This window comes from Dermacentor variabilis, unplaced genomic scaffold (genome assembly GCF_050947875.1).
Source record: "Dermacentor variabilis isolate Ectoservices unplaced genomic scaffold, ASM5094787v1 scaffold_12, whole genome shotgun sequence".
Taxonomy (NCBI): Eukaryota; Metazoa; Arthropoda; class Arachnida; order Ixodida; family Ixodidae; genus Dermacentor; species Dermacentor variabilis.
The window spans coordinates 13,705,010-13,993,367 of NW_027460280.1; the positions used below are offsets into that span (position 1 = coordinate 13,705,010).

General features: G+C 46.5%; 1 protein-coding gene, 1 long non-coding RNA gene and 2 pseudogenes across 7 annotated transcripts; 1 reads left to right on the plus strand and 3 right to left on the minus strand.

The window, feature by feature from the left end:
- Nucleotides 1-12,951: 12,951 nt before the first annotated feature.
- hfp (Poly(U)-binding-splicing factor hfp) lies at nt 12,952-221,303 on the minus strand. Of its 6 annotated transcripts, none has more exons than XM_075676633.1 (13): nt 221,115-221,303; nt 174,439-174,520; nt 160,911-161,140; nt 153,071-153,111; nt 139,988-140,329; nt 110,115-110,183; nt 87,243-87,345; nt 86,953-87,081; nt 80,370-80,417; nt 66,014-66,179; nt 47,302-47,729; nt 25,389-25,578; nt 12,952-13,132 (listed from the first exon to the last, which is right to left on the minus strand). In XM_075676633.1, exons 1-13 carry the CDS (start codon nt 221,175-221,177, stop codon nt 13,023-13,025), a joined length of 2,001 nt encoding a protein of 666 aa, XP_075532748.1. In that variant the 5' UTR covers nt 221,178-221,303; the 3' UTR covers nt 12,952-13,022. The 6 variants fall into 6 exon arrangements, with proteins under 6 accessions (XP_075532748.1, XP_075532747.1, XP_075532750.1 ...); XM_075676632.1 differs by having other exon boundaries at nt 153,071-153,117; XM_075676635.1 differs by lacking the exon at nt 221,115-221,303 and adding an exon at nt 166,473-166,549 and having other exon boundaries at nt 153,071-153,117.
- LOC142565981 (uncharacterized) lies at nt 39,054-41,090 on the plus strand (annotated as a pseudogene).
- A 5,564-nt stretch (nt 221,304-226,867) lies between the features above and the next one.
- LOC142566247 (uncharacterized) lies at nt 226,868-242,120 on the minus strand. The gene is made up of 3 exons (XR_012824997.1): nt 241,978-242,120; nt 240,909-241,044; nt 226,868-231,934 (listed from the first exon to the last, which is right to left on the minus strand). It is a non-coding gene; the product is annotated as an uncharacterized LOC142566247 (long non-coding RNA).
- A 17,082-nt stretch (nt 242,121-259,202) lies between these two features.
- Nucleotides 259,203-260,269, minus strand: LOC142566226 (uncharacterized; annotated as a pseudogene).
- Nucleotides 260,270-288,358: the final 28,089 nt, after the last annotated feature.

Genomic DNA, 288,358 nt, shown 5'->3' on the forward strand with positions numbered 1-288,358 from the left:
AGCCGACAATAGTGCGTAGGCCTCAGCCGTAAAGATACTAGTTTCCGGATGCAGTACATCGGATTCCGAGAAGGATGGTCCGACGGCTGCATAGGACACCCCCTCGCGCGATTTCGATGCGTCTGTGTAGAACTCGGTGCAGGCATACTTGTACTGGAGTTTCCGCAAATGCATTTGGATTTCGATATCTGGAGCATGCTTTGTGACTTGCACAAAAGATATATCGCATTGTATGAGCTACCACTCCCAAGGAGGTAGCAGCTTGGCTGGATGCATTAGGCGGAGCTCGAGGAGTGGGACATGCATTTGATCACTAAGCTCCCTCACACGTAGCGAGAAAGGTTGTCTTACGGGGGGACGATTATGAAAGAGTGTAGCATATGTCATATCGTTAATGGTATTAAAACACGGATGTTGAGGATTAGAGTGGACTTTCAGAAAATATGTTTGGCTGATGTATGTTCTCTGCAGATGAAGTGACCACTCATTTGATTCTGCATACAAACTTTCAATGGGACTTGTTCTGAAAGCTCCAGTGGCCAGTCAGATTCCTAGATGGTGGACCGGATCTAGCATCTTTAGCGCGCTCGGGGCTGCAGAATGGTAGATCACGGCACCGTAGTCCAACCGTGATCGAATGAGGCTCTTGTAAAGATTCATTAAATATTTCCTGTCGCTGCCCCATGTTGTGTGGGATAACACTTTAAGTAAGTTCGTTGTTTTTAAGCATTGGACCTTGAGGTACTTTATGTGTGCAATAAAAGTTAGTTTAGAATCAAGTATGATGCCTAAGAACTTGTGTTCTTTGTTCACAGGAATTCGCTGACCATACATTTCGATACTGGGTTCTGCAATGAGCCCTCTCTTTCTTGTGAAAAGCATACAAGAACTTTTGTTGGGGTTCACTTTAAATCCGTTTTCGTCTGCCCACTTAGAAACCTTGTTCAAGCCCTGCTGTACCTATCTCTCACATACTGCGAGGTTGCAGGATTTGAAGCCTATTTGTATATCGTCTACGTATACGGAATAAAAAATGGCCGGTGGGAGTGAAGCACGTAGCGTGTTCATCTTAACGATAAAGAGAGTGCAGCTGAGCACGCCTCCCTGGGGTACACCAGTTTCCTGCGTAAAAGGACGTGACAGTGCATTACCGACTTTTACTCGGAAGGTACGATTTGACAAATAGCTTTCAATTGTGTTCAGCATATTTCCACGGATGCCAATTTCCGACAGGTCTCGCAAGATCCCGTAACGCCATGCCGTGTCATATGCCTTCTCCATATCGAGGAATATCAAAAGGAAAAACTGTTTGTGTATAAATGCATCACGAATGTTTCCTTCAATACGTACAAGATGATCAGTTGTGGAGCGCCCCTCTCTGTAGCCACACTGATAGGGATCAAGCATTTTGTTCTGTTCAAGGAAATGAATGAGTCGCCGATTAATCATTTTTTTCAAATACCTTACAAAGGCAACTTGTGAGGGCTATCGGGCGGTAACTTGCCACCAAGGAAGGGTCTTTACCCTGCTCAAGAACAGGGACCACGATCGCTTCTTTCCATGTGGATGGCAGGTATCCCGCAGCCCAAATAGTGTTGAAAAGTGTGAGAAGTGTAAGTTGTGTTTCAGTGTGTAGGTTTCTGATCATGTCATACATGACTCGGTCAGGTCCCGGTGCAGTGCTTTTGCATGTGTTCAATGCAGCTCTCAACTCGGCAATACTGAAAGGCTGGTTATACGGTGCATTCTGTCTGGATTTTCGTAAGATTGGCTTACGTTCTTCTATTTCTTTAAGTTTAAAAAAGGATTCGGAATAGTTGATTGAGCTCGACACGCGCTCAAAGTGCTCCCCAAGTGAGTCTGCCTGAGCTTGTAGGGTATCGCCTTCTTGTGTTTACCAAAGGGAGTGAATATGTTTGCCGCCCTCTTATTCTATTAACCCTGTTCCAGACTTTGGCCTCATCTGTATACGAGTTGATACCTGATAAAAAGTTCTGCCAACTCTCTCTTCTGGCCTGTCGGCGGGTTCGCCTGCCTTGGGATTTTGCTTTTTAAAAATTGATAAGGTTCTCCTCAGTGGGAGAGGCGCGTAGCAACCCCCACGCTTTGCTCTGTTTCTTTCAAGCGATCCTACATTCGTCGTTCCACCACGGGACACGCCGTTTGAACGCCAAGCCATTTACTTCTGATATGCATTTACATGCGACATCTATTATGAAGGCTGTAAAGAACTCGACTGCAGCATCAATTCCTAACGAAGACAGGTCAGCCCATGAGATACTAGTAAGAGATCTAAATTTCTCCCAATCAGCTGTCTCAATCTTCCACCTAGGAGCGTGTGGTGGATATTCGTTTTCTTTAGGTGATCTTAGCAGTATAGGGAAGTGATCGCTGCCGTAAGGGTTGTCGGTAACTTCCCATTCAAGTTCAGGCAGTACAGACGGGGAGACTATGCTAAGATCTATGGAGGAATAGGTTCTGTTTGCAAGAGAGTAATATGTGTGTTCCTTCTTATTCAACAGACACGCACCAGAAGAAAAAAGGAACTGTTCGACAAGACGTCCTCGCGCATCTATACGAGGGTCGCCCCACAGGTAGTTATGTGCATTGAAATCGCCAAGAACAACATAGGGTTCTGGCAATTCATCTATAAAGGACTGAAATTCATGTTTCCTTAGTTTATAATGTGGGGGTACATAAAGTGAGGAAATAGTGATAAGTTTGTTTAGCAGAACAACTCGAACCGCCACTGCCTCAAGGGCCGTTCGTAGCTGTAAACGTTGACAGGCTATGCTTTTTTGAATTACAATTGCAACACCGCCCGATGATGCGACAGCATCATCGCGATCTTTGCAAATAGTAACATACTGTCGAAGAAAGTTTGCGTGTTGTGGTTTTAAGTGTGTTTCCTGTAGACGCAGCACTTTTGGATTGTGTTTTTGGATAAGCTCTTGTACGTCATCAAGGTTCCTAAGAAGACCTCTGACATTCCATTGAATTATTTGTGTAGCCATATTGGAAGTAAATAAGTGCTGTGTGTAAGGAAACGGAGGTGATGCCTTAGGTTACAGAGCTCTTTCGAGGCCCTGTAACGGGGGTTCTGCCCTTTCTGGAGCGTTCGAGGGAGCCTCGCCGCTCCTTAGGCGTTTGGTGCGCCTTGAGGACAGGTGTAGTGTCCATTGCCTCTTGTGAGGCGCCGGACACGTGCTCTTGCGAGCGAGAATTTACCAGCGAGGGTCCTGCCTTGGAGGGCAAGACCCCTGCGCCCACCAGCCCGGAGGTCGATGGTGCTCCCTGAGGGATTTGGCTGCGCCGGCTGTTGCCAGCGCTGGAAGGGGCCGGGGAGGTTGGGGCGGCCTCAGCTGCGCCCACCTTCGGGGACGGTGGCCCCGTCTGCTGGGTTGACGGAGCAGCGCTAGCTGCAACCGCCGCGGGGGCAGATGGCGTAACTGCCGATTCACGGCTTGTGGGTCGGACAGCCGCCGGAGGCCGTTGTGGCGCAGCCCCCTGACGCGCCACTTCGGCAAAGCTGGCCTTAGGAAGGTATGCAACCCGCCGGCGTGCCTCTTTGAATGATATGTTTTCTTTTACTTTGATTGTCACAATCTCCTTTTCTCTTTTCCATGACGGGCAGGACCGCGAGTATGCGGCATGCTCGCCATCACAGTTGACACAATGTGGAGTGTTCTGGCATGTTTCGGAGGAATGTTCTTTGTCACTGCACTTGGCACATGTCAGCCGCCCTCGACAGTTCTGTGAACTGCGGCCGAACCTTTGGCACTTAAAGCATCTAAGAGGATTGGGCACGTATGGCCTAACACGAAGTTTGGTATAACCGGCCTCGATGGACTCGAAGAGGACACTAGAACCGAAACTGAGTATCAGGTGTTTCGTCTTGATCTCTTTACCATCTCGCCTCATCTTAATTCTTTTAACATCGATAACATTCTGGTCACTGAAGCCCTCCAAGAGTTCAGCCTCAGTGAGCTCGAGCAAGTCATCGACGGAGACAACACCGCGGCTTGTGTTCATCGTGCGGTGCGGGGTTATAATTATTTGGGTTTCCCCAAATGGCACTAGTTTTGGCAATTTCTCATATTGTTTCTTATCGCGGAGCTCCAAGAGGAGATCACCGTTTGCCATCCTCGACGCCTTATAACCTGGGCCAAAGACTTCAGTCAATGACTTGGAAACAAGGAAGGGTGACATTGTTCTTACTGGTTTATCCGGTTTTGCAGATTGAATGACATGGAAACGCGGGAAGGATTCTTTTTGCCGGCCAAAAAACTGAAAAACTTCATCGGTGCGCCCTCTTTTCTGAGGGCGATCAAGCAGTTGAGGGAAGGAATTATCCATAGAGGAGTGTGTAGTTTTCGGCAATAACGCCAGCCACCCACCGTGGAGCCCTACAAGGGGACGCTACAAGAACTCTAAAAACAGGTCCTGCAAACGCCAGCTGTACGTAAATACTATAACCGAATATGAGATAACCTAGGTAGGCTATTCACACAAGGTTAACCCTTGCTGCCTGGAAAAATTGGAAGTAAGCGGAAGCTAGGAGAAGACAGGAAAGATGAATAGTCAGAGAAAGACGAAGCTTGGAGGGAGAGAGAAACAGGAAAAGGCAACTACCGATTTCCCCCGGGTGGATCAGTCCGGGGGTGCCGTCTACGTGAAGCCAGGCCAAAGAGGTGTGTTGCCGCCGCCGGGGGGCCGTAAAGATCCAAACACCCGGCATTGGCTCACCCCCATGATCCCCTTTTCCCCGGACACGGCTAAGCCGCGCACGGCTACACGCGGAAGGGTCCAACCCTCGTGTGCTCGGGTACGTGGTGTCGCAACACACCAAACGCCTGCTTACGCAGAGGCCCCTGCGGGGGCCATCTGGTTAGCTCAGATGGTAGAGCGGCTGCCCCGGAAAGGCGTGTGGTCCTGTGTTAGTCTCGGACCAGGACAAATTTTTCTTCAACTGCGGGCCTTTCTTTCGAGGAACTTGTATGGGTTTCCTTTGTAGCAATTGCTACGATTCGGTGGATGTCTCATTTTACTTTAATTAAATTACCGTTGACAACGATGCGGGCGGTCGAAAAGTTTCGTTTTCCCTCGACTCTGCGCCGCCCACGCTTTCGCGTTTCAGTCGCGTAGTGCTGCGCTGGTTTTGCTGGCTCGCGAAACTCGCACAAACTGGAGGTAGCAGAGAATTCAATTTCCATGTGATGTCGCGGCATGCCCGAACGGTCTACGCCACTGGACCAAAAAACAGCTGCAGCGGCGAATCCGCCGCTGTTTCTTGGCCCGGTGCCGCCGTCTGTCGGGCGCCGTTTTACTCACCGACGGGCATAGAGTTTCCTACAAAAATTACTAGAGGGAACTCTGGCGCTAGTGTCTACGGGAGCTGCAATGGGAACGGTTGTCCCAGCATGGGAATTATGGGAAGTACATTGATTTGCCTAAACTTCGTCCTTTTGGCTTCAAACGGCATTGTGACTTTGTAAACTCGTCATTTTCAACAGTGTATTGCGTAATAAATAATTAAATTACCATCATTAAAATTGCCCGACGGCAGGATTCGAACACAGGCAAGGGACTCTAGTACAGTAGCCTGATATTGAAACCATTAAGCCACGGACGCACGTATCCACAAGCGAATGAAACGGCCTTATGAATTTATCGCGGGCATGCCAGTGCCTTGAGACGCTTGGCGCGTTTCGATTTGGCCACCTGGACAAGCTCAATCGTTGCAATTAATAGCAATTGCACGCGTTCCCGGCGTCTTCTGCACTTCGAAGAATATAGATTGCGCTGAAATATACGACAATAAGATTTATATAGCGTAATATACAAAGCCACAAAAACGTCTGAATCCACAAGCACGAAGATCAGACAAATCCATGTACTTCCCATCATTCCCATGGTAGGGCAACGACTGCAGCGCCAGAGTTCCCTCTAGTAATTTTTGTAGGGGAAACTCTATGCCGACGGGAGCAAAGGGCGGTGATGACGTATGCTACAGCACCACTCCCCCGGTTGGGTGGCGCGAAATTTGAATTTCGAAAAAGGTATTCCAACCCTTCAGATACAATTTTCTTGTTAACTAAGTCTTTTCTTGGCACGAAACAAGCGTTGCGAAGTTTCTGGAATGTTATTCAAGCAGTTCACGTCGACTTAGCATTTGCCTTTAGTGCCCCTTTAAAACGCGATACCAACCTCAGCGTTTTCCGAACCACAGACCAACGTTTCTCCACAGACCAAAGATATCGCTGTATGTTATGAAGTAGCTCTCCAATTTTCGAGCTAAAAACATTTATGCATAAAAGCCAAGCCCGAGACGTAGGCTGGGCCAGGCGACATAACTGGCGCGAGAAAGGTTTGGAGCGCTTCGTCGGGAGCACGAACATACCGAGAGAACGCCTGTGGCGAAGCGCGGCCAGGATGACCGCTCTCTAAGCGCTTTCAGTGAGGGCAAGACTTGCAAAGAACAGCATAGCAGCACTTGAAGAGTGATAACGATACTCCTTCTCACTCTCTTTTATCTCCGCAACCAGCAAGCGTCTGCGAGGGCTGTAAAATTAGAATCGCAGGAAAAAATTTCAGAGTACCGCATTCGTTTTCCCCGCGCCGCCGACGCGTTCATTGGCCCAACCGTACCACGTGACTTTGGGGCGCCATATACCTTCCAAGCGCCGGGCGGGCCGGCTGAGTTGGAGCATTCTATGGTTGGAGCGCAGGCAGCGAAGGTTCCCTACGTTTTTTTTTGTGTGTGTGTGTGTGTTCTGATTGTCGCGCTCACATTTGACTGCAGGGAAATCATGCCTGGCTGCTGCGCCTTCGGATGCAGCAACCGAACTGAGTCTGGAAAGGCTTTTTTCTAGATTCCGACCGGGAAAATGACCGAGAGCGTCGTTTTGCGTGGTCACACAGAATCGGCCGGGAGAACTTCAAGCCTACAAAAAACACCCGCGTGTGCGAGGTATAAGTACACCTTGCTTGTGCTTTTCAGCACTGTTTTAGAAGATATTTAAGCGAAGTGCACGCGGTGTTAGCGATGCTACGAAAATAGAAGTTCATTGCAGGGATCGTTCGCGTCTTGCACGCTTGACGGGGGTACACGTGTATACGCGTTCGTTGCTCAACCCACGCGGTTATTCCGTGCTCGTGGCACGCGAAGGCACACTTGTCGCGCGAGAATTCCGCGTCCTCATGTGCACCAGGTACTCGGATGATTTCTCCGCGCACGTGAGCGCGCTCTCGGCTCGAGTCACTCGACCCATATGGCACTTGTTTTTCGCAGATCGTGACGATCGCAGTCAATAAAAACATGGCCAATACGAGGCCCATGATACTTCCTTTCTTTCCCCTTATCCTTTGCTCATTTATACATACGCATTTCGAGCTTGAAACCAATGGCCAGGTGATATTCACAACACATGCTTCAAATTTTGAGTTTGTAAGCCGAGCACATGCAATGAACTGAAGTCAGCATACATATGTTTTATGTTGAAATGCTACGGTGCATACCCAAATAATGTTGTGCTTGATGCATAACAAGAAATACAAAACAACAAAACACCCAGTAGCTTTAGTTTCACTCTGTCACTATGCATATTACATAAACCGCTCTAAAAGCACAAGAATTTTATACATCGCCTATGTAACTTAGAAAAAAAGTGCTGCGTCACCAGCGGGCGTTCCTGCTTTTTTTTTTACACAGGCAGCAAATCTTGGCAGTCTAAGAAAACAGTCATAAATAAGTTGAGAAGAGTAGCCGCTCATGGAACGCACCAGACAGCCGCGTTCATAAATCGCAATATAGCAAACTCTCGCTCATTATCAGTGTACAGAAGTACATATACGTTGCTGTAATTACGCAAATGGCTCATATTGGCCTTCACAAGATTTAGCGCGCAAAATGGTCATCGAAGTTGGTTTTTACGCCTGCTGTTCACAGATCGTCTTGCGATCACGGCCAAACACCGGTGCGCACACGGCAGTCGCAGTGTGTCGTGCGTATACGGCGGACGAAGTCGCCCGGCAGAATCGAGAACGCGCGGTATCCGTTCACAAACTAAATTACATGTATCCGATTTAGCTTGTGAAATTATACAATGAACGTACGCGCCTGTGGAACTGTCAGGTGTTAGTTTCGTCCTGCTTGGAAACATTCAATAGAAGCCGACGGCGGTCCACGATGTTCATACCCAAAAGCACAAGCTTGCCTCATTCCGGCTCGAAGTGACGAAATGTTTCCTTCGTAGCTAGCCCCACGGAAGGGGGAAAAAAACGCGTGCATAAGCTCTCGATAGCAGCGCTAAGCTACTGCCCACAATCGTAGCACAGTTCCAGCAGTAAACACGATCGGCGTGCAGAACAACCACCGGCTGCATTACTTCGCACAAAATAACATTTTCTTTTCGCTCTCAGCAACCATTATCTCCGGGCACAAAGTATTTGTACTTCAGTATACACTCAACCCGATGTGTCACCGAATATCAAGCTCTTCCAACACGGCGGCCTTCCAGCGACCCAGTCGACTTGGAAGGTATATGGCGGTGGCTGCTCAGTGTTGCCAGTCAAATCCCGACCTTTGCGGTACTCTGAAATTTTTTCCAGTGACTCTATGTAAAGTCCCTCAATCATGCCCTGAATTGTCCAAAAGTAACGCCATTGTTAGATCTTTCCGCCACCCCGCTCTCCCCAACGTTTCCGTTTCGACGTCTCTTGATGCCCCAGCCTTGAACTTTCGCTAGCAATTGTATAAAACAGACTACAGTATTGTGTTCTTTCTATGTGTATTTTGTTCTTTTTTTACTTTCCAATAGTGTTTGACGATTGCTACTTTTCCAACACATTGACTTCTGTATATGATGAAATATAGGGATGTGCTGTACATTTATTTTGCTGCTGTAATCTCGTAACAGTATGTATTTGCTTAAACTATGGCTCGTGCAGGAACAAATACAAGAAATTAGACGAGCGATGAAGGAACAGGGTGAAGGCATGGAAGTGAGGAGGGTTCGAAAATGTGTCCTTGTGTTGTGCCTTGTTGAAGGCAAATACACATTGGTCCGCATAAAAGCATCGGTGCTTTCGCGGACTAAAGGTTACTACTTGTGGTGCATACAAGAAATGTAATTTTTTGATGCCCCAGCCTCCTCCTGTCCCCATTGGCCAATCCGTGTCACGTGGAAGCAGACGCCGCGCTTTTGTATATTTTTTATTTCCAGCGCGCTCCAACCGCCACTGTTGGCCCTGCGCGACGATAGTACGCGCAAACGGGCTGATCGAGTGTGTTAGGGACGAGAACTTAATTGTGATGCCGTGCTGCTGCGCCTTCGGTAGCCGCAACCGACACAGCGACGGCAGAAGGCTTCTTTCTTTACCATCCGGCGAGCGCAACGCACAAAGAAAAGCGTGGATACATAGGATCGGACGGGCTGACTTCGAGGAAGTGACAAAAAACGCACGGCTTTGTGAAGTGCCACGGTTCCTCACAACCTCTTCTTTTGAGGCTAGTTCACGCCTGCCGCTTCGAAAAAGTGTGTGTGTTCATGTTGTGCGTGCTTTTAGCGCGTTTAAGTTCTTTTTTTCTCGAATGTGCTGTTTCATGTAGTTTAGTCTTGCGGCGAAAGTACGCATCTGCAGCTGGCCTGTGACATAAAAGCGGCTTTATTCATGCTATGTTTTGAGCTCCACCAGAAGTTAGCACATTCTCGACGCTTTTGCAAGGCTCACTATGACTTACGGATGCACTCGTTTAGCTCCGAATGTACGGCCGCATATATTGATTTGGTTTGTGGAGATAAACGTTTTTAACGTCCCGAAGTGACTAAAGCTATGAGTGAGGTCGTAGTGGATGGCTCCGGATAACATTATTTAGGTCGCCTGGGGATGATTAACGTGCAATTTGGCCATGGTTGTACATGGGCCGGTAAATTCCTCGTTGGCGTCTCGTAATTCTCGAGCGGGCGCGGTAGCGCTGCGCCAGAAGTTGGCGCCTCTGCATGACTGTATTCCTTTATTAGATATTATTTACTAGCGGTAACAACGTGTCACTATTTTGTATTATTGACGGCGCCTTCAGGGCACCAAAGCGGCAACGGTAATGTCACGTGCTCTCCAGAGGCCTCCGTTAGCCATTACATGTGCCCTCCTGGAGCAGTACTTGTAAAAAATAAAATGAAAAAAATCTATCGTCGCGTTTACCAAAGCACCCCGCACCGAAGAATGCGCCCCGCGACTGCTGCAACATACCGCGCCCGTGCGAGGAGAATTACGGAACACCAACGAGGAATCTCTCCACGGACCTCTTGCATTTCGCCGCTATCCCGGATGCGGCCGGACGCGTCCTCAATATTGGAGGCACGAGCAGCGGCTACTCGCACGTTTTGTGTGCAGGATTATAATGGCCGAGAAAGGCCGCAAAGGACCGCAGGCCCGCTGATAAGGATGAACATTTTTACTGCTTAACGTTAACATTTTTATGCATCCGATTAATAGGTATCGCATGCGTCATATGCACTGTATGTGAACCTACGAAAGCACGTACACATACTTTCACGCTGTCGAAACCAGAAATAATTATGCGCGTTCGAGCCCATCGCGTACATGCGTCGTGTTTCAGGAACACGAACTCTCAACGTGCGCGTGCTTTAAGACTTAAATAATGGTCCTTTTCTCTACTTTTTCTGCAATTCCCACACGACATTCTTAAGGGCAGTTACCGACTGGCGAAGAAAGACCTCGATTGAAAAAACTGCTCCGCAGGGCTCGAACGAACTTTTCTGCGGACTTCCTCCGGTAGCGTGTTAGCCATCGTTAGGGTGGCTAGAAGGGGAGGTGTGAATATCGGCGGCCACCCCCTTCTAGCCACCCTACCATCGTCTGTTACGGCAGAGCCAGCATGAGCGGCGCCACTGTCGAGGCAGTGCCGAGCGGAGGAGGAGGGAAGTGGTTGGCGCTACTTTTGGAGATTGAGGGGTTTTAGAGCGCCGTTGATGGAAGCGCCGCGATAGCGGAGCGTGCCTGTTTTGGGCACAGTCGCAGCGGCTTCGGAATCTTTGACCAAGACTGCAAGTTAGGGTTTTCGAATAAGGGCAGCAAAAACAAAAAAAAAAAAAAGCGTCAGCGCTATGGCGCATGTGCGAAACGCAAATAGGGTTTTGTATTTGCGTCGGTATTTCACCGAAATACCGCAGCGACCCAAACTCTTACGAAAAAGCTTTGCATCAACGAATATCGTAGTGGCGGCTCTCGCCGTGTACCACAAATACCATTCTAAACTATGCACCACGTGCAATTCTGATCGGAGCGGCTCTTTTACAAAGCCACGCTATCACCCATAAACATAAAAAAAGCTTACCTTTAACTCCAGAATATGGTATCATCCTTCGGAAAACTCCGCGACGCCACGCGAGTTTGATCAACAGCGAAATAAAGCGCCAGCAAGACGGTATAGTGGCACTACATTGCGCGTCCGTCATAGAGCAACATTCGACGATTACGAGACTCCTAAATACGAAATATGAGTGCAGCTCTTTACGCGTTTTCATTTCGCGATATATTGCCTGGCGCGCACAACCTGTCGCGTGCGGCGCGACTGCCTCGCTATCTGGAGATCGCGAGAGGCAGCGCGTGGGTGACGCGCGATTCACAGCAGCCGCCACGTACAGGCAGATGACGCGTGCTACTCTGACGCCATTTCGCAGCCATCGTCGCCGCACTACGCTTCTCCTTCGTCATACTATGGTGCCTCTAACCACCATAGCCATATCCTTCTCTGCTTTCCGCCTTATGGTTCCACTGCACCATCCTCTCCGCTTTCCTCCACGCGTCTTTCATCCCCCGCTGCGCTCCGCGTTCGCTTTCATTTTCCGCTGCGCTCGTTCGCTCAGTGCCGCCGAAGCAGCTACGGGCGCCTAGATCTAAAATGCGCGAATGACGAACCGGACGACTCCGACAGGCCTCTGCTTCCTTCTATGATGATGATAGCGTGCTGTTGGTTTTGATTTCTGCTAACTGCGAAGCATCGACGGAAGTAGGCTTTCGCTCTTAGGCGCGCTTTGGCGTAGGCTCGGCGCCATTTTCCGCAAAAATGCCGTTTCGGCGCAGGATGGTGCAGCTATTCCACCGCTGGGTAAAGCATACGAACGCCGCGAAGACGGTTTCGGTTGGGTGTTCCGATTGCACGATGCAGGCAATTTATAGCCAAATTTTTCAGAAAGAGGCAAAGCATTAAAATCAGGTAAAAACCGTAATCAAACACTGGAGCTAAGGTTATTGTTTGAAAATCCTCCAAGAGCAGGCCTTAAATAGGCATTCTCAACGGGAAATGACGTCACCTAACAACGCATTCGCTGTCCCCGAAGCTCCAGCGAAAGGTGCTGCCACTAAAGGGGCCCCTGTTGGGGTTACCATAGGGGCCAGGTGCACGCGTGCTGAATGGGCAAGTTCGAATTACCCAGTCAAGGTCAATTTAGGATTGAATAATGAAAGTTTTGCCCATAGAAATGCATGAGCACCGGCCGGGTCCTTTGGTCAGGTTCGAATCAACTGAAAAATCAAATTAATTAGAGTCAAATTAATGGACATTACTGTACATTGTATATTAAGAGCCGAAATTTTCAATATCATTTACTGAGCCACAATAGCCCAAATGTTACATTTTTTAAAAATCCATGACATCACACTAACATACCAGCCGTAGCATTTCAAGGATAAATTTGAAAAATGCAACATTGACCTTCATCTCCTAATAGTTAACCTATTAGCGCATGTGCCTTCCAAGAATACCTTAATAAACGCTGATTTAGTGTGCTGCAATATTAAACATTAGCTGTGAGCGCACATCCGTTGGTGCCCTTTGTCTCACTGTGTACCAATTCATATCATGCAGCTGTACCAACATGCCCAGCTTTTGATTTTACTTTGAGACAACAATGGTAGCAGGAAACATTTGCTTTAAAGGTGTTTTCATTTATTTTGAAAATGTGTATATACAGAGATATGTACATGTCCTATATGGATTATCCAGACAGGTCATTTGCCTCATAGAGCGTCTGGTCATACAGTTCTGCTTTCACAAGTCTTCCACCAAAGAATCGGCCATTCAAAGCATCCCTTGCACTTGCTGCCTCTGAAAATAAAGAAAAGTAGGTGTTATTTTGCAGGGCAGTGTATGCCACACATCACTGCTTTTCTATCATCGGCTGATTCAACCACACAGGGACTTTCATGAGCCAACCATTGTACAGTGAAACCTCGTTGAACCGTAGTTGGCCGGAGCTTGGAAAAAGTATGTACTGCTTAACTGAAATAGCGAGACGAGAGGGGGTTAACTGAGGGGCCCGATTTTTATTAGTGATATCATAAGAAGCCAACAAACACTGACACCAAGGACAACATAGGGGAAATTACTTGTGTACAATAAATGAAATGAAGAAATGATAAATTAATGGAAATGAAAGTGGATGAAAAAAACAACTTGCTGCAAGGGTCTCTAATCAGGCAACACTGATGCCTTCAGGTAGCATGTGTGAGTTTGTTGACCACTTGCCTTCACCCAAAAAGATCATGTTCTTGTGACGCCTGCAGCAGAAAGGATGTTCCACATCCGCCACCAGGGTGTGTGAGTGGTGGCGCTGGCTAACACTCCCAGGGTTCTACTAGGAAACATAAATACCCAAGAAAGTGGATGGGGAAACGGCGCGGCAGTAGCTCAATTGGTAGAGCATCGCACGCGAAATGCGAAGGTTGTGGGATCATTCCTCACCTGCGGCAAGTTGTTTTTTCACCCACTTTCATTTCCATTTATTTACTGTTTCTTTATTTCATTTATTAAGCACAAGTAATTTCTCCTATGTTGTCCTTGGTGTCAGTGTTTGTTGGCTTCTTATGATTTAACTGAAATAGCGTGAGATCGGCCACTGACCCGTCAAAAATGGAACTCAGGGAGAGTGAAAGTGCAAAAAACATGCAGTATTTATTCACTTCGCGTGACAAAAGTCTTATTTTCAGTTGATGCCGCGGCAGCTAGAAGCGACGATAGTAGCCTGAAACTAACTTAAGCTGCGAGCCAGCTTTTCCACCAGCTCCCTCCTCTCGGAAAACACCTGCATGAGGCTAACGTAACGCACAACTTCTGCCACTGTTGGGCTTGTATCGCCCGTGCTGTCGCTTTTCGTGTCGTCCTAATCACTGTTGTTAGACGACACTTAATTAATAACAGAGACAACGATGGCAAAAAGTTGAACCTCGTAGCCAACGTCTTTTCGCAGTCACAGCAGCACTGCCGAGCAACTTCTTAGCATTCCAAATGCCACACCGGTCAACAGTAGATCCCTCTTGCGTGCCAGTGCTGAATTCTTCATGCCACGTTCAACAGCACAAACAATGTCCAATTTTTCATCTATGCTGAGCACTCTGTTTTTGTCTGAGCTTCGGCATGACGCAAGTCCTAGCTTACACGATTGCCACAACACAGGCCACAACCAAGGTCAATTCACATGGTCATGAAGGCAAGGCTGAAATGCGGTTCCAAACCAATGAGCAGCGACATCAATTACGATCGTACGATTGAAACGCGACTACATCTCGCAGGGCAAAACACTAGTTGATGAAAATTATGCATCCAATATGTCACCAATGGAAATATTTGAAAAAATACAGGACAATGTAGTTAGAATAAAAAATGTGAAGTCACAGGGCGTTTTCTTCTATGCACGAATAATTATGAGTATTAAATCGTGCCGACTTGCTTAAGGGGGGATGAGGGTCACTAAAAGTTTTTTTTATTTTTTCAACATATGTTGCTTAAATTTAGTGTGCAGACATATTGCAGAATGCTCATTTCAAATTTGTATTTAGATTTCAAATAACTCACTGGGAAGAAATGATATTGTTATGCGAAGGACGAGTCAGTAAGACGAGCAACTATTTACAGGTCATATTTACAACAGCAGTTGCAGCGCTGGCCGGTTGATTCACAGTGCGAGCCCAGTTCTTTCTTCCTCCTCTTTTCTCGAGTAATGGTGCCCCATGCGCCTCATTCAAACAATCAAATACCATACACGTGTAGCATAATCCCCCGGCGGCAGAAGCGACGTAGAATCTATTCAAGCCAAGCTGTAGCTGTCTCTCGCAAATGCTAAGGCTACACGACCTGAACCCTATCTGTACATCGTCCACATAGACTGAGTAGAAGAGCGTGCGAGGTAATATGGTGTGTAGGGAGTTCATTTTAACAATAAATAGTGTACAGCTCAGTACTCCACCCTGCGGTACACCTGCCTCCTGTAAGAATGGTCGAGATTGCACGTTGCCAACTCTAACACGAAATGTCCTGTCAGAGCGATAGCTTTGTTATTCTCAGCAAGTTGGCGCGAATACCCATTGCAGCAAGATCCCGAAGGATCCCGAAGCGCCACATAGTATCATACGCCTTCTCCATGTCAAGAAATACTGATAATACAAGCTGTTTGTGGACAAAGGCATCACTGATGTACATTTTCATGCGCACAAGCTGATCTGTCGTCGATCTGCCTTCTCTGAAACCACATTGATATGGGTCTAATTTCTTATTTATTTCTAGATAGTGGATCAGGCAACTGTTTACCATCTTTTCAAAAACTTTGCATAAGCAGCTCGTCAATGCTAAAGGCCTATAGCTATTTGCCAAAGAAGGGTCTTTACCCTGTTTCAAAATAGGAATTATGATGGCCTCTTTCCAAGCAGAGGGAATGTGGCCGGAAGACCATATAGAATTGTAGAGACAAAGAAGGGTTTTTTGTGATTCAGACGGCAGGTGTTTTAACATTTCATATAGGATGCGGTCAGAACCTGGGGCAGATTTGTTGCAGCTTTTTAGTGTTGCCTGAAGCTCCGCCATGGAAAAAGGTCTATTGTATGCCTCGCATTTTGTGCTTTTCCGTTCTAATGGTTATCTTTCTATTTGCCTTTTGTACCTTTGAAATGTTTCAGAGTAGTGCGACGAGCTGGATATCTGTTCGAAATGTGCGCCAAGAAAGTTCGCCTGATCTTCCATGCTGTCGCCTTGGGTATTTACCAGAGGCAGCGAGTAAGGCTGTCGACCGTTTATTCTTTTCACTCTATTCCAAACCTTTGTTTCATCAGTATAAGAGTTAATGCCCGATATATACTTTCTCCAACTCTCTCTTCTAGCTTGTCGCCGCGTTCTCCGACCCTGGGATTTGACCTGTTTGAAATTGACTAGATTTTCTGGCGTCGGAGAATCCCAAAGTAAAGCCCATGCCTTGTTCTGCTTCTTACGCGATATTCGACAGTCATCATTCCACCACGGAAGATGGCGTTTTGTGGACAATCCACTTGTTACAGGGATACATTTGGAGGAGGTGTCAAGGACAAAAACCGTAAAATATTTAAACGCAGCGTCTATGCTTAAAGCACACATGTCGTCCCAGGATAAAGAAGCAAGATTTTTGAACTTTTCCCAGTCAGCTGAGTCAGTTCTCCAGCGAGGTAATTGTGGAAGGCATTCATTAGCCATTGGTGTGCTTAGAACTATAGGGAAATGGTCGCTCCCGTATGGGTTTTTAATAACTTTCCATTTAAAGTAAGGTAGAAGGGTAGGAGATACAATGCTAAGATCTATTGAGGAGTATGTTTTGTTTGCTATGTTATAATACGTGGGCTGCTTCTCATTCAAAAGACATGCACCTGAAGAAAAAAAGGAACTGTTCAATCAAGCGACCTCTCGCGTCACAGCGCGAGTCGCCCCATAGGTTGCTGTGCGCATTTAAATCTCCAAGCACAAGATATGGTTCAGGTAACTGATTTATTAATGTTTGGAATTTTTGTTTGTGAAGCTGAAAATGCAGCAGTATATACAGGGAGCAGATGGTTATCAGTTTATTTAAAAGTACAGCTCGAATGGCCACTGCCTCAAGGGGTGTTTGTAGCAGTAAATGTTGACAAGCTATAGATTTGTCAGCTATGATGGTTACACCGCCTGATGATGCGAGGGCATCATCGCGATCCTTCCGAAAAATAACATAGTGACGAAGGAAGTGTTTGTGTTTAGATTTCAAATGAGTCTCTTGGACACACAGCACTTTTGGAGTTTGTTCATTAGGGATTTCTTGGACATCATCGAGGTTGCAAAGCAGGCCTCTGATATTCCACTGAATAATTAGTGTATCCATATTAAAATAAATGTTGTGCTATGTGTCAAAGAGAATCTACTTCGTTTAGCTTACAGTGCCCTTTTGGGGTCCTGTGATTGGAATTTTGTCTTTCCTGGAGCGGTCGAGAAAATTGCGCCGCTCCTTAGGCGTCAACTGCGCCTTCTGACTGGGTGTTGTGTCCATGGCCTCTTGAGAGGCACTGGACACGTGCTCTTGCGAGCGGAGTGTTTTCCATGGAGGCCTTGTCTCGGAAGACAAGGCCTTGGGGCCCACCGTGCTGGTGGTTGATGGGCTTGTGTTGACCTCTGAGCTGTGCTGACTGGTGCCAGCATAGCAGAGGCCTCCGCTGGAGTCAAGTTCGGGAGAGGTAGGGCAGCCTTCGCTGCTCCCACCGTGGGGGCGGGTGGCGTTGCCACACGCTCGCTAGGCGTGGCGCTAGCGTCCGCCAAGTGCCGTTGTGGTACTGCCCCCCGACGTACCACTTCGCCGAAAGATGTGCTCTGTGCAAATGTTGGTGAGATGCGTTGTCTTGCTTCTCTGAAAGTTATGTTTTCTTTTACCTTAATCGTAATTATTTCTTTTTCTTTTTTCCAGACTGCGCATGATCGAAAATATGCAGGGTGGCCACCGTTACAATTGCTACAACGGGGCTCAGCCTTACAGTCATCTGCAGTGATCATTGATGCCGCATTCCGCACATGTTAGCCGCCCTTGGCAGCTCTGGGAAGCGTGGCCAAACCTCTGGAATTTAAAACAGCGTCGCGGGTTGGCGATGTACGGTCGTACTCTGATTTTGATATATCCAGTTTTTAATGTCTCTGGTAACGTGCTAGAGCCAAAGGTAACTATCAGGTGTTTAGTTGGCAGCTCCTTGTTGTCCCGTCTGATCTTTATTCTTTGTACGTTTATTACATTTTCATCTTTCCATCCTTCCAGGAGTGCTTCTTTGGTCAAGTCCATCAAGTCAATGTCAGAAATTACGCCTTTGGCCGTATTCATGGTTCGGTGTGCTGTTACACTGACGGGGATGTCTCTAAGTTCTACAAGGTTCGTTAGCTTGTCGTGTTGTGTTTTGTCTTTCAATTCGAGTAATAAGTCGCCACTGGCCAGCTTGGTGATTTTATAGCCGCCTCCAATGGTCTCTGTGAGATACTTCGCCACAATGAATGGTGAAATCGTTCTTGCCTTTTTGTCAGGTTTATCACTGTGAACAACGTAAAATTTCGGGAAAGTCTGAGTGGCTTTGAGAGAAAACTGAAATGTAGCATCGGTTCGCCCCCTTTTAGAGGGACGATCGGTTGAGGAAGGAAGTTCCCATGAAATATGTTGAGTATTCAGCGACGATGCCAGTCACCCACCACCGAGCCCATCAAGGGGACAAGGCAAGGTATGTGGTGAAACAAGCCCTACCATGCCAAATGTACGTCGTCGCTATAACCACATATCTTATAACCAAGGTAGGTCATACCACACCAGGTTAACCCTCGCCGCCAGGAATGTTGGAAGTTATCAGAAGAAAAAAAATACAGGAAAGACAAAGTGAGAGGGAAAGACGAAGAAGTGCGAAGAGAGAGACAAGAAAAGGCAACTGCCGATTTCCCCCAGGTGGGTCAGCCTGGAGGTGCCGTCTATGTGAAGCAGAGGCCAAAGGCCAAATTTTGATCACCTTCAGAATGGCTAATTAAAATCACAGTATCTAGCTATACAATAATATTCACTTTCTGCTGAGCAGTTTTTTTTCCATTGTCTCCAGAAAGAATCGAGTGGCAGCACTGTCAATCTCCTGAACTAATGGACCTACCATAAAAATTATTGCATATTCGAAATCAGCACGAAAAACTAAGTAAGCGTGTTTATTTTCATCAGATTTGGCCATAAGCTGCAGGAAATAATCTCCACAACCCATGTCCCCCCTTAAAGGACCCTTCGCAACGGCTGGCGCGGTGGAGCCTCAGATTGCAACAATATGACGTCACAGTAATCTACAAGTCCCGACGAAAACACTCTGACGCCGACTGCCTATCCCGCGCCCCCCTCAATTCCCCGCCGCAAGACGACTAGGACGACGACGCCTTCCTTGGAATAATAAGCGCGGAAGACTTCACTAAACAGCAACGAGCAGACCCGGAGCTAAAAGGCCTCGTTGAGTATTTGGAAGGGAACGCCGACGTTGTCCCTAGGGCATTTAAGCGTAGATTATCTTCGTTCACGCTACAAAACAAACTTCTCGTGAAGAAGAACTTCTCACCAGTCCGTGCCAACTACCTCCTTCTTGTTCCATCAGCGCTGCGTCCAGAAGTACTGCACGCCCTACATGACGATCCAACCGCTGGGCACCAGCGATTCTCCCAGACGCTGTCGAGGATACAGGAAAGATATTACTGGCCGCGTCTGACCGCCGACGTCACCCGTTACGGCAAGACATGCCGAGATTGTCAGCGACGCAAGACACCACCGACAAGGCCTGCAGGATTACTACAGCCGATCGAACCTCCCTGCCAACCATTTAAGCACATCGGGATGGATTTGTTGGGACCCTTTCCGACATCAACGTCCGGAAATAAGTGGATCGTCGTGGCGGCGGACTATCTCACCCGCTTCGCTGAAACTAAAGCTCTACCGAAAGGCAGCGCGGCCGAAGTGGCAAAATTTTTCGTCGAGAACATTCTGCTGCGACATGGTGCCCCAGAAATCCTCATCACCGACAGAGGAACAGCGTTTACAGCAGAGCTCACCCAAGCCATTCTGCAGTACAGCATACAAGCCACAGGAGGACAACTGCCTACCACCTGCAGACGAATGGTCTCGCGGAGCGATAGAATAAGACCCTCACCGACATGCTAGCAATGTACGTCGACGTCGAGCACAAGATGTGGGAAGCGGTCCTGCCGTACGTAACCTTTGCTTATAACACGGTGGTGCAAGAAAAAACACAGATCACGCCGTTCAAGCTGGTTTACGGCAGGAACCCGATGAAGAGAATCTTGACGTCGCTACCTATCTCCAGCATGCCGAAGAAGCCCGACACCTCGACGCCTACGGATCAAGAACCAGTAGCGTACCGACAGCCGACACTACAACCTCTGACAACGCTACGTCCAGTACGTGCCCGGCGACCGTGTTTGGGTTTGGACACCAATACGTCGACGAGGACTAAGTGAGAAACTATTGCGACGCTATTTCGGACCCTACAAGATCATACGACGTGTTGGCGAACTGGACTATGAGGTCGTGCCAGACGACATTTCGCTATCACAGCGACACCACTCACGACCTATTGTGCAACTCAAGCCGTTACACCAGCGCTAATGAACTTTGGGGATGTCGCATAGCGGAACTTCGGACTTTTTTTGGACTGTGTCACCTTGGACTTTGTTTCCTTGTTGTTTTGTTACTTTGTTTAACAAGTGTCCTTTTGTGTTTCACTCTCCTGTTATGTTTGTAGAATTGGGACGATGCCTTTTGAGAGCGGGGAATTGACACGTGAACTCGTTTATCTTTTACGGGTGAGCGCTTTTACCATCTAAGAAACGTTATCACTCAGCGTAGGACGCGTCTACATATATGGGAAGTTTCTAGAATGTTATCGATGTTTGCATCCGCTGTCTGTTGTCGCCGAACCTTACGTAATCTGATTGCATGTATGCGCAACACGAATGGTGTAGAACTTCGTGGAAGGCAAGCGGGTCCCAGCGATTACTCTGGAACATTCGACGACAGATCTATAAAAGGCGACACACTTGAACCGCTGATCAGATTATTGCCGATCGCCGACTGTGTTCGCCGCTGTAGTTGTGCTTTAAGCGTAGCCTGTTTTTGTGGGCACAGGTTCGCCCAATAAAAGTTAGTTTTGTCTTTCACAGTATCGCTACTGTGTTCTTTAACGCCACTACCACGTGACAATATGGTACTTAGTTCAAAATCTGGGTGAACCCATTCCTATGATTTCATGGAAAACTCTGAAGGCTCACCAGTGCAATGCGTGCCATTTTAGAATCAGGTCTATATATAGAGATAGGTGTATCTAGGTTACATTGTGATGCGATGTTGCGGCGAATATTCTCACTTACGCTTCATTTGTATGTACCGTTGCGTACTTTGCATATGGAATGTCAGCTGGTGCAATAGACAACTTGGCACAAGTCTCGAACAGCAAACTGTTTTTTCTTTTCCGCTAAGTAGTTGGCCCCGCAAAATGTAGATGGCACTGCCGTGTCTCCACAAGCCGCCATTGCAGGACTATGGGCTTCTATGGCACCTTCGCTACCATGTGTACATATACCTTGCCACAACACTCAGACTCCGGCACAGCTAGAGTGTACTAGACAATGGTCGAGTGGGTTGAACGGCGCTATCCCACTGAGGCACCATGTGTAGAAAAATTGTGCGAGGGCACCACAGGTGAACTGGATTGGGGCGGAGACGCGTTTTGCAGCATATTCAACGTAATTTTGCTGCGGGGGCTGAGGCCGATTGAGCGCGTAAGCTCCTATAGTAGTGCTTTATTTCAACTGCAAATTTATATTGACACCTTTTTGCTACGTACAGTACATATTTAAATTAAATTATGGGGTTCTACATGCCAAAACCACGATCTTATTATGAGGCACGCTGTAATGGGGGACTCCAGAAATTTGGACGAACTGGGGTTCTTTAAGGGGGGACATGGGTCCTAAAAATTCTTTTCTTATCTTTGGGTAAATCTTTAATAAACTCCACTGTCTGGGGTAATTTTTCGTGCTGATTTCAGATCTGTAATTAGATTTTTGATGGCTGTAGCAGTTCAAGAAATACTGAGGTCTGAAGTCAAATTAATTTCAAACTCGTTACGGTGCTTTCTGATGATTCTGTCTTGCTAAACCAAAAACTAAACACATGACACCATTGCTAAAGACCTACTGTAGGGGGTGATGCTATTTTTATTCACTAGGAAAGATTTTACGGTCAAGAAAACAATCTTGCATTTATGATGAAAATTTTTTCTAATTAGCAGCGAGTACTATATCTGAATGTAATTTTCATGACTGTGCAAGAGTAATAAAAATAGCATCATCCCCCAGATCATTTCAATGCGAATAAAATGATACCACCTTTGTCATTTTTAACCAAAGACAACCCAGAAAAAACACCTGTAAGGCTGAGTACCGTGTGCAAAAACATCGAACTGAAATAAATGCATTTGAAGTTCCAAACAAATGTAGCTTTTGCTGAAGTGAATCTACAGCAATACAACTGGCACCGTTTTGAAGCTCAATGATTTGTCAGAATGGCCATACTAAATGTGTGACTGTGTCGCATTTTTTCATTTGGTAGAATTGACCATGTTACTGAATGAAGGCTCTGAGTGTAAGTAGCATTCCAGGTCATCTTCACCTGTCAATGGCTGTGGAACTTAGGATCAGAGAGCCAGTGATAGATATGCAGCTGCTAGGTGCTTTCCAGAATTGTAGTTTTGTATGATGCCTCGATCACTTCTGCAGCCAGATGTTGTGCCAGACCAAGGGGCCTAGTGAATAGAGCTCATGCTGAGGTTCTCTTTATGAAGGGGGGGGGTATGATAGATGTTATGAGCTATCGTGACAATATAATAATAGAGTGAACGCGCAATAAGCTTGGTTGCGGGTACAAGGTGCCGACACGCGAAATGCCTAGCTGCAGATACAAGGAGTCGACGCTCTGTGTGCTTAGTTGCGCAGTTCAAGGTGCAGAGGCGCGAAATGCCTCGACGCGGGCTTGAGGAGTCGACGCTCAATCTACTTAGTTGCGCAGTCAGAGGCGCCGATGCACAACATGTTTAGGCGAGGGCCCAAGATGTCTGTGTGTGATGTGCTTGATCTATGAGTCAGAGGCTCCTATGCATGAAATGCTTAGCTGCGGTACCAGGATTGCATGCGCGATGTGCTTGGTCACGAATTCTGAAACACCGAGTGCTGAAAGGCCTAGCCGTATGTCTGAGGATTTCGCGCGCGAATCTTGGTCGCAAAGTCCGCGTCGCCGGTGCTCGGAATGCTTTGCCGTGGGTCTGTGACGTCCACAAATCTAGGGATCAGCCACGCTACCGCAATGTCTGCGTAGCACCTGTTTTGACACGTCGAGATTACGGCGAGTGGAGACTTCCAGGCTCACGAGGTGCAAGGAGCAGAGCAGACGACGCGAGCACCGAACCAATGGCGAACCGCGCTGGAGTCACGTGGCGGGCGCGGCCAATCGCAGACTCCGGCCCGATCTTCAATCATTTGCTTTTTGTGAGCTTGTTTCTGTATGGAGGAGATAGGTGAAGCGGCAAATTTGAAGGCGCTTTCCAACGACACCAAGATGGCGGCACTCGGTTGCGCCGTTCCAGAGATATTGTGGCTTGAAAAGCGCTGTTCTTCCTTGATTTCCGCGAAATTTTTCGCCACCTTGGCTGATAAAACAAATTTTTTAGAGCACTTCTACATGGTTCATATGGATGATATTTCGGAATCAGATAGAAAAAGAGTTATAGAAATTTAAGATGTGATTTTCAAAAAATTGATTTTTCGGCCATTTTTCGCAATGCGAAACCCGCGTCCCCCCTTAATGTGCACCTATATATAAGTACACAGGTGTTTTCACATTTCGCCCCCATTGAAATGCGGCCGCCGTGGATGGGATTCGATCCTGCAACCTCGTGCTTAGCAGTCCAACACTACGCATACATATTTGAGGCATGGGTTATACAACATGACCTCGTCAATTTTGCTGTCGTCAAGCGTGTCATCTGCTAACACGTGCGCGTTCGCTGCATGGATGCTGGCGGATGCCCGGTTTTTCTCGCACAAAGTCTGTGCAGTAAAATTTATGATTTTACTTGCTTTGGTGCGCCCACAACTCTAGTCGGCCGGTACCGATTGTAGTTTTAGCCAGGTGAACTATTATTTGTTTTCTAAAAGTACCATGTAATTTTTGCCACAGAAGCCACCTATCTACAACATGAAGCTAAGTAAAAAAATTTTATTCATATCATGTCATTTTACGCATGCTTCTTGTTGGTGGAATATTGATCAGGGACAATGATAAAAGAAAATATTACAGTGAAATAAACCAGGTTTATTAACTGCATGGCGCGAAGAGATGCCGATGACCAATGCACTTCTATGTAAATCTAAGAGTATACAGACATATATCCACGACATATACAGGGAGTTTTTTTTTTTTAGCTGCACAAAGTTTTTTTTTTAAATTGCCTATGGCAGATAGCACAATTCTAACCTTTGATCTAGATTACTCGATGCGCCGGCCATTGCTTCTGCGAGAAATCAAAATGGTCAATTGAATACTTAACATAATTATGCTAATAAACTTTTCGATTAATTCGATTACGCCACATATCTCAATCATCAAATTATAGCCGCTGAGTTCACACGGCATATCCACTTGGAACTAGTTCACTGGACGGCACCAGCTCAGAGATATCAATTTTCAAAGTGTCCGACGAAATGCATTGAACCACAAAAGTCCTATCACCCAAAAACATAAAAAACACAAACAGGAAATTAAGGAGGAACGGAGCGATAAAATGAACGACTTGCCCAAAATTTCCTATCTTTATTTTTTTCGTAATCCTAAGACCTTCCTGTGTCTCATAGCGAAAATTTGGAAGAAATACACAGCACAATTTGAGAAAACTGCACTTTTTTTAGCGTGCAGACTTCGAATAGGGAAGAAAATCGGGCTTTGGGAGGTGCAGATTGCAGAAGCACAGTTTTCCATTGACGCAGCGCCGCCATTTTAGTATCGTCATAAACACTAGAGTTTGGAGATTCAGATAGCTGCAGTGCTGTGTTTCTCCATGGAAAAATAAATGCAACAAAACCAAGTGTGAGAAGGGAAAACTAGCATTGTGATTCATTACTGCAGTCATGTGGTGCAAAGGGAGCGCTCCAATTGACTGATGTGAATTTCTGACGCTACTCACTGGCATGCTTGTTTCGCCCACATTTGTAGGCAGACATTTCAAGATCTGCCTGGTTTTCTCGAGTTTCTCTCGTTGCTGCAACATTTTGGGTGCTTTATCTGTCCATTTAACCAATGCTACTAAGTAAGATGCAATACAGGCGATGACCGTTCTCAACGCTACCCAATAATTTACCATTCTACAGAAGCATAGCCAGAATGTACAAATCAATCTCGACTCGTTAGTTCTTGAGTGCACAGGGCCTTAACATTCACTACTCTGAAAAGAAAAAAGAATGACATGAAACCCACCTTGTGCTTGAGAGAACTCAACGAAGATCTTGACAACGATTTCAGCATTGTCATCCTCGGACTGCCGTTCTTGATAGATAATGACCCTCTTGACCGTGCCAAATCGACCGCACTCATCAGTCACCTCAGACTCGAGCTCATCGTCCAAGTCCTCCACACCGACCATGTTTCGCAGCACAACAACACATGACTGCAAAGTGTGGAAAGAGTTAAAAGTGAGCAACAGAAGCACTACTGCATTGCAGATATATGAATGAGCTCTGATGCATTACTGCCACGTACTTACAATCTTATGTATTCATTCATCTTATGCACTTACTATTAAATTCTGAAGATTTGTGTGTCAAAACCACAATATTATTATGAGGCACACCATAGTGTGGGACTTAGTATTACACTAATTTTTATTTTCCGGGGTTCTTTAATGTGTGCCCAATGCATGGTACACAGGCACTCTTGCATTTGCCCACATTGAAATGCAGATGCCACAGTCTGGATTCAATCCTGCACTTAGCACTGCAACGCCATAGCCACAATGGAGGGTTACTACCTTTACCTGCAGAGGAAGCTCAGTGGTACAAAGGTATGAATCCACAGAATTAGGGAAATCACTTGAATTATGTAGTGAACCAAAAGCATTAATGTAGTGAGCAGGCTAAAGGTTCCAGTGGGAAGGCTCTTTGCGAAGGCATTAGAGGACTGCGCACTTGTTGAGAGTTCAGTGCACCGGTATATGGGTCACGAATTGAGCTACAGTAGTACTTCGCTGGTATGATCCTGTTTCATACGATTTCCCAGCAACAACGATCGCATCAAGAACACAAAACATGACCCAATAGTATATTTATGCTTCTTTTGGCCGGTTCATACGTTCCCGGAAAACAATGTTTCAGCATCAACATTCAGTACCAGGCACGTACCGTATTTACTCGCATAATGATCATACTTTCTTGTCAGAAAAATTGACGCAAAATCAGGGGTGCGGTTATTACGCTAGTTAAATTTCCCACGAAAAGAAAAAAAAAATTTTTTTTCGTCCTGCGTTTGCTGCAGGACACCAAAACAAAAATGGCGGTTGGCGGAGCAAGTTGAACGCAATTTTTTTTCTTCTTGCGAGTACATTACGTGCATTGAAACAGTTTCTTCCATATCAGTAATGAATAATATCCTTAATATCGGCAAGTTTGCGGCAATAACGTAGCCATGTCCACTTCGAGGGGACAGAAACAGATGGGCGCGCTTAGCTGCCAGTAACATAGAAACACATGGCCGGCATGCTGCGGAAACTGCGACATCTGTCTTCACTACTATCCTAATACGGCACGTTTCCGCTAAGGGTCGGTGAATATCTTAGCTGTGTTACAAGAGTCGGCATATGAATAGGGTACACTTTTAACATATCAGTGTAAACGTGGCTACTATCGTTGCCGCTCGCGATTTGTTGCATGCCCACGAGTGCAGATGAGAAGAATCAAAAGGTGCCTTTTTTGTTGTTGTTGACCACAACCATTATAAAGGGATAAGAAAAGAGCAGATTGGGTGAGGGAACAAACGCGAGTTAATGGCATCTTAGTTGAAATCAAGAAAAAGAAATGGGCATGGGCAGGACATGTAGTAATGAGGAGGGAAGATAAACGATGGTCATTAAGGGTTACGGACTGGATCCCAAGAGAAGGGAAGCGTAGCAGGGGGCGGCAGAAAGTTAGGTGGGCGGATGAGATTAAGAAGTTTGCAGGCACGGCATGGCCACAATTAGTACACGACCGGGGTTGTTGGAGAAGTATGGGAGAGGCCTTTGCCCTGCAGTGGGCTTAACCAGGCTGATGATGATGATTATAAAGCCTACACATAATAAAGGCAAGTTTGGTTGCAGCTTTTTTTTTTTTAGTCATGGTAGTGTGGAAAGTGATGAAAGTAATGAAATGAGGCATCTACTTAAGAATGTTTGGTGCGTGCAGACCGCTTGGTTTGTCTTGAAGAGTCGTTCACGTAGCATTCAACAGATGGTAAGCGCAATCAATATTAGCTAGACTTGGCACACGACGTATCGCTGCGGCAAGTTCGGGGTTCGATCATTACATGGGAAATAAAGAAAATCGAATTTTGACGACAAAATTCAAGGGTGTGATAATTGCTTTTCTTTTGGGGGGGGGGGAGGAGGGTCCTTTGCTACTCCGAATGTGAATAGTGCCCATCATTCACCATAAAGACGCATAAACAAGCAAAAGAGAAATGAAATAAGGTGTACCTCACAAGTACACCTGTAAGATACACTTCTCCCTTATGTGGCAAACAAGGAATCACATTAATTGGATTTGCACAGGAAGAAAACTGCCAAGAACAAGTAAACAAGCAAAAGTGTAAAATAAAGATTTCTAGTAGCGTTTTTTGAATTAGCTCTGAAAGAATTATAGAGAAATATATACTTGCGGAACAATCACAGTTATTTTGGATCCCTCGTTTAATGCTCTACCAAGTGCCAAAACTGACTGGTATTGTTATTGGGAAGTTGCGTAAAAATGCGTGGCCGCCGGTCCCGTACAACCGCGTAGAGTGGTGGACGCTGTGGTTTTAGACGGACTACACCCACCGCAGAAGGGAAAAAAGAAATGCATAAGCACAGCAGAGAAGTGGCTATGTCAGGCGGCTGGTCTGATAACTGTAGAAGCGTCATTCAAAACACACGGCATTATTCTCTACTTCTGACGGCATTTTCTCTATTTCCTTTTTAAATAAAAAGATGCTGATCCATTAATATTTTCACAAACAACGGTTACTTTTCGCTTTTCATTTCTGTCTGGCTGTTGCCTCTGCTCTTTCCCTAAGTAGATCGCTTAATTTCTCAAATCCTTGGACTCTGTTTCCAGTTGCCAATTATGCATGAAAAGTGCTGTACAATTAGGGAAAAACCAGACAAGGTAACGGGTGACAGACATATTGCTTACGAGTTTAGCAGTTATTGCAGGGTTTGAGAATGGACGCTGTTTTGTATTATTTTATTTTCCACCTTATCTAACCTATATCACGGGTATGGTTCCGAGGATCTGCCAGCATTACAGCGAGTCGTCACTCGAGGAAATAATGAAGCAAAAGAAAAATTTAATTGTAACTGGAGTTTTCTCCGGCCGCAGCTCGTTCGACGAGCATACAGACCAGCTGACTACGAACTGAATCCCTTTCCTGGTTCCTGGATTAGTCTAAACAAAGGTTGAACTAACGAAACAACAGCGATGCTTGTGATCGTTGAATAGATGCTGACAACTGAACCCATCTGGAGTTAATCGCTCGGGCACCGAATCGATGAGGAAACTGGCCTCCACACCCCAGGAGATGCCGATAACTACCGCCATCTAAAAGGAGTGAAAAAGGCAACAGAATGTTGATCACCGAATAACAGCTGTCAAGTCTCAAGATTGATCTGGCAGCGCTTTAGGAATTTGTGTGAGGAGTGGTGGCTTGGGGCTTGGGCGGGGAAGGGGTATGCGTATTCATTTCGGGGGGGGGGGGTACGTGCCTGTTCAGTACATTGCTAAACTGCAACCGTATGATACGTTTTCCAGTCAGTCGATCACATGTAAACAAGAAAGGTGCGCGCAATCGAGAACAGCAGCCGCCCGCCACAGTGGCAACATGCACTCAATTTCTTATTCCAGCACCAGCACTGTACGCTGCTGGTGCTGGAATTCATCAGTTTATTGATAAATTGAAACAATTTTTATAATTTATAATTATATGTATATATTATGTACAATAAAATAATTCAATAAAATGATAAATTGAATTTGTCAATTTTATTCATAAAACAATATTTTCCAGAACTTTATATATGATTAGAACGGAGCTGTAATCCGTGCTGGCACACTAATCTTGTGTTCCCTTTATTATGAGTAGATTGTACTCTACATCTTGATTTCTATGTACTTATGTTATTGATAGCTTGATACATTCTTGTTACGTAATGTTAGAAAATGCAGCACTGTACTTGCCCAAAATTTGTAAGCATTAAATTTTGTTAAAAATTTTTCGATATTCAATTTGATATTCCGCTTTTTTTGTTGATTCAATTCAAGATCTACTATTCCGTACATCCACACCCCTAGCTTTCAGTTTTTGTTGTCTGCCGTGTGCAGATTTTTAAAGCGCCTTCAGAGAAGGGGATGGCCGGCGCCGCGCACCGCTCATGCACGGAAAAGTTGCATTTCTACAGATCTCAATGCATCTGCGTGCAAGTTTTCGGACTGAGAAATCTGTACTGATGCAGAAGACAAGTTCGGTTTGTCAGATTTTACAATGCAGTTTCGATTTCCTGCCAAAATGTTTCAAAGCTGCCGTGCACTGACATAAAGATATCCTGCATGTTCTAAAGGTTGCAGTTCCTATGTGCAGGGTGTTAACATCCTTTCATCGGGATTATTTGCCAGCGGCCGCGCAGGAAGTCGAGTTTTGTGCAGGAAGACGGCTGGTAGTCAACCTCAGCATCGCACTAGGGCTAGTTACTAGAGTTGACGTTTTCTTTTCTATCTGAAAAAATTTTTTACATGGAAAGATTATATTTACTGGAATATTGCACAGGTCTTTGTACATGAAGCAACAATTACATTTTTATATCACCTCTTTTTTTACAAGATGCTTGTTTATATATTTCTTTCAAATTTTTTCTAATAAACATGTTGGTTGGAAATAGTACTGTGGAAAAGAGACTTTCTTCTTCTATCATTTGAGACTATACACTTTAGTCTGAAGAATGCTCTGTGATAGGAAAAAAAGTGTTTACGAGACTATGAAAAAAACTGCTGCTTTTCCTGTGGGTGGGAAAGTGTTAAAGGGATCCTGGACCATCCCTTGGGCTTGGTGGAAAAAAAAAAAAAAAACACATTCCGTGGATAGCATCTGCTGCTGTAAATATCTCAGCCAAATTTTGCAGTTGTGCATGGTGCATGGAGCTTGCAAGCAGAGCATGAAGTCACCTTTTTCAGAAACACTTTTTTTCAACAGAAACCTGCTTCTAATCCCCCCCCCCCCCCTCTCTGGCTGCTACATTTCCCCAAATAGCAGATTCCCATATTTGGCTGCTATCTGCCAATAGCTGACACCAATCAAAAAGAGTGTTTGGATCAGTGCACTTCTTGCTACTGTTATTGTGTATATTTATCGACACAGCTTAAGGGAGGATGTGGGTCCTAAAAATTTTTTTCTTATTTTTGGGTGAATCTGTAATAAACTCCACTGTCTGGGGTAATTTTTCGTGCTGATTTCAGATCTGTAATTAGATTTTTGATAGCTGTAGCAGTTCAAGAAATACTGAGGTCTGAAGTCAAATTAATTTCAAACTCGTTACGGGGCTTTTTGATGATTCCGTCTTTCTAAACCAAAAACTAAATGGATGACACCATTGCTAAAGACCTACTGTAGGGGGTGATGCTATTTTTATTCATTAGGAAGCATTTTGCGGACAAGAAAACAAGCTTGCATTTATTATGAACATTTTTTTCTAATTAGCAGAAATGACTATACCTGAATGTAATTTTCATGATGGTGTAAGAGCAATAAAAATAGCATCACCCCCCAGATTATTTAAATACGAGTAAAATGATACCACCCTTGTCATTTTTGGCCAGAACAACCCAGAAAAAACACCTGTAAGGCGAAGTACAGTGTGCAAAAACATTGAACTGAAATAAACGCATTTGAAGTTTCAAACAAATGTAGCTTTTACAAATGACACCGTTTTGAAGCTCTAGGTTTTGTAAGAATGGCCATACTAAATGTGTGACTGTGTGGCATTTTTTCATTTGGTAGAATTGACCATGTTACTGAATGAAGGCTCTGAGTGTAAGTAGCATTCCAGGTCATCTTCACCTGTCAATGGCTGTGGAACTTAGGATCAGAGAGCCAGTGATAGATATGCAGCTGCTAGGTGCTTTCCAGAATTGTAGTTTTGTATGATGCCTCGATCACTTCTGCAGCCAGATGTTGTGCCAGACCAAGAAGCCTAGTGAACAGAGCTCATGATGAGGTTCTCTTTATGAAGGGGGGGTATGATAGATATTGTTATGAGCTATCATGACAATATGATAATAGAGGGAACGCGCAATATGCTTGGTTGCGGGTCCGAGGCGCCGACGCACGAAATGCCTAGACGCGGGCTCAAGGAGTCGACACTCGATACTCTTGTTCGCGCAGTCCGAGGTGCCGACGCACGCAATTCCTAGCCGCAGGCTCGAAGAGTCACCACTCGACGCTCTTATTCGCACACTCCGAGGTGCTGAAGCATGAAATGCCTAGATGCGGGCCCGAGGAGTCGACGCTCGATGTACTTGGTCGCGCAGTCGGAGGCGCCAAAGCCCAACATGCTTAGGTGAGGGCCCGAGATGTCCGGGCGCGATGTGCTTGATCGACGAGTCTGAGGCTCCTATGCGCGAAATGCTTAGCCGCAGTACGAGGATTGCATGCGCGATGTGCTTGGTCACGAATTCCGAAACACCATGTGCTGAAAGGCCTAGTCGCATGTCCGAGGATTCCGCACACGAATCGTGGTCGCGAAGTCCGCGTCGTCGATGATCGGAATACTTTGCTGTGGCTCTGAAATGCCCACAAACGTAGGGATCGGCCACGCTACCAAAATGTCCGCGTAGCACCCATTTTGACAAGTTGAGATTACGGCGAGTGGAGCCTTCCAGGCTCGCGAGGTGCAAGGAGCCGTGAAAGAGCCGAGCAGACGATGCGAGCACCGGACCAATGGCGAACCACGCTGGAGTCACGTGGCGGGCGTGGCCAATCGCAGACTCCGGCACAACCTTCAATCATTTGCTTTTTGTGTTGTGCTTGTTTCTGTATGGAGGAGATAGCTGAAGCGGCAAATTTGAAGGCGGAGAAATGCGCTTTCCAACAACACCAAGATGGCGGCGCTCGGTTGCGCCGTTCCAGAGATATTGTGGCTTGAAAAAACGTGGTTCTTTATTGATTTCCATGAAATTTTTCGCCACCTTGGCTGATAAAACAATTTTTTTAGAGCACTTCTACATGGTTTATATGGATCATATTTCGGAATCGGACAGAAAAAGTGATAGAATCCGAAAATGTGATTTTCAAAAAATCGATTTTTTGGCCATTTTTCGCGATGTAAAGCCCGTGTCCCCCCTTAATAAATAGGGTGAAGTAATCAAAATCTGCATTTCGAATTCTGACAGAAATTACGATTTTCTGGAAGTCTGACTGTCGCACTAGTGCGGACTATGGTCTACTAATGCTCAGCTGCGCCCTCCTGCATAGGAATGAAACTTTGGTCACACTGTTTATCAGTGTCATAGCTGTCATCATCATCATCATCAGCCTGGTTATGCCCACTGCAGGGCAAAGGCTTCTCCCATACTTCTCCAACTGAACACAACATAGCTGTCGAGTCTTGCTAATTTCTATCAGTTTTGAACACACAACCTCGAACCACATAAAACTTAACGTCAGATCATACATATGCTAGCCAGTGTGCGCTCACTCCTGGCAGCTTCTCGCTAGACGCCATGGCAGAGATTGTTTCGTAGTAAGCTCTTGACAACTCTTGCAAGTTGGATGTGATTACAATCATTTGGCCAAGCTGGTGCTGGACAAAGGCAGTCCCGACCAGGTAGCACAGCCAGACTGGAGCACATGAGTGCACACTCCAGCCCTATGATGCACAAAGCAAACGCTGTGCTTATGCACTACAGTTGTATGTAGCTATGGTCTGCTGCATAGTATAGGTACCACGACTGCCACGCAGTGCTGCGACAAGCTCGCTTGCTGAGTGCACTGCAACTCGCTGAGGGCAAACATGTTTGGCGCGGCGTAGGTGCCAAAATCAGAAATAGTGGCATTAACATGAACATACAAAATCAAATTTGCACTGCGTGCTATAGGGACATTCAGTAGGCCGATCGTTGGGGGCACACTCTGCTCTGCCGTAGCCTTCACAGTGTAGGGCAATGGAGAAAAGTGGGAGCATAGCGAAGGGCATCACAGGCTATCTTTGATAGCCAGTAGCTCCACTTCATATGCATGCACTCAAGTACTTTTTGCTGCGAAGTCTTTCTGAAATAGTCTAGTTGAACTTCAAATGGATTTTTCGACTTCTCTAAAAGGCGCTTCAGGAGCCCTTTAATTTTCTGATCAGTACATTGAGCTTACTTTAATTTTTTTTTTTTTTTGCTTTCGCACATCACGTGTATGAGCTGCACCCTGGAAATTGGCCCTCAAATCTAGAAAAGATGATTGCAGCCCTTACTCGCATTTTTATGCAGTGGAATCTCGATAAACGGAAATGCCTCTTAAACAGTACGCCACCTCATGGTTGGATGGTTTTGTATTCATGCAATTGTATTCAGCTTTGTCTCTCAGTAAATGGAACTCCTGATAAATGGAACTAATTTTCCTGGTCCCTTGAGGTTGTGTTTAAGGGGGAAGGCTACCCTGGAGATCGAACTTTTTTTTTATTTTTGTAAGATATCCGGATGAAACTTTCAGGGTAAGTTCACACCACCGAACTATGTGGAACAGTAAAGTTTCATTATTATGTGTTTATTGGTTCCAAAGTTATTGAGGTCTAACTAGGTGGTTCATGTGTATGCCTGAGGAAGAGCCTGGACAAACCTCAGGACATCGTAGGAAGCTGAAATTCACTGTGATGAACCCCTGACAGATATCCCAGGGGGTTACGAAGCCCTTTTCTTTAATTTCCCCTCCAAAAAATTTTAACGTAACTTTGAATTTGATGTAGCCAATAATGACCACATTTATCAAAAACTAATTGCTTACTATAAATTAACTGCACCAGCTTTCAAAAAAAGAAGCTTGTTAACCCCTGGTAAAGTCATTCAGGAACAGAATAAAAAAAAAAAGGCAAACAAATCTGAAGAGCAGTTCTTGAGATATCGCCTTCCCCAGCACCACTACTAGCGAAAAAATTCATTCTGAGAAAACAGGCCTTAAAGTTTAACACGTGTCTTTTATTAGAAAGCTCTTACGGAGCTTCTAATTAGCTCTTATGGCTTCAGGCACACTCAGTGTGTTGAATTTTCGACTGGTGACAGCCGACAGCACAGCTCTCCTACTGAAAGTGTCTACGCAGTTGGCTCTCGCTGCGGAAGATAGGAAGTTCGATGCTCGTACAAGTCGCATATAGCGCTTCCAGGCACCGAATATCTGCACTATCTTGGGCTTCGTTGCCGGCATCGCGTGCAGCAAAGAACTAGCGAAAAAAAAAAAGAATGCAGAGAAAATAATCTAAACGATAGCGCAAGGCTATGAGCAGCTCGCAAGCAGGCGTCTGTTGAGGCGGACGGAGCAAGGGGCAACAACAACGCAAGTGGGCGGGCGCGGCATCGAAGGGAGCAGCCGCCGCCGCCCGCGCAGCAGCCAATGGCAGGCGCACATTAGCCCGCGGGATTTGAACGCGCTGCTTCAACCAATCGGCGCTCTGCATCGCATCGCTGGAAAACGCCTCAACTGCGCCGACGATGCCATCTTGTAAGGCGGCAAAACAGAGACAAAGAATTCACGGTCAAAACAACACCAAGATGGCGCGGGCTGGCCGCATGGGCCGGGAATGGTGCGCGCGCCAAGTTGGACTTCATTTCGGCATTTGTGCATGTTTTGTGGGCTGCGGTGGCCTCAAAAGTAGCGTTGTTCTTTTTTTTGGTACTTTGCGATTGAATTAAGTGGTGATAATTACAGAACAGGTTTTTTATGAGGCATACAACCTAAAAATATTGTTTTTCTAAAAATCTACTTTATCGCGATTTTTCGATTTTCAAGGGCCGCGTCCCCCCTTAAAGAGAGTCCACTGTATGGTATTCTACCGCTGTGTTACCATTATCGCCAACTACAACCTGCACACCCACTGTAAGCCCCACGCATGCACCATGCAACAGAATGTGCACTTAGGGTAGCAATGATGGCACCTATGTTATGCTCTTATAAGCCATCCCAACCTGTCCCACAAATTTGTGTGAAACTTGTACACAAGTGGTGCGACATTACTCTGAACAGACATGCTTTTCATGACTCTGGTTGCCAATGAGCCAACAGAAAACTAAATGTTCATTCCAATGTAGCCAGTAAGTTTGACACTAGCATACCTTTGCCGTCAAAGTGTTCTTTATCAAAGCGAAACAAATGCTTGATTGTGACTACAGCTACCAGGGGGATTGTTGTGTAGCTGAAGTGAACAAAGCACAAAGTGCTGTTCATTCCCTAGTGGTCAGGGGCATAGCCAGGAGGTCCCGGCTCATGGGGCTTCAGCCCCCCCCCCCCCCCCCGAAATTTTTTTTGTGCTGTCAATGCACCGCCGACCAAAACAACCCCCAGCACCGAAAATCATTCTGGATTTTGTCTAAATGTCATCTTCAGGCTCGAAAAGACATCTCACAGTGTACATTGCGAAATCGGGCTGGATTCTGCAGCAACACCCATCCACCAGGAGTCCCATAACGCAAGGAGCTCCATCCGACCACAAAGTTTCAAGGGGGTTTTGATAGCGAGCGGGCTCGTCGTGGAATCTCGCGAAGACCGCGGAATCTACGGAGCGAATGGATTTCAATTCCGAAACTTTATGGGTATAAAGTTCTCATAAACTTTTGATGCAAAAGGTGCATTGACATTTCTAAAGTCGCGCTTTAGATTTTCAATTCCCGAACCTTGTGGGTTTAATGTTATTATAAAGGTCTGATGCCAAAGGTGCATAATATTGAACCCTACGAGATAAGCAAATCAACACACTACCAGACAAGTTGGCAAAGCACACAGCGAGGTACGATGATATGCAGCATTGTGGTGGTTCATTTGTGCCGCCATGTCATAGAAAAGAATACCAAAATTTCACCTGTGCCAAAGCATCCATGTTAAGACATTAAAGCCAGCGAAGGTAACTACGTTATTTATTTTTATATTTTGACTTTTATTTGTGAGGACCACATTGATGCTCTTCAATTTTCTTGTTCTTGCTACCCGCGGGCTGCCACAGCCAGCGAGAGCGCATGTGTTTTTCTCGTTTTTCTCTGGCCTAGTGGATTCTCGCCTAGTAGAGTTACGGACGCTTTCTGGCTAGCAGATGAGAAAAAGGAAACAACGGTCACTCGGCGCCATCATTGTGCACTCGACGGATTGCAACGCGCTTTACCCGAGCGCAACCTCTCTGGAAAGTCTTGTCTCGCCGGTGTAGGATACCGAGCAGTGTGCGTATGGTTCTCTGTGGACCAAGCGTCTCACATTTTCTTCGATATTCCTTCAATAGCCACATTAGGTGCCCGAAGTAGGCATTCGATTGTGGCCAACATGCTTTGCTTTGAGTTTTATTTTTACATGTTGATGCCCTCCCCGCCCCACAAAAGAAAAAAATAAAGACATTGTTGCGGCGCAGTGAATTGTCGCATGGTGAAAATTTGATTTTGTTACTTCTTCTTTTGCGGAAAGTTATGGGCCACAGGACGCTTCAGCTGCTGGATTTTCTTATGTTATTGCGATAGCAACTACATGGACACTCCAGGCGCATGCCTGCCGTCGCTGTTGTGCGATAAGATAGCTCGCCAGCTTGGGCAGCGTCAGCAGTTACAGCGCCGCTGGGGCACTCGTGATGTGGTCTATAAAAGCCGCTGCTTTCTGATAATAAAGGTTCTTTGGTTGTTGCTTGTCGATGGTGAAAGACGCACACTTCTTTGCGTCTGTTCACGACGCAAACATGGTGTCAGAAGTGGCGCCCGCCGATCTGAGGCACCACGGCTCTCGGACGTCAGACTAGCCCTGAAACGACGATGCCGCGGGCCCACTAAACAGTGCCAGACGCCGGACACGCCAACGAGTGCCTTACAAGGAAAGGCCAAGTAAGATGGCTTTGTTTCAAATTGCTCCACCCGAGCCCTTCAGCTTCGCAACGCCCAACGACTGGCCTCCCTGAAAACAGCGATTTCTTCGCTTCGGAACTGCATCTGGACTAGACGGGAAGCCAGAAAAGAGTCAAGTAGATGCATTGGTGTATCTAATGGGACCTCAAGCCGAGGATATCTTCAAAATGTTCAAGCTTGAGCCCGGCAACCAGAAGTTTGAGGTCGTACTGCAAGAGTACAAGGCCTACTTTGTTCCTCGACGGAACATCATTTATGAAAGGTGAAGTTTAACACCCGAACGCAACAAGACGGCGAATCCGTCGAGGATTTTGCTACTGCACTGCACGCGCTTGCTTCCACGTGTGACTACGGGGAGCTGCGGGAGGATTTAATTCGAGATCGTCTCATGGTGGGTCTCCAAGACCGTAAGATCTCGAGAGCTCTGCAACTCGATCCGGACCTAAAACTACAGAAAGCGTTGTTGGTGGCACGACAGCACGAGACCGTCAACCAACAGGAGGCAGATATTCACCGCGTGCGAGAACAGGAAGTTCACCGAATACAGTCCCCGAGCGGTACGCGACAAGTTGGGAAAAACGCGCCTCCGCCTGAAAGTGGAAACAACGTTCCCAAACCATGCGGCTGGTGCGGAAGAAGCAGGCACAGTCGAGCGTCCTGTCCAGCGAAAGATGCAGTCTACAGAAAGTGCGACAAAAGAGGACACTTCGAAGCGGTTTGCCGATCAATCAGAGCTGTCAGGAACGTCGAAAACCGGACGGAGGAACCAGGCTTCCTCGGAGTCGCGTCCCATTCATCCGCTTACAGGTGGGAAGTTCCCATTCTTGTTGAATCCTCGAATGTGGTATTTAAAATAGATACTGGAGCGGACGAAACGGTCATTCCGGCGGAGCTCTTCACTCGCATCTTTCCCGCAATAAAACTTCAACCAGCAAAGCGTCTGCTTCAGGGGCCTGATGGAAATCCCTTGCCATATCTGGTATGGCTGCCATGAATATGACGTTTGCAGGAACGAGCAGCCGCGAGGACGTGTACGTACTTCAAGGCCTCCGAACCCCTCTTCTTGGGAAACCAGCGATAGAAAGGCTCTGCGTAATACCACAAATCAACGTAGTGAAGAAACTGGACCCCGAATCTGATTTTCCACAAGTGTTCCAGGGACTGGGGACCTTCAAAGAGTACGACCTCAAGTTGAATCCGGAAGCAAAGCCTTTCGCGCTGTCGTCCCCACGTAGAGTCCCCCTGCCTTTGTTCGAAAAAACAAGACAAGAGCTCGAGCGGATGCAAGCACTAGGCGTCATTTCTCCTGTCACCGAGCCTACTACATGGAGCGCACCTATGGTTGTCGTTCTTAAACCCTCGGGTGCTGTTCAAATCTGTGTTGACTTCACGGAACTCGACAGATACGTTCAACGAGAATGGCATCCCATCCCGGCCGTCGAGTACACCATCGGAATGCTACGGGGAGCCAGCACGTTTTCGAAACTCGACGTAAACTCGGGTTTCTGGCAGATACCGCTGAGTGAAGGGAGCAAAGAATACACAACTTTTATCACGTCGTTCGGACGATTTTATTTCAACCGACTTCCGTTCGGAATTTCGTCGGCCCGCGAACATTTTCAAACACGAATGGGACAGGTTCTTTCAGGACAGGAGGGAGTCGTCTGCCATATGGACGATGTGCTTATTTGGGGTGCCACGCAGGCGCAGCATGACGAGCGGCTTCGGGCAGTGATGGACCGCCTCCGCACAGTGGCCATTACCTTGAACAGAGATAAGTGCGAATTCAGTGTCACGCAGATTTCATTTTTGGGACATACAATCGGGAACAACGCAGTGCGTCCCGATAAGCAAAAGCTTGACGCGGTGACAGAAATGCCACACCCGACGTCCAAGACAGAGTACGGCGCGTGATGGGCATGGCAAATTATCTGGCCCGCTTTGTGCCCCGTATGGCGGAAGTCCTTCAGCCTCTTTCGTCCATGATGAGCTCAAGACAGGATTTTGTGTGGATCCCGCGCAGGAAGCCGCCTTCAAGAATTGGAAGACTCTTCTTTCATCGGACCCTGTTCTGGGAATCTATGATTCAAACATGGAAACAGTGGTCACAGCAGACGCCTCATCATACGGTCTTGGAGCTGTCCTGCGCCAAAGGCAAAAAGACGGTCAATTCAAAGTGATTTCTTATGCTTCCAGAACTCTTACAACCACCGAGCGGCGATACGCCCAAATTGAAAAAGAAGGACTTGCCCTCGTGTGGGCTAGTGAAAAGTTCCGTGATTATCTCGTAGGAAAGCGCTTTAGCCTCGAGACAGATCACAAACCACTCGCATCTTTGTTTGGGTCAAAACGAATCGACGAACTAACACCGAGGTTACAAAGAATGCGCATGCGTCTGATGCGCTACACATATGACATTGTGTATTTTCCAGGCCGGGACTTGACGGTGGCGGACGCGCTTTCTCGGTCACCTCTTCCACAAACGGAATCCCTGGAACTGGAGGACGAGATCCAGAGCTATCTGCGATTGGTGACTTCGTCAGTCCCGGTAACAGCGCCGAGTTTACAGCTTATCGCCCAGGAGCAAGAGCAAGACCCGGTATGTCAAGCTCTTATCAACCTGTGTACAAAAGGCTGGCCAAGCCGTCGAGACATTAGGTTTGACCTGAAGCCTTACTGGAATGTGAGCAAAACATTGCCCTCGTTGAAAACCTGCTCATGTGCGGCTCTCGGATAGTGATCCCATCGACACTACGGCAGCCCGTCCTTAAAATAATTCACGAGGGACACTTCGGCATTGAGAAGTGCCGGGCACGTTCCAAGAGCTCAGTTTGGTGGCCAAGTATTGACGCGGACATTGAACGACTTGTTAAGAACTGCCACAGCTGCCTCAAGCAGAGCACCAACCAAAAGATGCCTCTGCAACAGACTAAGTTTCCAGATAGGCCATGGCAGCGCATTGCGATGGATTTATTCTTTCTTGAGGGAAAATGGTGGCTGATCATCACGGATTATTTTTCACGATACCCGGAGCTCGTAGCGCTGAATAACCTGACTTCCTCAGCAGTAATAAACCACTGCAAATCCATTTTCGCCAGACACGGGATTCCAGAAGTAGTTGTTTCTGATAATGGGCCACAATTCTCAAGAGCCTTCGGCGCTGAATTTTCAAAGTTTGCAGCAGAGTACAACTTTCAACACGTGACATCTAGCCCTCATTATCATCAGAGCAACGGAATGGCAGAGTCCGCCGTGAAAATTATCAAGGGCTCCTTAAAGAAAACTGCTGACGCTTATAAAACTCTTCTGGCCTACAGAGCAAGCCCACTGAAGAACGGATACAGCCCCGCCGAGCTGCTCATGGGGAGACGACTGCGCACGGCCCTGCCCACGTCCAGCGAAAGCCTCCAGCCCCGGACACCAGACTTCCAAGAACTGGCAGCTTTCGAGAGGTCGCAGCGTCAGCGCCAGAAGAGAGACTACGACCGACGCCACGGAGTGCGCGATCTGCCCGAACTGTCCGAAGGAACAGACGTATGGATCGTAGACCTCCAAAGAGAAGGAGTTGTTCGAGGAAGCACCGACGAGCCCAGGTCGTACTGGGTCGACTCCGGGGAAACTTCTCTACGCAGAAATCGCACTCATCTCGTCCCGCTGCCTCCGACTAGTTCAGAAGACAGCCGAGGAACAACGCAACTGACAGCGGAATCACCAGAAATAGGCGATGATGAAAGAAGTAGCGCGCGACAGTGTAACGATCCCTGTCACAATCACACACGAAGCGGGAGGTGTGTGGTTCCTGCAGAACGATTTCAAGCTTCGTAACAAAAGTGGCTTCAAAAAAAAAAAAAGAGAGAGAGAGAGAGGAAGACGTGCGATAAGATAGCTCGCCAGCTTGGGCAGCGTGAGCAGTTACAGCGCTGCTGGGGCACTCGTGATGCGGTCTATAAAAGTCGCTGCTTTCTGATAATAAAGGTTCTTTGGTTGTTGCTTGTCGATGGTGAAAGACGCACACTTCTTTGCGTCTGTTCGCGACGCAAACAGCCGTCACCCTCATTTTCCGTATAATGTCTAAGGATGATAACATCGTGACCACGCGCCGCATGCTGCATGTGCGAGTGAAAGGATGTGGAGGGCGTGGCATGGGTGAGCCGGCAATGGTGCCTCTGTCTTGTGTGAGTAAGGGAGAAAAACGGGGAGGAAGCGCGTCGCCTTCTGTCCCACGCGATTCAACGGGAGGAGTGGAGGCAGGAGGGGCCGGCATTAGGATTCTGTTATCTGTGAATCTGTGATTGCGCAACATGTTTATTTGCCTTGTTTGACACATTATATACCGTGACTTTTTCTTAGATACGTAAATTTATTGGCGACTTATATGTATATTTAAACATTTTGTTGTGAGGTTTTGTGTATATGTGCAGAGAACTTTGTTTCCAGTGACACTTTGTTGCCCTTTATCAAGCTGTATCTTCACATTTCTATATTCCATTGTATCTTCACATTTCTAATGTACGAGGACGAGTCAAATTAAAGGGAGCCAACCAACCCCGCGCAAGAATGGTTCTGTTCATTATCTGCGAAGCATGCACGTAGCACACAGCCATCTCGAATTTACAAAAGTGACACGCAGGTGTGAGGACAAAGGTTCTTTAAAGGAACACTAGAGGTTACCAGAAAGACAAGTTAAAGTGATAAAGCAATGCTCTAGAATGTCTAAGGCGTCAATATAATCGCGAACAGAGGTTTAGTAACCGAGAAATTGAGGTAAATGCATGACACGAGCGACATTCTGGAACTTTCCGATGACGAAAGCACTCCTCATCATAATTTATGTCACTAGTACTCAACTACTCATATTAAAAAGATAATTTCATTAGATTATAAGACGGAAGAAAATGCTACTTGCCTACTTTTATTAGATTCTAAGAAAAAAATAACATTTTGACGTTACCCTTGAGTAGTATGGGTGATCGAAAGGTTTCGTTTTCGCTCGACTCTGCGCGCTCGACTTTGCCCCGCCCGCGCTTTGGAGTTTCAGTTGTTTCTTTATCGCGTCGTGCTGCGGTGGTCCTGCTGGCTTGCGAAACTTGCATTTGGAACAAGCAGCGAGAATGCCATGTCCATGTCCACGGTTCGCGAAACTTGGCCAAGAGCAGTTGCAGCGGCGAATCCAACGTTACTTATCACTATGTGCCAACGAGCGAACCTCTCCATTCGAAGTGGTTAAGTGCCGTACCTCTGCCACAGCGAGCTGGCAAAGAGCCGAAAAATCACGTAGTGTGCTCGCTGCACTTTTGTCCAGAGGATTACAAGTTCAACGCCGACTTACTGAAGTCGCGTGAAGTGCCTTTCAAAGCAGGCCGTCGTCCTAGTAGTACGCAACGACGCCGGCAGCACGAGCCCTCAACAGCAGGTCACGTTCATCAGTGCTTAAATCGCTGAACTCGAGCCCAGCATCGCGAGATAATGTGTCGTTGTCAGGGTCATCCATTGCAACGAGCGTCGCAGTTGGCGTCATAAAATAAAGAACCAGCTTATCGTGGTGCGCTTTCCCTTCCGCTAGCCACCATAGTTCCGCTTTTGCGCTGCTGTCGGCTCTGTCTTGGCTCTGTTTCAGGCCGCGCATTTGCGTTTTGTGCAGAAAAGCCGTAGCACCGTCTGCGGGAGCCGTTTTACTCACCGACGGCGCAACGTCACTATGAAACCATGACGTAACCACTCCTTGATCGGAGGGCGGGTGATTTGAATTGCGTTAAGAGGTATGCGGACACTTCAGAATGCATTTTCTCTTAAAATAAGTCTCTTTTTCGCAAGAAATAAGCGTTACGAGGTTTCTGGGATGGTATTTCAACAGTCCACGTTGATTTAATATTAACCTTTAGTGTCCCTTTAATGCTCTCATACACTGGGTTGAACATGGTTGTGTGATATAATGGACACTCCAAAAGTTGAATAGCGTGGTGTGGTGTCATGAGGTTTTTTACAGCTCAAGGTGTTTTCTAAAAATAGATTAGTCGCCGTATGGCCGCCCTGTACGTTGAACATTGCATTTCGTTGGCCACTGTGAAGCGCTGGAGCAAAGGGTTCACAGAAGGACGTGAAAGTTGCAAAGACGATGCAAGACTGGGCCAAAGCCACCGCGCAATCACCCCCAACACAATTGCAAAGGTTGATAAGCTGATTAGACAATAACAGAGGATAAGCATTGATGAACTGGCAGAGCATGTAAACATCAGTCACGATTCGGTTCAAGCCATAATTCAGTAACATCTCAGTTATCAGCTCTTGTGTGCACAATGGATGCCCAAAATTTTGAACCACTGCCAGAAGATGAAGAAGTTCGGTGCTGCCTTGACTCATCTAATCCGATATCACAATGAGGGTGACGACTTCTTGTCTGCAATTGTGACAGGGAACAAATCATCGTGACACTACTACGAGCCTGAAACATGAAGCCAAAGCTTACAGTGGAAATATTCGAATTCACCACCCCCCAAAGAAAGAAAAGGCCGTCATTTCCGCCGGAAAAGTGCTGTTGACTTTTTTTTTTTATCTTCAGAGGCCATTACTGATAGAATTTGCTAAACCTGGAGACTATAAATCGTTTCCGATATTGTGAAATGCCGGATCGGCTGCGCGTTGCAATCAAGAACAAACGATGTGGAAAAATGACTAATGGGGTCATCTTGCTCCACGACAATGCCCGTGCCCACGTCGCTTATGTGGTTAATACAAAATTGGCAAAGTCCAAGTGGTAAACGCTGCAACATCCGCCATACAGCCCAGACCTGTCGCCTTGTGGCTTCCTCATATTGGGGCAATTGAAAAAACAGCTAGAGAAAACCAGATTCACGTCAGACAATAACATGAAAGAGTCAGCTACAGAATTTTTGAAGCAGTGACCTAAGGAGTTTTATGAGACAGGAATCACGTGACTCATTAGCCAGTGAGACAAATGTCTAAATGCTCATGGAGACTACTTTTAACTAAAGTGCCCCGTTTGTCATATCAGGATGTCTACCAAGTTGACATTTCCAAATTCCCAGAGTTTTCCAGGTTTTCCCTGAGTGCCTTTGGAAAATTCCCTGAGTCATGCAGAACTATGTTTTATGTCAAGACGGGCTGGAACCATATCGCCTGATGCTGTCACTCTCTAATAAGCGTACGAAAAAAATAAAAAAAATGACTTAGTCCAATTTGAATACTAAGGAGTAGTGTTCATGTTATTCAAAAAGAGAATAGAACGGAGGGGTTAGTAAAATGCAGAGCAAATAAAATGTCTTAAAAAAAAATTGCAAATCGAGTTGGACATTCTCAAATATGAATAAAAAGGAGATGCATACAGAAGGAAATATTTTCGAATATGAGCTATTTCTATCAATTGATAGCAAGCTCAGTGGTATGAAGCCTGAACTTTGTCACAATTTAGATTCTCTATCAACAGCTCGTAAGTCAACCTCAACTGTCCCGACACTCTCAGCCCGCGCACGACGCCTCAGTGTTGTATTTCACTGTTTTAAACTGGTGGTGCCGCTTTAAAGAGTTTATTTTGGTTTGGATGAGGGACACCTGCATCTCGGCATCAGCCAACACTGTTTTTTGAGCTCAAGCTCCTTCGAAACGGCGGCAGCACACTTCCTTTCCCGTTTATTCCTCGAATGGTAGGTCTTTTCTGTTCTTGTCCTCCTTCCGGCACTCGTTCGCCCCACAGACCACTTGAAGCATCTTCTTGGTCAGTTGTACAGTCCACGTCCAATTTTTTGAACTCTCTAGGGACCGCGAAAACATTTAAAAAATCAGACAGTTGGAAAAAATAAATGCATGTCATTTACTGCCTTTAAGGGCTCAAAACGCCACAGGCACATTCGAAAACGATCTGAAGGCCTGTCGGTACATGTATTAGGCATATCAGTGCTCGTACTGTTAGAGGAAATACCGGGTGCACGAGTGTATAATTAAGCAATACATACTGTGTCCCATGGCAATAGCCCCTTCCCATGCTTGTTATGCTTCACTGCAGTACTTTTGCGTATGTTTCACCAAGTAACATTTGTGTACGGAGGCAACGCTGACATTCGGGAACCGGCATTATTTAACGCACTGTGCTTTCCAAGCTTCTAAGCCAATCGCGAGGACCACAAAGGCGGAGCCCGTGTCATTGCTGACAGCAGCGAATTCTTTCAATAAAAAAAATGGCATCCAGCGGCATGAAGCTTCATAGCGAACGTCGAAGCAGCTAGGCCTAGCGTTGCCGCCATGGTGGCTACGGCTGCCAGCAGATCGGCGTGCGAGAGCGCCCGTTCGAGGCGGCAAGGTAATCAAAATGCCAGTGGTGGTGGCTTTGATTAATGCCGTTTCGGACCTGCGGTCGCGGCAAAACCTCCGGAAAATCGGACGGTGAAGAGTTCTTACATTTGAGATTTCAGACGTTCTGATACATTGATTCTACGGGGTATGTGGGTGTGCCACGAAGCCGTCCAAATTATCAGTAATCCGGAAAGTCGGTCATTGAATATACACTGGCAACTCCTCCAGCCGACGAAAGGGCATCAAAGATGATTCATTACAATTCCTGTCTGTTACTTGAGCCAGCATTACCTCGACTTTCGACCCTTTCAATAAAATTACAGCTAATTTTCCCTGATAGAAGCACAAATTCGAGTTTTCCCTGAGTTTTCAGACTACTCAAAATCCCTGAGAATTCCCGGTTTTCCCGGTTGGTAGACACTCTGCATATATTCGCATAAGCTCACTTTCGTTCGACTCGTCCTCTTATATTTTGCAGAACTCCTGCTTTTTGTACATGCTCTCTGTTGCGACTATAATTTCGGTGCAACTGCTCACAACACACAACCGATGATAGCTGCTCCTGAGCAATACATTGGAACAAATGACAGCGTCATTGAGATTTTACTATGGCCGTGGTATATGTACAAAAACGTAAACAAGGTTCTAGGCTGACAAGGTTTCATTAACGTATTTGTGCTCAAAGTGTTAATTTCATGGCCTTTACATTTTTCATATGAGCGGCATGCACTGCTTTGCTGGTTTCAAGCTGATATAGTTCTAAAGTTCATGTTATATTTTCTTTACTTATTAAATAGCGAAAAAACATGGAAGCATTGACATCAGTTATTTCGGACATAATTTTTGGGACGAACGAGTATATTCTTTCATGCAAAAATATGTATTTTACTTGTCTTGACAGTGCGTAGCGTTCAAGAATTCGTTTTCAGGATCCTTCGCAATAGCAATGCAGTTACTATTCATGTATTTGATCCCTCGACAAATTTCATAAGGAGGAGTCAGAGCTGCAATGTGAGCCAGCCCCCCCCCCCCCCCCCCCCGATCGAAATTTCTGGCTACGCCACTGCTAGTGGTGATGACTTGCATTGTATTTTGGGTGGCTGCCAGCTTTTATTCGTGTTACAGAAATAAGCGAGTAAAATTAAGCAAATTTCAATGAAACGTTCACGTAGACAAAATACACTGTAAAAATACACTGCTCACCATAAAAAGTTGCAGTGAAAACTAACAAACACATTTTGTATATCAATGACATTCAATAAAACAAGCAAAAAATGTTGACCAAAACAGTTAAGACGACAGATAAGCACAAATACACTAGGATGCATGGATGCAATGCACACCATTGCACTGCTTTGTTCCTCTGGCTGCGTATATTTTTTCGTGCTGGAACCTAAATACACAACAAGTGGATGGCATGACAGGTGATAAACTGAGAACACTTAGAAGCCCGCTGCTGAGGTCACTCTGCCCCAACCCTTTGTGTCCATCATCCTCTAAGAAGAACATCATAAATGCACAGATATCACTGACAATGATGTGCAGAATACTGACAGTTCATGTTCAGTTATCGTGCATTGATGAATGAGTGAATTAACAGAACAAAACTAAGTTTTTTAGAATCAACTGTTGTGCAATTTTAATAAACTGCAATACAATGGGTCGATCTATATTCTGGTTTAACCTATTTTCCAATTTACATGGGAGCTATTTTGGGAACCCCTTGAGCTTACCTCTGTCCGTCGCATCAGCTTCCTCATGAGCATGTGCCGTGCATTGGAGCCTTTGATCATCATGTTCTCCTGCTGCTGCAGTGTCTGCGGCTCGAGCTCCTCAGCAATTTTCTTGGCCAGATCGTCATCCTCCTTGGGTGTGTCACCTGGCACAGCAGCAGCATTAGCTGCTGGCACCTGGTTGCCCTGCTTTAGCACTGCCTGGTTCAGCACCGCCTGGTTCAACACTGCCTGGCTCAGCACCGCCTGGCTCAGAGCAGTTTGGCTAAAGGTGGCCTGGCTCATCACTGTCTCAACAGCTGTCGTGGTTGTAACCAGTGCTGCCGCTGCTGCATTCAGCAGGTCAGGCTTAGGTGCCGACATGGGTAGTGTGGTCACTATGGTTGGAGGAGGGATGAGAGCGGCTGTCGGTGGCATAGGAGTCACACCTGCATTACACATGGTAATGAATACATCTCAATGGCTGCCACTGTTTATGATGGACAGAACTGTTTGCAAATAGCATGACATCCATCTGGGCTAAGTCGCTGTCGAAGCAGAAATGGATCCAACTTACTGCAATTTTGCAAGCTGGGCTGATAAAGCCTGACATTGTCTACGGTGGAATGTCCTCATTTTAATGGCTAAAGAACACTGTAAATGAATGCTCGCGCCGCTGGGCTGACTCTAATTGATGTCGCTCTTGGACAACTCCGCTAACTTTGCTGCGTGTTAACTAAACAAACGAACAGGGTTAACTAAACAAATGAAAAGGGTTCTACTTAAATTGAGAACGACGCAGCGAGCTATGGAAAGAAGAATGATGGATGTAACGTTAAGGGATAAGAAAAGAGCAGATTGGGTGAGGGAACAAACGCGAGTTTATGACATCTTAGTTGAAATCAAGAAAAAGAAATGGGCATGGGAAGGACATGTAATGAGGAGGGAAGATAACTGATGGTCATTAAGGGTTACGGACTGGATTCCAAGGGAAGGGAAGCGTAGCAAGGGGTGGCAGAAAGTTAGGTAGGCGGATGAGATTAGGAAGTTTGCAGGGACGACATGGCCACAATTAGTACATGACCAGGGTTGTTGGAGAAGTATGGGAGAGGCCTTTGCCCTGCAGTGGGCGTAACCAGGCTGCTGCTGCTGATGATGATGAACTAAACAGGACGGCGTCAGCCATGCACGCAGGAGCCTCGAAGGAAAGAACATCCCTCGTTGGGATCCGTTTCCAGACTTATTTACAAAAGATAGATTGAAGAAAGGAGAAAGGAAAGAGAGAAGAAACACAAAGTCTACATTCTCTTTTGGCCGCACCGAGGCCTTCGTCCTTGTCGGGGCCGCCCGCGCCTCGCACTGAGTAGGCGGTTCGCCAAAAAGCCGGTGAAACGGATCAGGCTGTTAGTAGATGTCCTGGCCGGGACGTGGTGTAGTGGGGCGCCCATCGTCCGTTCGTCAGCTCCCTCTCTCTCTCTTGTGTTGTCGGTCCCCCAACCACGGGTGCAGCAATGTATGGTGGTCGTTTGCGACTTTCAACAAACATTGCAATATTCTTGCCAAGTACACGGTTGCTGGAACTGAACACATGGTGATCTCATATGGAAGGTTGGTTAATGAACCACACAACCGTGAAAATCCTACTGCTCCCCTAAAACTAACATTTTACCACAGAAGATGCACATGTATACACGCAGAAGCGACAATTCAGTTAAATAGTTGAACTTAAAAGAAATATTTGCACTGCACTGACATGAAGCATTACCTGCATCAAGTCGAAACTCATCTGAAACTATCACTAGAATCCCTCAATACTTCTTTTATGAGCTATGATATCAAAGTTTGGCTTGAAGCTCCTGGTGTGCATACAGGATGCAGCCATCATATGTGCGTGTGCCTCTGCTGCGCGTGATGACAACAGTGCCGGTATAATGGATCCGAGTGTGTTCCTGTGATACAACTTGCCACACTGCCTGCCGGTGATAATGTGGGCAGACAGCAGGTCAAGCCTAATGTAGTGACCAAAAGAAATGGGAATCCTCAAGTCATGCCCATCAAAGAGCAACTGTCTACAAAGCAGGCCAATGACACTATTTTATGCCTTGGGAGAATCCATGTATCTTTGACTTTGATAGAATTTACACTTACAGAAGGCTTTAAACCTAGAAGGCCGAATCGAAACTTATTTTTGTGAAAAAGGAAATAGCACCTGCCTTAACAAATACATTGAACATTCGGATGCCAAAACCCCGATTCAGTAAATTAAACTATTTCTCAAATTTGAGCATACAGCAAAACCTCGTTAATTCGATGTTATCAGTACCGCAAAATATCTTTGAATTAAGCGGGTTTTCAAATTAACTAAACCCACAAAAAAAGATGCAACCCAGGCAAAACATTTCGCTGCAGCAATGCGCTACTTTTATTCTGCGATCTTTGGATTACTTAAAGTAATCAGAGATGCTGGTTTGCCCCGTCCTGTAGTTCGAGGCTCAAAGGGTTATGTTTTCTATTTGGCCAACTATGTGCCGCATTTGAGAATTTCCACCGTGGCACTCAACAAAAGTGCAGATAACGTTCAGCGATCCAACAACTTCCCCGAGAGTGGGTGCTCGGGAGGGCTCCTTAGTGTCATCATCGTCGCTGTCATCGCACATGGTCGCATGAGCGGTAGCTTTACTCTCCAGGTCCGAGTACCACATCTGTTGATCATTTTTAAAGTTCGGATACTCGACGAAGCCAACTGCACCGGATTCGCTATCCCCTACGCAGAGTGCATTGATGCAGTCGCAATACTCGGCTCCTTCTTCATCATCAAGTGCACCTGAATAGTCAGCATCAGCATCGACGGTGCTTTCCTTCGAAAAGCCAGCATGTTCAAAACACCGCATGATCAAAGTGGGTTCCAATTGCTTCCATGCATACACAATAAGACATATGGCTCCGGAAGGTCGATGGAGTACTCCTTGCCGTTGTCAGAGCAAAGGAGCATGCGCTCGAGCAGGTGGTGCCGGTAAATCTTCCTCGTGTGGTGGGCTTGGTGGCTGTGCTGCTAAACAGGCGTCTAACCAGCTTCCTCCTGTTATGCAGGCGTTCGTCCGAATAGTCATCTTGACGCTCATTCCTGTCATCTACCCTTCTTCGACTAGCTCCCTGCCCGCATGTGCGGGGCCACCCTGCGACAGCGCTGTGCAGCGCTGTATTTTCGCCTGCTGCTTTTGCCTCAACTTGGCCAACAACGATGCCTGTATTCAAGCTGCTGCCCCGTGGCAATGACGGATGCACTTTCCGTGCATCAGTCTTACCAGTTTCTGGTGCTTGGCAGTAGAAAACAACACCACTATGTGAGCCTGTGGTCCTCATTCATCGTGGCAGAAACCATCGCCAGCAACACTTCTGGGAATGCTGACTTTAAAACTGCCTCACCCTTCTACATCCCTCAGTGGGCTTGGTGGCTGTGCTGCTAAACAGACGTCTAACCAGCTTCCTCGCGTTATGCAGGTTAGTCCACCATACAGCTTATTTGCTAAAAAATCTAATACAGTCGAACCTCGATATAACGAACCTCAATTTAACGAAATTCTCGAAATAACACACTTTTTATTTTCCCAATCTCTGCCCCATTGAAAACCATTATTTTTTTTGCGCAATCTAACGAGGTCACTTTATACTGTACTTCCGATTTAACGAAGTCCTCGCGCATCACACGCATGTACCAGGAGCCTCCTTAACAGTGACTTGCATGCGCCCTTTAATGCTCAAATTTTCCCGGCGCGCTTCAATACGTGGAGCAGAACGTGCCGAGGCACCATCTATCATGTAGTATGAAACCCGCAGCGGACGTGCTCCTGTAGTGCTAGCCGGAGTGCTTCAGAAGTTCTGGAATGCGTCATGCTATGACGTCACCGGCCTGTTAGAAAGGGAAAGCGCCAACCGGAAGTAAGTTTACGAACAGCGGTGGTTGGGCACGTTTTCTCATTTGGTTACCGTTTTTACACGATAGTAAGTCGACCACTTTTTTTAAATTTGAAAGTCAGAAGTTGGGGGGTCAACTTACAATCGAAACCAAAACATGGCCCCGTCAAAAAAGCTAGACCAATGGGAGCTACAACGTAGTTACAATTTTATGTTTGCTCTATGGCCCTACCCATATCTTTTCGGTATCCCACATGTTTGTTTGCTTTTCAGAAGTGTTTTTCAACATTTTTGAGTTTTACAGTGCATGCAACACTCATGGGGGGGTGTCGATAGTTGATGGAAGTGCTGCTGTTCCCATTTGCGGCAGCACCCTCAGAACGGCGGCGCTTGCGGGAAGTATCGGTAGTTCATGGAAGAGCAGACACCGCTCGCGGGTTTCTTTCTCTGTTGGCATTGGCATTGGTTTGATGCGTTCCACTTGACTGCCAGCTACGTGCTACTTCTATGCTTCTCCAGTTGTCATGAGTGTTCCAGGCCCACTAATCGTTCAGCATTCGTTCACAGCAGCGTTCAAGAGGGCTGCCATCCTTTACGCCGAAGAAATAAATCACAAATGGGTGGTGCGAGAGTGGCGACTGCAGCGAAGCAAAATTTTCACCTGTGACGGCAAGTGAGCAATTTCCCACGTGCCGAAGTCTGGATGCTTTCCGGAGCTGTGGGTTAAGCTTGTGGTGTACGTCGCTGAAATGCATGATAGCTGCACCGAAGCAAGTCATGGATGCGCTGGATCTCTTACGCACGTATGCTGGTGCGCACTCGCAAGAGCAAGCCTTAATAGCCCTGTCAACCTACGAACGTCTTATAACCCCGACGCTTATTAAAAAGCGGCAGATGAAGCTGACGGAGTTCTTCGCTTCCAACTGAGTTGCATAGAATTGCTCTGCGGGAAGTTAAATAAAATATTCCAGCGTTCATGAATCAACGTCGTCATTGCTTTACTGAGTGCGGTATCATCCGATGGCTGCGAGCGTTAAGCGCTCTAATGGTAAGTGGTAACCTCAAGGATCCATCAAGTTAATACTACTCCCAATTTTCTTCAAAAGAGCATTCAAGTTGATAGCTCTGGTATATGCATAATTTTTTTTTTCTTTGCGCCACGGGTTGCCATGTCTTCGTGAAAGGAAATTTTTTCTTTTAGTGATGACAAATCATAATGGATGATGGCACTGATGGCCACATCTAGTGGCAGCTGTGAGCACTAGGCGCGGCGTTTCCTGCAGACCTGCTCTTCACCGTACATGTAATGGAGAAAAATGCATTCGTACCCGCTGACTACAGTGGAACCCCGTTCATACGTTTTTCACCGGACCGAGGAAAAAAAACGTAACAGCCAAGAAAACGCAACAGTGAGGAAAGCTCCGGAAATGAATGAAAAAAGTGCAGCTTCAACTATAGACAATTTATTTCCACAGAGTGCGTTTAGAACTTAACAAAAGTCTAGAATGGTTACTTGCCGTTTCTTTCGCTTGCTAGAAATCATCACACGTTTCTTAATAGCCTGGAAGGCCGCATTGCTGTCAGCGTCGCTGTGAGGTGCGACGTGCCTGCGGAGGCGGTCCAGGGCTGCTACGGCTTCTCCAAAGCTAGGATTTGGCAACTCCCCGGCATCATGCGGCTCGTGCTCCTCGTCGTCACCGCGCCACGGCAATGGCAACGGACGAAGGAATATCCGCGGGAAATTTTGCCCTCTTTGGCATAATCATGCTAACGTGCTAACGATTGTTTAGTATTGCTGCGAAGCGCGCGCATCCGAGCAGCCCGGTTGCGCGCAGCGCGGCGTGGTTTCGCGAGAAATGTAAACAAGAGAGGAGAGCTAGCCCGATAGGCGGAGCAACGCCATGAGCAACGCCAACTTCCGGCTTCCCTTTAGCTATAGCTTCACAAAGAGTGACGTCAGGGCCGCTCCTGAGTTTCCTTCCTCCGCGAGTCGACGCGTCCAATAAACCATGCGGTGACCGTAATCACAGTGATAGTGAGAGCATGTTTCACGTATGGCCATCTATTGGCGGCCTCTCAAACTGGCGTGCGGCTTCTTGCAGCCAGTTCCATAGTTAAGCCTGGTCAAAACTCGTCAAAAACCAAAATGGCGGTTGGAGCGCGTTGCCGACTTTAGCCCAGGCGGGTTCGGGTTGCGACGCATCATGTGGGAACGTTTTCACAGCTACTACGTAAAAGCGGGGTTCCTTATACATTGGATCCTACGGAAGCTATGCCGGGACCGGATGAAAACGACGTAGCAGCCGGGAAAATGCAGCAGTGAGGAACGTAACAGCGGGGTTCTTACTGTATCGGGCATCACGCTCTTGGTTGTGTTATTAGTTCCGGGGTTTATTGGTTATCTTTGTAATTTTGCTATCTACAAGGTGCCAAACGCCAGGAGTGTTCCAAGAACCTGCATCTTTATTTGGACTGCTGAAACATGTGACCCTCGATTTAACGAAACTCGCGATTTAACGAAATTTTCGGCTGCAAATTGGACTTCGTTATATCGAGGTTCGACTGTAATTACTTTCTGGTCCAGCTTCCAGGCCTGCAGTGTTTGCTAATTCGGTTTGCTAATATTTGCTAATTGTTTGCTAATTCCGTTTTCTAATATTTGCTAATTGTTTGCTAATATCGGTTGTACGCTCTCTTTTGCTGCTCGCTGGAGGTATCGAGACAAATCCTGGTCCTGACACGGCTGCCATTCTTGCAGAATTAAAAAAGATATCTGCAGGACAGTCTAAATTGCTGGGTGATGTGCAAGACTTAAAAACACAATTAAAAGAAACAACCAACACCCTTTCAGACCTGAGTAAGAGACTGGCCACTGTGGAAACCAGCTGTCAGCATAGAGAGCCCATGTGACAGCAGCTGCAGTGCGTACAAACTGACACTGTCCTAACTGTTTGTCGTGTCTGTACTTTGGAAAGCCTACAAGAGGATGCCGAAAACCGCTCTAGACAAAGTAATTCGATATTTTATGGCATATCTGACACTTCTAACGAATCCTTCGCACGCTCAGAGGAAATAATCGTCTGCCACGGCTCCGAGTACCTAAACGTAAGTGTAAAACCTGATGAAATTGAGCGTGCGCATCATCTTGGACACCAAATTCCCGGCCGAAACCGTCCCATTATCGTTAAATTTTGTAATTTTAAAACAAAAGACAATTTTGGCAAACGGCCGAAAGTTGAAGGGTACAGCATTGGCGAAGATTTTTCCAAACAAACTCAAAGCACGCGTAAACACCTTATCACATGCGAAAAGCAAAGCCGTACCTTTTTGTCTTCGGTATAAAACTTTGCATATTGGACCCAAGTGATTCTTTTTCGATGAATCGTCCCAACAAGTCAAGGAATTATAGCTACCATGCAACAACCAACCGACAGTCCAATATTCTACACCTATTCCTGAACCGCCCTTTTCTTTATCAGTAATTTATCCTAGCATATGCAATTTTCTTTCTAAACGTAATATCGTATCAAACCTTCTGTCATCATCTGAAAGTAATCTCCTTGTACCCACCAAAACGTGGCTTTTTGATGACATTTTTGATGCAGAAATCCTCACCGACTTCAATAATTTTGCTGTGTTCCGTAAAGATAGGCAGGGGTCTAGAGGGGGAGTGTTCTTATTGCTGTGAATAAGCAGCTATCCTGCTCCGTGATTGACGTAGCATCTGAACTAGAAATCCAATGGCTAAAATTCAATGTTAATCCAGAACTGCTACTTCTTGGTGTATTTTATCAACCCCCCCTAACAGTCCTGCTGATTTTCCTCTCAAACTTAACAATATTCTGGTCCACTTAGTGCAAAAGTACTCGAATGCATGCATCTTGCTTTTCGGAGATTTCAACTATCCAAACATTGACTGGTCTTCTGTGCAACTACGTTCAAACCAACCAGGTGCTAAGGACTTCCTTGACGGTTGCCTTAACTTTAACACAATTAGTAACTAAACCAACATGCGTAACACAGGCTACTGAGAACATTTTAGATCTTATACTAACCACTCATCCCGAAAGACTGTCAAATTAGTGATCATAAAGTAATCCATGCCACCTTCACCTTTATTGCCAGCTTACGCCGTTCTTACGAAAAGGTCATCCGCCTCTATGACAAAGGCAACTATGATGCAATAAATCAAGAACTACACGACTTTTATGAAAATTTCGAATCAAATTTTCATTTGCACTCTGTGGAACCCCCCCCCCCCCCCCCCTAATTGGTCTCTCTTTCAGAATATACTTAACGCCCTAGCAGAGAAGTACATTGAGACTATAACCATTCGCGCAAATCGATATCAGCCATGGTTTAACAAAACACTTAAAGCTCTCGAGAACAAAAAGAAACGTCTTTTTCGATCCGCAAAAATAAAATCAAGCCCTGGCACCTGGGAAAGATACGACGAGTCTGAGCATGTCTACTTAGATGCTATCCGCAGACCTAAACATTTGTTTTATCAAACGACCTGCACCGCATGATAACTGATAACATGAAAAAATTTTGGCACATAATTAATCCTCACACACCCTGTACTATCAGTATCCCAAACGAAATGGGTGATCCTTTATCAGACGCTGACTGCGTTAACATTTTTGGCACATTTTCTTCAGTTTTCACCATGGAATCCGATACGCCCATTCAAGGCATTTCTGCTCCTGCCATGCCAGAAATGCCTGCCATCATTTCATTAAAGGGACCCAGAAACGATTTTGACAATTTTCTACAAACGTACTGAGCCATTAAAGTAGATCCTTTTGATCATTAATTGACGCATCTGAGCGCTCCGCGTAAAGCGTGTAATTTATTATAAGGTTTTAAAAATGTACATCGCTGACGATCGCAGCACACTGCTTGGTGGAATTTTCAGCCACCCCTACCCATATGACATAAATCACCCAATTAACGTCATGTGGGCGAGCTATCCGATTGGCTGCCCAGGGCGCATCATCGTTAATTTTTCCACATTTATGGTGAACAAATGATGTTCGTAATAGTTGGAATGTTAGTTAATTTGTTTCTACAAAAAGAAAGTAACAGAAAGAGAATGCACAAGAACAATTTTTCACCACACTTAAGCACTTCTGGCACACAGCAAGCGTCGTCTGCTTGTGTTACAATGTGCTCCATTTTGACGGGAGCTACGCGGTCAGAGTCTGTCTTAGTTTTTTCACGAGCACTACGACTCGACTTTGTTGCATTGTGGACTGCAAACGTGGCGACTGGAAATATGTCAAGCTGCGACATCGTGTCCCTCTGCAAGGCAGCAGACGAGCGGAGTGGCTGCAGCGCATCGGACTGCCGCTATCTGATCGGCGCCAGGATTTGCGCGTTTGCAGCCGTCACTTTACACCGGAAGATTACTAATGCGACAGCGTTTCGAGAGTCCGGTATTAGGGTAAACGCAAGAGCAAGGGGACATGGCCTGGCCATGTCCCCTTGGGTGCCGTTTCACGGTATGAGCAAAAGTGCGAACGTCAATGGTCTGCACAGTGCAGCCACCTGGTGGCACAGAGCTCAACCACACACAGTAGCAGTAACAAAATGTATTCTTTGCTGCTGGTGTGACTTTTTCGCAGGAGTGTAATTGTTAACACATTTTGTAAATGTTTAAAATGTTTTACACTTGGTTAGAGCAATGTTAGCTCTTAGTTTGGCTGGTTAAGCTATGCGCCAACGGGTGGCTGGACTGTAGGGACGGATCAGGCAGCTCACGTACGTCTACGCTAAAGTTCCTTCATCAGCTTGAGTTTATGCCTCCACCGTTCCGTCGAAATGCCCAGCTAGCCTGTGGTTACCGGAATACCAGACACGTTCGGCGCTGCGACAGAATGCGCACAACGCACGCAGCTTCGATAGCTCTCGCTTGGGGTCGACAGCCAAGCAGCTGGCGGAGAGTTTGGAGGCTTTGCACGCTCGTTCCTAGAGGACCGGAAGTCGACGACACGATGTGCCATCATGACGCATAGCCAGTGAAGGCGGAGCTTAGCCCTGATCACTCAGCGAACAAGTTGAGGAGAAAACGCATGACTATAGAGGAGGGTAACTTGTAATTGTCTGTAGCTCTCTTATGGTATCGACTGGTCGCCTCCATCCCCCGAAGCAGAGTCGGGCAGATCCAGTGTTCCCCGAACTCGGAGGTAGAGGACAAGCACGCAAGCTGAACGTGTGGCTTGCTCTCGAAGGAGGACATGGCACATGCCAAACCATGTGACTACTGCCAACATCCAATGATTCACCTATCGAAAGCTTCTGGCGCTGCCCGGCGGATGCGCCATGGGACAAGCGTTCGTCAATACACCAGCACACAGTGGCCTAGGTTGCCTACGTTACGGTGGACCGTCGCCAACGGCAGTGCCGTTGCACTGTGATGACATTGCGGGAAACGCTCCAATCACGTCAACTGATCCGACAACAAGGCTTGGAGCGCCTGAGAGCGCTCGAAGATGGAGGAGAGCAATTGAGAAGAACCAGCTGAACGCAGGGCGCGCACCATCTTTCAACCAGCCAAAGACAATGCTGCTCGCGACAGCGCTCAAAAATGACCAGCCGAAGATGCCATTAATATGAGAAGTTTCACACAAATTGTGGTGCGAATGATTAACTTTAGCCGTACCCTATGCGTCTACAAAATTTGTCCGAACCATTTCATAGGCCCTTTAAACAGTATCTGCAGCATTATAAAAAACCTCAAGATGTCATCGTTTGCTGGCCCTGGCAAAATTATTTCAAGACTCCTAAAAAACACTAAAATCATTTCTGCTTCTTTTTTAATCTGGCTGTTTTCCCAATCATTAACCACAGGTAATCTACCGATTGAATGGAAAGTGGGCAAGGTCGTTCTGGTCTACAAATCGGGTAATAGGAACTCACCACTAAACTACCGCCCGATTTCTATAACAAGTGTCCCTTGCAAAATCATGGAACATGTCATTTTCTCAAAATTAATGGACTTTCTCGACTCAAACAATTTTTTTATTTCATCACAGCACAGTTTTTGCAAGGGATTTTCTTGTGAAACCCAGTTGACCATCTTTCTTCATGATTCTGCATTAAAACCTCGATACCAATACGCAGACTGACGCAATTTTCCTCGATTTCGCAAAAGCCTTTGACAAAGCAGCTCGTCAACAACTGCTTTTAAAACTTTCCCAGTTGAATATTCACCCTAACGTTCTAAGATGAATGAAAGGATTTCTTACTAATCGCTCACAATTTGTGCAAATCAATAATAGTGCTAATAGGCGTTCCCACAGGGCTCTGTGCTAGGACCCTTCCTGTTCTTAATATATATTAATGGTCTACCACCTAATGTCTCTAGTCACATCCGCGTATTTGCTGACGATTGTGTTGTCTACCGCACCATAACTAACACGGGTAACCAAGTATTGCTTCAGAACGACCTAAACAATATTCAAAATTGGTGTGATGACTGGCTAATGCTACTAAGTCCTTCTAAATGCAAAGCAATGTCAGTGACCCGCCATCGAAATCTTCTCATATTGTCTTACTAATAGATAACAAGCCTATTGAACCAGTTAAAGCTTTCCAATACTTAGGTATCACTATTTCTCACAACCTTGACTGGTGTTCACATAGGAATAACATTAGAACATCCGTTAAAAAAAATCGAGTTTTTTTAAACGGCACTTGCGAGAAGCTCCTCCCCACGTAGAACTACTAGCATACAAATCGTTCATCAGACCTAAACTTGAATACACTTCTGCTATTTGGTGCCCGCATGAAATTTACCTTATTAACGCCCTTGAAGCCATACAGAATCACACTGCTAGGTTCATTCACTCAGCATATTCTTACGACATCAGCGCATCATCCTTAAAAGCCGACTCCAGTTTACCAACTCTTTCGTATCGCCGTCGCATCGCCAGCTTATCATTATTTCGCAAATTTTGTTACAGTCTGCTCGCCAATGCACCATACATTTCACCACCAGCACAAACATCAGGTCGTACTGGTCATTCATTAAGTGCCGCTTGCCATAAAATGCGCACTGTCACTTTTTCGTCCTCTTTTTCCCCCCATGCAGTTGTAGACTGGAATGGCCTTCCTTACTACATCACTGCCATCACCAGTTCATCTGCATTCACGGAATACGTGTCAGTGCCATTGGCTGCGAGATGGACATGGTGTTCGGAGGACACTAGCTGCAACACTCCTAACCACCGCACACCAAGAAACGGTGCAGACCGGCGTTGCACGCACACGTCGCCGCAGGAATGGAGAGAGAATGGGTGAACAGCAGCCAGTGGCAGCGGCACGGAACATGCGCTGACGCTGTGACAGCTGCGACTGCGAGGAGCGTGCGGAGTGGGGGATGAGGGCATGCGACAAAAACCAGTGTACCTGCTGCATTGCAGTGAAGCACATCTCCTCTGCAAGCATGCATTTCAGCGGTGTTCCGGGCGTACCGTAGACTGATTTTTGTGCTACGGGTCAGGCACTTTGCCTATAAATAATCGCGATTGCTATGTGGCATCGCCTTACGGCTCCGAATGGCCGTCGTTTCGTCGGGTCTGCGGTGAAATGGGGATCGGGAATTGCCGCATAGCACCCCAAATCTTCAAATTAGCCGGGTTGGCCTAGGCCACCAGGTCGAATTATCGGGTCAAATTTACATCGGAAAATGCGGGACCGCAGAAAACGTTCAAATTATCTGGGATTTCGAATTAACTGAGTTCGAATTAACGAGGTTTTACTGTACATAGTGCAAAAGTGGTCTAGTGCTAGACTACAATATTTTTTTCTAAGTGAAGAAAAAGTAAAAAGGAATCTGCCCTGTCACCTAGTGTGCTTTGCTACGGAAGCAAGTTTGAAGCAAAAAAATCACAAAACTGCAGTATGGGGCTAAATACGTCACTTAAAAATTGAATTCTCCAGAAGCGTTACAGTAAGGACAATGAAACCCGGTGGCTGTTTACCTACTATGTGTTTGTGCTTTTTTTCAGGCCGATTTTCCTGGCGCGGCCAAATCCAGTCCTACTGTACTTTCAAATCCCACTCAAATGCAGGCAGCTTGCCTGTTCTGCATGGACTTAGTTGGGATATGTATGGGAGCATTCACTGGTGGTGTGCATGCAATGGTTGGCAGGTTTGCTAGGCCTTGACAAGCAAGTGAACAGTTCAGTTGTATTTTTAGATTGTATGCTTCGCAAGAAGGCTCTGGTATCAAAGGAACTCAGCCGTGAGCTAGCGAGTGTGATGCAGCATAGCGTCAAAGCTTTGAACAGCATCAAAGCAAGGTCTAAGGCCAGTCACTTCTCCAAGTTGCTGTGCAAGAAGATGGGTTCAGAACAATGGCACCCGCTCTTACACATGAAGTTGTGTTGGCTGTCGCGGAGAAAAGTGCTGGTCAGCGTTTTTGAGCTCCAAGAGGAAGTGATCATTTTTCTAGCAGAAGACATAGCAGAAGACAAGGGGCTGGTAGAGCCTTTCAAAGACCCTTCATTCCTCACTAAGCTTGCCTATCTGTGTGATGTGTTTGAGCAGCTCCATCACTTAAACTCCAGCATGCAAGGGGTTGGGAGTAATGTATCGTCAGGTGACAAAGTGAGGGGCTTCTGCAGGAAACTTCAAGGTTGGCTGAGTTGGGTGGGAAGAGATGATTATTATCCATTTAAGTTGCTAAGTGACTTTGCAACATCTGAGACAGTGTCTGTAGCTAACAAAGAGACATTAAGGACACATTCGAGTACACTCAGATGCCACCAAATGAGTCACTTCACAGAGTCTGCTCTAGACACACAGCTTGTGGCTCCTTCCCAGGAAGATGCAACTTGCTTCACCCATGAAAGTGTTCATATTGAAAATGAGCTGATGCAGCCTCTCCAAAATGCTGTTGCTAATCCTGCAGGCGGCTCATCCGTAATTGGTCGCGAGACCATTTGTATGGGTTAGATTGATGACCGTTGAAGCCACTGATCTTCTGCTCTAGGGGGCTGGATAGTGCATCGACCGCCCTCGATTGAAGCCAGCCTTGTCCCCAAAGTTGGCGCTTTGTGACTTTGCAGCAGCACTTTGTCTGCATGAAAGTTTGACATTTCTTGTTTTCTTGACTTAAATTACCAGCCTGTTGTGCCGTAACCTACCGAAGCAAGCCAGAAAGGTTTTTTGAAAAGACGCCCACAATTTTCCATCGCAGCGCCGACAGTGCCTGTGACATAAGTGGTGCACACTGGAAACAGTGGTGACTGAGAAAACCCTTTATGTTCAGTGAAAAAAATATTGCATACGGGTTTAGATTATAGTAGCAAGGACCCCTTGAACGCTAATCTCCGGTTCCTGGGTGCAACTTGGGCCATCCAAACGTGTGATCGCTGGGGACATGCCATTCCAGCCTTATTTTGCATAGCATACATTCCCCGCTGGTACAACATGGAGGCTGCTGCTTTCGCGTGCGGCACACGCTACGCCGTGTGCCGCATGTAGGGACAGTGCCCAATGAGTGCGCCCTTCTCACCCTCTCTTTAGCGCTTCTCTCCTTCAGAATCTGAGGTACGCAGGCAGATTCACCGCCAGTGCTCTTGAATCACCTTCGGAGCCTGTGTGGCTGAGCAGACTTACCGTGAGCGTTCACCTGGAGTCTGCGACTGCCACCCGAGTGACGTAACCCCTGTATTGTATGCGTCCTTTGTACCTAACTGGGAATAAACCCCCATTCGTTTGTATCACGACTGGAGTCGTCTCTACACCTTGCCGGTGATTGAATTGGATTTGGTCGGCTGTCAGAACAGCTGCCTCACTGACTGGAAGACTACGAACAAATACAATCGATGAATGCAGCCCCTCCATGCTTTGTATTGCACGTAACTGCGCAGTATCTTCTAAACTTTTGTATTGCCAAAACTATGTTGTGGCTCAGCAATACAGTCGCCGACCGATTTTCCGGACTCCGAAAATTCGGACATGCCCGATTATTCGGTCAGCTTCGCGGCACCGCCATCCTCCCCATAGACCATAAAGTATAACAACTGCCGAAAGTTCGGACACCTTGCAACCTCTCGTCTGATTTTTCGGACACTCCTTGAGCCAACTCGATCGAGGGCATTATGCACCGACCCTGACCGACGCATAGTTCGACTTGCTGAACGCCATTTTTGTTTTGAACGGAGCCTCCTTGCTGCCCCACGAAGTGGCGCTACTGAAAATCCCCGCCCATCATCATCGTTTCTGCCTGGTTCGATAGAGTGGCCGTACAGCAGTTCTGGTTTCAGCTTAGTAAGCCATGTCAAGACAATCCAGCAGTTTATTTGTTTGTTTTGCGCACGAAACTGCGAGCAGGCCACGTTTTTCGTTTGTGCGACTGGTGTCGGCACGGTGGTGTTTGCTTTGTGTGCCGTGTCGAGGTTTCGGTGAACCAACGCGGCGTACGGAAACATCGCGTCAAGTGTCTAATGGCGCCGACAGTGCCCGCGCAGACTGCGCTGAGGAATGCCGGCAAGCAGGTGCCGTGAGGCCTAGGATTTGTCACCTTCCGATGTGCTCCCTACTGACGCGGAAAATGATCTGCCGAGACCTGCGAAGTGGTTGCATTGCGATTTCGGAGACCGTCTCATTTGACAGTTTCACAGGTGCTGACACTGCTGTACTGACATGCACAGAACTCGACGACGGCGAGATCATTCGTCAGGTTTCTGCTGCACCGCCAGACGATGACTCCGAGTCGGAAGATGACGCACCATGTGCTACGCTGCCGTCGCATGCGGAGCGTGCACAAGCAGTGACTGTGCTTTCAGCCGGCTATAGTGACCGTACGACCCTCTCCGAGATTCAGGCTTATCTGATGGCGCGTAAACAGAACAGCGTGCAACGGCGCACTCACGATTTCTTCAAGCCTACTGCCGAGCCCGAATAAGTGCGTGGAAATAAAGGATTTCATTTTTTTTTCTTAATCTGCTTTTTCGGACACCTGTTTATTCGGACATTTCCGCAGTCCCCGTGAGGTCCGAATAAACGGTCGGCGACTGTAGCGCAATTTAGGTAAAAAAGACCCTTTGGGAACAGCAAATTCCAGTCGGTGTCGATTGGCACAGCATTCCCACTACTGCACCCTCCACACAGTCCGTACTAAAGCCCCTTCATCCACGCGCCACCGCCGCTTTCTTAAGTAGCGACAACCTTTGTTGTGCGCCGCATTTTCCCCTCACACCAAATCCGGTTCCGGTATTTCCGCTTCCGGCATTTCCGGTTCCGGCATTTCCGGTTTAAAAATTTCCGGTTCCGGCGTTTCCGCTTCCTGGAGTTGCGCTGCGGGAATTTCCACGTTGACTGCTGTTGGACGATGGTGAGACGCCCGCGCGTGCTTAGCAGAGCTGTGGAAGTCAACATAAGAAGAATGCAAAGGGGACAAGCTGTGTATTCGGCTGAAGTAGTAGTTCGCGGTCGCTGTTTTCCAAATGCACGAAAAACGGCAGTGGTCTCCAAGCGCCTAGGCACTACATTCCACTGTACGTTGTCGCTCGTGCCACAACCTGTCGCAGGTTGATGCGAAGCAGCGAACACGAGTAGATCGCTGGTTACAGTAGGCGGTGGTTCTTGGATGGAATCGCATTCACAGTTTCAACCACAGCTCGAGCAATTAAAGCCTTTCCAGCGACGCGAAAGTAAACAACGCTAAAGAACAAAGCGTCACTTCCACTCGGAACAGGAAGCTGCAGCTACGTATGTTCCGCTTGCCGCCGGAAGCTAAGGGGGTGAGTGGGCGAGGGGCATGGAGGAGGAGGGCAGGTTGGCGGTACTTAACCTGGTCGGCGGAAACGTGTATGGAGGGGCTTTAGTCCGTACAAGGGAGCGTCAACATCTGCTGGACGCCCCACAGGCTTTAAATCGCATGGAAGTGATGCAGCGGGTGACATCAATGATGGCAACTTTGTTTATGGCCATCACATTTGCTGTTTTGCAGCATTGCAGGTGTGCACAATGTCTGAAAAATCAACGAAGACATGGCATGGCATCTGAACTTCGGTATCGTTACGATTCCACAGAACAGCTGCTGCCACAACCAGTCGCTGGCAAAGCATTTCTGGAAGCCGCTCTTGCGATATTCATTAACCGAAAAGACCGCTTGCTTAGCAAAGATGCCTGGACATCCTTTACTGGTCATCAGCCTCATTTACCCCTGTGCATGGCAGCTTATTAATTTGATAATCCTGACTTACCAACTGGCCCCTGACAATGTATGCCTTATTCACCTGTGTCAAACACTTGCCAATTCAAAAATGTTTAGCTATGCAACAAACCTCAATGCACAGCAAGCATGGATTGCTGCAAAAGTGCAATGCAAATACAGCGCCAGCGTGCAACTGAAAGAAAGCAGTGCAGTACATACCATTACAAAGCGAGAGAAGAAATGGTTTGGAAGGCTTTGCAGTTGGTTTTTTACACCTCGTGCTGCAGTATACTGTGTCATCACGACGGCACTTGCAGCAAGCAGTGGTTTAATTTTGAATTCAGTGTGAGGTCTGTGATGTAATCATTGGGGAAGCCGTTAAAGATGAAAAGCACTTCTGCAACAAACCTACAAATGCACTCAAACCTCGCTATAATGAAGTTGAAGCCGAAATTACTTTGTCTATTGCCATTTACTGCAGTATACGTCTAATGGTATGCACAACTTAAAACATGCAAAGAAAACTGGCTTCCCGGCCTGCCGAACCGCCTACGCAGTCGCATATGCGATGAAAATTCAATGAAACAACAGCAGCAGACTCTGTGACGTGTACAACATGGAACTTTTTAGCCCCTGAGGCGACAGCCATTAGAACAGCATCCTTATGTTCTAATGTGATGATCTTTCACTTCAGCTTTCCACTTCGCTCGTTGATATTGTCGTGAAACCCATCAACATATACGGCTGGCAGAGCTTGGCACAGGGCCAAAATGCAGATGTATAAACAGACGCATTCGGCCCTTGAAAGTGAAACTATCTGATCCGCAGCTTTCTCATGGCCCCGCGGCTCCACTGTGTGAGCGCGCACCGGCTTGGCTCGGCCACTTGTGCCGGTTTCAAGCAATCTCGGACGTCCCGCCTAGCAATCGCCAGCACAGCACCGCGCACTGCAGTGCGATAAAAGAGGCCCTGGTTTCTAGCACACTGTGTTTAAGTGTCATCATCTATATGTGGCATGGCGTCGCTAGGCGTGGCCTCCAAGATTGCGATCTCGGAGGGTGCGCCTAGCTTTGCCAGCTACGTGCCGCAGTGAGAAAGTGGTGCGATAAGATAAGAAAGACGTGCTGCTTGTGCGCGGTCACTGTGCGCGTAGCGGTGGAAAGACCAGTGTTGCTCGACAGTGTATTCAATGCACGAATTTCCAACTGCTGTGCAGAACGAGTGTGGAGCCCGGCGGAAAGCCACATGCTCAATGCGCAACGATCAGTATGTTTGGTTTCCAAGACAAATCTAGTTCATTATATCCATTGGCAGAACAACTTTACTTCTTTAACATGAGATTTAAGATACATTGATCTCTATTGAGATTTCAAAAGAACTTGCATTTACATCATTATATCCACTATTTCGTTATAACGAGGTTCGAGTGTATACAGAGTAGGGTCTGAAAAATCAGGCCTATGAAAAATCAGTCAGCAACTGCATTTGCCTTCTGTATAAATTACTTCTGCCCTAAACTAGAAACAAATAAAAAGTTCTAAACAACTGCTTTCTTTACTACAACAGTAAACAAATAAGTATCAGATCATAGGCAGACATTTGTTGCCACAATGATGATGAAGTTTTCAACAGCATGCGACTGACCAGTGATGATGCCAGGTGCATTGGCAGCCAGCACAGGCTGTGGTAGGACACCTGGCGGCCCGACAAGGCCAGGGGGAACCAAAGTGGGAATGGTCAGGCCGGGAGGAGGGATGACGGCTGCCGCCGGTGAAGAACCAATCACTCCAGGAGATGACAGCCCCAAGGCCTGTGAACAACAATGCAGGTATTTGTCACATAACGCGCTTGCAGTCACACACAACCATCTTTCAGATGCCCAATTTTCACTGCCGGTCAGGGCTCAACATCCGTTTGTGGATGTTTCTCATAAAACATAAAAAATTGGGTGGTGGTGTGGGGAACTGAATCCTCTTTTATAGCTTAGGGTTCCTCTTAATAACCCCTTGAACTGCTGTTTTTTTTTTTTGTGTGTGTGCTACTTCAGTGGATATTTGGTGCTACAAAGAAATTGTTTCTGCATCTTCGCTTTCTTTTAACGCAGAATCCATCAGAGGTTTGTTTACAAAACACTTTGTCTGCAGTCAAAGTACAGACGGACCTGCCACACTGGTTCGCCATGGTTGTCCTGCTGAGATGGAACAGAGCACCAAGACATTTAATGCTCCACCTGCTATTAGAAATTTCACTTGCAAGTTTCCGGTATTTTTACGACCTCTCAGTAGACTGTACAACAGGTATGCAATGTTCATTTTTGCATTAGTTGCTTCTTGAGAGGCAGGGAATGCACTGAAAAGACCAAATGAGTATACTCAAACGTGGCAGCCAAAGGGTTCAAAAAGTTAGGCTAAAAGTTACTGATAAAGAAAAAATGTATTCTGTTCTATGAGTATCCAAGCCTCTAGCATTTCACAATGGTTTTGCAAGATAGGACATATGAAGCTGAGAGGCTAAATTTCCAATTTGATAGAGACATGAAGCATACCTGCCAACCCGTGAACATTAAAATTTGAAAAATTGCTGGACACAATGCCGAGGAGGGAGGAGGTGAGGGGGAATAGATGCACATAGCCTTTTTTTTCCGTAACCCTTTGGTCTGTTTTCGGGAGCCACCTGCCATCTGGGAATGGCTGTACCAGTCCACTGTCGGGAGGCGCTCACGAAGGCTTAAACTGCGCACATCCGTTCTCTCAAAAGGATAGGTGGTGCCCTATTTCGAACAGTCACACAAGGGTACACGACCTTTATTTTACGATGTTCCCTAGAAATGGCAGCACTATACAAAGCAAACAAAAAGCAAAATAGCATCACCGGATTGTGCCGCTGTTTTCCTCTGCAGATGCTTGGCAGCGTTCTCTGCGATTACATTTCATGGGAATGATTCTCCTAACTTTATTGAAAATGGTGATGACTTTAGCAAAGAGGAAGGTTATATTATACATTACTCCAACCGACGAAGAAGAAACCTTATCAGATGAGTGTGTTGATGACAGCAATCAGGAAGACAACACTGAGAACATGGGTGCAGTTGACAGAGCTGACCACTAGTGCACAAAGTAAGAATTTGAGCAAAAATATATGGAATTGTGTTGAAAGATTTTTTTTTTTCTGCCTTGTTGCAGTTTCTGTAAATAAACAGCTTTCTGGTTTTGCAAATGCAGCTGAAGAAATGAACTGAAGGAGCTGTTACACTTGACATACCGAAGGAACCTCATCGAGCAACTAGTCGGTGACGTAAGGGCTAGACCCAAATAGGTCCATCTGCAAGTGTCGAGTGTAAGGAAAGGTTGGATGGTAGGCTTCCCTTCATATCCAAGAACCCCAATAGAAACAGCAAAGGCTGTGCTGTTGGCAGGAGTAGAAAACAAAGAGGGAGAAAAACGATAGCATTTTTTGCAAAACATGAAACACCTCGGGATGCGCCCTGGGAAATGCTTTGAATGGCACCATACCATTTCCAAGTAAAGGAGTACAACAGACAATAACAGAGGAAAAAAATTGGTTGAACCCTCTTTCTCAGAAACTGGTCACAACATGAAAGAAATGTGTACTCTAAGAAGCAGTGGTAGCTTCATTGCACATTCACAAATACAAGTCCATAAATGTGCAGTCTTTTTTCAATTACACTTTCGCTGGAAGGGGGGAGGCAATGACAGTGATAGTAAGCATATGAGGCCTGTGCTGCTGCGCAGCGTAAACAGCACCCCAGAGGCTACCATTGTCATAGGTACAATAAATGCGATGGTGAGTGTGTATGTGACAAAACTGTGTCATTAGAGCTCATGCTCATTGCACGAAATCACATCAACAGAGGCGTGATTTCCATTTTAATTTTGTTTATGCAACGCACATCAGACAGAAATTTTATTTTATGCAACGTAGAATAAAAACACACATGCCGAGTGCGTTCCGGTACATCCTGCTCGCATAGCAGGTACTCATGAATGCTTACGTCGCTTTCTGTGGCAGGGTTCCCAGTAAGTCTGAACCGTGCGCATTTCGTAGTAGAGAGCGACGTGGGCATTCACGAGTATGCGCTATGCGAGCAGGATGTACTGGTGACAGATGAATTTACTGACGCCAAAATCACTGGGATTGCTACGAGCGAAGCAGAGAGGGCGGTGAAGGCGATGGCGAAGACCTCAATAGGTGCCGCCATCAGCTGAAACAAGAAACGCGATTCGTTTCCTGCGACTAAGTGCAGCGGTGGGAAAGATGGGCTCATGCAATGTGTGAAGCAGCTCGAGGACACCTTTCTAGGTCCAAGTGCTACCACGATGCAGACCAGCCTTACGCACTTTTTAAGCACTGAATGAAATGGCAGTGCCGCAAAACGGAGCTGGTCAATACCTCTGCTATGTTTTTATTTTTTATTTGAAACCTTTCCGAAGAGCCAGTTTAGAGGCTCTTATTGAAAAACTTGTCAGTATTGGTGAATTTTTTAGAAAGAACTCGACTTTTCACTGCAATTTTTGCAACTTATCTAAAGAATCGCTTATCTTGGAATTTTTTTCCGGTTTATACAACTTCAAGTTAACAAGGCATTACCAAATCACTTTCAGTTTGCATCTATTGGCTGGTTGAACAAAACCGGATGATCTGATTGGCTGGTTGAGCACTGCGTCCTGCAAAGGAGTCACTATCGACAAAAGTAATTGTCTCCAAGACTACATCCCCAGTTCGCAAAGCTACTAATGACACTATGCCTCACGCGCTGTGAAACAGATAGGTGAAGAAGCTTATCATAATATGTTTCGTAGTGATAGCTGTGAATGCGGTGTGCAACGACCCAGGAGGAGATTTGCTGGTAGCGGAATAATAAATTGAGCCTGCGCCGGCGTTTTCACGAGACAAACGGGCAAGTATTGCGGGGAAGCTGATGCAGCAAGTGGCTACTGTTCTCAATCGAGCACGCTTCGCGCCTTTTCTTATTTACATGGGATCTAGTGACCGGAAAACCTATACGATTGCAGTCTGCAGCACAGAAAGACAGCATGTTTGGGTTATTGCCAATTAAAAGTGTGCAGTAGGCTTCTATCGACACCACGCACTGTGATATAGATAGGTGAAGGTGCTTATCATACTAGGGTTGGCAGCAATAGCTGTGAATACGGCATGCGACAACCCCAGAGGTGATCTGCTGGTACCAGAATAAGAAACTGAGTGTATGCCAGCATTTTCAAGTGCAACAGATGGCCAAGTATTGCAGTGAAGCTGCCGCAGTGGGTGACTTTATACTGTTCTCGATCACGCATGCCTCACGCATTTTCTCACTTGCATGGGATCTAGTGGCCGGAAAACGTATCATACAATCGCAGTCTGGTGGGGTAATGAATGTCGAAAAATATTTGTTTTCCGGGAACGTATTGACACATGTACCTGTCTTTATCGGGCGACACGTTTCACCGCCTAACAAATGTTATCGCACAGCCCAAGACGCGCCTGCATGTATCGGAAGTTTCTGGAATGTTATCGATGGTTGCATCCGCTGTCTGTGACCAAACTTTGTGTAATTTGATTGCATGTGCGCGCGACGCAAATAATGTAGAACTTTGTGGAAGACACGCGGGTCCCAACGATTACTCTGGAACATTCGACAACTGACGTATAAAAGCCGACGCGCTTGACCCGCTCATAAGATTTTTGGCGATCGCCGACCATGTTCGCCGCTATTGTTGTGCTATAAGTGTAGCCTGTTTTTGAGGGCACAGGTTCGCCCAATAAAAGTTAGCTGTCTTTCACAGTATTGCTGCAGTGTTCAACGTCACCAGCTGTGACAGTATGAATCAGTAAAAAAATAAGCATAACTGTATTGGGTCATTTTTTGTGTTCTCGATCGCAAACGTTGGCGCCGGGAAATTGTACGTAATGGGGGGGGGGGGGGGATCATATCAATGAGGTTCTACTGTACTCACACCTGCAAACATGTCAAGGGAGGCGGGGCGAAGTGAAAGCAAGCATTATAATGAAGTTCGCCTTGAGTACACATTTTTTATGGGATACATATACGCACTTTATTAACAACGATTTACTTTTAGATTGACAAGCAACAAGTTTTAGATCACGATGCCTTTTTTAGTGACTGTTTTTTCCCTAAATAAATTGGGTTGAAGCAAGTACCCCTTTAATAAATGGTGACTAGTGCTGTCACAAGAGGATGACAGATACAAGCAATATTACAGGCTGCGGGAAGCTTTTCCACCACTACTTTGTGCCTCATAATCATATCTTAGTTTTAGAATTTAAACAAAATTATTTAAGACTACTTAACAAGTCATCATACACCAAAATGTGGGCTGATCCCAAAGATAGTGCAGTAAAAAAATTTAAGCAGTCCAATACTCCTCCTACTTCCCTAACACGAGACATGATGTGAGAGTGCCGTGTGCAGAAACTGCACCCCGTTCTCACCCCCGAAACTTGCTCAGGAAGATTCTGTCTTTCATTGACTACAACTGGAGGTTGAACTGCCTTCCAACTTTTATTCCATAGCTCATCTCGTCTGATAGATGAGAGGATGTATATACAGTAAAACCTCGTTAAACCGTACCCGCTTAAACAGTAGTTTCGTTTTAAAAGCAGTAAAGTCAAATCTCCAACTTAGCGGCCATTGAACATAATGTGTTTTGTATCCGCATAAACTGTACCAGCTTATTGCGTACGCATCGGTTAAAACGTAGCGTTTCCACTTTTCGTCGCGTAAACACGGCGATGCGTCGTTTCCATCGGGCAGCCCGGCAGAACAACAAGCCTCAGAGATCGAAACGGCCTCCAAGCGTCCTGTGCGTTTCCGCGCGAAGCCACATCAACATCAACATCATTTCGACGCCGTGCTAGAGAGCGTTGTGGCGTCGTGCAAACGAAAGCTCGCGTCATGCCGAAGCTCGGATAAAAAAAAAGATGCCGGGTGCTCAGCATAAAAGAAAAATTAGACATTGTTCGTGCTATCGAACGTGACACGAAGAAGTCGGCGCTGGCATGCGACAGGGATCTGCTGTTGAATACGGTGTGTGGCATTTGGAATGCGAAGGAGTTGCTCGGCAGCGCTGCTGCGACGGCGAAGAGATGTCAGCTACGAGGTTCAACTTTTCGCCATCGTTGCTTCTGTTGTTGCCGAAGTGTCGACTAGCCACAGTGACGAGGACGACACGGAAAGTGAAAGCACGGGCGATTCAGGCCCGGCAGTGGCAGAAGCTACTTGTTACATCAACCTCATGAATGCAATTGTCGCGACGGGCATGATAATGTAACTATTCCGAACGAAAAGTATTCCGAACTCCGGCACCTGGCAATGAAAAAGGCGCCCCTGGATTTCTGCAGCACTACTGCGCGCTCTCACGGAGAATACGTAACGCCAACGAGGAATGTGCCGTGCAAGTGTTTGCCGAGAAGAGGGGGCTGGCTGAAAAGCTGGCACGCAGCTTCAGTAAGTCTGAGGCCGCTGTGGTCGTGCTAAGCGCCGCGGCATCAGATGAAAATAACACTTTTGTCGCGCAAAGTGAATAAATACTGCATGTTTCTTTTCCCCTTGCATCGCACTCTCTCCGAGTTTCGTTTTCGACAGGTAAGTGGGCGATCTCATGCTAATTTGGTTAAACAGTACGACTGTTTAGTACATACTTTTTCCGAGCTCCGGCCAACTACGGTTTAACGAGGTTTCACTGCACTAGGATGTTCATGCTACATACATCGTCACTATAATATTCTCGTAGGCCTTTTTTACCTTGCACCGCCGATCCAACACCTTTAAAAGGTTTTCACGAACTGAACCTATTCTTCCTAAAATTTGACATAGCGTTTGTCAAATCGTAAAGTGGGCTCGAATTCATGAGCTTTATGAAGATTTGGGGAAAGTTGGCAGGTATGAATATACCGACGCTGAAACAGATTGCTTGGTCTTGGATTACAGGTCTAAATGCTAGTCAATGCACAGCTATTCACAATAGAGTCTTAATTGTACCGTTGACTTCAAGCAAACAACCGCATATACAAATGTTAAGTCCTGGAACTATTACACCTTTTCATATACTCCAGAGCACCTCATACCAGTTGTATCACCAAAGCGCTGTGCATTTAATTATGGCCACGTTTCTCTTTTCTTTTGCTATTATTGCTTCTACCTGTGTTTCCATATATCTATTTCCTTCATTTATCTATACACCGAGGTATTTGTATTTTTTTACGCAAGGTATTTCCTGGTCCTGTATTGACACTGCCTATTCACTGCTAAATTTTCGCCTTCCTATTCAGACATTAGTCAGACGTTGCATATCACTTTGCCTGTTATCAAGCAGCACAATATCGTCCACATAAAACAAACATGGAAGCTGCTGTTCTACTATTGTGCCCATCTGTTTGTATGAGAGATTAAAGCTGACATTGGGGGGATTCCCTCTAGCGCCCGTTCCATTCATATCATGTACATCATGACACTTGAGGATAAAGGGCACCTTTGTCTCAGTCCCTTGGCGATATCAACTTTCACTTCACTCCTCATCCCTTCCCATTTAATGTAATTGTGATTTAGCTCGCTCCCTAGTGGCCGCGCCGAGAACCAGTTGCTCTAGGTTCAGCTGCAGGTTCACATTACAGCATGTGCTGCAACGTTGCCTTGTATGCCACCATGCACAAGCTCGAAAAAGAAGAAAAAAACGGGTGTCGGAATAGTTTTGCTATGTACCATTACGGGCGTGTCACCATGGTGGAACGACAGCAAGTCATCCTTTCCCAAAAGTAGCAGACGATGTACAATGGAGAGTGACATGGATAAAAATTGGCTGTGGTTTAGCTCTGGTTAAACCTGGTTGAATTGCAAAAGCACACCCTGGCAGTTTCTATAGTCACTTCAGTCCAATCTGGGAAGGCTTCACGAAGAGTCACATACATGTTCTCACTCACCGTTTGCAAATCCCACTTATGCCACAGTCGATTACATACACAACACATACTTCCAAACGGGTTCTCGGTGAAGCGGCGATGGAATTCGCGTGTAGCTGATGCAAACAGAGCCACTCGTTCGATGTAGTCACTTATATGCACAGGTTCTTCAGTAGAAACACACACATTCCTTCTCCGCTTTTCAAGACGTTCGGCCCGTTGTTCTCCTGTTTCCTTGGCACATCGTCGTCTCATAGTTTCATTCCGTCTAGCACGACTAGACTCACCTTCTAAAGCGGCTTCGCTTAGCAGCTTCGGCTTCTCGTCGTTTTCGCAACCGTTCTTCTCGTTGTTCCTCTGTTTCCTGGGCACGTTGCAACCTCTTTCTCTCATTCTTCCTAGCTTGCTTAGCTTTCGCCTTTTAATTTAACTGTTCTGAAGCAGTAGAGCAACTAGATTCAGATATAGACTTTTTGTCGGTAACTTCCATGGCGGGACTGATCAACCAACGCTTAGCGCGCCACTATATATCCCAGTGAAGCCGCCACAGCGAACGCAAGGCGAGGAGGTCGTCATATCAATGGAGAGACCACCTGCGCGGCGCCGGCTCGGGGACCACGGCACACACGACGAGCGGCTTCCTTCTAGCTGCGGCGGGGAGCAAGCTGACATCACGCGTTGTCATAGCAACGGAGAGAGCTGACGTCACACCCCCTGCTAAGCGCAGCGCCAGCTCTGGGGGGGTCACGGTATACGCAATGAGCAGTTAGATCTGGCGTAGTATTGCTTTCGCAATAATAAACTTGCGCATTGGGAAAAAGGCGACTGACACTATGGCAATTTGTTCGAAACACTTCATTCAAGATGACTTCTTTATTTCAGTCAAGCAGACCATTGCTCTCATTTTATACATTATAAATATGTTGCTGGCATTTCAAATTGCGAAGTGTTGTTTCTCTAGGCAGGCGCTTTAATAAATTAGTGATGTATGCTCAATCTTCATTTGGTTTGGTTAGCTTAGTCTTGTGCCCCAGAACTAGTGTTACTGATGCTGAACCCTTTGAAGGTTTTTGCCGTACATGTACGGCGGCAGTTTTCTGTTCCGCAAGGTCTTTGCCGTACGGGTACGGTTTCAACCCTCCATTTGAAATTTCGCGCCATAATGACGATGCGTGCTCACAGGGAGGTGCTGCCACCTCTTAGGACTTACAAGAAGCGTTCGAAATTTGCGCTACCTTCTTGGGGAGATAAACGGAAGTGATTTCTACCTTGAGCGCGTTGCGCAGACTGCGGCAACACCCCTTTTGCAGTTTCGGTTTCGCCGCGTGATACGCGTGATAGCAACGGAGGCGCCCGAAACGTCATTTTTGTCTTTGTTGGCACTCTCTTGCAGGGTGGTGGAAGTTGATTTCTATCTTGATTGGCGCTGCTCTTAGCTTGTTTATCACCGCCGCTCGCACGGTATTCTCGCTCTCAGCAGCAACGTGCTTTCGTGGTTTCGGTTCCGCCGTGGGATCGCAACGGAGGCACGCGAAAGGCGATCTTTCTTTGTCGGCACGCTCTCGAAAGGGCGGCGGAAGTTGATTTCTATCTTGATTGGCGCTGCTCTTAGCTTGTTTATCACCACCACTCACGAGGTATTCTTGCTCTCTGCGGCAACGCGCTTACACGAGAGGGTGCCTCAGACCTCTGCCCAAGGCAGCCGCACGCAGAGAAGATGTCATGTGTGCGCCAACACAACTCGTCGCTCCAAGATGAGAACAGACACGCATTTTAGGTGTGCAGACTGCGATAAGGCACTGTGCGTAGAGCCGTGTTTCAAGGAGAACCACACTCTGAAATACTATTGAACATTTTGCAGTTCTGAGTGATGCAGACACCAAAATACTGTTCCTAATTTTTTTTTACTATTTATTCCCGACTTTATACATTTTGTACATTTAAGATCAGCAATAAAATAATTTGACCACCTGGGAAAGTTTTTTTCAAAATAATTCGACCCTCAAAGGGTTAAGCAGCAGGAATATTCTTGATAATGCACTTTTGTCAGCAGGCAACGGAAGCAGGAACGATAATCTACAGCTCGAAAGCCCTAAAGTTGATCATAACACATTATGCCACGAGGCAACATATCATTTTGATAACATGCTTTAAGTGTTCTAAGCAGAATATGGTGTTTTCTCATGCAACGTGGCAAGTTGTCAATTTACTTGCAAGAAATTTAGAAGCAACTGCAAACAGCACTCGTTCTGGATTTGGAGCATTCGGCCTGACCACAGTGCCACTAGTTTGCTTTCCAACACTGTGCACACAGCTAAATTCCATTACAACTGGTTCGATTAATTTCCAAGTCATGCATCAACAGTAATACAAGTGACGTTGCTCAAAAGAAATCCCTCGCTAAATTTTGGAAACCTGTTGGAAGAAATGCAACTTCGTCCTACTGGGTGTAATTTACTTCTCATGTTTCACCTGGGTATGAGAATTCCTATAGGTGGCATGTGTCTGCTGTGTTACCAAGCCCGAACCTCGAACCCTGTGTACTGCGAGCACGAAGAAGTGACAGTTATCAGACACAAACAACTTTATCCCATAGATCGGCTAACTATAAAGAGAAAGGTGCACTCCAACTCACTAACGGAACTATAATTTTTTATCCGAACCCACACTGATCAGGTAAGGTAACAGTTTTTAGTCTCGTTGCATAAGTGCAAATTATCCGTACCTACTTCTGAAAGCCTGATAGATGTTACTGCCTATATATTGTGGGATGTTATGTGATATACTGTAACACGAGTCACAGTGTGGAGTTGCCTATGAAAGTCAAAAACAGTCAAGTATTGTACTTAGCACAGTGGAGCCACACCGCAAACAAGTGCTTGTACCCTTTCGGAGGCCCGCTATGCACAAACACTTCCCTTTTTTAACCTCCGGCTCGCTTGAAAGCCTCTTTGTCTTCAAAAAAAGACTGATGCAGCTCACTAGGCAGGACAGACGTTTGCACACATAGCACAGCCATTTCTGTGGTTTCGTCGCTGAAATCCTTGAGACCAATCAAAATACAGTAATAAGCAGCAAGGACCCTTTTGGCTTTGATGAAACACCTCAATTCTATGCCACAAACGTGAAATTTTAGCACCGCAACAAGCGAAAGTGCTGCCATCATGCCGATGTGAACTGCAGCCATCTTTGTTTATTTGGACAGTGTTGCCAGCACAAGTAACAGATTGTGGAGTTGCCAATGGCTCTGCGGTTGCCACTGAACGTGCGCATCCCACTCAGTTCATTCGAAATTTGTGCTTTGGTGGAGGCTGGCACAGCTTGATGGTTTGGCCAGGATGGTGAACCACTTCCACCGATGGAGATGGCACTACCATTTAATTCCCACAAATTAAATTCTTTATGGCATCACCTCAGAGAGCGCATATTTCTTTATTCTGGATTAAACAAGTAATGCACACAAAACACCAAGTTAAAGGGGTACTGATATGATATTTTTCAGTCTTTTTATGTTTTTTTTTTCTTTAAATGAAGGGGCCAGTCACCTCTAAACCTCAGAAAATATACTGCCAAGCCTCACAGCAACTCAAGTAATTTATTACAGCAGAACCCCGTTGATATGTTTTGAAGGGACCGTGTAAAAAAAATATGTGCCAGCTGGGAAAACGTAACCACGGATCACAAACAGCCATAACACAATGTCAAAACTGTCCGAGTGGCTGCCAGTGCAGTTATTAGATGTCTCGGTGCTCGTACTGTGACCAGGAATGGCACATGCACGCATGTATACTTAAGGGACATGTGCGGTGTTCCGTGACAGTAGCCCCTACCACAGTATATTGTGTACGCTTCACCGCATAACACGGTTCTACTGCGCTGAAGCTGACTAAAGAGAACCGGCAATTGTGAAATTCAAATAAGACCCTTGCAGGGTCCAAAGTAAATGTAGCCCTGTACTTGGCAGAATTGGTCAAGTGCGAGTGGTTCCTGGTAGGTTTTAACCGATGCACATTTTTTAGACACTTCGCCAACTGCTTTGTACACACTTTCTCCAATGTTGGTGCAGCAACTGCTTGTGCAACTTTGTTCTACAAACTTCACTCACTTGTTGCAACAAATCGGTCGCTGGTTGCAACATGCGAGAGCCAATTTCTCCTTGCACCATTATATTTACTTGGCAGCAACTTTCTGATGCAGTGTAAGATGCTGGAACATTACAGAATGACGCTGTATCAAATGGGAACATAATACATATGAGTCAATGGGATTTTGATCGGGACCACCAAAACATGACGTAGCAGTCGAGAAAACGCAAGGGTGAGGCACATATCTACGGGGTTGCATTGTACAGTAGTTTTCCTATGGTCAGTTTCAGTTTCGTTTCTAGCGTTTGTGACATCATGACACAGTATGTGGTCACGTGGGAGCAGGACATTGCGACATTTTCACACTCGCCCTGGCTCACTTGGTCGCCTAGGCTATGCTGCTATATTGGCCCTCACAATGTGTAGCAGCAGTGGAGATGACTGAGCGAGCATCAACACACACAGTCAAACCCACTTACAATACTTGCATGTAACAATGAGCAGCGGCAGCACCATGAACTTTTGAGTGCATTCTATGGTAAAATAAACCACCTACTATAATGTTCACATGATGAAAACAAAAGGGACACAAAATTCTGGAAAAGAAAGAAAAGTCACAGTTTCACCTGTAAAGTGAAGCATTGATTGCCATAGCAACGCAATAGACACCAACATGAAGCAAGGCTTGTAGTTTCATTGGTCATACGAACTGCAGTGATCATTCACTTACTAATTACGTTAGGAAGCATGGTGTTACGCGTGCAAGGGCAAACAAGCAGATCTCACTCAATGACCGCGAACACTTGTTTATAACATTGGCACGATGAAGAGTTGCAGCAGCAGCGAGCGAATTTCACTTTGGACTGCTTTAACAGAAGTGGGTGCAGGTAAGCACATGAAGCCATCAGCCCTCGGCGAGCATAGCCTTTGTACCCAAAGCAGACAGCACATTGCCTACAAGATAGGGCACACACGGTCGTGCTGCGCCATTCGCCCCCTCTAGCCCCCACTCCTCCCCTCTGTGCAAATGAGGAGACTGCGCGCATCTGCAGCGATCTCTGCTCCCCATTCCTGCATGTGCAAGATGCCACCAAGCCGCCGTCCTTCTCGGCTCACAGTGTGCGACCGCAATCTAATTGCACCTGGACACTGAACATCATGGCGACTCCACCGACGACGGTGGAAGTTCACCTGGAGTGTCCATATAATTGCGCAATAAAAATGCAAACCACCGCTCCCATGCCACGCAGTGTGCACCTTCTCGGCATTGCCAGACTTGCATCCTCTGGGTCCTCCCTCCCGTCCCCCTCCACTCCTCTGAAACACGAATGCCGATGGCCTTTGGCTCTGGCGACGCAGTCTACTTGTGTTTCGGAGGGGTGGAAGGGGAGGGAGGAGCGTGAAACTGGCTATGCAGTGAAGGTGCGGCGTGGCAGGCATTCTTTGTTGTTATTGTTGTTTTCCAGGATTATGCCCCTCTTTTCCTTTCAACACAGACACCAAGTTGTCAGATTTCATAGTTATAACAATTAACGCAGCATGATAACATTCTAGTAAGCAGCATATGTTGCCATAGAACACACGCAAAAGTTCATGGTGCCGCGGCTAGTCATTGTTATATTCAACATGTTGTTAAAACCGTTATTGTTATGAGTGGGTTCAAATGTATTCAATTATTTAGAGCGTTCCGAGGCTTGTCAATGTTTTTTCAAAAGTTTAGAGATATATGACGTTTATTTAACGCAAGTAAACGAAATATCATGTCAGTAGCCCTTTGAGGGCCATCACAGTACCACATATATTGCAGAAAAAGCATGTACGGTGCCGACTGAACATAAGAAAAAATGCACTTTGTCGAAAAGAAACATTACCTTGCATTGCTCTGGAGTAGCAACCTTCCGTGACTCCTAAAAAAAAAGTTCTTATTGTGGTGCCACCCCTCGTTTTTTGCAAAAACAGATTTTTCACTTTGCTCTATGGTGGCTACCACCAAGGTAGTTTGGGAGTGTTCCCACTTCGCACTAGCTCATGGCCACAACTGCACACTTTATAATTGGCATTCTCACGCTTGTCGTTTTTCAGGCGTTGGTAAAAGTGATGTGTATCTTGTTTCTTATCAATTAACATGTTACTGCGTGCCCACATTGCTTTCCTGGAGTGTACATACCTTGTTTACATGCGGGCCTTCGCAAACGAGCGATACTGCCACAATCGCATCTCTTTTTGCGAGACGCGCAAGAACTGATCGAATTTTGTCTACTGAACTAGCAACTGATTACTGCAAGTTCCTCACTCACTTTTCCGATGGGGGCGTACCACTGAGATTACATGGCATGTCTCGATGGCAACGTATTTTCCAAATATCTACTTAATTTTCCATTCCTGGCACACCGCACCACCGTCTTTGCTGGGATCCCGATCCTAGGCACAACCTATTATAAAACTAATGATTATAATTATATATTTTATGATTATAATTTAATTATAATAATAAAACTAAGAAAATAAAATTGTATGTTTCAAAATATGGGCTCTAGTAGTGTTAAATATGTTGCAAACAAAAATAAGGTGTGTGAATTTTGCTATATTTATAAAAAATTAATCATGCTAGTTTATCCACATATTTAACAATAAACCATGCAATAAAACTGCACACATTAAAAAATTGTTTGTCCTTTATTGTCACGTAAAAATAGTTTACCTGTTTTTTTACTCGACGTACTAAGTCACTTCGAAGAATTTCAATCTGAAATAATGACCTTCAAAGGGTATAAACTGTGTTCACCATTAATGCCACTTTTGCACAATACTTGAATGTAAATGAGCCGGTGTGTTGCACTTTTGTTATCTGCTAGTACAAATCTAAAATAGGCATAAAGATTGTTAACTCTATGAATCATGCTGCTAAAACTGTCCAACTTTTAATAAAAAAACAGAAATGCTCACAAGAATTCAAATAAAAAGTAAGATTCATGTACCGCTGCTGATGAGGAACGTATTGCCCCTGGAGATGACAGTCCCAATGCCTGCAAACAGAGGGTATGCACTTCGCCATGCACATTCCCAAGACTTGACACAGCACAGCTTGTTTTTTTTTTACTTGAAGCTAGGATGCTGCTAACTGATGGTAGTAGAAAGACACAAACTAAAAACAGTAGGCTGAAAAACTGTGAATATTCGACATTTTAACAACATTCACCCCTGAAAAAAAGGGGGGAAAAGGCAAGCAAGAAGCGCCAGTAGTCGAAGCCTTACATGCATAAAACTTAAATGTATTTCACATCATGGCATACTTGTACCCGATATTTCCGGCTACTTTTGACAGAACAAAATTTTTACGATTAAAGGTTTACGAATAAATCCATACGAGCTCTATGGCAAGGCGGAAATAATTTGCCACTACTTAAGTTACTCTGAAGACTAATTAACAAAAATGTTTAAACTTTTTTATTAGTGCCTTTATTAGCCACCCGTGTTGTCTTTATGTGCCTTTCTTTTGTGAGTGTTCAATTGCGGCAAAAAACATGTCTTTTAGCAAGCACCAACTAGGCCAACAAGCAGTTTTGCTGCCTTAGGGACAGTTGTTTAAATGGCGAAATTTAAGGCAGTCACATTTTAACCCACCCTTATTTTTTAAAGATCTTAAAAACTGCACTTTAATTCGATACATTTATAATGGGATTTCAATGGTACATCCACAGAATCCCGAAACTGCGTGTAGAACAGACAGCCTCGCTCTCACATCAGACCGAAACACCCTGTGACGCGCAAGGAAGCTTGAACGGCCAGCCGCAGCAGCTACTGAGACAGCACACTTGGCCTGGAAAGTATGCACCACTGTGTGCCGAGTCAGGATTTGCTGTGGCATACTATCATTCAAGCCGACACTTTTTTATGGGGCATTGCCACCTGACCCACAGCAGGACGCACTCAATCTTAATGTTGCCTGAATTTGGCCTTCAATTTCGATGATATCTATAATTCCGTGCAATTTTTTTATTTCGAAAAAATGGTTGTGGCATAAATTATGACGCCCTACAAGCTTGTATCTTTACAACTGCCCTCAAGTTAATAAAAAAGTTAATGAATTTTTTTTTTTAATTTGTCGTTTCAGCTTGCTGTAGAGCTCGTATGTGAAGATGACAAGCATCTCACAGTCATAGCTTCTTTAATCTATGTTGTCTAAAAAAAGCAGCCTGTATTTAATGCTCCTATTGAATTATAGAGGTGAGTGGATCAAATACAAAATATATATGTGACAGCAAAATAAGCACTTATAGCATTGACAGTGGTACAGAAAAGGAATTGCAAAACACCTGACCGCAGCTAGTGAAGATGTGGAAAATGCGCACCACAGTCAGTCACTGCTGCCACAATGAACACAGGTGGGGCAGACAGACATGCTGCTAGCTATGACTGCAAGGGCACAAGCAGTGCAGAACAGGTGCTGACAGTATCTTATTGTGAACCTGCAACCCATGAATGCATGCAAAACAATTCAAAATGCCACAAGCAGCTAATGCATAGGAAACTGCACTAGCTGCATGGGGCCGAGGATGTATTCACAACAAGCTGTTAAACTCAGTGGTAATCATTGCCGTGCTGACTTAGCTGCTGAATTGGTGGTCCATGCAGGTATTAGCATCAGATCAAAAAAACAAATCATGTCGGCCTCCAGAACATCATTTCCGTGAAACATAATAACAGTGAAAAGACACAAATTCGTGTTAAAAATTTCACTCAACAAAAGGAATTGTGTCCATTTCAAAAGTAGCACATCCACAAATGAAAAACTTCACATTAGAGATTGGCACACATGCATTTACGATAAGAAACTGCCTGGTGCATGCACAATTTGTAAACACCTCAAATCTGCTAATGATTTGTGTGTACCAGGCTACACTTTCTGCACATTGTAGCAACATTTATTAGCAAAATTATGCACCCCAGCACATTTATTCAGAAGGGTGAACATGTGATTTTCAATAACTAAAAATAAAGTAGTTCAAACATAGACAGAAAAAAGGTACACATAACAACTTGTTCCCTCAGCTGATAGCGTGGCTCTTCTTCCCGAATGCCCCACAGAAAGAGCGCTAGTTCAACTCATCTTTAGCTGGCCCACATAGAACGCAAACACGTAAGACTTGTAAACATTCATTGTGCATTGTACAGCCCAAAACAACTTTTATTTCCTTGTGGCCAAGTTACAATGCACCACCAAACACTCACACTCCAAGGACTCTGACGTTGTAACAAATTGCTTAGGCTTGGATTCTAGGGCTAAATGCTAGCTAATGCACAGCTATAACTGTGGTTGCCACTCAATACGCACATCCCACTACATTTAGCGAATTCATTCAAAAAGTCGCAGTTTCGCCCAAAAGGCGAAGCAGTGATTGCGGAAGCAAATTAGTAGACAGCTATACGAAGTAAGGATAGTAGTTTTATTGGCCATGCCAATTTGTAAGCATTTGCATACTAACTCAATTAACAAGCATGGTAAGCAAACATGAACACACCTCACACTATGACTGTGGCAGCAGCAACGAGCGAATTGACCTTCGTGCTGCATCTCACATCAACGCGAACTCAGCTGCGGAAACACAGCGTGCGGTGGACTTTGCCCTGTCGCAGATGGTTTTCAATATACAGCGGACCAGGCAGGCCCCCCCCACCACGAGCCTTGCGCGCGACTGAAGACGGCGCGCTGCCTTTCTGTTTCCCTCCCTTGCGCCCGCGAGACAGCTGTGGTCATCGGCTCACCCTCGCGCGCTTTCACCCACACATACAGCATACGGCTCGGGGGCGACAATTTTATCGCCCTTGGACTTTATACGGGAGCTCACGGCAACGGCAGAAATGCATCTGGAGCGTCCATATGATTGCTATCGCAATAGAATTTTGTGTTTTGGTGCAGGATGACAGACTGAACGACATTAGAAAGTGGTGTATACCCTCAAGCAGCCGCTAGTAAGGCATTAGGGGAATTTTGAGGGAAGGCGCTCCGTCGTCTGCTTCATTATTAGCCACCCACGTACGATGTGCCTCATCTAACAGGAGTCAGCCCTTTCTTATACCGTCTCGGCTAACCGTGGCACAACAGGTTACATAGCACAACAGGGATAAGTGCGACTCAAGTGGCCACAAAATGCTGTGTGGGCACTGCAGCCCTCATGTCTCCTGTAGTCGGTGCACTGAGTGCATGCATGCTCCAGCACTCGCTTTTTGCCTGCTGGGTATATGCAGCGAATCTCATGGGTTTTGCTAAACGCATGAAACGTGAAGCCACAAAACACTGCTGAGAAGACAGTGGCACACCGTCAGAACATGAAGTTTTATGCACACTACTACTTTGTTGCATTTCGACTATCCGCATGTATGGAGATATTTTGGCTGCAATCACGTTTAAATAGGTCTGGCACATAAACAGTTTCTCACGGCCCTTAGCCATGTGTGTAATGCACTAGAATACGTGTCACGCCGGTGGGAATATTGAAAATGTTATTTTGAACGGATATCTGTGAATGTGTCTTTCAACGCGTTTTGACAAGTTGCCGGGGACGAACGACGGATTGCATGTAAACGTTACCTGCCACTGGCACTTAATTCCCAAGTGTGTGCTGAAAAATAAGCCTTGACGTATACTGAAAACAGCTACGAGGCTTCTGCAAATGAGTTTCTTTATCTTAAAGAGCATGGTGAAAGCACACTGTTTCACAAAACGCTGCAGAACCCCGGTTAATTACAGCAGCTGTCTGACAGTGTGTACAAGCCTTTGCACATTTCGTGGGCGGCTAACTTCTCAGACATTGGTCAAAGAACTGAAATTACGTCGACAAGTGTAGCCGAACAGCCTGCGAAAAAAAAGCATCAGTTGCCGGCCCCACACATTTCTGTGCATAGGGCCAGCTTGCACAGACAGTGCGAGACGTTTTCTGCGCATTTAAGAGTGAGTGGTTCAAGCTTGGGCTGGCTCGCATCACCATGCCCACCCACAGAGACCAATTATGCAGCTTTCCAAACATTTCCATGGCGAGCTTGGCGAGCGGGCTTGCCGTGGCAGCCCTTGGTGGGCACGATATCTAGCCATGCAGTGCATGACATCTGAAACTTGACCCTTCATTCGTGCTGCACAAGTTTGTGCAGCACTATTGATAGAAACTGTGCACATGTTTTGTCTGCAAACCCCAATACAGTAAAACCTCGTTAAACCGTACCCGCTTAAACAGTAGTTTCGTTTTAAAAGTAGTAAAGTCAAATCCCCGACTCAGCGGCCATTGAACATGTGTTTTGTATCCGCATAAACCACACCAGCTTATTGCATACGCATTGGTTAAAGCGCAGCGTTTCTACTTTTCGTCGTGCAAACACGGTGGTGCATCGTCTCCGTCAGGCGGCCCGGCATAACAAGCCTCAGAGATCGGAACAATGGCCTCCAAGCGCCCTGTGCGTTTGCGCGTGAAGCCACATCAACATCAACATCATTTGGGCGCCATGCCAGAGAGCGTTATGGCGTCGTGCAAGCGAGGACTCGCGTCGTGCTGAAGCTTGGATAAAAAATACGCCGGGTGCTCAACATAGAAGAAAAATGAGACATTGTCCGTGCTATCGAATGTGACACGAAGAAGTCGCGGCACTGGCACGCGGCAGGGATCTGCTGTTGACTACTGTGTGTGGCATTTGAAATGCAAAGAAGTTGCTCGGCAGCGCTGCTGCGACCGCGAAGAGGTGTCGGCTACAAGGTTCGACTGCTTGCCGTCGTTGCCTCTGTTGCTGCCAAAGTGTCGACTAGCGACAGTGATGAGGACGACACGGAAAGCGACAGCACGGGCGATTCAGGCCCGACAGTGGCAGAAGCTGCGTGTTACGTCAGCCTCATGAATGCAATCATCACGGTAAGAACAGCACCCGACAATGAAAAAGGCGCCCCGAGACTTCTGCAGCACTACTGCGCGCTTGCACGGAGAATATGTAATGCCAACAAGGAATCTGCCATGCGAGTGTTTGCCGAGAAGAGGGGGCTGGCTGAAAAGCAGGCACGCAGGTTCAGTAAGTTCGAGGCCGCTGTCGTCGTGCTAGGCCACCATGGCATCAAACGAAAATAACACTTTTGTCGCGCGAAGTGAATAAATGCTGCATGTTTTTTTACCCTTTCATCGCACTCTCTCCGAGTTCCGTGTTCCATTTTCGACAGGTAAGTGGGCGAGCTCATGCTATTTCGGTTAAACAGTACTGCCATTTAGTACGTACTTTTTTTGAGCTCCAGCCAACTACGGTTTAACAAGGTTTCACTGTACCTTTTTTTTCCTCACACAACCTTACATGCGGCGTGACCTTGGAGGCCACATCTAAGGACAGCTTCACCTTTTTGTGTGACAGTTCCCATTTAATACCGCAGTCTCCTTTTGCGGCAGCGATAAACATTTGTCAAACAAATCAAAAAAGAGATACGCTGCTATATCAAGGCTAAAGGTACATGACATTCTATGGCCATGTAGGATGGTTTATTGCACCATGGATTTTGTTACACTGAAGTTTGTCACATTGAGCTTTAAAGGGACACTGCAGGCAAATAGCAAGTCAAGATTAATGCTCGAGGAAGCCTAAGGCATCAGTATTATCGCAAACACAGTTTTTGTGATCAAGAAATTGAGGTAAATGCTGGACACAATTTGCAGCTTACCTGCGACATTCAAGTACTAGCCCAATCATGAAGGCACCCCTCATTATAATTCTATCACTAGTACTCAACCACTTGTTAATAAAAAGATAATTGCATTGGATTATAAGATGGAAGAAAATGCTACTTGCCCAGTTTTTGTCATGTTTAGAAAAACAAAAAAACTCACTGACGTTACTCTTGACAACGACGCGGGCGGTCGAAAGGTTTTGTTTTCGCTCAACTCTGCGCCCCACGCGGCTTCGCATTTCAGTAGCTTCATTATTGCGTATTGCTGTGCTGCTTTTTGTAGGCTCGCAAAACTCCCACAAACTAGAAGCAGCAGAGATTTCCACGTTCACGTGATGGCGCGGGATGCTCGAACGGTCCACACCACTCGACCAAGGGCAGCTGCAGCGCCAAATCCAATGCTCGGTCTAGGCTCGGTTTCTTTACGACTGCGCGGATATGCTTTGCACAACAACACCGTAGCACCATCTGTCGGGCTGCATTTTAATTACAGACAGCTGTAAAGGGCGGGGATGGCGTATGCCACATCAGTACTCTCCTACTCGGGGGCGGGCGTTTTGAATTGCGCTGAAGGTATGCGGACCCTCCAGATCCGATTTTCTCTTAAACAAAGTCGTTTCTTGGTGCGAAACAAGCATTTGGAACAGTATTTTGACAGTCTGCATCGACTTAATATTTGCATTTAGTGTCCCTTTACTTGTAATCCCATACAGGAGGGTCTGAGACGCCTGCTACATGCATTCAGTATTTTCCATAATGTGCTCAAGTCGAGTTTATAAAAATTGATGTCATTCATAAGAGAACTTGTCACTTATCTGCAATATGCTGTTCACTATAAGCAGTTGCACACATGATGCCAGTGGACTTACCAGGGCGTTGTTTGCCACTGCGTCCATAGCCTGAATCTTTGCTGTGGCCGCTGCTGCTGCCACCGCTGCCGCAGTTGGCATGCAACTCTGGGCACTGGGTGGTGTCAGAGCATTAGGTGGTGTGATAGCCTGCACCATGAACCACACATCAATCACCAGGCAAAGCAGCAGTTGTGGTAATGACAGAGGTGGGACTGCCCCAAGACCCATGGGCATAATTCGTGGAGCATACCCGTGTTTGTTATATCAAGGTCTGAAAGCGCACAAACAACCAAACCTCAGTCACTTACCCTTCCAACACGGAGGTATTGCCCACCTAGGTCAAACAGGTTCATTGAGGCAATGGCTTCATTTGCACCTACGTTGGTTTCATACTCTATAAAGCCATACTCTCTGAAAAAAAGAAAAGAAATCCAGCAATTACTGTTACAAGTCGGTCACCACTAATCCGAACAAGGTTATGCAAAAGGTCATTATGTTTGGACAACTCCATATTTGCCAAGTTCAGTAAACCAAACCAAGAAGGGGAGGGGGGGGAGGTCAGTGTGGCCAGACAAAGCACAGGATGCGGATAGAAACAGGACACAACATAAATTTCCGCGAGATTTTCCTGTCAACCGGAAGAAATGGTCAAAATCCAAGAGTTTCCCAGATCATCTGGGAGACTTGGCAGGTACGTGATTCACTCTTCAAACTGGTTAGTATTACCAATTAATAAAGAAAAAGTACAGTGAACCATCATTACAATGAAATCACTTTATTCAAGCTATCACTTTATTTGAAGTGCCGCGCGGTTCCAACCCAAATGTGTGCATTTTAGACCGGAATACTCGAAGCCTGCAGGCAGCAGGCTCCGCTTAGTACGATGAGCGAAGTGAAAAAAAAACTGAAATTGTGAGGCACCCAAGTGGCAGCTTGGACCTGGGTGTCATCCCTGCTAGACAATGACGCAGAGAGGGTAGCTTGCAAGCTGGAGCCTATTCTGCTCCTTCTCTTCTATTTTGTAGTAGCGCAAACTGAATGACAGGAACAACAGAAAGGCACATTTCACAACCACACAGCGCTAACAGATTGAGTTCAAGTTCTCATTGCTATATATACGCTCAATACATCATACTACATGTGTCGTATGAACATGAACAGGAAACCACACGCTGGCATTCTTTAGCCACAATGATTGATAGACAGGTATACGTTCAACGCAAACAAAGACAATCAAGCACTTTTGTAGATAAGGAAATTGATGGCTTATTGACACATGCACCACCAAATGTTAATATGTTTCTAGCTTCTATTATCAGGCACGTCATCTCGCAGCTGCTTCTACTCGTGATAACAGTTTCTTTAAATCTGGGTTTGCAGTTGCATCTTTGGCAATAGAGGGCAAGGAAAGCGTCAGCAACCACATTTTTTACTTTGTTATTGTGTTCTCGTAGCATATCCTGTAAACATCTACCAGTTTTACCCATGTAGGACTTACAACACATAAGAGGAATGCGGTATACAACACATGCAATACATCCAATGAATTTGTTTTTATGCTTATTTTCGCACGCGGTATTTGTGATGCCCTCTGGCCTGGTGTTCCTACACAGGCTTACCAATTTATTAGGTGCCAAAAAAAACAACATATAGCGCATTTACTCGATTCTGACTAACGTGCCTTCAACTGTCACGTGCACCCGTTTTCCGTGACCAAAAGAGAGAGAAAAAAAAATAATGCCCATCATTGTAATGCACACCCGTCTGCCGCGACCTAAAAAAGGAAAAGTCCTTCACACTACTGCACACCTCATGCTTTCACACAGAAAAACAACTTTCTCCCATTCGGAAAAACAAAGATTTACTCCCAATGTACTAAAGTAGTGATGAATAAAAAAGCCGCAGTTTCACCTGAAAGACAAAGCACCAATTGCAATAGCAGATGTACTATAAGAAGTAAAGATAGTAGTTTTATCGGCCATATAAACTTGTAAACATTTGCTTACTAACTAAATTAACAAGCATGGTGTCACGCGCGCACAAGCAAACACGAACACATCTCTATGGTGGCTAGATGGGTAGGTCTGCCGACCGAGCGTAGTTTACGACTTCTCTGCATCGTGACGCAGAAGTGGCACTGCGGACAGTATAACGATTTAGCTGTGCCTAACATTGGCTGCGTTGTGTAGATGAGCAGTGTGTTTGATGGTATCGCTGCCTATCGCTGCCTCTGATTTTAGCTTTGATGTACGCATTATAATACCATTCTGAGCAGTGTAAGCAAAGCCAGAATAGGGAGCTTCTTATTGTTGTCTAGTCAGAAGAGACGAAATGCTGAAGTCAATTTTCTAGCTTGGTGATTGGGCACATTTATTGGTATACAGTCAACGACTGAATTTTCGGATGCCCAAATTTTCGGACATGCCTGATATTTTGGACGTCTTCGTGGCACCGCCACGAGCCCCATAGAATCAATGTATAAGGTCATCTGAAGTTTTGGACGCTCAAACTCCCCGACGCCCAATTTTCCGGACTTTTTGACGCGACAGAAGGTCTTTTGGCTCCTCGCGCAGCGCCCTTGCGAAGGAAATCGACTTGCAGCTGAAGCATATCACCGCTTTGAACCACAACTAGCTGAATCTAGCCGTCACACACCGATTTGGTCTGGCCACGCTGGCTATGTTCATCGCCACACTTCCGCCTCTGGGGCGCCATTTCGTTTGTTTGCGCAGGCCACGTTTTGGCTAGCGTGGTGTGTGATTGTGCTGTTGCATCAAGTGTGCTCTGCGACGCTAGGCCTAGGTGCTTCGACGCTCGTCAGCGAACTCCACTGTTCGGAACTTGAGGATTTCGCTTGCCTTCGATGGCCGATGCTTGCGGATGCATGGAAGGCAGTGAGGCAAGACGCGATTCGCAACTGCTTTCGCCACGCGGGCTTCGTACTCGCCACAGAGGAACCAAACTTGCCTGAAAGCAACATCACGATTGACGTGTGCCCGCCCGTGGACGACGTGATCAACGACCATCGCTCCGCTGGGGTTGCCATACCCACGGAAATAACTTTCTAACAGTTTGCTGACGCTGACAACGAGCTCGACTTCTGCGCAGAACTGACTGACGAGGAAATAGTTCGTGAAGTTGTGGGGGATTCAGAAGACTCCGATGCTGAAAATGAGGAGCCAATGCCTACGCCGCCTGACCCTTGCTTGACATGACCCTTGCTCAGATCGAGGCGAATATGATCGCATGCAACCGGAACGCCGTCCAAACAACAATCAATAAGTTCTTCAAGCCACTGCAGCAATAACACCGGCTGCCCTACGATGCATATGTACATAATAAACCGGCAGTCGGCTGCATACAGTTTTTTAACGCCTCTTTTTGTAGCCACTTCACTGATGCTTTGGCAGGGTTTCGGAAGCCTGGTACTTCGCCCTTTACCTCTAGATTCGAGAAAAAGAGAAAAAAAAGGTGCGTTTTTTTGCATGCATTCATTTTTTCGGACTGCCTGAATTTTCGGACGTTTTTACGTTCCCTAGTGGGTCTGAAAAATTGATCGTTGACTGTAAATGCAGCACTCCATCCCATTGCATTAAAGACGTAGATGCATTTTTTCCATGCATAAAACAATACTGCAATGGTTGTATACGGTATATATAAACGTGTTTGCGCTATGTTTAGCGAGTTCTAATGTTTCAATTTTGAGAAAGCAAGCTATTCTGTTTTATTGCTGCCTCAGTTACGGTATTTAAACTGTTACGAGAAGAATTGTGTTGACAAGTGCATATGGTTCACTGTTTGGATGCAACAAAATAAAGCAATACAAAGAAAAGCTTTGTAACTTGAGTCAGCAGACACACCAGCATAAACAGCCTAGCACCACTGAGTCTTGCAACGTTGGTCCACCACATCACATTGTTCCCAGCACATGGCTCAGCTTCAGGTGCTTCCTCTTCTCCCTGTTGCGTTCACGTGCCATGTTCTTGCCCTTGGCAAGAAAGTATAGGCGTGTAATTGAATAGAACTCCACAACATCGTTTGTGAGCTCTTCCTTCTGTCACCCACAGCCGATCATATTCGGAGGGCTAATCTGCAGAAAGGATGCTAAGTTGGCAATACCGTTCCTTCGTGACAGTTTTTGGTATCTGTTAACACACTGAAATTTGCCAATGTGGCAAGGTTGCCTGATAGCGGAAATGTTGGCCCCAGGCTACGCAATAGCTTGCTCAGATGTGTACTCCCGCTCGTCTAAGTAACCGAGCAATTCAGACACTCGCTCTGCATTTTTCAAATTTGCACGCAGTGCAGCAGCTAGAAACCGAGATGTCATGATCGAGATTAGCTCCTGGAAGCAGAGCGTGAAGGTGTCTTCTAGCGATGCTACCAGTTTGTTTAGTGCTTCAGAAGGGAGCAATAGCCCTGACCTACTCATGTGCGGCATAAGTGATGACTCGGGAGGAGGAGCTGATTATGTTGAATTCAGTAATGTACCTGAGCAATCGGAGCACTTGGTTCTTGGAAGGAACTCCCTTGCTACATAGCTTGCTCTACAGGATAACAGCCTAGAGTCACTTTTCCCTGTAGCAGCGCAGTGGTGCTCGATGTCGCGGGCACTGTGTACCTCATGTGCAGATTGCACATTTCCAACATGGAGAAGCTCATCAACATACACTTTTCAGTGTACCACTTGCTCATTAATGTCGCAGATACTGAGCAAGCTATTGAGTAGCCTGGGGCCTACATTTCCGCTATCAGGCAACCTTGCCACATTGGCAAATTTCAGTGTGTTAACAGATACCAAAAACTGTACAGGTATGGGATGGACACTACTGCCTGACATTTGCCTAAGAATGCCGACAATTGTTCCAGTGTCTTGACTCAATCTTGAAGTCATTAGGTACCTGAAGACAAGTTTGGATGTCACATACTCCAAGAGACTGAGTGTGCTGGAGAAAGTTACCCGAAGGCCTTCAGCCGTGCTTGCGGTGATAAAGCCACTTTTCTCGGACGTGTACTCCCGCTCGTCTAAGTAGCCGAGCAATTCAGACACTCGCTCTGCATTTTTCAAATTTGCACGCAGTGCAGCAGCTAGAAACCGAGATGTCATGATCGAGATTAGCTCCTGGAACCGTTTGATGAAAAGATCTATTGTGGTGACCGAGCCATGCCTTTGCTGAATTTCTTCACCATACATGAAGAGGCCACGTCGAACCTTGTCAGAAAAAATATGAAATACATAGCTAACCCAAATTTTTCAAAACCGTATGGCCTAACAATTGCCTTGTGCATTCTTGGCATTGCTTTCAAAGTTATGCGGCTTTGCTGGTCCCGGGCCCTAACAGCTTGGACATGGTTAAATGATGCTGTTCCTTCCGGTGTCGTGAATTCATGCTTCAGTAGGCTGTTTCTGACGTTCTTGATCAAATGGGGGAAATTGGAAATGAAGATGACGTCGTAAGTCCACCAGTGAACAGTCATGCAGATGAACTGTTGCATTTTCCCAGAAATTCTGAAACTGCGCAACATAGATCTGCTCCAGGTGGCGGCATCTGTCATAACGAAGAAAGGAATTTTCTGCCATTATCACTGCTTCAACAATAATTTTTATAAGGACATAGGCCTTGACATTCCCTCTTGAGGCGAACACACTAAAAACTTGGTGCCACTTTCCCGTCAATGGGTGGAAAAGGACGAGTAAGGCATGGTCTGCTAATGAAGTACTCGTGGTGCATGAAGAAAACTGACCCAAGTGGACTAGCCAATCCACATTTCCGTAGTGGTCAAGTGATAAATTCTCCAACAACTTGATTTCATCAATAACTATGCCACCATGACACTGTTGTTCTGGCATTTGGCTGCATTTTTCTCCTAGTGCTGCGAATTCGGCTGAAGTCCTCTTCAATGAACACAGATACCTTTGCAGACACGTGCGACCAGAGAGCAGCATGATTTTTCGTTTGCACAGATGCTCATACAGCTGCTTAGTCTTCATACACATAATCATGTACTCAAGGATCCAGTCTGCGTGGTATCTAAAAAACGTTTGGCTCTCTTCCTCTTGGACACATTAAAACACGCCACCGCTTGCAACTGCTATATTGTTGGCAGGTACTTAATCTTTAGTTTAAGGTCATTTTCCCACAGCTTCCTGTTCTTCTTTCTCATTTGCTCTAGTCTTACTCTTTTGGTGAGAACACTTCATTCTTCGGAACTTGTGTGCCCTTGAGTTTATACCTGTAAGTACTAGTCTTCCTTAAAGTCCGTCCCTTTCTTCTTCTGCAAGAAATCTAATTTAGGACTAGCTTCCTTGCGTAGCTACAGTGCAGACAAGGTTCGTTTTCTTGTAGAGCAAGGCCTGTAAACTTTAGTCTTTAACCTTTCCCAAAGCTTCATAGAAATCTTCACCGCCTCTCCTGTTTGCGCCAGTCCCGCAAGCAAGTTTCGGGAACTCCGAACGCCCATGATGCAGCCCGATTTCAGTTAGTCTATTCACACGTGATCACTTCCCTTTTTAATTGCGGCATCAAGATGAATTCAGCGTGTCTTCACAGTCAGCACTTCTAGGCCAACAGAATAAATTAAGAAAACGGGACACAGATGGTGGACTAACCTAAGCGCACGTATCACAGCACATGGAGGAAGCTACAGCAGCTATGCTCGAAGTGTGCATGAGGCGGCCATTTTGAAATGCTGATGGCAACATGGTAATGCAGATTTAGGTTCGTAGGGTCGCACTTGACTCCATTGCACACACAAATTTTGGACCCGTTTTATCAGAAAAACGTGTGCATTAGATTCGAGTAAATACAGTATGTCACTCCTTCCAGCAATATTTTTTTAATATGTGGGAGAAACCATGTATGTAGGGGATGACAGCAACTTTACTTTTGTTTGTGTTGGTACTCGTACCATCCACCTGCTCGGAACCTTTTTCCTGTGCCTTCCTAAGCAATCCTTCTGTGACTGAAACGAGCATGTGGCTCGGGTAACCTACAACACCTAAACGTGAAACTTACCATCTGAAGCTATCATGCATTGGGCACTGGCATGACTTCTTCAGCACTTCACTGAAGCACGCCTTCATGATTCCCCTCTTTACAAGTTTAGTATGCGCGGAATGAAATGGTAAAAGTGGCTTGCTTGCCTTATGTTCGTAATACCAGCAGGTTTTGTTATCGGTGAGCACAAAATGTCAAGTTATCTAATCCTCCCGTCACATGGCATTTCAAAGGTCACTTCTAGTGGGTTAAGACAGTCATGAATAACGGTAAAAACGGAAGCACATTGATTAGTAAAACAATCAGATATACAGTCAATAAAACCTAACGAGCCAGCAATATACCTAAAAACTTTTACAACATTAGATTCGTGAAGGCACTCTGACAGGTACCTGTCCAGTTTGGCTAAAAACATAACTTAGCACTGGTGCTAGGCAATAACCTAGACGCACTCCTTGTTTCTGCAAATACAGGGCACCATTGGGCACAGGGCACCGCCTCAAAACACAATAAAGAGAAACAGAGAACTGGCGTTCTAACATCATTAGACCATTGACTTGCGGCTTAAAGATGGCATGCATAGCCTGCCCCTGTGCAACCTGTAGCCTTTGAGATTGTGCACACTCCCAACCTAGGAGGTCATGGGGAAGCTACATGGGAGAATTGTTGCGCTAGACTCGCGCTCCAGCACCTTTATCGTTGTGCTGTGAGCATGCGCCACAGTAGTCACTGTGCAGGGCACAAAATCCAAGACTTCAGGCTTGTTCAGTTTTTGTAGCTTTGGCAAGTGTCTCATGTCTCACTTCGATCATTGCACTATGCGCGATATCGAGATATAGGGACTTTACACTTGTGCAGCTTCGGCACCTTCGGCGAGTGTCTGGCGCACAGTGTGTGCATGTTGTTTCAACTTGTGTGGCCCTTCAGTCGAGAAAACTAAGTGGTTCAGAGGAACATTTTACGGTTCCTCGTGCAAGCTTTATTGCAAGAGCCTTCTGCAAAGGATGCTTTGTCGCCTATGATGCTAACAAGAGCTACAGCATAGACCTCCTCGGTGCTATTCATTCGCTCTGTCATTCATGGAAAGAACTGTCATTGACAAAGATCACCAACTGCTTTATGCATGTGGGTTTTTCCAGAGCCAGCGTATTTCAAGAGGAACCAGAGGGTGATCCGCAGGTGTGCAACGACCTATACAGAAGTGCGCATGAAATGGTTGGGGAGGATCCCGAAGACGGTTTCAGCTTGTTTGTTCTCACTGGCACAGGTGTTCTCGTTATTGGCCCCGTCACGGACACTGAGATTGTAGATGCAGCATTGGGTCATCCCAATGAAGAACTGGCAACAGACGAAGAACCCCAGGAGATGTCGACAACAACACAGACGCAGGAGTGCGTACGTCTGCTTCGCAACATAACTGATGCAGCAGCGGTGACTACAGACTTGCACAACGAATAAGTCGGAATTGGCTTAGCTTGCACCTAACAGAAACTTGTAGTAGACTAAACTGACCTTTTGCTTGGTGGAATAAAGAAAATAAAGGGCTGGTTGGTTCATGACTTCATCCACGACTTCTGTCTTGTGATTTCATGACTTCTGTCCTCAAAAGTTTTTTTTTTTTTCCAGCTTCTGTTATTTTGCACTGTTTCCACTCAAGGAATAAAGAGATAAGGATGGTTGTCGCTAGAGTGTACTAGATTGGGAGAGTGGGTCCAACGAGGGCTCCGCGCTGAGGCATTTTTTTATTGAATATCCAGATGGTGCCACCGTTGCCAAGGCCGCGCACTGGCCAGCAGCGTTGGAGCGTGCCAAACAGAAGCAAGGCCGCGCTTGAATGCAGCGTTGCAGTTGCGTTCGAGCATGACCGCAATCAGATGGATCGTGTTTGTAGTTTGCTTTCCTTTTTAAACCTTATGTACGTATATTCACTGTGTCGTGAGGGAACAAAATTCCGAGCTCATATTGCAATGAAATGGGGTTCATGTACAGGAATGGGATGAGGTACAGGAATAAATTAACTGTGTGGCATAATTAGGGGTTAAATAAGAATTGGTAAGCCGTTGTTTTCTGCCTTTCTCAAGGTGATATATTGAATGCGAACAAAATTTCCTCGATGCCCTAATAACGGCAGCAACTGGTCACTTAGAGAGAATGCAGGCCACCTTATTCGTTACGTGCAGCACATTTTTTTTTTTTTTTTTGTAGATTGACTGTGTTTTGAAAATATTTACGGAATAGAGTTTTTTTTCTCTATTTTTATGCGTCATACACCTGAGATGTAGTTGGTTTTCTAGGTCCCCTGGGTAAATAAAGCAAAACACATTTTTTATATTTGCTTGAATTAGGAATCATGTTATAGGTTGTCTGTGTCTTCGAGCTCGTGCAGGTTTCCATTGTCACATGCCTCCAATGTCAATGACGGTTCAACTGAGAGAGTGGACATTCTCTTTGATGACAGTCCTTTCTCTGTTGCATGTGAGGCTATTCTCTTTGTCGTGGGCTGCCCATGTGTGAGCTGCTCGTAGAGATACTCCGGAAGATATGGCAAGATTGTGGGTACCGCATCAGACCGAAGCGCAGACTTTCCATGCTGTGTAGATACTTCCTGGCCTTCAATGATATGCACATAATGCCTTCACATGTACTATGCATCAAAGTGCAGCTCACAAATGGAGTCGGTGGCTTCCAAAGGGCCGTATCGGTACAGTGAAGATTGCACTCCCACACACAGCGCCTTTCTTCAGGTTTAGGGAATACGAAAAGCGAGAGCTTGTCCTGACCGTTCAATCTACTCTATACGGTTTTGCAACCCACTACAAAACAGTAGTTCTTTCACCGAGGTGTGTTCATCCTCTCATCCTTTGAACACCCTGCCAAGTCGCCGAGTTACCAAACAAACTACAGACAAATACGCGGGCCGTCTACGCACACATACATCGTACAGACGGCATGGTTTTACGGAAGCAAGGAACCTCAATTCGTGGAAAAGCAGCAATTTTATTGTATACTTTCTTTTTTTGTACCTAATAGGTACACAAAATGGCGAAAAAAATGCAAGCATGATGGTGTGTAGAGCAGACAACAGCTTGGCGCTGCCGTAACTGCGCTGGTACAAGAGGCTCTGCCGGGCTGCCGAGGCACCAGATTAGCAGGAACTTCAGAAGGCGACGGCAGCGCTGCTGCAAATTTCAGCGTTTTTTGCTTCATTCTTGCCGCTTGCCGTGGCCTCTGTTGGACCCACTCCTCCATTCTAGTACACTCTACTGTCGCTAAGTTGCGTGGACATATTTTTCTTTACTTTCACACTGTTGCCAAACTGCTGGGATGCTCTCGTTACAGCTTTTATAGGGAATCTACTTATATCAAATTACCCCTCATACCTAAATTTTTTGCCACCCTGTTCACTTCGTTATAATAAGGGTTTACTGCATTTGGTCTGTTGCCTACAGCTCTATTCATATTTTATTTACTTGTATAAAAAGAACCTGCCACACCAGCCCAGTGGATAGGGCGCTGCACGGCTGAGTTGCAGGTTCGATATCGCCCGGGCCAGGTGCATTCCAATAGGAACATAATGCAAAAACGCCGTGTACTGTGCATTGGGTGCACCTGAAAGAACCCCAGGTGGTCAAAATTAGTCCCCTCATAATCAGATTGTGGTTTTGACATGCCGAACCAGACAATTCAACTTTGTATAAAAAAGCTAATTACACCAGACGAGCAATTACTCGTGCGAGGCCTAACAGTTAACAAGTCCAAGCCTGAGCTACGCACTTGCAGTGCTGCTCTTCATCTTCACTGCATGTTAGCAGGTGGGCATGGTATAAGTGGATCGTCGCTCAACGTGGACAATGTCACATCCATGGTGGCACTCATTTGAAGCAAGTGTCAATGGCTCAATGCTGTTGTGTATCCCACAACATGGTAAAGAGCACAATACCGTATTTACTTAATTGTAAGGTAGTTTTTTTTTTCTGATTTTCATTGCTTGAACTTGACCCTCACATGACATTTGAACAACACCAAAATTCACAATTTTAGAACCTAAATATCCTAAAATCCATGGTTTTTAGTGTTACAATGCCAACCTGCACCTTTATTTTTGATCTAATCCATAGAAAAATCAATCAATGTCGAAACATGTTTTTTGTTGGAATCAATGCCATTTTTGCTGTACCTGCGACTGGTATTATGGTCACAGTGCTACAGTAGCCTGTAGTCTTTCACACTTCGACTCAGTTTATTTGTGATGTTATGGCCACATAGCGCATTCGATATGACGCTCGATTTGAGAGACAAGAAATTTTGATGGCTGAGGAGGAGGGAAACTCTGCCTTAGCTCAGCAGCTCGATGTCAACGATTCGTGGATGGCAGGACCAGCAGGAGCCCCTCTTTAAATGCGAGGCCGGTAGGAAGTGCTCTGTGGACTTGTGCCGTCCCCGAATGAAATGGCTGTGCGGCATCTTAAGAAGTACTTAATCTCAAACAAGCTCGAAGACAACGCGATCTCATACGATCACTTACGCAGATAGTTTCACTCTCTTAAGACTCAGCTCCCAGCACCACAGCCCTCGAAGTATACGGCCAATAGTGCACTTGGCACGGATGAAAAGCTTGGTACAGCGCCAAAAACACTTGTTGGGGCCACTTTCAGTGCAGAGTCATGTGAAATTTCGCAAAAGTTAAACTATCTACAAAAGGGATCGCCCAAGAATACCACCCAAGAAAAGCTGTTTCCACCTCAGACAATGACAATAAGTGAAGAGAATTTGTTTCCAAATTGTGATTTCTTGAATAAAATACCATTTCTTCTTCCATTAGCGGTTTTATTTTTTATTTCTATTTCGCGTGACCGGAAAGTAGACCCTCGCGTTACAAATGCGGTCGCGTTACATCCGAGTAAATAGGGTAATGGGAAACAAACTTGGCCAGGAGCAGGGCAGGCCAAGCCACACAAGCGGGGAAAGCAGGTGGTTTTCTCTGGTGTTGCTGGTCACAAGACATGCGCACTTCAGCTCATCTTGCACCTTTAGAGACAACTCACCTGGATGGTATGGTATGATATGAAAAGGCTAACGAACAGAAAGAAAGGGGAAAAACCAGTACAATTGCTGACCAATAATTAGGACATGCTTGATTATTTGGACAGCTTCGTCCCATAAACTTAGTGCATAAGGACGATAGAAATTTCGGACACCTTACAATGTGCTGTTCGCCAACTTCTCCGGCATGACCGCATGCTAGTGTGGCTACTGTGTCGAGCAGAAAGAATGGCATTTTTGTTTTGTGGCATTGGCATTGTGGCGTGTGCGTGCGTTCAGCAAGAAAGGCTTGCAAGATCACCAACAGAAAGGCGAGCGGGACAAACCATCTTCACCAGAGTGCTTGCAACTAGTTCTGTATACCACACATGCTATACTGATTAATTCGAAAAGCTTAGCGAGTAAGACAACCAGGACGGTCTTTCAAGAAAAGGGCATGCTGGTCTGTGACCTAGTGATGTAAAACATTTGACAATTTGACTATCGATAATATCGACAGTTTCTTTTCACACTGTCAATAGCAATACACTTGTTCGCTAACATTTGCTATTGGTACAGTGGAACTACAATTATAAGAATTTCTCGGAACTATGTGGGAATGTCGTATAATTGGGGCATTGTATAATTAATCCAACAAAAATTGTCTATAACACTAGCCTTTGTGCGACAAAGTTGCAAGGAGGTTCAATTTGAACTATAGGCTAATACTCTACAGGACTTGGAAACGAAAAGTGCCAAAAAAGTAAATATGAAAAGAATACTGCAGTCCACGTGCCAGCCACACTTTATTGGATGAATTCAGCATATTCTGTGCAATGATCTGCACCAGTCAGCATGCTAAAATGTTTTAGTTTTTTTTTTTTCTAACTTACGGACTTTAAGAAAGACCTGACAATTTCGTAAACTTTTTTTGAGCTAAGCAGCAAAGCTTTCTTTCAAGCACTGCAAAGTCCGCAAGGAGGTCACCTGTGGCGTCGCCTGCACAGATAAACTTACAACTGTTGTCGATGCTATGTAGCACATCCATGAACATAGGCACAGGCATGGCAGTATCTGCATGTCATCCTCATCTGAGGCAACAGCCAGCAGTATCGGCATGAGGCCTCCTCGCATGTCTCGTCTTGTACGTGTGAAACCAGGAACCCAACTGACAGTTGAGAAGTCTTGCATGCTAGAGTTACTGTATACGTTCCCCTTGGGGAGCAGAGTGTCTGATTGAACGCGCCGCTCGCGCCCCTATTCGCAAAATCTCGTCAAAAAGAAAGCACCTTTTGAGGGAAAGCCAACCTCATGGCTACACCTGCACTGTGCCAGCCATGCCCCCATTGTTGCAAGCCTCTGTGTGCTGTCGCCCGCCGTGCCTCTGCAGCCTCTGCCATGCCAGTGTTGGATGTGTCACGTTGGTGTGTTGTTTAACGCAATTTGGATGGACATTCTTTTTGTTGCCCTTTGGTGCAGCATCAAGATTACTATACGGTGCTTCGCAGTTTTATACGATGCTTCTCAAAACTTTGTAATTGGGCGTTTTCTCTAATTACAGGGCAAGTTTTACTAGTGCTCAAAAGTGAAGAACAAGGCAGTGCCATATCTGTGACTCACAAATCTGAGCATTGGACAATCTTGTTACCAGTGTTTTCTCTCACCCAGTCTGTAAGGCATTTCCAAAGCACAAAATAAACCGTTTCTCTTGTCAAACATGTGCCCAGAAAAACAAGTGACACTCGAAGCAAAGTGACTGTCGCACGTCGGAATCGTTGCTGCGGGTGGAGTGCATAGGCTATTCAATATGACTCGTTATTTATTCCAGCGTAATGGTACATTCGAGAATGCACAAATCTATTCATGTCAAGCACACAACCTGATCATATAGAGTAAGTATAAATCTCACTAGCAATAATTTTTCTATGAGAATAGGCGGTAACATTTCCGACATGCTTGCTCCTCTCGCGCTATGCAACAGCTGGTTAGTCATTGAAAAAACTGCACGGGAAAAAGATACAAATGTGTGCGTGTGAATACATATATAAAGATTCACCTTACAGATGTACAGTCGAACCTCGATATATCGAACAGCGCGGTGATCGCAAAATAGTTCGATATAGCCAGAGTTCGATATATAAAATCATGTAGAAAACGCGTCAAAAACTAGCACAAATGAATCAATGAACCAATCGTGGCGCAATAGATACTCACATGAAGCTTCAAACAAAGTATTTATTTCGTTCGCTGAAAGTACTGAAGCAGCGCAACCTGCTTCATATTGGCAACCACGTGCTTGACCATGGCGTCCTCAACATAGTCCAAACGGTCCACAAGAGACAGTCCAGTGCCTTCTATTGCGCCGCAGTAGCGGCGTACAACGGCCACAGCAGCTACAGCCTCAGCTGCAGCCGGGAGCGGGGCAACATCAGCGCTTGCTGGATCAGCCCCGGCAGCGTCTTCGTTTGGCCGCTCAGCAGTCACTTCTGCCGCGATCTCCACGTCTGCTAACTCCGCCACTGTTTGCAGCCACCACACCAACCACGACAGGCCTAAGCCACACACACACTAACAACGACTGGCGTAGCACAAGCGGCAACACTGAGACGCACGTGTCGTTGACATTGTCAAACTAGCTGACCTGGCCAAGCCACAGCCACGCCAAGCCGCCGCGTGAGTACGCCGCTACGTTCAAATGGCGCCCTCGGCGCAACCGATGTGGGCAGCTGTCGTACGCAGCAGTCTGGAACGCCCATTGCGCCGCCGCTATTTTCGAGAGTGTTGCGGGAAAGCTCGCCTCCTGTCAACAGAGCGCACTTGGTCTGGGGCGGCGGAGTTCGATACAGTCGCTGACCGATTTTCCAGACTCCAAAAATTCGGACATGCCCGATTATTCGGTCAGCTTCGCGGCACCGCCATTCTACCCATAGACCATAATGTATAACAAGTGCCAAAATTCGGACACCTTGCAACCTCTCGTCTTATTTTTCGGACACACCTTGAGCCAACTCAATCGAGGGCATCATGCACCGACTCTGACCGGCGCATAGTTCGACTTGCTGAACGCCATTTTTGTTTTGAACAGAGCCTCCTTGCTGCCCCACGAAGTGGCGCTACTGGAAATCCCCGCTCATCATCATCGTTTCTGTCTGGTTCGACAGAGTGGCCGTACAGCAGCTCCGGTTTCAGCTTTGTAAGCCATGTCAAGACAATCCAGCAGCTGATTTGTTTGTTTCGCGCACGACACTGCGAGCAGGCCACCAGGCCACCTTTTTCGTTTGTGCGACTGGTGTCGGCACGGTGGTGTTTGCTTTGTGTGCTGTGCCGAGGTTTCGGTGAACCAACGCGGCCTACGGAAACATCGCGTCAAGTGTCTAATGGTGCCGACAGTGCCCGCGCAGACTGCGCTGGGGAATGTCGGCGAGCAAGTGCTGGAAGGCCTAGGATTTGTCACCTTCCGATGTGCTCCCTACTGATGCGGAAAATGTTCTGCCGAGACCTGCGCAGTGGTTGCATTGCGATTCCAGACACCGTCTCATTTGACAGTTTCAGAGGTGCTGACACTGCTGTACTGACATGCGCAGAACTCGACGACGGCGAGATCATTCGTCAGGTTTCTGCTGCACCGCCGGACGATGACTCCGAGCCGGAAGATGACGCACCATGTGTTACGCTGCCGTCACATGCGGAGCATGCACAAGCAGTGACTGTGCTTTCAGCCGCCTATAGTGACCGTACGACCCTCTCCGAGATTCAGGCTTATCTGATTGCACGTAAACGGAACAGCGTGCAACGGCACACTCACGATTTCTTCAAGCCTACTGCCGAGCCCGAATAAGTGCATGGAAATGAAGGATTTCATTTTTTTTTTCTTAATCTGCTTTTTCGGACACCTGTTTATTCGGACATTTCCGCAGTCCCCGTGAGGTCCGAATAAACGGTCGGTGACTGTATATCCATTTTACATCTGGCCCCATTCGAAATAAAAAATAAAAAATGCATGCAATTTTCCACGTGACATAGAAAGTGTTCGATATATGCAATAATTAGATATATCCGTGTTTGATTTATCGAGGTTTTACTGTAGCATGGCAGCATAATACAGTCTATACAATCCGTCGTAGTTCATCGAACTGCGAAATATAAAAGTTTGAAGCCGTATCCAGCCTCTATTATGCCAGACCTACATCAATTTGTGCAAAATTCCAGGACTTAGCTTACGTTATTTATAAACCATGAAGCACAGATAATTTAGAAGTACATGTTGCTGGGCTAGTCTGTCCATACTGAGTAGACCATAAATATGGTCACTTTGGCGCAAACAAGGAAGGATGGATCGAAACAAGGGAGCGCTCCCCTTGTTCCCTTCCGTCCTTCCTTGTTTGCGCCAGTGATCATTTTTATGGTCTACTCAACACAGATAATTTGCAGCACTTGTTCTATCCACAGTCAGTGTTTGCTCAAGTTACCTATTTCATCTTTCAAAGCAAAAACAGACATGCAATGAGCGATTTTGTAGAACTTACTTTATCTAGAATAGCGTCTATTCGAGTTTCCTTATATCTAAAAAAAAAAAAGAAGTGTTTATGCAATTTTATGTAAATTGGTTCTTTCTTCGAGTTTCCCTTTTTTCTTTGATGTGAAAGTCTTATTGCTGCCAACAAACTGGAATGAACAAGCAAGCGCACTCGGCTGCTGAGCCACATCGTTTCCTGCATTCAAGAGGAATGCCTTACCTGCTTAACTTGTATGTGTGGGCGGGCAAGATGGCTGACCTATGCGCAACTGTGCTCCCGTAGGGACCATATACAGTGACTCTATTGCGTGCAGACAGAAAGCACCGAAATATAATATGTGTGTGTGTGAACACACGTATCTGATACCATCTGCATGCCTTCCAGTGGCTGATTGGTTTGACCTTTGCACAAGTTTATGCACCTTCTGTACGCGCTAAGTTCGTGGAACAGTATTCACTAGAGTTCTGGAGTGTCATACCCTTTCCTCACCGTCGTTCGTAGGGCAAGCCTCGCACAAACCCATCTCCTCACCAGTAACATGGAGAAATTTACAAAAAACAGAAACACCAAATACAGCTTTCATTGCACTTCGAAAGTAGTAAAGAGGCTTAGGACAAACTATGACATGTAACTATGAAACTATTACCCTTACCATTGTTACCTAAGCTAGAAATTGTAAAACAACTCATGAGTTTAAATGAGCAATAAAAAACATCTTTTCTTGTGATGGCGAAGTGTTTGCTGAATATTAAAGGACTTTTTTATTGTTCAACATTATTATCAAAATTTTATTGCTGCTAATAACACCAGGGTGTCTACCAAGTTGATATTTCCAAATTCCCTGAGTTTTCCAGGTTTTCCCTGAGTGCCTTTGCGAAATTCCCTGAGTGATGCAGAACTATATTTAATACCAAGACGAGCTGATACCATATCGCCCGATGCTGTCACTCTCTAGTAAGCATATGAAAAAAATTTTAAAAATGCGACTTAATTCAACCTGAATACTAAGGAGTAGTGTTTGTTATTAAAAAAGAGAATAGAAAGGAGGGGTTAGCAAAATGCACAGCAAATAAAATGTCTTAAAAAAAATTGCAGATCAAGTCGGACATTCTCAAGTACGAATAAAAAAGGAGATGCATACAAAAGCAAATATTTTCGAATATGAGCTATTTCAATCAACTGATAGCAAGCTCAGTGGTATGAGGCCCGAACTTTGTCACAATTGAGATTCTCTCTCAACAGCTCGTAAGTCAACCTCAATTGTCCTGACATACTCTCAGCCCGCACATGACGCCTTAGTGTTGTGTTTCACTGCTTTAAAGAGTTCATTTTGGTTTGGATGAGGGACACCTGCATCTCGGCATCAGTCAACACTTTGTTTTTTGAGCTCAAAACGGCAGCAGCACGCTTCCTTTCCCGTTCATTCCCCAATGTGTAGGTCCTTTCTGTTCTTGTCCTCCTTCCGCCACTCGTTTGCCCCACAGACCCTTCGAAGCATCTTCTTGGTCAGTTGCACAGTCCACATCCGATTTTTCCAACTCCCTAGGGGCCGCGAAAACGTCAGAAAAATCGGCCAGTTGGAAAAAATAAATGCATGTCATTTACTGCCCTTAAGGGCTCAATCCACCACAGGCACATTCGAAAATGCTCTGAAGGCCTGTCGGTACACGTATTAGGCATATCGGTGCTCGTACTGTGACAGGAAATACCAGGTGCACGCGTGTATAATTAAGGAATACATACAGTCAAACCTCGATATAACGAACACGCATATCACGAATTATTGAATATATCGAACTCTTCCGAAATATTTTTGTCAAACACATGTATTTTGAACTTCCTATAGCGAACGCGGTTTGGCATAAAACGGATATAACGAACTTCGCGACGCCAAGCCCTACTCACTTTAATAGCAGGCGGCAGGCTTCGCTGCACTACAAGTGTGTTGTGCGGCGCAGCAAACGTTCAGGAGTACCTCGCAGGCGCTGACAGCGCCACAGATGCCACGTCGTCATCGAGAGTTGACAGCCAAAGAAATCGTCCGCATCTCACAACCGCTGACAGCGCCGCTTCAGCAGCGGCGGCAGCGGCGTGATCGAATGTTGCTTTTGCGCTTTAGTGTTAGCAGTGGCGTGGCCGTCGTAGCGTTGTGTGGAGGCTCTTTCGGTGGTTGTGTCGAGTGCGGTGCGCGGGTGTGCGTAGTGCTGTGATGGCGATGAATGTGAAAAAAAGAGTGGCACTGACGTTAAAGACCAAGCTCGAGATTATTCAACGTGTCGAGAACGACGAAAAGAAGTCCATTCTTGCGGACTTATTTGGCATCCCAAGGAGCACTTTGAGTACCATTGTGAAGAACAAAGCTGTCATCAAGGCACAAGCACACGAGACCATGTGGACAAGTGCACAGCGTCTTCGGCCCCCTGCGTTCAGCGACTTGGAGAAGGCGCTCTACAAATGGTTTTTAGATGTCAGAACTCAGAACATACCAGTGTCGGGGCCGATGCTTCAACAAAAAGCGAAAGACTTTGCCTGTATCCTCGCTGCCGAAAACTTCGTCGCCAGCTCTGGATGGCTGCAAAGGTTTAAGGCACGTTATGACATCGTGGGCAAAACGATCTCTGGCGAAAGTGAGACGGCTAACTGCGAGAGCATCAGAAAGTGGTTGGAAGAGGAGTGGCCGCAAATCCTTGCAAAATATCAGCCCAAGGACATCTTTAATGCGGACAAAACAGGCCTATTTTGGCAGATGCTACCTAGGCATACCCTTGACGCACGTGGAGAGCCGTGCCATGGCGGGAAGCAAGGAAAGGCCCGGATCACAGTTTTGCTTGCCGCCAACATGGAAGGCACTGTGAAACTGCGACCCTTCGTCATCGGGAAATTTAAAACCCCAAGATGCATGAAAGAGTGCCGCGTACTCCCCGTAGAGTATGCTTCCAACAAGAAATGTTGGATGACGCGTGAACTTTTCGCAAAGTGGCTGCTTGCTTGGGACTGCGAGCTTGTGCGCGAGGGTCGCAAAGTGTGCGTCCTTGTTGACAACTGTACCGCACACAACACAGATGTCGCACTCAATAACATTGAAGTTCGCTTTCTTCCGCCTAACTCTACAGCCAAGCTGCAGCCTTTAGATCAAGGCGTCATCAGGGCCTTCAAGGCAGTTTATAAGAGGAGACTGATTGGCACTCTTCTCGTGAAGCTTCGTATGAAGCAAGACTTGAAGATCGACCTGCTGGGAGCAATCCAGATGCTTAAAGCGGCATGAGACAGTGTGAAAGGTGAAACGATTGCCAACTGCTTTCGGCACGCAGGTTTTGTTCCACCAGAGGCCCATGCATCAAGTGACGATGGTGACGATCCCGACGAAGCAGAAGCAGAGCTCCGCGAGCTCGATGAGGCCTGGAACGATTTTTCGCGTTTTGTTGGTGACATGCCCGCAACAATGACTGTAGAAGACTTCATAGGTGGCGACGACATCTCAGCGACCACGGCTGTACTGACAGACGCCGAAATCGCTGTGGAAGTCTCTGAACATCCCGCAGACGAAGCTCAGGCTGACCCTGTAGACGATGAGAACATTCAGACTTCACAAGAAGCATTTGTTGCGTTGGATTTACTGCGCCGCCACTGCAGTGCTATTGAGGGCAGTGGGTTTGCCCTTGTTGAGTGTTTGCAAACTGTGGAACAGGGCGTGATACGGAATGCGATCAACACCAAGAAGCAGGCCGCGATAACGCAAGTTCTTTGTGCGTAAATAAATGAACGTGACCCAAGTAAGCATCGTTCGAGTTGCTGTGCCTTCTCTGATTGAATTTTGGTCCTCTTGCATGTATTTTTTACGAAATTTTATATTACGAATTATGGATATAGCGAACTAATTTCCGACTTTTTAACTGTTCGTTATAACGAGGTTTCATTGTGCTATGTCCCGTGGCAATAGCCCCTTCCCACGCTTGTTATGCTTCACTGCTATACTTTTGCGTATGCTTCACCAAGAAACACTTCTGTACAGAGGCAAAGCTGACTTTCAGGAATCGGCATTATGCAACGCGCCGTTCTTTCCAAGCTTCTAAGCCAATCGAGAGGACCAAAAAGGTGGAGTCCGTGCCATTGCTGACAGCAGCAAATTCTTTTAATAAAAAACACAGCACCCAATGGCAAGAAGCTTCAAAGTGAACGTCGAAGCAGCTAGGCCTAGCATTGCTGCAGTGGTGGCTACGGCTGCCAGAGGATCTGCATGCAAGAGCGCCGGTTTGAGGCAGCTTTGATTAATGCCATTTCGGACCTGTGGTCACGGCAAAACGTCCAGAAAATCGGACGGCAAAGAGTTCGTGCGTCTGAAATTTCAGACGTTCTGATACAGTGACTCTATGGGGTATGTGGTGGTGCCGTGAAGCCGTCCAAATTATCGGGAATCCGGAAAGTCAGTCACTGACTGCATACTGGCAACTCCTCCAACCAACAACAGGACGTCCAAGATGATGCATTACGATTTCCATCTGTTACTCGAGCCAGCATTGCCGCAACTTTCAACCCTTTCAATAAAATTACAGCTAATTTTCCCTGATAGAGGCACAAATTCCCTGAGTTTTCCCTGAGTTTTTCCAGACTACTCAATATCCCTGAGAATTCCCAGTTTTCCCGGTTGGTAGACACCCCAGACACAAGTTTGTAATTAGATGCATTTGCAATGTGATGCACCAGTCGTAATACAGTGAAACCTCGTTAAGCCGTAGTCGGCCGGAGCTCAGAAAAAGTACGTACTAAACGGTAGTACTGTTTAACCGAAATAGCACGAGATCGCCCACTTACCTGTCGAAAACGGAACTCAGAGAGAGTGCGATGAAAGGGGAAAAAGCATGATGTATTTATTCACTTCGCGCGACGTAAGTGTTATTTTCGTTTGATGCCGCGGCGGCCTAGCACGACGACAGCGGCCTCAAACTTACTGAAGCTGCGTAGATGGGTTGAAATCTGGGCCACTTGGTACATACTTGAACGAAAAAACCAGTCAAAAACACCAAGGACAAGAGGAGAGGTTCACACCACAACGACTGGTCGTTGAGGTTCACACCACAAGTCATTGTGGTGTGAAGCTCTCCTCTTGTCCTTTGTGTTTTTGACTGGTTTTTTCGTTCACGAAGCTGCGTGCCAGCTACTCAGCCAGCCCCCCTCCTCTCGGCAAACACTCGCACGGCAGATTCCTCGTTGGCGTTACGTATTCTCCGTGCACTCGCACAGTAGTGCTGCAGAAGTCCTGGGGTGCCCTTTTCATTGCCGGGTGCCGGAGTTCGGAAAACTTTTCATTTGGAATAGTTACGTTATCGCGCCCCTGTTCTCGTTGCGACGATTGCATTCATGAGGCTGACGTAACGCGCAGCTTCTGCCACTGTCAGGCCTGAATCGCCCGCGCTGTCGCTTTCCGTGTCGTCCTCATCACTGTCACTAGTCGACACTTCGGCAACAACAGAGGCAACGATTGTGAAAAGTCGAACCTTATAACCGACATCTCTTCGCGGTCGCAGCAGCGCTGCCGAGCAACTTCGCATTCCAAATGCCACACACTGTATCCAGTGCCGACTTCTTCGTGTCACGTTCCATAGCACGGACGATGTCTAATTTTTCTTCTATGCTGAGCACCCAGCGTCGTTTTTTTTACGAGCGTCGGCATGACGCTAGTCCTCGCTTGCACGACGCCACAACGCTCTCTGGCACGGCATGGGCACAGCGTCAAAATGATGTTGATGTTAATGCGGCTTCACGTGCAAACGTACAGGGCGCTTGGAGGCCGTTGTACCGATCTCCGAGGCTTGTTCTGCCGGGCCGGCCGATGGAGAAGACGCACCGCCATGTTTGCGCGACGAAAAGTGGAAATGCTACGTTTTAACCGATGCGTACACAATAAGCTGGTACGGTTTATGCGGATACAAAATACATTATGTTCAATGGCCACTGAGTCGGGGACTTGACTTTACTACTTTTAAACCAAAACTACTGTTTAAGCGGGTACGGTTTAACGAGGTTTTACTGTACTTATTATTTTTTTTGCTTTACATGGAAACTGCAGATATGTTTGCAAAGTGTTGCATTAGACATCCTACTTATGTTTCTTCTTAACATGGGACACTGCTACTTCTGCTGCCCCAATAGGCAAAGGCCTTACTAAGAAGGATTATGTCTAATTATGACCTCCTTTTACCTTGATGGCAAACCTTGTAATTGTTCGAATAAAAATAAATGAATGAATGCTGCTGGCTATGCTGCTGCTGCTATTCTACTTTCTTACAACTGCACTCACTAGAATAAAGATGACTCCATGTTTGTATGTAAAGTGCAGTCATCATACTTAGCCGTATTGTTCCATGCTCTATGCTAAGAGATAACAGGGAGAGACAAACTTTACTATCAACCTTTACACTTGCAATTTTTCTACGTGCCAGAAGCAGAGTTTCTACAACTTCAAAAATATGTGCCAATACTATATTGATGTAGTCTGTATTGTTATAAGTGGGTCTGAAAGAGTTCCACTATTCAATCTGCATACCTGCCATTTTCCCAACTTGAGGAGTGGGAAGACTTGTGAACCAGGGGGAGCGTCAAGGATTTCATTACATTCAGGTTTGTTACATCAAAATTTACTTACTTGTGCTTCCCAGGAGTAGATGATGGGATCAGTTTACAGCTCCTGATTTTGCCAAATGCTTCAAAGACACTGGAGCAAAAAGACACAAGCAGAGCATTAACAGTGACCACTTCGGACGAATGCACTGCACTTGCTATGTTTAGGTGATAACCTGTTTTTTATTTTTAACATGCCAGGTACCGAAAGCAATCTCTTGAATTGACAGTAAATTTTTACCTTTTAAGAAAAACTCACTTACATGGACCAGTATGTTTCTCACAATGAAGCCATGAGCATATTTAGTAAGCCATCCCAATGTTGTGTACGCATAATCAAAAAGTAAGAGAAAATTAAAAAGCTAAGCAACATGCCTGAACCAAGGAAATTTATATTCCCATTGTAACATTACCAGAGTAATCTGCACAAGTTGACAGCCACAAGAGTACAAAAAGAACTCATCTAAAGATAGTGAGAAAGCATTATAAAATAATATCAAACAAATCATAGTAAACTCACTTGAAAGGGCCCCTCGCTAGGTCTGGCCATTTTGAGCTGACAAGAGTAGTGTATACAATGCATGTTAACGGCCAATGTCTGCTAAGTATTACATCCCCACGCGCCGCGGAAAGAGCTTAAATTTCAAACCAAATGCCATTTGCCCTTGCCTATGCAGTCGCTACGCTCCCAGCTGGAGAGTCGACGTCTATCGCGCATGTGGGCGATTCCACAAGAGATCGAACATGCATGTCCACATGATATTTTTGTTTTGTGTGGTTTCTTTACATGTCATGTAGGAATATTTGAGCTGTGCAGAATTAAATTAAATTATGGGGAACTCCAGAAATTCGGACCACCTGTGGTTCCTTAACATGCACCTAAATCTAAGTACACAGGAGTTTTAGCGTTTTGCCCCCATCGAAATGCGGCCACAGTGGCCGGGATTCGATCCCATGACCTCGTGCTTAGCATTAGCAGCCCAACACCATAGCCACTAAGCAACCACGGCGGGTGAGCTGTGCGGAGTCGAAAATGCTGTTCCCGAAAAGTTTCCCAGCAAGCAAAATATATATATATATATTTGAAGATGGCGGCGCGAGCGTCCTCCTATTCCTTACCACAATATTTTCCAATCTCACGGCCGAATTAAACGCTAACTAAGAATGTTCTGTCGAAAACCTTTTTTGTTCCTTTTAATACGCTTCACAGTAATTTAGTTCCATGAGGTTTTTATGCTGTCCTCAAACTAGAAAAATGTAAAAGAAAACTCCAAACATGGCCTAAATCTGAAAAATTTTGCAACTTTGATATTTCTTGATGCATTTTTTATTTCACACAGAAACTTGAAAAATGTGCCAAACATAGAATGTTCTCTTTGCAACATTTATGCAAAATATTATCTTCCTACATGAAACACAACAGAAGAAAAAATAGTTAAACAAGCCCGAGCTCGGGTCTCGCGCCGCAGCAGCGGCAGTCCACACAGCGCCACATGCATATTACCCACTACAATTGCCCCCGTGGCGAAGAAGAGCCATCCTGACGACCTAAGGTGATGACACGATAAAGGGGTCGTGGTACGGCTTCAGGCGGTTGATGTGAACCATCTCGCGGCCACAGCAGCGTTTGTCCGAAGATGGCGTCACCGGTTTGACCACATAATTTACAGGCGATCTACACGCGACGATCCGGTACGGACCCCAATATTTCGGAGCAAGCTTTGGGCTAACGCCTGGAGCTTGGAAGGGCAGCCAAAGCCAGACGTGAGAGTCCACAGTGAAGGACTGTGGGCTGATCTTTGTCGTGGCGATCTTTGTGGATTCTTTGGGTATCCGACGTGAATGAGCGGGCTAGTTGGCGGCACTCTTCAGCATGGCGAGCAACTTCGGAAAGAGGGGTGAATTCAGAGGCATCCGGGTGATATGGTAGTACAGTGTCGATGGTAGTGGATGGTTCACGCCCATAAAGAAGGAAAAATGGTGAGAAGCCCGTAGTAGCCTAACGGCGATATTTTATGCGCACGTCACAAAATTAATTAAATTATGGGGTTTTACGTGCCAAAACCACTTTCTGATTATGAGGCACGCCGTAGTGGAGGACTCCGGAAATTTCGACCACCTGGGGTTCTTTAACGTGCACCTAAATCAAGGGAGGACATAGTTCCAATTGCAATGATCAGACGCAACATACATGGTGAGCGTGTCACCAAGAGTGCGGTTGAATCGTTCCATTGGACCGTTAGTCTGTGGGTGATACACCGTAGTGGTGCAGTGAATAGTGCGGCACGCGGCGAGTAGCTCATTAATAACTTCGGACAAGAAAACACGGGCTTGGTCGCTGAGCAGTTCTCGCGGTGCGCCGTGCCGTCAGATGAAATGCCGTAAGATGAATGCAGCGGCGTCGCGAGTAGCAGCCAAAGCAAGTGCAGCAGTTTCGGCATTTGTGAGGTGGTCTACTGCGACAATTATCCAACGATTTCCGTTAGCAGTGTATGGAAGAGGCCATAAAGGTCAATGCCAACCCAATCAAAAGGATGTGCAGGACACGGTAAAGGTTGCAGAGGGCCTGTCTCATGAGGAGATGTCTTGCATCACTGACAGGCTGCACGAGACCGAAAGTATTTGCGGACATAATAAAATACATGCCACACCAGTAGTACCGCTGGCGGAGCCGCTTGTAGGTTTTCAGGACGCCACAGCATGAGCTTGTTGTGGGTCGGCGTGGAAATACATGCATATGTCGGAACGCAAATGGCGAGGGATGACTAGTAGCCATTTGCGACCATCTGGCTGATAGTTTCGGCAGCACAAGATGGCGTCCCGTAGCACAAAATGGGTGGCTTGGCAATGAAGGGCTTGAGGACATGTAGCCATTGAACTGTTAAGAATGTCAATGAGAGACACAATCCACGGATCTTTTCTCTGTTCAGACGGCATGTCAGTAACACCAAGCGTAGCAACCGGGCACTCTATGGATGAGGGTCGCATTTCGTTGGATCGCATGGGCGATCGGGAGAACGCACCTGCATCAGAATGTTGACGCCCGGATCGACAGATTACGCGAATGTCAAATTCTTGGAACCGAAGAGCCCAACGTCCACGGCGCCCCAACGGGTCTTTCAGTGATGCAAGCCAGCAGAGCATGTGGTGGTCTGTCACAATGTCCAATGGACGGCCATACAAGTATGGGCGAAATTTGTTTAAGGCCCGAACTATAGCCAAACATTCTTTTCCTGTGACAGAATAATTGGTTTCTGCCTTCGTGAAGGCACGACTCACATATGCAACCACATATTCCGGAAAGCCAGGCTTGCGTTGCGCAAGGACGGCTCCGAGATCAACGCCGCTGACGTCCATATGTACTTCGGTCGGTGCACTCGGGTCGTAGTGGCATAGAACAGGCGGCGAGGTAAGCAGACGACGCAAAGTGGTGAAGGCTTGGTCACATGCCGGAGTTCAATCACGAAAGTCACCAGGGCCAGCCAAGAGCTTCATAAGGGGAGCGATGATGCAGGCAAAATTGCACACAAAGCGTCGAAAATAAGAGCAAAGACTGACAAAACTTCGGAGCTCTTTCACTGTAGTCGGTCGCGGAAATTCTGTGACAGCACAAAGTTTGTCAGGGTCGGGAAGGATGCCGTCTTTGGAAATAACATGGACAAGTATGGTCAGCTGGTGGGCTCCGAGGCGGCAATTTTTTAAGTTAAGTTGAAGGCCGGCGGTGGCAAGGCAAGTAAGGACTTCGCGTAGACGAGAGAGGTGAGTGGTGAAATCAGGGGAGAAAACTACCACGTCGTCTAAATAACACAAGCACGTCTTTTATTTGAGGCCTCGCAGAATATTGTCCATCATCCTTTCGAATGTCGCGGGCGCATTGCAGAGGCCGAATAGCATTACCGTAAACTCATACAGGCCATCAGGCATAATGAAAGCTGTCTTCGAGCGGTCGGATTCATCTACTGGCACTTGCCAATAGCCTGATCGCAAGTACAAAGAAGAGAAGAATTCAGCACCATGTAGACAATCCAGGCTGTCATCTATGAGCGGTAGAGGATAGACATCTTTTCGTGTAATCTTGTTGAGGCGACGATAGTCCACACAGAAACAAATCGAGCCATCTTTTTTATTAATGAGTACTACGGGAGATGACCAAGGGCTGCAGGATGGCTTGATAACACCACGTTCAAGCATATCTTCAACTTGCTTGGTGGATGACAAGCGGTACAGACGCTGGCATAATGGTGTGTGATGTCCCGTATCAATCTGGTGAGAGATGGTACTTGTGCGGCCTAATGATGCTTGGTTCCAGTCAAAAGAGGCGTGAAAATCATTTAAGAGAGTAATTAGCTGCTCATGTTGTGTCGGCTCGAGGTCATCGGCAATAGAGCGACGAAAAACATCCGGTGATACTCGGTTAGATGGCACATGGGGTGTCAGTGATGTTACGTTGGCAGTATACACGCCGTCGGCAACAGGGAAATGCACAATAACGTCAGCGTCCACAGTCTGGATGGTACCCATAGTCTCGCCACAGTGCAAAGCCAAAGTGTACGAGTTTGGGTTAGAAATCAGTATTTCTGCAGCACCATGGTGAACCGTGAGGAGGGCGAAAGGCAACAATATAGGCTGGAGGCGAACGAAGACAGCAGCGGGTGTAAACATGACTGTTGCTTCGGCAAGTGATGTGCAAGAAAGAGGGACAAATACAGCACTGTGAGGAGGAAGGTCAGTATCTGAAGCTACACAGATCCTGCTAACATCGTGAACTTGAGAGTCGTGAGAAGGCAAATCGCCCAAAACGGAGAACTGAACCTCAGCACGTGCACAGTCAATGACGGCATGATGGCACGACAGAAAATCCCAACCGAGAATCACATTGTGGGAGCAACAAGCTAACACAAAGAAATCAATCGAATACGAAATGTATCAAATCAGCACCCTCGCAGTGCACATACCGACTGGCTGAAATTGTTGTGCACTGGCTGTTCTAAGCAATGGTACCAAAGGCATCATGGTCACTTTCTGTAATGCACGACAACGCTTCTCACTAATCACACATACAGCAGCACCTGTATTGACGAGCGCAAGAGATTCGATGCTATCAACGGACACTTTAATAACGTTAGCGGGGGAAAAACGAGGATGCCGTTCGTGCCTCAGGAACTGCGGAAATCAGTTTTCTGCCTCAGTAGTACTGGCACTGGGCCTACGACGCATGGGTGAGAGTGAGCGCCGACGAGAAGAAGGCGAGCAACGAGTATACCATAGGACTGTGACTGCGGAGCTGTTATGTCATCAGTAGCGTAGACTTCTGGTGGTGGTCGTTGAGGCATACGGAAAGGTCGGAAGCCACAGCTGGGTGGACGCGGGGTGCCCACGAAGGCCAGCAAGCGCCAGCGGCAGAAGTGCGCTACATGTCCCAGGTTATCAAGGCACAGCATATTGGGCAGTTGTCAGCAGTGTGCCAAGGATTTGAACCCTACAGCTGTGCATTGAAAAAGGGAGCCGCTGGCTGGTGAGGCGAAGGAGAGAACACCAGCGGGCGAGGCGCTGAAGGCGGAGGTGAGAACCCCTGAAGACGAGGTGCCCGTACAACAGCATACGTCAGAGGCGTGGCCACGGGAGCCAGCTGACACGGAGGTGGAAGAGCTTCGGTCACTTGCTCTTGAACTACCTGTCGGATCACTGGAGCCAAATATTGAGAAGGCTTCTCCATGGTTGGCAAAACCGAGAGCTGTCGCGCGACCTCCTCGCGCACAAATTATTTTATTTGCTTGAGCAAAGTTGTGTGGTTGTCGCCAATAACCAATGCTGCTAAAAAATCTTCCGTAGGCGGTGGGCGCCGAGCTAAGATGCGTTGTTTCCTTAGCTCGTCAAAACTTCGGCACAAATTGATAACTTCGGCCACGGTACACAGATCCTTCACTAACAACATTTGAAAGGCGCCCTCATCAATACCTTTCATAATGTGTTTTATCCTGTCCTGTTCTGCCATTGACGGATTCACGCGCTTACACAGGTCAATGACATATTCGATGTAACTTGCGCAAGTTTCACCGTGATGTTGCGCACTCCTCCGTAAGCGTTGTTCTGCACGAAGCTTGCGCACAGCGGCGTGCCCCAACACTTCTGCGAAACTCGTCTTGAGTGTGTTCCATGTTGTGAAATCATGTTCGTGGTTTCCGAACGAGAGGTTCACAACGCCGGTTAAGTAAAACAGCACGTTGTGCAACTTGGTGACGTCGTCCCACTTGTTATGCTGGCTCACCCGTTCGTAAGATGACAACCAATCCTCCACATCCATGATCATCAGTGCCGCTAAAGATGGCAGGATCGCGCTGGTGCAGCACACCAGAAACAATGACAGCCGGAGGCTGTGGTGCATCTTCCTGGGTGGTTTCGTTAGGCATGGTCGCAGCAGTCGCTAGTGTCCGGCTTCGGAGTTCCAGTTTCCGAGGTTACCGGCACCTCCATCAAATGAAATGGGGTTTATTGCAGCTCGTTCGAGGGATCGCAAGTAGCTCTTGATCTTGAGTCCTGGCCCTTCGCATCAGCAGCCTGAGCTCAGGTCTCGCGCTGCAGCGGTGGCAGTCCGCACAGTGCCACATGCATATTACCCACTACACTACTTTATTTCTTCTCTTGTGTTTCATGTAGGAAGATAATATATTGCATATATGTTGCAAAGAGAATGTTCTATGTTTGACACTTTTTTCAAGTTTCTGTGTGAAATAGAAAATGCGCCAAGATGCATCAAAGTTGCAAACTTTTTCTGATTTGGGCCATTTCTAGAATTTTTTTACGCTTTCTTTTTCCTTTGTGGACAGCATAAAAAAATGAACTTGCTTAAAACGCGTTAGCGGGCTAGTTGGTTAGAATCCATGATAGAGTGTATAAGTGCGACTGAACAAGGACGTAGAAAGAAAGAGATACACAGAGACAGGGCTTCGGATACGCAGAGAAGCGCTATCTCTGTGTATATTGACACGTGTACTTATCTTTATCGGGCGACCACGTTTCGCCGCCTAACAAATGTTATCGTACAGCGCGGGATGCGCCTGCATTTATCCGAAGTTTCTGCAAAGTTATCGATGCTTCTATCCGCTGTCTGTTGTCGCTGAACCTTGTGTTATCTGATTTCATCGCGCGACTCGAATGGTGTAGAACTTTGTGGAAGGCATGCGGCTCCCAACGATTAGTCTGGAACATTCGTTGACTGCTGTATAAAAGCCGACGCGCTTGACCCGCTGATCATAATTTCGACGATCGCCGACCGTGTTTGCCGCTATCATTGTGCTATAAGTGTAGCCTGTTTTTGTGGGCACAGGTTCGCCCAATAAAAGTTAGTTTTGTCTTTCACAGTATTGCTACTGTGTTCTTCCACGTCACCACCACGTGACATCTGGTGGAGGTGCTTGTGTGTTCATGTACTGAACGCCCCCGCAAAGCCGTGATCCAAGCCCGAAGCCCGAGGACAAAACCAACATCGCCCAAGACCAGCGTGCTAGCCGCCAACTGCAAGGACTGCCCCCAGAGCACGGACTTCTACCTGAGACGAGCAGGAAGATTGCCACCAAGTCCACCCCAATGGCAGCCCCAGCGTCCCCCATCGTGCTGCAGCAGCCCAGGGAGCCCCCGACGTTCCGCGGTTCAACATTCGAGGACCCGGAAACCTGGCTCGAGACGTATGAGAGGGTCGCTGCATTTAACAGCTGGAACAGCGACAACAAACTCGGACATGTCTTCTCCACATTGGAAGACGCTGCCAGGACGTGGTTCGAGAACAGAGAAGCCACCATAACGACCTGGGACCTTTTCCGAAGTGGCTTCCTGCAGACATTCACAAGCGTCGTACGCCGAGAATGAGCCGAAGTACTACTAGAAACCAGAGTGCAGCTGCATAATGAGACCACCGCGATTTTCACAGAAGAAATGAGCCGCCTATTCCGCCACGCCAACCCGGAAATGTCCGAGGAAAAGAAAGTTCGGCTTCTGATGCGTGGTGTAAAGGAGGAACTTTTTGCCGGTATGGTACGAAGCCCACTGAAGACTGTCGACGAGTTTCTTCGCGAGGCCACTAGCATCGAGAAGACACTGGAAATGCGGAACCGGCAATTCAACTGCCGCACGAATTCGACAAGCTACGCCGGGGTTCAGTCACTGGCCACCGACGACCTGCGCGAGACTATCCGAGCGGTCGTGCTCGTGCGGGAAGAGCTACAGAAGCTGTTCCCGTCATCACAGCCTCAAGTGGCTTTGATTGCCGATGTCGTATGTGAGGAGCTCCAACAACAACTCGGAGTAGCCCCGGAATCGCCGCAGCCTCAGCCACAAGCGATGACATACGCCGCTGTAGCCCGCCATCACGTTCTGCCTCCACGCCCACGGCAGGGCCTAGTGACGACACAGTTCCGTCGTCCACCACCACCCCCGCCGCCAGCACGCCAACCTGTCACCACACGCGGCATTCCAAGGAAGACTGACGTTTGGCGCGCCCCCGACCACCGTCCGCTTTGCTATCACTGCGGAGAAGCCGGGCACATCTACCGCCGATGCCCATACCGGGAGACGGGACTTCGAGGGTTCGCCGTTAACGCGCCGCGACCTCAGATTGGCGAACGACCTCGCGATATCGCCGACTACCTCGCCGCCACTCAGTGGAGCCCTCGACGACCGTCCCGTTCGCCGCTACCTGTCGCCGCAGCGCCGACCATACACCGGCCCAGCCCGGGGCCGCTCTACGAGCCGATATCCAGAAAACTAAAAGCAGCAACCGATGGAGGTGTGGTTGCTGTTCGTCGAACTGACGAAGATCCTCCGCCACCGACGAAGACACCGAAGAAACAACCTCGACGACATAACGACACCAGCTTCAGTTCAACTCGACGCAGCCGTGATCAGACGCCAAGACCTAATTGCAATGCCAGACAAAGAACCACCGACCTCGACGTGCTTCTCGACGGCCACGCAGTTACCACCTTAGTGGACACGGGCCAATTACTCCGTAATGAGTGGACACAAGGCCGCCAAGTTGAAGAAAGTTAAAACTGCATGGGAAGGCCCTCAAGTTCAAACCGGTGGAGGACACCTCATTACGCCGACTGGAATCTGCACGGCAATAATTACCGTTCATGACCGGACTTACCCTGCCACTTTCGTTATCCTCCAACAATGTTCACGCGACGTCATTCTCGGCATGGACTTCCTAAGCCAACACGGCGCAGTCATCGACCTGAAGTCGAAGTCGATAACCCTGAAGATCAAGCGATACCGCCAGAGAACTCTCGTAGCCACCATGCCTTAAGCGTGCCCGAAAGTCAAGTCAGCATCCCGCCTCGCTCCAGCATTGTCAATTCCGTCGGCACCAAAACACCTGCCGACGTAGAAGGCGTCATCGAGGGTGATCAACGTCTACTGCTAGACCGTGAAATTTGCGTCGCAAGAGGGATCGCTCGACTGCATGGAGGGAAAACTGAAGTGTTGCTGACAAACTTCAGCCAGGAGTTCAAGCACATCAACAAGGGCACGACGATCGCATACATCCGAGGAAATTCTGGAAACCAGTAATGCGTTTGTGCTCTCGGATTCTGCTGCATCTACCCCGACGACCATGGTTCCCGAACAAGACTACGACATTAATCCAAGTCTCCCCGTGATAAAGCAGCAGCAGCTCAGAAGTCTGCTCCAACGATACAAAGGCTGCTTTTCGACGTCATCGAGGATTCGACAAACCCCAGTCGCCAAGCATCGCATAATCACCGAGGAGTGCCCTCGACCACTCCACCAGAGCCCTTACCGAGTTTCCCCGCAAGAACGTGAAGCTATAAGAGAACAAGTAGACGAAATGCTGCGCGACGACATCATCCCGCCGTCGAAAAGCCCGTGGCCATCCCCTGTTGTCCTGGTGAAGAAAAAGGACGGAACCCTACGTTTCTGCATCGATTATCGTCGTCTGAACAAGATCACGAAGAAGGACGTATACCCCCTCCCACGGATAGACGACGCATTGGATCGGCTCTGCAATGCTAAATACTTCTCGTCGATGGACCTCAAGTCTGGCTATTGGCAAATAGAAGTCGACGAAAGAGATCGCGAAAAGACCGCCTCCATCACCCCAGATGGCCTCTACGAGTTCAAGGTTACGCCATTTGGACTGTGCTCGGCGCCTGCAACGTTCCAGTGCGTGATGGACACGGTTTTAGCAGGATTGAAGTGGCAGACCTGTCTCGTTTACTTGGATGACGTCGTTGTCTTCGCCGTAAATTTCGACGATCACCTTAGGCAGCTTGCAACAGTACTAGAGGCCATCAAGTCATCAGGGCTCACTCTGAAGCCAAAAAAGTGCCGCTTCGCTTACGATGAGCTTCTGTTCCTAGGCCACGTAATCAGCAAATCTGGTGTCCATCCAGACCCGCAAAAGACAGCTGCCATCGCACAGTTCCCGCAACCCATCGACAAGAAGGCAGTGCGTAGATTTCTTCGCATGTGTGCCTACTACAGGCGATTTGTCAAGGACTTTTCACGCATCGCTGAGCCACTGACACAGCTAACTAAATGTGACGTTGAGTTCAAGTGGGAAACGCCGCAGGCCGACGCATTTCAAGAACTCAAACGACGTATGCAGTTACCGCCCGTACTTGCGCACTTCGACGAGCACGCCGATACCGAAATCCACACTGACATCAGTAGCCTAGGCCTCGGTGCCGTCCTATTCCAGAGAAAAGATGGACATGAACACGTGATAGCTTACGCTAGCCGGTCGTTGTCAAAAGCGGAAGGCAATTATTCTACAACGGAAAAGGAATGCCTCGCCACCGTTTGGGCTACAGCGAAATTTTGCCCTTACCTGTATGGCAGGCCATTCAAAGTGGTCAGCGACCATCACGCGTTGTGTTGGCTAACTAACTTAAAAGACCCTTCAGGACGGCTGGCACGGTGGAGCCTCAGACTACAAGAATACGACATCACTGTAACATACAAGTCCAGACGAAAACACTCTGACGCCGACTGCTTATCACGCGCCCCCATCGATCCCTCGCCGCAGGACGACGACGCCTTCCTTGGAATAATAAGCACGGAAAACTTCGCCGAACAACAACGAGGGGACCCGGAGCTAAAAGCCCTAGTCGAGTATTTGGAAGGGCCCACCGACGTTGTCCCAAGGGCATTTAAGCGTGGATTATCTTCGTTCACGCTTCAAAACAACCTACTCGTGAAGAAGAACTTCTCACCAGTCCGCGCCAACTACCTTCTTCTTGTTCCGTCGGCACTGCGTCCAGAAGTACTGCACGCCCTACATGACGATCCGACCGCTGGACACCTCGGTTTCTCCCGGATGCTATCGAGGATACAAGAAAGGTGCTACTGGCCGCACCTAACCGCCGATGTCACCCATTACGTCAGGGCATGCCGAGACCGTCAGCAACGCAAGACACCACCGACAAGGCCAGCGGGACTACTACAGCCGATCAAGCCTCCTTACCGACCTTTTCAGCAAATCGGGATGGACTTGTTGGGACCGTTTCCGACATCAACTTCCGGAAATAAGTGGATCGTCGTGGCGACGGACTATCTCACCCACTTCGCTGAAACTAAAGCTCTACCGAAGGGCAGCGCAGCCGAAGTGGCGAAATTTTTCGTCGAGAACATCCTGCTGCGACATGGTGCTCCAGAAGTCCTCATCACCGACAGAGGAACGGCTTTCACAGCAGAGCTCACGCAAGCCATTCTGCAATACAGCCAGACAAGTCACAGGAGCACAACTGCCTACCATCCGCAGACGAATGGTCTCACGGAGTGCCTGAACAAGACCCTCGCCAACATGCTAGCAAGGTACGTCGACGTCGAACACAAGACCTGGGATGCTGTACTGCCGTACATAACATTCGCTTACAACACGGCGGTGCAAGAAACAACACAGATCACGCTGTTTAAGCTGGTTTACAGCAGGAACCCGACGACGACGCTCGACGCTATGCTGCCGCACGTCACTGACGAAGAGAATCTTGACGTCGCTACCTATCTCCAGCGCGCCGTAGAAGCTCAAAAGCTCGGCCGCCTACGGATCAAGAACCAGCAGCGTACCGACAGCCGACACTACAATCTCCGACGACGCTTCATCGAGTACCAGCCTGGCGACCCTGTTTGGGTATGGACCCCGATACGCCGACGAGGACTCAGTGAGAAACTACTGCGACTATATTTTGGACCCTACAAGGTCATCCGACGTATTGGCGTACTGGACTATGAGGTCGTGCCAGACGGCATTTCGCATTCACAGCGGCGCCGCGCACTATCTGAAGTGGTCCACGTGGTGCGTCTTAAACCATTTTACGGACGCTGACGAACTTCCTTATTTTGTTGTTTTCTTTGCTAAGAGTACTCTTCTTTATTACTTTTGTTTGTTTGCAGCATCGGGTCGATGCTTTTAAAGAGGGAGTATTGACACGTGAGCTTATCTTTATCGGGCGACCACGTTTCGCTGCCTAACTAATGTTATCGCACAGCGCGGGATGCGCCTGCATTTATCCAAAGTTTCTGCAATGTTATCGATGCTTGTATCCGCTGTCTGTTTGTCGGCGAACCTTGTGTTATCTGATTTCATCGCGTGACTCGAATGGTGCAGAACTTTGTGGAAGGCATGCGGCTCCCAACGATTAGTCTGGAACATTCATCGACTGCTGTATAAAAGCCGACGCGTTTGACCCGCTGATCATAATTTCGCCGATCGCCGACAGTGTTTGCCGCTATCGTTGTGCTATAAGTGTAGCCTGTTTTCGTGGGCACAGGTTCGCCCAATAAAAGTTAGTTTTCTCTTTCACAGTATTGCTACTGTGTTCTTCAACGTCACCACCACGTGACAATATCTTTCTTTCTACGTCCTCGTTCAGTCGCGCTTATACACTGCATCGTGGATAAAAATATGCATGGTACTAATTTACTGTGAAGCGTATTAAAACAAGTAGAAAGTTTTTCGACACAACATTCTTAGTTTGCATTCAATTCGGCCTTAAAATCGGAAAAGATTGTGGTAACCAATAGGAGGACGCTCACGCTACTGTCTTCAAATATTTTTTTGCCTTGCTGGGAACGCTTTTTGGGAATAAAATTTTCAGTTCCGTGCAGTTTGAATATTCCTACATAACATAAAAGAAACCAGACAAAACAAAAATATCAAGCAGACATGCACGTTTGATCTCTCATGGAATCACCCAAGTGAACCTATGTACATGGCGGTGCTGTGACGTCACTCATAGCGACAGGCGACTTTGAGAGTTATTCAAGGCAACAGCAGTTATTTGTTTGATCTGTTGCTTCAATAGAACAATTAAAGTTTAGAGAAATAATAAAACCTACAAACCGTATGTCTGTGTCTTTGTTTCACTTCATACCATAGCAAGAGAGATGTACTTCCATTTCGTCTGCTTGTTCCCGTGTCATGGAGTCATGCGCGCAAAGAGCGGAACTATGTCATTTTATACCGTGTTTCAGCACACAATCATGCTATGTGATCCACTTGCGTATGCCTCGGTGTTTGTGTAGCACTGATACCGCTAGTCAAATGTTCATGAGCACATCGTGCAAAATTGTGCGCTGCATGAAACGAGACAAACGCAACAGCTCACACGCGTGACCCTCAGAGGAAGTGCGTCGCGCAGCAAAAAGTTAGAAAAAAAAAAACTAAGGCGCAGGGGCCTGCGACATATGCATCACGCAATACTCCACCTGAGTATGGGAGATCGCAGGGAAGAAATTTTGCTTGCAGAGGCTACTATATTTACTTTAAAAAAGGTACAGAACGAATATAGGCCGACCCCTATATTGTGCTCTCTGAAAAATGAACAAAAATTAGTCGTATATAGGTTGACCAATAGGTTTTGAGAAATGGAAAAATTGGAGCATGGCATCCCTTTATTTACAATAAGCTCAGTTCGGCCACTCGCTGCCACAAGCCACGTCCTCGTGAGAACTGTCAGGAAAGCTGTCCTCGTCGGATGCTTCGCAGGCATGCCCAGTATCCTAAATGACATCATCCTCGGTGCCATCGAGTGTGTTTGAAATGCAGCATTTCTTGAAGCCTGTCTTGATAATTTCCACTGGCAGTTCCTCCCCCGCATCCTTAACCCACATTAACCCACATCGTGACTTCGGTGAGGGTAGCCTTCTTGCGGCGTCCTGTCAGTGTCATGGCAGCATCATTCTTCGCAAGCCACTCTCTGTAGGACTTGTCGAGACAGTCCTACAGCAGAATTCTTGAATAAGATTCCCTGTCGCAAACAAAACGACGACAATCCAGGAGCAATTTACCGGGGCAGACTTACGTTGCGGCCTTCTAGGTGTTCAATGATAGGTCGCAATTCACAATCTGCTCGCTGCCGTGTAGATACGTCTGGCTCGCTTATGGCGCCAAGAAAAGCGCTGCCATCTTCGGTATGTTGATCGGCAGGCTCAGCAGGCGCGCGCGACAATGTGTTGGCATCTTTGTGTGTGCTGCCTGACTTGTACAAAATGGTCATGTCGTATTCCTGCAGGCGCAAGCTCTATCGTGCCAGTCGTCTTCGTGTGTGCTGCCTGACTTGTACAAAATGGTCATGTCGTATTCCTGCAGGCGCAAGCTCTACCGTGCCAGTCGTCCAGGAGGGTCTCTTAGGTTTGTCTGCCAGCATAAGGAGTGATGATCCATTACGACCCAGAATGGGCGGCCATAGAGATAAGGTCGGAACTTTGCAAGTGCCCATACGATGGCAAGACACTCTTACTCAGTGGTAGTGTAATTGGAATCAGGTCGCAATAGGGTGCGACTGCCGTAAGCTATGACCCTTTCGCCGTTCTCCTGCCGCTGGACGAGCACGACACCCAGACCGACGTTACTGGCATCGGTATGAATTTCCATTTCGGCTTCCTCATCGAAATGCCTAAGAATAGGGGGCAATGCCAGGTGGTCTCGAAGCTCATTGAAAGTCGCTTCCTGTTCAGAGTTTCAGTTGAACGGCGTGTCATCTCTAGTGATACGAGTAAGTGGCTCGGCAATTTTAGAAAAATTCCGTATAAAGTGCCGACAGTATGCGTACAGTCCCAGGAAACGTCGAACACTTTTCTTGTCGGTAGGAGTCGAGAAAGCAGCTACAGCGGAAGTTTTCTTGGGGCCAGGACGGACGCCTTCCGTGTTCACAACATGCCCAAAGGACTTCAGTTTTTCATAACCGAAGTGACATTTCTGAGGCTTTAAGGCAAGGTTGGTTGATCGGATTGCCTCGAGCACTTGCCGCAGTCGCTTAATATGTCCGGAGAAGCTGTCTGAAAATACGACCACACCATCCAGGTAGACAAGACAGGTTTGCCATTTTTGGTCGGCTAGCAGTGTACATCATCGGTTGGAAAGTTGCCAGAGCAGAGCACAACCTGAACGCAAGTACTCGGAACTTGTAAAGTCCATCCAGGGTGACAAAGGCTGTTTTCTCATGGTCACGTTTGTCTACCTCAATCTGCCAGTCAAGGGAGGAAAAATAATTGGCTCGCCATAGCCGGTCGAGAGAGTCATCTATGCGTGGCAATGGATAGATGTCTTTCCTTGTGACGTTCAGTTTTCGGTAATCAACACAGAAGCGGAGAGTTCCGTCCTTCTTTTTTTACCAGGACAACTGATGACGACCACGAACTGTTTGAAGGTTGGATGACACCATCGTCAATCATCTCCTTGATTTGTTGAATTGCTTCGCGTTCTTTCTGCGAAACACGATACGGCTGCTGGTGAATAGGACGTGCATTGCCGTAAGTAATTATCCTGTACTGCGTGATTTGCGTCTGACTGACTTTAGACGATAGAGCGAAGCAGTCCTTGAATTCGCAGAACAGTCCTCGCAGTGCCTCTTTATTGTCTTCCGACAGGTCGTTGTTGATGTTGATATTTGTAACGCTCTCTTCATCACCCCGCCCTGCCGCTTTCCTCACAAGCGAAACACTCAATGACGTCCTCTAAGGCTTCAGCTTAAGCGACAGCAGTGCCACGAAAGAGGTGTCAATGCTCATCTGTGGTGAATCAGTGATCAAGTCGTCAGCTTGGCCATCACCAACATCGATAATTCGTTGAGCCACACTAATTTCGAAGGTAAGTAGAAGGGAGACGTTGCACTCTGCGAGTACTTTGCCTTTGCATGTGCCCTCGGATGTTACCGCAATCATTACACTAGCACAAGGTGGTATCGTGGTGCTGTCGTCAGCAATTCAAAGAGCGGCTCTGTGGCGACAGACGTCTCGTGTCATCACTTTCTTTATAGAGAACGAAATACAGCGTCAGCAGAGGTTAATGAAAGAAAGTCTATTCCAAGTATCAATTCATGGCAGCATTCTCGGAGAACAAGGGAACTGATGGGAAACGTAGGATTTTGAATTTGTACACAAGAAGTGCACACACCAAGTGGTTTGACGACATGTCCGCCAGCTGTCCTCACGTGCATCCCTGTCCAAGGCATCATAACTTTCTTTACACTGCTTGCCAGTTTTCTGCTGATAATAGAGTAGTCAGCACTAGCGTCTATTAAAGCAGTAACATTTCGACCATCGATCAGCACAGGTATGTTTACTGAAAAGTTGTCTCCAGCCTCAGACACCAGTGTCGTCAAGTCGCCGTTGGTCTGTGGTCGTGTCAAATGGAGGTCTTGCCCACGTCCAGTGTCAGCGGCCTTGCCTCGAAAGGTCGCTGACACTAGTTTTCCAGGCGAGGGCTCGGAGATCGTCCTTGCGACATTCGACTTGTACCTCTCGGATAGGATGGTCGTGGTGACGGCGATCGCGACTGGCGCCTTGATGACAGTGGCGGACAATAAAATCTTCAATCTCAGGTGACCGTTGTCCGAAACAGGGTCAAGGTGAATTAACAGGAAACCCCTGGAGTCCAAGGCGGCGGTACTGGCACTCTCGGTAGACATGACCCGCCTCACCACAGTGGTAACAGAGCGGTTGTCGGTCGGGTATGCATCAAATGTCCGATTTACACACGGCGGATTGAGCCTCTCCAAAATAAGGAACCACCTGTGCTGACTGAAGCATGGCATATGGGGTGACGGCAGGTAGCGGCGCTAGTGCAGGGATAGGGTGCTCGATGTGTCAGCATAAGTCTCACGCTGGTATTCGCTCACAATGTCGCCGGCGATGGGATGGTGCCTCTTAAAACGGCAGTGTATGTTGTGCGGCGTGGTTCAGTTGAAGTTGTGAACGCCTGAAGTGGTGGAGCAGCCTGAAGTGGTGGAGCGGCCTGAAGTGATGCTTCGTAGCGTGGCACGCAGAGTGCATGCTGCACTTCGTCACGCATGACGCTAGCTATTACGTTGGCTGAAGGCTGCTGCACCTGATGCAGCTGTCACAGCTTGTTGCGGACTATTGATCGAATAATCTCGCGAAGCGACTTGACGTCAGTCGTGAGAGCTTCTAGTCCATTGGTAGCAGAGGAGAGATTCACTTGCCAATCGTACTGGTGCAAGCGCTGGTGCAGGGTCTTCTCCATTCTCCATGGTGACAGCTTCAGTCAGAAACTCTGCGACCGTTTTTGGTGGGCTACGAACGAGTCCACCAAAAAGCTGTTTTTTCACGCCTTGCATCAAGTGACGCAGCTTCTTGTCTTCAGACATGGTAAGCTCAGCTCGCCTGAAGAGATGCATCACGTCTTCCATGTACCTAGCCACACTCTCATTAGGTTTCTGAATGTGAGACTGGAGGGTCCATTCTGCTCGTTCCCGACGATCAGAGCTGGCGTAGGTGTCCAAAAGGCTGCGACAGAACTCACGCCATTATGTCAGAACTACTTCGCGGTTCTGGAACCACGTGCGAGCACCATCCAAAAGGCTGAAGTTGACGTTTTGGAGCTTCGATTCGTCGTCCCATACAATGAACTCCGCTACGCGCTCGAAGTCCGCCAGCCAGTCTTCCACGTCTTCAAGAAGGTCACCGTGGAAGGGACTTAGAATGCGCGGCTTTTGCAGCATGTAATGAGGAGGTACTGGAGCAGCCGTCACAGGGTTAGTTGTGGTAGTATGGGATGGAGCATCCATACCTGCCGACGCTATCGTTGTTCTCGCAGATAAAGGCTCACCTGCCGACGCTATCGTTGTTCTCGCAGATAAAGGCTCAAACTCAGGGGCCTATCCCTGGATTCTCCAGCTGGCCTAGCGTTCCTGCTGCTGGGAGGGGTCTGTTGCATGGGTCGAGAATACCCTGCACCTCCAGCAGAGAAATGTCATGTTTAATTGTCAGGCGATTTCTGAAAGAGGCCGTTAAAGCCCAAGTCGTTGATGGGGCAGTGCAGTACTGACAAAAGACCAAGGCGCGAGCCCGTCAGCCAGCCTGTCTTCGTCTTCTTCTGGGAGAAAGTGGCCCAAGTACGTGGCACAAGCGCCTGGCGCAAGCGCGTAGCAATATTGCTATTACTCCACAAACCATTCCTTGCATTCTGCTGGCAAACAAAGACAGATTGTTGTTCTATGACGAAGGGAGAATCCATTGCGCCACATGACCTTTTGGACCCAGCCCTGACTTGCTTTAAACGTTGACCGGCCGATCGTATCTCGTTGCACCAACTGCTGGGCTTTCGTCTGAATCTCCTCGCAGGACACCGGAAGATCCTTTGCACGCTCCTTTTCCACATGAAGCCTCAGTTGTTTCTCAAGAGTGTCATGCCTCTCAGGTCCTAGGCCGCAAAAAAGCACAATGCTACCTATTGCACACAAAAAGTTGGTACTGCTGCTTTCTCCAACCCATAATCAGCTTTTAATTCCTCTCAAACTTGCACTGAGTGGCACAGTTGTTGGAGTACTTGGCAAAAAGTACCCCTTGATGCTTGAAGTCAGCGGCGTAGCTCTGCCGACATGACATTGTCGCACAGCTGCGCAACAGAAAATGTGAATTGTCATGTAGATCGCCAAAATGGTGACGCAGATCGAAACAACCAAACAACGAATAAACAGTGTCCCCGTTGTTGATGGTTTGAGATGCCACTTTCGAGACCTTTCGCAATGCTCACGGACACACTGCTCCATCGGACGTGAAGGAGGAGAACTACTATACAGTGCAGAATATAGGTTAAGGTTTTTTCCAAAAAATATTATTAAAAAGTCACTCCTCAACTTATATACCAGTCCTTGGCACAACCTGAACCCATTTGGCAACATGTGGGAGCCGCAGACCTTTTGGCATCCGCATCGTTATCGCCTCCATGTTGACTGATGCAGCTGATGCACCGATGCTGTTTGACCGACGCCATCTTCCATTTTTGTGCAGCTTTCGTTCCTGGCACTGTTAATTTTGCAACCACCTGCAAAATTAGTACTAGTACTTGACGTCAGTTCACCTCGACGTTTAAAAAGAAAGTGATCAAATACGCTGAAGTGAACGGGAACATGTCCGCCCAGCGGCACTTTGGCGTCTCCGAAAAAAGCGTCAGGTATGGGCAAATGCAGAAAGTCAAGCTGTTTGTATGCAACACGTGCGGAAGATGTCTTTTTGTGGATGCTGTGCGGTGCACCCTGAGCTCAAAGACAAGGTGGCAGATTTCGTCGGCGAGCATCGTGCCAGATCCTTGGCAGTGACAGCGGAACTCACCCTCATCAAAGCTATCGAGCTCACCCATGAATCTACATTAATGAGAGAGCAATTTAAGAGTTCCATTTACTGGGTTCGTCGCTTCCTGCGATGCAACAGTTTGGCACTTTGGTTTGGCAAAGGTTTGGTCGGCGCACGTTAATCTGCCAGAAGCTGCCAGAGGCATATGAGGACAAGCTGGTTGAATTCCAGCGCTGTCATCCATCACTGGCAGCAGCACGCTCGGACAGATTGGCAACAGCGATGAAATGCTGGTGTGGTTCAACATGCCGTCGTTCACCACAGTGCGCGCACGCGGCGTGCTGGAAGTCAAACTACTTTCAACGTGGAATGAGCATTTGCACTTCCCAGTGATGCTCGTGTGCACTGCAGATGACAGAAAGCTGCCCCATATAAAATATTCAAGAGGAAGAGGCTGTCGAAAGAGGCTTTCTCACCGACGTTGTCGTTTGCGTGAACAAAAAAGGCTATGTGGACGAGGCCCTCATGATCAATTAGATCTATACACTTTGGAATCAGTGTTTCGGCACACTTCTGCGGTGTCCGAGCATGCTCGTCTTGGATGCGTTTCACGGGCACTTGACCGCAGGTGTGACGCAGGCACTCCGCGACGGGAGGACGGAGCTTGCCGTCACTCCAGGAGGCATGACGTCAACCATTCAGCCACTGGACATGCTCAAAAAGCCCTTTAAAGATTGTGTGCAAGAACTGTATAATCAGTGGGTAGCCAGCGACAACGCGAAGACCCGGCAGGCTGTGCAGGCCGCCTCTCGCCACTGTGTCCACATGGGTGTCGCAGACTTGGCACTCACTGCCCGATGATATGGTGGTGCGGGCATTCAAGAAATGGTAAAGATACACAGCTTCCTATACATTTGCCCACACGTGTCACATACACATCATTGCACATCATGTGAAACACGCACTTTTTCGCACTCAGGATAATAATTGCACTTGCAAAAGCTCAAGTTCTTTTTTTGTTAGCAACAAGGACGGCATACTAACACATTGCTCACGAAGTCTGGCAATCTCGGCTGCCTCAATAATCTCCCGAACCAGCTGGTCATTGTATTTTTTCAACACCTCACAGCATCTGAATTCTGCGGCACAAGCTTTAGAGAGACAATCTCTGACGTGGATGCCTAGATTCCTGTTCGCCTGCTCGACATTTAAGTTTATGTTCTTTTAGTCTTTCGTTTGCGCATCTTCCAGTTTGGCCTATATACTTTTTCCCACATTTCAAAGGTACAGAACAAACCACGGCTTCTGTGCAATATACAAAGCAGCTCTGGTGATTTATCGTGCACCCTTGCTACTTTATCGGCTCTTCTGCATTGACACGTCGGCAAAGGCTTTTCAGTTTTTCAGAAGCCGTGAGCACAACATTAACTCCAGCTTTGCGCCCTATCTTTTTGAAGCGGTGAGATAAGTTGTGCACATATGGCAGGGGCACAGCCCTTTCCTTTTCTTTCGTTTTTTTGTCTTCTTGCCACCTTGCACACCATTGACACACTCGAGTTTTAGGTGCTTGCTCACTCGTTCCGCAACAGACACAAGAAGGTGCGATGGGTAACCAGCCCCAGTAAGGCGGTCAACCTGGTGACGAAAACTTTGTTAGATCGCTTGGATGCACAATTTTTTAAGCACACTTGCTAAACAAAGGTTTAAAATGGCTCTCTTCATGAGTTTTCAATGTGCTGATTGGAATGGCAGTGGTGCCTTGTCGCCTCTGGGTTCATAGGCCCAGCAGACCTTCCCCCAAGAGAGTTCAAGTCTGAGATCAAGGAATCTCAAAGACCCTAGCGAGGGGACCTCATGAGTAACAGCAAGCAGCTGAAGCGCATGACTAAAGCACGCTACTGCCTCCAAAACTGCATTATCTGAATTCGTGCCACGGCCATCACAGAGAACTACGTAATCATCGACATAAGGAAAGACTTTTCGGGCACTTGTTCTGGTTAGGGCATTCTGAAGTAATCTATCTTTCTGGCCAAAGTACAAATCACTAAGTGCTTGCGCAATACAGGACCCTATACACATGCCGCATTTCTGCAGGTACACGTTCCCCTACCACATACCATGAGTGGACTTCAGATATACAGAAAGGAGTTCCAGGAATCCACCAGTCGAAACCTCGCAGGCATTTTGAAAAGTGACAGCACCGTGTGCATCTATACATTTTTCCACGCACTCCAAAATCTCATCTTGGGGGATCAATTAATATAAACCTTTAATGTCTACAGAGCATGCTGCAAAGTCAGTGCTACAATTGTCTCTTAAAAACCTTATTACATCGTCTGAGGATTTCACCTGAAAAGGACCATCAACAGTTAGTAGTTTTAGTTTTTCTTGCAAGAACAGGTCAATCATTTTTTGCCATGTGCCCTTCTCGGATACTATAACTTGCAGGGGCCACTCAGGTTTATGTGTTTTTACAGTGAAAAACATATCAAGGGATGATTTTTTGCTAGTTTCAATGCTACGCACTAGGCGGTCCAACTTGAGGTTTTCACATAGCTTCTTTGCAGCTGACTTTGCTCTTCACAGAAGAGACTTTTCATGCTTAAAAACGGAACTGATTACATCTAACACCTTATTTTGGCAGACGTCTTTTGGCACCACAGCAAAGCCACCCTCCTTGTCCGAAGAAAGCAACAAGAGCGAATGTTCTTTCAAATACGTCACCACTCAACCCACAGGCAGGCTCTTCATGCGCATTTCACAGCGTTAATGTTAAACGTTGTGTGGGTTCGTGAAAAATCACAATGAAGTGCTGAAAGTACTTAAAAAAAGTGAAGTGCATAAGTGCTGAAGTCTTGAAAGTGAAGTGCTGAAAAACCCCAATGACCAGCTGGTTCGGGAGATGGTTGAGGCAGCCAAGATTGCCAGACTTCGTGACCAATATGTTAGCACGCCGTCCTTGTTTCAAACAAAAAAAGAACTTGAGCTTTTGCAAGTGCAACCATTACCTTGAGTGCAAAAAAGTGCGTGTTTCACATGATGTGCAATGACGCGTCTGTCACATGTGTGCACAAATGTATAAGAAGCCGTGTATCTTTCAAGGAAGGAAGGAAAAACTTTAATGCTCTATTTACAGCTTTCAGCGGCTAACAGAGGTCTTCATGTTTTACTGAAGTCTCCGTCGTCTTGAGTGGTCGGCGCCCCTATTCCAGAGCACCGCTGAGCCTGGCCACTTTTGAGAGCGTGCTGCACCAATCCTTTTTGGACTGTGAGCAGGCCCTCCAATTGTTCCGCACTGGGTTTTTTTTTTTTTTCTTTGTGGAAAGAGAAGTTATTTCTGCACTCCCATGTGATGTGATATAGTGTTGGGATGGCCCCACACCATGGACACGTGTCCCTGTATTGACTGGGAAACATTTTATGTAGGATGTGTAGATTGGAGAATGTTCCTGTCTGCAGCCTTTGCCAGCCGACTGCTTCGTGTTGTGTTAAAGATGGGTATATATTATGGTATATATTGTGGATATATTATCCTTTTGCCTTGGTGATGGTTTAGTATTTCCACGTACGTTGTTTCCACCGTCATAGTGGTATCCAGGTCCATTGACTGTCCCACTCGGTATGTGAGCTCGCGAGCTAGACTGTCGGCCCTCTGGTTACCCTCTATTCCGGTGTGACGCGGCACCCAGAAAACCGTATGCAGTATCTTTTCGTTCAGAAGCCCTGCCTCGAGGAGGATTCGCAGCGCCCCTTTGTTGATTCTACCTGGCGTGTAATTTCTGCATGCTTCTTTAGAGTCTGTGAGTATTATCAAGGATCTCTTTCCACGGTAACCCTCCGCCGCTGCTAGAGCCACAGCTGCTTCTTCCCCCTCTGTTACCGTGCAGCTCCTTAGGGTTGCGCTGCTTATCAGCTCTCCCATGTGATCCACGGTCACTGCTGCAACTCTATGTTCTTTGGTGTTGTGGTCCCCCGGGTATAGGGCTGCATCAGTGTATACCACATTGTTTTTAGTGGCCAGGTGTTTTTCTACGTATTCTGCTCGCGCCTGTCTTCTGGCCGAATGCAGATTCAGGTCCATATTCCTCGGTAGAGGGCTAGCTTTCAGTGTCTGACGAAAAGAGTCTGGTATGTTAGCCATCCTATCCTTTGTTGCTTCTATGTTTTTATAGCCTAATCTTTTAAGGAGCGCCCTGCCGGCGGTTGACTGCTGGAGCCTGTGGAGCTGCGCACCCAGTTGTGCCTCCTTGAGCTCTTCAAATGTGTTGTGGATACCTAGCTTGAGTAGCTTGTTGTTCGACGAGTTTCTGGGCAGATGCAATGCCATCTTGTATGCTTTCCTGATGAGAGTCTCGGCTTGTTCTCTCTCTTGTTGCATATCTGTATAGAATAGCGCTGTAAAAATGTACGTATCTGGGATTTGATCTGGTCCTATACTCTTTCTTGTGCTCAAGTTCCTTAACATAATTAAGACACCTTCCCTTGTGACGATAGGAATGTGCATATCATCAAGCATAGCGGGTTGGGGTACGTAAGCACTTGACGGAGAGAAAACGCTCTGAAAATAAATATTAAAAGCCTGCGATATTGAAAAGCCATCAGTTTCGAATTTCCCGTTCAGTTTAATCTTATTTACCGTTTCATTGCCTTGACCCAGAAATCTCCAAAATTTAGCAGGATCATCTCTAATGAATGCAGGGAGAGTGACTTGATAGTAATATGTCCGCGCTTCATTTACTTTAGTTGCCAAATTTCTTTTCAGTTCATTAAAGTTCTCGGGTGTTACGTCTCTACGCTTTCTAAGTTGCTTGAGTCTACGTTTAATATAGATAATATCCCTAGAGATCTATAGGTTTTTACGGTTCTTACATACCTTCCGGAATGGGACATATTGTTAAATGGAGAATATGACTGCCTTTTTAAATTGTGCCCACAAAGCATGAACATCATCATGTGTAGTGTGGTTTAGTGCAGTGGTCTAAGTAATCTGTGATATACGTATCATCAGCGCAGTCAAAGTCATTAATGCACACTGAATGAGTACTCGAATGCCCTGCGGACCATCGATAAGACCAAGAAAAAAACAATAAGCTGTGATCCGACATAGTAGGTTCAGTACTAATAACACCATTTAAAAACATATCACTTACAAAAAATAAGTCCAATACAGCACTGTTGCGTGTAGGTTCACAGACAATTTGATCAAGGTTCAGAGCTAACATTGTGTCTAAAATAACATCACTCAATTTAGATTGCCCGTAAACTAATTTATCCCATTTAATAGCTGGAAGGTTGAAATTTCCTGTAATAATCCCGTGTCGTGGGTGGTTTAGAAGAAGATGGTCGTAAAGTTGTTCGAGAAATGATTCTGACATTTCAGGGGCTTTATAAACAACACAAAGGATAAATGTAACGGCATTAACAGTGACGTTCATAAACAGGCTTTCGTGATCATTAATCTGGTTTGTCAGACATACATCAATACCGAGTTTAGAAATAACAGCAACTCCTCCGCCACGTGTGCCTCGATCACGCCTGTGTATCTGATGAATAACTTCATCATCGTGTACGCCATCATGCAACCACGTCTCAGTGATAGCAACCACATGAGGGTCGTAAGTCAAAAGCAATATTTCTAGTCTTTCCACTTTGTTCACAACGCTTCTGGCATTAAAAGAGAGCACACGAAGGTTCTTAAAAGTAGACTGTGAAAGCTAAGCTCTTTGTGTAGGATCTTCCCGGATCGGACAACAACACGTGTGTTCGAAACGTCACCCATGCGTAAAATTGGGTATCGATGTGAAGTTTATCGTTCACTAGTGCGACCTTCTTTCCTTGTTCTTTATCAGCTTTAGCACTTTGCCACAATAGCTTTCGTTTTCTCAATGTTTCAACAGAGAAGTCATACTGCACGGAAATCTGCGTTCCCTTAAGCTTTTTGCAGTTGTGTAGCACTTCTTGTTTTTCCATATAATCTTGAAAAAACAGGATTACAGGTCGCTTTCCAGGATGTTTTCCCAGGTGATGTATCCTAGCAATAGACAAACACTTTACACCAAGCCTGTCCTCGAACACCTACTTGATTGCTTTCTGTCGCAGATCAGCCTCAGTTTCATTTGTTTAGTCATCTATGCCGAAAACCACAAGATTAGATCTCCGACTCCGATCTTCCAGCTCTATAAGTTTTGCCTGTAGCAATATGAGTGTTTGTTGAAGTTTTTCAACAGAATTGCTAAGGATTTCGCAATTGTCTACTTTTTGTGCTATTTCTCTGACATTTGTTTCAAGGTGGGCCATTCGGGTCGAAAATGAATTAACGCTTTTTCGGCGTTTTCCAACCGCTTTTTAAGCTCTGCCAGATCATCCCTAATAGCCTTTTGGCCCTGTATCAGCGTCTGGAGCATATCAACATTGGAAGGACCCGGATTCAATTCTGCATCGCCACAAAGTAACACCCATGGTGCACCACACACGCACACGGCCTAGCCAACACTAATCATACACACAGGCAACAGCAACAAGATGCACCATGGAGGAAGGCATGCACGAAATGCAAGAGCTACATTCGCTCGGCTTTGGTCGGCTTAGTAGACACCGTAGTCGGCTGCTTAGTCAATGATACCAACGGTGCTAGTGCGGCCCTTGGTGATGTTGACGATTACGATGTGGCTGTAGATTCCACGGAGCCGGTTTCGCAAAAACCATTATTGCGCGAACAGAGACGGCTTTCCGGGAGATACAAGACAGTGATCGTACAATCTGAAATTTCAATAGAAAATCGGGAGTTTCTCGGGCAAATCAGGAGGATTGGCAAGTACACTACTGTGGTGCTCCAAAGTGTTGTGTCGGCAGCGGCAGGCAAGTGGGGGCCCGCGCCCAGCGAGCGCCGACGCAGAGAGGGAGACGCGGAGCTAACTGCTCCTGATGAAAACGGGACTAGGACTGAGCCGGCTAGCAGCCGTTTATTACAAAAAAGACTCCACTCGCCAGATGGCACCTCCTGATTGGTCGTCACATGACAGAAGGGGGGTGCGCCACCTAGCTGGCCTACTAGAAAACATAAATGTATGATAACACACAGATCCAGCAGGGGGCGACACTATACCACATAATCCCCCCCTGGAAACAGTCAGCATACAGTGAAACGCGCACAGAAGGCGCGCACTTAAGTCCAAGGACAATTCAGTTCGTTCCCCCCCGACGTTTACACACACGCGCACCAGTTGCCTGAAGCACTTGCCTGAAGTGGTGCATTGGTACGGATGAAGCCATACCTGTCGAACTAACTTTTGATTTTTGTCTTTTGTTTTTCGTTCTTTTTTGTGTGTTTAACTCTACCGTTATACACCGCCCTCATACGCTTAAATTGCGCATCGGAACGATGCTTTCTTTGAAGGGACGCAAATGCCACGCCTGTACTCCGTTCAAGAAGAGGAGAACCCTAGTGTGCATGAGGTATTTGCAAAAGCGCAGTGAAAAAGAAGTCGCGGTTGCGCTCATAATTAAAACAGCGACCTGCTGCTGTGCCTCCTGCTCTAGAACCCCTGTTTTGACATTGCGACAATAGTATATTTTGTTTCTTAAGCAGTTCGCTTTTTTCTAACTAGGCAGTTACTTTTGAACGCGCTCTGAAGTTTCGCGATCGTCAAAGTAGGAATCAAAAATGGTCGCTTCTGGAAGCGCTGCAGATCTCATGATTCCGCTGCATCTGCAGCTGATTTTATTGATGAATCGAGCAGCAGTGAGTCTGAGGACATGCCTTTTCGTCTGACTTTAACTCTAAGAGCAATAATGATGCAAAGCAGCCCGGAACACCCAGTTCACCCTCCCCTACCATCGGAAGCTATTCAGCACCAGCCTGCCAAGATGGAGACTTATAGAAACTGCAAGAAATGCTACGACAGGAAAACCAAGCAGAAAACAAGAGTTTACTGCAAAGCATGCAACATTCCACTATGTTCCACTATGTTCCATCATGCAACGTTTTGGTTTGCGGCCTTGGCCCTTGTGGCTCCGGCGGCGGCCGTTCCACAGTGGAACTCCATTAGCTTGGTACCTTTGTTAGCTTTGATCATGAATATAGGTCAAGTCTTTCGTCACAAATACAGGTTGATGGCTAATTATGGGTAATACTTCTGGAAAAAAGGTTGACTTATATTCGAATAAATATGGTAGATGGGGGCAAGTGGAGAGAGGGTCTATGTTGGTGGGGATGCTTCCCTCTTGAAATCATGTGTTCGCAGCACTGAAATACTTCTATTTCAGCTATTAATGAACCAATTTGAAAAATTATTGCAATAGAACACTCCCTAGAGGGCACGTAACAACTTCCAGTGCACAACCAAAATTTGCCGCATGGTGAGGGGCCCTCTAAGACAGAGTGGTTATGTTTTCAGCTACACTTAAAAATGCAGTTTAAAAAATAAGGAGTCTTTTTCTTTTTAATCGTTGGAACAAATTTGACTTATCACCCGTGACATGTAGCACAATTCTACTTCTTGAGCTAGATTACTCTCAGAAGCGGACATTATTTGCATGGGAAATTAACATGAATATTTTTATTATTTAATGAAGTATTGCCAATTAAGCTTTAAACCAATTATTACAAGCCATATCACAATTAAGAAAATATAGCCAGTGACTTCGAAAGTTATATCCATTTGCAACGAATTCCTATACTCTGTTCCATACATAGCAGTCAACGCTCTGGAGAATAGAGAGACTTCTTGCAATGGCTTCGTTCACACTTGAATATAGTTTGATGTTTCTTGACTGCAACTGCGGCTGACTGTTGTTTATATATAGGCTCAGTATTGAATGAAACAAGTTTTAATCCTTAGAAAGAAACACACTGTGGTATACGGCTGCTAGTGTGTTGTTTTAGATCATTTTTCATTCTTCTTGTTCTTTTCGTGTTTTTATTTGCAACCCGTCGCCTGCAGCATCACGTGCATGCTCGCGGGAGCGAACACTGTTGGCAGCGCAGCGAAGCATGGACGGAACGCGCGGAGTGATAACTTTTCTTGAGCGAACTTCTTGCGTAGCTTCCACAGCGTTGACTGCTATGTATGGAATGGAGGAGTATAGGAAGACACCAGTTTTGAGATATGCGTTCCCAAAGCTTGCGATGAAATAGATTAGTGTTCCAGTAATTTTTGAGCTTCAATGCATAAAAAGGTGTTGGAACAACAGTGCAAGTGAAAAACCGCATTTTTAGCAACTTTGACAGTCCTTATCTCAACACTGGTGCTAGTTTCAAAATTCATTTCATGTGAACATGCTGTGTGAAATCCCCTGGTTTTAATTTGTGTACTGCAGTATGTGTGATAAAGTAAATAGTTGAAAAGATTACTAGTGAAATTTTGTTAATTAGTCAATTATGCGTTCTCACTTCCAGTCTAAGTAATGTCTGCCTCTTCAAGCAATCCAAGTCAATGAGTAGCTTTGTGCCATACCTTATGCAACTCCAAAAATTGAAAAGTCATGGAGTCATGGTAAAATAATAAGTCATGGTTCTATTGTAAAATAAACTGCTTACAACAACTCCCATGCCACATTACCAGTTATAAGAATTAAATCTGGCTACTGGGTGTACTATGCGTTGAAAGGAAAAAGAATGCAAAATCCTCAAGGGAAAAAAAACAGAAAGCTGCTTCATCACACCCGTTATTGTGCCATGCAGCCTGTCGCATGTCTGTCCCACACACCCCTCTGCCTTCCATGCCCTCTCGCCGATGTTGGAGGGGTGAGATGAAGGCATGCTGTGCAGGGTGCGTGGCACAAAGGTGGGTGCAGCCAAGTGACATGCTTTTTTTTTTTTCATTTTCCTGAATTTCACGTTTTTTTTCTTTCTGGCACAGACACCCAGTAGTCAGATTTACTTGTTATACTGAATAATGCAGCGGGAACATTGCTGTAAGTGGCTTATTTTGCTATAGAACACACACAAATGTTCCCGGTGCCGCAGCTGCTCACTGTTACATCCAAATATTGTTAATGCCAGTAATGCTATAAGTGGGTTCAACAGTGCTTCTTCCATGTTTGGATGTTTGACCCCTCTGCTTTTTCGTGCAACCTGGTTATAACAACAGGATTTTTTGGCAATCGAATATTGTTACAGGTGGGTTTGACTGTATCCACACAATAAGCCACCAACAGGCCATCAAAATCTGCAAAAGACTTTCTGCTGGCCTGCCAGAGTCATCGTGATTATTTTTTCTTTTTTTCCCGTTGACCTGATCATATGCTTATAATAAGTAGGATATAACGAATATATTTTTGTATTGCATTGGACTTGGCTGTAATGAACGTCTTAAAATGACTAGCACAAGGTTGTGTACTCACCTCTGAATGTCCGATTCCGTCAAGTCCTGGTGAACAGATGCAATGTAGATGCGGTTATAGGTTTTGGCCTCCTCCATTATCTGGTCCAAGATGGGTGCTGCTTGTGGCATGTTGCTGGGTCGGCCAACCTTGATGTTCCGTCCTCCAATGAGCACGCCATTCATTTGCTCGAGGGCAAGCTGTGCTGCCTCGGGCAGCTCATATTCGACAAAGGCAAACCCTTTGTGCTTCTGTGTCACTGGGTCCCAGGACATGTTGATGGACTTGATGGGACCAAATGGGCGAAATGCCTGCTTGATGGTATCCTCCTTCAGCTCGAAGCTGATGCTGCCAACGTATACCCTGCACCACCCATGGGGACGACTCACCCTCTGTGCACAACTCAGCAAAAATCAAAACACGGTATTGGCCATCCTGCTCACCTGATGAAAGCCATGGCCCTTCTACATGCCAGAACAAAGCCAAGAAAGAAACAAAACAAAAAAAATACTAGGAGTGGGTGAATCCTCAAATGCACATTGAATAGTGAACGTTTGATTAATTTGATTCTCGAATATCTACAACTCATTTTTCTAATAAATTCAGAGAAAGGCGCAGCCATGGTGGCGACCGTGAGGGCCTCCTTGATGCCGACAGCCTTTCTACAGCACCCGGTTGTTGGTATACAGGGTTCGTACAGGCAGACAGGACCGATTGAAATAATTCTAATAAGACCGAGGGAGCAAAAGCAGCGCGTATATAGCTGCATGTTAAGGTTAGACCAGTTAGCCATTGGAAGGCACGCAGATTATATGGGACATGTCTGTGTTTATGCATGCAGATTAACGCATTCAAGCATGCAGTTCAGAGCTTTCTGTCTAAACACAAACACAATGATGAACTTGGCACATGCACTTGCAGTAGTTGCTAGCTGGCCACCTATGAACCCAAAGAGCACTTCAACAGCCATGTACATGTGACCACTAATGAGCCACCTGTATGAACATATTAACAGAAAGCTTTTTTATTAACGACACAACTTTTGAGACAAGATTCATGTGTCACAATGTATTGTTTCATTTGTTTCCGTCTACCTGCTGTTTAGTGCACTACATATGTTTGTTGAAGTTCTTTCTTAATTTTTTTTTCTGTTTGTATAACTGGTTTTGCATTACAACAGTTACCCTCTACATATTGATGCACTTCCATCATTTCGTTTTTCTGTATTTACATCTCATTATCATGTATTTTTGTAATTGCATTCACTCACTTGTCACTGTTGCTGTCAATGTAATTATGTACGTTTACTGGGTACAGAAGGTCAAAATTCAGTCTATGACTATAAGACCTTCTGTATATCCAGACCTGTAAAATATTTTGTCAAATAATAAAATGATTCATTGATTCCCTGCAGCTTTCTATGACGGCCCATTAGCACGTCACGACCACACTGCCTCAATCATTAGGTCTAATTGGTACTGCTTCATCAGGTGCCAGTAAAGGCCCAATCACACTAGGCCCACACCACACCTACCGTATTTACACGATTGTAAGTCGACCACTTTTTTTAAATTTGAAAATCTGAAGTGGGGGGGGTCCCCTTACAATTGAAACCAAAACATGGCACCACCAAAAAAGTGAGACCAACGGGAGCTACAATGTAGTTACAATTTTATGTTTGCTCTATGGCCCTACCCGTAGCTTTTTGCGATCCTGCGTGTTTGTTCGCTTTTCGGAAGGATTTTTCAACATTTTTGAGAGTTTACAGTGCACACAACACTCATGAGGGGGTGTCAATAGTTGATGGAAGCGACGCTGTTCCATTCCATTTGCGGCGGCACCCTCAGAACGGCGGTGCTTGCGGGGAGCATCGGTAGTTTATGGAAGAGCAGACACCGCTCGCGGGTTTCTCTTTGCCTGTTGTGCTTAGCTTTCTCTATAGTTTGACGAAAGGCATTGGTTTGACGCGTTCCACTTGACTGCCGCCTACGTGCTACTTCTATGCTTCCTCAGTCGTCATGAGTGCTCCAGGCCCACTAATCATTCGGCTCTCATTCACAGCAGCGTTCAAGAGGGCTGCCATCCTTTACGTTGAAGAATCAAATCACTGTGCAGCGGGCAGCAAGTTTGATGTTTCTGAACGAGTGGTGCGAGGGTGGCGACTGCAGCGAAGCGAAATTTTCACCTGTGACGGCAAGTGAGGAATTTCCCCCGTGCCAAAGTCTGGACGCTTTCCGGAGCTGTAGGCTAAGCTTGCAGCGTACGTCGCTGAAATGCACGATCGGTCCCTGCCAGTGAAGTGCGACATGGGCATGAAACAAGCCCGGATCTTCGCCTTTTAAGGACCTGCTCCACCGTGAGTACGAGTGGCTGGCAGCAGAAGACCACGAAATTACGCCAACCGGACCTGTCAAAAGAGCCTCCCTGACGGCTGTGTGGTTGGGTGCATTCGGCGTGGGCTGCTGTTTCACAAGATGTCGTGGTGTGGTCGTTTGCCAAATGTGAAATTTCGTGGGACGATGACACGCTGTGGGACTGTAGCAACGATGACGATGGCAGCACTAGTGAAGATAAGTAGTCCAGAGACCATGTCAGCTACTAACAAATTTTTGTTACCGAATGCGCCCTCGGGTATGCTCTCATTCTTTTTTTTCCTGTCGCGCGCTATAGGGGGTCAACTTCATCATCATCATCATCATCATCATCAGCCTGGTTACGCCCACTGCAGGGCAAAGGCCTCTCCCATACTTCTCCAACAACCCCGGTCATGTACTAATTGTGGCCATGCCGTCCCTGCAAACTTCTTAATCTCATCCACAGCATTTTCCATCCTGTCAGCACCCGTCACACTGCACCGACTCCAACAGTCTACAGACACAATGCTAACAGCGTCAGTGGAGCAAGTGTCATTGGCGGAGAGTCAGGCGATTTTATTTTCACACTGAAATGACAGGACCATACACAATGAACATGCCTTCGAGGTGAAATCCGGCTACTTCAGATCTATCAAGTTGTCGTCCTGCACTGTTTCATACTATCAGTCTTAACAGGTACCTTTATTTGCTTTCAATTTGAGTAATAAAGCTTTAACAATGAACTATTAGTGACAACTGGGCGCTGTTTACGAGATCCATTCTCGGTTTCTTGGCCCATTAGGCCTAACAAAGGTAGCTATATAAGCTGGACATAGTCTCTGAAATTATGAGCACTGTCAGATCTCAGAGGCATTAGATTACGAATGCTTGCTAGATTTTTTTGCTCGAGAGAAGGCACCACAAGGTGCATTTGTTTATATTTGCCGTCGCTTGTGGTTTGCTTCAAATACAACGGGAACCAAAGTTTTTGAGGAAACCATGCAGCGTCATTCTGAAATAGTGACGAAATGCTGCAAAACATTGAGATTTGTGCTTACAATCAGCGTCACATCACACAGAGATGACCTAATAAGAGCGGCTGCTTCGCAAACTGCTCTCGCTGCTGATGTTGGTAGCAGGTTCTCGCTTTCCATGCCGTGTCAGTCGCTTCCCGCTTCTTGTGTGCGGACTGTACGAAGTCAAGAGCAGTCCATTTCATGTTGCTATGGGTAGACGGGAACTACACTGAACTTGAAAGATCAAACTCGGCGTCGTATTGGCCTAGCATGACCGGCTTGTTAGTTCAGGTCCGAAGTTATGGGCATACATGCACAAAACCCTCGGCTGCAGGTAGGTTCTCTGCTGAACAAAATCGGCACCAGCTCTAGCTCGACACAGACTGCTGGCTAGGGCTGACTGACAATCATGCATTTCAACTTCAGAAGTATGTTTCCATTAATTTTGAGCACAATTAAGTATATATAAAAATGTAGCTTCTGCAGGTCACACTGTCGGTGTTTTCACTCTGTGGTCGATTTCACGAAGACTGGCTGAACGACAGTCTGCAGACTTGTTTTGTCAGTGTTGGCATCCCGAAATCCTGTCACTGCGACGGCCCGTCGGTCGCGTCGGCGGCGTTGTTGGCCTCATGTGGCAGAATGCCTCTCAGCGACACGGTATGATGCCAACTAGTCAGCCGATCACCAGCATCGTTGTCTTTCCTTCTCTTGTCGGCGTTGGTGTTGAGTCGGCCTAGTGTGAATGGGCCTTAACTTAAGTTACTTTTTGATGCCAAGTCGATGCACATCTATTCATAGCGGTCGCATAACACTCGGCCAACCAACGATATGCAACCAATGGCCGCTCAATTCACCACGGTCTACATGCACCGTTCTTTGGCACGAAACGCGGTTGAGAGCACTGCAATATGGTAGCGCAGGAGTGTAGTCCCATGGTTTTATTTCACATTTCGCAGGCTTTCTTTAAAACGCCGGAAAAAATCACCACGCAGCATGTACGCTACCACAAAAAATTGGATCAGTCGTTTTCCAATGCCTTCTACAGCACAAGAAAATGCAATTGGCCCTAAAGTGAATATTAAAGAAATTTTGTAATTGGCCTTAACTAATTAAGCACAATATAAAAATACCCCAATGAGCACCACACGACTGCGAAACATATGTCATTGGTTTTATTCAGGTGCAGTTAGCCACTTTTTAAAAATCCTTGGTTCAAGTTAGGTGAAACAACCTGAATGTGTGAACAGTCATCAGCGAATCTCTAATTGTATACCACCTCAGCTACTGGCATGAAATAGCCACATGCAATATGATTTTCTTCCTCGCACATCAGTTTCACTCACCTGAAACATGAAATCTACCTGTTTACTACGCATTTAGCTATGAGCATGACAGATTTCACGAAACACATCAAGAAAATCAAGCACGTGCACCTGATCGCTGTGCTTCTCTCTCAAAAACACGAAGACTAAAGCTGCAGCAATTAGACTACTTGTGAAAAACTCGTGTGATGGCACAAAAAGCACCAATGTAACATAAGCGACAGCCGAGTGCACAGTTTTTGCTGTCTGTAATGCGCCAAGTGCACAGAAGCACGTGGCATCTTTCACAATATGGCATCAAACGCCGCACGCAGCTTTTTAAGATGGCTGTAGTCTGCTAGCTGCTTGCACTTGTACTAGCAAAAATACGCTGACAGCTCCAAGAGTCCGTGGACAGTCTGCAACTTTCGGTCTTTAAAAACGAATGCGATTCTGACGGCTTTTGGACTCGTGGGCAGAGCTTTCGAAGCTGTTCGAGAAAATCGAATGTGGCACAGCAGTTCCAAGCAGTTCAGGACTGTCAGGGACTGATAATCAAAGAGGCCCCCTGCCTCGCTAATCGGGAGATTGCGAGAGGCAGTGTGTAGGCAACACATAGGTACGATTCACAGCAGCCACCGCAGACAGGGCTCCACTCATGCAGCACTGTTTCCATATATGGTATCAGTGGACACACTCGCCGCATGTCTTATTGGTGGCATCATCAATAAACAGACGATGGCGCACTACTCTGGCGCCATCTCATGGCGGTCGTCACCACAGAGCCCTTCTTGTGCAGCACTAGGCTTTTTGTCTCATCATCATTCATCATAAGCCTGGTTACGCCCACTTCAGGGCAAGGCCTCTCCCATATTTCTCCAACTACCACAGTCATGTACTAATTGTGGCCATGTTGTCCCTGCAAACTTCTTAATCTCATCCGCCCACCTAACTTTCTGCCGCCCCCTGCTACGCTTCCCTTCATTTGGAATCCAGTCCATAGCCCTTAAATGACCATCGGTTATCTTCCCTCCTCATTACATGTCCTGCCCATGCCCATTTCTTTTTCTTGATTTCAACTAAGATGTCATTACCTCGCGTTTGTTCCCTCACCCAATCTGCTCTTTTCTTATCCCTTAACGTTCCACCTATCGTTCGTCTTTCCATAGCTCGTTGCGTCGTCCTCAATTTAAGTAGAACCCTTTTCGTAAGCCTCCAGGTTTCTGCCTCGTACGTGAGTACTGGTAAGACACAGCTGTTATACACTTTTCTCTTGAGGGATAATGGCAACCTGCTTTTTGTCTCACACTTTCGCTATGTTGTCCTCTGCTTTCTGCCTCATGTTTCTACTGCACCCTCTTCCCCTGATTTTTTTTCCTCTCGCTATCGCCACCTTTCTCCCCCATTTTTATGGCAGTTCGTGGCAGTGATTTTGCTGCTGCCATCTCTTTTCCCTCTTCTCTCACTTTGTCAGTGGTCGGAGTCATGCTCTATTTATGTTACAAACGGTTATCAGCTGGCCGTGAGAGGTAGAAGAGAAGAGCAGCACAGAATTGAGTAGAAGGCATGGCTACAAAACCGGAACCCGTAAATTGACCATTGTCAAGCTGTCACTAAGATACTAAATTATGTACAGTCAATGCGTGCACTGAATCTTCACCCACTGGCAACAAAACAAAACTTGAAATGGTCTAAAAAGCGTTGCACCATGGCCAGTTTTTAAAGGTCAGCTATGCCACAATACAGCAGTGTTATGGGGTGAAGCATACGCTATCTATTGTGGCAAAGCATATTACAAGTGGAAAGGAGGTGACTGTCACGGGACATGGGATGCATTCCTTAATTATACACCCACGCTCCCACTGTCTTCTGTCATAGTACGAGCACTGAGACACCTAATAAGTCGACTGGTAAGCCTTCAGAGCTATTTTGGAAGTGGCTGTGGTGATTTGAGTAATTGTTTAGCCCACCTTGCATGCGCCGTATGAGACCGTAACAGCCACGTAAGGCCAACGACCATGGCAGCTACATATCAAAACTGGACAAATTAGCTCGTAGTCAAACAGTTGCAGTCTGGACTATCACACAGTGTGCTGTAAGGTGTCCAGAACTTCAGTCATCTTTATGCATTGTCTATAAGGCCAGTGGCGGCGCCACGGTGGTGTTGGAATCATCATCATCATCATCAGCCTATTTTATGTCCACTGCAGGAAGAAGGCCTCTCCCCGTGATCTCCAATTACCACTTTTCTGCGCCAGCCGATTCAAACTAGCACCCGCAAGTTTCCTAATTTCGTAGCACCACCTAGTCTTCTGTCGTTCTCTACTGCGCTTCCCTTCTCTTGGTACCCATTCTGTCCGCCTATGGTCCAACGGTTATCTACTCTATGCATTACATGACCTTCCCAGCTCCATTTTTTTCTCTTCATGTCAATTAGAATGTCACTTATACCCGTTTATTGTCTGATCCAAACCGCTCTCTTTCTGTCTCTTATGCCTAGCATTCTTCATTCCATTGCTCTTGGCGCAGTCCTTAATTTGTTCTCAAGTTTCTTTGTCAGTCTCCAAATCTCTGCCCCATATGTCAGTCAGCACCAGTAAAATGCACTGACTGTATACCTTCCTTTTCAATGATAACGGTAAGCTTCCAGTCAGGAGCTCACGATCTCTGCCGTATGCGATCCAACCCATTTTTATTCTTCTGTAAATTTCCTTCTCATGGTCAGGGTTCGCTGCGATTAGTTGACCTAGGTAAACATACTGCTTCACAGACTCTAGAGGCTAACTGGCAATCCTAAATTCTTGTTTCCTTGCCCTCTTATTCATCACTATCTTTGTCTTCTGCATATTAATCTACAGCCCCACTCTTACACTCTCTCTGTTAAGGTCCTCATTCATTTGCTGTAACTCGTCTGCATTGTTGCTGAATAGAACAATGTCATCGGCAAACCGAAGGTTGCGGAGGTATTCGCCGTCGATCCTTACTCCTAAACCTTCCCAGTTTAATAGCCTGAATATTTCCAAGCACGCAGTGAATAGCATTGGAGAGATTGTGTCCCCTTGTCTGACTCCTTTTTTTATATGTATCTTTTTACTTTTCTTGTCTAGAATTAAGGTGGCTGTGGAATCTCTGTAGATATTTTCCAAGGTATTTACTTAAGCGGTTTGTACTCCTTGATTACGCAATGCCTCTATGACTGCTGTTATCTCTACTATCTCTACTATGCTTTTTTCATAATCTATGAAAGCCATATAAAGAGGCTTATTGTACTCTGCGCATTTCTCGATAACCTGATTAATGACACAGATGTGATCCATTGTAGAGAATCCCTTCCTGAAGCCCGCCTGTTCCCTTGGTTGATTGCCCTTATCCTATTAGAGATTATTTTGGTGTTTTATATAGTACTGGGAGTAAGCTAATAGGCCTACAACTTTTCAGTTTTTTTAATGTCTCCCTTTTTGTGAATTAGTATAAGGTTTGCATTTTCTACCAGCTTTCTGGGACCCTTGTAGTTGATAGACATTTCATATAGAGAGCCGCCAGTTTTCAAGCATTACGTCTCCTCCATCTTTGATTAAATCGACTGTTATTCCATCTTCTCCTGCCGCTCTTCCCCGTTTCAGGTCTTGCAAGGCCCTTCTGACCTCATCTATTGTTATAGTAGGAGTTTCTGTATCCTGTTCATTATTGTTCCGAATGTAGTTCTCCTGAGTCCTCTGGGTACTGTGTCAGTATAGAATTCTTCCACTTCATTTATTATACCTTCGAGATTGCTGATGATATTACCCTGCTTATCTTTCAGTGCATACATCTTGGTTTGTCCTATACCAAGTTTCCTTCTCACTGATTTCAGGCTGCGTCCATTTCTTACGGCTTCCTCAGTCTTTCTCACGTTCTAATTTCGAATATCACTTATTTTCACCTTGTTGATCAGTTGTGATAGTTCCGCGAATTCTATCTTATCTCTTGAGTTGGACGCTTTCATTATTTGGCGTTTCTTTATTAGGTCCTTTGCTATTTGGGAGAGCTTGCCTACTGGTTGTGAAAAGCGTATCAAAATTATTGGTCAGCAACTGTACTCAAACTCTACCAGCATCCCTTCACTGAAACAAACATACCTTTGCTTGCCTCATCTCATGCTTGTGTGTTCACATATTTTACTATTAATCCCAGTCACATCATGTCCTGCTCAGACCACAAGTGGGACAATCAGCTCGCTTGAACCACAGTCTCCCACTAGCACGTATAAATGACTGCACCTCAGCGACGAACACTGCTTTTTAGAGTGCAGCTCCTAGGCACCCGTTCCTGCAACGAGCACCGGCATTGTCCCCCAAACAAGCAGAGTGGGAGATGAAAGCAAATGCAGAGCAGCACAGCAGGAGATGAAAGAAGAGAGCACAAGGAGGAATGCAGAGGAGAGTATGGCAGAAGAGTGAGGGGGAAAGCCGAGTGTCGCACAAGACTACAAGATGGCACAACAGCATTTGCAATCTGATTGTATGCATACGCGAATTATGTAGTACTTTCTAGAAGCCACGCTGGCAGCAGCAATTACACTAGAACCTTCGACGAGCCGTGTATAAAAGCAGACATGCTTGACCTGCAGATCAGATTTTTGATGATCGCCGATTGTAGTCACTGCTACCATTGTGCTTGAGTGTTACCTGTTTTGCAATGCTGCGCTGCGTTTGTAACGTGCCGCACAAGACAGATTGTCCACGCTAGCCAACATATCGCGAAATGAAAACACGTATAGAGCTGGGCTCAAATTTCGCATTTGGGCATATTGTGACCCAACTTGCCGTCTTGATGCGTATCGTAGTCATGAGTGACTTTTTTCCTTATGCAAAGTAGAATGCAATTCTTTTTCCCAGACGATAATGTTACTAGCCTGAATCACAAAGTTTTCCGGCAGAAACTAACTACAATCAACGTCCAATTTTTCCGACTCCGTAGGGACTGCAAGAACACCTAAAGAAATGAAGTGCCTTTTGCTGCCCCTAAGGGCTCAAATTGCCACAGGCATGTCTGAAATAGCTCAGAAGGCTTGCCAGTACGCTTATTAGGCATATTGGTGCTCGTGCGTGACAAGAGATAGCGGGCGCACGCGAGTATAATTAAGGAATAAATACTGCGTCCCATGTCCGTGGCCCCTTTCCAATCTTGGTAAACTTCACTGCAATACATTGTGTGTGCATCACTGTGTAATACTGCTGTTTTGTGGCGAAGCTCACATTTAGGAATCTGCATTATTCAATGCCCTTGCCATGCTTACTGCATTTCAAAGCCATCGGTGAGGAAGACGAAGGCAGAGCCGGGCCCACTGCTGACAGCGGCAAATTATTTCAATGAAAACCACAGTGCTTCTCTCACTTATTTACCTCCCTTGTCGATACAGGCATTGGGAGTAGAGTTGATACCTCTTGAAACTACTTGAAGTCACAATTTAACACATAAATGAACAAACATTTGATGCAAGGAACTCGCACAACAAACAGTAAATGCAGGCCAATGCAGCCTTCAACACTTAGCTGCTTGGCCTGACTTGTCCTGAAGTTTGGACGGTCAGTAACTACTGGATCAACTAGACTTCTCTAGCATTGGTTTCGAGGAGGTGCCGGCGACATCACCGACAACCATGCCAGCGATGTATTAAAACCAAAATAGTGCTTGACTTTGTGGCCAAATTGGAAAGCAGTCATGCAGGCGGAGTCCAGGTATTGAATGGCATGATGCAATTCGTCCAAAAATTTGGGAAACTTCTGCCAAGGCAACTCCCGCCAAGACTGTGGCACATCAAAAGCATGCGTTGGTGGTGGTCGGAAGTGCCCAGCTCGGGTGTCTAGCCTGGTAGACATTTTTCTTTTAATATTATGTTAGTGAAAGTGCACTTAGTATTTTTTTGTAATTAAACACGAAAGTTGCAACACAGCATGCGGGAACATTGCATGATCAACAATGTATCAAAGGGGACTCCAATACCTAGGCGTCTAAGAGCCCTTTGGTAGGATCAGGCTTCAGTGACGTTGTAACCGGGAAAACATATGAATTAGGAATATATCAGTGGGGTTGTACTGTATTTTAAGAGTGCAGTTCTTAAGCACCGGTTCCTGCGTTGAGCGTTAGTGCGCCTTGTCGGTGTCGGCGTAACCAAGCGAACGAGCAGAGCAAAGAATAGAAGAGGGAACGCAGAGCGCAGCGAGGGATGAAAAGCGAAGAGAGCACAAGGGGGAAAGTGGAGGAGGAGGGTATGGCAAAAGAGCGAGAAGAAAAGCGTAGTGCCACTCTGCAGTGGTGACGACAATGGCTACGAGATGGTGCCAGAGTAGCGCATTGTCTGTTCACCAACGGCATGCGGCGAGTGCATCCAACAATACTATATATGAAAATAAAGCACTGCATTAGCGGAGGTCTGTTTGTGGTGGCTGCTGTGAATCATGCCCACGTGTCACCTACATGCTGTCTCTCGCAATCTCCCGATTAGCGAAGCAGTCGAGCCACACTTCACTCCATTTGCAAAGCGATTGTCTGCACCAGCCAATATATTGCGAAATGAAAACATGTATAGAGCTGCGCTCAAATTTGGCATCATAATCGTCAGTGAATTTTATTGTCCTGTAAAACTTAGAGGGAAAAAATAACAGAAAAAGAAAAAAAGAAAAATGTCTCCCATATTTGCCAACAAAATACATGACAAGTTCAGCTCAAGATTTGTTCTATGGCGTACATTAAAATATGCTGTCGGATTGTCTGTAATGCACAAGTGGCTGGCTTTTGCTGTTTTCAAGACCAAACACCTCAGAAGCGAACTGTAACTAATGCTTGGGACCCATCGCTGTGCTTTAACCTGCCTCTCAAACTTACGCAGACGGTGCACATTAGGCGGCCTGCACCGCATCTGACCCTCAGCATTTGTTTCACATGTCACGTTGTGCCTGCACTGCTGAACTCGACCTGCGCCATCATGCCCCACTGTGAACTGGTCCACAATGGTGCAGGCAGAACGAATGGACTTTAAGTTTATTTTGCAACGCAGCAACATGGCAGCCAACGAAGACGGGTAATGTGTATTAGTGCAGCAATCATGGCAGCCCCTTAGGTTCATGCTATTTGGAACATCCCCTTCCTCGGCATATTTTGCATGCTGTTGCACTGTGTGCACAACAGCAAAACCCACCACATTCGTTACACTAATAAAAACTATGCTGTAATAATATGTGTAATAACAGCATGTTTTTATTGGCTACTTGTGGCCACCTATGCGGCATTGGCCGAACCAAAAAAAGTCACCGCTTTGCCGAAAAGGCGGAGCATTGATTGCAATAGCAAATTAGTGGACAGCTAATATGAAGTAAGGATGGTAGTTTTACTGGCTGTATAAACTTGTAAACATAGGCAAACATAGAACAGCGTCCCACGCACACAAGCAAACATGAACACATCTCACTCAATGACCGCGGAAACTCACTGTCAAAATGCTGGAGTGAGGAGGCGCGGCAGTAACAGCGAGCAAATTGACCTTCTTGCTGCGTCTCACATCCCAGCGTGAACCAAGCCGTGAAAACACAGCGTGTAGCGGACTGTGTCCCTGTCACAAATGGGTTTTAAGGTACAGCAGCCAGCACGGGCACGCGTGGCTGCACTGAGTAGCCTAGCACAACGATGGAAGATGGTGCACTTCTTTCCCGCTTTCCTCCGTTGCGTGCGCAAGATTGAGCTACAACCGCCGGCGCACCCTTTCACTCACGCATACAAATGCACCTGGAGTGTCACAATAAAAAAACTAATTGCTCGGTTTATTGTAGGTTGTACCCTATGTGCCAGTTTGCCCCTGCCGCTATCAATATTCACAACATACAAGATGCTTCACTGCATGGCAAGCATGCGTGTTAACTGTACCGCAAATATTGAGGACACACTGTCTTGTCACTGCTTCCTCTAATTTACAAATAAATTCCTTTGAAGTGCAAATGAGGATACAAATATTATTGCGTAAGAAAGCCTATTTCTGCAAAGAGCCTAAAAGCTTTACAGGGTAACCAACCTACAGCACATGAATTTGCAACTTGGGAAAGTTATTTCATGATTTTGCCCAACTTCACTCATTAAAAAAGGTCCCCTGATTCTTTGACTTTTTCCAGGTCATTAGATACCCTGCGAGTTGTTTATTTAAAGTGCATTGAAGGATAATTTGGCTTGGAAATTTTGCTCTACGAGCTAAGAAACAATGAATGACATGACTGGATGCAAGACCCATTACCATAATTCCAGATGATTTCACTGCAGCACAGCATGTGGAATATCCCCAGTAGAACAAACCTTGAACCACTGTACAACGCAGGTTGCGTTCCACCAGAATCAAACCAGCCACCAGGGACCACAGGGTCCTCATACAAAACCAAAACACAACAGAATAAGGAAACTTACCGACACATGAGGACCAGCGCCTGATGGCGTTGTAGCGTCTTCTGTTGCTGCAATCAAAGAAACAGGATCAACAAGAATGGCACCTAGACTTTTAGCAAATGATCCACAAACCAGCTACACTCTTTGCCATCTCCTTATATCATCACAGAATGCAGCTTCAGTTACTCAGTAACAAGCAACAATTTAAAATGGTAGTCATGCACTGCTTCAACCCCTTAACTGCAATGAGAAATTTTGAAGAATTGACGAGAAATGCAGATTCTTTTATTTCAAATTTTTTCTGCCATTTCTTATATAAATATATGATACCAGGAATGCTCATAGCACTTTTACTTCTCTTGGGGGGAAAAATTGTATAGAATGTGTACTATTTATGTGTCAAAATTACAGGATAGTGCTTCAACCTTTACTGTGCATATAAAAAAACTGGAGTTGCAGAAAGGTGCCTTGACCATGTGCAACATACAGGTAACCCAGTGCATGTAAACCTGGGAGGTGTTGGAGACAGATTGTTTTGTTCCAACGACCCAGTTCAGGGTGCTGGTCTTCAATGTCAAAATTTTCCATTACTTTGATCACCCAGCAACCAATCATCGTCACTGGAACCATTGTCACCGCCAAATAATACTTTCAGTGTGCTTCGTGGCTACGCATGCAGCCCATGGCGCATGGATGGCATTGACATCACTTTTAAAATCGCTTGCTTATGGATAGAACTTCAGATAGGCTGTTTTTGGCTGCTTAGAATAAGTACCACCTAAATGTTTTCAAAAAGACCCTTCTGAGCATACTTTTGCAGTAGCAAACCATTTCTTTTTTAAATTTTAATTGGAAACACTGCATTTCCAGTGATTCTGATGCATCTGAGCTCTAGTTTTTGAATGTTAGCAGAAGGACCGACACGAAAGACAACCTTGGTTTGTCAGATTCAGCACAGTTTCGCTTTCTTCTCCGAATTTCGTTGCTGCCGCACACTGACCTAAAGGCATCCCACGTGTTCGAAAAGACCACAGTGCTTATCTGCATGGTGTGAATGTCCTTCAGGTGAGTTCACTTGCCAGCAGCCAGAGAGAGTGAATTTTTGCACTCAATGATGGCCAGGACATGACCTCGGCACTGCGCTAGGGTTAGCCACTAGGTCTAACATTTTTATATATATCTCAAGAAATCGTATACAAAGAACGTTAACAGCTTAAATATTGGAGAGATCCGTTGTGTTAAAAATGCATATATTCCGAAATTTTTTGGCGTCTCTTTGTGCGAAGCAATATTGAAGGTTTTATATACAGCTTAGCCCATTTATAATATAACCGTTTAGGTGCAGAACTGGCTACAATGCGGCATTTTTTTTACTCTGGTTTACCCTCCCATAGAACTTCATACGTACGCATAGCGCTTACAGAGCAGCCGTGCGAGACAAACTAGAGATTATAATGGGGCTTCCGCAGGGAAATCCTGCCAACAAGCGCAGTAGGGAGCACGCATCTCAATAAGATGCACCCACCGATGAGAGAGGAGAGCAACAAGGGCGATGCAGAGGAGCATAATATGCCAAGTGAACCAACAAAGAGAAAAAAAAGAAAGATAAAGAAAGAAAAAGCGACAGAAGCACGATGTGGGCACGCGGTGGTTGCTTAGGTAACAGTGAGACCTCTTGCTTGGCTGCTTATTAGCGGTACGCTTTGCGCTGAACGCAGCTTCAGTTTCTGCACACCCGTCGCGATACGAGTCGTAAAGTGCAAATATCCCTTGTGCGACGCTGTCAGTTCAAGCAGTGTTCAGCAAGTTTAGTTTGTAGCTGTTAGGCTTTATATGCACTTGTCAGCTTCCACCGTTCGTAACAGTGCGCAGATACAAGCTTGGTAGGCATTCATGTACTCGCGGAACACTTTCTGTGGCTATGAAGGGAAAGCTACGGACACGTGGCTGCTGCACAAGTGTTACCATGCCAAGTAGTCCGGCAGCGTTTGACAGCGCTTTGGTTGGTCGGAACAGGCGCTGAATCGATGCAGCTTTCGCGCTTCCCGCTTCCCGCGGTTTCGGGCTTCCCCAGATGCGGAAAGGAAAAGCCGCAAAATAAGTTTATGTTTTCTCTTACCCGGCCTAAACTAACGTGGATTAAAGCACAGGACTACGTCCAGAGGCGCTCTCACTTGCGCACGCTTTGCCTCCGTAGCATTCTGTATAGTAGCTCTCTTCATAGCCCCAGAAAGTTGGCCGCAAGTATACTGGTTGCCACAGTTCATCGCACGAGGAAACAAACTCCGCTTTGTACGTGTTGCTGTCAGTTCAGCCCGTGCTCGTGATCGCATGTGTAGTCACTTTGTAATCATCGCCTATGGGTATGAGCATATCAAGGGCGAGCTTCCCGCGACGGCATGCCGCCTGTCACCCCCGCTGGCTAGGCCTAACCAGAGCGCCTCGTTGGCAACCAAAGTTGTGGTTTAGTGCCGAGTCAACAAAATGCGTTGCAATGGCTGTATGGCACATGAAACGCAGAGAAACCACTTTGATAACGAAAGTGGGGACACGTGAAACACTCTGATGGCGACAACTTGGTCAGTGGTCGCCATGTTTTCGACACCGTGTATATGCTGATCAATCCGAGAAATCGGATGAGACACTGTACAGAGCCTGAAATTTCGTGGCCTTCCTTTTTCTTTATTCTCTCTTTCGTTTCTTAATTATTATTACCTTGTCTTATTCATGCATAGTTCTGGGGGTGCTTTGGACATTAACTTTTCAACAGTTGTAAATTTAAACGGATGCAAAACTAGCGATAGCATGCATCGATTCTCGGATACGAGCGACCTATTGGTCTACATGTTTAGTATAAACCCCATGGAAGCAATCTTGCGTGCGACAGCGACGCAATGGAGATGGCTGTTGCGTTCACTTATCGCCTACAAGTCGTACCCATGCAAGCGATTACTTTGAGCAACGCCTCCCCAGTGTTGCGCGTCACAGGCTTTATTAGAGTGTTTTAGTTGAGCGTCATTACAGTCCACTCAGCTCCAAGTTAAGCCACAGCGGAGCAGCGGGCAACTTTCATGTTTTAGATGTGCGTTTAGTGTAGCGAAGCAGACCTTTTGTAGTTGCAGCGCCCTCTGGCCAAATTCAGGGTAATGAAACAATATAAAAACACCAATTGACCACTTTCAAAAGTAGAACGAATATATATAACTTATTTGTCCATGAAGTATCTAGACGTGCACTTGTAATGCATTACTGGTCCAGTTTATCCAGTGGAAACTAAAGCGCCATCTTGGGGAACACCACATGATAGCCAGTGAGCTTGCAATATGCCTCCAATCGAATCCTTTCTGATGCCAACTCCAGCCAACGGTGAGCACCACATCCTCCCACACTGCAGGGTTTTCAAATGGGTCAGCACTTGCAACTTCTTGTTGCAAACATAAATCTTCATCTATGCGAAATCACTTTTGTGGCTTGCACTGCACAGACGAACATAAAGGTGTGGTTGAAGTGCACGGGGTGGTCGAGAGCACGTCAATGGAGGCAGCCATCTTGAAAAGAGTGAGGCAAGCGAGGTCGCTCAATGCACGCGCGACAGAGGGTGCGCGCATCAACCACCCTCGCTAGCGAAAGATGGCAGCAACACTACGTTCAGGCAGCTTGTAAGCAGACCATGTTTGTCGCTCCACTAGCCCACTTGCGGCTAAGCAGACGGTGCATGCGCATTCGTGCTTCCGCTCCGCTCAGCTGCTAAGCGGAGCGTACAAACACTCTATTAAGTTGAAGTGTTTTACTGTAAGGAGCAGCGTAAAATATTTCTGATGGTCTTGCAGTAGTTTCCTATCCTTGAATGTATCAAAATTTAGTTGTTTGCTTGTATCGCGCGACAATCGGTAGTACTTTACTGACGTACATCCAGTTCCAGCTTGGTGCTATTGGCTAGTCGCTTGTAGCACTTCCGAGCAACGAGCAACGAATTCTAGATTTCCAGAACCAAGTGATTGAGCAACAAGAATGAGCGATCTGTTCGCATGACGGCCCATTTCGTCGCTCAATGTCATCACTCGTCGCCATCGCGCACAAGATGACTGTCATGGGGTTTGGCCATTTTGCATATGTGCAGGCCTTGAAAATCGTTGTTTTGGTTATTGTGCAGGACCGCTTATAGTGCGGATATTCGCAACTCCGGCGATTTACGTTATAAGCGTCCTACACTGTACCTTACTTTGTTACGAAATATTTTTGATATCTTTTTTTAATATTCTTGTTAATAAACGTGTTATTTGGGACTAGTACCATCAGAAGGTGAATTTCTTCCTGTACAATTTGATGATATACACTTCAGTATCGAGCATACTCAGCAACAGGAAAAAGAAAACCATTTTAGATTACCCAAAATATGCTCGTTCTCTCGCAGGCAGGAAAGTTTTAACATGCAAAGAACGGATGCTGGATGCAGGGAGCTCTCACGACAAACTTCTAACTCTACAAATGCGGCAAATGCAGCCTTTTTGTAACTTAGTGGTTTGGCTTGGCTAGTGCCGTGCTTTGGGCACGGTTGGCGGCTACTGGATTAGGCTTTGCTAGTTTGTTTTCAGGATGATCAGCAACATGGTAGGCGAAACATGGAGGAATTAATAAAGGGAAAATGGGACGCCCACCCAATCGTAGCAATTGCTACAAAGGAAACCCCATATGGGTTCCTCGAAAGAAAAGCCTCACAGTTGAAGAAAACTTGTTGACAAAAGAAGAAAGAAATTGTTGAAGAGTTTGACTTCACCCTGTCATCTGCCAGCCTGGTTAGCTCAGATGGTAGAGCCGCTGCCCTGGAAAAGCAGTGGTCCCGGGTTCGAGTCCCGTACCAGGACAAATTTTTCTTCAACTGTGAGGCTTTTCTTTCGAGGACCCCGTTTGGGTTTTCTTTGTAGCAACTGCTACTATTGGGTGGTCGTCTCATTTTTCCTTTATTAATTACTTCTCTCTACCTTGCAGGTTTCCGCAGAACTATTACGTCAAACATGGAAGAAGGATGTATCAAAACAAAAATGTCATTCTTCCTGCTCCAATAGGTGGCAAAATTAGCACATGGTCATGCAAGCAGAGTCTGAACTAACAATTGGTGCGCTCTAAAGCGTCGTCTTTGTACTTTTATTCTAAGGCACCAATGTCATGCCACAGAGCTGTCTGAATAATCGAGCATGTCCGAATGATCGAGCATGTTCAAATTATCAGTTGGCTACTCAGGGTGTCTACCAAGTTGACATTTCCAAATTCCCTGAGTTTTCCAGGTTTCCCCTGAGCACCTTTGCAAAATTCCCTGAATGAGCCAGAACTTTGTTTTATGTCAAGACAGGCTAACACCACGTTGTCCGATGCTGTCACTCTCTAGTAAGCATGCTGAAAAAAAATGAATTAATCCAGTTTGAATAGTAAGGATTAATATCTATTTTATTTAAAAAGAAAACGGAAGGAAGGTGTTAGTAAAATGCACAGCGAAAGAAATGGTAAAGCCCATTCCAAATTGAGTCGAACATTTTCAAATACGAATGAAAAGGAGATGCATATATAAGTAAATATTCTTTAATATGAGCTATTTCTATCAACTGATAGCAAGCTCATCTGTATGAGGCCCTGAACTTTGTCACAACTAAGGTTCTCTCTCAGCAGCTGGGAAGTCAACCTCAACTGTCCTGACATACTCTCAGCCCGTACACAACATCTCAGTGTTGGGTTTAACTGCTTAAAACAGTTTATTTTGGTTTGGATGAGAGACACCTGTATCTCAGCACCAGCCAACACTTAGTTTTTTTAGCTCAAGCTCCTTCAAAAAGGCGGCGGCACCCTTCCTTTCCCGTTAATTCCTCAGTGCGTCGGTCCTTTCTGTTCTCATCCTCCTTCTACCATGCTTTCACCACATGGATCATCTGAAGCATCCTCTTGGTCAGTTGTACAGTCAACGTCCGATTTTTCGGATTCCCTAGGGGCCACAAAAACATGCGAAAATCGGGCAGTCCAAAAATAATGAATGCCTGTCTTTAACTGCCCTTAAAGGCTAAAATTGCCACAGGCACGCCCGAAAAAAGAGAGAGAGAGAGAGAAAATGATAAATGAAAGGTAGGGAGGTTAACCAGGACTGAGCCCGGTTGGCTACCCTACACTGGGGAAAGGGAAAGGGGGACGGAAAGATTAAAAGAGAAAGTCCACTGGGGATATTAGTCGGTCACTCAGTCCGGATCACAGACGCTGACTCAATCTGGTATCTTTCAAATATCGCAGCAGCGCTTTTGTGGCCTTTTGTAGCTGCGATATGCGAAGCCATGGTCCCAAAATCTTGTTCAAGGTGAACGGCTTTCCATCTAGCTGATTGAGAGCTGTGCAGAGGTCTTGCCTTTCATCTTCAAAAGATGGGCAGTAGCACAGTAGGTGTTCTATGGTTTCCTCGACACCGCAGGCATTGCACTCGGCGCTATCAGCCATTCCAATCAAAAATGCATATGCATTGGTGAATGTGACGCCCAAACGTAAGCAGCACAGCACTGTTTCCTCATTTCGCGGAAGACCTGGTAACAGCCGCAGTTGCATAAAGGGATCAAGGGAATGCAATCGATTTTGAGTGAATTCAGGTGTGTGCCACTTCTCCAATGTCAAAGAGTGCGCTAGCTTGCCTAAGTGTTGGGCTGCATCAGTCCGCGATAAAGGTATAGAAACAAGGGTTGCTCCTTCGTGTGCTTTCCTAGCAGCTTCGTCAGCGAGGTCGTTGCCGGAGATATCGCAATGACCAGGCAGCCACTGAAACACGACGTCATGTCCTTTCGTGATCATGTGATGGTGCATTTCTTGTATCTCCAACACGAGTTGTTCACATGACCCGCGACGAAGAGATGACAGAAGACATTGTAAGGCTGCCTTTGAATTGCCCGAAAAAGCTCTTAAGGCCTGCCACTACACTTACTAGGCATATCGGTGCTCATACTGTGACAGGAGATGGGGGTGCACGTGTGTATAATTAAGGAATACATACTGTGTCCCGTGACAATTGCCCCTTCCCATGTTTGTTATGTTTCTCCGCCTAACACTAATGTACTGAGGCGAAGCTAACTTTCGAAGACTGACATTACACAACGCGCTGTGCTCTGAGAGCTTCAAAGCCAATCGCGAGGATTACAAAGGTGGAGTCGGTGCCATTGGTGATAGCGGCGAATTCTTTCAATGAAAAACACGGCACCGCACGGCAAGAAGCTTAATAGCGAACATAGAAGCAGCTAGGCCTAACGTTGCCGCGGTGGTGGTTACGGCTGCCAGCGGATCTGCGTGCAAGAGTGCCGGTTCGAGGCGGCGAGATAATCAAAATAGCGGCGGTGGCGGCTTTGATTAATGCCGTTTCAGACCTGCAGTCAGGGCAATATACATTGACTATATGGAGTACGTGGTGGTGCCGCAAAGCCGTGCAAATTATCGGGCATGTCCGAAAAATCGGGCGTCTAGAAAATCGGTCGTTAACTACTCTGGCAATACATCGTGCCGCTGACACGGCGTCAATGACGATTCGTTGCGATTCCTCTGTTACTGGAGCCAGCATTAACACGACTTTCGTTCCCTTTCAATAAAGTTACAGCTAATTTTCCCTGATAGAAGCAAAAATTCCCTGAGTTTTCCCTAAGTTTTTCCAGACTGTTCAAATTCCCTGAGAATTTCTGGTTTTCCCGGTTGGTAGACACCCTGCTACTGTACTCAGCAATACACCATGTATAAAACTGCAGACGTTAAAAATTTGTTGTTTCACTGTCACAAAAAGTTATTGGCTAGATTTCTTTCCTGCAAATAAATCACCCTGAAGCACCACAATGGTGGGGTGCAAACCCACCTGCTGCTGGTGCGCGATGGTCTGCTTCATGAGCACACTCTTGATGCTCTGCTCCATGGCAAACTTCTTGGCACGCGTGACCATCTCGAGCTGCTCAGGTGTCAGCTTCATGAGGCCGAAGCCAATGAGTGGCGGTGCAGCCTTGAGGGCTCCTGGCCCAGCCAGCACAGGACCCATCTGCTCTTGCTGCGCTTCCTTGGCTCCTCCACTGCTGCTGCTGCTGCTAGCATCTGCGCACAACCACAGCCTGCTCAGCATGACCCACACCACACGCTGCTCCTTGCCAAGAGTGGCCGCAATGTCCACCAAAGGATCAACCCAGCATGTGGCTGCAATCCACCAAAGAAACCTTGGCAAACAGCAGCTTGAAAATGAGATCCACCCAATTTGATTAAGGAGTACTGACATATACCTCGCGCCCTTCAAAGGGATAGTTGCCAACCCATGACTTGTGGTAGTGTCCCAATTTCTCATGCCTGATGTGATGGCCAAGTGCAGCTTCAGCCCTGCTTACACTACAGGAGGTCACATGGCATCACACACAGGTCAGCTAAGCGCACATATTAGGCACTAGAGGAGAGTGTTCCCAGAAAAGCCATAGCAGAGAACTAGGCTTATTATGTCAAATGCAAAAATGTGAAGGAGCAAAACATATCCTATGTGGCAACACACAAGTCATGGCAAGGCTTGAAATCATTGCATTGGGCTGACTATGGAGAAAGGATACATTCGTGGGTGTTAACTCTCACTACACTCGGCCTTGGGGAGAGAAGCTTGGCTGCTGAGAGAGGCACTTGAATGCAGCACTGTGCTGAGGAGGACACCAGGCACCATAGAATTTACTGGGATGTGAATGATACCAGCCTGTGGACTCACATTTCAACCATGTAAGCGGAAGTCCCATCACCGAACATGGCCCGCATTTCCAGTAATAGCTCAAGAATACAAGGCCTGACACCGCGAGTACACATGGGCTGCAAGCAAAGGGCAAGATTTGTGTTCCTGTCAAGAAGTACAAACACAAAAATCTTGTCTAATTGCTTTTTTTTTTTAGGCCACTTTCAATACAGTATCAAGCCTTGAGAGCACAACATACAATTAATTATGTCGTCCTTCAACACAACCAGTTCTCCAAATGGGTGCAGCCCAGATAGATCGCATGACAACACTGCAAGCCTAGTGCAGTATTATTGTGACTGCCATCAAGTGGGTCATCAAGTGGGCCCTTTATCTAAGAAATGCCCTTCACAATCCTTCCTTCCCACACCACAACAGCAGTGCACTGTTGCAGCAAGGTGTATTTTTACGTAAACTGGATGGCATCCAGTGCTTGCAATTTGAATATTTCCTCTGCAATTACATCTGCGATGTTTATGAGTGGATGGGCCACCTAGCAAAAGAATTGCTTGGAATTCTTGCTGATGGAGGCCATGCCATGGACACACATCTTTCGTTGTGGCCAAATATCATAGCTCAAGATACGAGTAGGACAGTTCTCAGCAAGGTGCAATAAAAGCAACAGAGTGTGCACCCAAACCCAGCTTATTGAGCTGGGTTTGGGTGCCCCTATAAAGAATTGTTTATACTACAATATTCTAAGCGTGCTTGGTGCTGTTGACAAGAGTTATATGGAGGCAGCAGAGGGCAGGACATGTTTAGAACTTTGAAGCTTAGTTGACAGTGTTGAGAAACTTTGTGCATTGCGGTGTAAATTTACATTGCGTTCCATTTCAGCAAACAAGATTGTGAACACAGCTTCTATGCAAGAACTGAAACATGTTTTTTATTATTATTTGGTTTTCATGGCAGTCGGCATTTTTTTTTTGTGCGTGTGCCACATGACTATTTTCAACAAAATGGTCTTGTCCTTGCAGTCCTGTGGGTACGACTTTAATACAGCGGGTTCACTTTGCCATTCCTCATAATGCTCACTATGCTGTTTCACTGTGTTGTCGCTTTTGGTACGCAGGTAAACAGCTTTTAACTCACAATGCTGTGTTACCCATTTGCCATAGAAAACAATGGGCTTTTTTCACTGGCACTCTTTCGTGCAAGCCTGATCCTCTTCTTCAAGGGCCTGTATGGAAATGTGTAAAGTATAGCTGATGCTACCTATTTCTTTGTTCGAGCCCATAGGGTGTAATAGCTCACGAATCGAATCAATGCTTCATTAATACACATGGCTTCGTCACAATTTTGCATAACGCCGTCAGGCGCCAATCAACTCGGTTCATTGAAAATCAAACTTTTTAAATTCACCTCATTTTTTGCATCTTCAGAAGTGGGAAACGCATACAGCTGAAGAACAGATTAGGAAGTTCTTCAGAGAGTCTCGTCAAGCTTACAGAACGTAGCATTTCAGAACCGTCTCTCTAGAGGAGCGTCATGCATGAGAACTCGTGTGTGTACCACCTATCCAGCCCCTTCAAGAATGTGCATTTGTGGAATACAATGAACTCATTGCATGATGACATACTGACAGTCAGTGCTTTCCAACTTGTTTTCATAAAACAATTTACACATATTAAAGTTGCAGCAGTACAGATCAAATCGGAGGCGTTTCAACATTATATTTTAGCTAATATTTACATATGCTCACTATCACCAGGACTGGCTGTTAGGCTAGTTAGTCTTGCATTATAATTATGGTAGATTAGTACAAATTAATAATGGACACAAACAACAAAGTGCACAAGGTCGGATGCTACTAGCAACTGCTTCTTCTGATGCCACTTACCAATATTTGTACAATTTGTTGCACATGTGCGCAGTCATATGCACTAAAAAAGCCCTGTGCTCAGATCTGTGCCCAAGATAAACGCGGATGCCAAACAAGGCATGAGTGTCCCTTTGCAAATTGCTCCACTGGAGTCATTTACTCCATCCCAATGTCATGTGGGAAAATCTACATCGGCCAGACAGAAAGGTGTGTTAATGACAATTTCGGGGAGCATGCTCAAAAAGTAAAAGGATAAGCAGGCACATTTGGTCGTACACGTTTCTGCAAGTGGCTGCGAGCCACGACTTCAGGAGACAAAGATCCTAGGCAGCATAAAAATTTGCACATCTTAGCTGGCTCTAAAGGCATTCTTTATCAAAAAGGATGCCTCTATTTGTGTTAGCGAAGCTTTAATAAGTTTGCCTTCGTCCAAGTACGAATTCATGCAAGCTTCCCTTTGATACATGAGAGCCCTGCGCCACGGTTTCTTCCCTTGTGAAGACATGATGTCCTGGTGCGCATGTGCAACAAACTGTACAAATATTGGTGGCTGGCATGACAACAGTTGCTAGTGGTGCCTGTCCTTGTCCACTTTGCTTTTTGTGTCCGTTATTAATTTGCGCTAATCTACCACAATTACAGCTCACTATCATGGCATGCCAAGGGAAGTGCAGTTGAGGATGGCAGAAGACTAAGTGGGGTTAGGAAATCTACGGGCGCAAGTTGCAACCAGCTAGCACAAAACAGGGTGGAGGACGCAGGGCCTGCAGTGGACATAAAGATAGGCTGGTGATGATGTTGATCATGGCGTGCATAGGTGTGCACACAAGTGTGCCGAAGGGGATAGAGAAATTATTTATGTGAATGGGATTATACTGTGCCAAAGCACAGGATACAGCACACTTTTACTTAAGGGGAAATCAAATAAGCTGACACAGCATATAAAGAAGTGCCCTAACAATATGGCACCCATGAGATGCAACATAGATGATTCTAAGAGGAGCTTCCTGTTTAGCTCACGGAAACTGAAGTAGGAGGCCCGTTAATGTTTCTGCAGCCAATCCAATGAGACTAAATCCTTTGTCCCTTCGTCACCTGTTGCAGGAACCAAACAAGTGGCTTTTTTTTTCACAAAAGCATTTATAAGTGTACCCACCGCAGAACGTGATGAACAGCCACAGCGCCAAGGAATGAGGCTCATAATGGAGGCACCATCACCAGTGAGAGTGTACTCAAGCAGTGAATGCCTCTAAAGAAGGCACACATAAACCGAGCAATAGGAACGGGCATTGGAAGAGCCAGCCACTGAGTTAGGCCTCCCCCTTGTCATGGGCTCGGCTTTCGGCAGCACAGTAATGTTGTTGGTACATTCCTCAGTGGCATCCGATACCACGTGACCACCACCTTTAGCTTCAGCCTCCATCTGGATATGTCACTGTGTTTTTTACAGCCAGACTGTATTCTGCAGGCATTTTGAATTAATCGCTTTGAACGGTAATGCAATTATTTGCTGTGCGTTAATGACACCGAGGCTTCACACCATGCTACTAGGTCAACACCTGTCTGTTAATTGTCAGTACTCCTTTAAAGCTTATGCACGAGGTTGAACAAATAGTAGCTTGTCTGCCACAAGATGACAGCGGTTGCACTCGTTAATTGCCATTGTTAACCACCCTGGCTTGCCCAGTGGTGGACTCGTTGCGATCACTGGCCAGCAAGCAGTGCCCAGATTCCAGTGCAACAAAAGCACACTAAGTAAGAGCTTCCGTAAGGAATTATGGAAGGTGAAAAAGCACACAGGAGTTGAACTTTAAATAAACTTACAAGATGCACTTGATGGATCAACTCGTCAGGATTAGGCCATTCCTTCTGTACACCCCAAAAGCCCATGATGTGAAGCAACATTTTAGGAATGTTGGAAAATCCAAGAAACATTGAATGCATGAAAATGTTGCCATGTACAAATTGCTGCTACCAGCACAAAGTATTCAAAGTGGCCTTGTGCCTTGTAACAATCAGCATACTTCACTGAGCAGTAAGGTTTTAAATTTGACTAGTTTTCACAAGAATTTGGCTTTTACAAGCTTATTTTTTTCCTACAGCAGCAGAACTGCAAATAATACATAAATGGAGCAGTCACAGCCTCCACGAGCCAACCAATACATGTGGTCTAAAAGTTGCACGGTTTTGTAGGCCAAGTGGTTGGACTACTAGAAACAGACATTTGACATAACAGCAGGAAGTCTGGCAACAATGATGAAAATTTTCAGAGTGCATCCCACATTGAGCCTTTCAAACTATGCCCTTGGCATCAACTTGCTTCTTTACCGTTTGCTGGCCCACTCAGATCTCATCCTATTAAGGTTCATTATAAGCAGGCTAATGGAGATCAGGCCTATTTCACTGCTTGCACCTATTGAAAACTGGACTGCAAATATGTTAACACTACTATGACTGCAGAATAAAGCTTGTATAGTTACCTAACTGCACCATAAAACAAGTGCTGTCTTAATGTGTAAAAACCTATTATATAGGCCATGTCAATGTTATTGTCTTATTGTTCTGTAAACCCCTTCCCACTTAATCAGATCTAAATGCCAAGCAGGTACATCCATTTTAATTGAGTCAAGTCACGCAAGGTAGCAATATGCAAAGGACAAGCCTCCTGGAGCCTCAAACAGAGCATGCTTCACTCTATGGCTTTTCAACAACAAGCAAAGCACTTGCTTGGGATGCCCTAGCTGACCAACTCAGTACCCCAAAAGCAAGGCGAGCACTTAACCACAGCTTATCACCTGAAAAACAAGAAAGAACGAAGAAAGCAGACTGAAGGTGGCCATTACCGCCAGCTCTCCAGTCATTGTCACATTCGCAACGCATCGTGTCAACACCGTGAGAAGCACCGCACGCCCTCTCTCGACTAAATGGTGTAAAAAAGACACAAAAAAGAGAAAAAACATGGCAATCAAGACACGAGGCCAAACAACACCAAACAGCACAAGTTCCTCCCATATACTGGCATGTCCCAATGAGCAGAACTGCTAAGGTTTTCACTGAGATATCCTAGCACTTTTCACCTTGCTTATGCCCGATGGTTTGTCATTAAAGATACGGCTGGACATGCAGCGAGTTCATTCCGACCAACCCAAGCAAGGATTGTCGTAGCTTTGCTATTTCTATCAGCTCTGGCATGCAGACAACTATCAGTTACTGTAGTCTGCCCGAGAGCACATTCTGTCAGCCAATATGCAAGATGTAACAGATGGAACAAGTATGAGGGCAAAACACCCTGCCAAAGGAATAGCGTGACAACATTTACTCCCTCCAAGCACTAAACACAAGACTGGCAGTAGACAACATGTAAGTAAAGAAATTATAACTTGCATGTCTGCTTTTATCAGTGCCAATGACCTCAATGAGCTTCACAACTTGCATACGTGGTCATGCTAAGAAATGGTACACACTATTGACCAGGACATTGTATCCTTCATCTACAAGATATATACTAGGGAAGTGGGTGAGGGGAGGGTGTCAAAGCTAAGGTGTCCGACTCAGGCATGATGGGGTGCCTTCAAAAAGTGGAGGCGCGCAGCAGCTGAAGGCAACACCTGCAAAGACTCACCAGGAAGACAGAAAAAAGACGGCAAGTCTTTAGAAACAGCGCTGCTGCCAAGGGCATTCATAGCACAGCATAGCAAAGAAGGCCACTACAGCACGGCTCCTCCCATTCACACTAACAACCCAAGTTAGACACTTACATATATGGAGTGTACCTAACCTTTATAGCCACCATGTCACAAAGTTTGCAACTGTCAAAAGGTGGTCTGCCTTCCTTACCTTCGCTTGAATCAAACACAGCCTCCCTCTCTCATAACTGCTCACAACCAAAGACCCCTCAAAGGGACTATAAACACAACAATCAACCATTTAAAAGGACTGTCAAGAATACATCCAGAGATTATGGTGAAAATGAAAAGAATGTGCTTTATATTGATAAAATCCAAGAGGATGTTGGCAGTTCAAAGAGGCATTTTAAATTGGCACTGAAAACTGCATGCTACAACACTATACTGTGAAACTTTGAGACTAACACCAAAGCAACCTCTTGTGATCACAATTTGGTGTAAGCAAGTTAGCTGTCAAAAGGTACACCATGCTTTTTCTTGCTCAAAAAATTTATGTACATTTTATATGCATTTGCACACTTCTGAATGCATGACACAATGTAACAAAAGTTTATGTTGGCATCCCATATGCAAGCAACCTTTTGTACACACACAGGTTTGTAGCAGTGTGGTGGTGGTCTCACTGTGAAATACAAAATGCCCTTTCTGGTGCCGTACAGTCTCCATGCATACAGGCACTGCTAAACTGCTGCTGGTGCACCTTGGCTTGGAAGTGACCAGACAGTCAAAAGACTGCACATTCATTATCGTAGAAATAATTCAACAGTTCCGGAAGCACATGACAATTGCTACGATGAAGATTATTTCTTATGGCTGGGGTCACACTTGTTGGCGGTTTCTTTCTCATACCAGCATAGAGTCACTATCACGCAAAATTGTCAGTTTCCAGCATAGGAATCTTCATTACAGACCGAAATAATTAAAAAAGAAAAGGCTCCATGCCATTTGTTGCTTAAGCACTACAAGATTGGGCACCGTGGATGGTACTGCAATTGGCCATTGTAATAACCATAACACCATTTGTCAGTCCTTTAATACCGTAATTGCCAGTGTTGTGATAAAGAGGCATCCGATACACAGACTTGCAAGCCTTCGAATTCAATATATACTACAGTGATAGGCAAAATGTACAAAAATTTGGCGAAAAATACTTGAAATAATTTGATTATTCAATACGTTCACCGTCCATTAGAAATTCGCACACTTTGTTCTCTAGGGATGCTGTGAACAGGCACTCATTCTATATAGTCATAGCAACAATGATCTGGGCCACAGACAAGCAGAAATGTTTATGATTTCCCATTATACATTGGTTCTGTCAGTTGATGTCACTGCTGCACGGGTACGCCCACATAATCAATGGGTTCCACATATTGGGCCATAAATGATCACTCAGTAACTGTGCTTGCCTTTTTCTTTATAAGGTTGTTTTTACCTTCAGCTATATGCAAATAAAAATCTTAAAATGCTTTATAATATGACAATCTTAAATGTGCACTAAAAACCTAGCATTTTACAATAAAATCATATAATTTGGCAGGTATGGCTACAGCTGCCACCATCCCTTTTTCAGCAAATTGTCAGTAATGGTGCAAGGCTGGTATGTAAGCAAATTGGTTGAGCAAGATTCAGTATGTTGTGGAGAGAACCAAGCACAAAAAACAAAAAAGTGTTAGTGGCTGGCATGGCTTCATTTTCAGTTTGGATTGCATTCATTGACATCACGTCCCATGCACAAAATGCATGACGGTTGAGTTGGCCTTTACAAGAAGCAATGCATGCATAGTGCCTGGCTAACTACAACGTGAAAAGGAATCCTGACAATGCCCACAACCATGTACTCTGCCTGTTCAGCTCATGTTCTCCTTGGCTATCCATTGTGACTTGATACCCTGGACAACTTGATGGTGCCAGTGCCCTTACTTCTTTCCCTATCAGTAACATCATTGGTAATGTCAGCCCAGTGTCTCATTCATTAGTTGCAGGTGGGCAGCATCTTGGTAACACAGCTAATGAGGTTTGCTGTACCTTTATATTTTTAATAATGTTTTCAACTGGAGTAGGGACACTCATATATTTATTTTGCACAGTAGAGGCGAAATTTAATGTTATGTGCAGTTGATGTCATGCCATATCCAAGCCTCCCTTATTTGTTCTGCTGCTAACTAAAGAACCCCCCTCCCCCCCAACAGTGGCAGACATTATCACAAGGATTTAGGCCATAACTTTGAATGCAAGACGACTGTAGAAAAGTTCATATCTGCACTACTACACGTTCAGGATGGAAAATAAAAGCTCTGGCCAGTTAATATATGAACAGCAAAAGGCCTTTTGCAAAATTCTACTCAAACACTGTGACCAATGCAAGCATACTAAACACTACAACTATTTTTCACTAATTATCATTAGCATTAATGGGGAAAGAAACAGAGCAAACAATGCACATTTTCAGCAAGGCAAAGAAAGTGTCATGTGACCAAGCTTTCTATATGATAGTAAAGCACTTGCTCAAGTTTATGCAGTTTGGCAGAGCAATAAAATTGGTTTGAATAGTCTCACTATGCTTGCCATACTATGCAGGTGCAGTTGCTTGATGAGCATTCAAAGCAGCTCGTAAACCGGTACGGGTACGCAACTAATAAATTTTGAGATCAAATCAAATGCTGGAAAAAGCAAATAAAATTTTAATACTTTTTATGTATTAAACAGCCTTTTTCACCATTTATAAAATGATGTTCACATCTTAGCATTTGCAACGTTAGTAAATTGCTTCTCATTAAATATTGCCCATTACAAAACAGCGTACTGAAAGCAAAACATATAAGCATTAGGAAAAAAATAAGCAATTTGTTAGCATACTCTGTGGAATGTACATGCACAAGACCAGATGGCATGTGGGCACAGTCTGCGGCAAAGGAAAAAAAAATGCCGACTAGTTCGAATGGCTGCAGTTGATGGTGCCACTGTTATATCAAATAATTGGTGCTGTAACAAAGTGTATTCAGATTTACTCCCAAGAGAACACACAGGCGAAATGTGTAGTGACAAGAAAGTACTCAATGCTGAGTGGCATGGCTGAGCGAAATTAGAGTGCGAATGGATCACTGTTAAGCCTGAGCAATCTGGCTCCTACAAAACAACATGTTTTACTGTGTAAATTCTAGCGTGCATGTCCATTATGACTGCCAGGATACAGTTATCACAGTTTTTGCTTCATATTTGATCACACCTGGTTGAGTAAAGTATTCAAGAACTATTTGAAGAATATTCAAATTTTCAAATAGTGACTATTTTATTCGAGGACCAAATCAAATAGGACAATATTTGATAGTCCACGACTATTACAACGGACATATGACCGACCATTCTTTCGAGTTTGGTCTGCCGATATTTATTATTCATGCAACAAGCACCACTTTTAAGAGATCTGGCTAAACAGACTGTAAGCTATGACGGATGTAATTTTGGGCAAATTTTGTCTAGATTATGCATATACAACCCACTCTGCTGCGGCGATGTGTGCATGGCACTGCACATAACTTTTTCCGCCCACTTTCGGAACGTGCAAAGATACATTTTCTCTAAAGGAATGAAAGCACCAGCAACAAGCTTCGTGCAATGGTGTGGCATACAGTGCTCCACCAAACAATGTTTTGGGAGCAAGCCGCTCACTGCCGCTCAGCCTAGCCCGCTTCGCACCAAAGCCATAGCTAATGGTGCATTAAGATCACCCGCTGACAATTACAAAATGCATCTTTTTTTTAACTCCCTAAAAGCATTTTAATTGCATCAGTTTGCTCAAGTTAGAAACTAGGTTGCAAAGCACGCGAATGTGTCTTGCATGTAATGCAGCAGTAGCCGGACGCAGGCTCTAGTTGAACTTGCCTCATATCTCGTTCATGCTAGAGGTTTGACAGTGGCTGTCACTTGTTACAAAAAATTTGGTTGGAAGCAGTGACATGCTAGGGAAAGCCAGCAAGGTGTGGAGCAGGCAACAATGGCAAAATATCGCTTGGACCCTTTTTTTCGTCATCAAAAAAATCTTCCCGTTGCACAGCAGGGAAACCAAGGCAAACTGCCATAAGTGTCCAGAAAATGGGAGACAGCGAGGCTGGCAAGGTTCCGTGTTGCTTTAGTGCCATTCGTACAGCTTACGTGAATCTATTAATGCGTTAGCATATTTAGGGTAATTCCCACGCTTTCCGGGGACTATGAATCTATGTTTCTATCAATGTATGTTTGTTTGTATTTAACAGTTTTCCCACCTACCTGTGCCACTGTTTAGTCCGTGGTCAAATTGGCAGTGCATTGAGCTGCAGTGCCGAAGGAACATGGTTCGAAACCAACAGTCAGACCAACTTGCATCACCAAGTATGTGGCGATGTGTACATATGTGCTGCTCTTCAACAAACGTCCTTCTTGGTGATCACTTTGGATGCGGGACTGGGTGTGTAATGCTGTTCGAAGAAACTTCTTGACTTGGGGCACCGGGCCACTCGGTCTGCGCTGGTCTTCAATCAACTCTTTGATGCCAACTTGGGTCACTGGGTGTGTGCCAGCAGGTGTGCGCCACTCATCGACGCCAACTTGGGCAACCAAGTATGTGCCAGGAAATGGGCTGTTCTACACCGACGAAAAAAAATCCTTAAATTTTTCTGATGTTGAGTGGAATTAACCCCACATCACAAGGGTTCCTCCAGGAGAGCAACCTGATGCATTCACAGGCTACGCCACAAATGCACTGGGTATGTACCGCCTTTCACACCAATGCTTTTACAAGCTGCGCCATGAACGCACTGGGTGTGTGCGGCTCTTCAATGAACCTCTTGCCAACTGAGTGTGTGCCACTGGGTGCGTGGCAAGCGAAGGAACAATTCTCAGCGTTCGCAGCCACCAGCATGCCACGCTTCTCAGAGGCCCCACATGGGCTTCTTGGCTGCACTACTATATGGCGCAGCGAGTCCAGAAAAATGCACGAGAGGAGACCAGTTGTGGCGTCTTTCTCAGCATTCCCACACATGCCATGCATTGTGGAGGCCACGCACAGGCTGCACAGCGACAACACTAGATGGCGACGAGCATTCTTGGGGAAGCACGAAAGAGCAATTCTGCTGTAGGTACACGCTTTATACACAACTCATTTCGACTATGGCAATAAGTTGTGTTGCTCTATTGATTCAATGCTAACACACTACCATCGACAGTTAGTGTGAGATTGGTTCTGCCACAAGTGTCTTTTTATTATATGGGTGTATCACACGGGTACACCCATATAATCAATGGGTCCAACAAATTGTGCCATAAAAAATCACTCAGCAGCTGTATTTGCTTTTTCTTTATTTTTGAAGTTGTTTTCACCTTAATACGCAGAAATGAAAAATTGTAAAATATTTATGTCAATACGACAATTATAAATGAGCACCAGAACTAAGGCCTTTCATGGTCCCAATATTAACTGAAATAGTGAACAAATTAGCAGTCAATTTTATGCATATCAAAGTGGAATTCGGGTAAAAGTTACAGGGCCAGCTTAATTAATTTTTAATAAAATTCCTGTCCCTGTGCGCATATTATGGCAAAAAGCTGACCACTTCTACCATTTAAATATTACAAAAAAATATTATGGAAGAAAGACGTGAGGTGTAGGGAACATCACACCCTACAGGATGTGCACGACTAAATCAAAGTTAAAGTTAACATATCCAGAGATTACTTTTAACGTGCAAAGACATAACTGTGCGCTGGGTCATGCGAGAGCTGTTTAAATCACAACCATGGGATCTGCTCTTGCAATCGTGCAAAGTTGCAAAGAAGGCCCCCAGGCTGATAGGCAAATTAATGGCCTCCCCGTCTTTTCCCTCTCTTTTTCCTCCTCCTAACCAGCGGTTGAGTAGGAGGAGTCTATAAAGTGGCACAGTCTTCAACTATGCTAAACAATGTGCAACCTAACATTATCCAAAGCTACTTTTTGACCCAACAGCCTTCTTGAGTGAGTTACACACCACAGTAGTATGAGGAATACAGAACTCACCACAAATGGCACAAACAAGACCGCACATTGGAAGAACATTGGAACCTCCACGAGAGAGAAATACAACAAAAGAATGAAAACAGCAAATGGAGGATCGATGGCACTGGCTATATCCGTGGCTATGGCCACTCAGTGCGCCTCTATTATCTGACGATGATGACAGTGCACTTTACATTTTCGTTTTTAGTTTTACTAGCGAGGCACAGGCTTTGTACAGTCTTCTCCTGAAGTGCCGTTTTGGAAACAGATGGCAAAAAGGACCTTTCTCGGTGCAATTGGCAATAATTTGAAAATTTTTTTTATCAGACATAGCAGAATTTGGAGCTTGCCGGTTGATGTAAAATGTTTATAGTCCCTTTAAGCAACGCAGTAGAGAGAAATGAAAACAGTCTTCTTGCAGGGCTAGCCTGCCATTAATCCAGAGAAGGTAGTGCACATTTTTACTGCATCACAGAAACATAGTGTCACCTGGAAAAGTTAAGGCAGCTGTGTGTTTGGCAGGTGCCCAATCGCAGAGGCACTACCTACACCTGCCAGTTTGGGGGTAGGGGGGGTGCTGTGGAAGGCAGCCATCAGTCGATGCAGCTCTTCTGGTGCTAAAAAACACACACCCAGTGCCAAAGAGAAAAGAAGAAGGAGAAAAAAAAAGAGAGATTTGTATGCAGGTACAGTCCTTTGTCACAAAACTCCATCTGCCACCAACAGAAGACACTTGCAAAAAGACTACTTCACAATAGCTAGCTTGCCGTGCAAAATGTACACAAAATGCAGCTTACATTACCTCAACCATAATGGGAAGAAGATAAGCAAAAGTTACATTACAGGTTTTACAATCAAAAGTAATCTTTCGAGCCAAGCAAGTGAATAAAGGTGGTGTGCAGCAAGACCCCTGCACTTAGCAGCTGTGATCACTAGGTCAAAACAGATTGTCCTGTTTACCTTGGCGCTGGGCGATTTTCCCTCGCAACCTACTTCCAGGAATATGATTTTCCAAAGTGGAAAGGCTACAAGATACAAACAAAGACCAGCACACAAGCAACAAGTTTACAGTGTGATCCTTCAAAACTGGTCACACAACTGGCGGGAAAGTACCTTGCAGTGCTGGCTTTTTGGCAGGAGGACCATCCGTCAAGTTTTCGGCTTCAGATGGATGTTCGGCCTCTTCTTTCTCGGGCTGCAATTCAAGGACAGGCATGCATTGAGCATGGATGAGAAGGACAAGTGTGTTTCACCTGTTTCTCAGGACTTCTACAGGCACATCTGTCAGCAATTTCATGCTGAGAATACATGGTTAATATTATTACATTTTAGGGGGCTGGGGAAACAAGTGCTTCACAGAGCATGAAAAGAGCCCAGCAGATGTGGTTCAAGCAAAATCTGAACTAAGGGCTCACATACTCTGCATCATCCCTTGTTGCAACAGGATGCTAAAGCAGCCTCTTAAGGATTTCACACTCTTGATACGTGAATATTGTTTAAAAAAAAAGCAAATTCAACACAATATCTATTGCACAAGCAGAGCTCCTGTTCTTGCACACACCTAATTGTTACAGAGACACCAGCGAGAAACACTATTTGCCTTCACTTGGCAGCAAAAAAAGCTTGAGGTAAGAAAATGTAGGACAACCCTTCTTTTATTTTGCACAGAAAGTGCAGCATTAATATGTCAGTGCAACATCGTGAATTTCAAAGTATATTCACTAACTAGAGCCATTTTAAAGCAGCAAAAGTTGATAAAAAAACTTCTACGTTGAGTGTATCGTTCCTTTATACAGTGCACCAAAAATGCTGTTGCAAATTGTATGCCTAATATTTTCGTTTGGAATTAAAAAATCTTGGGAAATGTTTTGTAGAGCATTTAGCCAATATATTAGGAATGCAACACAAAATATTTTATTCAACACCTACGCTCTTGGCATTGATCCCAGCTTTTAAACAATCTGGACAAGCTTCAATTATGGCCCGCAGAGTATCCTCAGGAGAATTTTTCTCCCTGCTTGCTCCAGCGATGCTTTCAGGGCCACTATGCTAGTGTGCTTAAAGGGCACGAGCCCTATTTTCAAGAATAGCAGAAGTCCATTGGGTTTAGTTCAGGGTGGTTCGCTAGCCACTCTTAAGCTGGAATGAAGTCTGGCATGACACCACTGCTGTGGTGTTAATTTACTCGATTGTTGTGCTGATGTGCTGTCCTGCTGCTAAGTCCAAGACTACTCACCAAAGTAGGACAGGGATGAGGGCAGCGAATGAGGCTTTAGAATACTTTTAAAGTATGTGTGAGGGTTCCTCACTGCGCATTTTGTCCCAAAAACAAGAGGAAAGCGGCCAGTGACGGTTACCCCGGCTGAAACCATGATAAAGACCGCATGCAATTTTCGAAAAACTGTCTCGCTGGCAGCATCAGCAAGCTCTGAAATTGGAACACACACAGAAGTTTTAAAGTGTTCTGACAGGCCTCTACCATGAAAATTTTCTCATCGGTGAAGAGTGTTCCCCATTCACGGCCCATGCCAGCAGCATTTTTCGCATATTTCTTTTATTTGCGTCTTCTCAGGAGCTCATAGGGAAACACCTTGATGTCCATTTTCATGGCTCTTCTCATTTTTGTCACCAACACATTCAGCACCAAGGCCAGCATTATGTTGCTTCTCCGTGACTGGTATCAGATTCTCTTCCTTGCAATTTTATTAAGGTGAGAAGCGGCCGCAGAGGCAGGACAACCACTGCAGTGGCATGTTTGAGAACCCATTGGACAATCTTGCAGTGAATTTTTATGTGGTTCTTGGAAAGAGAGAGTACGGCCTTGCTCAATGATGATATTGCGTGTCAATGTGATCCAGAGCTTGCGATTTCCCAAAAAATAAGCAAACCAGCATGAAACACAGTCAAAATACAGAAGACAGATGTAGGAATGTTTTACATAAGGTTGTGGAGAAATGTTAAAAAATCAGAGGCAGAATTATCTATCAAAGTAGAGACAGTAATTATTGTGCACCTTGTATAACAGTCCTTTTATAAACTACACCCCGACAGACACCATAAAAATCCACGGCAATATGGACAACTGGTGCAGAAACTAAAGTGGCACCGCCACGTCTTTTGTTCTTGCATTGCCCTCACAGCAAGTGATCTTTTTGATACTGCATAAGCATAATTATCACCCCTCTTTAACTTAAGATTTATTCCTGGTCGAGTAGCTTGTGGTTTACTTGACATAATTATAGTAATAAAAAAGACACGTAGAGGAGGTCAGGATAGGCAACAAACTGGCTTGACTGCAAAGCGCACATGTGCACCTTTGGTATGCAAATAAACCAGCTCAAGTTTAGTGCCCAACCTGTCGCCTTTTCATTGCTATAAACCTACTGAAACACTGCCACAGAGTGCCCTGTTGCAGCACTTGTCTATGCCCAAGCTTACTTGCAAATGAAGCCAGGCATTGCAAGCAGTCAGAACAGAGTGCAACATTATGAATAGGTGGTCGGCATAGTACATGCAAACTTTATTATATGCCTGCAGTGCTCAGTTCTGAACAGGTGCTTGCCTTGTTCAACATTGCCCATGGTCGGTAGGGTACAAGATGCATACAAGTAAAACACATCCTGAACATTGCTTTCAATGTAACATCTTCCTAACAGCTCAGGAAAATGTTCTGGAGGTACAGTCCATGTGTAGAAGGAAACTGCCACACTCTCCATGTACCAGACTGCGCACGACCACATCCCTTAGTTTAACCAAAACTGCCTTAGTTTACTGTATGCAATTCAACAGATGCCTACTACGCTGCATCTGATATGCGATGACAAGCACTTGGTTCTATTACACTTCAAGGCCCTTTTTAAAGAGTACTTATACAATCAAGCAAATAGTGCACTGGGTGCTTCATAAAGCATGAACAAATTGGTTTTTTAAAAAGTGGCACGTTTTACGCGAATGGGACCAACAGGAGAGAGTTTGCAGCCATATCGAGTTTTCAGGTATGATCAGTGGCCTCAGTTTAACTATACAAGTGTTTTAAAGGGATGGAAAACCAATTTTCAAGGTAACTATTTTTTTAACGTAATGGGAAGCTAAACTACACAATTGTTTCAAAGGGACTGAAAACCAATTTTCAAGGTACCTATTTTTTTAACGCAATGGAAAGATTAATGGTCAGAGTGTCTAATCATGAAGTGGTAATGCGGAAAATGCCATGGCACATATTGTCGCAGCCTAGTAGAAGACGGGAAAGCCGGCGTAGAGGATGTATAAAAGCACTTTGTCAGAGCAGTCAACGCGACGTCGTTGTCTCCGTTTTTCCACTTGCGTGCTACTTCAGTGTCGTTCTCATCGCCTGGCACATACCCCCGGCAACCATATAGGATGTGGCATTTGTCCCCCCCTTTGAAAAAAAAAAGGCATCGTCCCGATGCACAAACCGCCGAAGGCTGTGCACAGACATGCAAAGTTGAGGTCATGAGGAAATGTATGGCTTCATACAAAGCATGTGCACAACCTCGGGCAGAAGCCGCCGGCATTTGGAGCAGTTATGGCTGTCAGGGACAACTTCATAATTCACATCACTGATGCGGTGCAGAACTGTGTACGGGCCGAAGTATCTTCGCAGGAGCTTCTCAGACAGCCCCCGCCGACGAATCGGAGTCCAGACCCACACCTGGTCACCGACGTTGTATGCGACAGGTCTGTGCCGAATATTGTAGTGTCGGGCATCGTATTCCTGTTGTTCTTGGATTCGCAAACGCGCAAGCTGCCTGGCTTCCTCTGCACATTGCGTAAACTCCTCAGCACCAGTCTCGTCGTCACTGCACTCGTGTGGCAGCATTGTGTCCAACATTGTTGTCACTTCGCGTCCGTAAACGAGGTTGAAAGGCGTCACGCGTGTTGTCTCTTGGCGAGCCGTGTTATACGCAAACGTAACATATGGTAAAATCTCGTCCCAGTTCTTGTGGTCGACGTCGATGTACATACTCATCATGTCTGCCAGAGTCTTATTCATACGTTTTGTCAGCCCATTGGTTAGGGGATGATAAGTCGTGGTCTTTCGGTGTGTGGTACTACTTAGTCGCAACACGGTATCCAGAAGCGCAGCCGTGAACGCAGATCCTCTGTCTGTTATGACCACTGTGGGAGTGCCATGCCTTAGGACGACGGCTTCGACGAAAAATCGCACTGCTTCGGCTGCTGTTCCACATTGGATAGCACCTGTTTCGGCGTATCGAGTAAGATAATCCGTGATGACGATTATCCATCTATTTCCGGCAGTAGACAGTGGAAACGGACCTAAAAGGTCCATGCCAATTTGTTCGAATGGCGCTTGCGGCATCTGAACAGGATGCAGCAGTCCAGCTGGCTTGCCGGGTAGGGCTTTGCGGCACTGGCAATCCAGGCATGTCAGTGTGTAACGTTTCACGATCGATGCAAGTCTTGGCCAATAGTACTTTAGCCTAATTCTTGCCAACGTGTAGGTGTATCCCAAGTGACCAGCGGTCGGCTCGTTGTGACAGGCATGTAGAACTTCGTTGCGAAGAGATGCGGGAATGACGAGTAGGTAGCTGCTGCCACTAGGTGAAAAGTTCTTTTTCTAGAGAACGTCGTGGCGGAAGCAAAACGAGGGCAGCCCTCTCGCGAATAACCTCTGCACGCTGCTTGTTCTTCTCTCTAAATAATCGAAAACAGAAACCAGTTCTGAATCCTCGCGTTGGTGGCGTGAAACGGCGACTGTATCTAGCACGCCTGGAAAAGCCGCGTCATCATCGTCGTGGACTGCAGTCTCAACAGGAGACCGAGAGAGGCAGTCGGCGTCTGTGTGTTGTTTCCCCGATCTGTACACAACCGTGAAGTTGAACTCTTGGAGCCGAAGACTCTAGCGCGCAAGCCGACCAGCTGGATCTTTTAAATTAGCCAGCCAGCAAAGTGCATGATCATCACTGACAACGGTGAAACTCCTACCATACAAATATGGCCGAAATTTCAGGACGGCCCACACCAGTGCGAGACATTCTTTTTCTGTAGTGCAGTAGTTAGCCTCCGTCCTTGATAGCGTCCTGCTGGCGTAAGAAATCCCTCTTTCGGTGCCGTCCTGCCGCTGTACAAGCACTGCACCAAGGCCGACATTACTAGCGTCGGTATGAAGAATCGTAGGAGCGTTTTCATCAAAGTGTGCGAGGACGTGAAGCGCCTGCAGCCGTTGCCGTAGGTCGTGAAATGCCCGTTGCTGGTCTTCACCCCACACGAAGGGGACATTTTCTCTGGTGAGATGTGTTAATGGCCATGCGATGGGCGCAAATTTCGCAATAAACCGTCGGTAGTAGGCGCTGAGGCCCAGAAAACGTCGCACGGCCTTTTTATCTGATGGCGTTGGGAAATTAGCAACAGCAGAGAATTTATCAGGGTCAGGTTGGACACCTTCACGACTAACAACGTCACTGAGAAATTGAAGTTCTTCAAAGCCAAAATGGCACTTTTCAGGTTTTAAAGTTAGACCAGCTGAGCATATTGCTTCAAAGACCGTCTTTAGTCTCCGTAAGTATTCCTCGAACGTGACGGAGAAAACAATCACGTCGTCAAGATAGACCAGACAGGTTTGCCATTTGAGGCCTGAGAGAACAGTGTCCATTAGTCGTTGAAACGTTGCTGGCGCAGAACAAAAACCGAAGGGAGCACCTGAAATTCATAAAGTCCGTCGGGCGTCACAAAAGCGGTCTTCTCACGGTCTCTCTCATCAACTTGTATTTGCCAGTAGCCACTTTTCAAGTCCATCAACGAAAAGTAACGTGCATTTCGTAGCCTGTCTAGTGAATTGTCGATACACGGTAGCGGATAAACGTCTTTCTTTGTGATCAGGTTGAGTTTTCGGTAGTTGACGCAGAAGCGCAGGCTACCATCCTTCTTTTTCACCAATACGACAGGCGATGCCCAAGGACTCTTAGATGGCCGAATAATGCCATCCTCAAGCATCGTCTTCACTTGTGTTTGTATTGCCTCGCGCTCTTTTGGTGCTACACGATAAGGATTCTGCAGAATTGGTCTGGCGTCGGCTTCGGTGACAATACGGTGCTTAGTGAGCGGCGTCTGGCTAACTCGTGACGTGGATTAGATGCAGCTCTTAAACTCATCGATGAGCTCAAGAAGGCTGCTGCGTTCGACGGGCGATAAGGTGGGACTGATACCAACCACAGGGGCAGGCATAGCCACGGTGAACGTAGCGTGCTCCACTGAGAGGCAGTCCTGTACAGTCAAACACGGCTATATCGAACTCGCAAAAAAACGCCCATCAGTTCGATATAGAGCATAATTCGATATAAGCCTGCTAAATAATTGGATGTCATAAAAGCACATACCATTTATGAAATCACTATTGGAGAAACAAGCTTAGTTTCGCATAAATTAGTCCTGCATTTTCTTCTGCTCGGGCAATTTCGCTGCCTGCGACGCACGCACTTCCCCGCGTTGTCTAAGGAGTCGGAGCAGCTGAGGCCGCAACCTTTCGCATTCTCGCAGAAGCACCGGACTAATGCAAGTGCACCAATCACTTCGGAGAATGGACCGTAGTTGCTTTCCTCAATGTGCCTACTTTCATTTGTGCTCGGTACGATGTCGGCAATGTAGTCTTCGTTTCCGGGCTCTCCCGTGGTCGCGACACCATCATCTGCACTCACAAACTCGTCCACCGTTGATTCGAATGTCCCGGAAATTTTGACAGCTCGCTCCAAACTTCGGCAACACCGACAACGGCTTTGTCGCATTCATCAGAATTTACTGTCATCACGGATCACGCGGAAACCGGCACGTATGAAGAAGCCCTCATACACGGCCGTGCGTACGCGTCGGGCGCCACGGGCACCTGGTTGCGAGTCTGGCCACTTTAGCCCTAACCGTGCCGAGAGTGCTCCTCGGAATCTTGCACGCTGCGGGGACATCCAACTTCACACCGCGTTCGACGCAATTTATGATTTCAAGCTTCACGACGAAAGGCGAATTCTGCCGCTTCATCACGGCAACACTGCGGGAAAAGGCCCACAAGGCGCAAACACGATAAACCGGAGAAGCAGCCAGACAACTCGCACTTTCGCCATCTTGCACGAAGAGAGCACAAGAGCCTCTGATTGGCTGTCTGAGCAAGCGCTGTCGGTGGGCCAGGATCATTTTTTGCTGGGGAGTGTCGATAGATAGTGATCTAAAGAAAGGAAGGACGCTTGATTCTGCAACCCGTGAGGGAGCACGGCGAAGCGTCGTCAGGGGAGAGAGTGGGAAGTGAAAGATGAGAGAGAAAGAGGGAGGATGTGGCCTAATAGACTCCACTGTGCGCGACAGGGGGAGTGTCGAAGGATCGACATTTGGGCAAATTGGTACTGGTGTCCTGTGTGTTCCTGCCTTCTGTCATCGTCTTTTTACGCTGCCCCTTCAAGGGGGAGTGTCGACGGCTCGCCCGAACAGCCCGAGGCAGCGCGGTCACGGTGGGGAGAGCGGTTGGATGGAGCCGCGCCGCCGGGTTTCCCCGCTACCGCGAGGGAAAGCCAACTTCTGGGGGCACTTTTCCGCCGCTTGACGGTTCGATATATCGGGAGTCACTGCAATATTTGTTCGATGTAAGCGTAATTTTTGCTATATATACTCATTGTAACTATACAGTGACCAGAAATTGTTCGATATATAGAATAATTCGATGTAAACGGGTTCGATATAGTCGGGTTCGACTGTATTGAGGTAAATTCGTCGAAGTAAGCAACAGCCGTGCCTTTAACAATGTGTCGACGTTCCCTGGTAAAATTTGTCAGCAGGAGTTCAGCACGTCCGTCGTGTACGTTAATTACGGCCCTGGTGATGGAAACGCCTTGACTGAGTACCAGTGCGTCGATGTGTTCAGCGACGCCAGTCCCAGTGTTCAAGTTGTCGCAGATTACAGGCACGAGGGAACAGCTTCGCGGCAGAAGCGTGACGTCGCCGTCAGCGATACGTAAGCGATACGTAAGGGAACAGCTTCGCGGCAGAAGCGTGACGTCGCCGTCAGCGATACGTAAGCGGGGTCGCTGGCGTTCCGCGGGGTCGACGTCGTCTGAACTCGTAGAAAATGTGACGACGAGGTCACGGACATTTATCACAGCACCATACTCTCTCAAAAAATCCATCCCCAATATAAGTTCTTTACAACACTCAAAGAGAATGACGAGGGTGGCGACGAAGGTTGCACCGGCGATTACTATTCTGGCTGTGCATTTTCCTATCAGAGTCATCAACTGGCCGCCGGCAGTTCTGATGTTGGGCCCGGTCCACGGGGTCTTCACTCTTCGCAGCCTGTCGGCCAGCTTTTGACTGATTATCGAAAAATGGGAACCAGCATCGACGAGAGCGGCCACTTGGTGGCCGTCAATGCAAACGACAAGATCGGCACTGACGTCGTCGGTTACAGGGGGTGTGGTTGGAGTCGTTGGAATTTTAAAGTCGTCGGTCTTCAATGATGGAGGCTTTCGGAAAGCTAGACGGTTTGCAACCTCACTCCCGAAGGTCGCTGCCTCTAGTTTCCCCGGCACGGGCTAGGGGACCTGCCCCTAGAGGAGTCAGAAAAATCGCAATGGGTCGGTGGGATGTAACGAGCTGGAGAAGGGGAACGCGATCGAGGCGTCGCTGAACTTTCCGGCCGAAAGTTTGCAGAATTTTCGTCGCAGGTACGTGTAGCATCAAACACAGGGTAATTGCAGCTGGGAAACCTTGGATACCCAGCTGCGCGGTAGTGGCACGCGCGGTAAACATGTCCTGCTTCGCCGCAATGAAAGCATAGCGGCCGGCGGTCAGCGGTGCGCCACAAATCGGTTTTTCGAAGCGGGTAGCCAGCAGGGAATTCGCCGTAAGACCAAGATGTGATTTATATGCTTGAATGTTCCTTCTGTAAAAAACAATGTATCGATGCAGGACAATCAATGAACGTCAGATTAAACGGACATCGCGCGGACACAGCTAAAAAGCTTCCCAAAGTAGTCGCCAAGCATTTCAACCAACCAGGTCATAACTATGATGAACTTAAACTCTACATCTTGCAGTCAAATTTCCGTTCTGAACGAGAAAGAAAATACAGAGAATCAGACCTTATCCATAAGTTCAAGACATTGCAACCAATAGGCATAAACATTTCAAAGGGAGCTTTAGGATCTATTCGCAACGCTACATTTCAAGCTATAGCCAACAACACTAGTTTGATTTCTTGGCGTATCCTACTTAAACCGCGAACAGCGTGCTGGATTCTATCACTATAAATCGGGGTAATTTCACTTCCATCAACATCCCACAACACACTCTGGCCAGTTGTTGGTCCCTTTAATATTTCTTTTAGGGCATAAGTTGTATTGGAAAAGTTGTGGACCGTGCTCAGAAACATAGGACCAATTGTTATCTCTTAAATGTTTTGTTTTCCTGGGCTTTGAAGAAAGCCAGCACAACATGAAAGAAAAGAGATATCACTGTGGGCAGCACTTTCAAAAAACAAATCCCACATTCCCGTGATAAGAAGACAGCAAATGTTTTGATATGCTTTCAGCACCAGCCTATTGCTCTTCATTTAGGACCATGGTGAATTTTCATTTCCACAATAGCACTGACATGGCTGCCTCGGTTAAGCTGGACACTACTGTCCATCGCTTTCTTTTCACAACGGACATGTCTTTGAAAACATTTGAGAGCACTGCAATTTAGGTGCCCAAACAGTGCCATTTTTTTTTACATAGCAGGCTTTAAGAATTGATTAAATTCTGGCGTTTTACATGTCAAAACCACGGTCTGATTACGACACACTCTGTTAGCCCCGAGAACGAACTACAGGGGCGCTGCGAGCGCCGCTCACGTGACATCAGAGCAAGGACTCGTGCCTGTCGTCTGCTACAGTTCGGGCGTTGTGCGGGCCGCTTTCTGTGGTGTTTTCGTTTGTTCGCCCTCGTTCTCTCTGCTTGTATACTTATGGTGGTCGTCTCAAATATATTTTTACGACGTCTTCCTTTGTGAACACTTATTCAAAGAGCTAATTTCTTAGACAACAATGCAGCTCTCAAAGGCAACGCTACAATGCCAGTCGAAGGAGCACAAAGGAGCCCATTGCGGGTTTTTCATGCACGGATGGACAATCACAAAAACATAGCATACAGGAATCCAGTTATGATACCATAGCTGCCGTGGTGCAACAAGTATATCACAAACGCTGGCTATATATGACTTCTACAAAAGTTACGTTGATTTTTATCCGCTAAAACAGGTTTGCTCACGACGAGTAGTTCATGGTATAATATCGAATTTTTTCATTTCTTTACAGAAACGCTCGGCAGTTACACGGGGACATAACTAATACTGGAGTTTAGATTCTGCAAGCACCACTTGCTTCTATAACTGCTTGTCAACATTAGGCAGTTCTTCCCATGTTTATTTTAAGCAGCGGAAATTTGAAGTAATGTTAATGAAGGCTTACAGCTATTTACAGAATACAAATAGGAATGTACCAATATATATTTCCTTTTCCGTGATACACGTTCAACTCACTTGAGAAATTTACTGGCGAACTGACACAGGCTGCTCGGCCCAATTTTTTTAGTGAAGTATGCCTGTTGGACCGCATGGCTGCAGCCAGAAAGAAGTCGAAGCATCAATCATTAGTAGTACAGGACATATTGAAGATATCGAAATCCTCCCCCCCCCTCCCCCGGTGGAGGGTCAGAAATCAAGTGAAAGTATATGCAAGGCTTGTGGTGCTTTCTTCATGAATGTTTGCGATTGGATTGGAGCAAACTTTATTTAGCCTGCAGTTGGGCAAGGTTCTCTTTTATGTGCCGACGAAGCGATTCTCTTTTATGTGCCGACGAAGCGAATAGTTATCCGTTTGTATAATTAAAGAACGCTGGATCGAGACATGGTGAGACAGAAGGTGCTTGAATTTTCCTTTTCTAGGCAATCTAAGCTGCGCTGTAGCAGCTCGAGAATACTTTAACCATTCCAGTTGGCTCTGTAAAAAATGCTTTATGGTTTCAATTCGAAGTTGTAGTGAACTGATGGGTTTCGCAAACATAGCGTGCCTCGCCATACCGACAGTCGATTGCTACCGTTATGTGATCAGGGGTGTGCCATATTGTCGATAAAGGCTACTGAGGGCCACTATGAAACATTTCATCACATTCAATTGATTGGCTCTCAATCTTAACAACAAAACTTTTCTCTCAGGTGATTGCTACTATGATGTTTGTGAATTAACTATGTAAATACTCTACATGACGCGTCGTCGTGTTAGCAGCCATGAGCAATTCGTTTTTTGGAGGCCTGTTTCAGAGGAGGATGAAAGTAGCAGCAAACTTTTTCATAAGAAATGCACGCCTATTTTTTTATGCATTATTGAATGGCCATATTTGAATAGAAGAACACACCAGAGTAATAAGAATCATGATGACAACTTCGCTGGGCAGTGTCTTTCTCGGATAACATGCTGACGCCAATTACCAAGATTTTTCTTCCATGTAAAATGCAATGTCGCTCATAGCTAAATACTAAGGGAATGTTTAATGTTTAGCGGGGCATCATACACAACTTCATGTGTTGAATTTGCAGACATTCTTCTTACGCAAAATTTACGGATAGACACGGCGCATATGTGCATGAAAAACCAGTAGACCCCTTTAACGCTACATAGCTTGCGATATCCAAGCCGCAAAGTTTCTCGACTCACGCGCTTTTGAAGAAGAAACTGTGGTTAAGGCACAGCAGCTGAAAGAAGCCGACGTATCCTTCAATACGTACGGCTCGAGCCACCCTTACCCCAAGCATACACGAAGGGAACGAGCGCACGCGGCAGCCGAGCACGCCAGAGCGAGTGGTGTCCTCGCCGTGATGTCACTCGCGAGAGGGCGCCACTCCCAATTCTCGCTGCTAATACTGTGGGATTACTGTGGCACAAAAAATGCCCTTCGTTTCTTAATGCCTTAAAGGGACCCTGAAACGCTTTTGACGATTTTCTACAAACGTACTGAGTCGTTAGAGTAGGTCCTTCTGATCATTAATTGACACATCTAAGTGCCCCGCGTAAAGCGTGTAATTTATTATACGGTTTTAAAAATGCACATCACTGCCGATCGCAGCACACTGCTCGGCGGAATTTTAAGCCGCCCCTAGCCATATGACCGAAATCACCCATACGACGTCAGTGGGGCGAGCTATCCGATTGGCTGACAAGGCCGCGTGATCGATAAATTTTCCAACTTTATGGTAAACAAATGATCTTTGTAATAGTTGGAATGTTAGTTAATTTGTTTTTATGAAAAGAAAGTAACATAAAGAGAATGCACAAGAATAATTTTTCAGTACACTTAAGCACTTCCGGCACACAGCAAGTGTCGTCTGCTTGTGTTACAACGTACTCCATTTTGACGAGAGCTCCGCGGTCAGAGTCAGTCTCAGTCTTTTCGCAAGCACTATGATTCGACTTTGGTGCCTTGTGGACTGCAAACGTAGCGACTGGCAATATGTCAAGCTGCAACATCGTGTCCCTCTGCAAGGCAGCGTACGAGCGAACTGGCTGCTGCGCATCGGACTGCCGCTATCCCATCGGCGCCAGGATTTGCGCGTTTGTGGCCGTCACTTTACACCGGAAGATTACTAACGCAATAGCGTTTCGCGAGTCCGGTATTAGGTCAAACGCAAGCGCAAGGGGACACAGTCTGGCCGCTTAACTGTGCCGTAACGGGATGAGCCATGAGATGAGCAGAAGGGCAAATGTGAATGGTCTGCATGGTGCAGCCACCTGGTGGCACAAAGCTCAACCATACACAGTAGCAGCAACGAAGTGTATTCTTCTTTGCTGCTGGTGTGTATTTTTCGCAGGAGTGTAATCATCAACACGTTGTTTTTATAATTGTTTAAAATGTTTTACACTTGGTTAGAGCAATATTAGCTCTTAGTTTGGCTGGTTAAGCGCTGCACCAACAAGTGCATGGACCGTGCAGGCCAATCAGGCCGCTCACGTACGTCTACGCTAAAGTTCCTTCATCAGCTTGAGTTTATGCCTCCAGTCATTTGCCGAAATGACCAGCTTGCCTGTGGTTATACCAGAATACAAAACACGTTCGGCGCTACGACAGAATGCTCGCAACGCACGCTGCTTCGATAGCTCTCGCTTGGGGTCGACGGCCAAGCGGCTAGCAGAGAGGTCTCGCGCGGGCGGGGGCGGGCTCCAAAACAACCGGAAGTGGACGATGTGACGTCGCATCGTGATGCTGAACCAGTGAAGGCGGAGCTTAGCCCCGCTCGCTCGGCGAACGAGTTGAGGAGGAAAAGCACGGCTAGGGAGGAGGATAACTTCTAATCGCTTGTAGCTCCATTAATACGTAACGCTTCACTTAAATTGTGGTGCGAATGTTCTACTTAAGCTGTACCCTACGCGTCTACAAAATTTGTCCGTACCATTTCAGGGGCCCTTTAAGTTCCTTAATGATGTTTTTTTTTTTCAGCGGAGCTGCCACATGTCCAAATTTAAATGACATTTGACACGGTGATGTCAATGACAGAATTTTCTGAAGTAAGCAATTTTAGGGTACTAAATGAAAATAAATCTGCATTTACAAGTTTAAATTTGCCTTCATGAATATTGAAAAATAAGAAAAAGCACACTATGGTGCCGATAGCTTGAGTTTGTTGCCGTCTTTTACAATGTTTCAACTAACCATAGAAACTCGGGTAATTACATGTTGAATCAAAGCAAAATGGCGCCTGCTCCATCATAGCTGTTCCAATGCCGACCCGAGGAAGTTTGCCAAATACAATTCCTTGCAGGAGCGTTGTAATGGAAAGTTATGTATAAATTATTTTTATATAATAGAAGGCTGTTTCAAATTCTTCAAATGTATTGCACTGGGCAGCTATGGCATGCATTTCCCAGTCGAATGAGTTCTGGCAAACGCATTGGCTAATGAAAGACAATAAAGCAAATGGCATTAGGTCTGTGTGGCATCACGCAAATGGCAATAAAAGGCAGCTAGTTAAGGCCATTTCCTGTGCCTGTGTGGCATGGGTATTAATTAATGACTACAAGGGTCGATTTAACACTTTCGTTACCACTAAGAATGTGCTCATTTTCAGTGCTCTTACATTTTAACATTTTATTTCAAGGTGTAGCAGTCACAACATATACTGCAATACATGAAATTATAGCCTATTCACAGGTGTTTTGAATGGATGTAATACAATAATAATTGCTCAGACAGTTTTTGAAAATTCTTATGCAAAACATCATAGAAGCACCTTAAGGAACATGAATGAAAAAAATTAGATATTTTAGTATAAGTAATGAAAGTAAACAAAATCTGAAATATACAAAATATGCACCAAGCTCCTAGTTCCCAACATTTCTAAGTTATATCATGCAAAAAAAATATGATTTGTCGGCATCAATGCCAGCAATAATGATGCCCATGCTACGCGGGAAAGCAGTAGCTTCTCAAATGCGAAAATGGGCAAGTTCCTTTTGTACAGAGAGCATTGCTTTTCACTCATTGCAGGAGGAACCTACTTTGTTTTTTACTGCATTCCGTAGGCTCACGGAGCAATGGTTGTCAGGTTGGAGAGCATGAAGAAGCCTCGTCATACTTTATTATTGTGTTCTATCCACTTTTGATGACGCAAAATTTCCGCAGAAAAGGAACAGGGAAAAGTGACGAGAACGTTTTACAGTATTCATGCAAAGAATAAGGAAAAAGCCCATAGCGACACCATTTGTAAAGTTAACACACAGATTTTCATCATGTCAGAACGATTGTATTTGCGTCCTATGCTTTCGTCTATAATTTGCAGTTATTCTTTCTTGCTTATTTTTGTTTGTATTCCCAAGAATTGTATTGCGATCGCAGCGGTAACAGGGCCGTCAATTGCTTCCATGCGCGAATGTACAAACCAAGTATGACTGACCGAAGACGGCACTACTGTAGCTTAAATGAGGCATAGCATTCCTGACTCCCTAGCGTACAGGCCCGAAGCGTTCCCGGGGAAACTAAAGGGCCAGTTCCCCCATTTCTTCCTTCTCATTAGCTCTAGTATAAGCGCTGTTCAAAGCTGTAGAAAGGCCACAGACAGCTAGGACTGTCAAGGTCGTTTGCTTTGCACGAGGCTCAGAACAGTTTCGTTCTGGCGGCCCGTCTCGCCACTTTTAGTACTTGCCCAGGAGCGCAAGTTTCGGTATATATACAAACGGTGGCAAGAGGCAGGCAGACACGACAATCAGTGGACGATACGTGGCTCTGGGCTTCTCGGCAAGTGCTGAAAACTTTTGCCTTTTTATTACTTTTTTTGCCGCAAGTTTTAAATGTTGTTCGAATTCGCCGAAAATATATTGTGTACCTAGGTGCTTTTAGGGCCGCATGCGTGTGTGAGATTCGGGAACCATTATGCTTGGACCACTGAGAATTGACACTATATCGTGCAACCTCTGACGATCAGCAAAACCTGCAGAGGGCGGATAAATCAACGGATCTCTCAGGCATGTAGGACCCTCTAGGCTGTACTTTTCGGCGATCAGGTAGCCTCGCCGCCAGCGGGATTATCCGACTGAGCTATGTCAGATGCTCAGTTGCCATAGTCTAAAGTACGAATCCTTCAAAGATATTTTTTTTATATATCTGACAACGATGGGCTCGAATTTCACCTCCTTCAATGCACTACATCTGCAGGCTTAGAGTGATGCCTGACACCAGCAAAAGATGCGGAGAGCAAGTAGGGTTATGCTAATTCAGGTTCAACCAGATTAGGAAGGCCCACTAAGCTTGAACAAGGACACTCCCTCACCAGAACAGGAATTGGCCCCCCTGGTGCAGTGTTAGGCCACTCCCTCCCTCATGATTCCTACAGTTAACCCATGGCCCTCAATCCCCAGCAGCTGCAGAGCATCTGACCAAGGCGGCGGTCAGACCTGCAACGTAGCAGAGGGTTCTAAGAATCTCTGGACCCAGACAGGCCGCCAATGGAAACTGACCCTGGCAACCTTTAACAGCCGAACTCTGTCGAGTGAGGCTAGCTTAGCAGGACTCTTTGAGGAACTATCAGATATTGTTTGGTATATCATTCGCCTTAGCGAGATTAGAACTGGTGAGGCTTATACAGTGCTGGCTAATGGCCCTGTCCTCTGCTACAGAGGTCTCCCAGATAAGAAACAATACGGGGTAGGATTCCTAATCCATAAGGACATAGCGGGAAACATTGATGAATCCTGCAGCATTAATGAGAGTGTAGCAGTAGTCGTAATAAAACTTAATAAGAGGTATAGATTAAAGGTGGTACAAGTCTACGCTCCAACATCCAGTCACGATGATGATGAAGTAGATCAGTTTTATGAAGATGTTGAATTAGCGATGAGAAAAGTGTTAACTCAGTATACTGTAGTAATGGGCTACTTCAATGCAAAAGTGAGGAAAAAGCATGCTGGTGAACAAGCAATTGGCAACTACAGCATCGATTCTAGGAACGCTAGAGGAGAGATGCCGGTAGAATTCGCAGAAAGGAATAAGCTTCGGATAATGAACACTTTTTTTCAGGAAGCGTAGCAACAGAAAGTGGACCTGGAAAAGCCCTAACGGTGAAACAAGAAATGAAATCGACTTCATACTTTCAGCTAATCCCGCATAGTGCAGGATGTAGAAGTAATAAGTAGGGTAAAGTGCAGTGATCATAGGTTAGTGAGGGGTAGGATTCACCTCAATTTGAAAAGAGATAGAGCAAAATTGGTCAAGAAGAAACAGGTCAACCCAGAGGCAGTAAGGGTAAAAGCACAAAAATTCAGCCTGGTACTTGCAAACAAATATGCAGCCTTAGAATAGAGAGATGAAGATGGCATAGAGGTAATGAATGGAACCATAACTGGGCTGGCTTCAGAAGCAGCAATTGAAGTGGGAGGCAAAGCAGCAAGGCAACCAGTAGGCAAGCTCTCCCAAGTAACAAGGGACCTAATAAAGAAACGACAAAGAATGAAAGTGTCCAACTCAAGAGATAAGATAGAACTCATGGAACTATCAAAACTGATCAACAAGGTAAAAAAAATAGGGGATATTCAAAATTATAATGTTACAAAGACTGAAGAAGCCGTAATAATTGGACACAGCCTGAAATCAGTGAGAAGGAAACTTGGCATAGGACAAACCAAGATGTATGCAGTGAAAGATAAGCAGGGTAATATCAGCAATCTCGAAGGTATAGTAACAGCAGCGGGAGAATTCTATACCGAGTTCTTTGTGCCACGTTCTATAGCATGAACAATGTCCAATTTTTCTTCTATGCTGAGCACCTGGTTTTTTTTATAGAGCTTCGGCATGACGCCAGTCCTTGCTTGCACGACGCCGAAATGATGTTGATGTGGCTTCACGCACAAATGCATAAGGCACTTGGAGGCCACTGTTCCGATCTCCGAGGCTTGTTTTGACAGGCCACCCTAATAGGAACGACACACCGCTGTGATTGCACGACAAAAAGTGGAAACACTACGTGTTAACCGACACGTACGAAACAAGCTGGCATGGTTTATGCGGATACAGAACGCATTATGTTCAATGGCCGCTGAGTTACTACTTTTAAAACGAAACTACTGTTTAAGCGAGTACGGTTTAACGAGGTTTTACTGTACTTGACTGAAGCTCGTACGGCTATTCTGTTCCATCGCGGCCTCACCAGATGGAAAGCCTGGATATGTGTGGGCAACTGTACACACATTTCCGATGCTGCTTTGGTTTTGACTAGCTGTCCTAGCATAAATAAAAGCTGTTCATTAGCAAGAGCTTAATGTTCTATGCAAATTGTATGTCCTTGCCTCCACCGGTGCGACGACTCTGGCTTCAGCCTCAAAGGCGAACACCCAGATTTGTAGTCATCATATTGCCATCCTGTCCGTGGCTGAACCTTTTTCTTTGAGGGTACGTTTTTCTTCCTCGCACTTCTGGCTGTGTGCTTTGCATCGACGGCAAACACCAACGCAACAGGGTGTTCACACTTGCCGTCAATGCCGGCATAGACATCCATCGGTGTCCATCGCGTCAAGATGGGGCAAATACGAGGGACATTCCAATAGTTAGTTTCTTCCCTTTTGTTGGTATACCTGGTGAAACAAACAATTCCCATAAGAATTCACGCCCATTACTGGTTCAACGATGGAAGGAGAGTCAGTAGAGAAGGAATGACGCATACGCAGAGCACTGAAGAGAGAGTAGCAGCTGACCGGCGTGCTCAAGGTTATTCAAGCACAAATCCCAATGGCAGACAGATGTGTGCCGAGAAAACGTGGTTGCCAATGGAAGTGCGTGCTGTTATCTGGTAGGAATGGGCAGCTGTTCCCTGCATTGAAAGCCACACTCTTAGGATGTCACTTCCAAAACAATGCTGAGGGAGAACAGACTGTGCAACAATTCCTTGCATCGCAAACCAAGTTTTACTAGAGTGGTAAAACTCGAGTACATGCTACTAAAAATGTCTCAATGTCGGTGGCCACTATGTGGAAAAATAGTGCAAGGTGTATAGTTCTCGATGCTATGGTGTATCTTTTTTTTGGCAATAATGTAATAAACGATGAAACTTACTTTCGGAACACCCCTTGTAGATCCAAAGGAAAGTTTCTGAGACATTGTCAAAGCACCGCAAGAGGCAGAGAACAGCAATGTACTGACAAAAGTGCAATCGGCGAAGCAGCAAAAAAAAAAAAAAGGAAAAAAAGAAAAAATAAGAAAGTACTTTTTTTTGTCCATGATTTCTGTGCTGCTTCACCAATCTACACACATTAAATAGACAACAATGTTAATGTGCACAGCAAACTAATATCTGCAATATAACTGCTGGAGTACCATGGTTTAGGTTGCCGTGGTGAGCTTTGTTAGTGGGATGCCTTTGCATTGCAATTTGCAGTCTTTTTCTGCCGTATATACCACTTGATGACGATGATGTGCCTGCCTTGTAAAACCGGTGACCTTTCTTAAAAGCAGCTGCATGAAAATGCATTTTGCAGTTTGTGAGGCCTTAGAAATAGCAGTGCAAAATCACTGGAACCATTGTGTGCCCCTTCACCCCATCACCGGCATCACATGCCAGTGCTCTTGCTGCCGCCGCTTGCGCTACCGTTCACCAGTGCGCTGCTAGTGTCTGCCCAATGCCTACAGGTACAGTAACAAGAGTTTAGAGGCCCCCTTCCCATAAATTAATCATTGCTACGCTTATGTCCCCAGCCTTTGAGGATTCTTTAGGGTTGTCTCCAACTTTCCGCTTCATAAATTTTTAATTTGGCTAAACACTCACAATATTATTGTTGGCACTGGCGTGCTTGGCTTTTTATTAATTGTATTTTCGTTTAATTTCTATGAATCCTGATAAAAGGGGGAAAAACACATTATCTGAACTAGAGGCAACCAGCTCATATGTGTTTTTTAACCTAGACATTCCTTTATTTTCACATACACACATATCGAGGGAAAAGCTTATGATATAATCAAGAATAGTTCAGGCACAATTACAAACCTAATAGCAGCTGGCTTATTAGCTAACCTAAAATGAAGACACGAAATCTGGGAGGGAGTTCCGTAGCGTTATTGTGTGGGAGCTGAAGGAATTGCTCTATTGTGGAAGTGAGGCAGAAATCGGCATCATGTTACACACCTGTAACACTTGAGGGCGAAAGCTTGCTACACACATGGTAATGCATCAAATTATCTGATTGGAGGGGCCAGACTTCTTTCAAGACATAACGAGCTGCAATGTGAAGTAAACGACACTTTCCTCATTGACACATGCGAGCACCTAATACACTATCTAAAGGTTATTTCGCTCTTTCTTTCTTTCCGTATTTGTTTTGTTCTCTCATTTCTTCTTTCACATTCAGACATTGCATCTTTACTTGCTTACGGGGGTATCAGTCATTCCTGAAGTTAATGTTTCTTTCCTTCTTTCTTTTTTCTTTCGTGTCTTCATTCATATTCAACCATTGCATCTTTGCTTGCTTACAGGGATATAAGCCATTCCAGATTATTTTTTTTCTTTTAGGGTATGAGCCATTACGATATTTTTTTTACCACTCGTCAACTTTTTTTAAACCACTCAACTTGATATTTTTTGAACCACTTGACTAGATGCCAATTTTTTCGGGTATAATCCATTGCAACGAGCCACTTAAGGCTTTCGCCTTAAAAAACAATGCATCAAACTGATTTTCATTCCTAATGGTATGAATTGCTTCTATTCGCTTTAAGAACCTGCAGACTGGAGTGATCCCTCTGGCGGAGTGGTTATTCCATGACTTGCAAAATGGACATGAATAATATGTGTCTGAATGTTCCTGCTTCTCTTTCTAGCATGCAACGCTAAAGGCTCATGCTGGTTATAAATGATAATGGCAAGGCAATGCATCAGACCAAACACAGGCAAAACTTACAAGTTACAACTAAGTTACATGCTAATAAACAGCATAATTATGATTAAAGCAAACCAGAAGCCTCAACCACACAAAAAGTAACCCAAGTAAATACAAGTACAAGTATCTGGCTCATAACGCTAAACAGGTGCTACACACAACCTCGTAAATTTTTTATGTACGAGAAAAGGAGTGAAACAAGGAGCTACATTAGAAAGGCTGGGCTCTACTTGCGATGATGCGACAAAGGTGAGAAATAGAGCAGGGCCATCTCGCATGAGCTTGCCTTTTTGCACTGCACGCAGGCATGCCGCACAAGGCATGATCGCTGTACATACACTTCTTTACAAGGCCACCACGGTAGCCAACAAACAGTTTTCGAAAGAGGCGCAGGAAAACACTCAGTTCAAGTCAACAGGAAGTAGACAAAGCTTGCATCACCGCTTGCATCACCGCTCATGTCACCGCACAGAATAAAAGTAGAGGGAGAACACTGTGGCTCAAGACAATCATGCTTAGCCATTTTAATTGTTTCAGGGAACCTTTAAAGGGTTTGAAAGAGCCAAGCTAAGTTCAGTCTGGTGATGCACGTTCTTTGCATTGGTTTGGCAGAAAGGGACGGGAGCAGAACCATAGTGCCACTACATGCATGTTTGGCCCAAGTTCACAAACTCATTAGGTTCAGTTTTCTAGAATGAAATGCAATCAACCACAGCAAATGCTGTCACATAACACCACAAGGAGCTAGCACAAGCAAGCCCATCTTTCACTTTTGCATCTTTTCTGGCTGACTGTGACTCAGGTTAAGATTGACATTGCTGGCATTCCAGAAGTGCAATTTAACAATCCAGCTTACCTGTCCTCACAGTGCCTCTTTAGTAGCATATGACTATTAAAATGAACAAAACTATTATTTCTCAAGACTCTCTTAAATATATTGGAAACAGAGCTCATACAGGCCCACCAGACTACTACCTCATTTAAGCATGAAAGAAAGGCCTCCCAAGAGAGCCCATGCAATTGTACACCTTCCACTTATCCAAAACGACGGGTGCGGCATCTATGTGCAGCTGCCGCACTTGCACAAAGAAATAACTCGCACTGAACAAGCATACCAGAGAACATGTAGACACATGCAACCCAGGCAAGTGGGCATAGATTAAAACCTACTTGGAGCCAAACATACAACTTTACCCATGAGGTCACATGATGGGCCAAGGCATGGGAGAGAGAAGAAGCAAAGAGAATGGCTTCTTGCAAAAGCTGACTGCAAGACGTAGTTCCTTCTTCTATGATGAGAGAGCCATGTTCGTTTGTTACATGTTTGAAGAGTCACAAGCCACTGGTGTCACATTTTTGAGCCTTGTGAAGAAGTACCATTTCTGGCATGTTGATTGCAGTAGAGGCAAGCGGTTGCACTTGTAGGCATTGCTACTACACTAGCCAGCACCAATGAAAAACTACATTGCTTTTAGTGCAACGTCATGTTGGGCATGTTGGTACATACTTGAAAAGGCGGTAATGCAAAAAAACACAGACGGAGAGGAGATGACAAGGACAATCGATGAACTTCCAACAACTTTTATTGAGAATCATTCACAATAAAAGTTGTTGCAAGTTGTTCATCTCTAGATTCGGGGAGGGATGTGTCAGCATGGCCTCCATCACGCTCTCAGACAAAGAGCTGGCATACTTACGCATGCGCAGATGATAACCCCAGGCTCAGACAGCATGTAATATATTTGCTTGTCATTCCCAATAAAAGCTGTTGGAAATTCAGTACTTGCCCTTGTCGTCTCATCTTCGTCGGTGTTTTTTTTTTTTTTGCACTGCCACCTTTTCAATCATGTGAATGCTATACGCAAGAGAACAGGGCTGTCATAATTTTTCCAGGGCAAAATTATCACTTGACGATTTTACAGGCATCTCAACAAAACTGTAAAATTAAATTCTGGGTTTTTACATGCCAGAAGCACGATATGATTATGAGGCCCACTGCAGTGTGCAACTCTAGATCAATTTTGACCACCTGAGGTTCTTAAGCCACGGGTGCGTTTGGCCCCTCATCTAGGTGCAGCTGCTGCAGCCAGGATGCTGAGCACCACAAGGCCAAAACCTCAACAACACTGCAGAGGAATGCCGATACAACAAATGCCTCCGCATTTAGTTTCGCTCATTCATGTGGCGTAGATTTGAAGCACAAACATTTTTTCATCATACTGAACAAGTTATAGAGTTCTCTGCACCCACTTGCATGCTTGACATAGTTCAATTTATAATAAAGATGCAGAATTACTTTTAACCCTTTAACCCCCAAAGATAATTAAAAAAAACTTATTAAAAAACTGATACTGAAAATATATTGGCCATACCTGGCCCTTACGCCATTGAACACCACATATTATCATCATCATCATCAAACTATATTGCTTGATTCTCGATTACGTATTTGTTTTTCAGACTTTTACCAGCCTCTAATGTTGAAAATTGAACCATAAGCCAATTTTTTTTTTAAGTTTGTTTATTTCGGACAATCATGTACAGATTTTCTGTGGACGCTGGCGAAAAGGCAAATAAATGCCTGACAAAGCGCCAGCTACCCATTACCAACCAACCAATTACCAACCGTAACTTGTCTTTGGCGGTGGGAGCAGCTCAACATCAGGCCAAACGAGCATGAATCGTCATGTGCGATATAGGTACAACCTCCCATGACAAGTGCAGCTCAGGATTGTGGATTAAAGGAGCACTAACAGAAATCTCAAATACTAATAATAGTCCTTGCCGTTTAATTTGTATTCAACTTGACATCTTTCTATATCACTTCAACTATTCAATTGTGTTCGAATGTAAGGGATAACAGATGGAGTTTACTAGGAGCAAGACTGATACAAGCAGTGGAATCAAACTACAAGTGTGGTGCAGCTGTTGCCTGCCACTTTCTGAGCATAGTACAATGGTTAGGTGGTGCCTCCAGTGTCAGCTGTGCTCAATGCCAGGAAAGCGCCTTCCCACTGGTGTTCTTCACAGACAAGGCTTTCCTCCTGTTTTGCTATGGGTGGTCTCAAGAAAAGCAGCGTTACATGCAACATTTTTATATGCCTATTCAGAGATAACAAAGTGCCCATTTTGTATTTACCTTTCTTTGCTTTCGAAAGCAGATAATTTGTCTTTGAAAGATGGCTTTGCAGCAGTGAAAGCAAGGCACACAGGCTGAGAATGTACACAAGGCTAGATATGATGCAATATACACTATAACAATTTATGCCACCAAAATCTGAGTAAAGCAGTGTCTCACGACAATTGTCCTGCGTCTGCTTGCAAAAGTAAAGGTCTTGTTGGAAACAGTGCAAAGAAACAAAGGACACAAGAAGAGGTCATTTGTAATAAACATATGACAAAATATGGATCACCTTTATCAATGGCACTAAATGTTGGCTCTCATGAATCGAAACGACAGACAGAAATGAATGTGCATTTTCGGAAAGCTACATTACAAGCTTTGTCATTTGGAGCAGTATTAGCTAGCACCCTGCAGATAAACCTTGCACTAACAGTTGTTTTCTTTAGCAAAGTTATTCCTGTGTTAACCCTTTGCTTGAATAATAACTTTGCTTTGCTACACAGCTCCAGAGCACAATGCAAATTTACTCACTCATTCAGTGTGGCCTGCTGTACTCGAGGCAACAATTAAAGGGGCCCCAAAACACTTAATCATAGCATGACATAAGTATTAAATTATGTCGCCTCATGAATACCTTGCTGCAAAAAAAATTTTCGAATATTTGAAGCAAAAGCAAGTTAGTTAGTTAAATGGGGTTTAATGGCGCAAGAGCGGCTGAGGGTATGCTGCGCCAAACACGAGGTGTTCTAAATCCAGTTTATGAAGGGATAGGCTTTGTTGATCTATATTTTATGTAAAAAGCCAGTGTCATCTAGAAATTTATGGATGTCACATAATGGTACTAGTGGATCATCACCTAAAATTACAGCAGGGTGTAAAGGTATGTGTAGTTGATATAATTTGTGCAAAAGTGCTCGTCTGTGTGTTTCAATATGCGTACATGTCAGTAATATGTGCATAACTGTTAGTGGTTCTTGACATTTCTCGCATGTTGGTGTGTCTTCTTTTGTAAGTAAGTAATTGTGTGTGACGTGTGTGTGCCCAATGCGTAGTCGGCATAAAACTACTTCGATGAACCGCTCCTGAGGATAACATGACTTCCACTCGCCAACTATGGGTTTAGTGAGATGTAGCTTGTTGTCGGCACAACGGTCCCATTCGCGTTGCCATTTTGCCATTAAGGCTTTTTTAATTGCACGGATGCTATCTTTGTATGGAAGTGTTGTGTTAGTTATCTCTTTGTATGCTGCCATCGATCCACATCTATCAGCTGCTTCGTCACCCGGTATCCCAACATGACTTGGAACCCAGCAGAAACGAATTGACCTCCCGTACTTGTTAAGCGCCAACATATTTAAAATGTCTCCTATCAGGGGTTCACACTCAGATTTCAGCTGTAGAGCCTTCAGTGTGCTTAAAGAGTTAGTGTATATGAGTGCATGTTTGTGTTTATCAGTGATAATCTTTTTAACAACAACCCAGATAGCGTAAACTTCAGCCGTGAAAACAGAAGCGTGTTGTGGCAATCGAATACTTGTTTCCCAATTTTCCGCTACGACCCCCACACCCACGTGATCTTTTGTTTTAGAGCCATCAGTGTAATATTGCACGTTATTTTGATATTTGTCCTGAAGAGCATGGAATTCTTGTATATAATGTGTTCGCGTGGAGTGTCTCTTTTCCTTAAATGTGTTAATGTCCAGTCACACAACTGTGTGAAATTGTACCATGGGGCCAACCGTTGTGGTTTCTTGGCAACCTGGAGGACTTCGTGGGGAAAGTCATAATCTCGACAGTATTGCTCATACCGCAGGACAAGTGGCCTAATCATGTTCGGTTTATTTGTGCAGTGTAAGCGTGAGTTGCATTGTGTGAGGATGTTGTAGCATATGTGTTGTGGTGATGACTGAATTCTGAGTACGTAAGAGAAAGTGAGTAATGCTCTGCGCTGCTGTAATGAGGGTTCATTACACTCTATGTATAAACTTTGAATAGGTGACGTTCTGTAGGCACCGCTGGCCAGTCGCAGTCCAAGGTTATGTACTGGATCAAGTCGTTGGATGTAGGACTGTCTGGCTGAGCCGTAAACAATGGAGCTGTAGTCTAAAAGGGTACGAACAAGAGACCGGTAAATATGTAAAAGACAGGTTCGGTCGGAACCCCAGTGCTTATGAGATAAAACTTTGAGGATATTCAATGCTTTATTTGCCTTAATCTTTAGTGCTTTAATGTGGGCAACGAAGTTTAGTTTTTTGTCAAAGATTACTCCCAAGAACTTATATTCTTGTTTTACCGGCAGCGCAACATCATTCAATTTTAAATCTGGGTCTAAGTACAACCCTCGTTTTTGCAAAAATAGCACTGTAACAGTTTTCTGAGTAGAGAAGCGGAAGCCATTTTTCTCAGCCCAATCCATTAGTTTATTGTTATCTGGAGCTGCCTTTCACATGCTGGTAAGTTTGAGGCGCGGCACGCTATTTGCAGATCATCGACGTATATGGAGTGCATAACAGAGGTGGGAATGACTTTGTTGATAGAGTTCATTTTTACTATAAAGAGTGTTGTACTAAGTACGCAACCCTGTGGCACGCCGTTCTCCTGGATAAACGTGCGCGACAGTGCAGTGCCTAGACGGATTTGGAATATTCTGTCGGACATAAAATCAGCGAGACAGTTTAGCATTTTGCCACGGATTCCTAATGCGGCGAGGTCACGTAAGATTCCAAATCTCCACGTGGTGTCGTAAGCTTTTTCTAGGTCGAAAAACGCTGCCAGGCAGTGCTGTTTGTGTAAAAATGCTTCACGTATTTCGGGTTCAAGTCGGACGAAGTGGTCTGTCGTTGAACACCCTTTTTTATAGCCGCACTGGTGAAAATCAATGGAGTTCCGTGTATCAAGTGTGAAAGTTAATCTTGCATTTATGATACTTTCGTATGATTTCGCCAAACAGCTCGTCAGGGCAATGGGTCGAAAGCTGCTTGGGGATGTGGGGGATTTACCTGTTTTTAAAAAAGGCACAACTATTGCATTTTTCCAAATCTTTGGCATGCTTCTAGATTCAAATAGTTTGTTAAAAAATTTAAGGAGAGCCTCTACGGATGCTTGGGACAGGTGTGCAAGCATGGAATAATGAATCCGGTCACGACCTACTGCAGTTTTTTTGCCAGTACAGAGGACCCTGTTAAGTTCTTGTACCATGAATGGAGCGTTGTATTCATCCCTTGACATACAAGCAGTTGGTAGCTTCTCCTTTTCTGCTGAGTTTGTATTTTAAAAACGTGTTTGAATAATTAGCCGAGCTAGAGATGTTATAAAAATGTTCCCCAAGTATATTCGCTTGTTCTTGTAGTGTTGTTTGAGTGCCTGAAGGTGTGAGTATGGGTATCGTGTATGATGAGTAGTCCCCCTTAAACTTCCTGACCTGTTCCCACATCCTTTTGGATGTGACGGTGCTATTAATTGTAGATACATATTTTTGCCAGGAAGATTTTTCTGCCTGTCTCCGGACGTTTCGAGCTTTGGCTTGTTTAAAATTTAGAAGGTTATTATATGTTGGGTACCTGCGTAAGATTCCCCAGGCCTTATTTTGCTGCTTTTTTGCTACGGTGTGTTCATGTGACCACCAAGGATTAAGCTTTTTCCGAACAACGCCAAAAGATTGCGGAATGGCCTTTTCGGCTGCAGAAATAATACAGTTAGTAAATTTTTCATTAATTTCGTCAATGCTTAAATCTGTTAAAGTAAGCGCCTCCAGCCTGGCACTTTCTGTGAAAACAGACCAGTCTGCCATTTGTAGTTTCCAATGGCGCGGTTTGTGAGATATAATGGGTAGCGTTAAGGTGAGGTTGATTATAGCAGGTAGATGAGCACTGCTATATGATGTCTCCAGTACATCCCATTTAAAATCTGTAAAAATGTCGGGAGAGCAGAATGCTAAATCAATGCAGCTAAAAGAATGTGAACTCGGTGAAAAATGAGTTGGCGCACCTGAATTTAAAAGACAGATGTTATTAGTCAAAATAAAATCTTCGATAAGGTGTCCTCTTTGGTCATTCTTATCGCTACCCCAAAGAGTGCAGTGAGCATTAAAGTCTCCGACTAAAACAAAAGGCTCCGGCAGCTGGCCAATTAAATCTTCTAAATCTCGAGTTTTGAAATGGCTATGGGGAGGAATGTACAATGAACAGATGGTGACAGTTTTAAATGACAAAACGGTGACAGCTACTGCCTCGTACGGAGTATTTAATCAAACGTTCCGTGTGGGAATGCCGCTTTGGACGACAATAGCGACACCTCCAGATAAACGACTGGAGTGCTCACGTTCTTTTCTTACGACAGTAAAACCTTTAAGCAAATGTGTATGTTTGGGTCCTAGGTTTGTTTCTTGGATGCAGAATGCCACTGGTGATAACTTATTTATAATATCTTTGATGTCACCTAGATTGTGGATTAGGCCTCTGCAATTCCAATGAATGATAAAAGCCATCTTGTTGGAATTGGAAAACAAAAATTACTTATGTGCATGAGCTTGCAAGTTGTAGGTGACGTGTTTTGAAAAAGCTGATTACCCTTATAAAGGGCGGTAACCGTTCAGGTTACCTTTCCCTTTCTTACCGGAGTTACAATATGTTTCTCTTTCTGTAAGTGCTCCAAGGAGCGCCGGTCTTTTGGCGTCAATGACGCCGGGGTTTTTGGATCGACCTCCATCGCCTTTTCCGAGGCATTGGACGATCGAGAGCCAGGCGCCGAGACGCGCGTCTTGGGCCGTGGGGTACGTTTCAGCTTCGGGCCTTGCGGTAGTGTGGTCTGCCGGCCAGTCTTCGTTTCTGATGGAGCAGCACTGGCTGCATCCACCAAGGGGGCGGTTGGGGTCTCTACAGGGGTACCGGACGTGGACCCTGTAGATTCCGGAGACCGGTGTGGCGCTGCCCCCTGCCGCGTCACACTGGCATAGCTTACTTGAGGTAAGTGCGCTAGCCTTTTCCTCGCTTCATGGAATGAAATCTTTTCCTTTACAGTTATCGCAATTATTTCTTTTTCTCTTTTCCAGCAAGGGCAACTCCGTGAGTAAGCTGGATGATCGCCCTTGCAATTTACACATTGTGCGGGAGCATTGCAGTTATCGGAAGGATGGTCATTGGCACTACATTTTGCACATGTTTCTTTGCCTCTGTATGATTGTGATCCATGCCTAAACCTCTGGCACTTGAAACACCACCTCGCGGTTTCGGTATGTACGGCCTCACGTTGATTTTCAAATATCCCGCGTCGAGTGAACTAGGGACTGTGCTGCTACCAAATGTCAATATCACATGTTTCGTCGGAATCTGTTGGTCATTGCGTCGTAGTGTGATTCTCTGTACCTTAATTACGTTTTGCTCCTGAAATCCTTCGAGGAGCTCTTCATCACTGAGGTTGAGGAAGTCTTCTCCTGATATGGGGAACCAGCGCTGGATAGGCGGCGCGTCGAAAAGGGTGTGTTGCACGCCACCCTGACGATCAAACGCGGCATATTCCAGCCTCTCGACCAGACGACACACATGTGCGCGGCCGTATTATAGTTCGTATGTTTCCGTTTTCGCGCCGCTTCAAGTGGACAGTTTCCGTAATGAAGCTAGCGCCATCAAGTGAAGAAATGACGAAAGAAGCTTTTTAAGCTCTATACATTTTTCACAGTGTGTTGCGGCAAGCACATGTGTTTCTTTAACGGTTGCGCCGTGGTCCATTGCCATGCTTGTGTGGCAGCCTGCCTCGCAAATCTAGCAGCTATGGCTCCGGTCGTGCTGCGCTATGGTTTCGGAAGTACATTCGACTCCCGATAATTCGAAGCCGCTTAATTGGAATTTTCGGTTAATTAGAAGTGAAGTGCTGGTCCCGTCAGTTTTGCATGTAATCCTATAGAAGAAATCGCTCGATAATTCGAAGTCCTCATCCAGTAATATTGTTTAATTGGAAGTTAATTTTCAGCCGGGATCCTCGAGGTGACCGTCATTCTTTGGTAGAATGTGCAATTTTTCAAGTGTTGCAACAGTTCCGTGCTCCGCGTTGGTGTCATCGCCACCGCAGCCGCCCGCAACGCCATCCTTCTTGGAGCGGCGCGATTATTCATTGCTACGGCTGCCGTGGCCTCCGCGATCAGCTCCGGCGGGAAGCGAAGCGACTCCCGCCGGAGGCCACGCGGGTGCCATAGGTGCACGCAGCGCTGCATATTGGCAGTGGCGAGATTGTGCGAGATTAGTCTTGCAGCGTGCGCAGCGTATGCTGCGTGAATATCTCGCCAAATCCAGACCGGAAGACATCTTCAATGCAGATGAGACTGCACTTTTCTATCGGCTTCTACCAGAGAAGACCCTGACATTCAAGGACGACGACTGTGCTGGGGGCAAACGCAGCAAGGAGAGAGTGTCGGTGCTGATCGCGGCAAACATGACTGGCGCGGAAGGATGTCGGTTACTTGTGATCGGGAAAGCCGCGAAGCCGAGATGTTTTAAAGGCGTGAAGACGCTGCCTGTGGACTATGAGGCGAACAAAAAAGCGTGGCTGACGGCTGAAATCTTCAAGAGCTGGATAAGCAAATTGGACCGCAAGTTTGCTGCTTCGAACCGCAAGGTGTTGTTCCTTGTCGATCACTGCAGTGCTCACGTAAATGTGCCAGCCTTGAGTGCAATATACCTCGCATTTTTGCCTGCAAACACAACGGCTGTTTTGCAGCCAATGGACCAAGGCATCATCAAGAATGTTAAAGTCCTGTACAGGCGGCACCTCCTCGAGCGCATGATTTTGTGTATGGATAGCTCCACAAAGTACGAGGTGAGCCTGCTTAGTGCCATCCACATGTTGGCGCAAGCATGGGATCGTGTGAAGCAAGAAACAATCGCAAACTGCTTCAGGGCTTGCGGTTTTGTGGCAGCTTCTTCGGAGGATGCCTCTGAAATTTCAGCGGAGGAAGCGTCAACAAGCGAGCTTGACGGCACTGATTTTGGTGATGCTCTCGGGGACGTCACTTTTGAAGATTACGTCGCCGTAGACAAGGCGGTCGAAACGTGCGGTGCGCTGACGGATAGCGAAATTGTAGAGATTATTCGGCCCCAGGAAGTGACCCAGGAAAGCGACGATGACGTTGAAGGCGAGTCGCAACCTAAGGCTGCTGATGTAGCTGCGGGCCTTGCTTCTTTAACGTGGAAGAAGCGTTCCGCCACATCTACAGCCTGCAGGACTTGCTTTCAGCAGCGCGATTCGGCAAGAAGAAGCAAAGCAAGATGACCGACTATTTTTCTTAGAGAAAATACTCGATTTCGCCACAAATAAACTGCTGTTTTTTGTGTTTTGTGCTTAATTGGAAGTTCGTTTAATTCGAAGTTTTTTGCGGTCCCCGTGAACTTCGTATTAACAGGAGTCGACTGTATTAGTTATTAGTATTATCGCATCAGCTGACTCGCGCAAGCAAAGGTTTGAGTGCTCCGCTGCTGGATCCGTAACAACGCTGGCTACACTTAGCACTAATTGGAGTTGGAGAAGTATGGGAGAGGCCTTTGCCCTGCAGTGGGCGTAACGAGGCTGATGATGATGATGATGATGATGACAAATTTACAGGATGCATCTCAGTGCCGAGTCCTCATCTTCATGCACATTTTAAAAACACATAGGCGGCTTAGTCGCGCGTGTGCCTGCAGTATGCGCACACAACTCGTATTACAAGGCAGCTTCCCTACCACATAATTCTTGGCAATGAATGGATGATATTTACCTTTCGTATCGTTCGCTTGGTGCGGTGGCGTTGGAAGGGGCTTGGCGGTGGTATTGCGAAGGAAAAATGATTGGTACATATGCCAAATCGTGCATGCTATTGCTTGTTTTGTTTCCGACAAAATGCCGACTGCAGATTCTGCTGTTTGGTACTGTCTGCCATGGCTGACCGTCTTCACTATCGAATAAACCAAGCACACACGCAAAATCGATTTAGAAACCAGCCCGACACCACTTGACAGGGCGACAAGACGGAAACTTACTCCGCTCGCCTGACTGCTTGGATCCAACGTTGCCTCCGTTCTCGTTCTTAGGGTTCAGATGGAATGACGCAGAAGGATACATCCTCCCTCATCCCGACTTAGTTGTGGCACTTGTATACGCAACAGTATCGTCGGCGTCCTTTTGTTTTCCTTCGACTTTCGGGGCACGCAACGCCACTACCAGTAGCAATTTTCGTCCGCGGAAGTGGCTGCATTGTGCACGTTCTGACCGCCAGGGCGGCGCTGCAGGTGTCGTGAAAACTCCAGCGCTGGTTCCCCATAACTCCTCTGCTTGTGTTCAGTGAGCGGTGTGGAGAGACTGTCACTTTGATGTCACCGATAGTGGTGAGTTCGGCGAGTTTTTCTAGTTGATCTTTTTTGGTCAGTTCAAGGAGGAGGTCTCCGCTAGCCATCTTCGAGGCTTTGTTACCAGCTCCAATTGTGTTTGCTAGGCATTTCGAAACGATGAATGGTGACAGTTTTCTTACGGTTGTGTTGCCTTCACTGTGAAGAACGTGGTATTTTGGAAATGAGTTTTCGGTTGGTTTTAAAACGAACTGGAAAGTTGCTTCGGTGCGACCTCTTTTCAGAGGCCGATCTAAAAGTCGCGGGAACGCTTATGCCATTGGATAGTTTGAAAATTCGGCAGCAGTGGTAGCCACCCACCACCAAGCCCAACAAGGGGACGCTGCAGGTTCCAAGAAACCTGCAGACGCCAGCTATACACCGCCACTATAACCTAATGTATATACCCAAGGTTGAATATATAACACACGGTTAACCCTTGCCACCCGGAAATACGGAAGTAAGAATAAGTGAGTAGAAGACAGGAAACATTGAAAGTGAGAGAGACAGAAAGAGATTGAAGAGGGGACAGGAAAAGGCGACTGCCGATTTCCCTCAGGTGGGTCAGTACAGGGGTGCCGTCTATGTGAAGCAGAGGCCAAAGGGGTGTTGCCTCCGCCAGGGCGCCCTAAAGGTCCAAACACCCAGCATCGGCTCAACCCCCAGGATCCCCCTTTCCCCAGACACGGCTAAGCCACGCACGGCTACATGCGGGAGGGTCCAACTCTCGTGTGCTCGGGTACGTGGTGTCACAATACACCAAACACCTGCTGACGCAGACGCCCCTGCGGGGTGAAGCAAAAGCAAAGTTAGATGCAGACCGATTAGTGACTTTCTCGCTCCTTTCATTCCCACTAGCGTGCTGAAACCTGCAAAGGGGAGCGGCGCTGGCGCCACCCAAAGGTTGAATACGAAAGCGCTTGTGGCGGCCATCTGCACTTTTAATCTGGAAGGCCACGTGCAGCAAACATAGCAATGTGCAGCTGCTGTGTTTAAATCGACAATGCAAAGATGAAATGGTTTTTATGTCGTTTTCCAATCACTGACACATATTTTACCTTTGTTTCACTTAAATGAGCAATAATTGTATGACAGACAATGTTTTCACGAAATCAGCCAATAACAGTTGTGGGTCCAGCTGCTTGCAATGACGCTGCACGACGACATTGTGGAAGCGAGAGCAAGTGATATTTCATTACTTCTGAAACAAGATTGTAAATTCCCTCCTGCATGCAGTGCAATAATATTTGGCTGGCACAAGCCTCGTTAACACATCGACCCAGCTTTTGTACTATGTTTCAGGGGTTCCTGAAGCAGTTTGGACAAATCTTGTAGGCGTGTAGGGCACAGCCACAGCAAAACATATCACACTACAATTTAAGTGAAGCATCTTGTATAAGAGAGCTAAGGATGATTACAAGTTACCCTCCTCCATCACCATGTGTTTCCTCCTCAACTCGTTTGCAAAGCAATCAGGGCTAAGCTCCGCCTTCACTGGCTCTGCATCATGATGTGACATGTCTACTTCTGGCGTCTCGAAGCAAGCGTGCGAAGCCTCTCCAAGCTCCCGCTAGCCCCTGGCCGTCAATCGCCAGTGAGAACTATCCATGCAGCGTGTGTTGCGAGCATTCTGTTACAGCAGTGAGTGTGTCGGGTATTACGGTAGAAGCAACCGAGCTGGGCATTTTGACAGATGGGCAGAGGCGTAAGATGAGCAGCCTAGGGTGCCCTGAATGGTCTCTCTCTCACCGCTGCTCTGTGCAGGGTGGGAACATTCTTTGAAGGGGTACTCGCCGCCTCGACCGGTTATTCCCGATGGCTGCTGCCATTGCAGATCTCACTACGCAAGGCAACAGGAGCGAGGAAGGAGCTGCAGCTGCTTGGTAGCTCCCTTTTTCAGTGAAATGATTGGCTGCTGTGAGCCCATGTGCACGAACAACTCCAGAAACGGTTGGAAAACTTTACCGTTTTTCAACAGAGCCCAAGAGAAAGCTGCAGTGGATCGTAAAGATTTGGCGGGACCTCGCTGCTGTCAAAAGGTCAACAAGAGCGCGGAGAAGTGGAGGCCAATGTTATCGATGACTTCAATTTTATTCATCAAAGAACTTGAAACAAATTAATGCAACATCCTATTCTAAATGGGCGGTTTTCTTTTAAAAGGGATGCTGCCAGCTGTTGCAGGATGTGAGCAGTGCAACATTGCCTTGCCAAGCTCGTGCGAGCATGTGCACCTGACTTCTTTAAGAATACAGACGTGAAGGTGGCAACCTGACACATTGAGGTGAGAATGTTTTGCTGATGCTGAAAACATGTGAAGAGCATTTCAGGGGCATCATAAGTTGGGCTGAGAGCTTGCTTCACTTGATGTCCCCTTTGAAGGCTGCGACCGAGTATTTGGGGAAAGTGTGTGCCCTTGCGTGAAGACCTGCCACGAGCACAGTCAGTTTGAAGACAAGCTCCTGATCTCAAGTTATGCAAGGCTGAGGCTTCGCATACATTTGCGCCACACTGGTGAGAACGGCGGAACAAACATGGAAGCAAAACATGTGCTGCGGGCCTCCAGTGACCAAAAAAAGCTGGACTGGTTCTTTACTATGTGCATTGATATTTCTTTTTCTTTCACAACATTTTATTGTTTTATTACATTATTTTGTGCTCATGGAAGTTACCCTTATTCGTGATAAAATACCACATGCGCAAAAAAATCTGGCAGCATGTTACACTCCTGTAACACATGAAGGCAAAAGCCTGCTGCACACTTGCTAAAGTGCCATCTGACATTGTCGCGTTGCTGCTGTTGCAGTTCGGCTTCTTCAGCTCATTTTCAACACTTAGCTGCGGTTTTACACGCTCGTATAGTGGGGTCAGACTCGCGCCAATGACTTTTCTCTTCATCTTTATGTTGCATCCTCTCAACAGGGGATTGAAATGTGTGCTGTTCTGTGTGCTGTATGGGTGATTTCAATTAATGTATGCACTGTTCGCTTCGCTCTGTTGAACGCTTGTAGCCTCAGTCTTACAGGGGTATGAGCCATTGAAAAGGTCACGTGTTTTTTTTTTTTTTTTTTGTACCACTAGACTAGATGCCGCATTCCTGAACGTTGTATGTGTGATTACAATGAATGCACGCACTGTACGCTTTGATGAGTGCTTGTAGACTCTGCATTAGGAGAGGGATGAGTCATTGCATTTTTTGCTTGCTTAGGGGGGCACGAGCTATTGCTGACACGTGCTCAATAAGATGTTTCCGACACAATACAGGGCCACCTGCCCTTGGTGCGGTGCCAAACCTACACTCTACCACATCACCTGGGAGTGCGAACGCAACAAAGCATTCCACAAACATGAACACCCGAGTGCGGAGCAATGGGAGAGTCGGCTCACCAGCAGCGAGCTCACAGCCCAAAGGGCCCTAGTGCAGCACGCGAGCGATGCAGCACGACTCAGTGGAGCCTTGGAATAGGGGCCCACCCTTGCTGAAGAGAAGTCTCACATCGCCAGCGCCAAGAAGATGAAGACGACGGAGACCTCGTAACCACGAAACTCTTGAAAGACTCAAAAGTTTTCACTCACTCACTCACTTTGTTTTTTGCAAGGGGGTTATTCTTCGTGAAAATTATTATTGTTGGAGCGATAAAAGACACAGCGTCAATGATGCAGAATGCATCAGTGATAGTTCACTGCCGATTCGTTCGGGTGCTTTTAAATATAAAACAAGTTCAGAAATGTAGGAGGTCTATGACAGCAGCAACATGGGGTGCGATCGGAGATCGTTCTTCGGCACGTTTGTTTGGTTACCGGCGCGCACAATTGGCCTACTCTGCACCGATGTCGCCAGCCATGGCCACTTTTTTGGTGAAGTCAAAATGATGACACCCTCCTGTTAATCATCTTGCAACCGAGCACGTCGTCTACTAGGCGCCGAATGCAGCGGGAGTTGGGAAGTTTGGAGCAATAGTTTGGAGCTACACGTAACAATATGCTCGTTACAAGACCGGCCTCACATGGCGTGTCAGGTGGATTGCACTCGATCCACTGGCGGCTTCCACCGCGGAATGGCACGTTCGGATCCAATTCATAGTTTATCGGAGAAAATGGCGTTTGTGATGGGAACTTCAGTTGTTGCATTGGCATTGCTTGAGGAGGAACGAGAGCAGTGAAGGTGCGAAATGCAAATCGACCCTTTGAGGGTCGATTTGTTTTGGCCATATGCCACCGCCCAGGGTCAGTTCTTTTATTGCAGATTCCAATTCTTCTGAGGCACTTATTTCAAATAAATTTTACCGTGATTTTTCTAGGGTGACTGTAAAGTGAGAAAAAAATATTTTGCGTTGGTATATATGCACTCTTCATTCATGAATAACAACAATAAAAAAGGAAATAAACTTATCAGAATTAAAAATTTGATGCAATTTTATACACATAGTTCAAGGCTTTGAAAATCCGCAAACGAGAATATTTCGCAACAGTCAAATGTTCCTGCTCTTACACTAATATGTACGTCCATAGCGTAATCGAACTGCATAGGTGCGCGCACTCAAGAAAACTGTTTCGTTTTGTGCCCGCGAAAAAGCAAAACGTGTGACAAACTTCCGCTAATCTTCATCTTATCGCCAGCCAGTTAGGGCAATTAGTTTTCACGAGTCTAAAAAGAAAAAAGAAAGAAATGGAAACGCATGCATAGCGGCATCCTTCCTATGCGCACCCCTGTGAGCACTAAGCGAGCGAAAAACAAGCAGTTGCCCTTTGCGCAATTAGTAACGAGATAGCCATCAGTTTTGCAAGCGCAAGAAGCCGAAACCGCCCGCGAACACAAAACCCAAACCACCACCCTCACACGCGCCAATGCGCGAGCGGTACTATATAGACGCGCGGGAGCAAAGCAGCTCTAAAATAAACCATGCAACCAAAACTGAGAGAGGGAGGAGCGCGAAAGAAATTCCCTGTATTCCCACATAGTGGCAGCACATGACAGAAAATAAAAAGTTAGGAAATTGACGTGCTTTTTAAACGTACAGACGGCGCCGTAAACATACGGCATTAACCATTTTTGGACTTGTTCGCGGCACCGTATGTTTACATCATTGACCCTCAAAGGGTTAAGGAAATGGCAGAAAGCGAATTCCGACATCGCTTTTGTTTTTCGAAGCAAATAGTGCATTGGTTGTGCGGCGAACTCGACAGCAACATCGGGTGCCAGCGAGCTACTAGAATGCTGTTGCCTCTCGAAAAGTGCGCCACTGTTCCCGTCATTTCTTTTTTTCTTCCTCGCTGTGCGCGACGCCACCTAGGGACAACACTGAGAAACTAATAGTTATAAATTGTAGTAGTCCCACGTATTACTATTTGAAAACGTGTTTAAGCTTGAGAAGAAAAAATACATTTTTTAGATAAAGATTTCATTCATTAGAAGACAAGAAATATTTCAATTTGTAGTATGCTGTCTGCCAGCAGACGACTAACTAGGGAAGTAAACTTCCGGGGAGTTCACCGCTTGCTGATTGGCTGCTCTCTCCACCCCGTTCTCACAAATTTTGCATACTGCCTCTTTGTGACGTTGCAGCAACCGAACAGAACGCATATCGATCAAAGATCTCCGATCACGCCCATGGTTATTACTCTATTTCAATTTCTACCCTCCAAGAGATCTGTAAGAAGTTTCTTTTTTTTTCCCCTCTCAATGGCCTCGAAAAAGGAAACCGCAAAATTCATTTATGTGAACGCAGTTTCACACTCTCCATCAGCTTAAAGAAAAAATTGATTGATAAACGTTGACGCTCCCTTCATCAAGATTTGTCAGAGCTACGAGGGTACGCACCATCATCATCAGCCTGGCTACGCCCACTGCAGGGCAAAGGCCTCTCCCATACTTCTCAAACTACCCCGGTCATGTACTAATTGGGGCCATGTCGTCACTGCAAACTTCTTAATCTCATCCGCTCACCTAACTTTCTGCCACCCCCTGCTACGCTTCCCTTTCCTTGGAATCCCCTCCGTAACCCTTAATGACCATCGGTTATCTTCCCTCCTCATTACATGTCCTGCCCATGCCCATTTCTTTTTCTTGATTTCAACCAAGATGTCATTAACTCGCGTTTTTTCCCTCACCCAATCTGCTCTTTTCTTATCCCTTAACGTTACACCCATCATTCTTCTTTCCATAGCTCATTGCGTCGTCCTCAATTTAAGTAGAACCCTTTTCGTAAGCCTCCAGGTTTCTGCCCCGTACGTGAGTACTGGTAAGACACAGCTGTTATACACTTTTCTCTTGAGGGATAATGGTAACCTGCTGTTCATGAACTGAGAATGTCTGCCAAATGCACCCCAGCCCCTTCTTATTCTTCTGATTATTTCAGCCTCATGATCCGGATCCGCGGTCACTACCCGCCCCAAGTAGATTTATTCCCTTACCACTTCCAGTGCCTCGCTACCTATCGTAAACTGCTGTTCTCTACCGAGACTGTTAAACATTACTTATGTTTTCTACAGATTAATTTTTAGACCCACCCTTCTGCTTTGCCTCTCCAGATCAGTGAGCATGCATTGCAATTGGTACCCTGAGTTACTAAGCAAGGCAACATCATCAGCAAATCGCAAGTTACTTAGGTATTCTCCATGGATGATGAAGGAAAGCAAGTTTAAACAGTGCAAGATGGGTCCCCAGTGCACAATGAGAAATACTATACCAAGCGGCTGGCAGGCTGCATGGCCACCGAGGAGTCCACTGAGGAGAAGTTGTAGTGACAGGAGACAGCGTGTGACAGCTAAATTAATGTAGTTTAGAAGAACTTCTTGCTGGGCTAGTTGGTGCATTGCTTTAAGAACTGAGTTGCGCATTCAAAAAAGACAATCACAGGAAAAGGTGACGGAGATGGAAAGAGCTCTTTCCGTCTCCGTCGCCTTTTCCTGTGGTTATCTTTTTTGAATGCGCAGCTTGGTTCTTCAAAATTAATGTAGCTTGAGCCTGCAAGCAGTCTGAGCACAGACATGCATATTCTGACCTGTCTGTTGTGCGCAAGGTGCCTCTGGTTGTAAAAAACTCATGCTATATGCGTGCACCAGATGTGCGCTCTGTGGGGAGTGAGATATGTAATTGCAGACAACGTAGTTGTCCCCACCTTGTACCGGCAAGGGAGAGACCCTTCAGGCACCCTAGAGCGGCCTGCACTATGCAGCTACCTGGTGGTGCAGAGCTGAACTAGCCAAACAAACACCTAATATTGCTGTAAACAAGCTTAAAACACTTTAAACATTAAAAAATACAGCATGTTCACCATTACGCTGCTGCTGCAAATTTACACAAACAGCATACACTTGCTTCCTGCTATATTAGCTCCATGTTTGTCTGCTTGAGCTCTGAATCACCAGGTGGCTGTGCACTGAAGGCTTCTCACATTTGCCCCTCCACCCATCTGGCAAAATGCCCAGTCTGCCAAGATTTACTGTAATACAGGACAGGCTAAACCTCTCTAATGTGGTAGTAATCCTTTGGCATGAAGTGACGGCCACAAAATACGTAGATCCTCGTGCCGATCGGATACAGACAGCACAATGAGCTGCAGCCACTCCACTCGCCTGTTGCCTCAAAGAGGGACACATGTTGCCAATCGCTTGATTTGCAGCCCACAACACAACCAGGGCCATCATGGTGCTCGCAAAAAGAAACGTCGAGACCAACACTGACTGTGCAGCTCACATCAACAGGGAGCACCTTTTAACAGAAGCAGACGACACTTGCTATGTGCTAGAAGTGCATGTGTCATGATAAATTAGTTAACCAAATTTTCCAACTATTACTAACAACATTTGTTCACCATAAAGTTGAAAACATTATGAATGATACAATGTGACCAGCCAATCAGATAGCTCTCCCAATTGACGTCAAGCGCCCGCTACATAGATGGTGACGAGGCAGCTGAAAACTCGGGGGAATGGCGCCACTGCGAGCAGTAGTGATGCACATTTTTAAAACCATTTAAAAATTTTAAACTTAAAATAAAACTTTTGACCTTTTTAATTCAATTAAATGTTTCATGCAGATTGCTTAAACGTGCCACTTAATTATCAGGACCTACCCTTACTACTTAATTTGTTTGCATAAAAGTGTAAAAATTGTTTCAGGGTCCCTTTAACTACACTGGGCATTCTAACAATCCACCCGCAGAGGTACTTTTTATGCATGAAAGGGTAGGCTGTCTCGCAAACACACTTGAGGCGGAGATTAAAAAATCAAGCACTTACAGCAACAACATAGCAGGGCCATGCGGAGAAACACACATTATGTGCCTTGCAATATGCTACACTTCATTTTTGTCGTAACTCTTTCCAAAAATCGCCCACACCTTGTTTTTGTCATGCAGAGTAGCTGAACTTTCCAATGTATTCAGTCATTGCACCAATATCTGTGCTTTCAAGATCCTTTGGGAGGACTTTTACTTTATGTGTCACAATGCAGCAGGCCACGTGGCAAACGCTTTTCATATCTTGTTTACACATATGCTTCTGAACTTTTTTGTGGAGGGCACATAACTGATTTGCATGTAATTAAATGCTAGCTCAAGCAACTCAGCGCCCAGGAAAATTTCATTGTGCAAGAGGGTGTCGCATACTTAACAGTCAAATGGGGTCCAATTACATTGCAATAAGTAAACATCTCATTATTGATTATTGCCTTTTCAGCTCATTGGCTCAACCATTAGACCCTTTTCCCTGAGCAGTTTGCTCCGGAGGTATGCGATGGCGCTTTCGGCGGCATGCCACACATTGCCTCAGCAAAAGTGCACGAAAACGAAACCATTACCACCTCTGCCCAGCTTCTGTGCCATCAGCTGTAGGAAATGCAACTGGGTGTTCGCTAACACCCTGTGCTCCATTCATGATGCAAGATGTCAGAGTAGAAGGAAAATGTGTGCAGTAGTTGGCTACAAAAATAATGACTAACGTATCAGGAAATGGAATGAATCTGTGTGACCAAGTTCATAGACTGATGCTACATGAGGACTGCCTGTGTTGCAGGCCCTTCTTGATGCTAGACTTAACTTGAGAATAAAAAAATTCACTCATCCACCACAGTTTTATCGCTAACCTTCAAAGAAAGGACTTCAACCCTGAAAGACCCGCAAGAGTTAGTCTCGCTTGTTTCTCGCATGTTACCTACACGCATACACTTCAACTCGCATGCTAACACACGCCCACTCTATCGCCAATGTATTAAGAATAAGTGCATGGGCACACACTTGAATCAATGTGCCAAAGCATGGGCGACAGCAACTACACCGACAGCACACGAATGTTCGAAGCTGAACGCTTTGTGACAGTACACAGAATAAGCGAAAGTCTAGCTATAATCCGTCTTTGCTACAAGCTATTAAAAAGTACAGAATGTCTACTTTCAGAGCCCTTGATTGCAGCAAGAACGGGTGTGCAACTAAGCACAGCCACGAGGAATTGCGCAGAAAATGAACAATCGGATAGTGACCGCACTGAAGAACTTTACAGAGTCAGAAACATGACAAGCTACTGCTTCAGAGTGTTTGCCAAATAAAGAATGAATAGCAAAACACACTGATTCTGATTTAATTCACAAGCAGAAAGTTCGGACAGATTGGAATACATCTTGCACACCGCTTCTAAAACAAGCACCATATACGCTGCTCACGCCATTTTGACACGGCGTAACACACTCAGAAAGCATTTACATGTGCTCTGAAGCTGTGGCCAATGCTTTGTCTTGTTCACCTAGTCCCCAATATCCACCGAAACAGAGGTTTGCTGAGCCGCACTGGGCATCTTGCACATCCACTGTAAGCATGGAGGCAGCTGAAGCAAGCCATGGACACGTCACCTCGTGATCAAACGTGGCTGCAGCCAAGGGATTGTCGTAAAAAGGGTCTATATTTCAGCTGCAGAAGTGAGAAACCACTGCGACCATGGTATATGCTCATAAAAATTAAACATATGCTAAATAAAGTGCGCTATTGCATGATCTTCCAGAATTCAAATGGTGTGTTGTGCAGGTTCACAGGCATTCTGGGAGTAATTTCGCACTTGGTGCTTCCTAGGATGGTTTGCACCCTGGAGCGCTTAGTAGCTGGTTTGTGAGAGCATGCATGCTTCATTGAAATATTGTGTGGCTGTGTTGGCCTACATCCTTGTAAGAAAATGCAAAATGTCAACTGAGCAGCCGTCAATTCACAGACATACTGAAGCAAAATTTGCAATGCTTGATGCGAAGAAGTTTTGGTATTTGCAGCGGATCAGCCTGCAGAATAGTGGGCACTCTCCTTTGTCACAGTCACATTTCTGAGGACTCGCATGCTGCAGAACATGTCATTTCTACCTTCCCGAAAAAGGAACGACCATGCCGTGTCTGCTATATCAATGTCTGCATTCCTTTGCATGAGCCAAACAGCTGCCCACTTTCCCAGTGTTTTGGCAGTGCCGCAACAGATGGTGCACAGGTCGCTGGCAAACTCCACTGTACAGAGCCCACAGAGCAGCTCACTTGAGCACAATAGATTCTGGTCGTTCAATAACGATGCCTTGCTGCCCTTTTCAAAGTGTATTCGCAGCACGAAAATAGACCTAGCATGGCACTTATCATTGGAAAGGCAATTCCCTCTTTGTTTTCCAAGCAATAACAAATGAAAGTCAAGCCAGGACTGGCGCAGACGCAGTTGTGGACAGCCACTTCATGGCATATGCAGCTGTGCATATTCATACCATGTCTCATTTCACCATGATGGTTGACCTGCACTGTTTTGCTATTCCTCATCATCCTCATTAGAAAAATACCCACAAAGTTATGTGCATGGCTCTGCTTTGGGAAGCTTTATAAAGTGAGGGTTAGAGTAAGCAAGGGGTGACTGACCTTACGCATGAACCCTTTCAGAACAAACTAGTTGAGGTGAGCATTGCTCAAGAATGCAAGCCCTAAATATAAGCCCACTCACACGGAAAAGTAGTTTTCATCTGTGAAAACAGTTATGACTGCCACTGCCCTGGCGGTGTTAACACTTAGGTGCAGAACGAGAAGCCCACAGGACACAACACTGGTGTCATGTATACTTCTCATCCTGGGAGTATCCGGATAAAAGGATGGGGGGTCCTGACTATTTTCTCATTTCTGCAAATGTTTTATATGAGATAGCAAAATCCTCAAGAGTGCCACAAACATTCAATTGCAGCACCTTTTATGCAACCCATTTAAAATTCAAGTGACATTTTCATAGCCTCCTGTTTCATGACTGAAGCAGCATTTCACTAAGCATGCATTTAGAACTGGTCCAATCAAAGAGTAATGTAACTATTTGTTGTGATTTCAAAGAATTAAGCCTCCATAGCATAATTAATTACTGGGTTGACAGCCATCCAATCAAGAAATAAAAACAAGACAAAAATTTTCTGTCAATACTCTTACAATAAAAGAAATGTGTGCAGCGTAATATGGCTGACTATCTGTTTTTTGTACTCATGAGCTGCAAACCTATGGTAATGAGCTGAATCACTAGCCCAAAAGCCATGCAGACAACAGAATTCTCATTTCTTGAGCCAAGGATAAGATGCCAGGTGACAATGGCTGCAACAAGCTGACCATATCGTATGGCTGAATACAGCAGCATTTGCAATGCCACATTTTAGGTGAGCTAGATGACCGCAAAAGATTGATACACCACTACACAAGATATTGCAGCATGTCATGCTTCTTGGTTCACTTCCGTCTTTTTCATGTGTGTTCTGATGGAATCCGGAATGATGCAAGACTCAACAATGAAGTTGTAGGTCCTGCAGTAATGGAATCTTCCAGTCACTGCTATTGCTTTGTAGAAGTCAATGATGTATTTATGATGCAGTTGTCGGAACAAACCAAGATACCCCCACACCCGGTATGAGAAACAAAGGGGACATTTGGGTGGTCACGTTATGTGGCAAACATGCTGTGTATGTTGGAACATCAAACTTGACGAGACTTGAAGACAAGCTCGCACGACCCCACACTGCTTGTACAGGTGTCCGGTGCTTGTAAACAGCTTCATGATGGTGGCAGGAACCCATAGTTGCCTTGTGTGCTTGCTGGGTTATTGACATTACGCAAAAGACCTCTAAGAGTTTGAATCTACATGTAGTTCAATGAAAAAGCAGTTAGAAATTTAAGTGTGCCTTGCTCATATATTTAAGTGAATACTTTCGTAATGTGCCTTGCATTTGAAAGAATAAGACGTTACTGTTCACCAATTAACGAATCATAAGTCACAGGGCTTGTCATCTGTGCCGAGACTATTGCATTAGGGTCTTCCAAAGTATTAATAGCCAATGTGAAACAGTACAGTGAGCGCATTGCTTTCCTATCTGGAATGGACAGGCATGTTCCACTGGTTGTCATATCAACTTGCACCACAGCGGAGTGCTCCCAGCAGGTTGTTTGAAGAGCATTTTCCTCCTGCTAAGAGGATGAATGAGAGCTTTACATAAATAGTGGGATGCAACGGGGTGCTTTCATGCAGTAAATGCATTTCAAGCTGATGTGACGTTCGATTTGGAACTTCAAGCATTATGTTACCGAACCAACTCGCCCAACTTTCTATCCTTTTACTTCAAGCATTATACAGTAGGAACAATAAAGTTACCCCAACATACATTGATAACCACAAAGAAAGACACAGCTACATTTAGATACTCTTTTTGATACCAGCAGAGTATGAGAAGTATGTAGATCCAGTGCAGAGCAGTTTGTTTTCCACTGGCAGACAAAGATTTGAGAAATCTGAGCACTTACTATACATTAAGGCACCTATTGAAGATATAAAAGTGGAGCTTGCAGCCCGATATCTATACTTCCTGTAGCTGGTAAAGTGCCTCCCACACTAATACCCCTGTCACACTAGACATTTTAATGTCACTAGATTTGAATGACGTTCGGTACAATGAATTCCATTCAACACGTGGTGGTGCTACACAGGAAAAATGAATGCCACTCGGTCATGATATCAAAGGCAATCATTGCAAAAAAATTGGTGAGGAAAGAGAACAAGGTATGTGTAGAATGTCTGAAAAGTAAATCTATTTTAATATAGCTATAGAGTGTCGCTTCACTAGAATAACACACATATATATCTTCTAATTCCAGAATGTCTGGCCACTAAGCCAAAACAAGGCTTAGCCACCTTGGTAGCCATAGCCAACAAATTGAATACAAACAATATGAATGACATGGCAGCGCTGGACGACGATGCTCAGTTGCAGTACGTGAAGTGGTTAGTTGATGCGCGCTTTGCATTGCGAGCAAAGCATACTAATGAGAGGAAGAGGCTAGATCATCTAATAGATGCAGATGCCATTCGAGATGCCGAAAACACGTGCATAGAGGCGCCCAGTTGTTTACAGTATGAGCGGCTAGTAAAGTGACAGCCGACAGACGCCACTGAAGTGGAGAGTAAAAACATTTTGTGACAGCCTGCCGTACAGCTTTTAATTACCTCTTTACATGAATGCTTCTCAAATTACGAATGCTCATTGTCATATTTTGCCTTGTCTCTGGGATAGAGTATACATTCGCTTCGAGTGCAAAGCCAAATGAGTTTCTCGAACTCATTTGATTGTAGAAGTCATTAGATTCTAATGGCATTGCATATCGCTGTGTAGCAACCAAATAATGTCATTCGAAGCTAATGCCATTAAAACGTCCAGTGTGACGGGTATAAGCCACATTTGTATGACTCAAACAGTGCAGATGCCCCACACTTCCCTTGTACCCCTGTGAAACAAACTGTAATCATCTCTGCCCTGTAATCAGTAGTTATATCATTAATCTGGAAAGTTCCTCAATTGTGAGGATGAGAAAAAGTGAGAACATGCATTGAACAGTCTACTTCACATACGCGTTTTGTCTTTCGCGATTTTTTGTCTACTGTTTAAGGGGTTCACAAAGTAGCACACCAGTCAAGCAAGTAACTAAGCATGATTAGGTACGTAAAATATTTGATTATACACCTTAATTGAAGCTGAACAGCTGAACTTTAAAAGCCTGCTCCGAATTGTCCATTACTACAATCACACACACACCAATTTAAAACCACGCTGACAAGGAGAAGTTCCTCCTCCTATGAGTATTAACGAGTTACATCACTCTTCTCCCTGTCGTATTCGTTACCACGGCATTCCCTGGAACATCTAATGTGGGTGTCACACGGTGCATTTTCGATCGCAATCGAGCCCGATCGTGACCGAATTGCTCAATCATGACTGGCTTAAGGCTCACTCGCACTAGGCCAACACGACACCGATTTCGGTCTGCCGACTGTCGGCAGACCGAAATCAGTGTTGGGTCGGCCTAGAGCGAGTGAGCCTTTAGCGCAAGCAGCGCAAGGGGACAAATCCCTGTCGAAAAATTCGACCCCATTCGGGCTGTTCGCGATGGAAAATGCACCGTATGACACATCTATTATACAAAGGCTATATATTTAAGGCGTCAATGCACCTACACAGATAAGTCACTCGTTCAACGTATGCATGCATGTTTGCATATGCGAAACCCTCTCGTGAATGCTGGCTAAATTACCAGTAAGTAGTGCAAACTGACCTATCAGTACCACTACTAAGACAAATAGCAAGAACTGGGGCCTTCCACAGTAAAGCAATTCTACAGAACAATGCCAGAGGTCGAGCGGCAGACGCTACAATCTCTTAGAAAGAGCTACGGCCAGCAAAACACAACTAAAATTTTTCGATCTGCAGAATAAGATTTGAAAGTAGAAATGTGCATGGCTCGATGAACTACTCCGGCAGTATTAGGTATTCGTTGCACGGCACTGCAATCGCCATGATGGCGGCGTCGCACAACCCAAGACTACAGATTCTAGCCACTGTACCAAGACGAACAGCATTGACGCTGCCTGATTTCGCTTACACGACAGTCCGTCCCGCCGTTCTGTAGTGATACATCGTTTTCCACTGGCGCCGGGCTGGACATCGCCGCTGGAAAGCTAGGAAAAAGTGAACGGAACTCAAATTTTCGCCGAGATGAATACAACGGCAGCAGAGCCGATACAGAAAGAGGCGAGCACTGATGGCACGATGGGGCGCCACGATCGCATCCGCATACCACCGCCCGACTTGAATGCCAGTGGACCGAACAAGCTTTCCAGCTGACGCGTCGCGTAACGAAAAATGGGCCGAGGGCGCTGCGAGCGCATTGCATTGCTTTAAAGGGACACTAAAGGTTACCAGAAACTCAAGTTAAAGTGGTAGAGCAATGTTCTAGAACGTCTAAGGCGTCAATATAATCGCGAACAGAGCTTTAGTAACCGAGAAATTGAGGTAAATGCATGACACGATTTGAGACCTCCCAGCGACATTCCGGTACTAGCCCGATGACGAAAGCACTCCTCATAATTTGTGTTACTAATACTCAACTACTCGTATTAAAAATATCATTTCATTTGATTATAAGACGGAAAAAAATGCAACTTGTCTACGTGTATTCGATTCTAAGAAAAAATAACATTTTGACGTTATCCTTCAGTAATATGGGTGTTCGAAAGGTTTCGTTTTCGCTCGACTCTGCGCGCTCGACTCTGCGCCGCGCACGCTTTGGAGTTTCATTAGTTTGGTTATCGCGTCGTGCTGTGAGGGTTCTTCTGGATCGCGAAACTTTCATTTGGAACAAGCAGCGAGAATGCCACGTCCATGTGATGTCGTGGGAAGCCCTCGTTGCTTTCCCGCTCCGCAGAGCCGGTGTCGCGGCCGCCGTCGTAGTACGCAGCGACGCCGGCAGTGCGAGCCCTCAGCAGCAGGTCGCGCTCGTCAGTGCTCAAATCGCTGAAGCTGAGCCCACCATCGCGAGCCAATCTGTCGGTGTCAGGGTCCATTGCGACGAGTGTCGAAGTTTGCGTCATAGAATGAAGTACCAGCTTATGGGCGTCTTGCGCTGGAGTTTGAGGCATAGTAGCGGCGCCTGGTGGCGGTGCGGGAAACGACATCTGGGTCGTGCCAGCTTGGGTCGTATTGAGCCCTGGCTGTGGCGAAGCACGTTCCTAGGCAGAGTTTTCCGTCGATTTTGCACTTTTTTATGCCCTGTTGCGAGTGCGAAACGGCTCGTCACTTCTCACAGACCACGCCGACCACGCTGCGAGCTCGCCGCAGCCTATAGTTTAACGAAAACGGACTCTCCGTGTGCCGTAGGACGTAATGCTGGGAGCACCCACCATACTCCCGCTTTCGCTCTGCTGTCGGCTCTGTCTTGGCTCTGTTTCTGGCCGCGCGTTTGCGTTTTGCGCAGAAAAGCCGTAGCGCCGTCTGCGGACGCCTTTCTACTCACTGATGGCGCAACGTCACTATGAGACCATGATGTCAGACCTGAACATCGCCCCCGAGTGCTCCGTGATCGCTGCGCATGCGTGAGCTGAGAGAAGGTGAGAAAGGAGAACAACTCATTTTCGCAGGATGTGACGTCACATTGTTGCTTGTTTTTACTTTTTTGAAAGAGCTACTCTCGAACGTAGATTAGCCATTGCCGCCGTGTCGGCTGCAAGACGTTCTGCGCGCGCTTGGCGCGCTTTTGTGCGTGTCGAAAGCGTATAACGTGCGCGAGCGCTGTTCGACTTGAGCAATCGTGGGCTTGGACTCCGTGACATTTACTTTCGTCATATGCGAGTTAGGGGCTCGCCGACAGGTAAACCGCCGCTGTACTTAGGTGAATACCTTGTTTTTCGTGGTCCTGAAATAAATAGCGCGTCGCTGCGATGGTGACTTCAATCGAGTGCGGCAATTGCTGCGCATTACGAGCGATTTAATTGCACAATACGTGCTGCATTATCGGTGCAGATAGAGAAAACTTATCCTGTGAACCTTACTTCCGTCAGACAGTCGGTTAGATGTTTCGCTCTTATCCAGTGCACATTTCTTCATATCCACTAGCGATCTGCTTCAGATACCGACGAAGTGTCTATTGACCGTGCAGATGTTCTTTTTTTTTTTATTCACACAACTGGCGATGGGCAGCAGCGTTACGGCCGTGAGTTTTCCTTTTGAGCAAACCTTTTGAAATTGATCGCTGTTTTCGCTCATGTTCGCGAGATAGCAAATTTAAGTGTTACACGGCCACTGCTGTATTTTTCGATTCCATGTGACCTAGATTTAAGCTGCCTCAGGTTGTATTAACGCGCGCAGAGGCTTTTAGAAAAATAGTTTTCACCTGAGAAATCAATGCAGTGTGCCAGTTCTTTTGGAATGGTGCTATTTGTGAAATTGATCAGATTTCCCTAGTCATGCTCAACTATACTTACTGGTCAGATGCTTGAACTTCCGAAGAAGTATTTGTAAAGTTTCCCTTCCAACTCAGCATTGTAACCGACGCTTCTCGGAAGTATGAGTGGTATTTGCCCCTGCAACACTGCCATGAGTTCAAGTTCAAATTCTGCCCACCGACTGTCTGTCCATGTGCCACTAGAAAGCAAAGAACTCATTTCTCAATTGTCGCAACATTTCTTTTTCATTCCATGTTTAAGAAATTTGTTTACTTCTTTTCCTGCAGTCATTGTGGACTTGCATACATTGAAGTTTTGGATAGTTTGGCAAAAGCATTGCATAGTGGGCCTGTAGGGGTTTTTTTTTTTTGTGTATTTAGCGCATTGCCCTTCTGACTGGACAAATTAAGTAACTGCATTACAAATATTTCACTTCCTTGGAATGTCTGTTCCATATGCCTCATAACAGTACACGGTTGAATTTGGCACATGCACCTTCATATGACCAAGTGTAGGTTTGTATTGCAATGGAAATAAGAACATGAGTGCTTCAATTGTCATCATCACATTGCTGATGCCTTCAATGTGTGAAAATGGCTTGTAACAATATTGCTGTGTTTCACGTGAGGATATCGAATAGAATAACTTTCTTCTTTTATGCTGAAGGTATTCACCCCTTTTGCCTGTTGGGCTTCAAATCTTGTAGAAAATGGTGTGAGCAGCCTGGGGTGTGCCTGAAGAGCAATGCTAGTTTGTGCATAATCATATTGTTGCTGCTAGGAAGATGACATCTTAGGCACATTTTTTTCATACAATTAACACAAATGTTTCCATCTTTCCCCTTGTGGCTCAATCGTAGTAGACCTTTTCGTTTTTCAGTTACTTTGTTGTTTATTTTTGTTACATATCAGTATTATGTACTATCAAGTTAGTGGGAATATAAAGCTATTTGATGCTGTATCCATGGGGAATCCTAGCCGATCCCTCGTCATGGGTATGTGCCATATATCACAGGCAACAGTCATTCTAGTCTCTCTTCTTGTGGTAAAAGTATCCCAAAGCCTATTTTGTATGCTTGCAGATGAGTTGAGATTTACACATCAATGCCAGCTCACAGAGCATCTTATGCGGCAGTCAGCCAGCCACCTCCGCAGATGGAGAATTCTGCAGTTTCCGAACATACTGTTTCTGTTGTCCTTGGCAGAGATGTTGATTGTACACAGAGGGAATATATTGTAGGACAATAAAAATAACTTGTCATGACAAGGGCAATATATGGTAGAAATTATAGTATGACCAGCATTAGCGCAAGCCCTGCGGTATCTAAAAAATGAGTAAAGTGCTGGTTTTCATATGCTATGGCTGCTGTGTGCATTAAGCTCACAACTCCCTTCTTGGCAACATCACCCAGGAATGCCTACTCCAAACACTCTGTCACATGCACTTTGACAGCATCTGCTTTGATCTACCTAATTGCATATCAGTAAAGATGGGTCTAGTTCACTAAAGACTGACAATGCTGCATTCGAATGGAACCAAACTGTTCTCGAAAAGTTCTTGAAACCAGTCAAGCAGGTTTTTGAGAACTTTTGATCTGGCAAAATGACAAAATGAAAGTTATTTGAAATAAGTGATGCAATGCTGATGAGGTTTGGGCATGCATTTCAAGGTGCCTTCATTATCTCTAATCATAGTGAACCTGCCAAATTGGCAAGGATCTTGAATGAATTCTTCACTAAGCCCAACTATTTTGTTGCTGCCCTATATTGTCTCTATAAGAAGAGTGCACAACAAAAATCTTGTGGCTTCCTGTTATCATAGCACCCTATAATTTCCTTAGATGTAGGGCCATTTGATATTCACCAATAAATACTTCCACAGGATTTAGATGATGCCTTTAAAGATGTGTCCCTCATGCTTACATGTAAAGGAGCACTGACATTAAACTCTTGGACTGAATTTTTTTATATTAATCTGGTTCCAAATGGCAGCTTTTATGACCACACCATGCCACTGAAAGCTGCGTGTGCTTTGAGCGATTCTTAATGTGTGCTAAGACTTGCTTCACTAAATAAATTTTCTTATGACTCTTCTCAAACATCTAAATTAAAATTAATTTAATTCTAGTGTTCTATAAGTCACAACCACGATACGACTACGAGGCATGCCATAGTTGCAGACTCCGGCTCAACTTTAATCGCCTGAGGTTTTTAACATGCACCCACTCCACAGTGTGCACCAAGACAGAAAGACCAATGTTGTGCTGCATAGTGGTCCTAACATGCTCAGTTTTCAATTACCTAATTTTCAATGGCATGGCTTACTCATGAACAACTGCAGCATGCATCATTTGTTTGTGACCTACCATGCAATGTTGTCACCAGATTACGGGGCCACACTGCCTTTGGCACATGTTTAAATGTTGGCGTTAAGGATATATTTGTTGCGCATAGAAGGAACTTGAAGTTTTGTAGTGTAGTTAACTGAATGACAGCTACACACGCATAAGAAAAAATTGTGCCAGGACTACTTAAACTCTGCAGTGTTTGAGTTTGATCAATTCTTGTGATTTTGAACATTTCGGATGACTGCAGGTCATTCATTACAGCTATACCAGCTTTTGTACTTTTAGACATGCTGTTTGCTCCGGTTTTATACAGTGATCATAGATAGCCACACCACACCATGTTGGTAGAAGAATTCAGAATGTTAGTAAGATGGGGTTGCTCCATGTTGAGGTGCACCAGCATGTCATAGTAAATAGAAGCCAGAAGCAGCAGCATTTTAAGGTATTGTGCCACACCATGTAACGTCAAATTATTGTGCCCCCCTCCACTCTCGCTGGCAAAACCTGCTGGTGAAGCATTGTGAGCAAGCTTTCGAGGTACGCTGCGCTCTCTCCAAAACAGCGTCCGAGGCGGCCATCTATTTTGCCTACAGGACGAAAAGTCCCTGGCCAGGAGTGCATCGAACATATGGAAATAGCTGTCAGTTGTGCTGCTGAACTTCTAGAGATTTATAGTTTTGACCTCAGGTTGCAGAACACAGCAATGCTATAGCAAGCAGTGTGGTGAAAGCTGTTTCACGGCTCTACCACGGCATAGCCAGCACTGCATGCATATACTATACACATGCACGAGGTTTTAGCAGCAATACTTAACAGTAAATTGTATTTGTACAACTTCACTCTGTCTTTAACACTGCCAGGCTTTAAAATAAATGAGAAGAGGTCACTGTCTTTCATTTGATGTGTTTATACAGAAAAAGTGTGTGCATGGAAGGGGTTAAGGCTCCTTTGTCAAGCCAAAATGCTTCCTGGCATGATAAAGTGAAGCCTTGTGCATTTCAGTCTGTAGTTGCTCACTGCACTTTCAAAAGCACAATCAGCACAGAGAGCACAGGAAAACACACACGCAATGGTTCAGCAATTTATTTGAAACAAATGCAACTTTGTTTTACAGAAAGACCACATTCCAAAAAAGCAACCACATGCTATGCAGACAATACAGCCAACTTATGTTAATTGTACAGATGTTAACATGCCCTGCCTTTATATGTGGAAATGTTTCAAGTCTCAAAGTGTGCCCCTACTTTGTAGCTTGTCCTTGGAACAATGGATGATTCAAACAAATGCTAAATTTAGCACCATTGCCACACTGATAGAAGAAAACTACATATTAAAATCTTGGAGAACACTTGGAGTACTTCTTGGAGAACACTTCTTGGAGAACAGAAAAGGGTGTATAGTAAACTTCCAATAATCTGACTCCGGTTAATTTAATTTTTTCAGTTAATTCGAACCTGGCCGACGCCCATGCATTTCTATGGGATTAAACATTCATCATTTCAATCCTAAAACTGGCATTCGCCGGATAATGCGAACTTGACCAGACCCCAATAACGACCCCTTTTAGTGGCAGCGTATGTCTCAGTAGAGCTTAGGGGACAGTGAATGCGTTAAACAAATGCCATCTCCTCTCTGAAATGCCTATTTTTGACCCACCCGAGAAAGATTTTCAAGCAGTAACAGTAGCTGACAATGTCCGATTGTGGTACTTATCTGATTCTAACGAACACTTTTTGTTTTCGAAGGACATTGAGACGAAAATTGCCTAGCTGTGCAATCGATTGCGAAACTAAAACCGTGGTTGTAGCATTCATATGCTTTACCACATATCATGGCTGTAATACGGCGAAGCTGGCTTTAGAAAATCAGCTGCCATTCTAAAAAATCAGGTACGCATAGGTATCTACTTTGGTTTGGAGTTAAGTCATTTCTACTTTAGTTTTATACTGTGGACAAATATAAATTTGATGCACGTTCGTCTCAGAGGCGTGTTACTCAAGCACATGTTGCCAAATGAATCAACGGTGCTTCAGCAGGTTTTTGCATCTTAATTCGACCCGTCAGTCTCGTGAGGGTAGATTATTGCGTGATAAATTGCGTGATGAAGCACCAAGAAAGTTACCTTGCTCAGGTAGTGAAAAAGCATGGAAAAAGTGCTTCACACAACATCCACCGATTTTCTGTTGCAGATGCAAAAGCTGCCTCCCTTGTCTGGAACAGAATAAATTCCTTTCGAAGGCAAAATAAAAAACAGAAAGAGAAGTCATCAAGGCATTCCACATCCATCTTATTCAGTCTTTACAGTGTTGCTACATCATCATTTGCTTAGCCTCCTATGCCGAAAAAAATTGTCGAAAATAAAATGACCTGATTCCCATGTTTTTCAACATCCAAGCAGTGTTTACTGTCAATTATTACTGCTTTCTGTAACCTCACTTGTAAATACTGTATGTTAACCTGTATGTTAACACTGAGCTATACGATAAGCTTAGTGAAAGTTAAAAAAGAATACTGGATGTTCATTTCTGTTTTTTTAGACATAAGAAAGGGTGCTTAAAAGCGAGCCACATTTGCAAAATGCTTGAATAAACAGCAACTACCCCGGTCATGCGCTAATTGTGGCCATGCTGTCCCTGCAAACTTCTTAATCTCATCCGCCCATTTAACTTTCTGCCGCCCCCTGCTACGCTTCCCCTCTCTTGGAATCCAGTCCATAACCCTTAATGACCATCGGTTATCTTCCCTCCTCATTACATGCCCTGCCCATGCCCATTTTTCTTGATTTCAAGTAAGATATCATTAACTCGCGTTTGTTCCCTCACCCAATCTGCTCTCATCTTATCCCCTTAACGTTACGCCCATCATTCTTCTTTCCATAGCTCGATGTGTCGTCCTCAGTTTAAGTAGAACCCTTCTTGTAAGCCTCCAGGTTTCTGCCGCGTAGGTGAGTACTGGTAAGACACACCAGTTATACACTTTTCTCTTCAGGGATAATGGCAACCTGCTGTTCATGATCTGAGAATGCCTGCCAAACGCACCCCAGCCCATTCTTATCCTTCTGATTATTTCGGTCTCATGATCCGGACTCGCGGTCACTGCCTGCCCTAAGTAGATGCATTCCCTTACCACTTCCAGTGCCTCGCTACCTATCGTAAACTGCTGTTCTCTTCCGAGACTGTTAAAAATTACTTCAGTTTTCTGCAGATTAATTTTCAGACCTACCATTCTGCTTTGCCTCTCTGGGTCAGTGAGCATGCATTGCAATTGGTCCCCTGAGTTACTAAGCAAGGCAATATCATCAGCGAATCGCAAGTAACTAAGGTATTCTCCATTAACTCTTATCCCCAATTCTTCCCAATCCAGGTCTCTGAATACCTCCTGTAAACAGGCTGTGAACAGCATTGGAGAGATCGTATCTTCCTGCCTGACACCCTTCTTTATTGGGATTTTGTTGCTTTCTTTATGAACGACTACGGTGGCTGTGGAGCCGCTGTAGATATCTTTCAGTATTTTTACATACAGCTCATCTACACCCGGATTCCGTAATGCCTGTATGACTGCTGAGGTTTTGACTGAATCAAACACTTTCTTGTAATCAATGAAAGCTATGTATAAGGGGTGGTATTAAAATTAGATCTTTCATCTCCTGCGATACCTTACTGGTATCCTGTCTAACGAAGTTACAACAGACTTCTATTGCACACTCCTTAATGATGCCCATAAGATTTTCGTTCATTGCTTCAACACTAAGGTTCTCTTCCCGAGTTAAAGCCCTATACCTCTTCTGTAGCTTGATCCGAAATTCCTCTATTTTCCCTCTTACCGCTAACTCATTGATCAGCTTCTTATGTACCAGTTTTTCCTATTCCCTCCTCAAGTCTAGGCTAATTCGAGATCTTACCATCCTATGGTCACTGCAGCGCACCTTGCCGAGCACGTACACATCTTGTATGATGCCAGGGTTAGCACAGGGTATGAGGTCTATTTCATTTTTAGTCTCGCCATTAGGGCTCCTCCACGTCCACTTTCGGTTATCCCGCTTGCTGAAGAAGGTATTCATTGTCCGCAAATTATTCCGTTCTGCAAACTCTACTAATCACTCTCCCCTACTATTCCTAGAACCTTTGCCATATTCCCCCACTGACTTTTCTCCAGCCTGCTTCTTGCCTACCCTGGCATTGAAGTCTCCCATCAGTATAGTGTATTTTGTTTTGACTTTACCTATCGCCAATTCAAAGTCTTCATAGAAGCTTTCGACTTCCTGGTTATCATGACTAGATGTAGGGGCGTAGACCTGTATGACCTTCAATTTGTACCTCTTATTAAGTTTCACAGCAAGGTCTGCCACCCTCTCGTCAATGCTACACAATTCCTGTATGTTACCAGCTATATCCTTATTAAACAGGAATCCGACTCCTAGTTCTCGTCTCTCCGCTAAGCCCTGGTGGCACAGCATGTGCCCACTTTTTAGCACTGTATATGCTTCATTTGTCCTCCCAACCTCACTGAGCTCTATTATATCCCATTTAATGCCCACTAATTCCTCCAATAGCACTGTTAGACTCTCCTCACTAGAAAACGTTCTAGCGTTAAACATTGCCAGGTTCAGATTCCAATGGCGGCCTGTCCAGATTCAGAGATTCTTAGCACGCTCTGCTGAATCACAGGTCTGACCGCTGCAACGGTCAGTTGCTTTGTAGCTGCTGGGGACTGAGGGCCGGGGTTTGATTGTTCTATTCATATAGAAGGTTGTGGCCAAGTACTGCACCAAGGTGGCCAATCCTGCTCTGGTGAAGGAGTGCATTACCGGTTCTGGTCACCGGGGTCAGGCCACCAGGCCTGTTTATACAGCTGTATCAACATGTGGATTTTTTTATCCAGTGGAAAATTGCGTGGCACCGGGATTTGAACCACAGTCCTTTTGCACATGAGACAGATGCTCTACCTCTACGCTATCGCATCGGGGCGCAAGTAGTAAGTAATTATACAGAAAGCGTTTTATTTACTGTAATTGGAGGATTGGAGTAGATTAGTTCGACCACTCAAGGAGTGGGAATGGTTCAACTGTCAGAGCTCTGACAGAAGGACTGGAGTCACATAAGCCACAACTCTGAAGGAATAAAGTGGGAATAGAATGGAGCGCCCCCACTCTGCAATTCTGAATCATGCCGATACATCCTGTTCTTGGGCAATGCCAGCGCAGCTCTAGAACCACAAGGACGACTGCACTACCAGGGCGAAACACATCGAAGGCCTGTCAGCTGCTGCATGAGCACGTGCTGCCAACGAGCAATCCTGCACAACATATTATATATATATATATATATATATATATATATATATATATATATAGATACATACACACACACACACGCAGTGCACAGACTGGTACCCTAGGTAGGGGCTAGGACTCGCACAAACTATAGTGTTCTCCACAAATGTGACGAGTACCAGGCCACCGAACTCCTTGCCCTGTGCACGTTGCTGTCTATTTTCATGAGCCTAGATCCTGATGCAACCACTGATGCCACGCTGCTATCTTCAAAGGCCACCACTAGGTGAAGCGCCAGGGACCGCCCAGGCCAGGGGACATCGGCTTGGTCCGATACACAAACGACAGTAAACTTTGAATTGACAGGACTACGAATTGCATTAGTAAATTCTTAACTAACCGGTACTAATTTGTAACTACTAATTAACTTTCTTCTCCGCGTTCGCTAGTAAGATCTGGTGTGCCACAAAGCTCTGTATTGGGACCAATTTTATTCCACTACAAACATGGCTCCACACAATAGTTTTGTTTGAAAACATATGTGAGTGCATATGCTTGTATTGGACAGCGAGAATAATTAAGAGTCAGTAAGCAATGTCAAATAGTACATGCAATCTGGCGTACAAAACAAAAGGAACCGGTCACTATTTAGTAATAGTTTTCCTTTGTTTGAAACAACTTCACCCTTGAAAAGTTCCTCATTCTACAAAGGTTTATATAGTGAAATATAGAAATATTTGGATGTATTTGAGTTATCACCTGGCCCAAGGAACTTCTAGTGGCAGCCTCTCTCGATCTCGCAATTCCTGGCACTGCCCAATATACAGCATGCCTGACTGCTGCAGTGGTCAAGTGCTCTGCAGCTGTAGGAAACCGAGGGATAAGGGTTGATTGCACGATTTATGGCATTTCCAAATTTTTAACTTAGTACCATCTCTATACTACGTCGACACTATATGCCACTAGACCATTGCTGTGCTGCAGTCATCATAATATTAATTCGTATACACAAGCTATACAACTGTTTAGGCAAAATTTTAAACTGCGCGAGGAAGACAGGACGTGAACTGAAACATAGACGGACACAAAGGACAGGCTTCCAACTGGTTTTATTTTGTGAAAGCAAAGAATATATAAGGTACTTCAATATAGCAAAACAAGGAGCAATTGCAAATAATTTGTGCACGAGGTATTGACGAAAAATATCAAGGCCATGTATGCCTTAAGAGTGCAGGAGAGTCTTAATGTGCCCATCTAAGACTTTAATTCTTTCCTTGAGAATCTCCTCTTGCAGTGCAGGAGCTGCGACAGCAAAAGCTGCCTGCCTTATGAGGAACAGAATAAATTCCTTTCGAAGGCAAACTCAAGAACAGAAAGAGAAGTCATCAAGGCATTCCACATCGCTAAAAGGTGTGACAACTAAGTTAGCTCACCTTCTTGATCCCTATCAAGGAAAGAAATAGAATTCTTAGATGGGCACATTGGGACTCTACTGCGCTCTTAATGCACAGGTGGCCTTGCTATTTTTTGTCACTGCCTCATGCACAATTTCTTTGCGAATGTTCTTTGTTTTGCCATTTTGAAGAACCTTATAAACTCTTTGCCTTCATCAAACAAAGCCAGTCGGAAGTCTACACTTTGTGCGTGCATCTATGTTTTTGTTCATGTCCTGTCTTCCTCGCAGAGTTTAAAATTTTGCTGAAGCTACGAGCTGACTAGCCCAAAACATGCCTTACTTCAGTGTACAGCTGGGCTTGTTGGTAAAGCTACACAATGCAGCTCAAGTGTGTGTCTGCTCTTCTGTGTTCTCATGATGTGGCTCAGCCTTGAGTGCATGTGTAGTTTCAATACTGCCTACTATATTTTAACGACTAACATAATTTCTATCTTCAACATCCAGCCAGACAGAGTACCTCATACTACATTCTGAACATTGCTGCAGTGTAGCAGGATTTCTGTCTAATGCATTGGCCTTTACCACCAAATGCCTGAGAAATTAAAAAAAGTTATGTAGATTACAAGCACAGTGGGGATTCATGTTACAGGAGGCATACTGCAGGTAAATGGCTACATAGTGTTAGTTCGGGTTCTTCCAAACATTGCAGTGTTGACCAATGTGTTTGTGTATAGTGAGTGATTGCATATATGACACAAGCTTTGTGAGGAGAGTATGAATGCAAAGGCATGGTTTCTTTGCCTCTTTCCTAACACTTTGTGGCGGCTGCTGTTTTGACGAGTGGAAAACTTGGCTTATGCAGTATGCGCAAATGGGTTTGAGACTTTTAAGACCGATTTCCTTGAGGCAAAGTTTAGCATGAAGCCAGTTTTGTCACAAGGAAGTTATTCCTACTCACACATGCCTGTTTTGTTTTTTGTTCTTTTTCCCTTTAGTTTCAGGTCCACCTAAATTATTGCCGTCATGAAAGCCGTCACATATAATATGGTAGCATCAATCTTTGTATTAATCATTCGAGTATTGAAATCTAAAAGTTTGCAGCAGTGTAAAAGGACAGGAGGACAAGAGGAGAGAGGAGAAGAGAGGTTGCAGTGTAACAGAAATAGGCAAGCACTAATTGAGCGACAAGACCACTGGACACAGGAAAAGCAGATTTAGCTGAAACACAGCAGCCTGTAAGGAAGAGACGGAACATAATTCTTTGTGAAGCTTAGTCTGCATCACAGTTTTATATACCATCGGAGATCATGAACATGCCAGAGGCAAAGCATACTGTTACGGGGATGTTGGGAGTATAGAAAGACTGTATTTACAATATATATTGTCATGTGGTAGTGACTGTTGAGAAGGCAGCAAAACTACGATTAACGAAACGAGCGTTTTATTGGGCGAACTTGTGCCCTCAAAAGAGGCTACACTCAAAGAAGGATGGTAGCGGCGAACATGATCGGCGGTCATCGAAAATGAGCGGGTCAAGCGTGTCGGCTTTTATACATCTGTCGTCGAATGTTCCAAAGCAATCGCTGGAACCCGCGTGCCTTCCACAAAGTTGCACATTATCCGCGTCGCGCACACATGCAATCAGATAACACAAGTTGCGGTGAAAGACAGTGGACGGGACAATCGATAACATTCCAGAAACTTCTTTTACATGCAGGAGCGTCCTGTGCGATAACATTTGTTAGGCAGCGAGAAGTGGTCGCCCGATAAAGATAAAGAAGTACACGTGTCAATATACAAGATGAGGCAGAGTAGTTAAGATGGCTGACCACCAACAGCACACAGCAGCCAGCGTGCTGCGGTCTTCTTCCTCTCTTTTTTCATCCTTCCGTAACAGGACCCCCGGGTGGTGAAGCGCCGTCTCGGCTCATGGTAGGCAAAGAATCGCGAGCGAAGTATGGCTTCAGCTGCGAAACATGCAAGACGTCAACAGGCGTCAGACTTGAGGATGCATCAAACTGAAGTGGCAAAATCTCGTAATTTACATCGTTAACTTGACTCAGGACTTCATAAGGCCCTGTGTAGTGAGAGAGAAGCTTCTGGCAGAGGCCAACCCGACGACATGGTGACCAAAGGAGCATCCAAGCACCTGGTGCGAACTTAACATCGCGATGGCATCAGTCATAACTCTTTTGGTATATGCTGCGGGGCTAATAAACGAGATCGGGCGACTTGACATGCCCTGTGAGCGCGATCGATGACTTCATGAGCATGGTCAGTTGCAACACGTGGCACAGAAGGGATTATGATGTCAAAGGGCAAAGTCGGGTTGCAACCATACAAAAGATAAAAGGGTGAATATCCTGCAGTGTCACGTCGGGACAAGTATACACAAACGGCACGTAGGCCAGCGTGGTGTCCCAGTCGCGGTGATCGTTGGAGACCTACATCGACAGCATCTCTGTGATTGTTTGGTTGAGACATTCCATAAGACCGTTTGTTTGTGGGTGGTAGGCGGTGGACAGCTTGTGCTCAGTGGCACAAGAGCGGACGAGGTCGTCGACAACTGAAGACAAGAATGAGCAGCTGCGGTCTGTAATAACTGTCGAGGTGCACCATGGTGGAGAATGACGTCGTGGAGAAGAATATTGACGACGTCTGTTGCCCAACTAGTCGGCAACGCCTTTGTTATCGCATAGCGTGTCATGCAATCAGTAGCGATGGCAATCGACTTGTTAGCTCTAGTCGTCGTCGGAAAAGTGCCAGATAAGTCAAGGCCTAAGCGAGAGAACGGTTCACAGGGAACTTCAACTGGATGGAGTCATCCGACAGGTGGTAGGGGAAGTTTCTTCCGGCACTGACACAATTCGCAAGTTGCGACATAACAGTGCACAAAGCAGTAGAGACCTGGCCAGAAGAACCGGCGTTGTACATGATTGCATGTATGCAAAACTTCAAGGTGTCCCACCGTCGGTGCATCGTGAAGTTGTTCAAGAGCAACAGATTGCAGATGATGAGGACAGCCAAGGAGCAACTCAGGGCCATCAGCGTTCATATTGCAGTGGTAGAGGATGCCGTTGCGCGGCAAGAACATGCGGCATGTGTCGTCAGTGCTGTTGGAGTGATAGCACTCCGGCAATGATGGACTGTAAGGACTCGTCGCGTTGTTGTTTGGTGCGCATGTCAGTCATGTCAGTGAAAGCCCTCACGCAGGTCACCGGATCATGCACAGAAGGATCAAGTGGATCCACGGGGTGACGAGAGGCAGTTAGTGTCCTTGTGGAGGCATCCAGTCTTGTAAATGACAATAAATGAAAATTCCTGGAGCCACAAAGCCCAACCACCAAGCCGTCCTGTCGGGTCCCGGAGGGAAGACAGCCGGCAGAGTGCATGGTGGTCTGTAACGACCGAAAATGTACGGCCGTACAAATATGGCCGGAACTTGACGACAGCCCAAACTAAAGCGAAGCACTCCCACTCGGTGATGGGGTAATTTCTCTCGGCAGGTGACAGCAGGCGGCTGGCGTAAGCTATCACGCACTCCGTACCATTCTGTTGTTGATCGAGGACAGCGCCGATGCCATGGCCGCTTGCGCCAGTGTGGACTTCGGTCGGTGCAGATGGATCAAAGTGGGCAAGTATAGGAAGGGTGGTCAGAAACCTGATGAGAGCGGCAAACGCATGAGCCCGCTCCGGGCCCCATGAGAATGGCGTGTTCTTCTTTTTGATCTGTCAAAGGCCGAGCAATGTTGGCAATGAATGAATAGAATTTATTGATAGGAAAGACAGAGAGGTCGACCTGAGCCAGTGCGCTCTAGTCTGCTACTCTGCACTGGGGAAGAGGGAAGGGGAGTGAAAGTATTGGGATGGATGATGATGATAAGAGAAGTGGTGAGTGCTTATGTACATGAGACAGTTGCCTCGCTAGAGCCGCTCATCTAGCTTGGTGTCCTGCAGGAACTTCAACAATACTTTTGTTGCATGCATTGAAATTTTTGCAGTGTCAGGCCATGTGCCGAGGATAGCTTCCTCCGACAGTAGTTGTCTGCCAATGCTGGCTAGGAAACTGACTAACGTCCTTCGCTCCAGCATATATGCTGGGCAGTCGCACAGTACGTGTTGCAGTGTTTCGGGCACCTGGCAGTGTACACAATCAGGGCTGTTCGATTGGCCGATGAGGTGTGCGTAGCGACGGGTGAAAGCAGCGCCAAGCCGCAACGTTGGCAAGGTTTTTGATGAAACGATGAAAGGAAGAACACAGGCCGAAGAAGCAGCGCACATCAGAAGCAGAATGTGGCACAGGGAAACTGCGTATGGCATTAACTTTTTCCAAATCTGGTTGGACACCGGATGCGCCAATGAGGTGCCCCAACACGGTAATCTGACGGCGCCCAAATTGACACTTCGTGGAGTTGGAGGCCAGCTTTTCAGAAGACCGCAATAATGGCAGTTAGTCGGGTAAGGCGGCTGCCCAACATGGGAGAAAAAACAGCTTCGTCAAGGTAACAAAGACAGGTGGTCCATTTGTAGCATCGTAGAAGAGAGTCCATCACAAGTTCAAATGTCGCAGGAGCATTGCATAGGCAAAAGGGCATGACTTTGAATTGATATAAGCCATCCGGTGTGATGAAGGCTGTCTTCTCCAACCATTTCATCAACCGAAATCTGCCAGTAGCTGGATCGAAGATCGATGGACGATAAGTATTTAGCTCTGTGCAAGCAGTCCAAGGCGTCATCGATGCCTGGTAGTGGGTAGACGTCTTTTCGCGTGATCTCATTTAAGTGGCAATAATCGACGAAAATATGCCAGGTACAATCTTTCTTTTTTCACACGGATGACAGGCGTAGGGCTGGCTGATGGCTCGATGACCCTTTTGCGGAGCGTTTTGCCCAGCTCTGATTAGATGACTCGACGTTCAGCATGCGATGCACGATAGGGACGCTGACAAATAGGATTTGTGTCTCCAGTGTTTATATGGTAGTGAACAACAGATGTTCAGCCTAAAGGCCTGTTGCCCAAATCAAAGATTCCACTGTACGATTCAAGCAGGAGACGTATGTCCCTGGCCTGTGCAGAGGTGAGGTTAAGTGCAGTCATTTTCGCAAAGTCGTCCGTTAAGGAACCAGAGCTGGCCGCTGCGATTGGCACTAATAAACCATTCTCAGAATTCAGACTCTCAATATCAAATTCAGAACCACTAGAAACGCTGTCCAAGAACATGCTGGCCGGAATCACTTGAGGGCACAGGCTGAAACTCAGAAGAGGTAAAACAATGTCATTATTAGTAACCGTGACCGGTTCAAAGCACATCGATGATGGGGCGAAGCACATATTCACCATCAGGAACCTGTGGCTGGGCGGTCAAAGTGACGTAAGTAACTGCTTTGGGTGACAGACACACATCATGAAGCGAGCACAAGTGCGGTGGGGCGGTGCTTGGAGCATCAGCGAGTTGAGGCAGTTTTAACAGAAGAACGCCGGCCGTGCAGTCGAGGAGAGCAGAATGAGTGGATAAAAAGTCAAATCCTAGGATAACGTTGTGAGGGAAGATGTTGCTCACAGCAAAGAGAACAGAAGTAGGGCGGCCAGCTATACTTGCAGTACACATTCCAAGAACCAGCGTTCCACCGTCAGCCATATGAAGCACTCGGGCAGCTGCTAGGGTGAGGACCTTCTTTAAACGACTAAGCAGGCTAGCACTCATCACAGGTATGTGGGCTCCACTGTCGATGAGTGCTTGGACAGCTATGCTGTCTATTTGAACGCCATTACACTTCTCCTTGTGTGCATAGACAGAGGATTTGCTGCAGCATTAGGCAATGCACCTCCTCCGAGGGCTGCATTTCTTAGTTTTACGAACGGGTGCGGCCAAACACCACAGGGGACGAAAGGCGACATGGCTGTGGCGAACGTGAAGATGGCCGACGTGTTTGCGGTGAACGAGACTGGTGTCCGTGCGGCGATGGTGAGCGACTGTACCACATGTTCCTAGCAGAGTTGGCGCTGTTAGATTCGGCGGTGGGCGAAACATTGCGGGCATTTTCATCAAAACGGCTCAGGTTGGTTGGCATGAGAAGTGTTAAGGGCCATGAGTTGTGACAGTATCAGGCGACATGACCAATGCGGCAGCAGGTGAAACATATCGGCTGGTCGTCCGCAGTTCTCTACTCAGTCGGGTTGCGATAACGCGGAGAGAAGCATCGGGGTGGAGCAAAAATAGTAGAAGGGCGTTTGTTAGCTCTGGGATTGGCAACAGCACAGACAGAACGTAAGCCAATGTTTTCAAGTTCCTGGTGAATGATGGCTTGTAAGAAGGGGACTGAAAATGTTGTAGCATCAGGGATAGGCGAACAGAAATGCACGCGCCATCGCATCCAATTCACGTCAACGATTCGCACCACATCTTCCGATGGCGACGCGTGCTGCTGTGTGGGTTGATCTTCATATGTTGGCATTGCAGCAGTAGTGGGAAGTCTGGCGAATGGTTGCAAGACGCATCGGCTTTTGGCGTGCTGGAATTGTCGGCACTCTTTAAAGATAACATTAACTGTAGAGCAGCTTTTGCACATGAGCAGATTAAAGGCGTCGTCAGCAACCCTTAAGCACATGCCCGACCTTCTCAGCTTCTGTCATGTCGTGATCGGGTTTGCTTTACGACAAAGTGCCAGCATGTCTTGGATGTACAAGAGATAGGACTCCGTGGGGGATTTGGCACAGGAGGCCTGTTCCTGTTTTGCGTCAATTTTACGGCCGGCTGGTTTGCCAAACAACTCTGTCAACTTCTCTTTGCATTGGTCCCAGCTGGTTAGCTCCTCTTTGTGGTTTTCATACCACACCTTTGCCGTACCTCTTAGGTAGAACAACAGGTTAACTAGCACACGCGTGGGGTCCCATCTGTTGATTCCACTCACACGTTCGTACATAGCCACCCACTTTTCAACATCGGTGCCATTGGTCCCACAGAAAGTTCCAGGATCCTTGGGTTGCACAACCACAACCTTGGCTGTGCCCGATGACAAGGTACAGCAAGATGCTACTTTACCCCCAGATGTCACCTCTTATGACATTTCAAGGCAGCGAGACTGAGACTGCACTGTATTCAGCGGCACTGACAACCATGATGTAGAGGATTGACTTTCCCCCTATGTACAGCACATCAGCAGAATAAGAACAAGGAAATGCCCCACACAGGTGCATGGCACTAAACTGGACCCACTACCTGCTGTATGCAAGAGAGAATGAGGAAGAATGAGCTTCCCGTTGCTCCTGAGCACCTACCTACAACTGCATTTATGGGCACAGCATTGAAGCTGCAATTGAGGTAATGCCTAACACCACATGAAATACAAAGCACACTACGTCAACACAGAGAAACCAAAACAACTGCACACACTTCTCACCAAAATAGACACAACACCTGCTTTGTTGCATCTGAGCTGAAACGGGTGAATCCCAAACTCTGTCACATAACATCTGAAAAAATTAGCTGCTACGAGAGAACCAATGAGATTAATCTGGCGCGCTATGCATGCATCTTTAGCCTAACAGGTAAAGAATTGGGCTGCTGCACTAAGGACCCTGATTAACAACCCACCATCAGGCACATTACTAACTATTATTGAGCCTATCTGACTGGATGTACGAAGAAGCCAGGAGACAGCTCATGATAATGCTTTGCATAAGGGACAACAAAGCTGAACCCACGTTTTCTGCCTTGTGCTTGCAATGCTCTACCAAGTGAGCTTCAACGGCAGTTGTCCCAATGTCAATTTTCTTGGATAGCTGCGCATATGTACTGAGCATAGCCGTGGGAGTGCTAGGCAGCATCACTCACAGTTATGATGGCAGACATGTAGCATCCTTTAAAACACCCACATTACAAAGCACATGATCTTAGAAGCTGACAACTGGCTAATAAAAACTCATTTTCTACCATGAGGCCCCAAGGCAGCCGAAATCAAAACATTTGTATCTTATGAGCGAGAAAAATCAGGGGAATCATGCAGCTCAATTTTTTGTTTATAACAAGCATGTGATGGCAACAGACAATGAAGCAACAGTGACTATATAGAAAAATGGGTTAGACCTGACGACAATCATTGGCAGCTCACACTATAATGCTTTCTCTACAATTTATTGTCTCAAGACATCTGGCAGCAAATCCTCTGGATTCTTCTTCTACTATGTCTTTTGCAACTGAAATTTTAAATGTGCGTAATACTTCATGGCAACTTAGAACACTTAAATGGTTAAGGATCTCCATACCTTAAATTTGTGGACCAGCTTTGTCACCTTTCTAGAACAATAACTCTCTGGTGTCATACATTACTCAAACCAACTAATTCTCACTCAAACCACTACTTCTTAAATCTACCTTTAGATGCAGCAGTACCTCCATTAGACGCAGCTGCATACCCTTTTAGCAAATGGATATACATACCACGCTCAGACTGAGCAAACCAAACAAACCAACAGCAACCAGTACTTGTGTCCATTTGTCTTCAACGAGGCAGAGACAGGCCAGGTCTCGATAAACACAACAAATATAAGGTGCGGGCAGAGTAAATAAGCAGAAGCTGTAAAGACACCAGCAAAGTGAAACAAATTAGACAAGTTTGCACACAGTCAGCGATCTGGGCCGAAGACAATTCACAACGTTACTGCCACAATTAGAAGCAAATGTTCCTCATGCAACAAGAAAAAACACGTTTTAGCTGTAAACAGCACGACTGCGCGGAGTTGGTTGATACTCTAAAAACAGCACAGGCAACAATTAAAGCAGACGCATTACTTGTGTCATCTGTCTTCTTGCTGTTCTTACAATATCGGTCACGGTTGCAAAGCTACGCACATTATCTATGAACGAAAGCAACGGACGTGCATATAAAGCTTGGTAAGCCGATTCATATACTAATATATATATGTTTAATTTTGAAAGTTCCCGTAAAAGTGATAGTAGCAGCAGCAGTGAAGTGGTTTCGTTTACCAGCTCGCTCGCAACGTACGCATTGTATGATTTAACTCCACGGCTCGCAAAGGAGCTACTAAGAAGCTTTAAGTGAAGGAAATACGCCTTCGTTATCTCACTGCAACGAATGAAAGCCTCTGACGCCCATACCGCGGTCAGCAGTGAGAAAGGTAATTAAATGCAGCAATGCGCTGCATGGGTAAATAAGAAGGGCATAGCGTAGTCATCCTACAGAGATGGAGAAAAATAGACTTAAGAACGCGATAAACATCATAGGACGACATCCACGCTAGTTGAGTGCATGCATTTCTGGCGCGTGGAAGATGTCCCTGTTTTTTTGTTCATTTTTTTACATCAGTGCAACGCGTAGGAACTGCAGTGTTGAAGGCACGAACGGATAAATTATACTGCGATCACTGCGGGACCTGCGACAACCGTTTCGTGTTCCTTCGAATTTCGAGATCACATCGACCACAGCTCGAATGCGCAACCGGTTTTTTTTACGTGTCAGCAAGAGAACGGGTAATCGCACAGCACTTACCGTTGCTCCAAGTACGTCGCGGTAGCAGCAGCAGCTGGGCAACAAATTTCATCAAGCCCTGGCCCACCGCAGTGTCCGCAACTTGAAGCATTCGCCAAAAACTAAAAGCGGACCACATCCATACGTACGCGCGCGAACGAGACGCGAGCCATGCCGTCTGAGTTCAAGAGTAGTTATTTCATAAAAGCAAAAACAAACAACAATGTGACGTCACATCCGGTAAAGCCAACTTGTTCTCCTTTCTCACCTTCTCTCAGCTAACGCATGCGCAGCGACCACGGAGCCCTCGGGGGCGATGTTCAGGTTGATGTCAGTACTCCTCGATCGGAGGGCGGGTGATTTGAACTGCGCTAGAGGTACGCGGACGCTTCAGAACGCATTTTCTCTTAAAATAAGTTTCTCCTTGGCACGAAACAAGCGTTTCGAGGTTTCTGGGATGGTATTTCAACAGTCCACGTTGACTTAATAGTAACCTTTAGTGTCCCTTTAAATCAGGGGTACAATCAGGACTCGACGGGAACCAAACGTCAGTGGGTCGCCTCGCATTGGGCGCTCACGGGAAGACTACAAATGAAGCTGTGCAGGGGGATATGGGCTGGAACTAGTTTTGAAGTGAGGGAAGCTCGCAGTAAAATTGAGTGAAGAACGGCTGAAGAATATGGAAGAAAGTAAATGGGCTGGGAGAGTGTTCAGGTATCTGTACAGGCAAAACATTGATTTACAGTGGAGGAAAAGAACTAGGAAGCTTACGAGCAAGTATGCGGCCTGTGGGGTGGGCAACACAGCAACAAAGAAGGTCAAGCGGAAAGCCAGAGAGGCCGAATTAATCTCATGGGTGGCGGCAATGGAAAAGAAACCTGCCATGAGTAACTACTTAAGAGGAAAAAACGAAATCAGGAAAGAAACCATTTATGATAACTCTAAGGGAAGCTCATTACTTTCGAAGCGAGATCGGGATGCCTTAGAACACGCACCTATAAAGCGAGATATGAGAAGGAAGAAGAAGCATGTGCTTGCTGCGGTAAAGCTAGGGAAACGACGGAGTATATTTTATTAGAATGTGAAGACGTCTACCCATCGGTCGATTTAGGCACCACTGGCCTCCTTGAAGCCCTTGGGTTCAGCGGGAGCAGTGGTAAAGCAAACAGGTCCGCAATAGACATTAGTAAGAGGCGATTGGAGGATTGGTGGAAGAAAAGTAGGGAAACGACAAAAGACGGAGACGTACAAAAGGACAGTTCGCAATAGGGGATCAGAAAACTTGGACGTGGTAGTTCACAGTGTTTTTTTTCTTTTTTCATTGGTTAACCTAGTTCGGATATTAGGCAGCATAGTAGCAAAAGCTTGGTGGCGCACCCCATCACCCCGTTCCAAAGGGGACGCTCATAACATCCATCCATTGCATTTGCCCAGATTATAGTTTTCTATATTTTTTCATGTCCGCGCAATCATAGAGTTTCCTACAAAATTTTGTAGGAAACTCTATGCGCGCAATGGTGCCGCGGAGACCGGCCATTGCGCTCTCTCTTCCTCCTCGATTTACGCCACGGCTCTCCGCGAAAGGCGCTCGCGGAGAAAATTGTCAAGCAAATACTTGGGCAGCAGTGGGGGGACAGTTAAGGAATTATCTGTCAAGAAAAAGGTTAAGGAGACAGAGAGGGGTATGTGGAAAACAGAGATACAAACCAAATCAGCATTAGAGACATACAGGACGTTTAAGCAATAAATAGCCAAAGAAAATATTTACGATAACTCTAAGGGAAGCTCGTTGTTGTTTGAGGCCAGAACAGGTGTACTGCGGACTCAAACGTACCGAGCCAGATACCAGGAGATAGATTTGTTGTGCGGGGCATGTGGAGAGGAGGAAGAAACGGCTGAACACCTGATACTTGCTTGTAAACAACTTCACCCTGCAGTTGAATGTAACGGGGAACTATTTAAAGCTTTGGGTTTTAAAGACAGTGAAAGTAAAATAGACTTTGAACAGGTAGAAATAACTAAACGGGGGCTATCTGATTGGTGGATACTATCAACGCAAAAGTAAAGCAATAAATACATAGGTATGCATGCATATAGTACCATTCAAGGCTAGGTGGCGCGCGCCACCGCCGCCCGATTCAAAGGGTTGAGCCTCAATTATCCATCCATGCATTCCCTCGGACTCGCTGACCGAGTTCGCTTCTCATCCCTCATCGGAAGCCAGAGCGTGCTCGTTAATTGTAGACGTAATGCGCGTGAAACAGAGGCTACTTTACCATAAACAAAGGGACGCCTTTATCGGCGAAGTAGACTATGGTGGAAGCTACGGTTATGTTATGCTTCTTTGTTTCTTCTTCTTGTTGTGACGGCGATTTGCCCTGATCTGTATTTTTTTTCATGTATTCTATATTAACTGCTGTTTGTCAATGATATATGTATTCTACCCCCCCCCCCCCCCACTGTAATGCCAAACTGGCGCTGTGGGTACTGTGATAAATAAATAAATAAATAAAAAATCAGCCTTTGCTGGCCTCTGTGCTTCGTCCTAAACGGCTGGTTCGTTCAAAATACCCGTGGCCCACTCCTTCACGAGAAATTGCACTGGCCGCAAGCTGCACACGCTCATGCGCCACGTCCTGAAGGAATTTGAAGACACAGGATTTTTCGTCGTGCGTATTGTCACCGACAACCACAAGATCAATGTCTTAGCGTTCCTACTTCTATGCAACGGAAGCCCACGCATTCTATTGAGCACCCAGGAACACCGATTCGAAAGCTTTCCCTAGCATTCGATCAGTGCCACTTGGTCAAAAACGTGCGATCGCAGTTTTTGTCGCGTGACATAGGAAAAGGCGGCAATAACGACGAACCACTTGAAGAGCCTCTACAAAATTCAGCAAGGCAGCCTTGTAGAGCCAATTCGATTTCTAACAATAAAACACATGTTGCCCTCAAATATTGAATAAAAAAATGAACGTGAAAAGAGCAATACAAGTTTTGTCTCCTGCCGTGACAGCAGCACTGAAGCTCCTGCAAGAGCAAGCGGGCCACGTATGCGACGCTTACGTTTCGCGGGTGTCGGACCGGCGGTTGAATTCATGGACACCGTGCACCGCTGGTTCATGCTCATGGACGTGAAGTAATTGTACCCAGCACATACACCAGAACAATGCCGACTGCAAGCAGTTCGAATGTACAATCGATGAACGGTTAAACTGGCTTGAAACAATTAAAGGGGTTGAGACACCAAATTTTGAGGCTATAAAAAGCATGTTGTAGGCTACTTCCGTATGCGAGGACACCCAGAACGAGGTATTGGACGCTGCAAACATTTCAAAATAATTTTAATTGAGCTCCAAAGAGTCATTAAAAACTCCTTCTCGTAGTCGAGACCCATCGCTAGCGCGGCAGTTACTACGTCACAGAGGAGGAACGAAAATATTGACGTCATAGCACACCAGCACAAAAACGTGACGTATGATAAGTAGCGATGAAATGCCGATTACGGAGCCTGCTGAGCCGAGCAACCGAGCATAGCCTCCACTACGACCGAGCTACAGGCATATAGAAATCCTTTCTTAATGCAAAGAAGGGGTAAGGCGTGCAGACACGGACACAAGAGGAGAGAAGTGGACAACACGAACGCCGCACGCCGGCCCGCGAACGGCAAACTGCGTGCGGCGAGTTGCCCTGCGGACGGGCCTTTACACGTTTGAGTGTACTAGCCGGCCGACTCCGAAAGGGACCAGGATATGCGGCGTTCGCGTTGTCTGCTTCTCTCCTCGCAGAGTCGCGTAGTTCGGCAGCTCGGAGCGGACTCTCCTTCGCTTGGCCTTTCCACGTTACCGGCCCGTCCACGTTACCGGCACGGAAACTCGCCGCACGCCGTTTGCAATTCGCGGGCTCCCGTGTGACGGCGGTTTTGCTCGCGAACAGCGAGATTTCCTTGCCGTAGAGAGGACGGGCCCGGGACCCATTTGTGCGGCAGCCGTACGGCGAAGCGGCCAATCAGCGACCGAGGAGTGGTCGCTCTGGCATCGACGGCAGCTTCACCGCCTCTGATCGTTCGGCGCCGCCGATATCGTCGCTAGGCCTTTTCCGGTTCACTTCAAAGCTAAAGCTTACGGCGCTTCAGAATGAATCACCGACTCTCACAAGCCGCAATATTTTCTTACCGTTGTTGTCGCTCTTCGCAATAATTATAATAATCGCGACATGCACTTCGAATCGCCACTGGTTGACCTCTGCTGGCAGAGCACGCGTATGCGCGAGCAGACGACGCAGCATAGTTTTACGTCACTATTTTTCGTGGGCCACGTGACCAAGCCATGTTGCGTTTCCTCCTCTGTGACGTCATAGCATCCCCCGGAGCCCAGAAACCGAAACCGAAATCGCTCGGTATAATAATGCTATTATTAAATTATTTATCGGATATATATGAATCCCGCTGTGTGTATCGTGCTCCCTGAAGCATGACGCAACGTTTGAATCAACAAACGCATGAACGAAAATTTTGATGTCTCCACCCCTTTAAGCTTCCTCGACTACCTGGCCGAACTCAAAAGCCAGTGCCTGGCGAAGAAGTTCTTAACCAAGGAAGCTTACGAAGGCCTGGTGTCGACAACTCGTTCAAATGTTGACTCCACTCGATATCTTTTTGAAGAGATGTGCTTTCACTGTTTTAACGACGAAAATGTCGTCTGACCCAATCGAGTCGTTTTTTGGCTGGCTGAGGAAGTCAGCAGGCTCAAATGATCAAACCGACGCCCGAGCTGTTCTCTCAGGTATTGAGAAGACTCCGAAGACTGGCATCGCGTCGACGTCAAGTACGAGCAACGTAATGGCAGCAGAAGGCAGCGATTGCTTATCAACACTGCCGCCGCAGAAAAAAACACAAGGGATGGGAACCAGCAAGGAATTCCCTGCAGATGCATGTAGAGAGCTCACAGAACGACTCAAGCGAGAACAGCCTCTGCTTCCTACTCCAGATGTCGCAGCATTGGGTATGGTAGGCGGCTACTTGTCAAGAGCTGTACAATAAAAGATCGACTGTGTGGAGTGCGTCAGCTTGTTAACAAAGCCAAACGCCTCGGCACCCTCGTACTCGCTGATAAAGCACCAAGGCCGAGGTACACTCATCTACCCATCTGGACAACGTTTAGCGGTTCTCTACGCATTAGAGAAATTTATCAGCGTTCCTCTCGCAAGAAGAAGGCACATGAATCACCCTTTGAAGGAGGCTGTGAGTAGAGGTTCTCGACGCCAGGATACCAAGAGAACCTGCTGAAACTATTGCTGACAAAGTTTTTTTGCTCAATATTCACAAATTTTGCAATGAAGGCGACAGACAAACACGACTTGGCTAGTTTGATATAAAACCGCTGTCACGAAAGACCCTCCAAATGTGAACTATGATGTCACAGTTCGACGCTTTTTGGTGAAGGGCTGACTCTCCAAAACATGTTTTGTGTTGCTTACTTCCGATGTGCATTGTCTACAAACATCAATTCAGCGTGCGATCTTATTTTACAGTTCCATGTCAAATACGAACGCCAAACGTGTCTCCATGAGCGCGCGCGCAAGCAGCGTCACGCATCGTCTGCTCTAGGACAGGGTATAGGTAGGCAGCGTGATCTGGTAGCGGGCGCATGAACTAGGCGGTACGGACGGCGCGCTTTGTTCCTCCCGTTAGTGGGCGGGCATGAAAAAATATAGGAGCCTATGCCCAGACTAGAGTGTACCTGATTCGGAGTGGGTCCAACGAGGGCTCCGCGCTGAGGCATTTTTTATTGAAAATCCAGAGGGCGCCACCATCGCCTTCTTCTGGAAGCCACGCCCCCGCGCGCGGCGGACGCCGCGGCGGCGCCGGTCGAAGAGCGTGCCCCCATAGAGTTTCCTACAAAATTACTAGAGGGAACTCTGGCGCTGCAGTCGTTGTCCTACCATGGGAATGATGGGAAGTACATGGATTTGTCTGATCTTCGTGCTTGTGGATTCAGACGTTCTTGTGGCTTTGTATATTACGCTATATAAATCTTATTGTCGTATATTTCAGCGCAATCTATATTCTTCGAAGTGTAGAAGACGCCGGGGAACGCGTACAATTGCTGTTAATTGCAATGATTGAGCTTGTTTATGTGCCCAAATCGAAACGCACCAAGCGTCTCAAAGCACTGGCATGCCCGCGATAAATTCATAAGTGCGTTTCATTCGCTTGTCGATACATGCATCCGTGGCTTAGTGGTTTCAATATCAGGCTTCTGTACTAGAGTACCTGTGTTCGAATCCTGCAGTCGGGCAATTTTAATGATGTTTATTTAATTATTTATTACGCAATAAACTGTTGAAAATGACGAGTTTACTAAGTCACAAAGCCGTTTGAAGCCAAAAAGGACGAAGTTAGGCAAATCCATGTACTTCCCATAATTCCTATGCTGGGACAACCGCTCCCATCGTAGCTCACGTAGACACTAGCGCCAGAGTTCCCTCTAGTAATTTTGTAGGAAACTCTATGCGTGCCCCCCCCCCCCCAAAAAAAAAGCACGGCCGCGGTTGAGCGCAGCGTTGTAGTCATAGAGTTTCTCACTATAACACCTAGAGGGTAATCTGGCGCCACCGTCTATGGGAGTTTCTTAAGGGGGCACCGTGCCGTCATGGGAATGACGGTATATGTGTCTGCGAGGCTCGCGTTGGCTGGTGTTGTAAGAGGCTTCGTCTAAAACGTGTGGATATGGCTACGCAAATAACGCGTTCTCAAAGTAAAATCTTCATAAAATGTTTCCATTCACGCATATTACATCTTTACTCACCCACGATGCATGACCAAGCGAAGAAAAGCAAGAACAGACGACCAACTGTTTCAAAGCGAGCGCGAACCTTGTCGTCTGTCCTCCAACTTTAGCGGCCCGCTGATACTTTTTACGTAACATGTAGTCGTACACACAATAACAAGTTCTCATAGTTAAACAAAACATATTTTCGCGTAATAATAAAGCTAAAACAGCTTTTTACGTGCTGTTTTAGTAGAAAATGAATCATTGACAGACGGAACAGTACTTGCCAAGCGCGTCTTCAAGGTGTCCTGTCTCTACGAGAACGATGCGAATCCGAAGTCACAATATACCGGCATTCCCTTGCATACCACAGCGCAGCAGCGCCAGATTTCCCTCTAGGTAATGTAGTGAGAAACTCTATGGTTGTAGTTGCGTTCGAGGATGACCATGCCTGGATTAACTGGAGTCACGTAGTCAGATGGATCGCGTTTGCAGTTAGCTTTCCTTACCTTATGTGGGTGTTTCACTGTGTCATGACAAAACGAAATTCATAGCTGATATTCCGAAGAAATGGGGACCATGTGCCGTAATGGCATGAGTTACAGGAATTAATGAACTGTGTGGCATAATTAGGTGTTAAACAAAAATTGGTAAACCTTTGTTTTCTTCCTTTCTCAAGGCAATATATTGAATGCTAACAAAATTTCCCCGATGCCCTAATAACGGCAGCGATTTGAGATTTAGGGAGCCTATATGGGTCACATTATTCTTTACGTGCAGCACATTTTTTTGTAGGTTAATTGTGGGTTTTGAAAATATTTATGGAATAGCCTTTTTCTTCCCTATTTTTGTGCGTCATATACGCCTGAGATGTAGTTGGTTTTCCAGACACCCTGGGTGAATAAAGCAACACACATTGTTTATATAGGAAGCATGTTATCGGTTGTCTATGTCTTCGAGCTCGCGCAGGTTTCCATTGACATATGCCTCCAATCTGAATGACCGTTCAACTGAGAGCGGGAGCGTTCTCTTTGTTGACCGGCCTTCATCTGTTGCATATGAGGTCGTTCTCTTTCGCGTGGGCTGCTCGGGTGTAGGCTGCTCCTAGAGATAATCCTGAAAATACGGCAAAGGATTGTGGGTACCGCAACAGACCGAAGCGCAGGCTTTCCACGCTGTGTAGATACTTCCTGGCCTTCAATGATATGCACATAATGCCTCAGTATGTACTTTGCATCAAAGTGCAGCTCACGAATGGAGTCGGCGCGGTGAAGAATGAGCTCCTGCACACGTCGCCGTTCTTCATATTTAGGGACTCCGAAGAGCGAGAGCTTGGCCTGACCTTTCAATCTACTGTATACGATTATGCAACCCACTAAACAACAGTAGCTCTTTCGCCGAAGTGTGCTCGTCCTCTCATTCTTCGAACACTGTGCCAGGTCGCCGAGTTACGAGACAAACCATAACACATATGCGAGGGCCGTCTGCGCGCGTAGATATCGTGCAGACGGCATCGTTTGACGGAAGCGAGGAACCTCAATTCATGGCAAAGCAGTAATTATATTGTATTCTTTTTTTTACATACCTGGTACAAAAATCAATTAGAGAGAAAATGACGAAATAAACACAAGCACGACGGCGTGTTCAGGAGACGGCGGCGCGTCGAGCAGACGACAGCTGGGCGCCGCCGTAACCACCATCGGTAGGCGTGGTTCCGCCGGGCCGTCGAGGCACCGGATTGGCCGGAACGTCAGAAGAAGGCGATTGCAGCGCCGCCGCAAATTTCAATGTCTTTTGCTTCACTCTCGCCGCTTGTCGGGGCCTCCGCTGGACCCACTCCCCCATTCTAGTACACTCTAGCCCAGACACAAGTCCAGCACGGTGGTGGCCAAACGGCACCGCTCCGACAATGCGCCGCGCAATACGCGACGGCTCTCGAGTTGGCGCCGCTTTGTGTCCGGTGGCACCAGGGGTAGTCTGTGGCCCATGTCTCCGCTCTGCCGTACTTGGAACTGCGTAGCCGGCGGGCGTCGCGAGCATTGAAACTGTATTTTTACGTCCCTGACGTTTGAGAAAGAGCTCTGCATCGTAGTGCCGTACACCAGGCAGATCTTCAATCACATCGAATAGTTACCATCGCTTAAAACGGACTTTTCGCACGGGTTTACGCGTGACTGTAGACGCGTCGTTTATTCCTTATTAATTCGATTGTTTCTTTTTTTTTTGCTGGATACAGATTGGTTCTAAAGCTGTGCGGTGACTAATGCGTCATTGTCAAATGAATCACGTTTGAAACGAATATCTTTTTGATATGTTCACGATCAAAGAGTACATCCGTTTCTTTTCACTTAATACAATCGGCGGAAGGCAATTCATAAATAAAAACAACTTGCAAGGTGGGAATCGAACCAGGGTCCCTCGAGTGCGACACGGAGACGCTATGTGATGACCCTAATATGGGGCAAAGGTTCGTGTACTCAATGGTTCGGTTGGTTCTCTTAGGCGGAGCCTCCGAGAAACCAATTGATCAATTGGATTCCAGTTGATTATTTTCACCTGGGACAAAGCCGTTGGTTTGAACACACACACAAATACTTTTAATCAAAGTAAAAAGAGGCATAAAGTAAAAGCATGCCTAAAATAAACACTCAAGAAGACATTGCGGCAAAGAACACATATAGGGCTTGCATGAGGTTAACGGGTGCGCGAGTCCGGGCTTGCCACGAGAGCAGGGACGCGTAACAGTCTCGACGCGGCGACGCGGCGACAGGCTAGCGAAAGGGGTGGCGCCGGTCTCACCATAGGTCGCGGTGCAAGCTGACCGACCGGGCGAGCGACATGAGCGCGCCAGCTCTGGCTAGGCGAGGTAAAGCGGGCGGCTTGGTGGCAGGAGTAGACGGCGGCAGCGTTCTGGCCGGGCAGCTGGATGTAGAGCTCGGGCCCGTAGCCCGACGGCTCTTGTCTCGCCCACGGGCGCAGAAGCTCGAACGCCGGCCTCGGGCAGCAGGCGGCACGACCGACGGGGCGGCGTTCTGGCCGGGCAGCTGGCGTACAACTCGGGCCCGAAGCCCGACTGTTCTCGTCCTGCCCACTGGCGCAGAAGCTCGAAAGCCGGTCTCGGGCAGCAGGCGGCACGACAGACGGGGGTGGCGTTCTGGCCGGGCAGCTGACTTAGAACTCGGGCCCGAAGCCCGACTGTTCTCGTCCTGCCCACTGGCGCAGAAGCTCACCGGCCTTGAGGAGCTGACGGCACGCTCAGGTAGACGGGCGACGCACAGGAACAGGTTGGCAGGAGGCCCCGGTCGGGTGAAGTCCTGGTGGGCTCGGGTCCGGAACCCGACGGCCCGTCTTCAACGCCCGCTCCGGTGGTTGACCTCCTCCTGCCGTCGCTTCCTGGGACTCTCCTGGCGTCTTCCCGGCGTCTCCCTGCGTGTCCTCTCCGTCTCCCTTGCGCACCACGCTTTTTCTTCTGGTCTGGCCGATTCGGCATTCTCGGATTGGCTGCCTGACGCCCCGTGGTCTTTTCTGATGGTTGCTTTTCTTTTTGTTGTCTTTCGTGCGCCGCGCGTTCTCGTGCCGGACGCTCTTCGGCGTCGTTGTTTTCCTTCTTCCAGTATGGAATCCTCCTTGGCGCGCGTGCACTCAGTGTCATCTGCTCCTGGCCGTCCCGAACACCGCACCATGTCGCGCACCACACATCACACGCTACCACTCAGCCACGAGTTCTTTTTTTTATTACCGGCTTGGCAAAAGAAAATACAATGTGAGTATTACATGGCCATAAAAGACAACTAGTCAATGCCGGATCAGTGTGGTGAGATAAGAACGATGTAGGCTAGTCACTTTGTCCAAAGCACTTAGCCAATCGGGAGGATCACTCTGTGCACAGAAAAATTCGCGTATATATAACACACTTTCAATGAAGTATTCATGTGCTGGGGTCTGAACCAATGCGCTCATGTCTAATATCCATACGCGTTCGCCACACACTGTGCATGCACAGAAGCATTAACAGATCGACAGACACTCCCTCTGGTTCCGCGCATGGCAGGAAGCGTATCCCGAAAGCACTTAACGGCAATTCCTTTTTAGAGCTACGTTTTAGAATATCCCACAAAAACACTGCATCATGACAGTCCAAAAAGATATGCTCAATCGTCTCCGGTTTTTTTTTGCATATAAAGCAATTCAAAGACCAAGGTACAAAAATTCCTTTGCTTTGCAGCCACGGTTTCACTGGGAGAGTGCCTGTATGTAGTTGAAGAAAGAAAGATTTAACAGAAGCTCTTACCGGCATTCGTTTAACTCTATTAAGAACATCTCGTTCTGAACCTAAAACAAATACTGTACGATACAACGGTACAGGCAAGAATACATCAACAAGATCTTTGTGCAACTTCTTACTAGTAACAGCGGTCAGATATTCACTAGAAAATCTTGCTTTTAGTATTCGGAAAGACGCGACCACTTCACGCAAAAAAGCACTTAAAGGCATTGGCCCCGTATACATGGACGACACTACATAATCAGGAAAAGAATCGCGCAGTCTAGCTTGAATCATTGCTCTCAGAAAAGCATCCTTTTGGTCACGCAAAAAAAGAAACCTGCTTACAATCTGTTTGAGGAACAAATGTGACAACCCCAGCCCCCCATTCAACACTCTATGGAACAGATTACTACGACTTGTACGTTCCCATGTTGAGGCCCAAATAAACATCGCAAATACTCTATGCAGCTTTTGCACAGACATCCTCGTCAGACATAACGCTTGCATCACATAAAAGATTTAAGCGACTAAAAACAAATTACACACGGTGGCTCTTGCAAACATTGAAAAATTATGCCCTCCCCATTTGCCGGTCTGGGTTTTCATTCGCACTACTTCATTGTCCCAATATTCTTTGCAATCTCGATAATGTTCGAGGGGGACACCTAGGTAGGTGCTGGAGTTACCGCCCATTGCATGTTACAAAAAGTCTCAGGCTTGTATTGCCAATTCCCATGCCAAAAACCAAGACACTTGTTCCAGTTAATAGCACTTCCACTTGCAGTACAAAATTTTACAGCCTCTTGTACAACTGCTTTAACACTGTCATGGTCCGTACAAAACACTGCTACATCATCAGCATATGCTAAAACTCGAACTTCAGTTTTATGAAAAGTGTAACCCCGGATGTTTGGGCTCTTCAGCAGCCGCAAACAAAAGGGCTCGAGGTAGAGAGCGAAAAGCAGAGGGGATAAAGGCAGCCCTGTCTCACAGACGACTGCACAGGAATACCATCACTTAACTGCCTATTAATTATCAGCTTCGCTATGCAACCATTGTACACTCGCCCACAAAATATTGCGGGGTGCGCGAGCGCGTGGCGAAGCGACCCTCCTCCCCTTCTAGCGGTGAACCCCTGGTGTCGAGACATACCTGAGCGCATGCGCGTCCCTCCGAGACTGCAAGCGTGCATGTTTCCGCGATTCCTCCTTGCGCGCCGGCAATATTCAAATGTAGTCGCGAGGTGCCCCTCTTGCGATATGCGCCGTGGCGGATTCGACGGGCAGAACTTCGTTTATACAACCGAAATCAATTGTTCATTTTCGTCTTGCGAGTCTCCTTCTATAGATTGCGTTTTCTGCCACGCACTTTTGCGGGAGAACGCCCCGTTGGTAAAAAGAAAGAAACGACGAAGATTGGCCATAAAAAGGTGCAGTGCAAAAAAAAAATGACTTGTTGCGTTCGCCACCAGGCCGGCCCTATGCGTCAGCGCTCGTGACTCGACAAAATGCGGCCGCAGTGGCGCGCGCAAGCTCAGGCTTCTAAACACGCTTCACACGCCCGTCGAAGCCGCCACAGCGCATATCACAAGAGGGCCACCTCGCGGCTACATTCGGATGTCGCCGGCGATCATAGAGTTTCCTACAAGAATTACTAGAGGGAACTCTGGCGCTAGTGTCTACGGGAGCTGCAATGGGAGCGGTTGTCCCAGCATGTGAATTATGGGAAGTACATGGATTTGCCTAAACTTCGTCATTTTGGCTTCAAACGGCTTTGTAAACTCGTCATTTTCAACAGTATATTGCGCAACAAATAATTAAATAAACATCATTAAAATTGCCCGACGGCAGGATTCGAACTCAAGGACTCTAGCATAGAAGCCTGATATTGAAACCATTATTCCACGGACGCAAGTATCGACAAGCCAATGAAACGCCCTTATGAATTTATCGCGGGCATGCCAGTGCCTTGAGACGCTTGGCGCGTTTTGATTTGGCCACCTGGACAAGCTCAATCGTTGTAATTAATAGCAATTGTACGCGTTCCCGGCGTCTTCTGCACTTCGAAGAATATAGATTGCGCCGAAATATACGACAATAAGATTTATATAGCGTAATATACAAAGCCACAAGAACGTCTGAATCCACAAGCACGAAGATCAGACAAATCCATGTACTTCCCATCATTCCCATTGTAGGACAACGACTGCAGCGCCAGAGTTCCCTCTAGTAATTCTTGTAGGAAACTCTATGCCGGCGCTCAAGGAGGAAGCGCGGAAACATGCACGCTTGCAGTCTCGGAGGGACGCGCATGCGCGCAGGTGTCGGTCTCAACACCAGGGGCCGAATCTTATAACGGTTCGGAATACGAACCGTCCGCTTCGCCGCTTACGTCATTAGATGTGCCACTCCCAAGCCGGCGGTGGGAGAAGGGGAGTGCGCGACCAATAGATGAGAGGGTGCCACCTCTGAAGTGTACGTCGTTATATGACGAGCTAATCGAGGAATCGCAGAATGTTTCTGCTTGCTAAATGAATGTAAAATATAAATTAAATATTATACGCCAAGTTTTGAAGTATAAACTTGTGGTGTCGGGCGTTTACGCAATGCAGAAGTAATTTATTAATGTCATTCTTTTTCATTCTCAGCCCACAGGCGGTATCGTAAGCGTAAATGAGTTGGCCACGGAGTTGGCAGAGCGCAGGGCTATGTCGTCTGCTACCAGGAGCTCGCACGATGCATGCAACAGGAACGCACTACCAGCACTTCTCAAGTAGCTAGCACGACAAAACCGTGAACTGGTTCTTAGGGACACCTTTACTAGCCGACTATATCAATTGTCCTTCTTTGTTCGCCCTTCGTCATCGGCTCGGACATGACTCGCTCGCCGCCGCCCTGCCGCTATCCCTGCGATCTGCCCCACGGCGCGTCGCGTGATAGAAGCAGTGGAACTTAAATCGAACATTACGGTATACGGGCCCTGCATCGCCTGCGCGAAGTCAAATCGAAGAGTGTGGTGCTGACGGTGCGCGCTGTGCCGTGAAATTGAGAAACAAAGTATGGCACTCCCGAACTAGAGAAAAAAGGGCAGCCAAATAAGAGAGCTCCACAATACCTTCCCGTCCTGACTGTATAGTTTTATCAGCCGAACGAAGGAAGCGCTGAACCAGCCTAGGTTGAACCCTTCTGACTGCTGAACGGCGATCTGCGAGCTATTCGCACAGGCGATAGCACTGGGAATTCGATCTCACCATGCAAATATCTCCTTGGCATTGACTTTGAAGCTGAAGTCACGGCAAAGCTGACCCAGCCCTTCAACCGGCCAACACAGTAATTGCGAGAGCAACTTTGTGGACAATGCCGGCAGCAGAGATCTAGGCAATTCCGATTAATGCTTCGCGTCCGACTGAGCTCTGGGAGCTGCAGGCCGGTGCCGATGAACCGCAGCGCGCAATATCCCTTCCTCTGCGTGGAATGGCCACTCGTACGCTTGCACCCGAGTCTCCTCCATTCGATAGCGTAGCCTGCAAAAGGTCTACTTAGAAAGCCAGAAAGGGCGGTGCAACTCATTATCCGTCACTTCTTCGAAAGCGTATCGCATTTCCAGCCGTGGTCGACACCGAAAGAGCAACGCCAAGCAGACGACGAAGGCAAGCAATAGCCTCCGAAGCAACCAACGCACGCGCGCGCGACGCCCGCACGTCTCCGGGGGCGCGCGACCGGCGCGCGCGGCCAGGGTCACAAGCCAACAGCCAAGCCACAGCAACGGAACCCAAAGCGGACTACCCCTTCCCCGGTTTCCTACGACCGGTTCGCTTTGAAGATGATTGACAGATGCGTGACGTATTCGAAAATTGCGATGCCGCCCCGCTGCTTCTGACGACCTGTGACGTAATCAAAATTTTGGCCAATCAGGAGAGGCCAAAGGAACGGTTCCCCAACCGAACCGTTATAAGATTCGGCCCCAGGGGTTCACCGCTAGAAGGGGAGGAGGGTCGCTTCGCCACGCGCTCGCGCACCCCGCAATATTTTGTGGGCGAGTGTACATAATTTTAACACCTTCTGTAATAACAGTTCCAACATTGATATGGTCTAGGATCGAGAACAGAACTTCGTGTACGACTTTATCGAACGCCTTGTGCAGATCTAATTGCAACATGGCCACGCGCCCATACATTCCGTCACAGCATTCAAGGACTGTTCTAGCTGTGTGAACATTGGTAAAGATTGACCTGCCTTTTATGCCGCATGTCTGATGTGGCCCTACAAGTGACTTAATGACACTTTGAAGGCGTCGAGCTAAAATCTTCATGAATATCTTATATCCACGTTTGTTAGACTGATGGGACGGTATGATTCAACAGACTGTAACTTAATCGGATCATTCGTTTTAGGAATTAGTACTACGTGGGACGCTCGGAAGGACGGAGGGCTTGCTTTCATTTCATCGAATTCGCTAATCAGCCTTTCAAGTGCGACTGCCATTTCTGTTCTAAAGGCTTTACATAGTGATGCACCGAGACCGCCTGGCCCAGGCGATTTGTTTGAACTAAGCTCCAGAATCGCTGATTCAATTTCCTCAGCCGTAATACTGGCTTCTAGAGCGTGCGCAAGGTCATCCTCTAATCTCAGCATCAGCGATAGGAATTCTGTTCTGAAGTAGTCAGTGTTCGGAGTATTAAGGCTGAATATATCTGTGTAATGTTCGACGAATGCCTGCTTGATTATTTCTCTTCGATTTGTGATTTCGTTTTGATAGCATATTTCCGTTATCTCTTTCGACAGGGCGTGCCTTTCTTCATCACTGAGCGCGCGTTTGGTAGGCGTCTCTCCGGACCACAGTTTTTCGTTACGCGCCCTTATCACTGCGCCCCGGTACATTCCTTCGTCTATTGCCTCGAGCTTAGTTTTAGTCTCTTTAATTTCTTTTGTGAACAATCCCGGCTCGTAGCACTCCGTACATAGCATAAAATCTAGGGCACTCTGCAGCTCTTTAACTCGTTGTTTTTCTTTTCGCCGAAGCGCACATGATCTATCAATAGCGGCTATTCTAATATCACATTTGAACTGCTCCTATACTTGCATAAAACTTCCGGAGTTACATCGCAGCATGTTCGCTATTATAATCCTTGACTTTAGCCACGTACTCTTCATCTTCCAGTAATTTATCATTAAACTTCCACAAGTCCCAATTAAATTTCGCAGCTATTCTCTTCGTACCGATTGTAACCATGACTAGACAGTGATCACTAAAAGAGGCATAGATCGTCTGGTAGTCAGAACATAACAGCGAACATTCGACATGAACATATATACGGTCCAATCTAGCATGACTGCCTCCCTGAAAGTGAGTGTACATTGCCCGGCCTTCATGCGTCAATATCAAGCCTACATCTTCAAGGTCGTGCTCACCTACAATTTCGGAAAGTAACTCGGCGCTCCGATCTCGAAAGGAACGGTTTGTTGTCCTATCCTCTGGTCTACAGACGCAATTTAAATCACCAAGCAAGATCACCCGCCTTTCAGTAAGCAGGACAGGCTTCACCTGTCGGAAGAAACTCTCCCTTTCAGCAATTGCATTCAGAGCGTATACACACACAGCTCTCCAAGCCACTCCATCCGATTCAAAATCACACATTACGAGACGACCACTTTCACTCGAGACCACAGTATCAACAGCCCTAATACCATTTCTTAAAAAAATAACGCATCCACCCGCTCTTCCAACAGCATGACATACGGAAACGCAGTATCTGCTACGATAGACCGCTACCATTCTGTCTGTTTGTTCTTCGTCTTCAATTTTAGTTTCCTGAACCGCGAGCAAGTCTATTTCGTTTTCTAGCAGAAGGCGGTTCAGTTGCAGTTGCCTTCTACGCGCCGACTGGCCCCTTACATTAAGCGTAGCAACACGTAGGCTGGACGTGAGGTTGGTAGCCATCTAAGGAAAAGGGAGACGCCGATCAGTCTACTCACACATAAAACAGGGTGAAACCATATCCATAAAGGTGTTTGAGCTTAGGACTGACCCGATCAAAGACCGGGCTTCAAGCGTTGTGGCAAAAGAAGCCTCCGCTAAGGCGGAGGGAGAGCAGACGCAGTACTGCGTTCCGGTGGCAATTTCGGTTTGGGCTTGAACGGTCCGCGGCGCGTTGAAGGTGCCTTCGGCGGAGGCTCCTCGCCGCGTTCACCGACCAATCTCGGTTCCTAACTAACCGAATCCTCGTGAGCCCGCTTCACTGGTACACTTGACGCTGCGGGTATCTCGGTATCGGCGTCTTCCTGGTTGTCGCCCTGCTGCCCAGTCGTAACCAGGCTTACAGCAGTCACGCTATCCGCTGTTTCCGGAAGGAACGCTGGCTTTGATGCGACGGCCGGCAGGGTTTGGTCCTTACCGGCTTGGCTGGTACCTGCAAGGGGTGCGGGTGCGGTTTCCTTGGATGTTGGCTCCTTGGTAGCATCATCTCCCCCACTTCCGTGGGTTGCTTCGACCGCGTCTGCTTCATCCATGATGTGTTCGGCCGCTTCATCACTTCGTGCCTGGCCCGTAACATTAGCGTAGCTACGCACGCACTGGCTCTCATCGTGGCCGAAACGCCGGCATAGCCCGCAGCGTGGCACCCGACACTCACGGCGTATATGTCCTTTTCCACGGCACCGAAGGCACAGCGGAGCCCTCCCAGGAACATGGACGAGAGCAACGTCCTCACCAACACGCAACTGATGGGGCAATCCTCGATGGTAACACCCACCTTAAGTTTCAGTGCAACCGACCGTGTTGTTGAAGCCTTGTCGACGCAGCCTTCAACTTTCCATTTATCGCGGGTTATTTCAGACACTTTTCCGAACGCTGCTAATGCCACTCGCACGTCGTCGTCTTGCACACCGTGGAGCAGCCAAAACAGCTTCAGCCTGACGCCTTGGTTGGTCGGGTCAATAACCACGCAGCGGTGGTCTTTCACATCGAAAGCTTCGGCCTGCAGAATCTTTGTCTTCGCTCCTTCGCTGCTGAAAGTAACGGCCCACAGGTGGTTCATCTGATATGCCCCAAGGGCAACCACATCTGGCAGCAATGACAGACGCGCTAGGGCGTCGCGAAAATGCTCGACGCGATAAGGCCTGGCGGTGACATCACCATGCAAAAATACTGTGTTCAAAACACTCGAACCTGATGGCAGATGCGGGACAACCATTTCATAATCCTGGGCAGGCATTACAGTGTTCCTGATACCGCGACCCGGCTGGGCCGCTAAAGCCGCTCCTTGGGAGCCCATGACTTCCGGCCACCGAGCGTGACGGACGTTGTGGGGATGCGCGACTCTCGCGCGTCCCCTGATATGTTTTTCCCGCATGGCGCGTCTCCTGTAATCCGGCTTCGCCGCGTGGCCTGCGTGATGCCCACGGTGGTCGATGTGGTTGGGGCGCAGTGCGAGAGATGGCGCGAGTGTTGCGTTGCTAACGCCGCCTCACGGCAGGGTTACTTGGGGGCGCAGGGGAGGACGGGCTGTCTTTTCCCGGCGGGTCGGCTAACAGTGAGGACGTCCCGCGCGCCGACCCATGCTTCTGCGAGACCGCCTCGCGTGGTCGCCTTCGAACGCGCCACGATTCGCGTGACCGTACACGCGAACGACCAGGCGTTGGGATCCAGCATGGGGCGAACATATTCGCTCGCAAACGGTCGCGGTGAGTCGGACTTCTAGGTTTGTCGCGCGCCCATCGGCATGTTTTGTGGATAGCAACTCGGCTAGCAGGCATTGATTTATGAAAGGTGCAATAAATGCCCTTGTGATTGTTTGCACTACTGTGTTGTCGTTCCTTTGTCCCAAGAGCACCGGGTGAGAGACCCCACATCTGGCTGCCCAACGTGGGGCTCTTGGGGCATCGGACGATAGTTTTAACAGTTTTGCTTCGTTCGAGACCTTTGTTTGAACCGAAGCGTAGGCCCAGCGTGAATTTTGATCGCTAGCGTCGGCGGCGTGCTTTCTTGAGCGAGGTGATGGTGGCTGTAGTGTGTTTGAACATGTCAACATGCTAAGCCTTTTCGAAAGTGTTTTTTTAATGACATTCGTCAGTACGAGAGCCACGTGGTCTGCATCCTGGGAGAGCGAGGCTCAGCGCCCGCGGAGCAGTGGCAAGCCTGAAGCGAGTGAGTACGGAAGCCTCGTGGGTGGTCCGAATTTCTTATGTAAATAGCTTCTTCTATTCTATCTCTTTGACTCGGATGAAGTCGCGGCTCTGGGAGCCGGGTGGCCGCGGGCCACGGGTGCCACTACGGGCTGACTGGTATTGCGGCCTGGCACCGGGCGCTCCGACACCGTCTGGGACGGTGGGCGCCGTCAACTCGGATGCTGGGTGCACCGAGCGGAGTAGGACCACCTCACAGAGCTGACGTCTCCTCGCGGCTGCCTGTTTTCCGCTCATTTTGGGTGTTGTTTTTGGATGCCGGTTGTTGTCAGGGTAGCGACGCTTTAGGCCTAAGGCTTTACGAAGCTGCCTGTCGCACGTGAAGGGACACAACCTGGTGGACCGTGGCGTTGAGGTGTTGCAAGTTGCTTTCCTCATTCTAGTTAGCCTCGCACGAATTGAAATTACTCGTTCGACTCAAGAAAGCGAGCTTCGTTCACGTGAACTTAGCATCTGAGTAGCTGCCCGATCTTTTGCTGGCCGAGTTGAACATCGTACCACGTGGGCGATGCGCATGCATAATTCCTCTTTCTTGCACTACTTTAGTGTTTGCCGAGTGTGTTGAGTGTACGCAGCGTGATTGGAGTCACCCCTGGCTTGCTGTCACCTGCACATCTCTGCGCTGCTGCCCCGGACTGCGATCGAGTCACCCCGGGCGATGGTGATGCTGTAGCCAGTTCGGCGCAGCGACTTCGGCGGCCTCCTGCATCCAGCTCACAACCCTCGGCGGCGGACAAAAGAGCCGGCGGTCACCGACAGCTACGGCGGCTCTTCCCAGCAGGGCGCGTCGGCGCGAGCGACGCTTGTTCGTACTGACTACTGCGTCGTCGTCTCCGGAGTCCTGGCCTGGCATCGTGCCGTCGAGTCTGCAAAGCTGCCGCTGTGACCGGCGGACGCCAGCGGTGCACCCAAGGACAATGTCGGCTCGCATGCTATGGACAGCGTGGACATTTCCTCGGCGCGGCCACTGTTTAATGTTCTACCTTGTTCGCGAAGCACAGTTTGATGTTAGACCGTGTCACATGTCTCGCCGGAATATGTAGTGATTTAAGTTTGGGGGGATGTGGGGATGCGCGACTCTCGCGCGTCCCCTGATATGTTTTTCCCGCATGGCGCGTCTCCTGTAATCCGGCTTCGCCGCGTGGCCTGCGTGATGCCCACGGCGGTCGATGTGGTTGGGGCGCAGTGCGAGAGATGGCACGAGTGTTGCGTTGCTAACGCCGCCTCACGGCAGGGTTACTTGGGGGCGCAGGGGAGGACGGGCTGTCTTTTCCCGGCGGGTCGGCTAACAGCGAGGACGTCCCGCGCGCCGACCCATGCTTCTGCGAGACCGCCTCGCGTGGCCGCCTTCGAACGCGCCACGATTCGCGTGACCGTACACGCGAACGACCAGGCGTTGGGATCCAGCATGGGGCGAACATATTCGCTCGCAAACGGTCGCGGTGAGTCAGACTTCTAGATTTGTCGCGCGCCCATCGGCATGTTTTGTGGATAGCAACTCGGCTAGCAGGCATTGATTTATGAAAGGTGCATTAAATGCCCTTGTGATTGTTTGCACTACTGTGTTGTCGTTCCTTTGTCCCAAGAGCACCGGGTGAGAGACTCCACAACGTGTACTCAGCCACGAGTTCAATGCTTCAGAGTGGGACAAAAGCGCCTCTGGTGAATGCGGTGTTGCCTTAGAAACGTGCCGTAGAAAGTTATACTGCCGTTTATATCGGTAATTATGAGCATGTAAATTACAGAAGTCGCAGTTAAACGTGTAGCGAAGTATGTTTCCGCTATATTTCTTCTGCGCTTGGCGCGCACGCACCATCTTGCGGCAAACACAGAAGACCCCCTCCTCTCAATGTACGGCGCTGCCCCGACAGCTGGCGCGCCACTCGCCCGCTTAGGACATTAGGCAGTATAATAGCAGGAGCTTGGTGGCGCAACCCCTCCCCCCCCGTTCCAGAGGGGACGCTCATAACATCCATCCATCCATCTAGAGGACAATCCCATCGAGGCGTCAGCCCCATAATCGCGTCCGCCTTCATGGCGCGTCGCACGGCCCGGCTGTCCATGCCGATCACGACGTTTCGCTCGCGTAGATCGTTTCTCCCTCCGAGACACCGAGTTCTTTGGTTCGTTCCGCTTGCTCAGGAGCACGTTTCGTCTTTGTGTGGCTCAAGATCATGCCGAGCGAATGAGTGGGCGGTGCGAACGGGGTGCGATAACGCTATCGCGTTCCACTCTTGAAGGCGAAGCTTAAGCGTCCTCCAATTTTTCTTTCCAGGTTTAAATGGACGCCTAGGCTGGAGGTTTTGTATCCAGTAGAAACTTGCACCTGTGTCCTGTTACTGGTAGACGGCGCCCATTTCCGGCGCTTCTGAATAGACTGTTATTCAAGATGGCGGATAACAGTGTGAACGTCTACGTGGAACAGCGTATTGTGATGAAGTTTTTAGTAAAGGAGGGCATAGAACCTGTTGAGATTTACAGAAGACTTCAGGCTCAGTACGGTGATGAGACACTCAGTTGCAGTAAGACATTTGAATGGTACGTGTAAGCGCTTCAAAAGATGGCCGTATCTCTATTACTGACGATCCCGGTCGTGGGGGATCACAGCCCACGGTAGTCATTTTTGAGAACATTCAGTGCGTAGAGCAGCTGATCGTGGACAATCGTCGCATAACATGTCGTGAAATTACAAGGGTGTGTAATCTATCGCTAGGAAGAGTGAACGCGATAATTCATGATCCTTTGTTGTTTCGAAAAGTGAATGCGCGCTGGGTCCCAAAGCAGCTGTCTGCTTTTGACAGACACTGAAGAGTTGAAATCTGTAGAGAACTGAAGGAACGCTATGAAAGGGAAGGCCAGGATTTTCTGAATCGCGTTTTCTGATCACATGTGACGAAACATAGTTTCACCATTTCTCCCCAGAATCCTAAAAGAGCATTGATGCAGTGGAAGCATACGGAATCACCACCTCCCAAGAAATTTCGAACAGTTGCGTCTGCTGGCAAAGTGATGGCAAGTATATTCTGGGATAAACAGGGAATTATTCACTTTGGTTTTTGACCCCATGGTGTCACTATCATACCGTGAGTATTACTGCCGTGTTCTGCTTGATGTGCGCAAGAGTTTACGGAAGAAACCTCCGGGTTTGATCACAAAGGGTGTGGTCCTTTTGCAAGACAATGCACGACCGCACATTGCTCAACGCACATTCTAAACAATCCAGGAACTTGGCTGGGAGATATTAACCCCCCCTCCCCCCCTATAGTCCTGACTTAGCACCAAGTGGTTTCCACCTGTTTGGGCCCCTCAAGGAATTCCTTGGAGGAAAACATTTCAGCACTGATCATGAAGTGAAGAATGGTGTCCTACGATGGTTCCGTGGTAATAAGAAATCTTGTTATGCCGAAGCATTCCAGGCGTTAGTTAAACGTTGGGATAAGTGTAAAACTGTAGCTGGAGGTTATGTGGCAAAATAAATCCCTTTTCCACACTTTGAAATTCGTTCTTCTATTTGTTTTTAAAGGGACCTTGAAACGATTTTGACGATTTTCTACAAACGTACTGAGTCGTTAGAGTAGGTCCTTCTGATCATTAGTTGACACATCGAAGTGCTCCGCGTAAAGCGTGTAATTTATTATAAGGTTTTAAAAATGCACATCGCTGCCGTTCGCAGCACACTGCTCGGCGGAATTTTAAGCCGCCCCTACCCATATTACGGAAATCACCCGTATGACGTCAGTGGGGCGAGCTATCCGATTGGCTGACCAAGGCGCGTGATAATTTTTCCAACTTTATGGTAAACAAATGATCTTCGTAATACTTGGAATGTTAGTTAATTTGTTTTTATGAAAAGAAAGTAACATAAAGAGAATGCACAAGAATAATTTTTCAGTACACTTAAGCACTTCCGGCACACAGCAAGTGTCGTCTGCTTGTGTTACAACGTACTACATTTTGACGAGAACTCCGCGGTCAGATTCGGTCTCAGTCTTTTCGCGAGCACTATGATTCGACTTTGTTGCCTTGTGGACTGCAAACGTAGCGACTGCCAATATGTCAAACTGCGACATCGTGTCCCTCTGCAAGGCAGCATACGAGCGAACTGGCTGCTGCGCATCGGACTGCCGCTATACCATCGGCGCCAGGTTTTGCGCGTTTGTGGCCGTCGCTTTATACCGGAAGATCACTAATGCAATAGCGTTTCGCGAGTCCGGTATTAGGGAAAACGCAAGCACAAGGGGACAGGGTCTGGCCGCTTGACTGTGCCGCAACGGGATGAGCCATGAGATGATCAGAAGGGCAAATGTGAATGGTGCAGCCACCTGGTGGCACAGAGCTCAACCTTACACAGTAACAGCAACGAAGTGTATTCTTCTTTGCTGTTGGTGTGTATTTTTCGCAGGAGTGTAATCATCAACACGTTGTTTTTATAAATGTTTAAAATGTTTTACACTTGCTTAGAGCAAATTAGGGCTTTGTTTGGCTGGTTAAAGGGACACTAAAGGTTACCAGAAAGTCAAGCTAAAACGATAAAGCGATGCTCTAGAACGTCTAAGGCGTCAATATAATCGCAAACAGAGCTTTAGTAACCGAGAAATTGAGGTAAATGCATGGCACGATTTGAGACCCCCCAGCGACATTCCGGTACTAGCCCGATGACGAAAGCACTCCTCATAATTTATGTTACTAGTACTCAACTACTCGTATTAAAAAGATAATTCCATTAAATTACAAGACGGAAGAAAATGCTACTTGTCTACTTCTATTCGATTCTAAGAAAAAATAACATTTTGACGTTACCATTGAATAGTATGGGTGATCGAAAGGTTTCGTTTTCGCTCGACTCTGCGCGCTCGACTTTGCGCCGCGCGCGCTTTGTAGTTTCAGTTGTTTCTTTATCGCGTCGTGCTGCGGTGGTCCTGCTGGCTCGCGAAACTTGCAGCGAGAATGCCACGTCCATGTGATGTCCTGGGATGCGCGAACGGTCCGCGGAACTTGGCTAAGGGCAGTTGCAGCGGCGAATCCAATGTTACTTATCACTGTATGCCAACGACTGAACCTCTCCGTTCGAAGTGATTAAGTGCCGTGCCTCTGCCACATGCAGCGCGCTGACAAAGAGCCGAAAAATCACGTAGTGTGCTCGCTGCACTTTCCTCCAGAGTATTACGAGTTCAACGCCGACTTACTGAAGTCGCGTGAAGTGCCTTTCAAAGCAGGCCGTCGTCGTAGTAGTACGCAACGACGCCGGCAGCGCGAGCCCTCAATAGCAGGTCACGTTCATCAGTGCTTAAATCGCTGAACTCGAGCCCAGCGTCGCGAGCTAATGTGTCGTTGTCAGGGTCATCCATTGCAACGAGCGTCGAAGTTGGCGTCATGAATAAAGAACCAGCTTATCGTCGTGCGTTTTCCCTTTCGCTAGCCACCACAGTTCCGCTTTCGCGCTACTGTAGGCTCTGTCGTGGCTTTGTTTCTGGCCGCGCGTTTGCGTTTTGTGCAGAAAAGCCGTAGCGCCGTCTGCGGGAGTCATTTTACTCACCGACGGCGCAACGTCACTATGAGACCATGACGTCAATACTCCTCGATCGGAGGGCGGGTGAATTGAACTGCGCTAGAGGTACGCGGACACTTCAGAATGCATTTTCTCTTAAAATAAGTCTCTTCGCACGAAACAAGCGTTTCGAGGCTTCCGGGATTGTATTTCAACAGTCCACGCTGACTTAATATTAACCTTTAGTGTCCCTTTATGCGCTGCGCCAACAAGTGTCTGGACCGTGCAGACCGATCAGGCCGCTCACGTACGTCTACGCTAAAGTTCCTTCATCAGCTTGAGTTTATGCCTCCAATCATTTGCCGAAATGACCAGCTTGCCTGTGGTTACCGGAATACCAGACACGTTCGGCGCTACGACAGAATGCTCGCAACGCACGCTGCTTTGATAACTCTCGGTCGACGGCCAAGCGGCTTGCGGAGAGGTCTGGCGCGGGCGGGGGCGGGCTCCAAAACAACCGGAAGTGGACGATGTGACGTCGCATCGTGACGCAGTACCAGTGAAGGCGGAGCTTAGCCCCGCTCGCTCGGCGAACGAGTTGAGGAAGAAAAGCATGGCTAGGGAGGAGGGTAACTTCTAATTGCTTGCAACTCCATTAATACGTAACGCTTCACCTAAATTGTGGTGCGAATGTCCTACTTAAGCTGTACCCTACACGTCTTCAAAATTTGTCCGAACCGTTTCAGGGGCCCTTTAAAGAAAGTCCCGGATTGACATGAACGACTCTCGTACACTGCAACTTTGAAAGAGTATTCATTTTCTAGCATAGCGTTATTGTGATAAAAAAAAACGTACTGCGCAAAGGACAAGGACAGCGATAGACGACATACACAGCGCTGACTTCCAACAAGATTTTATTGCGTTGCCACATCGTGTGTATATATACAAGAAGAGGCACGCGCAGAAAATGTACGACAGTCACAGGGGGTGTCCTAACAGCAAGTCATTGAACTAAGAACATGGTCACCTGAAAAAATAAAAATTACAATTACTATCTGTTTAGAAACGCGACTTCACCAGGGGTCAGCGCGATTGAGGGCGCACTAACGCAAATACTGCCAAGTTTTCTGATGAAATCAGCTTCCACAATTTCCCGGGTGAGCTGTGAGCAGTGTCTCGCTAAAACTTGCGTATCTTCAAAGAATGGCACGCAGCCGCAGTCCCGGCAATGGATGCCCAAGTGGCCTTGTACAGTGCTGCGGACATTGTTACAATGCTCTCTTAGTCGATCGTTTAAGCACCTGCCCGTCTGTCCTACATATTTACTGCCGTAAGACAGGGGAATTTGGTAGACTACATTAGTTGTGCACGTCACAAACCGTTTTCTGTGCCCGACAGAACAACAACTCTGATGCGATTTAGGCGCGTTTACACGCTTACAGAGCCTTGCCAATTTTTCCGGGGCTGAGAAAACGACTGTGATCCCTGCACGCTGCCCAATTTTCTTCAGCCTATGGGATACATCATGCACATATGGCAGCACTGCAAACCTGCGTCTTTCAGCCCGCTGGTTCCCTGCTTGAGCGGGATCATCACGTTTTGTGCGCCTCAGAAGCTGTTCGGCTATGGCTGAAATTAAGGGTAAAGGGTAACCAGCCCAAGAAAGACGATCAACCTGAGCGGCAAGACTATTTTGCATCTGGTGTGGGCACGATTTATTGAGGCTGTTAATGAGACATAACTTTATAATACCTCGTTTAACGAGTTTTGAGTGTGCAGAGTTAAAGGGCAAGAGTGGCTTCTTACTTCTCGGTTCGAAGCACCAGCACACATGTTTGTTAGCAAGACTCAGCCTGAGGTCTAAAAAGCGCAAGGAATCATCGATGGGGACCTCATGCGTAAGTTCTAGAGGCTCCAGCTCTTTCTTAAAGAATTCCAAGACTTCAGAAACAGCAGGCTCAAAAGCAGGCTCAAAAGCGGATTAGACATATCGGTCATTTCGTAGTCATTAGTAGTCATTACAAGTCATGAGTAGTCATTAGCAGACATTTCTAATCAATTGGGGTCATTACAAGCCATTGTTAGACAGATTGGTCATTTCAGAGTCTTTACAAGTCATTAGTAGTCATTATTAGTCATTACTAGTCATTATTAACCTCTAAAAATCCCTATAATAACGTAATTATTCCGTAATTGTCACTATCAATCATTTTCCATTCTTTAATATGTCTTCATATGGCATGATGACGCTTCGGCGGACACTCCGGCGGTCAGGTCTGCTGACACAAACTTCACCATGAGCCTAGAAAGGCTTTCGTCTTAAAAACTGCGATAATGGATGGATGGATGGATGGATGGATGGATGGATACAACTTTCTTGTACGTCCGGCAAGGTTTAACGCGACCCGGGCCCAGGTCTCCCACGGGGGAACGTGAAGGACCTGCCTCAACGTCGCCTCACGGGCTTGCTGGACTGCCCACGTCTGGACTCCGAGGTCTGAGCTGCGCAGTGCGGCGGCCCACCTCGATGACAGAGTCTCCGGAGTAACTGCCATCCCTGCTATAACTTCATTGCACTCCCACAGCATGTGTTTGAGTGTTGCTGGTCATTCCTGGCACAATTTTCACGTGTCGTTCTGATGCTTATCTGGGAAGATACGTTTAAGATGGAATGCATTAGGGAAGGTGTTTGTCTGGAGTTGTCGCCAGGCGACGGCCTGCCTCCTGTTCAATTTGGGACTCGGCGGTGGGTATATCCTTCTAGCGTTCAAATATGCACTGGTTATGTCGTTGTATCTGGTGAGCCTGTCCCGTTCTGCTCGAGAAGCGTTCGCTATCGTGCGAGAGGCGTTGCCCTATTCGGCGCGGCGGGTCATGTCTCGCGCCGTCCGGTGCGCCGTCTCGTTTAGGTTCGGGAGCGCGTCGCCTTCCGTGGTGACGTGCGCGGGGAACCATATGATCCTCAAGCTCGCGGTTTTGGATCTGCCCGCTTTGGCCAGAATGGACAGGGCTTCCTTGGAAATTCGACCTTTGGCGTAATTCTTTACTGCCGTTTGCGAGTCACTTAGTGCGACTTCGCATTCCTGTTCTGTGAGGGCCAGCGCAATCGCTACTTCCTCCGCTATTTCCGAGTGTTTGGTGTATACACTGCATGTGGTTCTGATTTTTGACTCTGCGTCTATGACTACGGCGGGGTATTTTTGGCCGTTCGCATATTCGGCTGCGTCGGCAAACTGCGATAACAACCGAATATTTACAGCACAGCGAAAGCTCGCGATTAGCGTCGTTGAGCCCATGAACCCCTTTCGCCACCTGGCGACTGCTGTAGGAACTCGAGAGGTCCGGCGACGCCATAGAGTTAGTAAAACCAACTCTAGGGCAAAAGTTGGATCGAAAAAGTGGGAACCGCTAGGGTACCGCCCTGGGGCCGAATCTTATAACGGTTCGGTTGGGGAACCGTTCGTTTGGCCTCACCTGATTGGCCAAAATTTCGGTTACGTCACAGGGCGTCAGAGGCAGCGGGGCGGTATCGCAATTTATGAATACGTCACGCATCTGTCAATCATCTTCAAAGCGAACCGGTCGTAGGAACCGGCGAAGGGGTAGTTCGCTTTGGGTTCCGTTGCTGGGGCTTGGCTGTTGGCTTGCGACCCTGGCCGCGCGCGCGTGCATTGGTTGCTTCGGAGGCTATCACTTGCCCTAGTCGTATGCTTGGCGTTGCTCTTTCGGTGTCGACCATGGCTGGAAGTGCGATACGCGTTCGAAGAAATGACGGAAAATGAGTTGCACCGCCCTTGCCGGCTTTCTAAATAGACCTTTTGCAGGCTACGCTATCAAATGGAGGAGACTCGGGTACAAGCGCACCAGTGGTCATTCCACGCAGAGGATATTGCGCGCTGCGGTTCATCGCCACCGGCCTGCAGCACCCAGAAGTCGCTCGGAAGCGAATCATTCATCGGAATGGCCTGAGTGACATTGTCCACGAAGTTGCTCTCGCAATTACTGTGTTGGCCGGTAGAAGGGCTGGGTTAGCTTTCCCGTGACCTCCGCTTCAAAGCCAATGCCAAGGAGATATTTGCATGGTGAGATCGAATTCCCAGTGCTATGGCCAGCGTGAATAGCTCGCAGATCGCCGTTCAGCAATCAGAAGGGTCCAACCTAGGCTGTTTCAGCGCTTCCTTCATTCGGCTGATAAAACCATACAGTCAGGATGGGAAGGTATTGTGAAAATCTCTTATTTGGCTGCCCTTCTTTCTCTAGTTCGGGAGTGCCACACTTGGTTCCTCAATTTCACGGCACAGCGCGCACTGTCAGCACCACACTCTTCGATTTTACTTCGCGCAGGCAATGCAAGGCCGGTATATCGTAATGCTCGATTTCAAGTTCCATTGCTTCTATCACGCAACGCGTCGTGGGGCATACCGCAGGGATAGTGGCAGCACGGCGGCGAGCGAGTCATGTCCGAGCCGATGACGAAGGGCGAACAAAGAAGGACAATTGATATAGTCGGCTAGTAAAGGTGTCCCTAAGAACCAGTTCACGGTTTTGTCGCGCTCGCTACGTAAGTAGTGCTGGCAGTGCGTTCCTGTTGCGTGCATCATGCGAGCCCCTGGTAGCAGACGACATAGCGCTGCGCTCTGCCAACTCATTTACGCTTGCGATACCGCCTGTCGGCTGAGAATGAAAAAGAATGACATTAATTAATTACTTCTGCATTGCGTAAACACCCGGTACCACACGTTTATACTTCAGAACTTGGCGTATAATATTTAATTAGTATTTTACATTTATTTAGCAAGCAGAAACATTCTGCAATTCCTCGATTAGCTCGTCATATAATGACGTACACTTCAGAGGTGGCACCCCCTCATCAATTGGTCGCGTCCTCCCCTTCTTGCACCACCGGCTTTGGAGTGGCACATTTCGTGACGTAAGCGGCGAAGCGGACGGTTCGTATTCCGAACCGTTATAAGATTCGGCCCCTGTTGCTACTTGTCAATGTGGCCAGCGCAATTACTATTGAAAGGTCTGAAAACAAGTACAGGTCGCCTTATGCTGTATTACTAAAAAACGCATCCCTCATCACTTTATGAAGGTGATGTGGCAATATTAAGCTCACAGAAAGCGCTTGCTAAGTGCGTAATTTATGTAAATCACATGTGTGCATCCATTCAATAAAGCATGGCGCGAATTTCGGTTTCGAATCTCTGTTTTTGGATGCGTAGTAGTTTCGTACAGTTTAGGTTTGACATGTCATCGCGCGATGACATTCATGCCTTTTGTGCCATCGAAGCCCCGAAGGGCTCTGACATATACCTTCACATGTAAGTAAACGAATGTATCTTCTTTTTCAGAACATCACGCCAGTAGACAGCCCTTGTGATGCATTACAATCGTTTGAGAAGCGTCACAGTAGAGCATTTTTTTACATGAGGAGCGGTGTTTTTATTTACAGGTTTCCCTTTACTAGGGAACTGCTGGACAGGTGGACCAGCGCACAGAAATTGTACTGGCGAATCTAGAAGCAAGTCATAGAATATGCTCAATTGTTGCACTTTGAACAATCATGCTTCTACAAAGGCCACAGCAGGAAAACAGCCTGGTGCCGAGTTTTTCTGTGCCAGGAAGCAATCAAGAGGCGAGTGCCTAATACGGACGAAATCGAGTGCATGAACCCACATATTAATAGCGTAGGCGTTTTATTAACTGTGGAATATTTTCAACACTTCCTCGCATGCCATTTCATGTGGCATATCTTTTCTGGTCACAAATGTGTGCAGCGAATCTGTTTGCATGATCGACTCCGGGCCAGTGGGACCGTTCACTTGCACTTGATGCTGAGTCTTTTACATGTATCCATAAACTGCAGATACGCACATAAGATCCCTACGAGCATTTTCAAAGTTCAATTATATTCGGCAACACCCACATATGCAATACTGACATATTTTCATATACCACTAAGCAGCTGGGACACATTTTTGTTGAGTATACTCGCAGGTAAAATAAGTAGATCATGTGGACAGCTCCAGCTCATTTTCCTTAAATGAGTGTGTGCAAGAAGTATGCAAAATATTTTTTTTCTCGCGCACCGATTATTTTGCTCTATAAGGAAGAGAACCCACACCATTAGTGTAACATATGTTGTACATCACACTAATATGTCCTTTAATTTACAAAGTAAGATGAGTTACTTTTGTGGCTCATTCAGTCAAATTACACTGCAAGCTGCATTGGATTCTAATCTTCTATTGGATTTTGCAAATGTTCAATGAAACATGTTTCCCTGTTATGCAGATATGCAATGGCAAGCCCATCTGTGTGTTCCAAAAGTAAAATTTAAGCTCTAAATTAAAGAAAACATTTTTAGTCAGAAACAACAAGCAAAAATGGCGAATACATAGCACCAGAAGCTCACGGTACAGAAATCGAGAAGTGTCAAATTATTTTAAGGAAATAATAGTATTTGAAAATGCAAGACTCTTTAGTGGAGGTGAAGCAAGTCAATATAGGTAGACTACTCTGCGAAAATATGCGAGTAATGGGAAAGCAAACAATGGGCTAAGGAAATGTGTTGTTTTTCTGCAAAACGAAAGCTCATGATTGTCATTACTTAAGTCACCTTAGGATCATGAGACTGCTGCTTGAAACATTCAGAAACAAACCAAAAACCAGGCCACGCAAAAAAAAAGCAATTTGATGATTATCTCTCCACACTGGGGTCAATTAAAGAACGGATCACATCTAATGTGTACATATCAGACACCTGGTGAATCAAAGGAAAATTTCAATTTAGAGCTATGGCACTCGCAGCCTAGATGTGGGGGCCTTGCACCAATAGTGACAGTTACCACTGCATTTAGAAATTGAAAGCATCCATGCTGAGAAGGATGATTCTTAATGTTAATTCATTCATTCCTTTCTTTCTGCATTCATCTTTAAATGTACAAATGCTACAGGACAGGAGCAAAAAGCCGCTATTTTTAGCGGCTTGACAGAGGCCACTTAGAAATTTTAGCAGAAGAGGCAGCCAACAGGAGCCGACACCTACCTATCATCTATTCTGCAGATTCTGCAGACGCTCAACGGCCTGTAAGAGGACGGTGGGTGGTCGCAACGTACCTTGAGAGAGAGAAAAACTTTATTCAATATAAATAAAATAAGGCACGATGGTTAGAACCCCTATTGCAGGGCCCCACTGGCACGAGCGGCTCGCTGAGCTTGGTCCAGAAGAGCCAACTGGCTCTCCCGACCCTCGTCCGCAAGCCATGCCTCCCACTGCCTATTCCTCATTAGTGGATGTTGGTGTAATATGGGGCTGTCTGTGTGCGGAGGCCTCCTGGGGCACTCCCATGTGATGTGTTATAGTGTGAGTGTGTCTGTGCACCACGGGCACTCGTCAGTGAACCTCGCGGGGTGTATTCTGTATAGGTGGTGCAGGTTGGGGTATGTATTCGTCTGAATACGACGCCAGTCCCTCTCCTGTTGACTGTTTAAATCGGAGTGAGGATGTCCAAAACGTCTCCGCTCCTGCCTTTGCTGTAGGAGGATGTCACGAGAATTCGGTGGAAGAGCGTCGCTAGGCCATGCCGTTGCTCGGACGTTTAATCCTCGAGCAATACGGTCTGCCCTCGCGTTTCCTTCCAGTCGCTCGTGTGCCAGACACAATACGATAGTGTGGTGCCCCTCTAGTTGACTGCCTAAAATTTTGATTATTGATTTCAGCGCCGTTCCATGTAGAAACAGGCGGCAAGCCGCTTGTGAGTCGGATAATATGACAGATGAATTGGTTTGGCGCTCGGCGTCCTGAATGGCCAAGACGATGGCTGCAGCCTCTGCCACGCATGCCGAGGCGGTTTTGAAGGATGCCGTTGTTATGTTGTTGTGGCATGTAGAGACTATGGATAAAGTGTTTGAGCTGGCTCGACTGGCATCCGTATAATACACCCCCGGTCCCATGCCAAAACGTTTGTGAAGAGCCTTTACCCTTGCTCTGCGTCGTCCGGGATGGTACTTGGGGTGCATGTTTTTAGGAATTGGGGCCACCGCGATGTGCGATCGAACGTACCTTGAGTGTAACAACACCGACGTACCCAGCGGCTACATCGCTGCCTGCAAGGATCGCCGGCCTACGACTGATTGCGGGAACCACGTGGATCTACATCACGTCGGTTGCTCTGCAAGCCCTTTATAAGTAGCATTGCTGGCCCTTCGCCGTCATTTGGCAGCAGAGGCAGCCAACAGGAGCCGACACTTACCTTTCATCGATTCTGCAGATTCTGCAGACGCTCAACGACTGTCAAGAAGACGGTGGGCGGTCGCATAGTATCTTGTGTGCAACTGCACCGACGTACCCAGCCGCTGCATCGCTGCCTTCCTGCACTGCCTACGACTTATTGGGGGTACCACGTGGATCTACGTCACGTCGGTTGCTCTGCAATCTCTCTATAAGGAGCATTGCTGGCCGTTCGCCGTTATTTGGCAGCAGAGGCAGCCAACAGGAGCCGACACTTACTTTTCATATATTCTGCAGACGCTCAACAACTTTCATGAAGGCGGTGGGCGGTCGCATCGTACTTTGAGTGCAAACGCACCGACGCACCCAGCGACTGCAACGCTGCCTGCCTGGACTGCCTAAGACTGATTGTGTGAACCACGTGGATATACGTCACGTCGGTTGCTCTGCAAGCCCTGTATAAGGAGCACTGCTGGCCCTTCGGCATCATGTGGCAGGAGAGGCAGGCAACAGGAGCCGACACTTACCTTTCATCTATTCTGCAGATTCTGCAGACACTCAACGACTGTCAAGAAGACGGTGAGTGGTCGCACCGTACCTTGTGTGCAACTGCACCGACGCAGCCAGCCGCTGCATCGCTGCCTTCCTGGACTGCCTACGACTCATTGCGGGTACAACGTGGATCTACGTCACGTCGGTTGCTCTGCAATCTCTCTATAAGGAGCATTGCTGGCCCTTCGCCGTCATTTGGCAGCAGAGGCAGACAACAGGAGCCGACACTTACCTTTCGTCTATTCTGCAGACGCTCAATTACTTTCAAGAAGACGGTGGGCGGTGGCATCGTACCTTGAGTGACACTGCGCCGGCGCACCCAGCGGCTGCATCGCTGCCTGCCTGGACTTCCTGGACTGCCTACGACTGATTGCGGCAAAAACGCGGATCTACCTAACGTAGGTTGCTCTGTAAGCCCTTTATAGAGAGCATTGCTGGGCCTTCGCCGCAATTCGGCCGCAGAGGCAGCCAACAGGAGCCGACACTTACCTTTAATCTATTCTTCAGATTCTGCAGACGCTCAACGACTGTCAAGAAGACGGTGGGCGGTCGCATCGTACCTTGTGTGCAACTTCACCGACGCACCCTGCGGCTGCATCGCTGCCTGCCTGGACTGCCTGGACTGCCTACGACTGATTGCGGGAGTCATGTTGGTTGCTCTGCCAACCCTTTTTAAGCAGATTTGCTGGCCCCTCGCCGTCATTTGGTAGCGGAGGCAGCCAACAGGAGCCGACACGTACATTTCATCTATTGGGCATCTAGAGTGGGCACGTCGGCTGGCCTCCTGTCAACATGAGGCTAAATCCGTTCTTGTTCTTCATGCAGTTCCTTCTTGGCTGGACAGTGAGGTCAGCGCATTACAAGATGCAGCACAGCCGTTTATCATCGCTACCACCCCTCCTCAAGATTACGCACATGACTGGCAGCACTACAACGACACCTGAGCGTCAACGCACCGTCACTATCGACGTCACCCGCAGCTTTAAAGAGCCCGACTTGGTCACGACAGTCCAGTGGGCACATCAGCTGGCCTCCTGTCAACATGAGGCTAAATACGTTCCTGTTCTTCATGCAGGTTAGTAACGAAGTTTGTACTGTGAAATCAGACAACCCGTGCTTTTTCCAGCTGACGTGCCCACACTGTCTTAGCATTCTCTGTTTGAATGTTCGAAATGTACTATCCCTACTGATCTTAAGTGGGGACGTGGAACCGAACCCTGGTCTCGCGGTAGACCAACAACTCGCTGAGTTACTTAAAGGCAAAAAAGCATCCAAAACTGACTCGATGAAATTGAATCCGAGCTTAATATTGTTGAGGCAGCCACGTTAGCTATTACAGAAGCTAAAACTGAGGTTCTTAGGCTTGAAGGGACTATTCGAACTATGGAAAGTAAGCTGATAGAACTAGAGACCTATCCAGGTGGAACAACATTGTTGTGCTCGGTGTAAAAGAGCAAGATGATTAAACGACAGATGGTTTGACTGACCAGGTGGTTAACGGCGTTTTCAGCCAGACCCTATATGTGACTGTTTCTTCGGTCGAACGGATTCACAGGATAGGCCGCAAGCAACTCAACAAACGCCGTCCCGTGATAATAAAACTGATCGACCACCATGAAAAGATGGCCTTATTGAAGAATTGTCGCAATCTGAAAGGGAAAGATGTCTCGATTAAGGAAGATTTTTCAGCTCCAACCAGACTGAAACGTCAGAAACTCTGGCAGAGCACCTCAGAATTAAGAAAAGCAAGCGGCAAAGCCCAGTTGGTCTACGACAAAATTAAAATTGATAACGAACTGTTCGAATGGGATGTTACAGAAAATAAAAGGGTTCCTGTTAGAAAGCCTGACGTCAGCAAGAAGCAATGAACTGAAACAGGCAATAAACAACCATTTTTTTTGCCTGAACCTTAATGCCCATAACACTATGAATAAATCCGAAGAAATAGAAAGCATCATTCTGACGTACAAACCACATTTAATAATAATAACCGAGACTTGGCTGCACAGTGAAATCAGCGACGATGAGGTAACGGGCTATCAAATTCACCGCACGGATAGGGATTTCCGAGGTGGTGGTGTCGCAATTGTCTTTCAAGAAACGCGACACGTGGAGAAGCTTCCTGGCATACCTGGTATGGAGAACGCAATCTTAAAAGTCTTTCTTGATGACCTTAGTCTCGTAGTAGCAGGCTTTTACAGGCCGCCTAACTCAGGTAATTCCTTTTTTGAGAATCTTAATGATTTTTTATGCGCTAGCAAAAGTTATTCTTGGAATTTGATTCTCGGTGGCGATTTTAACGTAACATCCATAAACTGGAACAATAAATTCCCCGACCCCTTCTGCAGCTCCGCCGAGCCTTTTGTTGATATTATCCTTTTCCTTGACCTAACATTATTAGTTACCGAACCAACACGGATACAAGAGGAAACCATGTCTATTTTATAACTTTTTCTTGTCAGCAATAGCATCCTTAATCGCCGTCCGAAAACGTATGTTCTTGAAAGTATATCCGATCATAACATGGTAAGTTTATATCTAGATTTGAATTGGTATAAAGAAAAGCAAGAAACAGGCATCTATAGTACCGATTTTTGCGCATTCTGATGATGTGAGTATATTGGACCAGCTTAATATGTCGTTTTCCCAATTTGTTGTCCTCTCTGAGTCTGGGGAAATTTCCGTTGATGACCTGTGGCTTTTCTTCAAAAACCTTGTTTTAAGGTGCATGCAAGATTTCGCACCATTCCGAGTGAAGTGTGTGCAACGCTCAAACCCATGGATGACTAAAGACATTGTACGCTTGGGATGAAGGACGAAAAAGATCCGAAAGAAACTTCATCGTAGTCCTTCCGAAGATACCGCGCAAAAACTTTCCGACATGCGCAGACAGTTAAAATACGCTATCAAAAAGTCTACGGAACATTATCACAGTGTAACTATGAAAAACTTTCTTCTTTCGTCCCCGGCAAAATTTTGGCGTCATTTCAAATAAAAAAAGAGTACGATATCGAATCTATGGATTGATGGTAGACCTGTTAGGATCCATTGGCCACTGCGAGTTCATTCAATGATTACTTCTGTTCAGTGTTCACGAAAGATGACGGCAATCGGTCACACTTTACACTATCTCACGAATGCCCTGCTATAGGTGACGTGTCAAAAACTGATGAAGGCGTTTTCTCGCTTCTTTTGAAAGGGGACAGCAAAAACTCCCCTGGAATAGACGGCATACCGAATGCCTTGCTCATTAGGTATGCCGAATGGTGCTCGAAATATTTAACCATAATATTTAAAGGGACCCTGAAACGCTTTTGAGGATTTTCTACAAACCTACTGAGTCGTTGGAGTAGGTCCTTCTGATCATTAATTGACACATCTAAGTGCTCTGCGTAAAGCGTGTAATTTATTATAAGGTTTTAAAAATGCACATCGCTGCCGATCGCAGCGCACTGCTCGGCGGAATTTTAAGCCGCCCCTACCCATATGATCAAAATCACCCATATGACGTGAGTGGGGCGAGCTATCCGATTGGCTGACCAGGGCGCGTGATCGATAATTTTTCCAACTTTATGGTAAACAAATGATCTTCGTAATAGTTGGAATGTTAGTTAATTTGTTTTTATGAAAAGAAAGTAGCATAAAGAGAATGCACAAGAACAATTTTTCAGTACATTAAGCACTTCCGGCACACAGCAAGTGTCGTCTGCTTGTGTTACAACGTACTCCATTTTGCCGAGAGCTCTGCGGTCACAGTTGGTCTTAGTCTTTTCGCGAGCACTATGATTCGACTTTGTTGCCTTGTGGACTGCAAACGTAGCGACTGGCAATATGTCAAGCTGCGACATCGTGTCCCTCTGCAAGGCAGCGTACGAGCGAACTGGCTGCTGCGCATCGGACTACCGCTATCCGATCGGCGCCAGGATTTGCGTGTTTTTGGCCGTCACTTTACACCGGAAGATTACTAATGCAACAGCGTTTCGCGAGTCCCGTATTAGGGCAAACGTAAGCGCAAGGGGACAGGGTCTGGCCGCTTGACTGTGCCGTAACGGGATGAGCCGAGATGAGCAGAAGGGCAAATGTGAATGGTCTGCACGGTGCAGCCACCTGGTGGCATAGAGCGCAACCATACACAGTAGCAGCAACGAAGCGTATTCTTTGCTGCTGGTGCGTATTTTTCGCAGGAGTGTAATCATCGACGCGTTGTTTTTATAAATGTTTAAAATGTTTTACACTTGGTTAGAGCAATATTAGCGCTTTGTTTGGCTGGTTAAGCGCTGCGCCAACAAGTGTCTGGACCGTGTAGACCGATCAGGCCGCTCACGTACGTCTACGCCAAAGTTCCTTCATCAGCTTGAGTTTATGCCTGCAGTGATTTGCCGAAATGACCAGCTTGCCTGTGGTTAACGAAATACCAGACACGTTCGGCGCTACGACAGAATGCTCGCAACGCACGCTGCTTCAATAGCTCTCGCTTGGGGTCGACAGCCAAGCGAGGTCTGAGAGCTGAGAGGTCTCGCGCGGGCGGGGGCTGGCTCCAAAACAACCGGAAGTGGACGATGTGACGTCGCATCGTGACGCAAGACCAGTGAAGGCGGAGCGTAGCCCCGCTCGCTCGGCGAACGAGTTGAGGAAAAGCGTGGATGGGGAGGAGGGTAACTTCTAATCGCTTGTAGCTCCATTAATACGTAACGCTTCACTTAAATTGTGGTGCGAATGTTCTACTTAAGCTGTACCCTACGCGTCTACAAAATTTGTCCGAACCGTTTCAGGGGCCCTTTAAAGAATCCTTACAGCGAGCGGAACTTCCACATGATTGGAAGTATGGAAGAATTGTCCCCATTCCTAAATCACAAAATCCATCACATATTACGATATACCGGCCTATCTCCATTTTATGCGCATGTGTGAAGACACTTGAACATGTCATCGTCAAACATATCTCGGAGTTTCTTGAAAATAACAACCTCATCGATTCCAGACAGCATGGTTTTCGCAAGAACATGTCAACGGTAACCCAATTGCTCGAAACCGTTTATGATTTTGCCGCATCATTATATAAGCAAAGCCAGGTAGACATTATATTCTCAGATTTCGAGAAAGCCTTTGATCGTGTATCTCATCCTAAACTGCTTGTCCAAATGAAATCAATGCTCAAGAGCACTTCATTAATATCCTGGATAGAAGCATATCTTTCATTGCGACAGCAGAGTGTTTCCATCGACAGCATTAGTTCCAGTCCGGCCCCAGTTTTGTCAGGCATACCACAGGGACCCATCCTGGGAACACGGTACTTTCTAATTTTTATTAATGACATTACTGAAGACATACCAGTGAAAACTAAGTTATTTGCTGACGATTGTATATTGTATAATGTAATTCAGTGTCCGAACGACCAGGCTCTTCTAAATTCATCTCTATCTAAAATAGACCGGTCCGTTGGTGTTCTGAGTGGCAAATGAAGGTAAATGAGAAGAAAACCGTTTCAATGACAATTACAAGAAAACGGACTCCTCTGCACTTCCAATATTCAATAAATGGCCGCAGTCTTTCTTCAGTAGAGAGTTATAAATACTTGGGTGTCATGATCACGTCTGATCTCAGGTGGAACACACATATTAACTACATAAAAAAAAGGCCATGAAGAAGCTTGGGTATCTGAAACGTTCCCTACGTCAGTCGACAGAGAAAATGAAGTTACTGGCATATAAAACATTTATTAGGCCGATTCTTGAATATGCTTCCATCTTATGGGACCCTATTACTGAAGTTAATATAAGAAAACTCGAAAGTGTCCAAAGAAAATCAGTAAGATTCGTCTTTAATTCATACAGCTGGCACACATCTCCGACTCAGCTGCTAGAAAAAGCTAACTTAGAAACACTTCATCAAAAACGTCATCGTGATAGGTTGAAATATATGTTTTTAACATACATATCATGATAATCTGCGTAACAATAAGGAATCGTAAATTCAACAGGTGACTCGTCGTTCCACACGAGGAAATCAGTCGAAAAAAGTTTATAAGTAGAATTCGCCTGCAGAACCGATTGCTTCCAGTAATTAATTCTTTCCACAAAATATTCGAGAATCGAACCGGCTCAGTGCACACATTGTCGAGAAACCCACCATACAGTCATTCTTAAGTGCTTTATAATTCTTCCATCACCCTTCGATTTTCAGCAACACTTATCATCTCGCGACAGATGCTGTGGTTCTCCCGCAAAAAGCTCCGATAAGTGATGAATTACAGCAGTTTGTCATATCGTGCGACGCGCATGGGCAGCTTGAATGGTTCGTGTTCTTATCTAATATTTCATTGCCAAGCACTCTGTCAATATATCAGTGCACAATTTTGTATCTGTAGCACGGGTTTTTATGGAAGCGACGTGCAAACTATCGGCCTTTCGCTGCTTTTCAGTGCGTGGTGCGAGCTTTGTGTAATGTGTTCTTTTCTTCTTATTTTTGATCATTTCTTCATATGTACTGTCCACGCCTGCTCACGGCCTTCTCTGAAGGCTGGCAGTATATGTAAAAAAATAAAAAAAAATTATGCAGACGCTCAACTACTTTCAAGAAGGCGGTGGGCGGTCGCATCGTGCTTTGAGTCCAACTGCACCAACGCACCCAGCTGCGGCATCACTGCCTACCTGCACTGCCTAGACAGCGTACGACTGATTGCGGGAACCACGTGGATCTACGTCACCACAGTTGCTCTGCAGTCCCTATATAAGGAACATCGATGGCCCTTCACCGTCATTTGGCAGCAGAGGCGGCCAAGAGGAGCCGACACTTACCTTTCATCTATTCTGCGGATGCTAAGCAATTTTCAAGAAGACGGTGGGTGGTCGCACCGAATCTTGAGTGCAACTGTACCGAGGCACCCAGCGACTGCATCGCTGACTCCCTGGACTGCCTGGACTGCATACGACTGGTTGCGGTTAACACGTGGATCTACGTCAAGTCGGTTTCTCTGCAACCTCTTCAAAAGTAGCATTGCTGGCCCTTCGCTGACATTTGGCAGCACAGCTAGCCAAAAGGAGCCGACAGTTGCCTTTCATATATTCTGCAGACGCTCAACGACTTTCAAGAAGACGGTGGGCGGTCGCTTCGTACCTTGAGTGCAACTGCACAGACGTACCCAGCGGCTGCATCGCTCGCTGCTTGGACTGTCTGAGACTGATTGCTGAAACCACGTGGATCTACGTCACGTCGGTTGCTCTGCAAGCCCTTTATAAACATTATTACTGTCCCTTCGCCGTCATTTGGCAGCTGAGGTAGCCAACAGGAACCGACACTTACATCTCATCTGTTCTGCAGACGCTCAACGACTTTCAAGAAGACTGTGGGCGGTGGCGTCGTACCTTTAGTGCAACTACACCGACGCTCCCCAGCAGCTGCATCGCTGCCTGCATGGATTTCCAACGACTGATTGCGGGTACCACGTGGATCTACGTCACGTCGGTTTGTCTTCGACCTTTTTATTAGTAGCATTGCTGGCCCTTCACCGTCATTTGGCAGAAGAGGCAGCCAACTGCTGCCGACACTTACGTTTCAACTCTTCTGCAGACGCTTGGCGATTATGAAGGAGAAATCGGGTGGTCGCATCGTACCTTGAATGCAACTGCACAGACGGACCCAGTGGCTGCATCGGTCACTACCTTACTGCCTGAGACTGATTGCAGGAACCACGTGGATCTAGGTCACGTCGGTTGCTCAGCAAGCCCTTTACAGAGAGTACAGCTGTCCCTTGGCCGTCCTTTGGCAGCTGAGGTAGCCAACAGGAGCCGGCACCTACCTGTCATCTATTCTGGAGACGCTCAACGGATTTCAAGAAGATGGTGGGTGGTCGCATCCTACCTTTAGTGCAACTGCACCGACGCATCCAGCGGCTGCATCGCTGCTGGCCTGGACTGCCTACGACAGATTGCGGGTACCACGTGGATGTACGTCAAGCTGGTTGCTCTGCAAACTCTCTATAAGTAGCAGTGCTGGCCCTTCGCCGTCATTTGGCTGCAGAGGCAACCAACTGGAGCCGACATTTACATTTGATATATTCTGCAGACAACGACTTGACAACGACAATGGCACGTTGAGTGTAACTGCACCGACGCACCCAGTGACTGAATCGCTGCCTGCCTGGATAGTCTACGACTGATTGCGGGAACCACGTGGATTAACGTCACTTCGGCTGCTCTGCAAGCTCTTTATAAAGAGCATTGCTGGCCTTATGCCGTCTTTTGGCAGCTGAGGTAGCCAACAGGAGCCGACACCTACCTTTCATTTATTCTGGAGACGCTCAACGACTTTCAAGACGACGGTGGGTGGTCGCATCCTACAATTAGCGCAACTGCACCGACGCACCCAGCGGCTGCATCGCTGCCTGCCTGCCTGGACTGCCTACGACTGATTGAGGGTACCACGTGGACCTACGTCACGTTGGTTTTCCTGCGAGCTTTTTACAAGGAGCATTGCCGGCCCTTCGCCGTCATTTGGCAGAAGAAGCAGCCAACAGGAGCTTACACTCGCCTGTCATCTATTCTGCATAGGCTCACCGACTATCAAGAAGACGGTGTTCGGTCGCATCGTACCTTGAATACAACTGCACCGACGGCCGCTGCGGCTGCATCGCTGCTTGCCTGGACTGCCAACTGCTGATTGGGAGAACCATGTGGATCTACGCCATGTCGGTTTCTATTTATGCTCTTTATAAGTAGCATTGTTGGCCCTTTGCCGTCTTTTGGCAGCTGAGGTAGCCAACAGGAGCCGACACTTGCCTTTCATGTATTCTGCAGACGCTCAACTACTTTCAAGAAGACAGTGGGCGGCCGCATCGTACCATGAGTGCAACTGCACCGACGCACCCAGCGGCTGCATCGCTGCCTGCCTGGGCTGCCCACAACTTATTGCAAGAACCACGTGGATGCATGTACGTCATGTTGGTTGTTGTGCAAGATCTTTATAAGTAGCATTGCTGGCCATTCGCCGTCATTGGCAGCAGAGGCAGCCAAGAGGAGCGGACACTCACCTGTCATCTATTCTGCATAGGCTCACCGACTATCAAGAAGACGGTGTGCGGTCGCATCGTACCTTGAATACAACTGCACCGACGCCCGCTGCGGCCGCATGGCTGCCTTCCTGGACTGCCAACTGCTGATTGGGAGAACCATGTGGATCTACGCCATGTCGGTTTCTCTTGAAGCTCTTTATAAGTAGCATTGCTGGCCCTTCGCCGTCATTTGGCATTAGAGGCAGCCAACAGGAGCCCACACTTGCCTTTTATCTATTCTGTAGACACTCAAGGACGTTCAAGAAGACAGTGGGTGGCCGCATCGTCCCTTGAGTGCAATTTCCTCGACGCACCCAGCCGTTGCATCGCTCACTGCCTGGACTGCCTGAGACTGACTGCGGGAACCACGTGGATCTACGTCACGTCGATTGCTCTAGAAGCCCTTTACAGAGAGTTATGCTGTCCTTTCGCCGTCCTTTCGCCTCTGGGGTAGCCAACAGGGCCCGACACCTACGTTTCATCTATTCTGGAGACGCTCAACGACTTTCAAGAAGACAGTGGGCGGTCGCATCCTACCACTAGTGCAACTGCAACGACGCACCCAGCGGTTACATCGCTGCGTGCCTGGACTACTTACGACTGAGTGCGGGTACCACATTGACCTACGTCACGTTGGTTTGTCTGCGAGCTTTTTCCAAGTAGCATTGCTGGCCCTTCGCCGTCATTTGGCAGAAGAGGCAGCCAACAGGAGCCGACACTTGCCGTTCATATATTCTGCAGACGCTCAACGACTTTCAAGAAGACGGTGGGCGGCCGATTCGTACCTTGAATGCAACTTCACCGACGCACCTATTGGCTGCATCGCTGAATGCCTGGACTGGCTAGACGGCCTACCACTGATTACGGGAAGCACGCGCTTCTACGTCACATCGGTTGCTCTGCATGCCCTTTATCAGCAGCATTGCTGGCCTTTCGCCGTCATTTGGCAGCAGAGGCAGCCAACAGTAGCCGACACTTGCCTTTCATCTATTTTGCAGACGCTCAAAGACTTTCAAGAACACGGTGGGAGGTCCCATCGTACCTTTAGTGCAACTACAACGACGCTCCCCACCAGCTGCATCGCTGCCTGCATGGATTTCCAACGACTGATTGCGGGTACCACGTGGATCTACGTCACGTCGGTTTGTCTGCGAGCTTTTTATAAGTAGCATTGCTGGCCCTTCGCCGTCATTTGCAGAAGAGGCAGCCAAAAAGTGCCGACACTTACCTATCATGTATTCTGCAGATGCTCAACGATATTCAAGAAGACGGTGGGCGGCAGCATCGTACCTTGGGTGTAACTGCACCGACTAACGCAGCGGCTGCATCGCTGCCTGCCTAGACTGCGTACGACTTATTGCGGGAACCAGGCGCATCTACGTCACGTTGGTTGCTCTGCAAGCCCTTTATAAGGAGCACTGCTGGCCCTTCGCCGTTATTTGGCAGCAGCGGCAGCCAACAGGAGCCGACACATGCCTTTCATTTATTCCGCAGACGCTCGGCGACTTTCAAGAAGACGGTGGGCTGTCGCATCGTACCTTGATTGGAACTGCACTGACGCACCTATTGGCTGCATCGCTGCATGCCTGGACTGCCCAGACGGCATACGACTGATTACGGGAAGCACGCGCTTCTACGTCACATCGGTAGCTCTGCAAGCACTTTATCAGCAGCATTGCTGGCCTTTTGCCTTCATTTGGCAGCAGAGGCAGCCAACAGGAGCCGACACTTGCCTTTTATCTGTTCTGTAGAGGCTCAAGGACTTTCAAGAACATGGTGGGCGGTCGCAGTGTACCATTAGCGCAGCTACACCGACGCACCCAGCGGCTGCATCGCTGCCTGCCTGGATTGCCTGCGACTGATTGCGGGTACCACGTGGATTAGCGTGACGTCGGTTTGTCTTCGAGATCTTTATAAGTAGTATTGCTGGCCCTTCGGCGTCATTTTGCAGAAGAGGCAGCAAACAGGAGCCGGCACTTACGTTTCATCCCTACTGAAGACGCTTAACGATTTTCAAGGAGACATTGGGTAGTCGCATTGTACCTTGAGTGCAACTGTACAGACGCACCCAGCGGCTGCATCGCTGCCTGCCTGGACTGCCTACCACTGATTGCTGGTACCACGTGGACCTACGTCACGTCGGTTTGTCTGCGAGCTTTTTATAAGCAGCATTGCTGGCCCTTCGCCGTCATTTGCAGAAGAGGCAGCCAACAGGAGCCGACACTTACCTATCATGTATTCTGCGGACGCTCAACGACTTTCAAGAAGGCAGTGGGCGGCCGCATCGTACCTTTAGTACAACTACACCTACGCACCCAGCGGCTGCATTGCTGACTCCCTGGTTTGGCTGTACTGCGTACGACCGGTTGCGAGTACAACGTGGATCCACGTCATGTCGCTTTCTCTGCAAGGTCTTTATAAGTAGCATTGCTGGCCCTTCGCCGTAATTGGGAGCACAGGCAGCCAGCAGGAGCCGACACTTGTCTCGCAACTATTCTGCAGAGGCTCAACAACTTTCAAGAAGACGGTGGGCGGTCGCATCTTACCACTAGTGCAACTGCACCGACGCACCCAGCGGCTGCATTGCTGCCTGCCTGATCTGCCTACGACTGATTGCGGGTACCTTGCGGGCCTACGTCACGTTGGTTTATCTGCGAGCTTTCTATAAGTAGCATTGCTGGCCCTTCGCCGTCTTTTGGCAGAAGAGGCAGCCAACAGGAGCCGACACTTGCCTTGCATCTATTCTGCAGACGCTGTAAGATTTGGAGTCGGGCTTGTAGGACGATCGGAGGAACTTGGGGCGACAGGACTAGGCGAGCAGGATTTCTTTACAGTATTTACAGTTGAACATGAGATGCATTTACACAGTCTAGCGTGACTCCCACATGGACCACGCAAGACGAGCATACAGCAAACGAGCACATAGCTCACGAGTACATTTCGAGCACAGAGCACGACGTCGAGCACACTCTAGCCGCCGACAACAGCTGGTTTTATCCACTTCGTGTTCCCTAGGTCCCTAAGTGAGGCAAAACGTTCGACGTCAGCGTAAACAAGCCGCCTCTCTGCGGGACGTTTTACAAACACACGCACGCACACACAGGTTTCAGTACCCCCTCGGCGGGCAGACGACCTTTGCAGCGCAGTCGTCGTGGTGTCCATTGTCCTGCGTCCCCGCAGCCAGGTGGTCACGCCCGAACCCAGCCGGCGCCTCTAAATTCCAGAGCTGCCGTAGTCCGCAGTTCTCCAAAGTACGTTCAAGGTTGGTTAGCGCTGTCCTCGCTAGTTCTCTGAAGGGCGCCCCCACCACGGCTGGATCTAAACACGTGCAGCGGGCTGAAATAACTTGCACGTTGCCACCCCTGCACGCCATTCCTAACAGCTCCTCCATGGCCCGGAAAATCTCGCCTAGCCAATGCTGGCAACCGCTGGGCAGGAAGAGAATGGCTGGCGAGCAAGACGATGGCTTTGCTCTCTGCAACTACTGCCCACTTGGAATGCCTTCAACCATCTCACAACTGGCACAAATGAGTCGATCCCGGCAACACAATACCGCTCAGCGTTCAAACGCCCGGAATCTGCTGTTAACTTACCAGGCTTCCCATCGAAATTTCAATGCAAGCCACTGAACTGGGAGCCCCAAATTCTGCCCGAAAATTTTGTGCCGCGAAAGCGAGCGTTCTCGTTCCTCTTGAGTTCGACCAAACCCGACCGTCGCGCTGCACAAGAGTAAAGGTTTACGCAGAATTAAACTGCAGGCTCTTAACCACCAATACCCGAACGTAACTTAGGCAGCCTAACGTCACGAACAGTCGGCTGTTACCCTATCACAGTGGCGTACTTATCTGATGTAC

Bases quoted from the DNA above. Each gene is read 5' to 3' on its own strand.
- hfp (XM_075676632.1), bottom strand. From the start codon at position 221,177: ATGTCCAGCCCGGCGCCAGTGGAAAACGATGTATCACTACAGAACGGC. The intron at 161,141-174,438 runs GTACTTTCCCGC...GGTTGTGCGCAG, and splicing joins CAAAAAGCCAGCACTGCAAG to ATGCTAGCAGCAGCAGCAGC. The intron at 140,330-153,070 runs GTAAGTTTCCTT...TGGGTGGTGCAG, and splicing joins GCGCTGGTCCTCATGTGTCG to GGTATACGTTGGCAGCATCA.